The sequence below is a fragment of the Lagopus muta genome, chromosome 11 (assembly GCF_023343835.1).
Source record: "Lagopus muta isolate bLagMut1 chromosome 11, bLagMut1 primary, whole genome shotgun sequence".
Taxonomy (NCBI): Eukaryota; Metazoa; Chordata; class Aves; order Galliformes; family Phasianidae; genus Lagopus; species Lagopus muta.
This window is the reverse complement of record NC_064443.1, coordinates 18,789,837-19,078,194: the sequence shown is the minus strand read 5'-3', so window position 1 is coordinate 19,078,194 and position 288,358 is coordinate 18,789,837. Positions and strand designations below refer to the sequence as shown.

The following is a 288,358-nucleotide window of genomic DNA, read 5'->3' as shown; positions in this document are numbered from 1 at the left end:
GCTGAACAGCACATGTGGGTGCGTGCATGTGGATGGATGTTTAGCTCAAGCAGCAGGCCTGAATGCAGCAGTTCAAGAGATGTGTTAGGCTGCATGTTCGGATACACGGGCATTTCTTTTACTTTTTGTCAGTTTTCCTATGTTCTCACCTTCTTTCAGGTGCTTCTATTGTGCTTTAATTTTATTGATACAAACCTAATTAATGGTCTGTGTGGAAGAGAAGAATCACCTCCATCCCTTTCCCTTTGATTCACTGTTAGGATGCTTTAGTGACAGACCATCAACCCACTGGTGCAGATGCTGCACCGCAAATACAGCAGCAGTCCTGAGGATACTGATCTGCTAATGAGAAGCAACAAATGGCTGTGGTGAGAAAGGACTGGGGACGGGGCAGGCCAGCATAACAAACCAATCAGCAGTAATACATCATTGAGATTTTTAACAAACATGTACTTTACCAATGCAAATATTTGACATTGGCATCTGCTCCTGTTTGTTGTTTGCACTCGAGGGGAGCTTTGCACAAAGTTGCTGATGTGCACAGTAGGCACGGTGAGCAGAGTGGGGAAAGGGAGAGCTGTCATGGCACCTGAACGTGAGGGTGGGAAGCAGACATGGAAATGAAGGCTGTATCTGTTTTCTTAAGGTTTGTACTGACATTTCCAGTCCTTCCACACCGTGTGACAAACTGAGACCTCCATCATGGAGTGGATATGGCACTTGTTTCACAGGGTGCCCCCCTGCATCCCTTCAGGCTATGTGCCTTTGGGTACCTTTGCCTCATCAGAATTGTCAACAAGAAGTGCAGGCTGGTGTGAGCAATGTTAAAATGCTTGTGTTGCCTGAACTGACACGCATCCTGTTGCTTTATTTAAGTAACGTTCAAAAGAATAGCAGATCTTTCAATAACATGTAGAAATGGTGATGCTGAAGGGTCCAGACTGTGCAGCTTGCTGCTACCTTGAGGCTGATACTGATAAATGATACCAAACAAAAAAGAAGAGAGGGATAAACACAGCATTTTCCATTGTTATGATCTGCAAGCACTTGTTCTGGCAGAGATTTTTCCAAGCAGTTTTTGAGAACCATATGTTCCTCAGCATTTCTGCTCCTGATGTTACCTGAGGCTGGTGCTGCTTTTCCAGGCTCCCTGGCAAGCTGCATGAAGTCACCACATCAACACGCAGGGATGTTGGATGTTATTTCAGAGCTGTCTCTGAGCACTCTGTAAAATACTTGTAATCGCGTATTGCTGCTTGATGGAGTGTCACAGGGGATGTGCAAGGAGTCCTGGCCAGCAGAATTGCTAATGCAGTTACCACACACCTTGTAGTCCAGGCAAGCCAGGCCAAGAGTCACCAGCTTGGTGGAGGGAGCAGTGTCATGGCAATTAGCATTTTATCCAGCCTATTGATCCCACCAAAACCCTGGCATCAGCATTTGGACAGGAGCAGCCCTTTAATTTGCAAACAGATGCCTCCACCAGCTGCTTTCTGTGTGCAGATGTCACTGCTTTGCAGTGCTGATGGAGAGGTCGCAGCAGGGCTGGGGATGTCAGGCTGCTCACGTGGGTTGTTGGGTGCACTGCACCTGCAGTGTGTTTTTGTGTGCTCTGCCACTACCAGGGCTTGCTGCAGCTCCATGTTAGCAAACTTGTTTTTCTAGAGACTATCTAGATGTGTTTCAGAGAATAAACAGTGCTTGTTTGTAGGGAAGACCTTGGTATGGAGTGTGTGATGACAGCTCCTGTCACAAAGCAGAGCACCTCTGGAGGGCTGTTCCAGCTCAATGAAGCCATGGCTCTGTGCAGGGCTGGCAGGTTCCAGCCAAGGAATTGGGCAGGGCCGTGGCTTTGGGTGGCAGAGAGCAGTGTCTCTTTGGGCTGATAGCACTGACTTCCATTCCTAGCATTAAATTCCAATATCCAGTTTTTCTGACTGGGCAATAGGATGTGTTTTTAGGTTGTGGGGCATCCACAACCTCCTTGGGCAACCTGTTCCAGTGCATCATCATCCTCTGTGTGGAAAAACTTCCTCCTAATATCTAACCTAAACCTTCCCTGTCTCAGTTTAAAACCATTCCCCCTTGTCCATCTCTGTCACTTCCTGCAGAGCAGTTAGCAGCGTTCCTATTTGTAGACTAAAGTGGCACTGCTGATATGAATCCCTCTGCCTGTAGAACTGAGTTTTGCTCAGCATCATTTTCAATTTTTCTGACCACAAATACAAAGCACTTTTTCCTTCTGACCTGTCCGCATTGGTGTCACCCAGCAATGATGCTATTTGGCATGTTGGGAGATTATTTCCATTTTCACCCATCTTGCAGAAGGCTTTCTTTTGCAGATGCTGTGAATTATGTCTGAAGCCCACACTTGAAATAAAAGCAGTCACTGTGCTTTACTGCCAGCAGAAACAGGAATGTGATTTGCATGTCTAAACAAACAAATCTGTTACGCATAATAACTCCTGTCAAACAATGCATTGCCTATGCTGATTTTTCAGCTAGCAATTTCAATTTATTGATAAACTAAGAGCTCACTCTTCAAAGGGCATTAGGATTTGGAGTCTTCGCTGTGCCTTGCTGGAAGGCTGAGGATCTGGCAGCTATATTCAGCCCTGTGAGACTGGGGGCAACAGCCCTGCTGCCCTGGGGGATGGGCAGCAGCTGGGGAGCAGACATCCCAGGCCTCTGTATGGTGGTGTGCCCTGAGGCTGAAGGCAGCCTGGGGTGGGCAGGGGGCTGCTGTGTGCTGTGGCCTGGCACCAGAATGCTGAGCAGGCTGCTCCAAGCTGGCTGCACGGGTGCTGGGTGCCATGGCTGCGTGTGCTCCTCCCTGCCTGGCCAACCATAGAAATGTGTGGCACCATTGGGTTCTGGAAGCCCTGGGGACAGCATGGGGCAGGGGTTGGTGTGACAGAACATTTGAGCAGTGAGGGCATTCATCTGACTGTGGCTCCCCACAGCCGTGCCACCGCAGCAATTCCCTTCCTGCACGAAGAGGAGGAGATTCTGTTGTATGTTAAAGTGCTGTTTATGTGGTGAATATGACAAATAGTACAAAACTTGCCAATGTGTCTCCTTGAAAGTTTGTGTGGATTTAGAAATAGGGGATAACGGCAAAGCTCATCTTTTCACATCCGTTGGTTGGTTCTCTTCTTTTTCCCCTCTGTAACACTTCTTTATTGAAATAACGCAATAGAAACCAAAAGCTCCTGCCAAGCCATGGGCTCATTGGTTCTGCCAGCAGGACGTCCAATGGGTGGGCCTGGTGTGGCACACGATGTGCCTTGCTGGGGCCACCCAGCAGGAGCCCATTTTACACGCTTCCTCCGTTCTGTCTTAGAGATGCTCTGGGATATTCACACAGTTGTTGTTTACCAACCAAGAATCTGTGTTTTCATTTGAAACAAACTAGGAAGCCTCTGCTGCAGTGTTTTCATGCCCAAGTGGCACTTTTCCAGATTTCATTGCCATTAAGTGTGTAGTAATGCTAAGGAAAAAAGGAAGGATGAAGAAATTACCTAGCAAAACAGAAGGACCCCCTTTAGCCCCATCAGTTTTGACTGAAGGTGAGGGGCAGCAGAAGCAAGGCAGTAAAAGCTGATTCACAATATTGTTGAGGGTAACCCCCAGCCTTATTTTCCTGCTGAGGTAATATGCCTCCTCCCAATGAATTAATATTTCTACAATCTTCACCCAGTTTGTGTGGACAGCAAACTAATTGGAGTTTGGAAGTCTTTCTGAACTGGACAGTGTAGAGAGGACCCAAAGGGGAGAAGAGCATTCCTTTGCAAATGACCTGCAGTTGGTTTTGACTGATTGGACAAAGAAGGCAAAAATTCCCATTTGTTCTTCAGATGTTGACTTTGGGAAATCACCCCCCTGTGCCAGTCTTGGTGGGGGGCAGTGGTTCAGCACATGCCTGCTGTCATATTTCAGCAGATCTCATGGGGAGAGCTCCCGTTTCCAGGGAGGTGAAGAAGGAAATCTGGTTTTCTTCCATAGAGACATTTAGGAGCTAACAAAGACAAGATGTTTCTTTCATTTTTTTCTCTATTGATTTATGGAATTAGACTGCAGCTTCCTACCTAAGTGAAACAAATGATTTCTAGACAGTAGAGTAACAGACAAATGGCATCCCTTTTTGCCTACTGTGTCCTTCCTTCTCTCTTCTCTTGACCAAATGACAGTCTTGTGGTGTTGTCTTATGCAACATATACCTTGTTTATATTGTTATATTTATATAACATATATTTATCTTCTAAGTTAATACTACCAAAAGGGTGACTGGCAGTTCCTTTTAAGTGCCTGGTTATTTGCAGTTAAATGCAATCAGACAAGATATACTTTACGCTGAAAAACAGCATTGGAGAAGTTTCCTCAGAACATGCAGTGAGGAAGGGGATCGTTGCTGAAGCCACCAAGGCTGCTCTGTGGCATCAGGTGGGGTGCAATGGGTGCTGCACAGCTGAGCTTTGTGTTGGGGTGGGGGCTGCGCTGCTGTTAATCCCTGCTCTGCAGCAGAGATCACGTCCTGCTGATGTGCTCTGTGCTGGGCTGGCACCACGGCCCTGCCACAACTGTTCTGTCAATGATGTGGAAGAAGGGTGGGAGAAAGGGAAGTATTATTGCTTCCATTTCATAGATGGGATGCAGGAAATTGGATCGAGAGTGTTGGGTGCAGGATAATAGAGCACTTACGCCTCTGCTTGATATTAGTCAATACGATACCACTGCGCCGTGCTGTAAGCAGATAATTAAAACCATTCACTGCTTTTATACACTCTCATAGGCTGTAGTAAAGAGGTGAGGTGAAAACCCAGCCCATCCACACATCCCTGTGCAGCCAGGGGCTGTGCGTGTCCCTCTGCACTGCTAAGGCTGCGTGCTCCAGAGGGCAGGCAGGCAGGAGCTGCAGGACAGCTGGTGGCTGTGGGTCTGGGCACTGTGCTGTGCTTCCTATGGCTGTAGGGCTGCAGCCAGGCACAGCTAGTGGGGGTCACCCCGAGGAGCTGAAACTCGTTAGCAGATGAAAGGTGCAGCACAGGGAGAGGGAATGACCTCCTGAGAGTGTACTGCCACTGGCTGGAGCAATCCATCACTCTGGGCACGGCGTTATTAATAAGGAGTATAAACAACGTGCTAGCTCATCGTGATTGATAAGACAATAAAAATCTTATAACAGCTTCTGAGGTCTTGCTGCTGTTGTTAATTATAGTCAAGCAATTCACTGCAAACTGGTCTCTGTGGGTGATGGGAGCTTGCCCTCTATTGAAAGGTGAAGCTGGTGCACGTGTGTTCATTTCTTTACTGCTTAGGAGGCACTAAACAAGAGAAGGGCTGAACCATTTTCATTCAGGGAGGAGGAAAGTACACGAGGGTCCTTGGGATTGGGATAATATTCTGTGCAGCTATCAGCTAAAACCAGCAGTGCTTTGGGGGCCTATGGGCCAGCTCCTCTGGCAGCTGTGCTCAGTGGGGATGGGGCATCGCAGCCCCTAAAAAGCCAGCAGTCTGTCACTGCTTTTCTCCATCTTGGCTTAAATAATGTAAAGGCTGGCAATAATAGTAATAAGTTAAATTTTAGTCATAATAACGATACTTAGCGTGTGCATTGCTATTTCTGTTGCATCTACTTGAAACCTTTATTTTTTGTGAAACCCGTGGCTTTTTTGTTTGTTTTTAAATAGAAGGGTTTGTTAAACACATGCTCTGTGAGCCTGCTTTGCGTGGAAACACTTCATGTGCTCTGTCAGCTATTCCTGGGGACTGTTTTTCTGAAATAGTTTTCTGTAGGTGCTTTCAGACCTCCAAGAGCGTGGAACTGAGAACAGGTCATTAAGCAGATCTGCTGGATGTCCCAGTTGCAGTCACGTGGGAGGAGGTTGAAATAGGTGGCAGATTTTGGTCTGTAACACTTTGCTGGACTCTGAGCCAAAGCGTGGGGATGGAGCAGGGCTGCCCAGACACATTTGTTTACGCAAACAGTAAGAGGTGTATTTAGGAAGCAGAAGAACCAGGTGCATTTTACGTCCCCAGCACTGGCTGTTGTTTCACCGGCTGCGTTCTCTCTCCAGAGGCTCTGATCTCTGGGCCCTTCTTAGTAGAGAGCACAGAATCTGGCAGAGAATGTTTGCTTTCTCCCACCAAAGACCTCAGCTATTCCCTTAGCAATGCTTGAGCCCTCTGAATCCCTAGCAATGTGTTATTCTAGCTAAGCATATGGTTGCTATAACTACCAGCCAAAGTGCCTCCGACATCCTCTGTGCCATGGCATATGTGCCTCATCTAGCAGTCAGCTTTTCTCCTGAATTCCTGCCTCTGCTGCTGGATTTTATCTTTCTATGTGCTGCTCAGAATTAAAGTGCCTCATTGCTTACCTGCCACATGGGATTTCTATATCTTTTAATTTGGGGTTGGGTGGTATAGGACTGTCAGGGCATAAAGTATGGAATAAATCAGGCATTATGAGCTTGAAGTAAAAAAAAAAAAAATATATATGTATAATAAATTAGAGAATAAATTGGACATGAAGACGTCAGCAGCGCTCTGTCATCTTTGTATGGAAAAACATGGAATGAATGCTGCTGAATTCTTTTGTTTGAGCAGTAGTTCCAAAGAGCTGCATTTGCACACACATTTGCAAACACCAAATGCTGGTGTGCTTTGCACATCATTTAGGGACCCAAAAATGGAACAGTAATTTGATTTTTAGGAAAGAGAAGGGAACTTGCTAAGAATTGTGAGTGCAGTTGGAGTTGCACGCTGTGCTCGAGGGCTGCTTTCCTTGGGCTTGTTGTTCAGACACATTGCATTCTTACCTGCCAGCAGAAACACTGGGAGCATTCTGAAAGCAAATTAAAACCGAACGGCAGTTACTCATCTAATTAATCACCAAGGGCACCGCGATAGCAAGATTTACATGGCTGCTCAGCGTATGACTGATTTTGAGGGACTCCCAGTTTGTCGTGGAGTTAATTCAGTCATCTGCTCTCTTTGTTCCAGAGCTCTGTTTATCACTGGCTCAGGTTTCTGGATTAGATTCACACCCGTTACTGGGAATCTGTACAAATATTGACAAATCAGAGACATCTTTCAAATGTGACAGTTTGTACGGCCAGATCCTGATATTTTAGTATTTGCTGTTGTCCTCTTCAAAGGCTTTTTTGTTTATGTGGATTTGGACGTGGGCATGGATGTGAGCATGGGCCTTTCTGTAGGTTGTGACTAAACAGCGTGATTTTTCTGAACAGATTCATTATTGTTTCTCCATCACTTGGTATTTATAGTAGTCTTGGATGCTTTTTCTAGGAAGAACGCGGGGATTCAGACCTCTGTCTTCAAACTTGACTTGAGTGCTAGCATTGCTGTGTGTGTTACTCTTCTCAAGATGCTCCATTTGTACTGAGTCTGTTCTCATATGCCAACTCTCATTTCTCCAAAACGCTGTTCAGCAAAGTGAATCTGCACATGAAGTTCTTGCCTTAGGCTGATTTTGTGCCTTTTTTTTTTTTTCTTCTCCTGTATCTTTAATGATCAGCTTTGGAACTCACCTTCAAAGGGTGAAGTCTGTAAGTACTGGTTTGGGATCTCTAAAAATGTGAGAATTGTGGCCATGGCCTGGGCTAGGAGAGCTGCCACCCGCAGGTCCTGCTGCAGGGCTGCTGTGCAGGCAGCGCTGCCTTGGCCTGCCCTGGGAGCTCAGCAGTCCCCAGGTTGCTGCAGCAGCATCAGCCCGAGGGCCACAGGGCAGCTTTGAAAAGCCACAGTTCTGGCGGGCTGGGAAAGGAGCAGTGGTGGAGCAGCAGTGCTGCAGGCATTGTGGGATGGCACGCAGAGGATCAGAGTTTGTAACCTGCAGATAGACATGGTATAAATGAGTGGCTTGTCAATAAGAGAAATTCCCAGGAATGAAGATGTCTGTGTGGAACAACACCTACTAGAGATGCTTATTGTGATAACAGTCTTTCGACAGCACTCCACACTGCTCAGCACACCTCGCCTTACAGATTTGCTTGTTTGTTCATACACACATTCAGAGTTGAGCTGTCAAAATTGTCAAGCTGTGGGAGCCAGGCAGTGGTAAACCTTTTTAATGCTTGACGAAGCATGCAATCAGAATTATACAATGTGAACACGGTCTTTCTTGGGCTATGTAAATAAACGCATAAAGAATGCCTTTATGTGTAATTCAGTTGTTCCTAATTTTTGTTTGTGTGGAGGATAATAAAGCATAATCATTGTTAAATTCATGAATGAAGTTAATCCCTGGCGTCTGTCACAAGTTTGAAAGCATCTGAATCCAAGGCTTGATGGTGTGCCCTGCCTGGAGCTGCAGCCCCCGGAGCTGCTACAAGCAGGGCTGCAGGCTCAGTGCTGGGCAGGGGCCCGTGCTGCTGTGCTAAACAGGGCTGGGGCTTCCCTGGCAGGACAGTGGGAAAGGTTTTCCTCTCAACAGAGTGCTCCTAGGACAGGGACTTCAACCTCCACTCCAGCTGTGGTGTGGAGGTTCAAGAGGTGGAGCGTTCTGGGAGCTCGTGTGCAGACCCCAGCCCTTCTGTGATGGCCAGCTGAGAAACGAGGGCCACTGTGGCTTGTGAGAAATCCCTGAAGCAAGGCAAACCGCTCATCCTGCTGTGAAGGTTGTGTGCTTTCCTCAAATTACTGTCTTTGATGAGGAGTGGTGCGGCCTGGAGAGAGAAGGGTTGGTGCTTTGGGGGGAACTTTGAGAAGAAAAATGTGATTTGGAGCAAATACGAGTGCCTTGGAAGAATCTGCATCCCGTTCTCCCCTTAGGTTGGGCAGTGCCCCCCCCAGCTCACTCCCTGCATTCCTCTGCATCCAGATTGTCTGCTTGGGGATGGAAATGGCTTATTAGTGCTTCCCATCAGTTGCCCTCATTCAGAAAAATGCAACGACTGCCAAAATTAAACTTTAAAAATTAGCATGCAAACAGTAATCTTCTCACAGAGGCTTCAGATTTGCTTCTTACCAGTGGGGTTTCTGTTCTTAAGCATTTTCAAACTGTGGACTTCCTTTTGAAAAAGCTGACACTGGGACTCCGCCATCAACCAGAAATCCTGGCTCTAGCAGAGACACATCCTTACAGCACTGCTTGATTTGCACTGAAGATTTGTTATCTGCTTTTTCTTAACCTTTGCGAAGAAGTACTTCAGTAAGCTGAACAATAACATTTTCAACTGTTTCATTTACCGTTCCTAATTTCTAACCCACAAATATCCAGATGGCCATGATATTGAAGCGAACCAACTGGAGCAATTAGAAACCCCAGATACCTTGCAGACTCCTGTTCAGAATAAATACCAACCCTCTGAGGTTCAAAGCAGGTGGCTCATTTCTGTTTCATCATTTTTCATTTTTGTTTACCTCTGTACTCTCAGACACCAGCCAGGAGTGAGCTAGAAATGCCATCAGGAAATGGTCTGGGAAAAAGAAGATCGCTGTGAGTTGCCGTCTACTTGCATAAATCTCACTGGTAATTTGCATGTGCAAATAATAATGAACACGGTAACATTTATAAAGCTTACTCTAATGAGCAAGTTACCTATGGAAATGCTGTGCAAATGCAAGCTCGTACTTGCTCAGAGGAAATAAATTCCATGGAGTCTGGGTCATGCTCCCCCAAATGGTCCTGGCTCCAGTGAAACTTGTGTGCGCTTCCCCCTGTGTGTGGATGTGGTGCTGATGGCAGGAGAGTCTCACACTGATGCCGTCTGTGCAGTTTGGATCATTCTGTGTCTGATTCTGAGCCCGCTCCAGTCTCAAACAACGGGCAGCCAGGGAAGTTGCTGAGGCTCAGTGGCTGAGCTGCCCTCACTTAATCTGTCCCCCTCATCCATGTCATAAGTCTGTGCATCTTAACGTTGCTTCTTGCAGTTCTTACCTGGACAAACAGCACTCTGAGCAAATGCTTCATCATTCGGTGAAGTGCATAAAGACAAAATTCTGCTGGTAGTTTACTGAAACCATTTACCTATCAGTTGTTTTCTTTTATGGTTATGTTTACGAATACTGTATTTAAAACTGTGGTTAAAACAGATGCTGCTGAAGAAATTAAATGAGCTGGAATTTTGCATGCTAGCCAGAGGAGAAATCTTAGGTTGTGCAAAATAAGCATAGGAATGGTGATTTTCTTCACATTAATTAAGTTCTCGTCAGTAAATGCAGATGATTGAATGAACTTGCACAACTTTTCCTTGCTCTCCCAGGTACTGAGGGAGAACGTTTCCACACGACATTTAAGCCAAATCTTGCTGTGGTGAACATGGGGGCAGTTAAATCCTGGGCTGCTCTGCGTGTGTGTTTCTGTATACATATATTTGTATGTACAAGTCTGTTCCAGAGGTCTATGCTTTGATAATCTCATGTGAGTATGTACCCAATGTACCCAGTGTGACTATGAGCCTGTAATCATACAGGTTACTAAATGGAAGCAGCACTAATGCGCAGTTAAGTGAAAGTACAAATCTTTCCTTGTCCTTTAATTATTTCTGATCCTTCTGGCTCATTCAAGAACAGAGTTAGAAAATTGTCATTTGCCACCATGCAGTTTCCTGCTGGGAACGTTGTGTGTTGGTCATTTGATCAACAGGTCAAGGCTGGGACTGAGCAGAGGCAAAAGCATTACTGGGTTTGCCTGCAGCCCCATTTCATGGGGGTCTCAGTCTCGTCACCAGAGCTGGCTTGCTACCGTGGTCCACAGAAGCTGGCAGCTGAGGGCCTGAGATGCGTGCAGAGCCACATGTGGGAGCTCTGGGATGGTATTTCCCCTGGAAAGAGAAGATCTCATTCCTTACGTGTTTGGTGGGTCCTTCTGTGGCTGTGCGGTATAAAATGCTAGAATGGCCGTAAAGCAATGTTGTTTTCATTCTTTTTTTTTCTGTCCCAGAGACTGTCTAATTAATCATGGCAGCATTAGTCTGTAGCAACAACTGGTACGCAGTGTGATCAGCCTGTTTTGTCTCACTGTGCAGGCAGCAAACCAGCTTCATGATGAAAAAAGCAGATTTTGCATTGTCTTGTTGGAAAAGACATATTTATCTTCCTCCTGGGTAAGCTTCTTTTCTTGTGACAGATCAGACTCATAACAGGCTATGGGCCGATTCTATGGTTATGGTAATGAATGCAAAATTTCGTGGTCAAGAAAGTTTGGTTTAACTGCAAGGTGCTGCTGACTGACTGATCCATAGGAAAGTAATGGGGAAATAGTGGAAAATCAGAGAAGTGTCAATTTAACCCAGTTCAGTACCTACACGTCTGAAATTATATACTGCAGCAATAACAAGAACTATAATAAAACTGTGTATCTATTTACATGAGCTCACTGTAGAATCTCAGTGCCTTTTGTAAACAGCAAAGAAGGTTTTTGCTGCTGGGCCACCACTATTATCATTCCTGTTATTATCACCATCATCACTCTTCCACTGGAAGCACTGGCTGCTGTCCTGACTTTCAGGGCTGCCCTCCTCCCTTGCAGCAGCTTTGTGCTGAGCAATGACGAGTGCTGGCTTTTCGGCACACAGCAATTTTGTTTTGGATGTTGACCTCAAGATCTCACAGCCCTTCAGACACATACATCTCTCTGAAACTGTATGATCCATTGAAGATGAAGTAGCATGCCTAAATACTGCTATGGTGCTTTAGCAATTACTGCTCTTGCAAAACCACACCGTGCGAGTCCACAGGGTGACACAAAATTGTCCTGCAGAGTAAGACAATGAGAAATAATGGATGCAACAGAAGTAGACAGGCTATTAGTGCCCATGTTAATATTCCTGTTCCCACTTAATTCCCTAAGTAATCTTATTTGCTTGGTGATGCTTTTCAGGCGATATGTTAGTACTAGTAACCTCACCCTTCAGTAGATGGTAGTTTAAAACTAATTGGACCCTGAGATTAACAGCTCTGCTCAAGAGAAACAGCATGAGGAGCGAGGAGCTCGAGGTGGCGCTGCCTTTCCTGACCACAAACAAAGGAATTTTATTCTTATTAATGGAAATATATTATTGTGGGTAACTTTTCTTGAGAATATACCTAATGTGGGCCTCCAGTAAAGAGAGTAAATGCAGTCAGCTTCCCATAGACGTTGTGGCGTCATCTTCTCTGGAGACGTTCAAAACCTGCCTGGATGCCTTCCTGTGTAAGCTGCTGCAGGAGCTGCTTTGCAGGGGGTTGCACTGAGGGATCTCGTGGCTCTGTGATGCTGTGGACGCGGTGTGGGGTGGCAGCCTGGCACTGAGCCTGCACAGCCCACCCTGCTCCCTGTGGTTTGGTTGCCCCCATAAGACCTGTAAGAAGCGTTATCTTCTACTTTGCATTGCAGCCTCTGAATAAATGGTCAGGGATGCATCCTGTTTGGGCTCAGGGCGCAGTCAGCGTGCAGCAGGTGCTGGATGGGTTCTGGCCGGGCACCAAGTTACCCAAACACCTCCTGCCATCCCCTGCAGGTGGTGTTGTGCTGTTTGTGGGTGCTGGAGGCCCCGGTAGCTCTGGGGTGCTGCTGCAGTGACAAAAGGCAGCCCCTCCAGGCTGCGTGTCTTACAGGAAGCTGCCTTTTGCTGCAAGTATTTCTTTAAATATGGACATTGTGGTCTTGTGAGGCTGAAGCAGCAAAGCAGGTTCTGTACAATTTATTTCGTCTTAGGTGATGAATAACACCTCGGAAAGTGATAGAAAATAAGGTCATTTTTTAGGCATTAAATGAAGGCTTGCCTGCCTAAACATCACTCATAAGTGTTATTTAACCTTTGGAAAAGCATTTTACGGGCCCCGGCTAAGATGAAGCACAAAGAGGTTTTACCTTGTTTCTCTGTCTGCTGTCGCTCTGTGATTTGGGCTATAAAAGGAACAAACCCTGGTCTAAGCAAAACTAATATGGACTTTTCAGAGATAGCACATTAATCTCGTGACATTTATATAGACATCTCAGGAGCTCTGGAAAATTGAAGTCTGTGTAGGAAAAGAAGCCGTATTCAATTAATCTGAATTTGAGTTTTAGTGCTGGCTGAGCTGAGATGCTGTCGCAGCCTCCCCTCCATCCTGCTGAGGAACAGCCCTGCTGCTGAGGAGCACAGCTGCCTTGGTGGAGGTGCCAGCTTTGTGGGACAGCCTGCAGCCAGTCCTTTGCTGTGTGTGTCTAACTCAAGGGCATCTGCTTTCTGAATCAGCCAGTAGGGTATTTTCATCCGCACTGCCACCTCTGGGTGATAGGAACAGGCTGTGTTTGTTCCAGGTGCATCTTGCCCTGCTGCTCACACTGCTGCATGGGCAGCACCCAGCAGGAAGGCATCCCTGCCTGCAGCAGAGCATCCCGCTGTGCCCAGAGGGAGCTGCCGTCTCTGTGGCTGTGCAGAGGGCCCAAGCTCTTGCTGTCCTGTGGCTGGAGACTCAGTACAGGGTAGAGGCTGTGCAGTCCTTCCCTGGGGGAGGAGAGGGGAGATACCGGCTTTGTGCTGCAGTCTGAGTGCTTCAGGGCTCCCTGCAGAGTTACAGTGGGGATTGCCTCGCCTTGTTTGTAGCAAGGCTTGTATTGTCTGTTTGCAGCGATCCCTTAGTGATTCTTCAACGAGCTCAGTTTTATTGAATTTGTAGTTCCGATCCATCCAAAAGCAGTTGCTAAGATGAGTTGTGTATCCTTGGTTTCCAGAAACTGAGAACAGGAGAGGGTGGGGATCTGAAAATGGGCTCTGTGTGTTCCCCTCCCCTGTAATCTTTGTGCGTCCAGGGAAAAGTCAAGTAAAAGCACTGGCTGTGTTCCACACCCTTCACAAGATACTTTTTTACTCTTTCTGACCTAAATGAAACCATTAGGGCCTGTCAAGCTGATGGGAAGTGAAGCACTGGGGACCCTGCTGGAAGCGTTCCTGAAACTCAGCTACGGATGTTTCTACCTGCAAAAGCTCTAGCATCTCTTCAGAGTCCAGCTTGTTTCATATAACACTGCATTTCTCCGTGTTCAGCTGTGGCCTAATGCAAAATGACATAACACAATATGATGCTTCCTAAGTGATTAAATGCAGCACAAGGTCATAAATTCAAAGTGACGCTTCAGAATTACAAATTGTTCTATTCTTTTAAGACACAGAGCTGCTCACAAACAATGCTGGAGCCAGCAGACTGCTATGCTTGCTATTATCTATATGTTCCCAGGGATCTGCTTATCCCCGAGACTCTTGTAAAGCTTGCCCATTTGGCAGGATAAAGCATCCAATTAAAACACACCTAACACAGAGATGCAAGGGTGCTTTGTGTGGCTGAAACAGCATCCTCCTCTTGGAGGCTTCAGCCCAGTGCAGTGCCCTGACCTTGTAAATACATTGCCATCTATGCACTCCCTTCCGAAGGCATACTTAGTAACTTTGGCTGCGTGTGACACAGGATGTTAGTATAATAATAATAATTAAAGCAAAGTGATTTTCTGTCCTGGATGCAAGAAAAGAAGATGAGAGGCTGGAAACTGTCTTTCTCAGAAAGGGTTGTGTCCTCCCTCTGTGTTACTGCCAGCCAACTCTCACCCACAATGGAAATGTGTTCTTTTCCTGCTGACTTGTGCCACAACTTCCTTGCATGGGGGGCTGCTGCTGCTGCTCCTGCACAGGACAAGGGCAGTGCTGCCCAGGGCCTGGCTCTGAGCCCCATGGCTGCTGCAGTGCGCAGGGCAGGCAGTGAGCCGGGAGGATGGCTTTGATTGGGCTCTTGTGTCCCTGTTGAAGGACACGGCAGGACAGTAGGCAGCAGTGCGGGACGAGGTCTGCAACTGGGCAGTGTGTAATATCCCATCGCTTCAGTCAGATGAATGGTTGCTGGAAGAACTGCGTGGAAGGAGCTATCAGTTCTGATAATGCTCAGCGTGGTGAATGGAAACGCAGCCTGTCTCTCACTGAAAGAATAGCAAAATGAAATTAGAATTCTCGTTTTAGATTAGCCTACACAGGAAACACAGGAGCAGCTGAACCTTTTATTTCAGGTGACCTGTCTCCCAAGTAGAAGCCACGCCACTTATTTGATCCCTACGAGTTTAGATTTGAAATAGTGTCTGCTGTTTGGATATACACTGTAAGAACGTGCCTTTGCTATTTTCCTTGGAAGGAAACTTTTGTATTTAGTTGTTACTTTTCTCAATGCACCCTCTGTGGAATAAATGTCTGCCTTTCTTCTCTGGTAGCTCTTTTGCTCCTCACCTGGCTGAGCCTGCAGAAAAGCTGCATTGCCCGTGGAAAATCCCTGCCAGGCTGGCCCTTGGGAAAGCAGGGTGGTAGAGGTTAGCAGGGGTAAAAGAAGCAAGGGAAACTCAAAATTCAGCCTCCTGTTTTGCTATTTGTCTCACTTCTCAGCCATAAATGCTGTGGGGAATCTTGGAGCAGTGGCTGATCTGTAGGTGATGTTCTCTCTGACTGCAGATGGGTGGAAGTGGCTCACGGATTGCCAGTCTGTTAACGATTAAACTTCTCTGCCTCTTAAGGCCAGTGTAAGAAGAGCCATCATTTAAATTCAAATGGCATTGAATCTGTTAAAACTGGATGGGATATGACTAGACGGGGGTTCAGACATCTTGTAAACCTTCCAGGCTGTTAATCAGTGTGATTTTGCCCTGTGCTATGTCAGCTTCACTCCCAGAGGGCAGGGGCAGGCCAATTCCTCACCCTGGTCTCCAGCCAGGGTCTGTGGTTGGCAGCAGGATCTGAGCAGCTCTGTTTACACAGCGGATTCCAGCTGAGACCGCTGGGTGTCATTTAGTCCTGATGCCACAGCTCCTCTGCAAAGCAGGCCAAGGACTCTGTCCCTGTGGCTCAGCATGGGACGTGCCTCAGGGTCTTCTCCTGCAGCCCAGGGAAGGCAGCAGCACATCCAACCCCGCAGCAGGTTTGTGCAGTTCAGTCCAAGAGGACTGGACACATCCCAGCACCTCGGTGTGTTGGGCAGGAAGGAGGGCAGGGGGGACAGCCCTGTTCCAGCAGGGGTTGGTGAATGCATAGAGCAAAGTGCTGGGTCTTTGTGATGAAGATGTTTGTTGTGTTGAAAAAAGGGTAAGAAAGGTGCCATTTCCTTCCCCTCATTGATGTCTGCGTTGTGCAAACTTGTTACTAAGATGTATAAAGAAATAATGATAATTGTTAAAAATTAGCCCACTGTGAGAGCTCTCCTACAGTGGTACATTGGAAGTAATTGAAAGAAATGGAAGAGTAGGAGTTTGCTGCAGCTCTAGAAGGCTGGAGTTCTGAGCGCGTTGTGCAGGGACAGGATCTAATTAGTGAGCTGTATGGTGAAATAAATTGGAGGAGATGTGTTGTATAAGAGTTGCATAAGTGCCCCAGCTGCTGAGCCGCCCTGTGCCTGGCTGGGGAGGGGAGGATCTGGGGCTCCTTCCATGCTGTGCAAGCACAAAGTGCTGGAACTGGGAATCAGACTGGAAGCCCGGGGAAATGCTGTGAGTCCTGGGTGCTGGCTTGCATGGGAAAGCAAAAATAGAAGTAGGAAAGAAGAAAGGAAAGAGGAATAACCACTCTGTGGGGTATCCGTGTGCAGTTAGCACATCTCCCCTCAGCCCTTCAGGGGTCAGTCTTCCTCCACGCTGCTCCTGCACATGGCCCATCCTTGTGTCACACAGGATGCCACCCCACAGGGCAGCACTCAGTGCAGGCTGCAGCCCCAGCACAAAGAAACAGCAGGAATTTCCAATGGTCTCCGAATGGGAGGTGCTCACCTGTCCCTTTGCTGAGCTCACAACTGTTTGCAACAGATTCTCCTCCTCCTCTCAAGTGCATCAATTTTGCTTTTCAAACGCATTTTAGTTGATTACAGGACCAAGACACCCATCTCATTGTTTTTGTGATCCTGCTGGGCCTTCTCATCACCAAAATCCCAGAGCTGCTCCTTTTTCAAATGGGGAGCAGGGTGTGCATGGCCACGCCGTGTTCCTCACACAAAGTGCTGGCAGAATCACTTTGCTTAAAAATAATTCAATGCGTTTGCCTTTAGTAAAACAAACAAGTGCTGTGAAATCTTTGTTTAGTGAGATAAGAATTATTTGCTTATTTTTTCCCCTGTTTGTGCAGCTGCTGCTGATACGTATTCATAGCTGCGGCTCAGATCAGCTTGTGTCATTCAAACACGCGGTGCTGCTAAATTCAATTAAAGGAGTTGTACAGTTTTTGCTCTGGTCTGACATAGTAGTTCCACCCAAGCTGTGAGCCATGAGCTGCTGCTGTGGGAACTGGAGGTGCTGCTTGCTGTGTGCCAAATGGGGCTGTGCGGGAAGCACGTCCATCCACATGGTGCTCATCTACGTTGGGCTTTCTTTGAGCTGTTTGCTGATGCCGTGCAATAAATAAATAAATAGGCTGTGGAAGTGAGACACATAGTAGAGAAGTATGATTTCTAATCTCAGTTCATAATAAATAATGCCAATAATGTATGTAAAATGCAGCCATCTTTGGTATATCGGGTGTATTTCATTCCTGAGCGTTGTAATGGTAGTCCACAATCTGTTGGATTTATGCAGGTGTCCACGTAAGCCTGCATTTGGGATGATCAGTGGGAAAAAAGGCGAGGATGAGGAATCCTGCCCCCTGTAGCCATGGCTCAGGATGGGACTTCTGTCATTTGACCATGTGTTGTGTGCTGGACTGGTCCTGACCAGCACCAAGGAGGAACCTGATGGCTGTGGGGGTATCTCCAGCTTAATGTGTGCCTTGGGCACAGCCGGTTGTTTCAAAGTTGGAGAGGGTGGTCAAGCAGGTGTGATGGTAACCCAAAGCAAAGCTGAAATAAATTCACAGGCAAAAATGGAGCACCCCTCAAAAGCTTAAACTCCAACCACAAAATGCTTTCTGGCTTTTTATTAGCAAAATTGAGAACAGGTAGCGATCCAGTGACAGCGTGAGCGTGGTAATACGCATTTAAAACAAAGGAGAGTGGATGAGAGAAAAGGAAGAAAAACTATGAGTTAACAGACTTTACGGTCATTGCCTGTTATTTTTGTTGCTGGGGTTGTTTCCCTCCTGGTATCATTAAATTATGTTTATACTGGGTTACCGTATAGAAAACAGTATCACAAAGCACTGTGATGAGGATGTGTGTGCCGGGAGCTGCCACCCCTCCTGGAAACAGTGCTATCCATGTGCACCTTGTGCCCTGAGCCCAGCAACATGGGACAGCTGTAAGTTACCATAAAGACTGATCCATCTGTGGGATCTACTGATCACTGGCCCACGAGGTGCAGGAATTATCACAGCGAGGCCCCACGGTGTTCCTGCGAGCTCTTGTACATCCAGTGTGAAAAATAGTGGGCAATTCTCCATCAGGAACCCGTGGCCAATTAGAGCTCTCTGTGCAGGGTTTTGCTTACCGGTCAGCTCAGGCTTCCCTGTGAGGGATCAGAGCTTCCTGCAAGGTCGCAGTGGGGTAATGGAGAATTACAGCTCAACTCAGATGCGCAGCGCTCTGCGCTGCGGAGGTGGAGGTTGGTCTTTAAGCCGTGCATCATCATGATCCGTCATACAGTAAAATGAGCGACAGACAGCTTCCTCATGCCCTTGAGATTATCAGCAGTGGAAGATTGATTTGGCTGCCCTTGTTCTAATGGGTCTTCTCTCCAGTCTTGCAGCAGGGGGTAGAGATGTGCCCTCTGACAAAGCTCTGGTGGGGGACGCGAGATGCTGACTAAGGAACCGCTTCGTGGCAGTGCTCAGAAGAGCTGAAAGACTTTAGGAGCAGTGGGGGTTTGGTTTTTTCTTGAATTTGAACACATGTATTTCTTCTGTGAGCAAACTGGAAGTTTGGGAGAGTTCTGCCAGCTCATTGTGCTGTTGGTGATGTCCTTTGTCACCGCTTGCTGCCACCCCTCCTTCAGCAGCACTGGCACAGTGGGGCTGATAGGTCAGGTCACCTGCTGGGCCTTGGCCCGGTCTGTATCACTGTGCAGCCGTGCTGAAATCAGAGCATCATTACTGGTGCATGGGGAAAGGATGGGGCCTTTGTGCTGGAAAGGCTGCAGAGCAGGCTGGGTCTGCTCAGGTGGGGGTGTAAGGGATCAGAATTGGAGGAGAATTTTCTGGTAATGGGGCTTTGGGTTCAGTGTGCCCAGGTAGGAGGCAGACAGTGGAGGTGAGGAGCAGCATCCTTCAGATTGCTCCTGTTGTTTCCAGGTCTCCCCTGGAAGGACTATTTCCACACACCCAAAGCTTATGCTGAGTCCTTTACAGTGATGAGCTCCCCCAGACACCACACCAGCAGCTTTCAGGAGTGATGCCTGTAATTAAAATTTAAAAAATCCCCTTTGCAACTGTAGACTATGAACTTAATTTACCAGTACAAACAAGGGAAGCCTGCCAAGCTGCCAACACAGGTATCTCATTTGTTGATGCAGAGATCTCAGGCAGTGTTTGTTTGGTTCTGTACAGCGGTGTGCCATCTGACCAGGTCTCTAACCCTTCCACTTCTGCCCTTCCCCTTTCCCCCAGTGCAGAGTGCAGCTGGGATATTTGGGGCTGTATTTCCAATGGTTCCAACGCCTGCATTTGCTGACCATAAGGATGTGTTGCGAGGGGCAATGATTGCAGGAGCGTCTGGTGGGGACGAGGCTGGGGATGGGAATGTGGTCATTCTGTCTCAGCAAGAATCTCATTTGGCATTAAAGCATTGTGATCTTGGATTTTGTTTCCTGACCCACAAGCAGTCTGTGTGTCACGGCAATAGTTTGTCATTTCCTTTCTGATTCTCTTTCACACACATCCCTATGGTGACCTCTTTCAAGTCATTGCTCACCTACACCATACAAAATTTGCTCCCTTTCATCTTCCTTCATGAGGCATTATCCCAGTCAGTTCACCATTTGTTCCTTGTCTATGAGTTCTCTTCAATTTGTCAGAATGAATGGCTTCTAGCAATTGGTGATGATGAGAGGGTAGAGGTGTATTTAATGTGACAGTTATTTATTCTGCAGAGAAAACATCTTTGTTTTCCTTTTCGGAGGAGTAGGGCTTTACATTTTCATTGCATTAGGATTGCAGCTATCTCAGGCTTACAGTACATTATGCAGAAGTGCTCTCTTGCAGTATTTACTCCGCCTGATGCCTGTTGCATCTGCTCTGTGCTGGGCTGCAGGCAGCACGTGTGTTTGGAGGGCCCATTTTCCCACAGCGAGAGGCTGAGATCCCCATTTTCTGCTTTGCAGCTTTTACTGGAGGTTGGACTCTCCCAGGTGAGCAGTGTGCTGGCACATGGCTGCATAAACCACGCGCTCTGCTGCTGTGAGCATGGACTGCAAGCATGGCTCAGCAGCAGCACGCAGCCGTGCTTGGCACCTGCATCTGTGCTTATCAACACAGTTGTCGTTAGGTGGGAAGAACTTTGAAAATCGTTATTAACTCCGTTAATAAGACAAGAGGATTTTGAAGCAGTTAATTCACTGGGGGCCAGGTTCAATTAAAGCAACACAAGACTTTCCAAAGATTTCTGGTGTTTTGGATCTATTCTTAAAGACATTCCGCTTTATTGATCTCAATTTGTTAATTAATCTATTGGGGCATAATGAATAATCCAACTGCCTTGAAGAGATTTCTCCCTTTGTATTAGTAAATTTGTGTAACTTTAGCTCTTTAAAATGCAATATGGTATTATTTATAACTCTAAGATTTTGTAAACAAAGCTTTCATTGTAATGACAGTTGTTAGTCACTTCAAAAGCAACAGAATTTTTTTAAAGCTCACCTCCCACCAGATGTGGGAACAGGGCAATGGGAAATGGTTTGAAGTTGAGGGAGGGCAGATTGAGGCTGGATGTCAGGGGGAAATTCTTCGCTATGAGAGCGGTGAGGTGCTGGAACAGCTGCCCAGAGAGGCTGTGATGCCCCATCCATCCCTGGAGGTGTTCAAGGCCAGGTTGGATGGGGCCCTGGGCAGCCTGGTCTAGCATTAAATGTGGAGGTTGGTGGCCCTGTGTGTGGCTGGGGGTTGGAGATTCATGATCCTTGAGGTCCCTTCCAACCGTGGCCGTTCTGTGATTCTGTGATTTGCACCCACACCATGGGGCTGGGCAGTGCTGGGTTGGGATTGCTGTTGGCTGCTTTGGTGCAGCAGCCATGGCTGTCCCTGATGCTGCAGCACACGGTGCTCCTGTGTGACCCCAGGCCTTCCCCCAGCAGTGGAGCAGTGAGGAGCTGTGCCCCACATCCCCTGTGCTTTGGGCACCTCTTCCTCCTTCCAATTTGGCAGCACCTGCTGCTGCCTGTCATGCCTGGAGCTGTTAGTCTGCTTCCATTGCTCATATGAAAGATGGGGTCAGTATCTCAGGGCTGTACAAAACAATTAGATTTTAACTCTATTTTTTCATTAAACACTTGGTAAATGTAATCTTATTTCGACATAGTACTTTGAGTTTCAAAGGCAGCATTTGTTTGGGCTTCTTAAAGCACAGAATTGATTTTCGTGGCTCATTTCCTAGTACTGAAATAGTATTATTGTTACTACTACTGACAATGGTATCACTTAATTGTTGGAGTGCCTTTCATCTTCAGGAAGATCCAACTGTTTGATAAACTCCTCCACTCTGGGAAGCTTCCACCCACGAAATACAAGAGCAGATCTCAGAGCCCCACATTGCATCTGCACTACATTCTGGGGCAGAAAAAGAGAGCTTTCCCAAGAAAGTGGCACAGGGAGTTCTACGTAGGGGAGGTGCAGGTACAACAGTGCCTTCTAGATTGTGGCTCATGAGACACAGCTGTAGAGGTTTGCTGGCCCTTGCTGCATGTGACAGTTGTGGCACTGGAGCTTTCTGCTGGTTGCCCTAAGGCTTTCCTTCCCACCCTCCCCTTGCCATCTCCCCATCGTGTGCTGCTTGCTGCCTGCTTGCTGCTGCAGGAGATGCTGAGCCCTGCATGCAGTCTGGGTGCTGCCCCTGGGGTGGCTCTGCTGTGAATGCATCGCACTTCTCTCAGTTGTCTGGCTGAAGGTTTCATCCTGGCTCGAGTCCTTCTGGGCTTTCTTTTCATAGCTCAGTGAAGCAAAACCCATTTGTTTCACTGATGTTGAGGGTGGACCTTGGTGATTTTCCAGACCCTCCTTAAGATTGATCTGATACCTTTTCTTTTCAAGAAAGGCTCCATTTCGTTCTGCCTGCTCCTTTTCTGTAACAGAACGATGATGTCAAACCAGAGTATTTAGGATGTTCAAGTCCTCTGCCACAAAATAGGAGTGAACTAATCAGAGGGACGGGCAGGCTAATTACAGCAGAGAGCGCTTCTATTTATTCCCGAGTATGTTGTTAATCAGCAATAATGGAAAAGGAAATAGCAAGAAATTACATGGCAGTTAAGTGACTTTTCGGTAAAATATATATTTTTAAATTAATCTAAGTGCCTTTGAATGATGAGACTGTAATTTGATTTAATCCATTAACAATATGAAACTTGAAGCCTACTTCTCATCATATTTTTGGAAGTGCAAGTGATGAAATGTTTAGTGGTGGGTAGGTAGCGTTATTATTAGAGATTAATCGCTCCAAGGTGGAGTAATATTCACCCAAATGTTTCATTATTCGGTATTACAGTCTCTGTTTAATGCAGCAGACCTGCCTCAGATGTGGCAGGGCTGCATGGCTGCAGTGAGTCTGAGGGGACAGAAATGGCAGTGGGGGGTCTCTGGTACAAATGAACATACAGAGCTGCTGCCACTTCATTCCTGTTCTGCTTGGTTGAACCAGGAGAATATTTACACAGACATCAAGATAACAAAAAAGGGCGGTGATGTTTTAGCCACTATCTGACCATTTTACAGGAAAGCATCCAACAGCAGCATGCATGTGCACCAGATGGGTGGCCCAGGGGCCTCCCTGGTTCAGCAGTGCCTATGGGAGAAGGAGGGGAGAGGAGCAGCTTCTGCTGCAGGCAGTGTGAGCAGGGAGCTGATGCTAGCAGCAGCGCAGTGGTTCGGCCCACGCTGTCCAAATGGCCCACAGGGACCAATCCTATTGCCTCTGCCAGTTCATGGCTCGGGCCAGCTCTGTGCATTCCCTGGATAGCAGCACTGTTATTGCTGTTATTTTATGAAGCAGCATATTTTGCATTGCTGTTCCTCTGAATCAGCCCCATCCCCTGTCATTCATTATCGCGGGCCAGGAAGCAAAGCAGAGCTTGTAATTCAACGCCCTCCTTTTAGGAGTGGAATTTTTAGCACCCAGTTCTGCAGTGCGGGCGCATTCTCTTTGGGATCAAGTCTGAGGTCTTCAGAGAGAGGCAGAAGGCAATAAGATTTGATCTTCGTTTTGAGTCTGTTTAAGGTTTATGTTTATGAATGTGTATAGTTTTCCAATTGGGAGAAAAAAGTACTGCTACAAATCAAACTTTGATCCCCTGGAGTTACACAGAGGCGAGCACTAACAAGCATCTTGTGAACTGAGAATTGAATCTCATCGCACTCCAGCCAAGCAAGCTTGAACAATTGAGATTAAGGGTGGAAAAATGAGACATTGGAATTAAGGCTGTATGTGCTTCCTGCATTAGCCATGAAGTCCAAATGAAGATTTGTTTCACACTGCAGAGGAAGAATCACGATGGCAGCTCTGCTTTCCAAGAGCCCTGTGAGGGCCATCTCTGCCAGCTCTGTGGGCTGCAGCACGGCCATGCAGCTGGTGATGGGAGTGGAGCAGAGCAGAGGGTTGGGCAGCACACAGCGTGCAGGGAGCAGCCACTGACTGCAGTGTGCATGCAGAGTGGCTGTTTGGTAGCTCATGGCATGTGAGTGTTTTCCTGCAGTTTGCTCCATTTTTTATTTTTTTGGATGATATTCTTCAGTTCCTTTGATGTGTGAAATGTGTTTTTCTTAGCTGCGTTTTATAGAAATGCTGCAGACTTCACTTGACCTGCTGTGACTTAACCAGAGCAGCACGGCATGCTGATGGTCTGCTTAAGCACGGCCTGCTATGGCTGTGGAGCTCCTCCCCAGGCATCGCACGCCCTTGCAGGCAGTGCCCATTGGGCTCCTGGGCTGGTTGTGACCCCACGTGGCGCTGGGCTCCTTTTGCAACCTGCTGTCCCCACCATGCAGACGTTTTGGGTCATAGCTCTTCCAATATTCATGATTTCATCATTTTTTCCTTAATTTCTGGTAGTGCGATGCAATCTAGAATAAAATCCTTTTGGAGGATGACTTAAAGGTCTGTAGAGGAAGAAGCAGCAGCTCCTGGAGATCCTGGAAGAAAACCTCAGGCAGGTTCTGACTTACTTGTATCAAGATGGGCTTCATAGAAACATATACGTTTTCTAAACACATCCCTGAGTATCCTGATGTTGCAAACCTGTTTATTTATTTACCCAGGACACAGACCAAGGTGTAACAATCTGCCACTTAAACACCTGCAGCTGGAGCCCTTGGGAGTAGGCAGCGAATCAAAACCCAACACAGGCAGTCCATCAGGGAGTGGGGCTCAGAGAGGGTGAGAGTGATGCACCCAGCTGACCAACAGCAGATTATGAATTGGGCCAGCGTTCTTTGTTCTGCGACTGGAGTTGCTCGTACACAAAGAAGGGTGCAGAGAGTGGGCTGAGAACTGGGCTCTGACTGCAGAGGATCCTGCACCAGAGCAGGGCTGGTGCTGGCTGTGCTGCAGCATCTCGTCGTGCTGCTGGATCCAGGCTGCTGTGTTTCCTTTCAGTTAGAAAGGGCTTCTTCCTAAGATAAAGCAAAACTTACGATGCTTGATGTCCACATCAAATATAAAGTTTTCCTTTTGACACATTTAATGCCGACACGGGAAGTATTGGATGATCCATTTCTAGCTGAATACTAATGAAGTAAATTATCTCCAGAAATTTCCTACTGTGTGCAGAACTGCAGGAACTAACGCACCTCATTAGATGCCTGTTGATTAGAAATGTTAAAGTGGCTTTTCTTTCTTTGAATGGCAATTAAAATTAATTTGATAGATGTACCACCCACCCCCATAAGCTGGAATAAGAGCATTGCCTCGCTGTGCACAAAGGCTCCCGGGGTTCAGGCTGTGGGCAGCTCCCATGGGCAGTTCCTCGGATCATCCCTTCCTCCACATCCCCCTGAATGCTCACTCATCTTTTCCCTTTGCAAACGTGTCCAGAGTTGTGCTTCCCTTGTAACCCTTCTCCAAGTCAGGAGCGTTGCTGTGGTTAATTTGGGAAGGAGGGATGAGAAATGTGCTGAATGCAATCCTGCATTTGCAGCCCAGCAGCAGCAGTGAGAGCTCGCTGCAGGAGCAGTGTTGCTCATTGCTATCACCAGATGTGCAGCACAGGGTGATTACAGAGCTCTGAATCACAGGCACGCTGGGGACAGAGGGGTAGCAAAAGTACTTAATCAGTGGCTCCTGTAGGATTAATAGGCAAGGCAGGGGATAACATTTGTAATAGATTATATCTTCTTGAGAGTGGACTCTAGGCAGATTAAGCACTGTTCCTTACAGTTATTTTTGTTCTCTGTATGTATATTTGGGTCAGAAAGATTTCTAACGCAGTGAGGGACTTGCATTCTATGATAGGGAAAGATTTTGTTTTCACTGGTGAAGGAAGAGTGCAGGAGGTTGAAGTCCTTCACTACTCCAAACCAGCCAAAGCAGGTGGGCAACTGGAACAGAGGAATGCAGGTCTGGAATTTTGCATTGAGGTGTTTCATGGTTTTGGCCTCTGTTCTGTCTCCATTCCTTATGATGGCACCCTTTGCTTTTCAGCTGCAGTCTCATGCAGGCAGGAGCCTGTTTTCCTGCAGGGGAGCAGCAGCTCTGTGCAGGAGCAGCTTGTCAGCTGTTGGGTGGGGATGAAATGCTGCATCAGAGCTGTGCCCCTTCCCCTGAGCAGCCCCAGCTCTGCATGTCCCACAGCAGGCTCTGCCCGGCAGGGCAGTGGGGCAAGCAGTTGGATGCTGGGAGGTGCGGAGCAGCAGAAGGAAGGGGCACAGCTGTGAGTGAGCCTAAGGGGCAAATCCTGTTTCCCTCCAGGGCCTCTGCAGGGACTGCTTGCAGTGGTTGTGAATGCAGCACGTGCTGTGCACCCACGCCTGTCAGCACAGCATGGCATACATGCTGCGAAGCACCTTGCTCTCCTTTGGCTCTGGTACTTGCAGGGCTGGCTGTCCAGCAGCCACACTTGGAACATGAGCTACCTGGGTGCCAGCAGCTTTGGTTTCCTCAAGCCTAGTTAAATACAGCAACTTTTTATTTACCAGTGGATAACTATTGGCATGCACCTGGCTGGGATGTAGGTGTATAACAGCAATAACTTAAAGGGAAGTCACGTGGCATGCACTAAATGGACATGCCAAACTTGTATTTCTGCAAGCCAGATTACTTGTGCAATTTGTTCAGCCTTGGCCGGTGGCCACAGCCAGCAGCTTGTAGCTGAGCCCTGTGTGCTCCTGGAGGAATGCTGCACAGAGATGAAAGGACAGGTTTTCTTTAGGCAAAAGGGGGCAGTAGGAGTCACCTCTCCTAAACAAGCTGTTTGTAAAGGGCTCATGCGGATAACTTATGGTCAGAAATTTTTTTCACTTTCCCCTCCATTTTTTTCTGTTCTTTTGTGTACTCCTAGCATCTATTGACTGTTGAAATCAAGTTCTCCTGGCTCAGACATAAGGAGGTTCTCAGCTGTGATGCTGAGAGCTGCTGGTTGGGTCGAGATGGCCACCAGGGAGAGGCACCAGGAGAAGTTTTTGTGCTTTTTTTATGCTTTCACAGTGGGGAGTGATAGAAGGGAGGCGGGAGTGTTATGGCTGGAAGCTATTTAGATTAGAGCATGTGTTAGGAATGGTGATATACAGCAGAACTGGGAGATAAGGGTAAAGCTGAGTGAAGTAATTAGCAGGAGATGAGAGAGGTATCAGAGTGCTCAGAGCTGAACTGTACCTGGAGGAGATGAGAGGCTGCAGGTGAGCAGCAGGCTTAGGGAATTTCTGGTTGCTGACACTTCAGCTTGCTGTCACTCATGGATAAGACCTGTGGCACAGGTGAGGCCAGTACAGCTTCAGTACAAATAACAAGCAGTATTTGTGGCACATGGTGTAGGATAGAGTATGTTCCTTCAGGTCCTCATGAACTGCACCCAGAGCTGCTGGGCCCTCTGAGCCCACGGCCCGCCTTGCTCCTTACTGCTGTCTGCCATCCAGACCCCCTTCTGGTCCTGCTGCCACACTGTGGTGTTCTCAGCAAGTGCTACTGATTGCTCGTAGAGCTACAGTTCTGCTTTCAAAAGAAATGAACATTTCTAAAGGTACTGATGCCTTGGTCCTCCAGTGTGGTTGGGTTACTGCTGGAATATTGTTTTGGTGCAAATTCCTCACTTGCTCTCATAGAATCATAGGATGGCTGGGGTTGGAGTGACCTTAAAGACCGCACGGTTCCAGCCTCCCCTTGCCATGGACAGGGTTGCCTCCCAGCAGCTCAGGATGCCCACAGAGCATCCATCTGGCCTCAAGTGCCTCTGGACATAGGGCATCCACAGCCTTCTGGGCAGCCCTTTCCAGTGTCTCACCACCCTCTGAGTGTAAAATATCTTCCCATCATCTAACCTAAATATGCTTCCTTTTATTTTAAAGCCATCCTCCCTTGTTCTGCCACTGCTGAACCCTTTCTGCCCTGTGCTGCACAACCAGCTGGCTGTGGTCATGGAGGTGATCAAGCACTCGTGTTTGCTTTGAAATCTGGGGTAAAATGTTTAAAAGCTTTGGGTCTGAGTGCATGTCTGCACGGGGAATGGCACAACCCTTTCGTGGCCGTGGTAGCAGTGTGTGCTGGTGCTGCTGAGCTGGGAGGAGCTCGGCAGGGCTGCAGCACCCACAGGATTCTGCTGTTTGTCCCCAGTGATGGCATCCCCTGACACGGCTCCAGCACATGCAGGGTGTGCAGGGCCACGTGGGTCCCCAGATGGCAACTTTTCACTTGAGTGAGTAAACCCATCATGCAGGGCAAGTCACGGAGATCACTAACAGTGACCCAAATTTGTTTAAATACTGAGGGGCTTCAAGTCTTGTAAGTCCATTCAGTCTTACAGGGCGCTGTGCTGCTGGGTATTTCTTTAATAAGCAGAAGCAGAAAAATGATAACGATTCAGCAACTCAGCTGTGGCCCAGGGACAGCTGCTATGGGATGGCAGCGCTGCTGAGAGCCGAGGCATGCGGCTGGGAGTGCCGGGAGCTGTGGCAGTACCTGCTTTGGTATTGATTGTCTCTGTATGAGCTAGAGAGGCCTGAGAGGTGCTCAGAGGAACATCTGACAGCTTCACCCAGCCCCGAGCAGAGTGGGCAGGCTGAAGGCAGGAGAATCTGCGAGGAATTGAGCTGACGTGCATCGCCTGGGGAGGAGAGGTTAATGCCTTTCCCAGATCAGAACTGGCCTTATTCATTATTCCTAAGCCAAAGGAGCTCAGCTGGGCTCCGATTGTATCAGCCAGGCGTTGGTGAGGGAGCTGTTCTCACTATCATCCCTGGTGTGAATACCACTATAACATGTATTGATTCTTTTGAAATTGCAGCTGTCACCTTACACGTCCATAGCATTTATTACTCTTCCACGGAAAGATTTTCTGCCAGTTCTCCCCATTATCAACTTCATGTCATTAATATCTCCCCATAATGTCAAGCTGTAGAAAAATTCTGCAGAGGTTGCTTGAAAACCTTTCTGTCATGGAGAAATGGACCCAAGCCCACATTGTTCCTCAGGTGCACAGTTTGCTGCTCTGTTTTGTCACCTATGTTACCAACGCAGCTGATCATCATTCACACAAACGTGTCCAGTTGTTGGTCTGTGTGCAAACCCATTGGGAGAACCTAGTATTGCTGTGTGACCTTTTCAATACTGCTGAAGAAAATGGGGTGAATCCTGCAGGAAGACCCTATGTGGTGCTTTGGGGGTGCTGGGAGCCATCAGCTCATGTCTGTGGCTCAGCCCAGGCCCCAGCTCTCCCTCCGCTGCCCGCTGCCTCACTGCTGTTAACCCACCCACTCTGCAGAGGCTGTCAGTGTAAGAGCAATTCCCGAAACAGAAAGGGCATTTCTTTCTCCAACGTTATAATCCGGGAGTTGTGGCTGCATCTTATTTCAGCCAAATGGGTTCACCCAGCTTGTCTATTCCTTTCTGCACCGTATTTGCAATCTAAAATCCATAAATAATTAATCAAACGCACATAAAAATCCATAGGACCACGAGGAGCTCCACAAAATGCTTCCCTCGGTGCTGGTGGGGTGCGATCAGAGTCAGGCTGTTGTAGTGCCTCTCATTGGGCATTGCAGAGCGCAGTGGCCGACAGAAGGGTATTTTTACAGCAAGTTATATGGGTTTAATAACACGGACCTGCTCTGCCTGTGCCTCTGCCCTGGGGGAGGAACTGTCCTGGCCATCCTGCAGGTCTGCTCCTCCCAGTTCTTGGTGCACGGCTGTTGCTCACCGCTTGGTTTCCAGCAGTGCCATTGCTCTGGAGGGCATCAGCCATTAAGTGCCATTAGCACGGAACTGCTCCTGCAGCATGTGTAGATGCTCCAGGGATGGAGATTAGTCGCTGTCAGCTGGGTCCCAGAGAGTACTTCATTAAATTGCCTCTGAGACTCAAAAGTGGGGTTAATTATTTAGGTATCTTAATTTTCAATGCATCTCTGTCTTTTGCCTGCAGTATCAGAAAACTAAAACTCCCATCCCAGGGACAGCATTGTGCAATACTGAAGTGCAATCAGCGCCGTGAGAAGGAGGGGTGATTTACAACAATTTGTGATGCCTGGAGTATAAACGAATATTTATGCAACATGGTAGGTTCTCCTGGATGCACAAAGCCCTGCACTCAATCCAGCTGCTTTTCACTCCATTAGCTGAATGTCAGCTCATGGCGCCGCCGATGCCATCCGTTCTGTTGTGTGCCACCACACTGCACAGCCGTGTGCTCTGCATCCAACACACACACAGCCAGGTGAGCTCCCACGCACAGCACGTGCTGGGGATGCTGTGGCTGATGTTTCACCAGTATTCTGTAGGAACACTTCTGCTGTGTGTTGCATAGAGCAGGCAGTGGGAGCACAAAGTGGGAAGGTGACCTTGGTACAGAAAATGCCTCAGGTGTGTGCCAGGGTTCAGCTCTGCTTCCTTCTGCAGCACAGTGGTGGCTGCCAGCATGGCTGTTGCAAGTTGAACACGGTGCTGTGCCCTGCAGCACTGCACACAGCTGCTGTGCTCACCCACTTCTCCGGTGGGCAGCCATAGTCTGGGGTTGTACATTTGAGAAGCCTCCTTCCAGTAAACATGTACGCTCTAGTGAAATGACAGGAGTGATTTTCTATTGTAGTTTTGTTTAATAAATAATCTGAGCAATGGAAGACTTTGCTTGACTCGGTCTACTGGCATGAATTAGAACATTCAATTACATCTGTGGGGGGAAGTTTAAATATTTACTTATTCTTTAGGGGAATATAAATTAACACTAAGGACCTCCATAAACCTTATTCAAGACATGGATGGAAACTTGACTGCAGACCTTAATTAATGTTGGGGAAAAGGAGCACAAGGCCCAGGAGACGCCAGGGCAGAGCAGAGCTGCAGGAGCTGTGCTCGCCTCCAGCCATGCGCACACACAACCTGCTGTAAATAAGTCAGGCGTTGGGAAAGCATCTCTGGGGGCAGCTGTAGCCCCCTGCAGCTGGTGGGTGCTGTGAGGACCCCTGGGTTGTGGGCCCTGGCTGTGGCTGTGTGGGCCAGACCCTGTATGTGTGCAACTTCTACCAATGCAGGTGATTCTGCAGCTGCCCTGCGGTGCTGCTGGGTGTAACGCTGCATGGTGTGGTGCACAGCATAGAGCTGCACGGCGCCGTGCTGCCCTGGGCACGGTGGAGCCTGCGGCTGGAATGGGCGCTTGGGATGGGGTGAGCACCCCATGTAGGTGCTTGTACTCTTCCCAGGAGGGCAATAGGGATGGAACTGTGCTTGTCCCATGTACTCGTTACCCTTCTGTAAATTGCTAAATTAACCAGGCAAAGATTTGCTAAGAAAACAAGACAAGCAGGAAGGCTCGATTCCCACTGAGAAGAAAACATAATGATGGTTTGCAGTGCAAACACACCGCGGAAAGTCATCTGTTAAGGTCTGGAGGAGCACCCCACTGCCTGCTGTGCTTCTCACCCCAGTTGTGCTCCCCAGGCAGAGCAGGGAGCTCTGCAGGCAGCAGCTGGGAGGGATCTGGGGGGAAATGCACTGTGCTGCAATAGAAAATGTTGCCCTTCTGAGCCCTGATTTTGCTTTGAACTGATGCTGAAGTCTCTCTCTGATGCAGATTTATTTTCTTGAATCATATTAATACATGGAAATCACCTTTTCTCTAAAGATTATCTTGTGTTGCAGACACCCTGAGCTCCAAAATGGGGGCACCACACCTGCAGGGCAGGTAAACCTCCCATGGAAAGGGCTGGAAATTGGGGCTTTCCCCCAGGGAAAGGAGCCCTAAGGATAAAAGCAGGCATATGTACTTCATTGACCTACTTTTTCCATCCCCTACTGGTTGTGCAACAGCTTGAGTGCACAAGAAAACCTGTGCTTTGTCACATGTACACGAAAGGCCTATTTAGCCTGACTAAAACCATAAGTAAAACAAAATAAGTGGCAAAACTTATAGTGGAGCTTTGGATGAGGAGGGTACACAGCTCCCATGGATCTCTGCAGGCTCACTGAGAGCTATAGGAGGTGCTAATCATTCACAGCTAAACTCACTTTGATGAGCAATGAAAAGCTGTTACTGATAATGCCAAGTTTCTTCCTTTTAATGCGGATGGACAGCTTTAGTTGGGCTTTTGGAAGGTGGTGGTGATGGAGGAGTTGTGGTGGTGTTTTCAAACGTTCTAGAGAGAGAAACAAAGCCCTGTGTCAGCTTGGTGATGGGAAGCTGAGCTCTGCTGGTCTGTGCTCTGCTGCTGGCTCTGTGGTCAAGGTGAGTGTGGACTTGGGCGATGAGCCTGGTGTGCTTCATTGGTCAAGGCTCTGTTTTGCCTGATGGAAACCCTCTTTCATGAGAGGCATCAAGTGAGTGCCTCAGCTGTGAAGAATTCTTCTTCCTCAAAGGCTGTGATTTGGGAGTTGCCTAACGGGAAGCTTTTGGCTAGGTTTGTTCCTGAGACCTCCACAGCCAGTGGGGCCCAGAAGGAGCTCCTGATGGATGGGAGCCACTGTGGGTGGCTTTTAGGTGGGGTCCCCAGACCCTCTGGCCCATGGGGGACTTCTGGGTGTGGGGAGGTGCACACCAGCTCGGCTTGTGCTCTCTGTGTAAGTGCTTTTGAAGCTGGGTGTCTGAAACAAGCTGCCCAGAACAATGAGAACTTGTTTCTGAGATAATGGAATGAAATGTTATAATTAAACATGGAGTGTTGGCATGACAAAAACTTTTACACCGTTTACTGTTTTAATTAAATTGTGTTCTGTGCACCAGGCAACATCTCTGGGACAGAAGTGGTTGCTAACAGAATGTTTTCAGTTCTCTGGAGAACAGAGCTATTTTATAACTGAAACATTAGGAAACCTCTGCAAATTTATTGCATAGCAGGTGCTTGGTAGTAGCTGTCATGTCTGCTACGGCCACCATCCTCATGCAGCAGTGCGTCCCCGTTGGGGTGCTTTACCCCAGTACCATCCCTACCCTGAAGTGGGGTTGAGACAAACCTCATGGGAGAGCTGGGGAAGGCAGGGAAGGGAACAGGCACTTCCTCTTGCTGATGTTCTGTTGGTCAAAAGGAAGTTTTAACATGCCACGTCAAAGAAAACCAACAGTCAATAGGAGAACTGCAGCCTATGAGTGTTAATGTTCCTGTAGTGTTCAGCAGGAAAGAAGAATGTTACACGTGGAACTAAGATTGCAAATGAGGGCAGCTGAGCTTGTGCCTGGTGATCATCCACATGCAGTGTAATCTGCATTCACCAGGGGCTGGCAAGATCAGCCTGGAGGAAAGAAGGCTGTGGGGTGACCTCACTGCAGCCTTCAGTACCTAAAGGGAGTCTGCAAACAGGAGGGGAATCTCTTTGAAAGGATGGAGAACGGCAGGACAAGGGGAAATGGTTTGAAGTTGAGGGAGGGAAGATTTAGGTAGGATGTCGGGGAAACTCTTTACAGAGGGAGTTGTGAGGTGCTGGAACAGCTGCCCAGAGAGGCTGTGGATACCCCGTCCATCCCTGGAGGTGTTCAAGGCCAGGTTGGATGGGCAGTCTGGTATAGTATTAAATGTGGAGGTTGGTGGCCCTGTGTGTAGTGGGGGGGTTGGAGCTTTATCACCCTTGAGGTCCCTTCCATTCTGGGCCATTCTGTGATTCTGTGAAGTTTTGACAGGTTAGCATGCCAAAAAATCCCTGATTTCTTGAACTTGAGGTAGGTGTTTTCTCTCACCTGTATTTTTTTGGATGGATGCTGTTGCAGTGTACTCTGGCAGTATAGGCAGTGTGTTCATTTTCTGAATCCTGAAGTGTATGAATGAAGTGTAACAAGAAGCTGCAAGGTTCACATGCAGTGAAATAGTCTCCGGGTAAAGAACAAGTCAAGGGTGGCATCTACAAAGTCTGCTCCGAGTTTTATCTTCTGCAGCTCTGGACCATAACCTTCAGTTGCCTATACAAATTCCTGGTGGCTTTTGGTCAATACAGTATTTGTGCTGATATTTGTGCTTTTTAAAGATTTTACTCAATGCTGGGGTTGATAAAGCCATCCCAGCTCCCTGCCTGCCGGGGAATCTGTGCACCATTGGGCTTCTTTTGCTTGGGAGCTTGTCACAGAGCCCCAGCCTGGGTTCACTGAGTCCCTTTTTCCTGCCTCTTCTCCATTTGCTGTGCAGAAGGACAGAGATGGCAAAAATATGACTTGGCTCATCATTTGCAATAATAGAATGATGCTGTATTGATCTAAGCATTCGGAGCAGTCTAAACAACCAGTATGTTCATTGCATTTCTTCCAGACCACTTCCAAACCACACTTGCTATTAAATATGAAGTGCACATCTCCAGCACTTGTTCCGCTATTAAATTGTGCTTATGGATATTAATAACAAAGGGCCTAAGGCTTGTATTTATGCAGGCAGGGAAAGAGCACCAGTTAAGTGGCAAATGGGATGAAGAATATATTTTTATGGCACACTAAAGGTGTATTCAATTTTAATACTAGTAGACTGTTTAAAATGGAATTTCTGTGAATTCCTGCTTTCTGTCTCATAGGGATTCTTTTTTTCTCTTTACCCTGCGGATCTCAGGTGTTGGTTCTGTCCCAGTTTGCAGCGGGGCAATGGCCCAAACTCCCACTGCAGGTCTTGGGGCTGGGGACCAACCCAGCAGCCAGGTAGTCCCAGCACAGCTGCAGCTCCTGCTGACAGATGCAGGATGAGAGCCTGCAGCTCCTGTGCTCCAGACAAGCAGCACAAGCAGCCTGGCTTAAATTATTCAAAACAGAGCAGGAGCATCAGCTCCTGCAGGCTGTGTCTGAATGGCTGCGGCAAGGAAAGAGCTGTTGTGCAAAATGCCGAGTGCAGGAGGTTCTCTCAGGTTCACAGGAATTGTGTGGGCTGGGCTGAGGATGCTGCTTTGGTATCCTCTACTGATGTTGTATGCAGGTGATGTGCTCGCAAAGATTCAGTTTTATTTGGTGCAAAGTAAGCAGGTTTGTTACACTGCCTGTGCAAGGACAGCCAAATTTCATGCGAAGTTGCAAAAGAAACCTGTTAGAATTTTGGATTAAAAATAGCACGAGGGGAAATACTGTTAAGTGTTCTATCTTCAGAGCAGTTTATTTTCATGTTTAGAATTACAATTTTCCTGCATGAATGCCCGTCCCTAGTAAGACTTGCTTGTCCTTCCTCTAGCTGTGGAGCGTATTGAATGGCGGCTGGTTTCAATCGGGCAAAATCAAGTGCAAGAAGGTGTCTGTGCAAAAGTTGGCTGCTCGACTGGGTAGCATGAAGCAGTTTAAAATCACAGGGTTAATCCTGCAAATGCCTGGGTGAAATAAAGCTGATGCTGAAACTCTTTGTATTGGTGCAGATGGACCACAAGTGTCCCGATCCCCTTTAGGCACTGTGTCACAGTCAAGTCTGGGGTTTCATAGCAGCTGACCATGTCTAGAGCGATATGGAGCATCCATAAAACCTCAGTATCCATCCAGTCCTAAACCAAGTGGCCAAGAGAAGCCTCCCAGCCCCTGGCTGCTGTTGTCACAGCTCACGTGGGTCAGCTGCCTGTGTGGCAACTGTTGCTTGGCTGTGGGCAGCCATTCCAGCTGTGCCCAGTACACGGGCTGCAGGCAGCTCTATGGGCCTGGCTTACCTGGCAGAATCTGAGCACCAGGAGCCTCCCCAGGCTCAGGGTGAGCATCACTTCTGGTTCTCCCAGTCCGTAGGACTTGGATGTGATCTGCTCTTTCCAGAGGCATGGGGCTGCTGCTCCTGTTCCCCAGCTGCCTGCCTTTGTGCAGCAGTGGGGATCACAGCTGCAGCAGGAGGAGCGGTGCCTGCAGACCTGCTGTTCCTTTTTCTGCTCTTTCTGTGCTGAACACGGCACTTTGCTCAGTGCCTGGCTGAAGGTGGCTTCAGGATGAAGCTCTGGGATCTAGTGCTGGTGGGAGCAGTGAAAAAGGAAGCTTTTACAAACTGCGTGGAAAAAATCAGCCTGTGACATCTTCTGTGCCTATTTCACATCCCTCAGTGTTTGTTAAGGAGAGACGCAAACCCAGGACAGCTCTGGCAGAAGCAAAGCCCTGTGCTGATGCTCATCGATCGCCAGGGAGTGCAGCTTGTGGAGGCTGCGTGAGACACAGCCCTGCCTGGGAATGAGCAGAAAAGTGGCACTCAAAGGAGATCAATACTGAAGAAAGAAACTTTCTGAACTCTCTGGGAAAGCAGCTTGACAGCTGCAGTGTGGATCTGTGATCATCCCTCATTTTGGTAAATCAGCAGTCAGTGTGGCAGAAGTGCAAATGCCAAGTGAGGGCAGAGTCTGGGCATCCTGACTTCCAGGCTCTGGATAAGGATGAATTGCTCTCCATTTCACTTAGCTTTCATGTATGACTAATCTCTTTTTTTCTTTTAATGGTGCTTTAAAACATTGTGTTGAAAATGTACTCTTAGGAGTTACTGCACGGTTTCTGGTGTTTCTTATTTAGGACACAATAAGTACTGGAACAGATAAATAAACAGGAAGGGAGAGCTCTGGTATTTATAGTGTTATTTGCTACCTTCTCTCTGGATGAAAATTGCATTTCCATTTCCTCTGGTACAGAAGGAATATTCTTTCTTTTACCTCAACCCTTTCCTACCAAGGATCTGAGCTTTGAACACACAAAGCTTGTATTGGGTTGAGCTCCACACCCCGTATTTCCAGCCCGTTCCTGCTGAGCAGTGTCCACCTGATGCATTTGCTGTGGGGCTGCACTTATCAGGGTGTGAATGTCTGCACTGTTGTACCACCTGTGTGTGCCTGGACAGCCCTATTGCATCCCCAATGGGCACTGCTGTCACTTGGCTCCTCCTGGCTGTGTAACAGCATAGCACCTCTTAACATTTCTCTCTTTCTGCTTTTATGCTTTATCTTCTGCTAGAGTGACCGGCAGCTGTGTTTCACGCTGCCTTTGTGTGGGATACAGCAGAAACATGACTGGAGGAGCCCATCTGCAGCCTCACATCTATGTGAACCTTAAGGCTCTGCTTTCACTTTGCCATGTTGCACTGTGGTTTATGGCCTCATGGCATTCTGCTGCATCCTGGATGCAGCCCCTGCATCAGCCTGAGGAAGTTGAGGAGGCAGTGGAACGTTGATGCAATCTGGGGGATGTCAATAGCTGTCTGTGAGGAGGGCTCTGACTGCTATGGAGCTGTCTTTAGGCATTAGTTATCCATTGCCAAGCTTTCCAGTGTCCTTCCTCATTCCAACCTCCATTAAATATTAAAAGATTAAAACCAGGTTCATGCTTTATGAAGGGCAGGGCAGGCATTGGTGTGCTGCTTGTCGTGGCTCCTCCCTGTGTGGCTGTCTTCTTGGAGGGTGTTTGTGTATCTCTGTCCCTGACTTCAGACTGCAGAACAGTCCAGGTCCAGCATGCCCAAGACTCTCCCTAAGGTGCAAAGATGAATGCTGCAAATGTCAGGTTCTTTTATTCCTTTGTTGTTTTTTCCCATTACAGTTTGCCTTCGATCTAATTTTTGGAAGGGTGTGTTGTCTTTCTACAGTAATACTTTGTGACTGCTTGGGCAGGGAAGCCAAGAAAAGAAAGAATCAAGAATGAAAGGAGGAACGTTTTAGTTATCCTGATTTCTAATTGAGCGATCAGGTTTGGTACAGAGATGGGTGAACACAGACCTGATCTGTAGGGGAAAATGGGAATTAGCGGCTAGGAGAGAGACAGTAGAAATACTCAAAGTGAAAACAGTGAATAGAGTAGGACAAGAAAATAAGGCAGGATTGTTTGTAGCCTCATAAGAAACCTTGCAAAGTGAAGTAATAGGTAGGGAAGTACAATGAAGTACAGTAAGTGGGAGAGATGCAGGCTCAGTAAACATCCACAACTTCTCGCTGGCTCGGCAGCTGCTTCCATTAGTTTGTGTTATTAGTCCCAACCCTTCTGTATTTGCTCTCTCTTCCTCTCCCTGGTGTAATATGAACAAAAGCAATTGTTATTGCCTCTTTATGAGGGAGTCAAACTGCAAAGAGTAAACAATTTTTCCATCAGGGGTGTTTGCTGTTCCACATACAATACCAGTAAGCAGCTATTCTGGCAATCTGGTGTGCTGTTTCCTGGAGTTGGTGCTTCCATATACTGCTGGTTCCCAATATTGTGCTCAGGAGTAATGCTGCGTCCTCCTGCAGGCATCACTGCCCGCTGCAACCCGTTCTGCTTGTTACAGTGATGCTTAACTCAGTCTGGTGTGTGTGCTCCTCAGGCTGTATGGTGGCAGAGCAGAGTGACCCCGATAGCCGTGTCCTGTGGCAGGGATAGACCCAAAGGCACGTGCTGATAGCAATTGTGTTCCCATTTGTACGGCTTGCTGCTGTGGTTGGCACTCTGCAGACAAGCTGCTAAACAAGGCTGCTGACCTCTAACAGCACTTCTCTGGCTTTTCCTGACATTGTGAATATCGCTGAGTATAAAATATGCACACAGGAATTCAGCACAATGGGAAGGTGCCTGTGTACCTCAGTGGTAACGTCAGGGAAATGTCAGCACCTCCATGCCTCCCCTTCCCAAACTGCTTGCTTGCTGCCACCTCCCCGGAGTCCTGAGAGTGCCACCAGGCACACTGCATGGTGGGCCAAAAATGGAGTATTTCCTTTGTGTTACGAGTGGTCAGGTGCCCTCCTCTATTCATTTTGACCATCATACTTTAGACTCGTGGCTGCTTTGCTTGGTATCAGAGAAACAGCCACGTTCAGACTGCTGGGGATAACAATGGGTGGTGCTACAATTCAGTGACACCCACTGCATTCCCCCACCCAGAGCTTAGCAGGAGCTGCTGTCTCTGGGGCCATGCAAATCAAGGCCTCTTCTGCAGCTATGAGTATTTGTGGGACATTGGCACCATGTAGAGCTGCCCTGGCTGGGGCTGCTGGGGCTTCCCCGTGCTGGCTCTGCTTCTGCTTAGGGCTCAGGGCTGGAATGTGTTGCTTCCTACACTGCAGCTTCCCCAAGGAAAACGGCATTGGATCATCCTCTGCTTGCAGCCTTGGTCTGATGTGAGCTTTAGCTGCATGAGTTGCTGAGATCAAGAGAATCAGTGATGCGCAAAGCATTGCTCTGAAACGGCTGAATCTTCAGATACAGCACTGAGTGTGCATCATGTTCAGCATCACGTGCACACAGATCTGTGGGTGCCTCCTGGGTCAGCATCTTAAATGAGCAAATAACACACGCTAGCTCTGCCATGCAGAGGACTTTGGAGAGACTTTTAATCGCTGCTTCTTGCTTTCTGTGCATATAGACTTTGCCCAGGTGAGCTTTCTGATCACATCTCTAAAGCCTTGAGGTGCAGAAAAACTTGTTTTCATCAGAGACGTTGAAGTTAAATAGACAGCACACCTCTACCTGGAAGAACACCGAGGAAACACCAGCTATTGCTGATTGCCATCACCTTCCTGCACAGCCTGGTGTGCTACAGCTCTTAGTGACAGACTGCAGTTGGAGACATGCACTGAGAGGCACCAGGATCTGGGGAACCCAGTGCTCAATTCTGCCTGCATTTCACTTAGCACAACTGGATTGAAATGCACTTTGCTTCATTGAGGGAGCTGTAATTTGATGTAGCAATGACTCAAATTCAGTAAAAAGAAATACTTAGATAGGCTTCTTAGGAGTTGCAAACAAAGCAGGGGTGGTGCCCTCCTCTACAGCCTGTCACTGGCTTTGATGGCAATACTGATATTCATATATTCCACTCCTATTCCTTTTCTCTTGTAGTGAAGTGCAGCATCACAGCATTTTGTGACAAAAGCAAATGTTTCTGCTCCTCAAGGCTTGAGAGGGAAGCTCAGGACGCTCACCTGGGTGCACATGGAGCACAGCTGTCCCTCTGGCTGGCATCGCCTCCACGCTGTGCCACAGCACCCACTGCGCCCCATCCCCAGAGTGCTGCTCCACGAGCTGGCAATGACAAACGCATGCAATTATATAAACAGGACAAATTATTTTCTTTTATGCTAATTTTGGCCTGGCACTTGCGCTAACTAGCATTGCGTTTAATTGCAGGAAGATGGATTGCAGCGGGTCGCACCAAGCACACCCATTTCACTTCTGCGCTCCTCTCTCATTGTAACAGCTCACTTCAGTTTCCTTGGGGCGAGTGCCGTGTGTTAATTGGTGTGCAGTGAAAGGCCTAAAGAAAGTTACATTAGATTTAGTTCATTTTTTAATTGGGTTCTAAAGAAACATAGAATCATTGGGGGAAGTGCAATACAACTGCCATTTTTTTTATACTAATACTTTTCTTCAGTATCACTTTACACCTGCTAGCATTACATTCAATGGAAGGTTAATTACCTCTAACATCTATGTAACAAAAGCCTCTGAAACCCGGTACAAATTTTCTAGGGCTGATTATTGCATTTTAAATCACTGTTTTGATACTGCAGTGTTTCCACCCATGCAAATATCTTCTGCTTTTCCTCCCAGCTCTCGGGCAGATTGGAAGCAGCAGTGCAGTGTTTCCCTGAGCCGTGTGTGTGCAGCCTGGTGCTGCTGGAGGTGGTGGCAATGGGGCAGTGCTGGACCCCCCTCACCATGCAGGGTGCTGGGCAGGTGCTTGCTGGCTCACTGCTCCCATTGCTTCAGGTTTACAATTATCACACGTGGAAAAAGACCACACTTAATGTATGGTCTGTATTTAGGTTTTTATTCCCCAGATGATTCCATGACGTGTTTTAAAATTACTCTGTTGCTTTGAAGATCAGTTTTATTGTAATAGATTTTAATTAATTCTACCTTCTTCTAGGCGTATCCTCAGGAGCTAATCTTTCTTTGTGTGGTGCATAATAAAATGAGGAGTTTACAATAATAAGCAGAGTGAGCAGTAAGTGAGGGCTGTGCCGTGGCTGTGTCTTCCTGCCCTGAGTGCAACTGCTGCGTTCCCATGGGTTTGTGTCAGTGCTATTTCCATCAGGAAGAGCAAATGTGAGAGCAGCCCTCTAACAACCTCCCGCATGCTGGGACGTGGTTTGGGATGGTGAGAAAGCTCCATTGGCAGGGAGGCATGGGGATCTGGTTCTGCAGTTCTGTTCCCATAGAAGTGATGAGGCTCTGTGTCTGAATGCAGTTCTCCTGTCTGATGGGCTTTAAGCCTGTGTGCCACGGACTGCATCTGCAGCAACTGGGGCACAGTCTGGAGCCCATGAGTTGCCTTTGTTTGTCAGCGCTGTGCTTGGTTTGTGCTGTACTGGAATAACTTCGGGAATCATAATAACAAAATCTGTATCTCATCGCTGTGTAACCTCACAAGCTACTGCTCCTTCCACACAGTCCTACAGGCAGGATAAACCTTCCTACCCTTGAACTTTGCATGTGCTGCACATTTCAGAATGTAACTGTGGCAGAGAGATGCATGCACAGACTTATCCCAGCTTTTCTGCAAGCACTGGGGGTGCTTGGCTCAGCACGAGGGAAGGAGACCTTCCAGGCTGACACCTGTGAGCAAAGCACAAATGTTAAAAAAAAATAACTGAGGCATAAATGTCTGCAATATTTTATAATGCTGTGTTGGTTTCTGGTTTCCACAAAACAAAGTGCAGGCGCCTACATCTGAGGCAGAGAGGACCTGGCTGCAGGGAAGGGAAGGGATGGGGCAGCAGGGATGGAGCTGGTGCAGGGAGGCAGTGTGTGCACGTGGAGACGAGCAGCTGGCCATGGGGAGCTCTGAGGAGCACAGGGAAAAGAAAGGAACTTGTTTGGGCACTGCTGAACTTAGAGATGCTTATGGACCTCATTTATGTTTAGCTTTTGTACGACTGTTTGCTGCTGAATTTTTGAAGGGCTCTGACCAAGTTGCCATAGCAACTTCTGTACTGCAAACAACGCATTTGGTGCCTCCGTGATGCAAACTCCTTCCTGACGAAACACGGGATGCCAGCTCTGTGCTCCCCACCTCGCTGCTCCATGTGCCCCCCATGCCCTCGCTCACCTGGGGGCACAGGAGCTGCTGAGATGGCTCTGGGGGCTGCGAGGGTGTGGGGTGAGGGCTCTGCTCCCCACCTCCCCACTTCTGGCTGTTGTTTCAGTCTTCTGAAGGAAGTCTGCTTCGGCTGTTAATTCTAACGCGGTGAAAATGGATGAATGTTCCTTTTCAATTTATTTTTCTCAACTTTGGAAGGGAAGTGTTCATTTAATTTTAAAATGTGCCATTTGTGGAGGTTTCCCAGAATTTTTTGCGTGATCTTTAGAAATATTTTCCCCCTTATTTTCTTCAAATCACCACGTACACACACGGTATCGGTGTGCCAAAAGCACCTGCCCAAAGCATTAGTTAACATTAGTCTAATGCCCAAAGCATTAGTTTGGATGAGTTGATCTGGAGCTTAATAAGAACACTTACAACAAATGGCTGAATGCAGTCGGTGGACCATTTGCTCTACTTTTATTCCCTATCGATAAACCCACCAAAGTATCTCGGGGATTGGGAGCACGGCGTACTCAACTATAAAAGCCCATCTGCTCTTACAGCACGGCTCTGATCCAAACAGGGAGCTCCAGTGCAGCTGCAGCCATCAGTGGCCCTTCCTCACATGTTAACAAGCACTGCATTGCTTCTTCATCACCACTGGGTGCGTGGAAGTGATGGTGTGCATTGCTGCTTAGCAGTCGCAATCTTGAGCTCCTGGCTGTGTCTGCTTACGTTGCCTGTTGGCAGAACTGACCCCAGGGCTGCAATCCACTGTTGTGGCTGATGGTCTGTTTGAATCCTCAGCTCTCCTCCATGCTGACTCTCTGCAGCAGCACAGGGACGTGGCTCTGCCCCACTTCTCAGGCAATTGAACTTACAGCTCATTGGTATTCCTGGTGAAGGCGCTGGGAAATCTTCCATTCATCATGAGTTGTGCTGTTAATGAAATATCCATTTCCCAAATCAACTGCTCAAATTTTCCTTCACTTGAATGACTCAATGTAGCTTTGGCAGTATTGCTGCCGAGTGCTAACAGCCACTGAGCGCTAATGCACAGAGGAAGCTCTCTGAGCCCTAAAGATGAGTTTTCTTGCTAAAGCAAAACATGTGCTGGCCAGGAGAGCTCTCCTCCTGCAGCTCCGTTGCTGCTGATGGGCACTCTGCATTTCCTCTCCTTCAGTACACGGTGCTCCATTCCAGACTCAGAGGGACACGGTCAGTGGGCACGGTGGGGGTGGGCTGATTGGGTTGATTTGATCTTGGTTATGTTAGAGTCTTTTCCAGCTGAAATGATTATATGATTGTATGAAAAGCAGTGTCCAAGGAGAAGGGAGCGAGGGGGGCTGTGTTGTGCTGGTGGGGCCGCCCCCAGGGCAGAGCTATTTGTCCCAGCCCTTCCTGAGGAGGCAGGAGCCTGGAGGAAGCCGAGCTTCAGTTTGTGCTGTAGCTGGAAGGGCTCCTTTCCACCTCATTGCCTGAATTCTTCCAGCCCAGGGCTGTATATCCCTGCCCGTTCCCTTGTGCTGTCATTAATCTTCCTCTCTCCGCTTGTTTGTATTCTCTGCGTTCCTTTCTGCCTGCTATCTTCTGTCTTACCAAAGCCAAAGCCTCTTAGCTAGCAGTAAGCAGCATTTAACCACTCAAACAGTGTGAGTTCACTTCATTGACCCCACAAAGCCATTCTACTGGCATCATGCTCACAGAACTCGAGGAAATAATATGTTATCATTTTGAGTTAGTGCTAAAATGCTATACTCTCAGGATTTTGTCTAAAACGTGTGGTTTTAAGCCAGCCTTCATCCTTTACAGAGGCCGCGTCCTTGTTTGCTGGGTGGTCAGTTCAGCAGTGCTGCTCCTGCTCACTGCACACCAGGATGCAGAGCCATGGTGGGAGTGGTGCTGGGCTGGGAACCCCGCAGCAGCCAGGGCTGGGGATGGGTCTGTATGGACCATGCTGGTGTGCCATGGGGCTGAGAAGGGAGCACAAAGCCTGGCAAAGAACTCCAGGAGAGATGCTGAGAGCAAAACTGGCTGAGTTGTTCACCGTGGGGGTGAATGGGAAGGATGCCTGCAGGGAGGGCTGCTGAGCGCAAGGGGCAGAAAGGACAGAGTGCTGTGTGTGAGGGGACGTGAGGCAGAAGAAGGGAGGAACTGCTGTGAAGTATGGTTCTGTCACGGTTCTGAGCAGCGTAAATATTTCTAAGGATATTAAAAAAAAGACATTGTGGTGTTGAGAAGGGAAAAAAGGTATTTTCTTCCAGGAGGTCATATTCTAGAAATTAATAATTTACTGCCTGTGATTTATGCTGATAATTTCAATTTCTGTCTTCTTGATTATGAGGCCATGCAGGCTGCCGTGCATGTGGTGCTGAGGGCGCTGTTATGTCTCTTCCAGAAGACAAAGTCCCGGCCCATACATCTCGTGATTCCAGTTTCAAATCCCATTATTCACCTCTGCCTCTGTTCTGCTGCGCCGTATTCGAGATACGTGCGAGCCATGCATCCTGTGTGCCAAGAAGATGTTTCAGTTTGTTATCTTTATGAATGGCCGCATTATTTGTTTGGAATGCACCAAATGCCAACAAGCACCCCTGCAAGCAGAAAGCAAAACCTCAAGCAAACAGTGTGACACTAATCTGTTGTTTGTGCTAAAATACAGAAAGGAAATGACTGCTTGGCTGTCAGCAGCTCATAAAGGAAAGAAAGAAAAATGCCACCAAAGAGGAATAAGCTCCAGAAGAAAGTTCCATTATCAGTTTGTTTCATGCCTTGTAGCTCCAGCTGCAAACAATCCCTTCCATAAAGGCACCCTGAAGATAAATGGCAGCGAGGTGCTGGTGGTGTCGGGGAGATAAAGCTGTGGGTCCCCTGTTCTGGGGGAGGGGAGAGCTCTGCTTTATTTTCTTCCATCTCATCACCATCTTGGGGGAGAGAATGAATATGTATCGTCTGTTATCTTGTCATTTTTGAGCCAAACATCTTAAAATACATTTTCTCTGAAATAACCTCAGGGATTTCAAGACCGGAATAAATTATTAGAGCAATTTGAGACTGGAGGCCCTCAATCTGCTTTAAACATGGGAAACACTGTTCCCAGTGTATGAGACCGGGATGTTTGCTTACCAACCGAGGCTAAAATAGCTGAAGAAACAAAAAGCAGCGTGACATGCAGTGCTCCTGTCTGAGCAGGTACGTGCTGAGACCTAAAGGGCGTATGGCAATGGGAGCATTTAGTGCTTCCTGGGGTCTTGAGCTGCAGATAATTACAGAGCCCTGTGTTGAAGCCGCCTGCTCTGAGTGCTGCCCTGCTCCTTGCTGGTTGCTGGTGGGAGGCACTGGGCTTCAGCCTGCTTTGGTTTTGGCTGTGTTGGCTCCGTCCCACACCGCCATCACAGGAGGAATTGGTTCCTCAAATTGGGCGCTGTTTTAAAAACATCAGAACCCAAATCATGTCATCTTCTCAGTGAAACATTCACAGAGTGAATGTGGAGTCCTGGAGAGAAAAACGTTATTCCTTATTTTCACATAATGGAGCTGCAGCGTAGAAATGCTCTGTGCTGAGTAACTGGGGAAGTAGAACCCAAAATATAATGCAGGGTTTATTCACAGCGAATGCGAATGTCAGTCTCCCACACCCACAACAAGAATAAAAGCTTAATTTCTGTCATCATGAGGTTTGCACTGTGGATGTTTCTTGGCGCAGGGAATGCGCCCCAACAAGGACCCATCATGGCATCGGCTGGTAAAAGCTGAAAAAGCACTTTTCTTTGCTCCCCACGTTAAGAGTTGGCTTTGATTGCTAGGAAGTCAGTGAGCACTTTGTTGCCGTGTGCAGGAGCTGGGCTGTCAGCTCTGGAGGGCTGCGTTTGTTTGGGCCCTTGGAGGAACGGCGGTGGTGGGGCAGAGCTGCAACCTGCTGTGCTGGAGCTGCGGGCTGCTCAGTGCTGCTCCCGCTGCTCCCCAGCCAGCACAGAGCACTGCCCTGCACCCCTGCTGCTCACAGCCCTCTGAGCAGTGCAGGGCATTGGAAATCTTTGCTCCATCCCTCCAGACGGGTGTGGAAATTTGTCTCCGAGTTGAAGGCTATCTGAAATCAATATCATCATCAACTTCACTCGCGTTTACAAAGATAATATTTCCATAATGTTGTCTGACTTCAAACGGAAGAAGAAAAGCTTTGCAACAGAAAAAGTCATAAAAGGTATTGCAGCGAAGCAGCATTAAATTTCAGAAAACTTTTCTGAGACCATTAATTGAACTTTGTTACAAGATTTAAATGAGATATTGAAAATCAAACGCTGCGACCCAGTTTTAATTGCCTCCTCTCAGACACAGCATAATCTTAGAGCTGTAGTCCCTGTTTTGTATCTGTAAAGAAGGATTCGGCAACCCCTGGGGAACTGGTGTCATCTGTTTGCTGCTTTGGAGATTGATGTAACATTGATGTAACATTTACAGTCACCCTGTGCGTGGCTTTGTTCCTCACCTGATCCTGTTTGTGGCACTGCACTCAGGAGCAGCCAAACAGGTGAGGATAGAACTGTCTGTACCTGGACAAAGCACAAGTTATATCCAGGAGTTTTTCCCATCCTCTTTACTTGTGTTCCGTTTCTAGTAGCTGCTACCCAGCACTGCTGTAAACTCAAGAGTATTTCCACCACGACGACAGAGCTGCTCTAGGTTGACACCCATCGCCCTGAGCTGCCCTGGTGGGATGCCCGGACATGAAGCCAGGCTCTGCTCCCTGACTCGATGGCAGTGAGCTGTCTTTCAGAGGGGAGATGCATGGTTTGCCATTCCTCACTGCCTTCAGAGCGATGTCCCAGGCAGGAGAACAGGCATTTCCCAGCGCTGAGCTGTGGATGCTCCCAGCACACGGTGCTGGTGCTGCAGCCTGGTGAGGGCACGCAGTGCTGGGCGTGGGGCTCCCTGTGGTACTGCAGCAGGGAAAGCACAAAATGTATTCCCTCCATTGTTTTCCCAGTTTAAATTTTCATAGGCTGCTGAATATTTGATGAAAACAAACCAGACCTGACTGTGTTTCCTGTGCATATCAGTGTAGGGCTCGCTTTGGGGTCTGGAGGTTTCCTTTTGGTTGTACTTTTATTGTTTATTTGTAAATAAATGCACCTGCAGGATGCACTTAGTCCTCTTTTCTAAGTGTTATAGAAGAAACTCCAGGAGTGAGAGCGTGTGCTTGGCGGCACAGAAGGCTTAATGCAGCCCGGTAGAAGTGAATTTCTGATGCAGCAACAATCCAGTAATAGCCATAATGTCTGGCTTAATGGACAAGTAAACAACTCTGCAGAAATTAAAATAATTCACTGTATTAATACTGCAGGTTGAGCAGTAAATAGGACACATATTCATGAAAAAGAGACCAATTTAAATCCAAAGGGTATTAACTCCATCCTTTCAAGAATCCGTACAGCTACTTATCTTTTGTAGCTGACAGCACCGGTTCAGTGAAAGGGATTTCTGCTCCACCGCGGCAGCAACAGGCGCAATTACCATCTGCTTTGTATTCCCAGCAGAAGAAGCCACGGCTTATTTTCTTCCCCCAGTCAGCTACGTGCCACCGCAGCCTCCATGGCGGCACTGAGCGGCGTCACCCAGCGCTGGCCTTGGGGATGCATGGCCTTGGGGACGCATGGCCCAGCCACCATGCAGGAGGCGCCTCGGCTCTCTGCTTGTGGGCCGCATCCACCGTGTTTCGCACTGACTTTCTTGATCTTTTGTCTCTGCCTGAATCACATCCGTATGCAATGGGGACTTCTGACCCAAAGTTGAGTGGATGCTTAAAGGCTGCAGCCAGATGAGAGCAAAAAACCGGACAGCTAAAGGCTGTGTGCATCGGAGATGGCAGATGCACTGATGGCAGCAGAGGCAAAAAATGGATAAATCTGACAGTTTGGAGAACTGTGATATTTACACCTGGAGAATGTGTAAAGAGAGTGCCTGCGATAGTGCCTCCATGTCCCTAACTAATGGTTCCTCCCTTCCCTTCCTCCTTCCCTTTTCTTCCCTTCCTCCTTCCCTCCTTTTGGCTTTTATTTTTTGGGTGAGAATTCATTTACAGAAAACTGGCAAGCCTGAATCACAAGGTGCAGCTCTCCTTACTGTTGGATGAAAACAAGCTACACTGTATCGCACTCCTAAAAGAGAAGCTAGAATGTATTTATTGACACAGCATCGATGTAATGCAGTAATTTAACAGCAACGTAGCAAGATTCGGGATGGCTGGATACTCTGTTGCTTACAGGGTGGGACAGTGACACAACAGAGTGACTCCACAGAGCTGAGCGGTGTGTACGGCAGCGCAGTGCCGCAGGTACAAGTGCTGGCTTTGCCTGGATCCGTAGTTTTAAGCCATAAACCTTCATTTCAGGTGAGCACATTGCCGAGTCCCTGCTGTGGGGGTCCGATGTGCATTCCCAGTCTTCAGTCCTGTTCTCTCGATGCTTGATTTTGAATGTTTGGAGCAAGCTGAAGACGTTAATGCCTCCCACTCTGAGGTTTCCATTCATTTGAGCCGATTGCCTGCAGCAGAATTTCCTCTTGCTCTCCTGTTTTCATTGCTGCTCCGTTTTTTCAGTTGAAGTTTTCAACAAATGCAAGATTATTGCAGCACTAATCTCAGAAGCAGGTATTGATCCAGCTCCTTGCTGCTATCCCTGTTATTTTACTGTGGTTTTGTACTGTTTACTGGAAACTTAAGTTTCCAAATATGAGAGAGAAAAGCAACTGAAATACATACAAAACCAACCTTTCCCTATTGCTGCCACTGAGCAGCAGGAATTATTAAATGAAAACACAATTTCAGAGGTGCAGTGCCTGTAACAAAATTCGTATTGTTTTGATAGAGGCGAGAGATGAGACTCCGTAGGTAAAACCAAGTTGAATTTCACACTATGGACACATTTGTTTTTCTTCTGAGTTTAATCTTGATGCAATTTGCTCTATTTACGAAGAACAGCCCTGGGATGGAGAGTAGGACATGTCTCTGCGTTGTGCTTCACTCCAGATGGAGCACACTTAACTCACTGCCTTAGCTTTGCCGTGCTGTAGTACTGCTTGTCTTCGTATTCACGTATTTATTGATTTGCTTTATGTGAATCAGCCTAAACCTTTGCTACTCCTTCTAAATCTTGGAGTGACCAAACTAATCTGCCCTAACATCTTGTACTGTGAAATTGCACTCGATGCATGAAGGACGGTGGGCTTATCAGTGACTGTACGCTACCTGTTTCACCCTGCACCAAAACCAGAGGAAATACAGTTGTTTTACAGATGTTTAATGGCCTCTAGGTTTTTACTACACTGAATGCAATGAAAAAAATCAATGGGAACTGTAGCAGAAATGCTGAGTCACAACCTGAAGCAGTGATGGAGCAACTGGTGGAAGGCAGGGCCAGCCTAAGGAGCTCAGGTGCATGCAATGTATCTGAGTGACTGGAAGGGTGGAGCCAGGATCCACCCCTTCCCAGACCTCATTTAAGGGCTGGCAGTGGAGGTGAGGGTCTTGCAGGAGATCTCTGTGTACCTGAGGACTTCTAAAGGTGGGCTGTTTTTCTCTTTTGTTTCTGTGTCCACAGCTGCTGCATTTGGCCATTCTCATTTGTTGCAGCTTGGGACTTTTCAGCTTCGCTACCATTGCTGCTTTTTCTGTGTTACAGACTTATAGGAGCTTTCATGGATGCTGGCAGAACTGCTTGGTGTTCATAGTCCAACACGTATATGCACAGACACAAAGCCAACACCGTGTACAGAACTGGAGCTTCACTGTCAGTTTTACCACTTATTTGCCTTATTTTTCTGGTCGAGTAGTTGTTGGTTTACTAATCTCTCTTCATTAATTATCAATGTTGCCATGGTTTTGGCTCCTGGGTATTAAAGAGTGAAATGCCCAAAGAGCAGCCACAACAGTTGAAGATAGCAGTGGGTTACTTTGTAGGCATAATGTGATCAAAAACACTTGTCTTTGCCCATGATTAATAATAGATCATGGCTATTATGATTCCTGCTCTAGGTTTTAGTTTAAAACAATCTGTTGAAAGGCCAACTGCACAAAAAGAAAATTATAACAGCTTTTGCCGAATTGGAAACAATTTCTGTGCTTTCTTAGAAATTAAAAAAATGCAGCTGTGTAAAAGCTCAGCCTCGTGTAATAACACATATTGGCTTCGTTGGATATGGAGAACTTAGGGGTGAAATTACACCATCAGTCTTACAGTTGCACAGGATAAGAGCATCCTGTGCACCACAAGAGGTGGCCCAGCTGGCGGTGCAGAGTTGCACGCAGTGTTTCCCAGTGGTGCTCCTGAGGGCAGGGGTGGGGGAAGCAGTTCTGAGTGCTCCTTGGAAGAGCAGGGCCCACATATCTCACCTCCAGCTCCACAACTTATTTTGCTTTAGTGTTGTTAATTCTGTGGCATCTGGGTTTTCTCCATTATGGAATGTGAGTAGAATGCCGACGTCAGACCTTTTTTGAATAGAAATAGAGAGCCCAAAACAAATGCATTAATGTGTAGCTCCAACCTGGGGGCATTCATAACTTTTTCTCTCTGTAGCTCAATGTTGCTCAGCACATTATTCATAATGAAAATGGGTGTAATAGCAGAAATAACTTGTACTAATGGCACTTGGGAGGAAAATTGGGAGGGTTGCCTTCTGCTGAGCGGGTAAGCGAGCGGAAAATCAGCTTGACCAAACCAGGGCAGGGGCTGCAGGTTTTTGCTGGAATGGAACTTTATTTTATTTTGTGTGTAAATCTTCTCAGGCCGTTGGTCAAGGTGTTTCCATGGCAACTGGAGTAACTGTGCTTTGGTGGTGGGGAGCGGGGGGCTCACGGCAGGCAGTGGGTGGGGGTGGGTGCTCTGGGGGTAAGCAGAGAGGGATGGGGTTCCTCATCTGTGGCCCTGTGTAGGTTTTAAATCAGAAAGCAGCTCATCCATGGGTGTCACATCAGTGCCAATGAGGTGTGAGGTGCTCTGTTGGTGTGAGGCATCGCTGTAGCTGTGGTAGACAGAAGAAAGCTGATTTCCTTTCTTTCTTGAGGAGATCAATATTCCACAGCAGGGAAGGATTTCTGTTCCCAGCTATAGTTTTATAAACAACATCCCATTACACCTATTATCATAACAACCCTTTTTATCTCCTCTGTCAATATTTGTCTCTATCACGCAACGCATCTCTTTAAAAAGAGAAATCCATCATTGTGGCAAAAGGGGAAAAAAAACCACACACACCAGCAGCCCACCTGGTAACTTGTACTTCAATCTTGAGGCCATGAAGAGTTTTTAAGCACTCTTGTCTACAACCAGTAGGTTGTGTTCGAATTATGGATTGGAAATGGCCAAGGAGTTTGGTTCTTCCCACGGCTCTTGGCTGCGGCCCAGAGTGCTGTGGTGATGGGTGGCACGGCATGGGGATCCTCTGGGCTCTAGCAGCCCCACTCGGTGATAAAGCAGCGCGCGCATGGTGGGCTCTTGATGTGTTAGATCTGTTGAAATTATGCTAGAATCTGTGATGGGAAAGGTGCTTCTGCAGCAAGGGAACAAGAGCAGGCTTTGCACAGGCTGGCATCTCTCGTGCTCCGCTCTTGGAAGTGGTGCAGGAGGGGTGGTGTCACTGGAAGCTTTACTCCAGTGTCTTCGTGGCACTGCTAAGGCTGAGCAGCACTTGGTTCTGGCACACTGCTGGTTTGAGTTCTGTCAAATACGTGACGGCGTAAAAACATCGGGTGTCAGCTTAAGGGAGAATGTGTTACTGTTCATCAATATAGCAATTATTTTAACCATTTCTGCTGAGAAAAATACATGAGGCATTTCAGATGTATATAATTTCCATTCTAATTCATCTTGAGCTCTATGGCAAAAGTATGCGGTGTATTTTTATTCCACTTTGACATTGCACACACACTTCTGTGCTGCAGACTGCGTTGATAACCAAGCCTACCAAATTGCATATAATGTGTGTAACACCCAGTAATTATAGATCTTAAATTGTATGACAGGCATCAGGAATAGAAATGTTACTTCTTCCTCGCTTAAATGTGCAGAGGACAGCATGCCCAGAACAGGGTGAGTACCTTTAGTTGGCTCTGTGCTCATTTTGTTTGACAGAAAACAGTCTCAGGATTGGAATTGTTACTAAGAACTGCTTAGATGTAAACCAGGAAGTCCATTATTCAATAGACTGATAAAGAAAATACAGAGTAAGTTACCTGTGTTATTTTTGTTTGCTTGTGGGTGAGGGAAGTATTTTGGTGGACTTAGAACATGAAACCTGCAGCCATCCAGGCCCATTGGTCTGGTGAGCGTCATGAGCATAAAGGGGGAAGGTCTGGGATGGGATAGAGTGGAGTAGCATAGGATGGAGCAGAATAGCACTGAGTGCTGCTGCACTGTGCCATGCAGCCTGGCAGCACGTGTCCAGGCACTGCAGGAGGGAAGAGGAAAATGAAATGCAGATGGGGAAAATGTCTTCAAAGCAGCTCCCATCCGTTGGTGCACAGCCCGTCAGATGCAGCATAGAGGCAAATCACGTCGTTTTCAAAAGGTTAACACCTTGGCAGAGCTAATTGCTGTTCTTCCTCTAAATTTGCAGTGTAATTTCTAATTTTTGACTTCGCTTCTTATCCTTCAGTTAAATAGATATTAATAAAACAAATATTTATGCCAGGAGAGCATAATAGCATAAACACTTAAGGAAAGTGAAGCAAACAAAACATAATAGCTTCAATATTTAAGGACTGTGGAGTAAACAGAAGGAAAAAAAAACCAGGCAGATGAAGGAAACTTCCTCAAAAACCTGGTCAGGAAAGCACCATATCAAAAACCCTTGACCATTAATCAGGGAGTTCAGTGATATTTGTGTATCAAACTTTTCCTTCCCACGTTGGGGTTCTTTGAGCCCACTTCTGCCTTTCCCTCAGTCTTTGTTTTCTTCCTTTCTATGTACAGAACGGATTCTGAAACTTCTGCATTGTCCCTAGAAACAGTTCCATATTTGTGTATCTTTTCAAAGTATTCTGCATCCAGCATTGCTGATCTGCATCCATTGTACAGCTGATATGTAAGCAGGTATTCGTTACAACAGCGGTTATATTGTCATCCTCCATCCGGTGCAAAAATGTGCTTCTGTTACCAAATTCCCCTGGCTGGAAATATCCATTGACACGGCTGGCACACAAGGAGGATGTTAGCAGGGCGGATCAGAAGGATGCTGTGTGGGCAGCAGCTGAAGCATGGGAGCACAGAACAAGTTTAATTGAGCTGGTGCTCCCATGGGATGGAGCGCAGCTCCAGGAGCTGTGCAGTGAATGACAGAGCCGTGTGTATAGTTCTGTAGCAGGGAGATAGGCATGATTTTATGACAGTATCACAGGTTCTGTCCTTAAAGGTGTGATGGCATTATTTCCGAGTTGCCCTCAGGGCAGACCAGCCTGTATGAAGAGGACACGTGTCTGTGTGTGTCTGTAGCAATCAGAATTTCAGCTGCTGGGTGGAATTCAGTGTGTGTTGCAGAGCAGCTTTCCTTCTCCTCTCAGCACTTACTGCTTTGTAATGCTCCCGGTGGGTCACTGCTTGGGCCAGGCAAAGGTGTGGGTTTGTGCAGTCCTATGATGAGGCTGGACTGATTGGCTTAAGAATCTTCTTAATGTTACAGGGGAAAAAAATGTTTTTTGCATTTCTTTTCTTTGCAGTCTCTCGGGGCCATGAAGGTTCTTTATCAGACGTAGGAGGTTTACTTGTTTTATTTCATGAACTGTTTTGGGCTAGAATGCAGCGCTCTGTCCTTTCCTGTACTGGCATTTGAACTCTGCGCTGTGTGAGGAAACATGGGAGAGGCACAGCATCTGAAGTCTGTGCCCATCCACATGCATACGTGTGTGCTTACACTCACACAGACACGTACACTGTACGTACCTTGTAAGAGAAGCAGGCTTGGCTGGGGCCGCACGGATCTGTGCAGGCTCAGAGCAGAGCCTGGTGCGCCATGCTGCTTTCTTCTCCCACCGCCTGGTGCCTCGGTACATCGCACACATCCTTGCCCTCTAGTGTCTACAAGTTGTACGTCACCCTTGATTATTCTGAGCGAAGATTTATTATTTTTTTTAAGTGAAAAGCATCAGCAATTCTGGATTATTTCATTATTCGCTGTTTCTTGAAGGTTTCAGATGAGAGATGCACTACACTGAGCAACTTCTGAGAAGTTCTATTTGTTCTTCCATTACCCTGAGTTCTGCTTTCTCAACCTCTCAGGGTTCACCTGTTGGGTTCTGTGACTCCCGGCAAACAATGCTAATGAGTGACTGCACAAGGGATGCCAGGTCTCTAGAGGCAGGTGATGCTGATGATGACATCTAAACCCTGAAAAAATGTGAAGACTTTGAGCTGAAGTCCTCAGTCCTTTTCTTACAAACTGTGCTGTGAGTGTGATGGGCTGTAGGTAGAGGTGGGAGGTTCTGTTAGCTGATCAGCTCCTTACATTTCCCAGTCCTCTCACCTTTAACAAGGCAGTGTAATGCATCAGGTGTCTGCAAGTTGTGCAGAGCTGCGTGAGCCCAGTGCCCCATACACACATTCCTTGTCATTCATGTGTTCCTCCTTTTCCTTGTCAATCCTATAAAGATACATACATATTTGCTGTAGTTTTGAATCACGTTTTCTTGAAGGCACATCACCATTTGCTTACTGAGTCAGCAGACACTGTCTTCCAGCATCCACACAAGAGATGAAACTGAGAAGTATTTTTAGGACAGGGAAAGCTTCTGCAGTAGCAATTAGCATGTTGGGACAAACGTCACTAAATAAGCAGGGAAGCAGACGTAGGTAAGACCAGTTCACTTGTAGGAAATGCATTTTGTGCTTTGCACAGCCACTGCTCAGCTGCAGTCACTACAAGAAGTGAAGCATGCAGTGACTGACTGGCAGCAGCCAGTGGCTCAGTGGGGTCCCCTCTAATCAGGGTGGTGTTGGCCTGTATGGCACTCAGGTAACTTCCTATGTTCCCTACAGCCGCTCCTGTTCTTTTCCTTCCTTGTAGCTCCTTTTAGTCTTCCCACATCAATAATGCATTAAGCTTGTTTATGGCTGAGGTGCACTGCTCCAGCTATTGGTGATAGTGGCTGCTTGTTCTCACAGTGATGGGCACCTGAAGCAGCCTGGAAGCACCGAGCAAAAGGCATGAAGAGGCCAGAAGTACCCCTGCTCTTTCACAAAGCCCTGCTGCCTGGCTTTTAACATCCAGTAATCTCTAACTGTTCTCCAGCCTTTTTTTTCTGGTGGCAGGGAAAGGCATATGCTGTATAATTTATCTGTTCCGAGGCCGCATGTGAGAGAGCAGATACAGGATTATAGCAGCAGAAAAGTTAGTGCAAGCCTCTCTTAGGATTTCATGTAGTAGGAGGTGGTCATTTTTATAAGTTAAAAAGCAATAGGTTGAGATATACATCCAGCACAGATTAACTAAATTTCTTCCTTGGAGGCGCTCATTGAAATGTATGCAATGTTCACTCACTCTTGCGTGAGATGCTGCACAGAACTTTCAACAGTACAATAAAAGCCTGTGGCGTGGAGAAAGAGCTGCAGTCCTTTGCTGCATCTAATACAAATCTTTGGCTGGGACAAAAGCCTGTGACAAGACCAGATGGAGCCAGTGCTTGCGAGTTATTTCACAGAGACATTTGGTTACTGCTGTCAGGGCGATCCACGTTACTGTGCATACCAAAACCTTCCTGGTATCTCATCTGGGACAACTGTGGGAAATGAAAAGGCCACACAAAATTGAGTAATTCTTGCAGAGCCCCTGGCAAAGCGGGGCAGGGTCTGTGTGCAGCTCAGGCGAGGGCCATTATTTTGCCAGGAATGCTTCATCCCAGGGACAATAGTTTATGTGTCATAGAAAACTGTCCCAAGCCAATCACATGCCAGAAAACACAATTATTGCCTAACAGACCTTAAACAAAAGGCTGATTCATGTGCCATGGCCTAATCACCGTGCTTTAGCACTAATTGCAAGATGTGGATTACCAAGTGTCAGGTGATCCTCATTTACACCCCCTCATTTACACCTATGCCAGAGTACTGCTGGCATGCAGGGCTCTGGGAGACACTGATTTGATGGCCCTTCCCATGCACTGCACATCATCTGTTACCAGCACTGTTGGGCTTCACAGAAGTCAGATCAATGTTGAGATTTATCCCTTCCAAGACCTCAGAGCTGGGGAGGAACACGTGGAAGGCCCCGGTCCCTGTCCTTGCCCAGGGAACAGAGCATGTCAGCCTGGGGCTGGGTCAGGGCTGCAGGTAACAGGCAGGGCCTGCTGAGATGAAGCAGATGACACTTAGTGATGGATGGAGTAAGAAGATTAGGTTAACTAAAGATTTTCATAGCAGCTAATGGGTTCAGAAAAATAGCTAAAGCTTCTCAAATACATTTTGCACAGACCATTAGGCTGCCAAGAAAACCCATTTGCTCGCTGAATAGCATCAATAGTCCACATGTTATTCACATTGTGTAAGTTCTATGAGATGAATTACATATAAAATTAATTGCACTTCTGAAGAAGTAACTGGCACAAGAAGTCACGTTTTGGTTATTTCAATAAGGTACTTCTCCTGTGTTTGTAAATGAAAGACAACAGACAAATACATTTTGTACTAAGTGAAATAGCCTTTATAAAGAGCTCACCTCTACTAAAAGTAGCCTGCCTCTTCTCTGCAACACACTTACGAAGCACTGTCCTCAGAGCAGCTTTCTGCTTTGCATCCCAGTGGCAGGATGGAAAGCTCCTGCTGGAGCTTGGGGACTGTGACCAGGGAAGGCTCTTCTGTTTGCTTTCCATCCTTTCTCCTGTTTGGTTTTACTCTATTAATAGGAGTTAGTTGGTAAGCTTCCTCGAGATCCTGCTATCTTAAAACTTCATGAACAAACAAAAACGTTAACACTGAGTCACTTATCTATGGGCAAAACGTGCGTTTGTGCTTTTCCATATGGCGCTACAGTGCATAAATTCATCCCTCACTAAGCACTGCCCACATGTACCCTAAAGGGTTTATTTTTTCCTCTTTGACTAACACACGTTCGACAGCTTGAGTCAACCTGTAAAAAACATATAAAGGAAGTCAGCCTCAATAAAACATGCTTTGATGAAGACTGCTGGTTTAAATTACTGCTGGTTAATTTGAGGCAGACATGGCACCTCGGTTTACTGCTAGCCAGAGGAGCTTTAGGACAACGCTGCCTGGAGCTGCTCATGGCCTGCCCAGTGCTTAGGCTGGGCATGCTGCAGGACGCTCCTGGTTGTAGGATGCTGCTGACTGTAGGAGCACATTGATGTCAGGTTGTTCCTCCGGTGATCCTTTGGACTCAAAGCGACTCACAGGGGGTAGTACAGATGATTCAGAGGCACCAGAAGGGGTAGGTCTGCCCTCCACAGGAAGATACAGGCCATGTTTCTGGCCTGGGTCAACACTTCAGCTTGCACTGGGGCATGTCTTAGCCATTTCCCATACCCTCTGGCCTGATATCTGAGGCTGCGTAATTATATTAGGTACTAAGAGGGGGTGAGGGAGATGGAAAATCCATAGGGACATGATTAAGGTCCCCTTAGCAACGAAAACCAGTGTTGTACATGGCCTGCAGACATCATGATCCTATCACTGGGGGGGACTACTGATCCCCCAGCCTCCCAAGGTGCAAGTAGGCTGCATCGCTTTGGTCCTACTTACACCTTCCAAGGTACTGGATTCTAGGTTTTCAGGGGCAGGGAGCAGAAGATTATTTTCATTGCTAATTTGTGGTCTTACCCAATTACTGGTGCCTGTAATGTGGTCTGCAGCATCTTCAGGGCACTGGGTCTGCCATCTCTGGGCCTTCCATTCAGGTCCTGCAGGGTCTCATGAAGTCTCTTTGTCCACCCCTACAGGGACTGAAAGTCTGTCTTCAGGGCAGCCTTAAGAGCAACATTATAGCATCCAATGAACAGCCTTCTGTAGCTCTTCTTTCAATGGTGGTGAGGACAGAGTACTCCTCTGGCTGAGGGGGGCAACCCATTGTGCCACTGTTTGTGCTTGGGCCACCCTGTCTTAGGAAAGTGGGTCAGATCTTGCACCCACCCCTGGAATGGCAAGGTGGTCTTAACTATGACTTCAGATGTTTGAGTTATTGGCTCCACCACCTGAAGTGTGGAGTAGGCAGCCAATAACCGTTTTTCATTGATTGCTTTTGGAACACCTGTATGGGTCCTGACAGAGAGGTCTGTGGTGCAACACCTGGATATTATGCTCTGCCTCCTCCAGATCAGCCCCCAATTACGCAGCTTGTTGGATGATGGCCTCTGAGGCCACTAAAGAGTTCAGTAAGGACACCAGTGTGCCATACTGGTGGGGAGGGTCTTGTTGTAGTACGAGATCCCTCATTTCTGCCAAGAGCTTTAGCAGGTCAGAACTCTCTAATGCATCATCATAAATAGCTTTATTCATTCCTAGTTCTCTCACATAGTTTTGGAGTTCTTCCACTGAGGTCCAGAAGACAGTATTTATCAGTATGTCACTGTTGTTCAGCCAGGTAATTCTACATGCCACTGTTATCCACTGAATTAGAGAATGGTTCTCATCACTGTGTATTACCACTGCCTCTGAGGGCTGGATGTGTGGTAACAGATGCAAGTTTGGAAATCTCAAGCCCTTTAACAACCACACTTTCAACCCCTACCTCCCATAATCTCAAACATCATGCTGGCACGCTCTCCTGGGGTTGTTCAAGTTCTTGCAACAAATCCATAAGTTCAGCAGCTGCGTATGGGATGCTGTTTCATGCAGTGCAGTGTGGGCACTGTGCCACTCTTTGGGTGCCAACCCTGCTGGTCTACCCTGGATTTTCTTGGTCTTTTGAGTTATTATTGGTCTTAATTCTAGAGGATCTGAGGTTCCCAGATCTTCTAGTTGGATTTTAGTCTGTCTGGCCTTTTTGTTCCTGAACGCAACTAGGATCCTGATGATCCAAGTACTTTTTCCCTTCTAATGGTATGGGTTTTAATTTCAAAGGAGAATTTCCATTTGAAGGAGAGGCAGTTCACCCTGTCAAAGATGTAATTTGATTTTTCAGTTGTCTAAATGGGCTTTTAAAAGCTCATCTTCATCTTTTAATTCTTCCTCAGAGGAACGAGATGAGTTAATAGTAGCAGCAGCCGTGCCATAGCAGATGCTGCTATTACTCTTCCCTTACTTGTCAAAAGATTTTGTCTTAATTTATTAAAAAAATTCAGCCATTTATGAAGGGGATTTAATAATGGGACCATTGTCCCTGACAGGTCCCCATTCTTCAATAATTCATGCAGAACTTAGCCATATGGAACCTAAGAACCCCACAGTTTCTCCCAGGAGTTCCTCTTCAGGTGTATTAATGGTCCCAGTGACCATCCAACACACCAGCTTTTTTAAGATAATCCATCCTAAATAAAGCTGGCTGGCTCATCAAATATAATGCAATAATGTGATGGAAAGTACAGTGGGGTGGCAAAGTGTTTGGCTAGAGCAAGGGAAGACAAACCCAAATGCAGCAACTGCAAAAATGAAGGAAAAGAGCTGCTTACCTTTGAAAGGCTCCAGATAAGCAGGAATCTTCCTCAAAATACCCTTGCTTCCACTGCCAGCCCTTAAATGAGGTCTGGCAAGGGGTGGATCCTGGCCCCACCTCCTCATCACTCAGTACATTGCATGCACCTGAGCTCCCCTGGGCTGCCCCTGCCCTCCACCAGGTGCTCCATCAGCAGAACAAGCCCTGCCTCAGCATTTCTGCTACAGATGCTCCTGGTTGTAGGATGCAGAGTGTCTGATGTCCAAAGAGCAGCTCAGTTCTTTTTATCTTGATCCTTACAAATCTGAAGCTCTTAAGAAACACATGGGCCAATGCCATTATTTTAATGTCGAAAAGTCATACAAATATAGTTTTCTATTTTGCTTAGTCCCTGAGATTAAGGAAGATTTTTACCCTTTGGAGTGGTAAAAGCACCGGCAAGGATTAAAAGCAGCCTGCTTAGCAGCAGCCTTGTTCTGTTTCCACCAGCAGGGACTGAGCCCGGCTCTTTGGAGCTGAAGCCCTGAGCACCTGCCCAAATTAAAACCTAGAGCCTGACAGTGTGGTTGCAGAAACCCAACTGGTCCCCACCACCCGTGGCAGTGGGGGCTCCCACCACAGGCCTCTCCATCACATCAGCACCGTGCCCTCCCCACATTCCCACATGACAGAGCTCCAATGCTGGCCCAAGATAAATGATCTGCACAAGCAAAAATCCTGCTGGCTCTAAGTAAACATTTACCATTTCAGCTTTAAATAATGCCGGGTTGAGATCACAGCCATTAATATTCACTCTGAGATTTTTCTGTCTGCAAGCTGGCTGTGCTCCTGCCGTCACCAAGCCCTGGGTCTGCCTGGTCACCCCAGCATGGGGCTGCCTGGCCAGCAGCAGCCGAAGGGCATGAGATGCTCTCCTTTCACTTCTTTCTTTTGTTGTTGTAACAACCCTTACCTACACAGCCAGGGCTCAGATACGCCTTGTAATTCATGCACTTTTATCTCTTCCCCTATTTTTGTGCAGTTTGCCTGGGGCAGAGCCCTCGGCTGCAGTGCCATGGATTCCAGGGTCAGGCACAGCACTGCCAAGCTGTCCTGTGATGCAGAGCTACCGGCCAGGGCGAGGTCTGTGGGCACAGCTGGGGTTCTGTGGGTTGAGCAGAACAGCTTGCTGCCACCCACTGCCCTGGGATCCAGCCGTGTTTGTTAGGGCAGCATTCCACCACATGAAAACCTTGGTTTAAAAACAATTCTTCTCCTCTCATTGAATAAAGCTAAGATCTGTTCAAGATTCAGCCAAAAAATGCAAGACATCGGGCATGAGCATCCTGGACTCAGCCCGCTGGGTGCCTGCCTCGGTGTGCACATCTTCATTGGCCCAGTCTGGAAATGAGAATGGTTCACAAATACCCACCAGAGCAGTGACTTTGTGAAGAATGTCAAGTGCTTTCTTCATATCCCTGTGAAAAAATGGCTATTTCTCTATTTCATTCTATTGCTTTACAGTACTCAGGGCCTACGAGACGTGACGTGTGCAGGCAGCAGTGTCCACAGGTTACCACCCTTTTCTGCCACCATCTGCTCACTGACATCCAACTGTGCTCACTGCACTGCTTGCAATTCTTCAGACCAAAAGCCACGAGTGTTTTTTCACACGCATCACACCCACGTCAAGGGTTTAAAATTGCTTGCAGGAACTTACACTTGCAGGTGTGAAACACAGAGCAGAGGAATGGCCTGGGATGCTGCTGCCCAGTCCCTTCCTAACGGCCCGCACACCTCCATGAGAGCACTCCAAACCCAAACCTGCCTCTTGGGAGCATCGCTGTGCTGGCAGCACTGCTGTGGGATCCCAGCATGCAGAGCAGCAGGGAGGCAGCGCCGCTCCCCCCACCCTCACGCGGCATTAATAGTATTAATTGCACATCTAGCACAAAGAGCAATTATCAAAACATTCTGCTAAGCATCTTATCCAATAGACTGTTTACTGGAAAACACTCAACTGTATCAAAGCCTTTACAGAGAGCTCTTAGAAATTAATAAAAACGTTTGATTAGCACTTTCATGGATGCACAGATTCTGTATATGGCTGTATTATGGTGCATTTAATTATATATAAAGGCAATTAATGTCACAAATGAAAACTAAGCTCTGACTCAGCCTAAATAATTGTCATTATCCATCACATAGCATGTCCAGAAAGCTTAACTGCGCAATAATATTTATGAACAATAAACATGGCATTAACTCACTCATAGAATTTGGACAAGATTCAGCCTCTGTAATAAATGGCATAAAAAAAACCCCCAAAAAACAACACTCTGTTCCCTCAGGACTTTGTTAGTGGGTCTTTTTTGTGGTGTGTACCACAACATTAGTGAGGAACACTACTCTCATGTGCTCAGGTGGGTACCACCACGTTGCAGCTCACATGCATGTGCACATGGTCCCTTCTTACTCTGCATGCATGCTCCTCCAGCGTCTGTCTGTCTGTACCTGTGCTGCACTATCCTGCTGTACATCTCACCATGCCCACTGCCACAAGGTCATGGCTTCTGTGAAGGAAACTCCACCAGCTCTTCTTGTCTAAACAAAGTCCTTCCTCCTCATGAAACTGCATGTTGCTGTCATGTGCGTGACACCACCTTTGCCAGCAGCAGATGGGGACAGCAAGGCACACCACTGCACCCATGTGTAGGACTGCTAGAGATGCTCTGAAAACAAAGGTAACACTGCAGTGCTGCAAAGCACAGCCATTTGTAAAATACAGGTTTCAAATGGAGGTAAGGACTCAGTTTTGGTTTGAAAATGTGCAGTATGGAAAAGCAGACACTGCAGCTTCGCACCTTCACTGTGGCAGAGCCCCAGAGCTCTGCTCTCACCTCTGTGACTCCCTCCAGAGGTTGGATACAGACAGGGAGAGGTGGCCCAGAAGCCAGCTAACGCACTCACATTTTAGAACACCAACATTCATGCATAAATGCTTGTTTTTCTATTTGCGTGTGCGACACAAACAGTTACCTCTAGATGCAGATTCACGCATACATAGGTGGCTATTCGTGTCCTTCACCAATACATGTGGTACAGTAGAGGTGCACAAGGACAGGTCTGCATGTGGAGGTTGTGCTGCAGGGAGCAGAGTCCACAGGGCCTGACTGCACCACAGGGCTGCAACAGAAGGTGCTGAATAGCAGGGAGCAAAGCCAGCACAGCAGGACTCTGACACGGGGAAACATGGCAGGCTGGTATTGCCTCCTTGGTTTACTGGAAAGCTATTTGTGCCAGATATTTGAGACTGACTCTGTGTTAACACAGGTTTGGGGTTCTGCTGGATCTAATGCAACACGAAGTGGGAGAACGAAAAACAGAACCACCTTCAATGCACAGCACCCCAGTCCCACGTCATCCATTCCTCTACCTCCTCCTCATCCCCTCCTTTCAAAAAAAGGAAGAAACCAACAGACCAATTTTTGTCCACTCGGAAAAAAAAATTAAGGGTCTTACTAGGAGTCTTAGAGTTTGGTGGCTGCACACTTACTGCAGCCTGATGCTGGCTCTGCCCTTGTGTTTATGCTCTGTGCAGAGAAAACAGATAACACTGCAGAACCACTCTGTTTTCGTTATTTGTTGGGCTGATTATTCATTTCTTGCTAACAAAGCCTTTACTTGGATGTCATCTTTTGTCTGCTGCAATTAATGGCTGTATCTGTGAATATTAGCACAGCCATGGAAGGCTGAGCAGCACCCCCAGGCCCCAGGGCTGCCCTGCAGTCAGTCCAGCTCTGCCACTGAGGTCTTCATCGCCATGCACTGGGGCTGTCCCACAGCTGTCAGAGTCTCTTTTGATGCTGATTAACTTCATCAGTATAATTGATCAAGTTGTCTAGAGAAAATGGGAGGCTAAATGCTCTGCAAAGCAATCGTCAGATGTCACCCAAAGCAGCTTCTGCAGGTGCTGTGCTGCAGTCTGAAAGAGCTTCCTCTCACCTCTTGTCGCAGAGCTTTTCCTTTCCCCCCAGCTCTCTCAACAATTGCCCACTAGATTGACTTTGATTACTTGTTGATTTAACTGCATTTCAGTGTCTGTTGGAAAGAATATCCTTGAACGTCACCAAGAAGACTCAAAAGCTGAAGGGAGCACTTGAGCTGCGAAACATAGAGAGGTGAGGTGGGCTCTCTGTGCGGCTGAGCGTCAGCTCCAGCCCTCAGTCTAGGTTCCAGCACTTTGCACTGCGATTCGCCTTTTCCTTCTTTCCCTCCCCAGCCTCCTCCCACTCTTCTCCCACACCCATGGCTGATGCGATGGGGTTGTGCTGGTGGCCCCTCAGAGCCCCAAGGGGTTGGGATCTCCAGCAACGTCACGAAATAAAGTGTAGTCACAAGGGGGGAAGGGGGAGGGAGCAACTGAAAAAATATATTTATTGGAGTAAATAAAAAAAAGTTAACCAAAACCCTTTATTGATACATTCTTGGATAATATCACAAGATCGAGAGAATGGAAAGGAAGGGAGGAGGTCGCGGCAAAGATTGGTTCCACTAAATTGGCACATAAGCAGCAAGATTAACGAAATTACTTATTACAAACAGTATAAAACATACATGCTTTGTAAGTCCTTACCACACTGGTCAGTCATGGTGGGGCATCAACAAAGAAAAACCTCAAGACATGTAAAAGCCATAATCTTCCTTCCAAATACCATAAGAATTATTGAAATTATTGCAAAATAGTCAGATACCTTAAATAAAATAACAAAATAGAACACAAATACGAATATCAAACATAAATTATTAACATGTACCATAAAATACATTACTGGCATGCATTCCAAATATCAAGACCTGTACTAAAACTCAGCAAAACTCCCATCTGCATCCTCCGCAGCCATCGACGTGGGGGGCTCACCTGGCCAGCACAGTTTTTGGTCTTTAAATTCTTTTTTGTTTCGTTAAAAAAAATACATGGATCGCGGCGATACAATAGCAACCATACAGGTCATGTACACAGGTCTTTCGGATCCTTAGGTTTTGTTCGTTTTGACGCGCTAGGTCTCAGAGAATTGGGCCTCAATGAAACTGTGCATTCAAAAAAAAACCAAAACAAAACCAAAACAAAAACAGTGACCCAGAAACAACATGGATGGCGGTATGCAAAAATCCTCACAAACTGTACAGAAAGTTCAAAAACTCGCAGTCTGGAAGTACATAGAAAGACAGAACAGCCCCCGTGAGTCCTCGCAGTGCCGGGGAGCGCTCCTCCGTGCCGTGGGCTCGGCAGCTCCGCGGCGGAGCAGGGCCGGGCTGCAGCCCCACGCCGCAGCTCACCGCGCAGCGCACGCCGGGCTCACGGAGCGGCCGTGGGCAGCAGCTGGCGGCGGGGCCGGCTGGAGGCCCGTGCCGCAGCGCATGGAAGTCCTCTCCGTCCTCGCGCCCGCGGCCGGGCTTAGATAACCAGGTTGTTATAACTGACGTACTTCTTTTTTGCAGCGGGGCCTGAAAGACAAGTGGGAAACGGTCACCGGAGCGGCCGGCGAAGGCCTCCGTGGGGAGGCTTGTTGCTGTTCCCCCCGTCAGGAACGCGGAGCAGACCAGAGCCCCCAGAACCCAGCGCTGCCCAGTGCTCAGCACGGAGCCCTTCCCTCGGCTGTGACCTGCTGGGCACCCTGTGATCCCACGTGGGATTTCAGGACTTTTTCCAGCAGTGATGACATGATGACATTCACTCCAACTTCTTGCATCTCCTGGGCTAGGAGTTGGCTTTCTTGGGGGGGAGGGAAAAAGTGATTCTTGTTCCAGATTTATGACTTCTGGGATTTCTGGGGGTCAAGGCACCAGCTTTCCTAATTGTGGCCTTCAAATTAAATCTGTTCGCACACGTTAATTAGTAAAAGCAGCCAGTACCTATATTGTGAACAATGCTACCCACTTCTGTCAGTAAGTTGCAAATATTTGCAGCTAAATACTGAGCAAAATACAGTGTAGTACCCTGGTAGCACTGACAGCTTAGGGTCCTGGATGGCACACTCTTCATCAGGCATGTTAACAAAAACATCACTGCTTATATGCAGATTCTGTAACGAGGATGTGACTACATGCCCTGAGCTGATGGGGTTTTGAGTTGAACTGCATTCAGCGACTGAAGAAAAGGTCTTCCTCTGCTAAAGAGCTTTATTGCATTACTCTGAAACTCCACTTATCTGTTCTGCCATGCTCTACACAACAGTCGGTGCTGTTTGCTCAGTCAAGGCCTGATCCTGCAAAATGCTGATCTTCAATTCCCATTAACTGCTCTGGGGTGTGAAGGTGTTCAACACACGGGAGGATGAAACTCATTATCCTGCAAGACTAGACCGCAAATATCCAATAAACTATGGTATACCATTAAATGCTGAAGAGAGGTAAAATGCAATTGGAAAAAAAATGTGTAATCAGGAAACGGGTTGCAAAGTAATTACACGTATTATTTTGTGATCTACTTCAGCTTTATCCATTACATGCTCCAATTTCAAATAGCAGCAGAGTTCCTATAATAGAGAACTACACTGTGATACTCCCATGGCTGGTTCGTGTAACGTCACCCCTCCATCGCTTACAGGGCTTTCACTTTACCATCCAGCAACCCTGAAATTTTGCTTAATGAGTTTTCTCCTAAATTCTACCACAGCATCTCATCTCTCATTTTCAGTGTGACAGGAACCACCAGTGCCAAGTGAAGTCACCTTAGAAATATTTTGATAGTGTGTATAGTTTGATAGATCCTGTCAGCTCTCTGTGAAAAGATGAGCCCCATGCATCTCAGTCCTAGACAATAAAATTATTTCTGGAACTGCTCTGTTTCAACAGAAAAATGTACATGATAGAAGTATCACCCGTAATTCTGATGGAGTGATTAATGAAAGCTTCATGGTAATTCTAGGAGAGCAAAGATGATCTTCCCTGTTCTTAAGACTGTTCTTAAGACTGAAGAGACCACATCTCTCGTTACGCAGCTGCTGCATTTCACAGCTGCTCCTGCACTGACGCCAGGAACTCGGAGCCCAGCTGAAGCCTTCCAGAGAAGCTCCGATATGAAGACATCAGGAGAGCGACCGTCTGCCTCGATAATGAGTGTCAGCTCTTCATTACCATTGGGCAATTAGCAGCAGGTACAGATTTGATTTTTCTCAAAGAAATTAATTTACATGAAGATGAGGAATGCTAATGAAACATCAGCATTACCAGCACTCACCATGCTTTAATCCGTGATACACGAGCATGCCCTGTTCTGTAACTGGGAAACAGATACAGATCTCATTCACCAAGCTGCTGTTCGAGTCAGTAGACAACGGCTTTCCAACAATGAAAACAGATTGTCTTCTCACAAGTTACATATACATAGTAATTAATATGCACATAATTATGTCAACCTCAGCTGGCCACTGACTTGGCTGTACTGGAGGTGAGCCAGAAGCTGTGCTATGCAGAATGCACAGCGCAGGATGGTAGCTCCAGTGCAGAGACACACACACCAACTGCAGCCCATTTCCTGAGCTCAGAGCTCAGAAATAAGCAAACAAGCCGTGTGAGCAAGGTGGGCTGCCAGCTATTCTTAAATGCCCTGAGGAAAGGAAACATTCTGGACACAGATGGACTGCTTATTTGCACATGTACTTCCTCTTGAAGAATTTGTAACTTGTAATTTGTTTTCAGAGAAGGTGACCTCCTGCTACAAGAAGCTACGTGTTGCTGTTGGTGACAAGGGTCTTCTTTCTCTAATTGTGGTAAATGGCAACAAGTTAGCAGGAGAAGAATGCAACGCCATCTATACAGACAGGAGAGCTAAACTGCAAACAGCCTCCAGGCTGGGGCCTGACGTAGGTAAGCACCTCACGTAAGCGTTCACATGCTTGTCAAGCACAGCACAGCACAGGGCTCTTCAGCTCCCACTACGTTATGCCTTAACTTTGCTCCACTTAAATGGAAATTGCTTGGTCCACGTTACACTGGAAACCACTGGAGGCTGTCACACTTCCAAAAGGATGTGAAGATTTGCTCCAGGGATGCACAGAATGCTGGACATGCCATGACACATTACTGTGACAGAAGGATGGGGCAGTTCTGTGAACATTACGCTTACTCTCAATATGAAAGTAATCAGAAACTTTCAATGAGCAAGAAGTCAAGAGCAACACTTTCCAGTAAGGTCAGAAATGGAACTGACACACGATTTGCTAGCAGCTGGACTGCTGGGAGCACAGAGAGGCACCTCAGTCACCACAAAGCCCCAGCATTTCATGGCACGGCACTGACTTTAAGGATGAGACTGCATTCAGGATACCAACAAGTGATGCCTGCAGACATTAAATGACAATTGTTAAGTACTGGTTGTTGGTAGCTTGTACGCAACAGCCTTTCCCAGGAAGCAGATCCCCACCCTCCTCACATGCAGGCACTTCAAGCTGCCCTCACACTGCCTGCAGCTGAGCAACCCAGTGGGAAGAACATGCCCACAGCTCACTGCAGCTTATGGAAATGAAGACGACCTGTCTATCTGCACAGGGAAAATAAACACTACTTATTCGAAACACAAGAATTTATCAGAACTCTTCCTTTTTCAGCTACTATCCAGCCTGCCCAACGGGTTGGGGGGCAGTGGTAGTCTAGACCCATCCTCTGCCATAAGTGGGTGACAGAAATCAGAGTGACTGCATCGCCTGTGCCAACAACATATGAAAAACAAATACATAGAAGGAAAAATCCTCTTTGGATGTATGTTTCATCACTTGACTGGTTTTCATTATCTTGAGCACAGGCCACAAAGAAAGAAGCTCCCAGAGCATCCAAAAGCAAGGCAGATCTGTCAATACTTGCTCAGAGTGAGATTTAATCACTTTCACTTCAATTTTATGCACATTTGTTAACTCTTCCAAGCTTAAAGAGGAGAGATTTACAGTGCAAAAGATGAATTTTATTGCAGCCTACGGGCATCTCAGGCTATTAAAGATATGAAACATTGTCTTAGTACTTCCAGCACTGAACAAGAGCTGACACTGTGATGGCTACAAGCTTGGATCTGCTCTGATTTCCTTTGCAGTCATCGTGGCAGATCATGCTTACTTCTCTTTACACTTTCTTAATTCTCACCTGGAAACCAGTACCATCCATGCCAGGTAAAGCAGCAGCTGGGGATTAAGCTCCACTTCTGGCTCATCCGACAGAGAAGTGGACACGTGTGGTCCCTCCCATGGCTCTGTGCTGAAAAGCAGAGCTGTGCACACGCTGCCTTTAGCCGGGCAATACATGAGCAGGAACTGAGAGCAACAGCCCTGAATACTTTCACACGCTCACCACAAACCTGACAGAACCTAAATTTAATAGCTAAATGAACATAAATCGTTACACCACGTTTTCACATCGCTCCCGTTCTGTTCATTGGCAACGTATCCATAACAGATACCACCATTCCACAGTAAATTCCTGTGCTCAGTGCCTGTGTTGTTGGGCTGCTGTTTGTCTCTGAACTGCAGCCCGAACTGCCTGACTTTTACACAGATTATTCAGAACCTCATGTTTTAATAATGGGATACGAATATATTAAATTACAAATATAACATGAGTTAAAAGAGTGTTGCTCCATAATTGCTTTACAGCCTTCTCTTCCCATACATTGCATCGTGTTCAGCTGTCACACGTCCTTGTCACTCTCAGCAAAGCAGCAACAATTAGCAGTTCAGCACTGAGCACAGCCATAAATATCAGTGCTGTTGGAGTCGCCGAGAGGTTTGTCAGCAGATCAAGAAATACAACAGAGAGTGAGAAGCTGCTAAAGAGATTGCTTCTTTTTCCCCAGTCGCTAACTTACCTGGTACCTAAAGGCCTGATGGCAGCCTGCTGACAAGTGCAAAGGTGAGAAGGGCTGACTGTGCTGCCCAGCAAGGAGATAACCCCATGCCACATGGCACTGCCACTCCCCAGCCCTCCAGCTCCTGACAGGAGACCCCCACCCAGCCCTGACATACCTGGCAGGCCAGTGAGAAGACAGAGTCCTGCTTGGATAACAAATACCATGGGAATGGGTTCTTTCTGTCTGTGTGACTTTATCAGCCACCTGTCCTCCAGGAAAGCTCCTGAAGCACGGTGGAGAAGTGCTTCTGTTAAATATAGGCAAAACATCATAGTCTGCAAAGCACTCAGCAGAGCATTTGAATAACTTTTAGTTCTACTTAAAAGCCTTGCTGAATTGCAGTACACTTGACAGCAGCACACTAAGAAGAATGCAAGGTTTTATTTATTTTCTAATATATGCAGGATATATATCTATTCTGATGAGCATGGCCCTCCAGATTCTGCACATTATGCAGAACTCCCAGCAAGGGCTGCTTGCAGAGTAAATGCACTTTGGAAATTAATAGAAGAACAATTATGTAATAGAACTGTATAGATTTATACAGTCATCATGTATTTCTTTAGCTGCTCTTGTGACACACTGTGCATTACAGCATGTATTACTAATATACAGCTTGTAATCTCCATGAGATGCTGTAAAATCAAAACCAGAATGAAAGTGGGTGGTGTCAATTATATTTTAAGTTTGCCTTTACTTTTTTTTGGTGGTTTTCTTTTTTAAATTCCTTAGTAAGATTTTATCCCTCTGCTTTGCTTTTGGGAGCTGGTTTTCTTCCTTCTTTTGGCCAGAAATGGGAGGGATGCCACCATGAAGTTCTGCAAGCGACCAGGGCAGGATCTGCCCCTGCAAGATCCAGAATCCCCAGAAACTCCACTTCATCCCCATCTCTTTGGGATAAATGCAAACTTCCAGTACAAGATCACTTCAGTTCTGTTGGACGTCATTCATTGGGAACGCTGCTGATTTCATACAGCGCTCATGCCGCTGCCTCACCCTCTTGTAATTTAAGCTAAGGAACTCTTAGGAAACATGAGGTCAGACATCAACGAAGGATGTGCTGCTTATGACAGGAGCAGTAAAAATACATGGAGTGGCAGCCAGAGAGAGAGGCCTGGGGCTGGCTGATCTTCCAGAAGAGCAGGCGTCTCTGAACAGCGTAATTAGTTCATTAAATGCCATCAGAGAGGACGGAGGGACGGATGATGGCCGCAGGATGCTGAGATGAGGGCCTGCAGGTGCTGCCCGGCTTCCCGTTTCACTTCCACCAGCTCCAAACCCAAGTGTGTTTTTTAAGTGTGACAATCGGTACATTCTGTGTGAATCATTATCAGAGGCACAAGACCCTACGCTGTCACTGCAAATAGGATCAAATTAAGCAGCCGCAGACACGGAGCACAAAGCTGAGAAGGAGCTGAAATGGCAGAAATGGAAATGGAGCCAAGTTGCTTAGCAACCGTCCCCTCTTCCCCTGGATTGTGTGGGCCCTGAGACACCGCACTGCCAGCAGCTGTTGCTTGTAAGGTGAAGGAGCGCCCATGTTGCCGTGTGCCAGGCAGCGCCGCGCCGACCAGCAACGTGTGCCATGCATGGCAGGGCCTGCTCAGCACAGCCAGGCGGCTGCAACGCCATGGCCGTTTGCTTTCCTAAAAGTGGGGCAGCTCACCTGGCCAGGATGGTCTTCTCCAGAGAAAAGTTACTGGGAATGTGGAGCAAGGAAGGCTCTTCATCTGCACCAATTCCTTCTCCAGCACCAAACCGAAACCCTCACTCGCACTGTAGTGATGCTCCAGAAACCTCAGCCTGGGCATGCAGGGCCATTTCTGAAGGAACACACCAAAGTTTGCATCTCTCTGTTCCCATCTATGGGCGAAAGGGTTCCATTTAGGAGGTCGTCAGATTGTTGGAGAGGCTGCATTTTCTTCATTTACTTTGCTAATGAATAGCTTCCTGGATGGATGCGGTTTTGGAGGCATTCATCTCAGACTCTTCTGTAGAGATAACGCTAAAATCCACTTGTGTGCTGAAGTGATGCTTGCCTTGCAGCCCGAGTGGCCAGCATGGAGTGCAGCACTGGGGACGTGCTCAGCTGGAGGGCAGCCCTGAGAGGACGCTTCTGCCTGGGCTCTGGTCCTCTCTTAAGAATTCAGAGTTTTGTTCAATGCTAATCTCTTCTCAAGTTTTATTCATTTGATTGGAAGCGCTGCAGGGTGCCAGGAGATAATGGCAATAAATAGTAAATAACAAATTTCACTAGGTGTTAGGAAAAGCTTTAAAGTCTGCCACAGGTAATTTAAATATTTCCATCAGGTGTTCTTTGAAAGATGAGTTTTGCTAATAAACACTTTCCGGTGCCATTATGGTATTCGATTTGGCTTTGCTGAGGTTCATTAGGTTGGAAGATGCATGCAAAACAAGGCTGGAGAAATTGCCCTCCTCAGCCCTGCCTGCACACTGCAGAGGAGGCAGGGCTGCCTGCAGCAGGTTGGCATGCAGAGGAGGTGTTCCTGCTGCTTCACATACAAAGTGTTATCTGTGAGACTCCTGCTAGCAGGGAGAGAGAAAACACATTTATGTAGCTGGGAAGATGAGAGTCTTGCCTTTTTCTCATATATCCATATAAAGCAAACAGCTTGTGAAAGAAAACCAACCCAAACCCACATGCACAGAAACTGTGTAAAAACATGCAATAAAGTTTCTGAAACAAACTTCTTTAAATTAATTATGAGTAGCTGATAGGTGACAATAACAAAACTACTGCTCCCGAAGCCACTCACTGCGTCCTTCAGGACGTTGAAGATCACCACGTGGGTACCTGCAGACACATTTGCTCCAGGCACTCCACCAACGTGCCAGGGTTGGTCTGAGTGCTTTGAGCAGAACCCAGCTGGGTGAGGAATATAAGAGTGAGATCACCGTCTCTTGGGAAGCAAAAGTAAGTAGCCTTTTAAGTAGCCCACGGTTGAAATTCATTCACCTGTTGCTGCTAGGAACACATGCGAGCATGGAATTCAGTGCTGAGAGTTCACCTAATGGCATGGGAAGTGGTGAAGAAAATCTTAACACTGCCTGAAAGTCAAGTTTGCCTACATGTTTGCCTACAAGTCAGATTGGACAACGTCAATGAATTTTACCTTGTGTAGCCATGTACTAACGAGGGGTCACAAAAACACCAAATGCTTCAAAAGCAACCAACAGCAAAGCCACCAAACAAGCCTCCCCCACAGTAATTCAGAAGGACAAGGCCAGCTTCTCTTCTGGCTCAGCTCTGCAGCTCCAGCAGGATGCTGCAAGCCAGACGTCCAGCCAGCCCACCCAGCTGCATCACCACTGCCACCCCAGTCTCACTTCCAATCTGCAGAATGGTGGTAATGTTTATAAGCTCCTACGTCCAAAGGAAATCACAAGGTCAATGCTAATGCCCAGGAATGATGAATAAGTGATTAATGTCAGCAGAGCACAATCAGAGGAATAGCCTTAGCAATCTTGCACTTCTGAGCTGTTTTACATACATTTGATAAAGTGGATTCACCTGGTTCACCTCCGCTGCTTTCAGAATGCAATTAATAACGAAACAATTACTTCCAATTATTAGAATAATTACACTTATGCATATGCATACAAACGTAACACACACAGCAGGGTTGGCTCAATGCTGCGTGCATATTTCTATATGAAGAACGTTCACACATTCCTGTTTACACAAATTTATTCCACACCTAAACGTGTCGCATTCTAACCAGGGCTACATGCTTCCTTCAAGGCTTTTTTCTTATTAGCCCTTTCAGCAATGGATATTTACCCTGTGTATTATACAGCCCCCAGGCAAACTCAGGCTGCACGGCTGGCGGAGTGGATTATATAGCTGCACTTCAAGTGAGCCTTGTGCCCAGGGGACTGGCAAAATATCGTAGCGCGTAGTGCCAGGGCCATAAGTAACAATTACAAATATCCACTATAATGGATTCTTTTAACTAGGATTGCTTTGAAGTTCCCAGAAGGATTTAATAGGAAGAAAAGTACGACCTTGCCAGTTCCCCAGAGCACACTGGGATTTGAAGAGGGGTTTTCTTTAAGCAGAAGTCCATTTAGCCTATAAGGATTTCAAGTACTAACTGCTACCAGAGGTGTAGGGTTTCAGTTCATCTTTTTTTCTTTTTTTTGGTGAGAACAGAAAATGTATCTGATAGGAAGAATAATAACGACAGCTCTTGGGTGAGATAATGGCAAAGCAAGAGGAAATCAGCTCAGGCCAAAGTGGAAGCGACCTGGTATTTTTATAGCCTAAGATGGTTTGTAAGAGTTTGAGTAGATAAAATGTGTTTGCATTGTTGTTCTGCAGATGTATTAGATTGAGACCAATGGGCTCTGGAATTTTTTTCTTGATAGGGACATGAAAATTCTAAGCTCAGCCAACGTAGAGAAAGCAGCTGTATTAGATGGATGCTTGCCACACAGTACAGAGCTGGAAAATTCTGAATAATGCCCATTAATTTCGGTGAAGAAGGCTTTACTGAGCGAATCCCAGAAAGGATGAGGTGCTTTTCACACTGATCACTCCAAAACCCACAAAATGATGTAAAGATAGTTTGCTAAGTCAGTACGCACCATTGCTCTTGGCACTCTCCTCCAAAAGCAAAGATTGAATCACGTACCTGAAAGTCAGGCACATTTTCATATGGTGCATCGGGTAAACGATGAAACGTCTCTCGCACGCTGACTTTGAAGTCACAGCTCCCCAGCACAAGGGGGAAGTAATACAAGGGGATGCGCTTGGTAGTTTTGTCTAATGACAAAGGGCAGCCCTTACTCTTCCCTAACTTTGCCCTCTGGACAGCAAATGCAAACTGTGCAAAGACAAGCAAGGAAAAAACCCAACAGAACGTGGCACAGACCATACACGGCTCATTTTTATGACGGCTTAATGGTGAACTCCACTCTCAAGTTCCACCTCTACAGGCCAGAGCAGCGCTGCGCTCTGTGGCTGAAATCCTGCTCATGCAGAGTTATGGGGAAAGCACCTGCTGGTTCCAGCAAAGTCAGGGTTGCTCACAAGAGAAGTTTACAATACAGTATAAAGTTATTGCCTTCTGACAGGGTTTCTATAGCATCTTTCCACCTGGACAAAGGGAGAACTTCTGTGTTTCTCATGCTGTTCTGTATCAAACCCGCAGCCATCCTCCCTGCAGCCAAACCCCCAGCAGCACTGCAGGACAGCTGTCCTTCCTGCTCCAGATGCTGCTGAGGAGCACAGAGTGCAATGGCCTGACAGGAGATGTGCATACAGCACCAGTAATGCTGAGTGCTACAGGAAATTCACTGCTCTGAAGAATATTATAAAGACACGTACCTGTATTAATTCTGATCAGATCTAAAAATAGGCTATAAATGGAAGATGAGAGACAAATTCCCCCTTTGCAACGGTAAGAGAACATAATCATTTATGAATATTTACCAATGGAAGTGATAGTTCTATGGAAACACACAAAAGCATGTCATTTATTTCTCTGCTTCTGAACTGCTTATGCTGATAACTCTGTCAGAGTCAATAAACTCCTTTTGTTGAGCTGGAAAGATGATCTAAACTACCTGCAGTGACAGACACTGCTTTCAGCCTCCTCAGGACTGTGCTAAAAGATAATTTTTATCAGCCACACCTTCGACTACTTTGCAAGATATTATGAAGGCAGATGCCTTCAGAGACAGACTCAGAGGCTGCTGTCAATGTTAATTTTCCCATCTGAGCTGTTAGAGGAAAACATGACTTTGTGTCAAAGAACAGAGCCCGACAAATAACATTTACAGCTTGAGAAAGCATCATGTTTTTGCCAGAAAGATGCCTGTAAGACTGAGATTTTGAGTCAGGTAATAACATTGCAATAAAAGAGGATTAGTTTTATCCTCCTAAATAAAAGCACAAACCAACAAAATATTGTACCACCGAAGAGCATCAATCTTGAGCATGTTTGGCAGCACCTGTCTCCTATCTCCTACTTGTTCAGCTTTGCAGATAAAAACTTCTGGGTCAGGTGAGGTTTGAAAGCGTCTGCAATACTGGGCTCTGGGATCAAAGAATAAACAGCAGAAAGCCTTATCAACGTTTCCAGCAAATGAAAGATTGCAGAGAGGCTTTAAGAAGACCTTGCAGGAAGAGCAGTCACGACTCGCTGCAGCATCAATGCTCTTAAGATGGGAGATGCAGCAAAGGGATGGGGTCAGGGAGCAGCAGCCCCGACCTGTGTAGATAGGGCAGAGCTGCTCCCAGGCAGCGCTCACTGCCTGAACCTTCCTACCACCACGTTCCCAGCACTGCTCTGCTGGCAGCAATGCCCCAGCACAGAGCAAACAGGAGCTTAGGAAACGGACTTCCAAATCTTTATGAGACAGTGGCAGGGAAGCAACAAAACTGATTTGCATCACTCTTTAATTGGAGCTGACAGTACAGAAAACATACTAATTTCAGCTACAAGTGAAATGCTTCTGTTTGAATGCTGTTGACTAGGAAGATAATGAATAGTAGCAAATTATTTTCACCTGCTTAAAACAAAGCAATTAATAGTACTTTGGTTATCTCACCTGGAAAGCCAGGCTCTGCTGAGAGCTGTTAAAGCCGAACGTGAAAACAGTTTGCATGAAACATAATTAAAACTATGACCTGAGTGATCCTCTAAAATGTCTCAAAGGAGCCCTGAGTCGGTGCTGCAAGAAATGATTCCTCTCTGCCACCTTTCTTCCTGATGCTGTTCCAGCTGGTTCCTACACAGACCATCCTGTCCTGCCCAGAAGGAGCATTTCTGGCACTCTTGCCTAGGAAGCACCATTTTCCAGTCAGTCCCCATCCTGGAAACCTCAGCACTTCTCCATGCTAACCATTTTCTTTCTTACTGTCACAGTCAGTAAATACAGCTCTACACGTGCAGCAACTCGGATTCGTTCAACGATCAAACTGCTGAAAATACTTTCGTAATTAATCACTGTACTTAATAAAGATCAAGCAAATCAGAATGCTGCGCAGTTGCTAAACAAGAGGAGTGTAGGATTGAACAACATGCACTTATTTTTCCTAAAGAAACCTGTAGCCAATAATGGGTTTCACACTGAGTGAAAGTACAGCGGTGTTTACTCTTTACAAAGGACTCCATTACCTGTTCTAACCTTCCCAGCTCTCCTCCTGCCTTCCTGTGCCCTATCCCCCACGCAGCCTTCAGCACAGCAGACGTGTCCTTCTGCAGGCAGAGGGAAGCCTTGCAGGGCCCAGGGTTCAAACAAAGCAATCCATTTCCACCGTACAGCTCAGGTGCTCAGGGAGTCAAAACCCAATCCAAGATCTGGAAACGCAAACTGCTTTTTTGACAGAAAAATGAAAATAAGGTGACACCCGATGAGAAAAGTTTCGCTGAGTTTGGATTTTGGCTCAAGTCAATTTCCCCATCAATGAGCTGCCCATCATGCGCGTTCCTCAGCAAACACAGCCCTGCCTGATGGGCATGGCAAGGAAAGCAGGCAGTGGATCAAGACAGACCAACTGAGGCACCCCTACACATGGAGAAAAACACAACACAGCACTTTAAATAATATCCCCTTAATGCTTTAGGATTCGGCACGCCAGCTTAAAACACACAAATTTAACCCCGTTAAACCACAGGCCTCTTGGCATGGGAAATACGTACAGATACCTTGATGGTTTCACAAAGAATGCATGTGTGTGTGCTTGTTAGTCTGCCTGGACGTCTGCGTATCTGCACTGGAAAGCAAAAGAGGACACACACACACAGCACCCCTCCTCCTGTGTGGGAGCTCTGAATGACTGCAGTACAGTGCAAAAGCACTGCGTGCCCCTGCCTTCCTTTGCTTTGCTTTGCCCTGCTCCAGCCACCTGGCAGGGAGCTGCAAGTAGCAAACAGCTTAACAGAAAAACCAAGGATATTCATGAAGTGCAAAGAGGCTAAGTTCACTGGGATATTTATTCATGCTGTATAATTCCGTAATACCAAATGTCTGACAAAATTATGTTTTGAGCTGCAAGGCTCAACAGCATCATTTCGCTGCAATCAACGTTTTCTTTTTTTTTTCTTTCTCAGAAAGTCTTGATTTCAAATATCTCGAAAATGTTTAACAGCTGATATTAGCAGGAGCACAGATTTAATACAGGGCTCTTTATTCTGCCGACACGATAAGCATCGTGACAAGGGGTGTAACTATGGCAACTATTTCCCCCTGTTCTCCACAGAGCTGCAAGAGCAGACGTCTCCCTTGATGCAGTGCCAGATGTCCCCCAGGTAAGCCTCAGTGCTGTTACAGAGCAGTCACTGAGCAGAACCACAGAACCCAGGGCTGGAACACCTTTCTTTTCTGTTTTGTGTTTCAGTTGTGTTTCATGGGCAATTACATGTATTTAGATATGAGTCTAATTCTCCTCCTCTTTATGACCATGGCTGGAAAGCAAAAACATACCTCCTTTTCCTTTACTGTCAGAGTTCAGAACAGATGAACTCATCGCAAGCTCAAAACACTGATTTTCTTGAAGAAAAGGATGCTCTCCTCTTTAATGTATCAGCATATGTTGCTGGAAAGAGACACACACATTTCCTTCCCTGAAGCTAATAAAGAGAAAAAACACCACTGCTTGGCAAAGATGCTGGATGTGAAACCGGTGCATATTTGCAATATGAGAGATGCACTGAGAAAGACCGATTTCTCATACGCTATTTATTTGTTTTTCTTACAGGCCCCCAAAAACACAAACAAAACCAGGCCCCTTCTGCACAAATCTATTCTCTGTTTGCTATCTGTGTCAACATAAAATAATATCTATCTCATTTTACAGCACAGTTCAGTGCCAGTGACAAACACTCAGCTCTACCTTACGTTCTTTTTACTCACGTGCTCCTCCAGTTCATCAGCAGTGCCACTTCCAGGCGCCGTGCTGAAATTCTGCACGGCTTTGTTTTTCCCAAGGATGACAATATCCATCAAGGCTTGAGTAAAAACACCAAAGATACACAGCTGCACGCAGGAACCTGCTTGGGTAATGCTACCTGTGTGTCATGGAACCAAACCAGGAACTTTTGATGGCGGTTCCTCAACCAGAGGAATGGCAGCTATCACAAACACGGGTATTTGGTTTATTCCCCCTGATTCTCTGCCCCTCCCACGAGTGGCTGTGAGGCGCTGAGCAACCGCAGGATCAAACCACAGCAAACATGCAAAGGAAAATGAACGCTGAAAGCAATTCTTAAGGTTATCTTTCAGTTTATCTGGCAAGATCTGGGTCAGACTTGTGCTCACAAGCATTTGTAACTGATACGAGCATCACTGAATCTCAGAGCCTAAGTGCCTCCATCACGCATGGCTTACACTGTAAAGCAGTACAAAAATCTGACACGGAATTGAAGTGACTAATTGTTTGCAATATAAACAAGACGACAACCCATAAGGACTAAAAGCATGGTTGAGGTTAGTAAAAATACTTCTTACAAAGGATCCAGACAGACCTGCACATGAGAAGGACATCTGTCTCAAAGAAGAACGCTGCAGCACACACCCCATACAGTGCCTGATGGACTTGGTGCAAACCAAACAAGAAGGCACAGCTGTCCCACGGATGGGGCTTCCTCGCATTCCTGGTTGGAATCTCCTGTCCACAGCCAGGGCTTTGGTGTAAGAAACCAGTGAGCTTCTTGGCAGCACTTACAGTCCTGTCACAGATGGAACTCCTTGTTTTGGTGAGCATGGGCTGTAAGGAGCCTGAAGCTCTGCTTCCAGCTCGGCTGACATCTCCAGCAGCAAAGCCAGCAGGGCCCCGTGGGGACTCACAGGAGGCAAACCCAGAGCAGAGCCTTTCTCTCAGCTCCTGTAGGCAGCCCTGCACTGCCTGCATCCCGCCCTGCCAGCCCCACGCACCCATCTGCCCTCTGCTCTCTTTCTATGGGGAGGGTGATGGAGGAAGTGCCCTCACAGCAGCTCAGCTCATGAGGACTTTTGTTGACAGAACTCCACTGCCACATCCACTCGATCCTGTTCCTTCAGCAACAGCTATGAACAGACCTCCTTATACCAGAGGGGAAAACAATTTAAGTCACTCATTTAATGCAGGTTAATACACCTAACCTTATCATCCATATAGATTTCATCACAAATGGAAGTCGCTCACTTCTAAACCAGATGTTAGATGCCCTTAAAATAATTCACATCACCGTCCTCCCCTCCCACAGCATGTGACAGCTGCTGTGGTGCTGATGGCTGCAAACCATTTCGCAGGAACAGAAGCAGGGCTGCTTCACGGCTGTTTTAATTCAGCACAGAATTTGTTAAGGAGAAGAAAAAAGAGGAAAAACATCTTTCCTTGGCAAACGGGAGGATAAATGTGTGCCCCAGGGGTGTGCTACTGGCTGCCATTGGCCAGAGCTGGGCACAACGAAGTGTGTGAGTGAAGAAATCCCCCAGCGGGACCACGGAGCTGCAGGTAGCTGAGTTACAGCACAGAACGGCCACCGAGCTGCAAATTTAAGCACTGTTGCTGCACTTCACAGCCCATTAGAAACAACCCCAAGGCTCTGCATCTCCAGCATCCTGAAGGCCTGTCCTTACTGCCCTCTCTGCATCGCAGGCCCTGACCCCCCGGCTCTGTTATCCGGCCCTGTGTGAATAGCAATGATAAATGCAATCAGTGCACTGCAATAACGGCGGACAAACTGAAATGGCTGCAAAACAAATATATGGTCCTCAAAAATCACCAAATCTTGATCTTGATCTGCAAATCAGATCAAGAAAATATGCAAAGGTTCTAAATCGGAAAGTCTCAAATTCAGCTTCCTCGCTTTCTCTGAAGCCACAACAGAGCACAAAGCTCAGCAGATACCTCCTTCCATCTTCCACTTACTGGCTGTTATCTGCTCTCTCCTAAAATCTCTTTTCCTGCTACTTTGGGCCTTTGTATCCAGTCGTGTTTTGCACTGAGGTCACACACAGGCAGCTGTTGGCAACAGTTGCACTGCATTCACAGCAGAAGCAACACTTCCAGGAGCAGCCATCCCAAAAGCTCTACATGCTATTGTAACGCTTCCCATCGCTTGGGGGGGGGAGAAACGTATCAGGGCTCAAACATTCCCGGTCCCAGCCGAGGGCAATCGCAGTGCTTTCAGACAGATGGAGCTGAGAACGTCCAGCCTTATCTCATAATCCTGCTTCTCTTTCTTTTGACGCCTCATTAACATGGATGTGAGGATGGGAGTGCAGCAGCTACCATGTGAGAGCAGCAGCAAGGCAGGGCTGGCCTGCTGACATCCACCCTCCTCAGGAGGGGAGATTCATTATAACTGTATGGATGACAAGAGAGCCAAATATCCTTGTATTTCACCGATATTATGGCTTAGGAATTTAAAAAATTCTCCCAGAGAGGATGTGAGGATGAGCCAAAGGGATAACTCAGCACTGCTAAGGGTTTGTCAGGCAAGAAGTGAGAGTGGGACTGGGCCAGGAGCTATAGCAGTGCACATACAGAATCTGCAGCTGGCTCCTCTTCCAGATTTCTTGGGAGAAAAGATCACAGAAGAGGACAAAGAATGGAACAGAAGAGGAATGCTAATGCTAATAACAGAATAATGCTCATCTGTTTCTCAAAGATATCTATCGGCTATCTACGTTTGTCATAATCAAAGCATCTACAGTCAAGAATAACGTGTACAACGAGCACTGTTCAAACCTCACACTACAGGGTCATTATTTAAGTACTAAAAGGATTCCATCACTTTTCTGCAGAAACAGACCAACACCTCACCTGTTTGCAGCCTTGTATCATAAAAGGCATGAGACAGCCTGTAAAACATCCCTTTGGGAGCATGCAACAGAGCAGATACATGAAAGCACATCACCAGCACCAGGTATTCTGCAGCATCACAGGACGGGCCCGGTCCTTGTGCATGCAAACAGGAGGGCCTGCTATGGGCTGCAGGCTTTGTGCCCACCTGGGTGCTGTAGGATCCCAGCGTCCCATGGCTCCTTCCTGCTCTGCACTGCCATACACACAGCTTCTCCAGCAAGATTTCCTGCCCACATGATAGCAGTAAGCAAAATAAATCTTGTAAGTAACTCAAGTCCAACAGTGCTTGAAGCCAAAAAGACAAAACTTGGCTTCCCCAGACCTGCCTTCAAGCCTCGGTCAAGGTCTAGTTGCATCAGATTTATTTCTGAGAGGTTTTAAAGGAAAGCTTTAAATAACTCAGACTTCTCTCAGCCATACGAACTGTGGTGGTGGCATAAGAAATAGTTATTCACCGCAATGGATACCCTTCAAATCTTGAAACATCATGAGAGGAGTCCAACTTTGCACTGCTGAGGAGAATAATTGCAAAATCACTTGTACAGCTCATAAGGCGTTTAGAGAGAGAATAATTCCTGGCACGGCCTGGCTGCTGGGCAGCAAGAAGCTGCCACGGATGTATGAAACCTGAAGGAAAACATTGATTCAAATCGATATTGAGAGCTTGAGAGATGGGTAAAAACTGTAATGCAGACGGAATGCATAAATGTGAATTGTGGGGTGGTGAAGGATGGGGAAGAAGGTATGTTCTTAGACAGAAGTTCTGCTTCTTTTTCTTTATTAAAGAGGGAACCACATCGGACGTAGCTGGGCTCAGAAAATAGGTGCTATACATAAGTAATTTCTGAAATAAATACCTCCATTTCGGTTCCTAGCTGGAATTTGCAAAAGTATGGGAGCACGAGGGCTGGACAAAGAGCCCTGCTTGCATCTCTTGACCACAGGCATGTCTGCAACAGGTCCTGACCGCTCCAGAGGCTGCTCAGCAAAAACAGTATGTATTGATTGTGAGAAGAGAGAGAAAAATCATTTCTGAGCTGTAGGAAATGGAAAATAAAAAAAATCTCCTGTAGTCTGCAGTGTGGCACAAGAGCAGAAAACCCATCTTATTCAAAGATGCATAAAAATAAGAATTAACGTCGATAATATTTCTAAACTTCATTAAATGCAAACGACAATTCAATCTGTTACAAAAAGAAACATTCTTGTTGAGTCTTTCACAGATGCCACCATTGCTGCAACTTGCTCCCAAAGGGGAGCAGGCAAAGCCTGGCCATGGTTTGAAGGACCATCCGACAGAGAGCAGTGCCCAGCAGGAGTCACTCCGGCCCTGACCCTGCAGCGATGCAGCTGAGATGCAAGAGATGTTCCTCATGTCCCATTTATTGCCCAGCTCCTTGTGCCAAGTCCAAACCAAAAGAAAAGAGCAGCTCAAGGATCAGTTAAGAACAGCAGGAAAAACGCTCAGGCTTTACAATAAAAAGTAACTGAAACCAAACTGCAAAGCTGCTGCAGAGGAAGCAACTTATAACCCCCAACTCAAGTTTCAATAGTTCAGTCGTTCAGATCAATAGTTCAGAACGCTTATTTTCCTCAGCTACAAGAAATGGGGGAAGGCTGTGTTATTCAAGAACAGATCCATCTCAGCAGGGGGTGAAAAAACCAACTTTACCTGAAAAACTTGCTAAATAAGGAGGTTAATTTGCTCATGCATTTGGTGCCTGAGCCCCTCAGGCATGAAATCATATCATTTGGAATCCATCCTCCAGACAGAGTGCTGCAGCCAGTGCACAGAAGATGATTGTTTGGATGCAACTGTGCCTTGCTTATAAAGCGAGCATATCAAGGCTAGGAGAAATCTATGATAAATGTTTATTTCTCAGTATGTTATTCTAGAATATAAATAAATGCAGTGAAGACCTGTCAAAGTCTTTCACTTATCAATTTCCACTGCGTATTCTCATTTCTTAGCAGTCGCACTGAACAGAAAATCCTTCAAGTGAGGTTAAACACAGAGCACTATTTCTTGGGATGAAACTAGTGGGATTTAAAATGAAAATGGTGCTTCAATCTAGAAAATAATGGCTCTCTGCTGCACACTCTAAGGCAGGATGAGCTCTGCAGCAACCTGCAGTTTGGACACGAAGCTGCCAGGTCCCATGGACATTGCTTCCTGCACAGTCCAGGGGCTGCTTGACCTGTTTGCCTCTTGCAGCACCAGCAGGTTGGTCTGTAGTCACGTCATGGCTCACCTCATTACTGCACAGTCTAAGCAATGGCACATGCATCCCAGAAGCACAACCAAGAAATGTAATGCCTTCACGTAACACGGTGCTGCACACACCTCACCAACGATCCCAGCACTTTGCAATCACCACGGAAATTCCTCTACATACAAATTGAGCAAAAAAAACCCAGCTTGTCAAGCAGAGGAAAGCCTTGGGAAGAAGAGGGTGTGCACAAGTGCTGGGAGGTAAGTGCAGTTGAGCCTGCAGTGCCCTGCAGAACTTGCAGGCTGCTCCATGGGCCAGCCGGCCACAGGCAGCACCCAGCTCTCCCAGACTGGCACACAGGGTGAGGTGGGGGAACCCCAGCACGAACCAGAAGGGGTCCATCTGCTCCATGTAAGCATCTCGCAGCCCTCGCTGGCAGGAGCACCAGGCCGGGCTGCAGACAGGAGTGCAGCACTTGTGCACTCTGTGCTTCTCTGCCTCATTTGGTCAATGGCAATTTGTCCTCCTGACCCACAGACTGTGTGCAGTTTTTCAAGCCCTGTATTTTAATCAATCTCACCAGGAAAGAAGTCCTATTTGTCACTCAAAGAAAACGGTTTAAAAGCATTATAAACATCCTTCCATGCAGCACGTAGCAGAAATTGATACAGTCAAGCAGCATTTAAGCACCATGTCCATACTGACATACAAACATGTTACTACTAAAATAAAGTCAATTTACAACTAAGTTGATGTTTTCCCGATATCACTGCTTCGCTTTTAATGTAGCATCGTGTTCTTTGACTTTTTTGTTTTGTATTACTGGAAAAACAAGTCAAAACACAGCGAGCAGAGCTCCAGCAGCCAGCCCAGCTGGAAAGGAGCATTCGTGAGGGCAGCAGAGAACAGCACCCAACGCAGAACTGCTGCAGAGCGGGCAGATTTCATGGCTCTGCATAGAGCAGATCTCAACATCTGAACAAAGAACCTGAACAAAGAATCTGAATGGCCAACTGCCTTTTGTAGGGCGTGGATGACAAAACGACGTGTGCCTCTGCAGACACCGGTTCCTTGCATTATATGGCAATGTTACATTTATCTTTATAAAACCTGTTTTTGGAAACACATCGGCTCCTAACGCCTTACATTTTAAACACTTTTCAAAGGTTTTACACAAAAAGGTGATTTCTCCCAAGATTCAGTCTCTCATGGTCCTGCTCTCCTTCCTTTAGCAATGTCACCTCCACGTGGTCACCTTTTACTCTTTCACATTACATTTGCAATGGCACTCTGAGCGTTTCCTCCTCCCTTCCAACTACTCTCATATTTCCCTCAACACCCATCACCAACCACCAACCTTCCAGACTTCAGCCCTCAGCTAAGCCAGTCGTTCTGATGCTCACACAGAGCAGCACACCTTAAATAAGGCTTTCTGCCAGAGCTGGGCAAGTTAGAATAACAGGCATGATTCAAACACCATAAAAAGCAATTTGAACACTTCACAAGAACTCAAGCTGAATTGAAACTGGAGCTGTGGCAATTTACACCAGCTAAGGTTATTAGAGCCGGGTTTTATTTTTGCCCTGTGACTCAGTGACTCAATTCTAGCAACATTCCTACCTTTGCTGATACAAGTTCCCACCTATTAGGGATAAGCTCAACACGGTTTTGAAAGCTGTATATACAGCAATTTCTTCCAGCCCTGACTGCACAGCACCACAGCAACCAGGGCAGTGCCTTTCAGACCTGGCCAAAGCCTCAAAGGAGCAGGCAAAGCTGGATGAGCACACACAGCTGCAGATATGAGAAATAATTATTAATGGCTGTTAGCTTCTCGTTCCCCTGATTTCACTAGAAAAACAGCAGTTTCTGGTTCATGGAGTCACAAAGACGACATCAGTGCAAGAGATGACCACGCAGGCAGTCACAACACTTAGAAAAAGCCAGCCCTCAAAAATTGTTCACTTGTGGTTATTCAGAAGCAGTCACCCGCAGTGAAGGAAAAAAAGCAGTTTGCAAACTTATTTTGGGGCAGTTTACAATGTAAAAAAGAGTGCTTGCACATCCACATCTGTTATTTCCACACTGCCAGGCAACCCCAAAAGCATTCTGTTAGCTGCTCGATCTGATTGCCATAATCACATTTTGGTGGTTTAGAGGTACTTGAAACAATGTGAGAAAGGACCAAACGCCTGCAGAGGGTTTCCTGGGACCCACATCCCATGGGGGCTGCAGGGCCCACCAGGCTCCTGCCCTCCTGCAGCACTGGCTGAGCACTGCCCACTTCTGCTCTGCCCTTCCTGCAGCGCGCCCTTTGCGTGGGTGCTTTCGGCAGAGGATGTGTGAACAATTTTTAAGGCAGACTCTTGTTCTGACATAGCTGCACTAATGCACATTCCCCATTTATTCATGTGAGACAATAATTATTTGAGAATAAAGTAATAGTAAGCTAGATTTTTTCCTTACCTTTTTGGAAAGCAGGCAAAAGCTATACAGTAGGTGGAAGAGTGTACCAAGTAACAGACTTTTGAACACTCTTTCTTACTGGTGGTATGCAGTCTACAGGAAAAGTAAATACATTGGTATGTACAATGCATCTGTTCACAATAAACTCTTCAAATTTTTCCCTGTCATTGGAGCCATGATATTAATCTGACCAAAAAGCTCAGAGGAGAGCAGTACACTGATATATGAAATTAGCTCTGGGCTGGGAATAAAGGAACCAGTCCATAGAAGTTCGGGTACCTCTGAGCATGAGAGCAGCTGCTCACAGCACAGCAGATCTGGTTGAATTTTTTCCTCTCCCCTGAACAAACTCCAGAGCATTTTGGTTTCCATTTAACATTCCCCAGTCCTTCTGCATCTCTGAGCTCACTCTTGGTTTCCTCAGCATCATTGACAAGCGTTTTAGTTTCTTCCCGTCAGAGAATGGAATAGGCAATGTCACGTCAGTGATGTTAAGAATCAACACGGATGAATACACGAGCAGAGCAGAGCGCAGCACGGCAGCATTTGCATAGCAGTGTTTGTACATCTGCAGAGATGTTTGCAACCCACATTTACTATTCACACTTTACTGATGACAAAGTCAATGTCCATTCCCAACACATGGAGAAAAACGAGGGCTGACGTGCCCTGTTCTCATCATCGTGCTGGTCAGAGTTAGGAGGTGGCAGCAAGCAGGAAAGCAATATTCTAAAATGGAAATGTTTCTAGAAAAACAGGCAGAGATTTCACTTCACTCCTGGAAATTGAATCAACTGCCAAATAGTTTCTATTTAATGCTAAGGGAAGGAGAAAGGAAAAAAAATAAAACCATTTTGAAGATGCTTAAGTACGTATTGAGTCCTCAAAGCTCCTGCTAACTTGAATGCCCACAGGCTTACAGTGCTGCTGAAAATCGGATCCTTCTAACCGTTCAAATCTTAACCTTCATGGCTGGCACACAGGGACTCAAACCTTTGCTGCTTCTCACCAGATCTCAGCACAACTCCTCACATCTCCTCCTGCATGCTGCCATTCCTTCCCAGCTGCTCTTGGCCACATGGGTGTCCTCGGCTTTGCCACAGAGACGCTGCACACCTCCTGTTGCCTGCACTTACCAGTGGGGTGCAACACATCTCTTGGCCCCAGGGCTTTATCAGCATAGCACGAAAGAGCAGAAGATGAGGATGAACTTGTCCACAGCCACTCTCATAGATGGTGAGCAGGAAGATCTGCTGGTCCAGCCCATGAGAAGCACAACCTCCTTATTACCGAACAACTGATTTCCCCATTGCTGCGTTTGCAAAAGCCATGAATTAAGGCAAGTTGCTAAGGAGAAGGAATAATTACATGTAAATCTCAATACAAGTTAAGTATGGGTTGGAGGTTCAAATGTTTTCTCAGAGTCTGACACCAGTGTTGCAGCAGAAACAAACGCAGAGCCCAGCAGGAGCACCATGACCAGCTCAGCTTCAGGCATGACAAGAAGCATCTGCCCCAGCACAGAAATCCACCAAGGACACACAGCACAGAATGCACTCATTGCACAGACAGAGCTGCTCTGCCCCCGGTTTCTGCTCAACTTTGCTGCGCAACATTTCAGAGGCAAACATGCATGAGCAGAAAAAAGCTGTTGGATGAGTAAAAGCGTGCCCATGGCAAATGGAAAACTGGAATGATTAAGAGAGTGACAAAGTTCCAGACTGAAAAGCGGGGCCTTGATGTAACCCACTCAGCATGGAGCCCAGGTCAGGGCTCGGGGGCTCAGCCAGTGAAATTTCTCACTTCTGAGACATCCTGAAGCAAAAACTGCAACACAATGGGTCCTTGCTCCTCCAACAGGGCAGGACATGGGGTTGCTGCATTTCCAGTGGCTTTCCAGCCACATTAGTGTGGTTTCTTCTTCTATACTGGCTCTGCAATCCCAGCTTGAGCCCACCTCTCCTAAGCACTGGGACCCTGCCCACCCCTGGCCATGTCCCCCACTCCCCAGCCCAGCTCGCAGTGGGGCTCACAGCCAACTCTGAAAGAGCAAAAAAGAGACTCATTTCAGGTATTCAACAAACTGCTCCATAGATGTACACACAGAATGTTGTCTCATTAGGGGCCTGATTGACATCCCACTGAACACCATGCAAAGCTCCCATCAGATGTAGCAGTGCTCTGTGGGGGTGGAAAATGTACCCTGCTACTTCAAGTACAGCAGTAGTGCATTTCATTTGATCTTCTAGTAGTATATATTAACATACATGCAAGGGATGACGTAACAGTGGGAGGTGCACCATGTAATATGAACATAGGTTGATACATGTATCTGTGTAATTAATTAGAAGTTTTAAAAGATAACGTTCTCTGCAAATGTTACAGACTGAAAAGCCCAAGATCTGCAGAAAACCATTTAACAACTGCACACATTCTGACTGGCAAGCTCTTACAAGCAAATACTCTTTTTAGTATATAATAGTACTCTTCTGAGTCCTATATGTAAGCCAAGGAGACCACAGAAAGCCCTTTCCTGTCAGCTACCTCAATTTCAAAGCTGGGATGGCATCTCTCCCAGCAGACTGTGCACAGACTTCCCAGCAGTGCCAACAACTTGGGCTGTAAGGTGGGATTCTTAGGGCAGAAACTCTCATATCGTGCAGGGGAGGAATCCACCCCTCACTGCCTCTTAACAGCACATCTTGGCATACAGTCCCTGGGTGAAAAAATGATAATAGGAAATACGGGGGTTTAACTGAGTCCTGGTTAATAAAAATATTTCCTTCCAGGGAAAAATGTGACTGTTTTTGGGAAGGGGAGGAAAGAATCCTCCGAAGCCTGGAAACAGCAAATAAATGCAGCTCAGGAGAATGAGACCAGAAGGGGAAACCAAGAGTGTGAAACCCCCAAACTGCAGTCCCACAGGGCAACGCTTCTGTTACCACACTGAACATTTCCCCATTAGAACTTTTTTTTTTTTTGCTTTTTGCGTGTTTTATCTCTTTAAGTGCAAATTTTTACATTTTTTTTTCTTCTTTTTCTTTTCTGGAGGAGAAACTCACCCCAACTCATTGGACCTGCACAGCCATCAGTGCCACGCAGTTCAGCGAATCCAACTCTCTCCTATCAGCCCTCAGGGCCTGCTTCCCTCCTCACCTTTCCTCCTCCTTCCCCCCCCCCCCAGACAACACACAGAGGAGCTGCTCCTCATGCAGGAGGGCTGAACCCCAGCATCATAGCTGAAGAATTAGGGGTGGAAGGGCAAGGCTGCTTCCTGGCAGCCTTTGACAGCCATGCAGTGTAGCACAGTGTTCTGCAGCTCCCACTCTGGCTACAATACCAAATATAATACCAATACCCTAACACCGAAGTAGATTTATTTCCTTGAGCGGTGAAGGTTCTGCTCAGAGGAGGCATGATACGGTCCTTCATTTGTTAGAAACATTTCCTCGCTCCCTTTTGATTCTGCCAGAACTGTGAGACAGTTCTGAAGTTTCTGAAGGCAGATTCTTTTTTTCCAGTCAGAACATGGTTTCATAGAATCATAGAGCGGATTGGGTTGGAAGGGACCTTAAAGATCAGAGTTCCAACCCCTGCTGTGGGCCGGGTGCAGGGCAGGGGCAATCCATCCACCAAGTGAGCATACCTGCATGATAAGGCATCGCAGAAACAACACGCAGGGGCGAATACAGGGAGGAAAAGTGCCGTGACAATAATTTGCTGGCTGCTCCCACTTTGCTTTGACAGCAGAGTTTCTGCTTTGAGGCAGATATTCAGACAGCAGTTTAATAGACAAGAAGTGGCAGAAATTGCATCAGCAAATGGATAAACGGATCACGGGCAGGCAGAGGGCATTCCTCCACATTCAGATCTGGTTTTCATAAAAACTGCAGACGTGCCCAAACCTTTCCACTATGCTACAAAGTTGTGCAGCTGTCTCCTTCCTCAGCTCCCTCCAGATTCAAATGGAAATCAAATACATGATGGCCTCAGTATGTAATTTTGTGCTACAGTATACCATAGTACAGGCATTGAGGAAATCGGCAGCATCTTTTTGATCTGTTTTCCTTTTAAATCAATGACAAAATTTGCATTTTACAGGACCGGATCAAGCCCATACATGGGAGCCTTCAAGGATGGTGAGATTCTGGCAAAGAAACTTTGCAGGAGCCATAATTGTATCTCAGGTTAACGGGGCTCCCGGTGAGCTCAGTGCCTGTCCCTCATCCCAGCCTGCAGGGTTTGCAGTGGCACAGGCTGGAGGTGCTGCGGCACCTGAGGGCGCTGGCACAGAGGAGGGGAAGGAGGAGGTTCCCTCACGTGCTGCCAACCGGCATGACTCAAAAAGCGAGGAGGAAAGAGAGAAATTCGCACAAACCAAAGCTGAGCCATCAAAAGTCTTTAAATGCAAAGGGCAAACGGCACGGATTCCCCAGGACTCCGGCGCTGCTCAAGGTCTCTAACGCGCGCACGGCACGAAGCAGAGCTGAGTACTCACTGTTGGGGTCCACGTTCTCGCAGAGCTCCGTCTTGGCCTCGCCGTTGGGCCTGTCGCTGGGCTTGTGTGAGAGCCGGGACGACATGGTGGCGGCCGTCACCACGGCCTTGAAGCTGCGCTTCCGCTTCTGCACGTTGAGCTCGGGGTGGAAGATGATGATGTACACTTTCGGCATGTAAAGCATCCCCAGGGCCACTGAAGCACTTAGGTTCATGGATATTGTAAGTGTGGTAGTTTGTATGTAGAGCTAGGAGACAGAACACATGAGGCACTGTTACAGACCAGACTGGGCAGCGGGCGCAGCGCTTACAGCAGAACGTGGGCTACAGCCCTGGGCTCACGGCAGCACGGCCCAGCAGGGCTGCTCCGACCCATTGGGCTTCTCAGCATTCACATGGCTGCTCTGGGGCTGTAACACGGCACGCTGACCTTGTTAACCATACAAATTACTCTCCTTTTTAAATCGCTTTTTTAATGAGCTCGACCCAAATATGCGTGAGCCAAGAACTGTGCTGCAAACTGCTGTGACATGCAGCAGCCAGCAGCTACCGCAGAACTTCAGTGCCTGCACCAACACAACCCCTCTCACACACTCACAGCTTCCTTCCACTTACAGAACGAAGAACAGATGTGGATTTCAATAAAACTGGTATAAACTGAAACTTACGTCTACTCTAAGTTATAAAAGAAGAACATTAAATGCATAATAATATGGGTTAGTAAAAACTTGCCATAAAAAAAAAAGAAAGGAAGGTTTTTTAAATTATTTTTAGTATGCTTTAATTCTGTACATTGAAATAACTGTGCAGACAATACACAGTGATTTGTGTGTTCCCAATGCTCAGCTATGTTTAGTATGAAAAGCTTGTGTATGTGCAAGCTGGAGATCAGCTGCTCTCATGAGATGAGTATTCAAAGGAACACAAGGATTGCCAAGTGTACTCTGCAAACACAGAAAGCAGAAAAGCCTTTCTTTTTTTAATTACCTTTTAGAGGAAACACTTGATAAGTGAACTTTAACGATTATTGTGAGTTAAAAGGCACAGAGACAGCACAATATAGGTGCAAAGGAGCTGAAAGAAGAAGTAAACTCCCTGCAGATCCTGCTCAAAAGGTAAATATATGGTACATCCATTCACGTGCAAAAGGTAATACCCACTGTGGGCAATTCCTTCAGAACACTATTTTCTCTTCTCCTGCTATTCAGTGCTAATCAGTTTGCATTTCTGCTGGAAGAGCTCAATAAATAAATACAACGGCTCAGGAAAATGCTGACCCTGCTCAGATACTTCCAAAGTTCCACACTTGGAAAAATATGAATGTTTCTGGACTTGCTGTTATATCTCCATAACTGCTGCTCTCAGACTGATTAAGACAACCACTAGAAGCAATAAGGTGCCTACAGAAAACATAAGAAATGTGCTGTGCACGACGTCTCTCTATACCAAAGCACACAAGCAAAGGCTGCAGTGCCTTCTCAACATTTCTGTACCCATTATCAGAAGGGAATGGCGCTGATGTGATCAGGATTTTGTCAGTGCTGGAGCGTTAGGACAAATCCCATCCCATCCTGTGAAGCAGTGCTGGGCCAAGTCCCACCATGCAGCCACGTCGTGAAAAACACACAGTGATGTTCTGCAACCTCGCTTCCCTGGAGAACATAAGAACCCTTACAGAGAAAGCAGGAATTTGGACCACTGGAGGACAAAATAAAGCTGCTGGCTGAGCACTGCAGCATAACACACCGTGTTCTGCAGGCAAAAACACCACCTCTGTGTTGGACTGCCAACTTTATCCACTCAGCTCCTATTTCTCCTTCGGCCTCTCTGCCAACTGCTCCCCGTAGGAGCTTTGACAAACTGGCCAGCAATGCGAGCTGGTGTTGTGTCAGCACAGAGGGAGGAGCAGCAGCTGCCGTACCCACAGTGTGACAGCACTGGAGCCTTCAGAAAGGAGACACGCGGCTGAGCAGGAGCTACTTTGAAAAGCACTACACATCAAGAAGGTTTCAAACGGATCCTCAGCAAGAGAAGCATTTGTTACCTTTGCCAGGCACTGTCTGCATCCTGGAGCAGCTGTTTGCTTTGAGATGTGATGCCAACACCTCTTTTTGGGAACAGAACACCATGCTCTGAGAGAAGCACTCTGCCCAGCTCCTTGGGAAGTGCTGCTCAGCCATGGCTGCTGGGCTGTGTGCTCAGCTGTGGGTGCTGGAGCTCAGCAGTGTGGCTGCAGCATCCCTCAGCCATTCCCCATGGGCTGCTCCATGTCTGGGCTCCCAGTGCGACTTCCCCAGTGCTCCCACCCTGCAGGGCTGCTGCCATCGCCATGTGTGCCAGGAGCCTCTTAACCAGGTGCGTGCAGGCACTGAGCACCATTTCCCCATGCTGCTATGGGACAGAAGGTCAGCCTGCTGTGCAGTTATCCCAGCAGTGAGGTCCTCTGCAGCAGTGTGCCAGCAAAGGCTCCTGCCTGGGAATTGCCGATGGGAGATAAAAGGAGAGCGAGAAAAGAGCTTTTGTAGAACAAGGCAGGATGAGTGACACATAATGCTTCTCATGACAAATGGGAGCTTTATAAAGATAAGGGAAACTAAGAGATATGCTTATTATGCAGAACCTTAGTTTTATGTATTTTATCTCTGCTTTGTGGCTTTACCAGTCAAACATAAAAATGCAGTTTACATGAAACTATTTCATTTCTTATTTCGCTTCTTCTGATAAATTCTCTGAAAGCATTTTAGATGAATGCAAATTGGTGATTTAAAATACAAAGAATGAGATTTAACCAACAATGCAGGTCTGATAACTCATACGTACCTTTTATAGATGGCGAGTGAAACCCGGTTTCCAAACTGGAGGTGAAATTAAGAAATTAAGAAGCAGATTCAGCAAGGGAGGCTCTAACTTGAAGTGAATGAGAACTAGGGCTGAGCTGAGTGCTTCCAGCGGAAACCAAAGCTTCCTAAAGTGGCGCTTTTGGTCTGCAAGCCCAATTCCACCGAGGTTTGAAGCTACATTTGCTGCACCATGAGGACAAAGCCACCCGGGGGTCGCTCACTCCCATCCTTCCCAGGCAGGCTCTCATTTCTGATGGATTCTAACCTGGTGTTAAACACACTGCCGTTACAGCTACCAGTGCATCAGACTTTGAAGCGCTGCACTGGAGAAAAGGAAGCCCTAAGGATATCATTCACATGCAGAGACACCTAGCTCTTATCATCTATTTTACATAAAGGATTCCCATTTGAATTTTAGATTTTGGTATTTTGCAGATTCTTGCTCTATTCATGCAAATGATGAAAATTACCCTAAAAACCTTGAAAGAAAATCAGACTGGTCTCAAAAATACGCATCTAAGGACCAGCAATTTATATAGTGCAAAAAATATCAGTGGACAATTTTGTATGAGTGAGAATGGATCTCAGAAGCAAAGCACCACAGGACCAGGCCTGTCAGTCTGCACTAATGCAGTGCAGGTTTGCATTGCTGGGCCATGATCGCTGAACTGATAGCAGCATTCCTTAGAAAAGACTTTTTAGCAGTTGGCAGTACTTTTTGTAGGCTAATTCTTTGCATTCATAGTCTAATCAGGAGCAAGAGTTCCTTTTATCTAACTCAGCATTGTAATTAAGCAGTGAACGGTGTTATTTTGCAATATGGAAATAAATGGGTAACTTCAGATATTTCTGGGCTTGTGTTATCACAAACCAATTTATCTCACTTTTATATGGGAATTAAAACAAACGTTCTTACATAAGAAGTAGGCAGTTTATAAATCCCCCGGAAGACTTCCAGGTCTTGCGAAGATTTCAGCTCATCCCTTACATTACGTTACACAGACATAAGGACAAGAAACATTTCTTAATAAAAACCAGGATTAGCTCCCACTGCATGACGTGTCTGCAAAAATACGGGAAGCAAAAAGACTTGAATGCAAATGTTCTCAGACATTTTAGTGCCTAACGCCCCTTTCTGCACCAAAGGCAGCAGGGCGTTTTAAAGGCAAATTAAACGAAGCTGAGATGCTTTTTACTCACTGGAAGTTTTGTTCTTTGCATAGAAAGAACCAGTGTCCTCTCCCTCCTGATGAGCTGTGGCCGTTTGCACCTCACCCAGCAGTCAGGACCGAGGGCAGACGTCACTGCAGAGAAACAACGGTGGCAGAGAACCCCTAAAACCGTGTTGGTGCAGGAGAGCACCATTGGCAGCCCCAGCTCCCTGGTGGGACTGATGGATGAGCGCCTCAGGGAAAGGCAGCCCCTCCAGGCAGGCACACGGCAGCTCAGCTGCAGACACCGCACTGCGCTGCACGCTGGTGACTTGCAGGACTCTGCCTCCATTCCCATCCCTTTGAGCATCATAACCTGCTGAAGCTGTCGTTTAGCAGTGCCCTTTAGAGAACAGAGCAGCTTGAAAAAAGCCCCACCCAATCTCTTTTCCCAGATTAGAAGGCTTTAGCAGCGCTCAGGGCAAGTGGTTTGCCCTCCTTTCAGGCTAACATCATTTTGAGGGGAAAGAAAAAAAAGCCACAACAGCAACAAAGCCTTGTGGGCAGCAGGTTCTGGCATCCCCCGGTGACTTTCCAGGAGGATCGCTTTTTCAACAGAAGTGGCAAGTATCTGTCATGGATGCAGGGAGCAGAGATTGGCCATTGCAGGGGGGATCGGATAGATGAGATGGGGACCACACCGTGTGCCCTCCACTGCAGCCTCCTGCTCCTAATGCTATTAGCATAATCCACACCATGCCAGCAGCTCATCATACTTTGTTGCCTTTGATTATTTTGTCAGTGGGACACACGCACAGCCCAATGCTCTGTACGTGTGACAACGCCAGGCGCTGTGACACCAAGCCATGCAGTGCTGTTAGCTGCCTGGGCTCAATACCACTGGCTGAGCACCACACGGCCAGCAGCACAGCCACAGTACTGGGTGGGAGCTCACTGAATGTACTCTTGTCCCACCACTTTTCAACCTGTCATTTCCACTGCTCAGCAACCGCACCTTTTGATCCCTGTTGTGAAGATTCAACTCTTCCTTTGTTTTACAGAATTTCACAACTTCATGAACCCAACGCTGTTGACCATTAGAAAAAAACTAACTTACCCTTATTTGAGCAGGAAGGACACTAGGTGGTGTTGGAAAGAGAGGCCAAGAGCTGCAACCATTCGTGCACAGAGCACAGAGAAGCCCTTCTGCTCTATGAGCATCAGTGGAGCTTCAGCACCTCAGCAGCGTGGCACAGGAACGCTATGTAAATTGTGGTGCTCAACTTCTACAAACGACAACGGATGCTACCCAGGGGACGTTTGATAAACAAATCATAGTAGTTATGCTGATTGCAGTTATTACAGTACAAAATAGCAAGGCACGCAAATAGCCTTTGCGAAACGTCTATGCGAATGTCACAGAATCAGTCACACCATCTAATTATAAATTCTCTGCTTGGTAATTATGTGAAAGGTGACACTGGAGAAAATGATGGGATTTCAGTGTCAGAAGATTTCCCTTTACCCACTCTGTGTTCTGCAGGCTGGCAGCACTGGGGGCTCGGCTGGAACAGCCGTGTGCTGGCGGTGCTGGAGGTGTGCAGTGCAGCAGCTCTGCAGATGGAGCCCTCTGCGAGGAACCTCCACTCCTACTTACTGCAACTTCAAGAAAAGGAGACTTCCTGTGCTGTGTCTTGATTTAAGAAGCCCAGAAATGGGGCAGGACTGTGATCCTTGCTGTAGGCCATCTCCATTCCTGGCCTCACCGACTGCAAGATTGGAAGGTCTTTAATTTTTCAGAATCAACCTGAAATGCCCTTCTGCAGGCCACTCACTAGCAGGTGGGGCTCTGGCACTCTGTGCCCATCGACTTCTACATCCCCTACATTTATATACAGAAATATGCAACACGCTCGTGGCTACAACAATTCAACTGACATTAAATGGACTGAAGCAGAATTAAATGGCCATGAGGTAAGCATATATTCTTTCTTTTCAACTTGATTTCCAAGCTGAAAACCACGTTTGTTCTGCAGCTTGGAGAGGAGCTCTGTGCTCCTGATGGGAAGCATGCACTCCTGCTTACAGCAGACCCAGGGCTGGGTGACTTTCAGCAGTGAGCACAGCGGGGTTGTTAAGTTAGTGCTCTTCATAGGGTCATTTAGGCTGGAAAAGACCTCCAGCATCCCCAGACCTACATCCACCTCACCCCTCCACGCCCCCTGACCGCGTCCCTCAGTGCCACACACCCACAGCTCTGGAACACCTCCAGGGATGGTGACCCCAGCACTCCCTGGGCAGCCCATAGCAGTGCCTGTGTGAATGCCTGACTGCTTTCCCTGAACATCTCACAGAGTTACTTCTGGTAGATCAGATACAGCTGCTGGTTAACCTTGCAAGTGTATTTCAGTGTAACTGAAAAACAGAACTCCACAGTAACAGCAAAGGATTCACAGCATAGCATCACAATCCCTTAGGAGGTACGAAAGGGAGGATTGAAGTTTGGAAAGCAGCTCCTCAAATTACTTTTCCACATGCCAATAACAACCATATCTCACTCTAGAAAGAGCTGATCAGCCATCTGCCTGCCCTCAGCAAACAAGAGCTCACATGAGCACAGCAGCACCTGTCTGCTGCATCAGCCCCAGCCCCTGATGGGCTGAAAGCAGGATGGCACCCTCAAAAATCTGAAGATTCATTTTTGTCTGGGCAGTTCAAGGCAACTTTCTTCCAACAGTCTTTTAAGTCTTGTTCTTTTTTTAAAAATTATTGTTTGCAAATAAGGACATGAATAGAAATAACATTCTTCTGTTTGCTTTGTTTTAACTTAAAAAAATACTGAACATGATCTGTTTGTTTATCCTTCATTAAATAGAACTTTGGAGTTTTGTATGAACTATCACAGTAATGACAGATCACCATATAACAAACATCATGGGCCTGGTGAGCTTCAACCACGCACCCGGCTGGAGACAGCCCCTGCTCCTACCACACGAATGGGATGGGAGATGAGAACAGAGACCAGATTTGAGGAATCACCACCACTGAAGCAGAAAACAAAAGATGCCATTATCTGCCCCAGGAAACAAGCGGAGCCCTGTGTGCTGTGTGCAAAGCACCCTCAGCTCATCAGCTCCATCTCCACAGGGGAACCTGCTCTGCACAACACGTGCCACGTGGAATGACAACATTCTGTTGTCCCACGCAAGCAAACACGAGCAGAACTCCCTCCAAGAGTTACGTCTGTAAGTGCTGCCTTCCAGGACTGTAAATAAGAACAGGTTACTGCCCAGACCTGCTCTTCTTCTGGGCTAGATTAAAATTTGCCATGGTTCTGCGTGTCAAAGGGAAAACTGAGGTTATATTCTGATGGATTTCCTCCTGCAAAGGCCAAGTGCAAGGCAGACCACATAGCAAAGCATGTTCCAGAAGCACCAATTTCCAGTTCCCTCTGCTTGCACTATGAAACTGCTCCTTCTGATGTCACACTGCCAAAACCAACTTAAATTTTCATGTCCTAAATCAGAGCAACCGACACATCTAGCTTTTCAGCTTGCATTTCATGACCAAACAAGCAGAGCAAAGATGAAGTAAATACAAATATTTCCAATATGTTTCAGCTATTTGTGTCAATTATTTTATACAGCTTGTTCCCTTATAAAAGGAATTTCCTTATGCAAGAAATTTGCACGCATCAGAAAAAATATTTATGGATTATATCTGTAACTTGAATGATAATTCCAAATACTAAATGCTAAGGCACTTGCTCTGAGGGTACTATGCAGATGAAGGAGGAATTTTGTCTCTCCCTCCTTTGAGAGAAACTCTAGGAGCTTATCTAGAAGGAAATTAAATTATTCAGATAATTGGACTGAGCAATGAAGGCAAGGGATGTTGCTGCTTTCAAAGGACATCACATGGCTAAAAGAGAAATTGAAGCAGCATCAAAGACAATCCCACAAATCAGATAGTTCACACAGTACATACTGCAGGGATTGGACATCTGCTGGAGAAAGGAATCTGCTTTACCTCTGTGTCACTTACAGACACAACGAAGATGCCCACGAACTGCTCAGAACCTTCAGGAGTTGCTAAGCCAAGAAACAAGCAGCGATGGCCCCAAGTCAACAGAAGATTAAAGTGGTTTTGAATTTGGGACTCCCTGGAACCACGGCATCCTCTGATCTCATGACAGTTTTGAATGTTGTCATCTCTGAAGCAGGGATTTGGCACAGAAGGATGTGCCAGCAAAGCAAACTTTGTGCAAAATAGTGATGCTTGAAGCAGGGTCCTCCGTGTGCATCCAGCACTGAGATAGGATGTGTCCTCTTGCTCTGCTTCTGGAACCCAGCACAGGGACCAAGCTGCTCAGCTGCAGTCACTGCACAGCCTTCAGGCAATAACAGCCAACAGCCGCAGCCTGGTTGGGCAGCTCTCAAGCACAGGCAGGCACAAACAGCTCAGGAACCCATTATCAATCCTCAGAACTGTCTAGTGTCCCCTGCTTGACATTCATGATAATAGCAGTACAGTAAGTATCACAAAAGAGACAAACACAAAGCAATGTATGTCCCCCGTTTCTATTATTAAAACAATGGCTTTTCCCTCCCCCAGTGACTGAGCACTTAGCTTTTTGAGTTAGAGATAATTTGTCATGTCATTTTTTCTGAAGATTACATCATCGGAGAAAGGCTTCATTTCATTCCTCACTGCTGCACTCCTAAATTGACTGACACACAATCTTGGCATTTTAGGGTATTCAGCGCCAGGCTTCGGCTGCTGGTATAAATCACATTTCTTCACTCTTATTGCATTTTATTCATTTTATACATGACCAGAGATTAGAGTTCAAATGAAATAGATTCTGCTATCCTTCTTATACTCCAGATGCTACTAGTCTAGAAATCTTTAATTTTACTCACTTCAACTACTGAATTATTCAATGCAAGGGGAAAAAACAACACGTGATACTCTGAAACTCCAAGAAAAATAAGCAGAGGACACTGACTGCAGGAGGGGACCTCTGCCTAACACACCTGTGATGCACACCTGCAGGTACTGCCCAGCAGCACCAATATCTCGGGGCACACACAAACCCTTTGCACCTCCATGCATTTGAGGTGCCAACATCAGCCACGAACTGATGATTTCAAGCAGCCTAACACCTGCAGTTCCCCACATCACCAACTCCTGCTTTCAGCCTTCGAGAGAATGCTTGTGGAAGTGGCACAAAGAACTCAAAGAAAGGCTGGCAAGCCAGCAGGAAGCCAGAGCCCCAAAAAGGAGCGGGGTGCAACCTGAACCTCTCAGAAACACCTGAGGGAGCCAGCACTGCTCCTGACCGCAGGGAGCAGACTGCCTGGCCGCAGCTACAATCCTGCTTCACCTAATAGTTGCTAAATGAACACGAGGCAAAGCTATTTCACATTTCTTCTTAAATTATTAACGTATTCTAGGATAGAAAATAAACTTAGGTCAATTGCCTTCAAGTCGATTCCATTTCTGTTTTATGAAGGAATAAGCAAGAGTGAGTATCGAGTGAAAGGTATCGATTATAGAAATGAACAGTAAGCTAATGTGTGCATAAGTAAATACATAAATGGGCAAACGGACCAGGAAACTAAAAATATTATGACCCTCATAAATATCCCTGTGTAATAAAGCAGCCTTAAGGAACGCTGCCACCTGGACCAGCTGCCTTGCTCTCTGGAATTCACTCTGCAGTTATCCAGGACACAATTCATACGTTAAGAAAAGGAAAAAAAAATACGTTCTCCTTGAAAAACAATTTAAGATTCTTTAGATTCTGCTCTGACAGCATGGTAGGGCAAACATCTACCATCCCCAGTCTGAGAATTCAAATGTTCTCAGCACAGGTCTCTATCAGACCAGAGAGGTGCTGGCATTTGTTACTTGCCAGGAAAACCTGAGGTGTCAGGCTGTGCATCTCCCCACACTGCGGGGGTCTTTCCCTCTGGAGAAAAACAAATAAGGCATGGAGGAAACACAGAGAAAGCAGCAGAGCATGGCAAGAGGAAGCACCCAGCATGGCCATGGAGGAGCCTGCCCTGCAACGGCGCAGTGCCAGCAGCCTGAACTGGGGCTTGGGCACGTGGAGAAAACAGATGAAGGAAACTGTTACCACAAACTGGCACCTGGGTACTGGGCCATGTACTGAGTGTACTCTGAACAAACAAACACAGCTTTCCAAAGCCTCAGCTGCCCGAGGCCATGCGATGGAGCTGCAGCTTCCAGTCTGCTTGAAGTAGGGCTGGGTGCACGAGGGAATGCAAACTGACGGAACAGAGAAATGACCTCAAACAACCACTGAAACACACCAACAATGCAGATATATCTATAATTCTACAAATTTAAACTGCAGAACAAAAGAGATTTACTTGCTAATTGTTGTGCCTTCTTAAAGGTTACCTTTTCCTGGTGAAGCAAAAATGTTTGTCCAAGTGGCACTGGCTTGGGTTGAGGCTACACAGATAGTACATCATATAAAAAGCCAAACCAGACAGTTTTAGCATTGTGGTGCTGGTAGAGCCCCAGGAACAACACAGCAGCTATGTACGGGTAGAATGCAGAGGCAAGGTGCCACGGGTATCCTATTCACAGCAACCAGAGCACAGCCTGCTCTGTTCTCCCCTGCAGCAGCCAGGCTGCAAAAATTGTTTTTTCCTTAAAGCATTTTCCTGCACTGTTTCTTTCTCTATGCAAAAAGCACAAATAAATGTGAAAAAGTAACAAACTGACCTTTATTTACAGACAGATCTTCTCAATTGAGAGTGAGCTGTCTAGCAGCACAGAAGTATGCATTTATTCAGTAAAACTTCTACTGACCTTCCTCTCAGGCAGTCTGCACACACACTGACAGTGCCAGGAGCAATGAGGGGTGCTGCCCTGGGCTGGGCACAGCTCTGCCCTGCCCTGGGCACAGCTCTGCCTGCACACCCTGCTGCTGCCCGGCGGAGCACTGCATGGAGCTGCAGGGGAGATGCAGTCAGAATGGTCTGAATGGAACTGAAGGGCTGGCCTCTAAGGAAAGGGGATGGAAACGTGGAGATGCCAGGAGCCTCTGCCAAGGCTGTGAGCACCCAGGTTGGCTCTTTTTGCTCCATGTGCTCTTATTTGTGCGGGCAGTTGTGGCACAGTGCAGGCGGGCTCCTCTGCCACGCTGCTGACACGCACAGCAGCTCAAGTTTTTGCACCATGTTGTCATGGCAATGTAATGTCTGCAGGTGCAGCTGCGAGCATGCTGCTGCTCTGCCTTGGCAGTGCTGGGGAACGCTGCCAAAATTATTCACAGCTTGGAAATCAGGGAGGTGCAAATGCCCTGATGGCTTCCCCCTATTACATACTATTAACCATTTTGGGCTTTGCAGTTTTCTTTAATTTTAGTGGATGGTAAATGAGCCAAGCCTTACATTACAAAGGCAGACAGCCCTTTCATTTCATCCATTTAGCTCTTCCAAAAATAAAATTTATAATTCAAAATAAATGCGGGCATTTTTATAGGTTTATAATCACACATTAGTAAGTTAATATTGCAAAACAGAAGGAAACCACCAAGAGCCAAGCAGCAGCTCCCTCAGAAGGGCCAACCCTGGCAGCCCTGCAGAGAAGCTCTGCCCACCACACATTTCTCCCTCTTCTCGGTGCTGCATGGAGCTGCTGGGACAACATGCACACAGCACCTGAGCCAGTCCTGCTCTGTGAGCCTACATCTTCCCCAGCTGTCAGCTCAGGCTTAACAAGGAAAAAAATAAATGCTATTTCAGCCCATGCTATGCTCCTAATGAAAAGCAGGACTCCATGCAGAAGATTCATTTTACAGAGCAAGCTTCAAGTTTTTTTCTGGCCTTTCACCTTCAATTTTGTCTTCCCCACTCCAGCCGTATGAATGTTTTATTTATATCCCGTCACTTCCACCCTGTTGGAAGGCATCTTCTGAAATAAAATTGCTCTTTTTCTGAGACAGCCTAGTTACTAGATTCCCTTCGCATTCACTTTTCAGCAGCTGAACCTCCTTGATGCCCCGACGTACCCAAACCATCACACCGCCAAACAAAGTCCTCCAGCCTTCCCAGAAGAGCAAGGCCTCATTCTCCTCCACAGCTGGGAGCCACATCTGTACACCATGGTGAGCCATGACTGAGCACACAGCTTGGTGGTACTGCAGGAAGCTACATGCAGTCCGATGGCGTCCTGCCGCGCTATGCTGCCACTGGGCACTTCACCATACCAACTTCTTCACCTGGTAACATTTTCTGGCTAAATTGATTCCTCATAATCCTATTGACTTCTTCTTATCCAACTCCTTCTCCAGGCTATCTATTTCTGGGAGCATCTACTCAGTGCGAACGCTGGTTCCATCCCCACAGCTCTCTCAGAGCATTTTCCACCTGAGAGATAAGGAAGGTCCCCACTAATGGCTTCCATGTGGGATGTGAAAGCAATAAGGATTATTCTACATGAGAACAACCGGTGTGCAAAACCTCAAAGCCATCCCAGGAAAAACACCCTGCTCCTCTGACACACCAAAGAACCGAACTGTGCCAGCAGCACTGCTCTTTCTGTGCTAAATGTGGTCATCTTGGGTTCCCTCCATTGCTGTGGCCCTACTGTAAGCTCAAAAAAAGCCTATGGGAATCATTCAATGTCAGCGAAGTTCAACTATATTGAAAACAGATTCCATATATTTTGCATATAAAATGAGATCTAATTCTGCTTAGAGACCTTCAGGGGAATTCAAAGTGCAAAATGGTGTCAGCAGAGTGCAGGGGCAGAGAAGGGCTAATCTTACTCATCTGATGTTTCTTTTAAGACCTTCAGAGAGTAGAACAAACACTGATTATTAAAGCACACTGTTACACATATATATATACATATAAAAGCAAGCCAGCTTCTGGTTGACTTTTTAGATTATAATGTAATTATTATTTAAAACAGAGTATTTACATATTGCTTTTGCTACTTAGAACCAAACTTGCTGTTGCTGGGAGCGTCCTCTCCATTTAACATTATCACAGTGCTGCACACGGGGTTGCGCGACTGCGCAGCTGGGTGCTGGTTTGGGATCTAACGCTTGCAGTCAAGCACAAAAAGCACCCTGCAATTCTAGCCAGCCAGTTACTTCTACTTTGTCCAGATTTATTTATTACTATCAGAATTATTTCGCTTTCTGAAGCTCAAATGTAAACTGAATGTTTTAGAGCTGCATAAAGAATGGTTGGAGTCAGAGGAGGGCAGGCTATGAAGGCTTTGCTGCCATCGCAGACCAGCTGTCCTTAGGAATTTAAACCCTTGCAAATGAAGAAAGACAACTCCTCATTAAAAAGTTACACGTTTTCCTTTTCTGTTAGTTACTCAAGGATGCATTTCTATTTTGGTGTGGTCTGAGTGCTAAAAAGCACCCAAGGGCAAAAAGAAGCGGAGCAGGGTGAACGTGCTGCAGGACGGGAGGCTCTACAATGCAGACTTCAGCGTTTTCTGAAAGCAAGGCTGTGCTCTTTGTGACGGTAACACGTCTTCCTGACAGGACAGTAAGGCCTGTCAGCCATCCCCACCCCAACCCCCTATTCCAAATGCAGCACAGTGGCTGTTCTGCTCTCCAGCTCATAGCATAGAATCACAGAATGGCCTGGGTTGCAAAGGCCCACAGCGCTCATCCAATCCCAACCCCCTGCTGTGTGCAGGTCGCCAACCAGCAGCCCAGGCTGCCCAGAGCCACATCCAGCCTGGCCTTGAATGCCTGCAGGGATGGGGCATCCACAGCCTCCTTGGCAGCCTGTTCCAGTGCCTCACCACCCTCTGTGTGAAGAACTTCCTCCTAATATCTAACCTGAACCATCCCTGCTGCAGGCATACGGGCTGCAAACCACTCGTCAAGGACACAGAAATGCTTTGCAATTTTTTGAAGACAAATCGTTCACATTTTACAGGAGTGCACTGGTTGGTGTTAAATTTATCTATTATTTCATCGCCGTCCAAGTTTGCATCCAATTAACTTCAGCCATCCAAGCCTTGTTGCTACTAATGTATCTCAATTAGAACAAACTGTCGGCATGGCAACTGCTAAATCCATCATAACTCATGGATGGGGCAAGCTTGTCTGTGGCTTATGCAATCCTTGAGTTTCCACAGCTCACAGATGGGCATTTATTGTTAGGTTAAACTGGGAATGGGTAATCCTGGAATAGAAGATGATTTCGGTGCTTGTTTATTTGAGACTTCATTACAAGCAGCCAATCACTTTAGGAGCTGAGGAGTTTCATCCCACAACCCCCTGTGCTGGTGGGCAGTTAGGAGACATCCTTGCCTGTGAACCAAATCACAGCACCAAGAGCTTCCACTCCTAATTAGCAAATATGGCACTTATTTCATTACTACGATAAACTGAATCTCTGTCTCACTTAATGCTGCAACGACAGCTTACAGCAATAGCCAAACCATTTTCCAATAGAGTCTAATGAGGTGACACTGTGTGCTGTGCTGCTGCACAACAGCTCACAATTCCTCATTACCAGCTCTGAATTAACTCAGAAATGGACTCCAATGCTTCACACCTCTGAGAGAGCATTACAAATTGCCAGGAGTTATTTAGTGCTCCATACCTGCAGTTTCCTTTGGGGTACTTGCACAGAAAGCAATCAGGAATATTAAAGGATAACAACAACTCGAGTCTGAAGCCAATGCAGCTGATGTTTAACTAGTCATGGTCTGACAAAAGTTAATGACCCAAGGAGCCAGCTCTACATCTATACTTTATTAAATGTTTTACATTAAAATTAGTTCATAACATTACGCAGATTTATACAGATAATCTTTGGGATCCCTTCCAACTTAAGCCATCCTATGCCTCTATCTATTGCTGTATTCACAGCATACCTGTCTTTATTCTCAACTGGGATGTATTTACTGCCTCCTACCCCTTCCTAGGCATCAAGAAATAAACGCTGCGGATCTGGCGGTTGCCTTATCGCTCATGACGAAGCCACAAGGAAGCCAGTAAGAACAAGGCTGCATTTGTACAAAGCGAAGCCTCAGTCAGCAGCCCAAGGGACACGGAGCATTACGAGGAGGAATTTCTCTGTGCATGATTGCAATCAAATCAAGCCGCGCAGCCCCCAGGGAAGCTTGCCCTAACAGACTGCCTCCACGTCCCACCTCCGGCTCCCTGCACTCAGCAGGCACTGTGGCTGTGTCCAGCAGTGAGTCCTCCCCTCCCAGCCATGCTGTCACCTATTTCCTCCCCAGCATGTCTTGCTCAGCCCCGGTTGGAGGTGGCTGGCTGTCGGCATGGCCTTCCTTTCCATCTGGAGTCATTAACAGATCTCATCCTCCAGTCAATAAAATGAGCTAAAACTACATTGATTCTGAAGTTCTGGAGAATCAAAACACTCCATCTTCCCACTTGAACTTCCCTAGTGCTCCAATTAAGGTACCAGAACAAATCTTACCCGCTTGCTGACACCAGCTCCAACAATGCCCTCTCCAGCTGTAATCACGCTTTGAGCACTGACCACCTCGCCTACACTAATTGATTTTCCTGTTACCATCTCCTAATGCATTCTAGTTTTAAGCTTTTAAATGCATTTTACTCCTCAGTTTACTGCTGAAGTATTGTTGCTAGTTACGTTCTTAGCAGGAGCCGTTCCTCCACTAAAAAGAGCCCTGTTGCCTTCAAATCTTATTCAGCTGTCTCCATTAAGTACTCCAGGTTGCTCTGATGTTGAAAATGCAAATCACAGAATAAGAGGAAGACGACAGCATATTGTTCATCTCGTATTTTGTCCTCCTACTCCCTCCACATTCTTTAAAATAAGCGTCTCCGTCTCTAAGTATAAAGCAACGGAGATGGTGTGAACGTGAGATATTAAAAGTACAACACATACATTATTTTTTTAGTTGCTATAAACACAGAATGAACGTTACTTAATCAGCGGGACTGTATGACTCAGGGGCACAGGCAGGGTGAAACCTGGGGTTTCCCGCTCCAGCAGAAGGTGGTTAATGGCTGAGTGGATTGCATTTAATGGGCAATTAGCGGTACAAGACAGACAGTTAGGGCTGAGCGGAAAACATCTTTGTAAATATGAGTTTCACCTCATTTCCCCAGCCTGGGTTTTGTCACCACAGACATGTCAGCCATTTAAAGGCCAAAAGCCAACACAGAATGAATAATCTGGTGCTAAAGTGCCTGACATCATTAACTGCAAAGTGCTAAAGCTGAGAAACCCTTCATACAACCTTGGCAATTAAAGAGGTCAACAAGCTCTCCCTGCCACAGCAGATGACCCTATCAACATAGGTTTGGTTGGGGAATATCTGCCAGAAAAGGGACCTTGTCTCATGAATACTGTTCTATACCACTAGAGCTCGCAGGGTAAGTTCCAGCTGCAGGCAAACACTTGCCCAACTCCACTACTCAGTTTGGGAAGGAAAACATTTGGATCATCAGTCACTGCCACAACACAAAGATGGCACATTAGCAATAGGAAAGTTTAGGATGGAAACGACACCAAGCCAACTCAATGCAGAAGGGAACGCTGCAGCCAAACCACAGCCCCTCTTCCATCAAGCATAGCACCTTCCCAGCGTGATCCCTTCCTTAACAGGGAAAACAACAGCAGAGAAACAGTTTCCCTACAATCTATTCCCCAAGGTTTCCTTTTTTTCTCCCAATTCATCTCCCAGCTCACATATCACAAGCAGCTGCTCATCTGCACGCTTGCAGGCAGCTCTCCTTTGGCAGTGGCAGACTAAGCCCCTTCTCTAAGAGACACTCTGCATTTGTCATAGGGTATCAGCCCCCAGCGACAGCTCCCAGCCACTCTATGCTGCACCGACAGCACAACACACTTCTGGAGCTACCTACAAAGCCATTGGGGCTGGTGCCAGCTTGGGTCCTGCTCAGTACACCCAGCACCACACCAGGAGGGTGGGGGACAGGGACGAGGGGCAGCGTGGCTGCAGGTCAGAAGGGAGCTTCGCAGCCCGTGTCTGTGAGGGATGTGAGCACACATACAAAAAAGCCTTTGTTTCAAAATGTAGAAGTAGAAATGTGCTCCAAATCACTTCTGAAGGGCTACACATGGGACGCAAGGTCTCCTTGTTTCTTTTTAACCTTCTAAGTTTATGCCTCAAAGACAAAATGCAAGGCAATTGCTTTGACTGAGTGCCGTAATTCCTACTTTTATTATTATTACATGCCTGCTTAAGCCATTTAAAACAACAAATAAATCCTTCAGGTCAATACTTGTGCAAGCATTTCTTATGTACAGTGAAACCTACTTTTTGGCCTTGCATTAAAGCAGCCATGCAAGACTGAAAATGCGCCTTCAAGAAGAACTGTTTGCTTCCACTCTGCAAACCCAGCTATATTTAGTCGCTGGTGTGCGCAGAGGACCTGACATTTCTGTTAGAGGACTCTATTTAAAACAAACTGCAACAATCTTCTCCATCGGCAGAGGCTTTGCTTGGATATGCGGGGCACCTCCTCACCAGTCCCTGTGACCTGGGACTGAGCCGAGCTTTGGGCCTCCTGCTCCCATTCTGCTTCTGCTCATTTCCAAATAAACAGAAGAAAAGCAGCTCTGAACCGGTCACCCACACGAGGGCAGTAAGCGAGGCTGCTCCGTGCCCTGCTGACAAGGGTCCTTGATTGAGCACCCCTGCACATGCTGCTTTCATAACCCATTCACACACAGTGACAAAAGTACTTAAGGACCCATTCTTTCTGCTCAAGTGGTTTGACTCCTGCATACAAGTTCAGCAAGAAAATTGAGAAACATCTGCATGGCTTATGTTGTACTGAATAAGCCCGTCATGGTTTTCTTTTTGTCCCTGGATGAGCTTGGAATCAGCAGCCATTATTTCTGACTCAAAATAACATTATTATGTTTCTACAATACCCGTGGGGTTCAGAAGCTGGTTATGATCTGCTCTCACAAAGTGACACTTCAGTTCCCAGCGTTCAGCTCACAGCGTCAGCCACGATCGGTGGCATTTTTCTGGAGAGATGATTAACTCTTATTCAGAGGGAAGGGGCATTAATGGCAAACAAAGGTTTCTACAGAAGAAATCAAACTGCTCCATCACAGCACAGACATAGAGAGTGCCAAAAACCCCGGAGTTCAGCACGGGAAAGACCTCTGTGTAGAGTCCAAACTCATCCACTGAGACCATGAAACAAGGCTCCGCAAAAACACGCACGAGAATCAGCGTTGTAGGAATACAGCAACATCTCAGGGAAACCATGGCATCTTCCCCACCTCTGTGGGCAGCCTATGCCAGTGCCTGACCTCTCTTTCCAAGAAGAAATGTTTCCTGATGCCCAATGTGACCCAACGCTGGCACAACCCGAAGCAGGGCACTCCCAGGTGCTGCAAGCACCCTGCGTGATGCCAAGGAGCAGTTGCACGGTCAGAGCAACGGCTCTGCAGGAAGGATTATGTTGTCAGTGCAAGCGAGTTTGACATTGCGGAGATATCAAAGCACAAGCAAAGAGAAAAGTTTCGTCAACAAAGTAATTGCTCTGCTGGACTCAATGGAGCTGCAATTATTCCTCGCTGAGGTGTTGTCAGTTTGTACTGCAGATAGAAACTGTTGCATAACACAGATACGGGCATGTGCAGAGATTGCTTTTCATATGTAAAACTCTCTTGGCAGCTCTACGTTTTCTATTAAAATAAAGAAAGAACAAAAAAAAAAAGAACCAAAAAAGTACATGTCGACACTATGCATTAAACACCCACATGCTTTTCCCTTTCAAAATTATGTTGCTTTTTAGCCAGTTAAATTTGCACTAGAAATCACAGAATGAGAAGATACCCTCCTTCTACACTTTGCCCAGCACTTGCTGGAAACAAGCCCAGTGCTTGCCCACGCTCACAGGACGTGCAGCACCCAGCACCCACAGCACGGAGCCACCCAGCCCCAGCAGTGCCAGGACATGGGGGCACCACAGCCGCAGTGATCAGGAGAGCCCAGATTTTGCATTCCTGATGGCTAATGGAGCAAAACTGAATGCAGAATGGAGAGGAGGAGGAGCTGGGTTTGGCTCCCAGTTCAGTAACTCGGTGAGCGCTTCAGCTGCCCGTGGCTGTGCTAGCAGGGTGGAAGAAAGGTTCTCCCCCAGGTGCCAGTGAAATTCTTCGTTTGTGGTTTTGCCTCCAGAACCTCTGTGCAGCACTGTACATGCAGCAGCCACTCTGCTGTGAGCTGCTCCCCTGGAGCTCTCTGCAAGGAACTGGGGCTCTCTTCAAGGACAGGGTGCTTCCATCTCTATTGGGTTTTGGTCTCCTTCAGCAGTCCCAATGCAGCGCCAAGCAGCAGCCCTGCAGCACCGTGCTCCTGCTCACTGGGGCAGCACAGGACAGCGGTGGCTGCCCAGTGGGGGGTCAGGGCATTTCCCTCCCCTCCAAACTCATACTCCTTCCCGACTTCCATTTATTTTTTCATCTTCCCAATGAGATTTTTTTTCTCTGTTCTCATCACAGAAGGGAATGGAAAAGGCTAGAATTATCACAGTGAAGAGATCCCTCACTTTCTACATCAGACATCAAAGCAGCATGCTCGCAGGCTTCAAAGAGTCCCTTGGTGACTGCAGAACCACCGCAGGGCTGCAAACTTCAAGTAATTCCTGCTTAAATGAATACATCTCCACTACGAGACAGCCACATGCAAATTTAAAAGTAGTATTATTACTCCATTATGAAGATACCTGTTCCAATTTTGCGACAATTTCACAAAATGAATTGATTGTTAATTATCTTTTAGCACTCACCTATATGTTCCTGTAAGGCTATTACTGTACATGCATGAACACGAGGACTGCACTGCTTCTGCCTGGCTAACGGTTGGTGGCATCCCTTCATTGCAGATGTACACCCTCCTCCTCAGGTAATTATGTGGAACATGATTGTGGCCTTGGGCTCTGCCTGCTCAGTGTTTTCAATTAGATTTTACTACAAAAGTACATATTAACATTAAAGGAGCATTACAATGCAGCAAATGTGATAAAACAGATCAATGGTAGACATACCTTCTGCTCCTGTTGTTTCAAGAATCATAATTGCCATTAATTTACGGCCTTCTGAGAAAGATCTAATTGCTTTAATCATCCCTTATTTCACCCACAGTGTGCACGTCTTCTGCTACCCAGCTTTACCAGCAGCCTTACAAGCCCAGGCAGCAGACCAGCGCTCACTGCCCGCACGGCCTCCATGGCCTTGGCTGAGCAGCTGCAGACCTGGGCAGAAGCTCTGGGCTGGAGGAGGTGCTGCAGGGGCACAGAGGATCCTTCTGGAAGAGCCCTGATCGGCGCGTGCTGTGGACGTGGGTACATGAGTGCTTTTGGACACGTTTATAGCCAATATTTCTTCGTTCTTCCAGACACTGAAGATGCCTCTGAAGAGCACGGGTGTCAAATGCTGGCCAAATCCCGGGTGGGTGGTTGTTTTTGGACTGGTTGGACTCCTGCAAACTTTCCGATGGATGCTGCTCCATTGAGTGGGTGATACAACCACAGGGGGCACGGGGCACATCCCTGCAATGAACACAGAACGACACCCAACCGCCTGCCCTGAACTGCAGGGCTGAGTGCTGTGCAAACTGCTGCAGAATGGCTGATGCAACGCTTCTACCTCATGGGTCCTCAATCTGTCTGTTGGATGCTTCAGGCTTCTGTGCAAAGGGAACTGGTATTGCTGTTATCATTGTACTCACTTCCAAAACATTAACACCTTTGGTTGGCTGAATACTACACAAAATGGTTGCCGACAAAAATCCAGAACCACCAGATAGCTCCAGGAATAAGTGAGAATTCAAGCTCGTGAAGGACATGTGAACACACGGAGCTACGTTCCCCCCAGTCACTGTTTCCTGATCCACGCGGTTCCAAGAAGTTCCGCAGCAACACCAGGCTGCACCAGCGCAGCCCTGCAGCCCCACATCGCAGAGCAGCACAACGTCAGGGAACACGTTCCAAAGAACACGTCATTTGCCTTCTATGGGGCCAGGGTCCCATTTGGGCTGAGGCCAGCAGCCAGCAGCTCGGGCTCACTGCAGGACAACCCCGGCCCACGGCACCGCAGGGCTGCGAGGCTGCATGAAACCCCACGCATTCCTCAGACCTGATGCTGGATGAAGTTAAGAACTTCAGTGCCTGAACACGCAGATCCTCACAGCTCCCGAAAACATAATACAGCTGTAGGCGAACTCTACTGCAGAACAGCAAGAGAAACGAATATCTGCAGTTATAAAGTTCTAAGCAGCACCTGTTATTAGAACCAGTCTTCATTTCTGTTTTGGAAAGCAGGGGCATTATAAAGAATAAATGTTAGCATTATTTAAAGCTATTCATTTCAAAGGGTGATAAATTACATTTCTTTAGAAGAAAGCTACAGCTCACAACCCTTCGTGTGCCCCCACTATGCCAGATTCAAAGTTGTGCTCCAAATGAGCCTCAAAGCCTGATTTCCTCAACCACCCAACAGCATAAAACTCCAGCAAATGTTGCATTGAAATCCTCATAACTCCCAAATCCTCGTATGTATGGTTGCTATAGCAACTGTCATCTCAAGCCTTCCCAGCAGAGAAAATAAGTGTGTGTCCTACCTGGTTAATCGGTATTTGTATTATGGAGAATTGAAGGGTAACTTTGTTTCGCCAAAAAATAGAACAGGCACTGAAGTGCTACTGTGCTAATGTGATATTATTTAATCTGAACAAGAATCCACTTTGCATGTGCCTTGAAATTATAGTATTTATGTAACATTCAACACAATAAGTTAAAACGTTGCTGCCAAATACACTTGGCTTACCCCGCTTACTGATTTGAATAGAAGGAATGTGAAAAAAGACCCAGAAATCTGAAGGAAGGTGGAAGACTACATGGGATCAAGGGCTGCAAGTTTCACAGTGGCTGTATTACAGTTAAAACAAATAAAAAAGCCAAAGGTTAACGCAATCTGGATTCAAAAATAGGCTGATGGAAAGCCAAGAATATACGGTCGGTGTTTTCCCATTCCTCTTCATTTCAGGATGAAGAAAGCTCCCAGCATGGAAGACCACACTGGCTGAAAACCATCACTCACTCAGAGTCATGATTATAACTTTTTTTTACTTGACAAATGTCCTCAAAATACTCCAACAAGTCCCACTGGCTGCACCTATCCAGGAGCATGCTGACAGCCATCACTGCCTAGCAGACATACCCGGAAATTTATTATTTTAATCTCAGCAATTACTAAACAAAAGTGAAATCCAATGATGACATACCCCTCATATTAGTTCAATGGCACAATCTGAGAAAATAAGATCTTAGGGGAACATGCAACGCAGAGAACTACAGCTGCACGCCGTGACCGAGAACGGACTTCAGACCTGTGCACACAACGAGTTCTTTTAGTCTCACAGTTACACCTTGGCCTGATTGCAAATGACATTTCTTCTTCAAACCGTGATGGGCACAGGAAGCACAGACCTGTGCACGTTACTGAGCCCAGCGTGGCACTGCAGATCAGACACACTGCGCTGCTGAGTGGGTCATGGCACGTCTGCCACATGAAGCAGACTGATGCTCAGGTTGGCCATTAAAGGGATCTAGTTCTTCAGTACTACATCCTAGAGATTCAGAAATGTAATGTAAGCGACACTACGCATACATGGAGATACTGAATTCCCACAAGAGAAAATAGCTTGTGATCTCAGACTTTCATAACCAGGGTTGAACATGGTGAGAAGAAATGGAGAACGAGGTGGTGAGAAAAGAGCCCCAACCCCACGCCCAGCTATTTCTGACACAGCCTCCAACAATTCCTCCTGCCCTGTTAACTCCTCCTAGCATCAACAGCATTACATGGAAGAAGTAAAATGGTACTAAACAAGTGCTGAAAGGTATTGTTTTCTTAACAATAAACTGACTTTTATGTACAGAGACAGCAAGACGGTATTTTAAGAACTCTCTATCACATTGATTTAACTACAGATGGTTTTTCCCTTCACTGTATTTTTCTTTGTATTTTTGCCATGAAAGCTTAGCCTCTGGTAATCCTTGCTGTGCAAGTCTTAAAAATATTTACTTTAAGAGAGAGTCATAATAATAAAAAAGCAGCTACCAGCACCACCTGCGAATGGATGCTTCCAGATGCATCAGAGCGCATCGCATGCTGCCATACTGCTGTTTTACCACATTGCCTGTAAAAACCTGAAAACGGTCCAACACATAAAGGGAAATGAAAGATCCGTGAGACCCAGCGATCTCAGATGTGTGCCCTGCAGTCTGCCCTGTGGGGATGGAGCACGGCCATGCAGCCCCACACGGTGACCCCACCACCATGGGGCCCGGAAAGGCAGGAGAAGGCAATGGTAGGAGCAGGCACTGCTGACCTACCCAGAGCCTCAGGGCAGAGGGGAGCACAAGCCCGAGGGCTCCCTCCCACCATTCTCTCTCATCTGTGCTCCAAGATTTTGGCTCAGTTCGGAGCATTGATTGAGCTGTGCTCCACCTGACCTCACCGAGCAGCACGTGCTCTTTTCAAGTGCTGCTCTGTATTGACTCTGCTGCAGAGCTAGGGCTTCTGTAATTGGTTTAACAGCTTTTTGAGGCCACTTTGCTTCTGGTAAGATGCCCACACATCCACTGAGGATTGAACATAGTTTTATTGTCAAAAACAATTGTCCAGGAGCACAGCAGCAGCGTTTGGCAGCATGGGACCTCTCTGTAGGAGCAAGACATACAAGGATGGGTGGGCACCACGCTCAGCCCCAAGGCCCCCGAGCCTCCACTGGGAGCTGCTCAATACTGGGCAATGGGAGGGACCAACTGGCTCCATGCTCAGTGTTTGGTATCCAAGAAAGGCTCTGAGTGAAAACATGACACGGTTCCTCCATCCTCCAGCAAAGGCCACAGCAGCATTTTGGAATACATACCAATAGCGACAGGAAAGCACACTAAAAGAAGAACGCACCCTAAAACATGACCCAAAACCCAGAGAGCAACAGAGCAGCAGGCAGGCAGGAACATGGGGCACAACCACCATGCAAGGATTGGCAGCAGCCCACAGGGACCGTGGGCTGCACCCAGCAGCAGGCTGTGGCACCAAGGAAACCTGACTTCCTGACATCACAGCTGAGCAGGGCAGTTCTGAAGGCTAAGGGCAGACTGAGAGTCTGAGTAAATGCAAGCTGTGAATCTGCTTTTCCAATATACCACCTCCCATATATCCCGTAGGTTTTATATCCAGCCTGCAGCACTGGCCCTTCCTCAGCCCTGGTCGCTCCTTTCTCTCTGCTAATGGAATTATTTGCCTTTGATGAAATACTTGCAGCATGTTTTAGTCTTTTTTTTTTTTTTTTTTTTTAACTTGCACTGAACAAGAGAGGTATATTTAATATGCTTCCTACCAAACAATATTATAGTTGTATTTATTGATAAAATAAAATAAATCCATATAATGAAAAGCATGGTGTTATATATAACACCATTTCTCAGCTTAAAAGATTGGGCTGCATGAGATTTTCAACATGTACAATTTCCATTTCAGCAAAGACTTGCGTGGCTAAGATCATGCCCAATATTTTCCAGAGAAAATATCTGACAGAAAATCACTAGCAATCACAAAAAAAGTACAACACCTCCTGCCCTGCCAAAAATAAGAAGAAAAAAGAGAGTAAGAAAAAGAGACAGAAAAGAGAGCCAAGAAGCAAAGCCACTGTGCATCGCTCAGCGTAAGCACGAAGGCCTCTCTAGCTGGGGAGGAGAACTGGCACAGCTGGCTCATGGCTCAGATTTGCCACAGCCACACTCGGTGCCCACACGCCGGGGAGCATCTCTGGGGATGACACCCAAGTGCAGCCACGCGTGTTGTGAGCTGCACGTCACACAGGTGAAGTCACACTGAGGGCAGAACTGCAGTCACAGCCCCAGCGTGTTTGTACGCATTGTGGAAATGGACCTGTGCCCTCCTCACAGGCACCAGTTCTGCAGGGCTGCACTGACACAGGCTACAAGGCTGTTTGCTCTGCTGGCATCATCTGCACTCGGCGTGAAATCAGATTAATAACATCTTTTGCTGTCCTACCTGACTTCGTGCAAGAATCTTTCACTTTCAAAGCAGTACAGGGTAATTCAGCTCTATAGGTGAACTCATGGTAAACTTAAGATTTTGCTGCCAAATGCTTCCTAATTCCAGCAGCAGCCTTTGACATTCTTCCAGTCTTTCTATCACACACTTAAATCTTTGCAGACAGCTCAAAGCCACCATCTCGGTCACCTGCAGGTTTGACACGCTCCCAGGCAAGCAGTACAAGAGCTGCTCTGTGCTTGCTGCATCAGACCAAAGCTACACACAGACCCAGCTGGGTTGAAAGCTGCCCGTGTTGTTCCTTATCTCACCCTTGACAAGGAGAGCAGTAGGGCTTGAAATACCTGAGATGTGGCAGCACTTCTTTCCAGCAGAAATCACCGCCCTTCGAGATGCAGCTGGAGCTCAGGACAGACTCTTTACCCTGTGGTGTAAATAAGCCCTGAAGCTGCTGTTAACAGAGCTGAGCACGCATCAGACAACTATGCATTGAATTCAGCACTGACCTCTAGAAGCACAGACATCTCTTAATCATTTTTTAACATTATTTTCTTACATCTTGTATTTGAAATGACTTAGTTAAGAGATCTCCTTTTATGAATGATATGACAGCTAATTCCCACTTATTCTACTGGAAAGGGACAACTGAAATAGATGCAACAATAAAAAGAGTGGCTAATACAATTGTCATTGATCATTTGCCAGTTTATCAAATGAAGATCCCACCAGCTAACGGGAGAAGGAAAATAGTGCTGTGTGTTGCATGTCTCTGTAATAAGCTAACTGGAAAGCTCATTTGGAAATCTTTGTAAAGCTGGACATCAGCATACAATTTATAGCTGTAATGAAAGCTTTTCTAACAGACGCCCGTGAGCTCATTTTCACCTACCTTTTCAGCTGACTGGGCAGTGCCAAAAAATATTGGAATGAAGGCAAGCCATACTATACAGGTAGTGTACATAGTGAATCCAATGGGTTTAGCTTCATTAAAATTCTCTGGGACACCCCGAGTCTTGATGGCATACACAGTACATGTAACCATTAGAAGAATGCTATAACCCAAGGAACAAATGATTTGTAGATCCGTTATGTCACATTTGAGAACTCCTCTGGCTTGATCAGGGTTCATAGTTTTCTGCTCATCATAATCTATAATGATGTTGGGTGGGTCAACTGCAAACCAAATAAAGACACCTAGAAGCTGCACAGATATCAAACTCGACGTGATCGCCAGCTGCGACGTGGGGCTGATAAGCCTGGGTGCTGTCACTGACTTTTTGCCCTGCTCAAATATGCGGTAGATGCGGTTTGTTTTAGTCAGCAGGGCTGCGTAGCTGATGCACATCCCCAGCCCCAGGAAGATGCGCCGGAAGGAGCACACGGCGACGTTCGGCTTGGCGATCATCAGGAAGGTGATGATGTAGCAGAGGAAGATCCCCGTCAGCAGGACGTAGCTGAGCTCCCGCCCCGAGGCCCGGACGATGGGGGTATCGTTGTAGCGAATGAAGGTCGCCATGACAAAAATGGTGGCGATAATCCCAAGCATGGCCAAGAAGACGGGGATCACGGCCCAGGGCGAGTGCCACTCCAGCTTGACGATGGGGATGGAGCGGCAGCCGGTGCGGTTCTCGTTGGGCCGCTCGTTGTAGGAGCACAGCAGGCAGGTGACCTCGTCGGCCTGGTACTGGTACCCATCGCACAGCTCGCAGTGCCAGCAGCACGGCATCCCCTTCACCATCTTCTTCCTCTCTCCCGGCTTGCAAGGCAGGCTGCAGACCGAGGACGGGACTTCTCGCACTCCTCTACCCCACTGCATGTCGTCGATCTAGGAGACATGTGAAGCAGAAGGAGGCTGTTATGTGGGTGTTACCTCCGGACCACGGGGCAGCATGCTGCAACAAACAAATGGAAAACATCACATGTGGTCGACTGTGCTTTTCCAGACTGCACACCAGCGCCTTCACGCGGGACTGTAACCCAAGACTATTTACTACAGCCATTTTTCACGTTTCTTAGTAATAAATTTGTGTAGAATGACACAGCACCAGACAAAACAGCAGTGTGAAAACCCTTTTTGCTGCATGAAAATCAGTGAGAGCACTTGATTTGGCTTATGGGAAGGCAGCAGCCACACTGCGAGACTGCCTTTCGTGCACCCAGAGCCTGGGGCTCCTCACTGAGACCACAGCAAGTGTTCTCCCCTCCTGGAACTACTGCTACAGGGGAACACTTTGAGCAAGGTGGAAACGTACCTAGGGGCTGGAATTGGTGGGAATGTGGTGAGATCTGTAATGAGAGCTGCGTAAGAACTATGAGGTACAAAGAAAACAGTCATCAGTGAAAAACGCCGTAATTAGATAATATTTCATTTCAAAGTCACATCCGGCTTCTGAAATACCAGGCATGCTTCTGGGAATGCAAATTATCAACGACTGCATTAAGTAAATGGAACACCTCATTTGTTCTGTAGTCCAAAGGGTCCTAAATCTGAAGAATCCTAAACTCCAAGTGTAACTCAAAATACTGCACAAAATTTGAGTCACCAATCATTCCAAAATACTCCAGACTGACCAGCTGCTAAGAACCTGGGAGGTTCAGCACTGGAGCTCCCCTGCAATAACCCAGTCTGGGACCACAGGGATGTCCTGACACCCAGCACCAACTCACGGCACCAGATGCAGCTCAGCCACACAGCAGAACTTCAGAGACTCCTCAACCTGCAGCACACGTGCGTGTGCACAGCTTTTCCTGATGCACCACCTGATCTGCTGGGGCAAACGTAAGCCTAACTAAAACAACATTGCAGCTCATAATTTAGGTTCTTCAATGTTTACACGCTCCAATATTTCCTACAACTGAGGGATTTTAAGGTGAGCTGCTGGAATCAGCTGTCTGTGATTATTGATGTGCGCAGGAAGACTGGGGTTAGGATGTCTTAAACTGAAGGATTAAGGTGCGTCCTCCTAATTTAATTCAAAATAGACCCTGTACCAACTTTGTTTCATATGCTTGAAAAACATCAAAGCCACAGACTGCTCAAATATTATACTACTGAGAGTCTGCAGCCAACGCTACAGAAATAATCCCTCAATAACAGATGTTTGAGAGGTCTGCCCCTGCTCAAGAAACTTCATTAACCTTCAATGTTCACTGCTTATTCTGAAAGAAAACAAGACCCGGGAACTCTTCCCTACCATCGCACTGAGCTGAAGGCTTGCAGCTTACAGAAGCTGAAGAACGATTCCTCCTTATCACTGCCTTCTATCTCAATTTTCTAGAAAGATGGAAGCTGAGGCAGGGCAACTACCCCTTACCACTGCTGGTACAGCTACAGAGTGGCACGCCAGCCCAGGCTGGAGCTCCCATTTGCTATTACAGCTACTAAACACAGAACGTACTTGGTGCTGGTTTTACAGCACGCATTGATATGAAATGAGGAAAGCATCTGCACGGCGTGCAGTTTGACCCAGGCTGCAGTGATGAAAGGGTTCTCACCAATTTTCTACATACCTCAGAGAGCCACAGAGTTATTAATGCATCATCACATCCCCCTACGCCTTCAGACCCAGAGAATTTCCATATTCTCAGAAGTATCCCGTGCATTGCTAGATAGTGGGGACGGCCCGAAGGAATCTCATTCTGCACAGATACTGGTGTGAGGAGATAAACAGGAGATCGGGCAAAATTATGGAAAGTTCTTTTCTGGTCTGCTGGGACCACACCACGATAACTCTGTATCGCTGCCCTCAGAAAGGCTCACGGTGCTCTGTTGCTTCTGGCTAGAAAATTAATAATGAAAACTGCTGTCAGATAAGCCACCTGCCACCGAGGCAGGCGCTGGGAGCGGAGAATCTGATCCAAAGTGGAGATGCTCTCCCCCCCCACACACATAAAGAGTATTTTTGAAGCATTTCACGTCTTTGTAATAAATTAGTGCTCCATTACTGCTTTCAGAAGTGTAAACAAAAGCAACAAACTGTTCAGCTGTACATCGGGAGCCCTGGGAGCTGATGGCTGTACCCAACGTACATTATTCTGTTCTCCTCTTCCCACCCTTTACTGCAGTTTCTGTAAATAGGCTTTCGAGAACCTGAATCTAGAAAAAAATTCTACTGTGTTGAGGAACTGTTACATTCAGTTCCTTCTTTTATTTACTTAAACCTATAAGCATGCTTCTATTTAATGGCACTTTTCCCAATACTTTTTGCCTATCTGAGCTGGAAACGACTTACAGATTTTGCAAAGTTCAGAGTTTCAGGATCAGGACCATAAGAATAATTTTTGTCCACTATTACTGTAATAGGACTGTCAACAGAACAAAACAGCAGAGCATTTCCTTCAATACAATCTAACTAATACCAGCAAACCATGGGATTTGCTGCTGTTAGGCTGAGATAAAAGCAGTATTTTTAAGCAGTCCATATAAAAGCAAGCACTTCCACAAGTCTTTGCTTCCTCCCTCAGCCATCTCAGCACAGTGCCAGTCCTGCCTTCAGCCTTCCCTCCCAAGACTGGCACCTGATCTGCAACTGCTCAGAATCCGGATGGCAGATGAGAACTGGGAGGACAGGCACTTCGTCAGGGCCTTGCCAATTAGCGTTCCTAATGCTGGCAATGCACCGTGCCTTGTGCTCCTCCACGCTGCCCCGTGCTGCCGTGGCACCGGATGCTCCCTGAAGGCTGCACACCATGTGTTTCACCTCCTGGGTTCATTTCCAGATGCTGGATCCCACAGGTGAGGCTGCACGTGGCTCTGGGCAGTGAGCACCCAGCACCCAGCACCCAGCACCCAGCACCCAGCACCCAGGAGCAGAGCCCACAGCTCACTGCCCGCTCCATGAACACCTCGGTGCCATGGGATCCGGCCCCAGCGTTAATTCTCATCATGCTCACCACAGAACAAACATTAGCAAGAAATGCTTAGTCTGTCTCATAAGGCCTAGCATAATTGTTCATTTTAATGAATAAAGTAACTCGATATATGTCTGTAATTTAAACATCGCTGCTTCTTTTCTCAGCACCACAAACATTTCTGTAATGAGCTATTTGTTCTGAACCAAATTGTTTCATGCAATGTTTGATTAAAATAGAAGTCAGTACAAAAATAATTATGTTACTGATAATTAACCTTCTCAGGAAAGATAGCTACTTTCCCCAATAGGATGTTTATAACGGCGCTGCCATTAATTTCGTGGACATATTAGGAAACTATTGCAGAGGATTGTGCTCAGATTTATTGCTATCTCACAGACTGCTTTCAGGCTCCTGTCACTAAGTCAGAGTTCAAACAGTTTTTGCACATTCAACTTCCCAGATAGCAATATCTGCATGACTTAGCTCTTCGGGCTTAGCTATTAATGTCTTGTAATTAGTTTTTCAATCTAGGGCTTTAACGTGATAACAGTTTTAAGCTAAGAATGTCAACAACACACAGTCAACAAAGCTTCCTGCAAAATATCAACTAAAATCCCTTAAATAGATTACAGCAGCGATAAACCAAACAACCAGGGAAAGACACAGATCTACCACGACGGTTCACCCAGACCGCCAACACTGCATTTCACCCACTGCTGTAACTTTTCCCTTCAGCTCCATCCCCTGGGGGCAGTGGCACCCAGCCCTGCAGGAGGGGCTGCTCCCCACCACCCCGTCCGTCCCCGTGGCTGGGGCTCCTAACAGCCCTGGCGCTGCCCTGCCGCTGGGTTCCAAAATGAATCCAGCTTCAGAGGAGCAGCACCAGCACTTCAGTTTTCCCACCGTGCTGAGATACCCATCTGAAATCCATCCAAGTATTCTCCTCTTAAAACAGGAGTTAACAGTCGCTGTGTGTGTCCTGCTCTGGTCTCTCCTACCACTGCCTGCTTTGTGCCAGGGAAGGCTGTGGGCACAGCCACACCTATCATTTAGTCATCGTTTATGTGATGAGTAAATCAGTGTTCAAACCAAAGGCAGTGGAAACTCATCACTGCTCGCAGGCTTGCAGCCAAAACCTGGCAGTTGTGTGCAGTCAGCACAGCTCCTTCAGCTCACACACTGTGCCCTGCTGCCGAACCCGCACTGAGCTCCGAGCCCACTGGGCTGAGATCCCGGGCTCTATGCTGCAACTGTTTTTTGGTGATCTCACAACAACCAGATCTTAACCTGCACGGAAACATGATGCATCTTCCTCTTCTCATCTTACTGCTTGTTTACTTTAATATTTGCAGTAATTTTCCACCCATCTCACCTGCCCTGGTAGCACTGGACACCGCTGCAATGAGTAACAACGGTAATGAGATCCAAAGCCTATTTGTTCTACATTAAATCAAGGACAATTTCAGCACAGCACCGATTCAGAGAGAAACGCTTAATCTACAGTTTTTGCAAAAATGCTCATTATACATTCTTGTTGACACACAATAAAGCTGAAAATTAATTATTTTAATGCTTTTATATCTGACTACGGCTTCCTGTTGTCTTCTCGGTAATGGGATGGGATAGGATGGGCCATGCATCTTCAGAATTCATCCTGCAGCCCCTGCATAACTTTTCAAATTAAAATAGAACACATACTTCCAAATGTGCATTTATAATAAGCAGTAGTTATCTATTTAAGTTGGTAAGTTAGAGCAAATCTATCTTCTTGAAGTAATCTGAGGGAATTTGTCATCCTGAAGTGGCTCACAATTAGTTTCTGTAATCAGCACCAAGCCCATTGCTCGGACCAACACAGACTTTTGCTGTCCTTCGTGCTGTGCTCAGCATTGCGTCCCCAGCGTGCTCCATTGCCAGCCCTCTCAGAGCAGACTCGAGGCCAATAGTCTTCTTCCCTACTTCACAGAATAGAAATAAGCTCATGGTGCCTTTAATATTTTACATGCAGAAAATAACAGCTGCCATGGGGGGAGCAACAGTGCCACACTTAGACATCAGAGCCTAACACGGTCACTCAAAGATTAACAAAACCAGCCCCTGCTGTCCACTGTCCTCACGTTGTGGTCACTCAACCAATATCAGAAACTTTTAGGGGAAAATTTGGTTTCCAAAGCTTTTCTTCATTCCCTACTACAACTGACTGTAGAGCAAACCTTGCTGACAAATTATCTGATCTTTCTAAAGGGCTGTAAAGGCATCTAGGGAAAAAAAGGGAAGGGAAGAAAACCTACTGCAAGGCATTATGGGGATATTTATACACCAGATTTCACTTCATACAGGAAGACAATGGCTCACTGTGAGACCACTCCTAAGTGCCTTAATCAAGTGATGCTCCCACTGATACCAATTGGAGCTTTGCTTCAGTGAGGAAGTGATGGATTGGTGTTTAATTATACCATAAATCAACTTGAAATCACCAGCAGTTACCCCCAGGATGCCCAGAAGGAACAGCCATCAGGCATAGATTGCATTGTAAGAAGTGCTAACACTCTAAAAGCTTGCACTCTTGGAGTTTGGGGACGGGGGGAAGGAAAGAAGGAAGGGATTTAACCAACGTGGTGTGGGGATCATGACAAAATACACCATTTCAGTTCAGCTACTCATTGAAACTGCATGGACCACAGACAATCTGCAATTCTGAGTCTCCCTGTTACTGAAACTGGACCAACGTTTAACCCAACATCACGTATCTTGAGAGCATCAGTGGGACAGCCCATTTAAAGGCTGGTTCAGTGGACAGGACTGGGAGCAGGGCGGGCTGGCCACCAGCAGGGCTCAGTGAAGCATCCCTGGCACAACTCACAACCCACAGATGTCAGCCTGAAAAGAGCCCAGTTGTCCCACTGCTGGCAGCCCACACTTCTGCCAGCTCCTGATGTTTCTGTGGTCGCGTACAAGGAGATAAAACGCTGCTTAATTAAAGGAGCAATTTACAGCTTGTCTGGCACCTAACTGGGACAATGAAAGCAGGTTATGAGCATAGTAGCCTGGACTATTATAAGCATTTTATGCCTCTGGCATAAGCTAACTTGTCCTTTAGTGTCACAGCCCTCAAAGCGGAGCTGGAGCCGGAGCCGTGCGCGGCCGCCCCGCAGCACCTCCATGCAGTGCAGCACTCGTATGCACCATGGTGTGAAACAGAGATGAAAGGTTTCATCTCAAAGCGAGGTGGCCCAGTTACGGACTCATATAAGAGAAACTGCTCAGTATTTTACAGCCGGGCAGGAAATGGCCTTAGCAAAGTAGCCTTCAATCACAGAGTTCTGCTTTTGTCTGCTTTCTGGGATGGGCAGACACGATGGCATGTGTCTTCTTTCAAATATAACCACATTGACATTAGAATAAAAATATGAAACTTAGAAGTCATGAGGCATGCAATAAGTAATTAGATAAGGGAACCTCACACCTGGCTCCTGACAAAGAGGGCTGAAATGGTCCCACAACCCCCCTGCTGCTTCCACCCCAACATCTCTAAGCAGCAGTGAACGCAGCAGCACGTGCTAAATAGCATGGAGGAAGCTCTGCATCCAGTGTAATGAGGGCATAACAGAGCAAGATGAAAGCCAAGGCAGCAGCACATGCAGCTTTCTACATGCCCAAGGACTCAAACAGACCTTCCCTGGGTATTTGAAGCTCTGCACTTGCTCCATGGCTGTCCTGGAAATGAAGACTAAAGGGATTCAGTGTGCAGGATGACAAAAATCCCCCAATCCAAAGCACCAAACCATCTAAGAAACAGCTTGATACTGGGTCAAAGTAATTGCTCAGTATCTAAGTGAACAGTTGAAATCAAATGTTCTGTTCTAATACGTTCATAATGCTCAGAAATTTTCAAGTTCAAGTCCCAAATAACAATATGAGATGACAAGGGCACCTAGAAGCAAAGTCAGGAATCGTGATTTTTCTCCCCAGAACTCATTTTCAGAGCTATTTTTCATAGTACGGCCATGAGTTGACCTTACCCAGGTTTTGAGAAAAGGATTATCCCTCGATGCTTATTTATCTCTGCTTATGAGCTAATAACTTCTTTTTCTGTTATTTATGGTTGCGAAAAAGAAATACATCTGCCAAATCTGATATATTACTTTCAAAATGGAAAGGGTAATAACTAGAGATGTACCAAATGGCAGGTGTGTAATTTGGATAGCATTTATCTTGAAGTGCCTGCCAACTCAAAATGCTTCAGTTTATTTATCCTACTAATTTCCAAGCTGATTCAAAGACCAGTATGTGCTAGTCAAATTATTTGGTCCTGGTCTTCCCCTTTTAAAGGATCAGCATCAATTGTCGGTAATTTCCTCGTCATGGCTAGTGAGCATGGCATAATGACACACAGGCTGGGGAAGCGAGATGAAAGAACCACAAAATTCCAAGTGATACTCAGCACCTCACTCCTTTAGGCCCTATAATTAGGTTGCTGCAGTATTATTAATGCTACTAAATTTTCTTGCTTGGGCTACACTTGGTCAGCTGGTCCCAACCACTGTAGATGGTACACAGACAATTAGGGCTGGCTAATGGGACTAATTATCCTCCACATGGAGGCCACTCTTCCACCAAGGCTGCGATCATGCTGTGCTGAAACAGGGCTGGGGAAGGAAGAGCAAAGGAGGTGCTGGCACTGCACAGTGATGGCACAGGGCGTGCTGCTGCTCTGAAGGCTACACGGAATGCTGGTTTGCCTGGGCTGTGCAGGGTGGACAAACTGGCACGACGCATGCGAAAGGCTAAGATGGCACGCAAAACAGAAGCAGAGTTTGAAAAAGAAGATCACTTCAGAGATTCAATGCCTAAGAGTAGAAATACAATCCTCCAATTGCATCATTGGCGGCGCTGTCTTCCTGCACTTCCACTGAAATTCTGCAGCCCACTTCAGAGCTTTATTTCCTACACGAACCATGGCAAGTTAAGGAATTTTGTGCCTCAGTACACTTTCACAGACTTCATCAGAAATAACCAACACCTTGCATTTTTCTCCCCACTGTACCCTTTTCACCTCTCTGAAAAGTGAGCACAGCGATGGGGAGCAACTTCTCATGCCCTCCTGCTGAGCACCCTCAATATGCCACCGCTGGGCATCCTTTACAGCACACTCTTCCTTCCCTCTCCTCCCCAGGAATACAGAAATGCATTACGGCTACAGAAGCATCCCAACTAGCAGAGAACAGCCTGTGCTGCTTTTTCCAGTCATATTTCTGAGAGAAAAGTCATCCAAGCTTTGGCTTTTGCCAAGGGAAGTGGAAGTCCATACTGCTGATTTTGTTTCACCAGTCTGTCTGAAAGACAGACAGCGCAAGAGTGGAACAAAATGCCTCATTATAGGCAACATTTCTAGCTGCTATTGGGAGCTGGATGCTCAGAAGCCACATTTAATGGTCAAATACACACCCTCCATATCATTAAAAGATGCAATTAACAAGTAAGCAAGGTTGTTCCATGGGAATCATCTACTGCAGCATTTTCATATTAAAAGTACATTTTCAAATCAGTGGAAGCAGCAGCAAACAAACAGTGAAACAAAACAAATAAACTTTAGGGAAAGCCTCTTTTAAGTGCAAACAAAAGACATTTCTCAGCTCTATTTGGGGCTGTTATTGCCTGCCATACAAATGATTAGCCTGAGACATTGCAATGCACACTATATACCCAATATTGTACTCTTCCTGCAAACCACATCGATTTTCTATGTAAGTTGGTATCCAGGGACATTTCAAAATGATTATTTTTGACACACTCACTGCATGGACTCCTTTGAGAACCTTTATAATTTGCTTAATCATTGGAAATTCTAATGGCCATTCACACAGTCCTGGCGCGGGCAGAGCCTCTTGAAAACCCTGTACAGAATCTCTTCCTTCCCTCTAAAGAAAGCCATCATAATTCTGTTCTGCTATCCTCGGTACCCACATCTGCATGGTCTCAACATTTCGCTTTGCAAAACACAGCTGGATTGTGCTCAGGGCAACAAGAACAGCATGACACCAATCCTTCCCCTGTCTGTTAATGCAATACCCTAAAATACTTGGCAAAAAGACAAAACAGGAGCTGGAAGCTTCCCCGGATGACCCTGGATTTAATCCTTCCCAGGCCTCTGAGTGGATCCCATAGACCATCTCGAGTCCCATCACACAGCTCCTGTGAGCGAGCCGGCAGTCCAAAGTTGTGATGTGTAGGAGAACAAATACATCACCTATTTTAACAGTGCAACTTCATTATTTTTCATCTATTTCTTACCTTACTCGCTCTCAGAGCAGGTCTGGTTGCCTATTGGCTCCTGGACATTTAGGAGAACACAAGATGAGGCAAATTCTGAAGCCAGTCAGTTGCCTGATACACTTTCTGTCCTTTCTAGCTTGTATCAGCTCCTTACCTTTTTTTTGCACTACCTTTGAAAAGATATTTGAGGTACTCTCTCAGTCTGGTTTCTCTGAGCATTTATGTCCTTACAAACATTTTACCTTGTGACATTCTCAGACCTGGAAAAATTACACCAATGCTCACAGTTACCAAAAGCTGATATAGCTTAATTCATTTCACTTTGCCTAAGGTAGTGCAGCTCATGCAGCATACATTACCACCTAAGCAAAATGGGTCAATAATGAACAAGAAATGACATTTCATATCTTTAACCCCAAGTCTCAGTTTTCAAAGCGAGGTGCAAGATTTAACTATTGCCTTCCTACTTATAGGTAGTACAAATTCAAATGGAAAGTGCAAGCCACAGAATAAACTTCTACTTAAAAAAAAAAAAACATGCATATATATACATTTATATATACATATACATACATATGTATAGATATACACATATATATATATAGTTTGACATATATGTATAGTCTTTGTGACTTCCAAGTATGGCAAGTAAGCTCCAGGAATACCGCTGAACACTGAATGTCACTGAAGAGCTGCTGGGATCCAGCTGCTGTTCTGGGTATTTCCCTAAAAATAGGGACACATGGAGGTCTCCTGCCAGAAGATCAGACATCTCGCTATTCTTTCTATTCTGTCAGATCTCTGTTTATAACATTTATTTTCAAATTCTGTAACAGAGATGCTGGTGGCATTTAAATAGATTGGTCTGAGCAGAAGTAGCTGAACAGGCGTTGAACAGCTGATGATAAAATTACCTACTATGTCTGTGGGGAAAAAAAGAACCCCAGTGTGGAAGTGGCACTGTGACCCTATCACCTCCCTGAGGCCAGGGCCAGATCCCTGCTCCTGTACATCCAGAGACACCGAGGGGCACGGATGTTACTTGGTTGTTTTCTGCCCGTCTTTCCTCTCCTCTAAATCACTGCACTGAACCCACAGTGAAGAAAATAACACAGCACAGCTACTTCCCCAAGGATGAGGGAGTTTATTAATAAGCACAGAGTGGTTTCCTTTGCACCACAGAACACGAGACAGGATTTATGTGCAGTTAGATTCATGTAGTATACATGTTTATGGAACACTATTGATGATTATCAATACAATTCATCTCCTAAGCACTTGGTTAGAAAGACTGCAGTGATAAATCACTTATTGCTGGAGGAGATTATAAAAAGAGCAAGGAATTGCCCAGCTGCTGGCCTTCTGACTCTGTGCACAAAGGCTCTATTCAGGTGGCAGTCATGTTCCAACTTCTGCACTGCTTAACGCTGCTAAACTACCTATCATTCGAGGGCACAACATTAAAACAATACGGATTTGTTTGTTTATTTCTGCACACAGGGTGTTTAGGCATCTTTAATATGTATTTGTTCCTGCTTACAAAAAGAATTAATTAGAGATACTTTAATTTCACTTGGAACTAACAGTGAACTCAGTCTGATGCTCTGCAAGTGACACACGTTTCAAGCTGGGGCTCCCTGAGATCTCTGCAGTATAGCAGTGGGCAGGGCAACACGCTTTCCACCTCTGCTCTTTATCAGCTGGGGATGCACCCTCAGTCATCCTGAAAAATGCACTTCAGCCTCAGACCAGCACCCAGCTGCCAGTGGCACCTTTACATGTCACAGCACTGAGCGGGAGATGCTGATGCAATTAAAATAATATGATGCAACCTACACAGACACCAACAGATGGGAGGCACAGCTCTCAGTCCAGACCTGCAGCTCATCGTGCAGGACCTCAGTGCCAACAGCTCATTTGTTCCCTCTGCAAGGGCCCAGACCTCCTGCTCACAGTGCTGCTGCCATGGTGCTGGCACAGCTGCACCAAGTCCAAGCTCAGTGGGATTAAACCATGCAACAAACTGCCAACTGCAAACAGCCTTGGCTTTAATGACTCCCAAGAGCTTGTCAATGCAAAACAGGAAAGTGGGGTACAGATGGAAGAAAAAGGCTGTTCAAAGGCAGCCACAGTGCAGGATGCTGCTTGTGCAGCAAATGGTACAGGGGTGCGGGAGCGAGTTCAAGCACTGCAGGGAAACAGCGGAGACAAGTATGGGATGGAGTCCCAGGGAACATGATAAAGAATGCTGCTGTGCTAGGGTATGCAATAGACAAATCCTTGGAAAAACAAGATTCAGCAATTTTATGGGGATTTTTTTCCCTTTACTTTTGGATTTTGACAGCTCAAGGGCAGTTGCAGAGGTTTGGACATGAAAACATAATAAACCTGAGGCATGCTGAGTTAACTACATAGCGAAAGAGAAGCAGTATCACTACATCTCCCATGAGAACCTCCCATTCCTCTAGAGGCAATCCATTTCTGCCTCCTTCAGACGCATCAGCTCCTCCAGGAGAGGCGCATTTGTCCTCTTCAGGTACCTCAAAGCATTGGAAGTCGCATTCACAGAAGTCAGCCAGTTCCTGGCATTTCTAAGTGCCTTCCATGGGCCAAGCCCTAAGTGCTTTATGGAGGAACAGAGGCACACATGTCAGGAAGGCACCCATTATAGGATCTACGGGGTAGAACAGCACAGACAGTTCACTGCCTTTCTAAAGTTCAAGGTTCAAATCAAGCTTCCCTATTTCTTACTGCATGAATAGCACAAATAACAGTAATCAAGTTATTAAAACAAACAAACAAGAACACAACAAAACCAAAATCCTTCACACACTAAAAGTTACCCAGTGTAAAACAAACAAAACCCAGCTGCTATCTGACACCTTTTCCCCATGGTAAATTTCCTCCTTTCCATCAGTAGCACTGCTTGTTCTGAAACACATTCAAAATAGCTCTCCTTGTACTGATGCTTATATGTTATAAATGCATTATATCTATTTAATAATACAAAAGCATACTTCTCAGCACTGGCAAAGTACAAGAGAGTCCAGGTTTCCAACGCTCTTATGAAACCTAGAACATAGGCCAGCGATGCTCTCATCCAGTTGCACGGGCTGCATCTCTGCTGCTGAGCAGGCTCTGGGGTTCACGAGACTGCATGTCATTTGGGGACGCAGCTGGCCGAGTTTCCAACCCTAAAATCCAGGGAAAGCTTCTCAAACCATAATAGGGCACAAACTATAAATACTGTTCACTAAATCCGCGTGCCGGGGGCTGACAGAACTTGACATAACCCTCGTGACACGCTCTGCCATGACCTCCTGTGGGAGATGGTGGGGCATCGTGTAATCAACCTCACTGCAGGGAGAACACAGCACTGCAACGGTTTTTCATGGAACACTGGCCAAACCATTTAAAATTAGACATCTGCTCATTTTACCCTTGTGTAGATATCTGTGAAATACAGCCAACATCTTTACTAAATCATGCCTTGAGCGTTAGGCTAAGCTGTGTTAGATTGCTTGAGATCAAGCAAGTGAAAGAAAATTTGGTAACTATGTTGGCCTTATGTAAAAACTACGTTATGGCCCAACTCTGCTGCAGTGAGAGCGATAAAGTATTTTCTTGGTAATCAATAAAATTCTGACCTCAGATACAGAAATGTAAATGCAGGGTGAGTCAGCTGCACTCAGAGGAGACACCTCACATACCTACAGGCAGATCTGAGCCTGGCTCCTGTGTGTGGGGAGCAGACATCTGCCTTCTCCAAACACTGCTGCCAGACAAGAGAGCAAACGGGATACAAAGATGTGGAGAAGCAACTGGGATCGAGAGAAACACACAGACATCTTAAAAAACCAGGTTTGTAAACTGATGATAACAACGACAAAACAAACTGGCATGGCTTGTTGTAAGACTTGTAAATATATGTTGCTAAAGATCTCCTCAGCCTATCTATTGTCTTCTGCGACAGAAAAAGTCAAGCAGTTGTTGTGAAAAAAATACGGTGCAGCTAATGAAGATTAATCAGCATCGTAACTCCACACCTCTGCCTCTCACTACAGAAGGGTGAGAATGGGAAGACGACATACACCACTGTAGGACTGGACTGACCGTAGACTGAACAGCAACACCGCTTCCATGGGAAAAATAACAGCAAAATGCTCTCAGCTTCTTTGAATGAGGACAGTGGTAAAGAAAAAACCACATTACTCAGCTAGGACAGTCTTTGGCACTTATCTGCCTACTGCTTTTGAGACCTGGAGCACCCTTACCATTAATGGCAGCATAACTGGGCAGAACAACTTCTCTTTTGTGATGGAGAACAGTCAGACACACGGAACTAAACCAGACAGCCCCAAATGGCAACTCTTGTGGAAAACAGAGCATCGTTTCAGCATTTTCTAAATTAAAATCAGCACTCTCACCAACCGTCCTTTGTCTCCCCTCTTGTGTTGGTATTAAAGAAATGAGAATTGGGAAAATATCCTGAAGCGTTACCTCGATGCCCATTACTGAAAATAAATTGCAGACTTTGGCAGTTTTCCTGGGAGATACTTAATAGCAGCTTCTGTTTTGTTTGGTTATTTTAGGGCATCCCTGACTCCTCTAAACTCCAGAATGTTCCTTATTATCGTAAGAAAAAACACAGGGACTGTCATATCAAAGCTAATCCTGTGCGTGAGGAGAAGGGAAGTTACTGAGACAGGCTCAGCTATTGACACAACACTGTAGCCTTCAGGATATGAGGGTGAGGAATGCTTTTTATGGAGACATTTAGCACAACGGCAGGAATACAAATCAAGCTCCATTAATTTAGTTTTAAATATTAATGAGCCAGGATGCGTAGTTTATATAAAGATTTACTTAATAAAATATTAAATTTTTTGCTAAAAGAATTGTAAATTCCAAGTCTATAAAGGAGAGTCAAGCATCAGAAGTTGTAAAAGATGGAAATAGCAAATCAAAGAGCATCAGAATTCAAGGAGAGCACAACACTGTGGTTAGTCTCAAAGGCTGCACCCTTGGTAATCCACATTAATTATTATTTGGACCAGGAGAGGAAAGCCCTTCTGTAGCAACCGGCATTCCACTTCAGCAACACCTCGGCTCTGGGCCATTTCTGCTGCTGCAGAACATTCAGATCGAACCGGAGGTATCACCTCTCTGCTCTGTGACAACCTGTAGGGAGCCAAGGAGCTGTGTGGTTAAGCAGCACATCCCCTCCATGCCTATGGGGCACAAGCACATGCACAGCGCCAAGCAGGAAGTCTGAGCCCAGATCTCTGGAGGTCTGTAGGCCAGGGACCTGACATCACCCTCATGTGGGTAGAGCTGACAAGAGCTCCCAGCTTTCTCAGCCAACAGTCATCTTTGTTTGTTCATCTGGGCAACAGCAAAATGTCTGGGGAATCTTTGATCACCTATTCTTACATCCTTACTTTTCTTTCAGGCATCGTTACAGAAGAGATATCTCATTCATATGGATGTATTTCACTTAAAAGTAACAGCAAAAGTGACTCACTCAAGAAATACTTCATTTCAGCTTTTTTAAAAACAGAAAAACTGAAGAGCATCTACAAATGAAAGCCCATTGGTTTCAAACCACAGCGCATTACTGGTTTATTTTCCAACGTGGCAACCAGGGACTCCAGACATGCAAAGGTAATAAAATTTGCATGACTGCCTGATGTCCTTATCTGTCTGGGGAGCTTTGGTACTCACAGCACAGATAAAAGGTGTCAGGAGAGATGCAAGAAATAATGCACTGCACAGCTGCAGAGAAATAGTGATTACGTTAGTTCCTGCACGGTGGAGAAAAAGGAAAACAGAACCAATCGCTGTACCTGAGAGCAAAGAAATGAGTGAGGAGAAACTGGCATGGACTCACGTTGAGCTGGAGGTCGTCTGTCCACTGCCCGACGAGGCGGTAGCCCGGGGTGCTGGTGTTGGTGGTGTGGAACTGGAAGATGTCGTAGCGCCCTGGTGCATCACCATTTTTGTTAAACATCACTGGAGTGCCAGCACTGCCTGGGGGAAGGAAACAAGACCAAATCCAACCAAAAAAAAGAGAAAGAAAAAAAAAAAAAAGGAAAAGCCAAAGCTTTACAGCAGCTATTTTATTTAGTCACGCCTGGGAGCTTTCAGACTGGCAATGTATTTCAGGCATTGGTTATCTATCAGCAAGCCATCTAACGCAGATACTTCAGGACACGCTGGAATAATCCTAGTCCTCTTCCCTGATTAACTACTACTGCCCAAACCCACTGACTGAAAACAAAATGAAGCAAAACCAGATCAGTTTTCCTTCAGTCGAGCTTTGCAAACAGCAAGAAATATCAGAAGGCTTTTCTTCCTGCCCTCCAGCCTCCCTCCCCATCTCCTTTTCCTTAGGGAGTTCTTTACTGAAAATCACACTTGTGAATGGAGCCTTTAAATGATTCTTTTTTTCCCCCAGAAAATGTTCCATCTGCTTCTGAGAGATACTGCTGTCAGAAGTCAGCCCAGGTCTAGTGAATCTTGATTGGCATCCAGAAATAGCTTCCTCCTCCACAATATGTTCTTATTCCTGTAATCAGCATGCAGGTGGGGTGGAAAAGAACAGACTAAACTATAGGAAGATCATTCCTTGTGTGCTCCCTTATTGAGTCTCTGTGAAACTGACACAGGCTGAGAAGCACCTCGGGTTGGAGCCACTCAGATCAGGATGCTGCATCAACTTCACCTGCCAAATACCAGGGTAACCAACACAGGGCTTGGATGCAGGGCAGCAGGAAAGCAAGCATCCCTCCAGAGCCCCCCCATGCTGCTGCTGAGCAGAGCTGCCCAGCACTGACCCCCAGTGCTGCTACCAACCATTCCCTGTCCTTGCATGGATAACTGCTCCCCAGGGCACCTGCACCTGAATTGCCATGGTGTCAGAAGTGAACTCCTTTCTAAAGGAGAATGTAGAGCAATGCTGTGTTTTCTTTAAGGGTCACATTTATCACAACATACATTAAAATTGGCTTAGGTGTGGCAGAGTAATATTGTGTCAAGATTGAAGATTTCAGCTCTAGTATCTCTATATTCAAAGCTGCTTCCTTCTGCATCTCTTTTTTTTTCCCCCAAAGCAATGAAAAATCTCTCCTGCAGTAGCACTGAACTTTAAGATTATGGTTTTCTTCATGATTCCCATTCTTCATTGAATTCCAGAGAGCAAAAGAAAATTTGAAGAAGTAAATTAGCATAGTTTTCATTGCAGCTCTGGTAAATGGCTTCCTGTCTACCCTGCAAGCCTCAGAGATCAGATATGGATTCAGTTCAAAGGCTGGTACAGAAAATCTTCCACGGAGATCTCTCTGGTTCCTTATGAGCACAAAGCTGATACTTAATTGTCATTACAGATTCATGTACCCGGAACACATTTATAATGAAAATGCTTAGAATGAAGAGTTATGGCCATAACTCCTTAACTCCTTGGCTCCCCCTGAAAGTCAGCACAAATGGGAAACGGTGTTTTGCTAATCATGACTTCTAAAGGGCTGTATGTTATTAGTTAAGCTTGTTTCTGTTTTGTTTTGGTTTTGCTTTTTTTCTCCCAGAACTGACAAAAATAAAGGTGCAATCCAGAGCTGCTACTCCAAGCTGTGCTGTTTCTGTGTTTTGTGGGAGCAGTAAAACGTTTTGCCCGTTCCTGCTGATTGTTGCACATAGGCAGTTTTTAAGGATTACTTTGAATACCACAGTTGAAGAGCAGTGCTGTATGTGGCTGCTGCAGGACTGGCATGGGACAGCATCAGTGCTGGGTCACCTCCACAGCACAGCTCCTGGGACAAGGACTACTATGCACCGATGTGGGGACCTGATTGCAGTGCACACCTGTTGCTGTCTGCAGGTCACCATCATTTCTGCTTTAGAATCACATGGGAAAAAAAAGAAAAGCAACCTGTGAAACAGGTTGCAAACTGCAGGGAAGACATCCAGCTATAGAAACGCAGAGAACTGGGATGGTCCCAGAAGTTAAGTCAAAGCCTCCTGTTTCCCAGCTTTGAAGTTGGAGCAATTGCACTCCCAGCCAAGGACCTGCTTTGTAAGCACCGACCTTCTGCAGCCTTTGCTGGGCTCTGCTGTGTGCTGGTGCTCTGTCTGCAGGGACCCCATCGCTCCCATCCTGCTCTAAATCACTGCAGCGCTTCAGCCTCTACATGCAGTTCCAGCTCCTTTGTGCACTCATGAAAATAAGGGATGCATGAAAACCTCCTTGCAGAGACAAAAGGATTTCCAAAATTGGTTCTATTATTACTTCACTTCTTGATCTTATAATTATGACAATATTTGGTTGATGAGCTTTCACTTTTTTTGGAATATAATTTAGGATTTATTTTCCTTCTGCTCCGATTCATACTATTTTGCTACAGCTCCAGCAAGCACTTCAGAAACTGAGCAGTAGCCTGCAGGCTGCAGCTCCTTGCTCATTCAGAGGCTATGACAATTTAATTCATCTTCAGCTCCCAACAAATAAGCTGTCCTTTCACCACACAGATGGAGAGCACATGACACCCATTCACCTGCAGGATGCATCCGAGAGGAGATGCCATCTGACTGAATTTGTAGAATTTCAATCCCTTAATCACCACAAGATGAGAAACGAATTAATAGGAGGAGGACAGGATGGCAGGCAGGTGTGCCTAGCCAAGGTGTTTCTTTATTATTCCATCCACGCTGACTGCGGTTTGAGGACCTGAAGGGCTCGGATGAACAAAGCCTTCAGCTTTTTCACTGGGGAAAAATACAACCTTCTCTCTGCACCATAGGATTTTCAGAATCCTACTGCACGAGCGCTTGGAGTTTTAAGTTTTCGGTATTTGGAGGCTTTCTGTTCTAAAGATAATGTGACCAATATCAAAATTCACACTGAGCTCCTCGTACAAATCCAGTCTCTCTTCATTAAAACGTTGCTTGAGCTCCTTCTGCGTGAATGTCATTACCCTTGCAGGGAAGAAAGGGCTTTAGAAGCAGTTACAGGCGAGATGGCTTCAGCTTCATCGTGACAGAGTGAGCCATTAAATGCACAGAGATCTCCAGCTCATGGGCTCAGGATCGGCTCGGAAATGGGCTGCATTTTATCTCTCCAGATCACGGTTCAGGCAAAGAACCCCACTGCTCTGTTTCTACTACGAGTTTAGGTAGAGAGCTGGTAGAACAAGAGTTTAAGCACAGACCAAATGTTGTTTTCCAAGATGAAAAGAATTGCATGGCTGCACCAGCGACCCAGAGAGGAGCAGGGTAAGGGCTAGCATAACACTGCTGAAGCAAACCCAGCAGCCCCACCACAGCGTGATGCCAAGGCAGACGTGACGTGGGCACCAGCACTGCTGTCCCCAGGGCTCCCAGGCCTTACCACAACAGCACTACACAACCCAGACCTACAAGTGCTCTCTTGTTGCTTCTGTTCCCACATCCACCTGCGTTTGCAGGCTGGCCGCTCAGTGCATTATATGGCAGCTGTTGATCCCAGGTTGGCTGAATGAATTCATTGCAATTTTGGGAATTTACTTTCATACAGCACAGAAAAAAGCAAGCTCTGCAGAACCTTTCTCCACATCCACAGGAACCTCCCCCAGGAGGGCTGCAGCTGAATGCTGAGCACGGCTGTGCAAACCCATACACAGTTCTGCACTATGAGTGCAACGAGAAGCTGAATTCCTCCCTCAGATAATAACCCTTGCAGGAGCTGGTTCTTTTCCCATTGGAAATGTCCAAGGCTAAGTAGCCGCGAGCAGTTTAAAGGTTTTAAACCTCTCTTCACTTTGTCACCATCCTCCTTCCCCCAGTAATAAAGCAAACTGCTACTTCAAGTCCCTGTGCTGGATGCCACTTACGTGTATGCAAACAAAGAAAAACACCACATGGCCATGTAGATCAATCACAAATGGAGGAAGAAAAGTCATCTTTTAAAGGACTGACCAAGAAAACACAAAGAAGGAAACTAAAGTTATCATGCAACAACTCTGGGAGCTAGGCAGTAGGTCCCCAGTCTCTCAATGGCTCCTGGTTAAGTCTCAGATCTTTATCTTATTCAGAGATAGGGCAGAGCAGTCAGACCTCCTGGTACACACATTAGCAATGTTTATGAAGAGGAAATAACATTAGGTTGCTGTAATGCTACCCCTGCAAGCAATCAGCTCTGGTCCCCCCTCTAGTTGCAGGCGAGTGTTGGTTAATGAAACTGTAATAAGATTACAGTAAAATGCAGAGAGGCAGAGGAACATTCCTAATATCCAGGTCTAATTCATACAGTGCAATGCACATAAAGATATGTCAAAGCCCATCGTGTTGTATGAAACATTGGGTTGGTATTGCAGCTGTTACATCCACTGGTAAAAAGTTGGTAGATAAACAACAAGCACACAAAAGGATAAAGTCATCCCATCCCCATTCCTATGATGTTACAACTCCTCTAAATACCTACTGGAGTTGGGGTAATCACTCTGTCTACATTATAGATGTGATTCTGCAAATGGACCTGGCTCTTTAGCTGTTCTCTCTTCTCCTGAGTGCTGAGCTAAGTCAGGTAAAATACCAGAATTTCTTCCAGTTAGCTTGCTCCAAATACAAGAAAGAACACAAATAGGGACAGACATATTAAGATGAAGAAAAACTTGGGCATTTACTCAGCTATTTCTCCCACAGGAAATCACAGGCTTTGGGAAAGCATCCTAGAACAGCAGCAGCAATTTCTGTCTTTGCAGAGCAGTAGCCTATCCACCTCAGCTAAAGCAGGATGCTTACAGATGCTAAATAGACACGGTCTTCTGCCACAAACTCTAGTGAAATTCTAAAACAAAAGCATCACCTGAGCGGAACGAATAAATACATGAGTGAGACTGAATGGAACGACAAGCCATGCAGGCAGGGTGCTACAGGTGGAGCAGCTCCCACTCACCGTTGAAGTTAACGCTGCGGATGTACTTGAGCAGCTTCTTGCCTCCTGCGTGCTCCATCTCAGGGCAGACCCCGGCGTAGTCAGCACACAGATCCTTGCTCATGTGGTGCAGTGCGTGTGCCATGGCGTACACTGCATCGATCACAAACTGCACCTTCCCCTCCTGCTCGTAGTGGGAGTCCTTGCCGATGCGCTCCTGCCCTGCACAGCACGCACACAGAAGGACAGTAAGGTGCGGTGCTTTCTGATGTCTCTTGGAGTACGTGGAAAGCAATGTGTCTGTTAGGCAATACATTAAAAACGTTATGATTTTACTAATTAACACAAATTTTAAAGAAAGGTATCTTTCATTCTCGACAGCAGAATCATCAACGCTTGCAAGTTACTCTACAAATCCTACCATTATCACAAACTTGAAACTGTAACCCACAGGGACCACCTCAGATAGAGAACACCAGGCTCTGCGTGCTCCCAAAGCGTGGCTTTGAAAGAAGAAAGCGTTTAAAAATAAAGCACAGCTGGTATTTTAAAGTCTGATGGTTTGTTGTGCTCCAAATCCCAGTCTCTAATTGAAAGTCACAGCCAGACTGGGGGAAGAAAGCATCACTTCAGACGCAGCCAAAGGGGCACTCCAGAGAACTGAGCGAACGCGCCTGCTATTAGCACAGCCTCGGGAAGCTCCGGTTGTTTGCGCTGACTTACACCCCTTCCCTGTACCAACAGAGATCGAAACATCCTTTAGAATCCAGTGATTGCCTTTAAAATGCTATGACAGCTGAAAGCTTAAGGAATGCAAACATCCATGCCATACGAACTGCAGCAGCTTTGGCAGTCGTTTGTCACCGCAGCACCCAGCATGGCAGGACGCACAACCTCAGAGCTCCTCTCATCTGCTGGACATCAAATGCAAGAGACAAAAAAGAACTGTTTTGCAGATGGAAAATGGGAACTTAAAAATTAAGCCACAGAGACCCAAAATGCTCAGCAGCAGAGATAAGTGGAATGCAATATTTTGAGCCGTGGGCTTGCACCCTAAGCATTTACTGTCAGATGTGAGACACAAGTATAACCTGGTGACATCACCTGGTGAATGCAGGCTGTAAGGCAGCTTTCTTGCCACTGCCATAGAAGCAGACAACTGCTGCAAAGCAAACAGCACTGCCAAAGCATAAAGCAGGGCACTACAGAGATACGAGAGCCTTTGAGTTTTCTCTGAAATTGCCCACTAACACCTTGTCTTGCCTTGGCCAAGTAACACCTGCATAATTCAATCTGTCTGGCTGCCAAACACGCGATTATACTTACCCATATCACTGGGGATTTGTGAAACATAATTACTGCTTGTTCAGTGTCCTGAGCTGTGCGAGGAAAGCAGCAGAAGTGCAATCCATTATTTCCCATGGGCGGCAACAAGGCAGCCCAGTCGTTTCACCAGCCCTGCCTGCCCTCCTGCAGGGCTGGGCACAGACAGAAGCACGGACAGAAGCACAGGCACAGCTCTCAAAATCACCCTGCAAATGCCTTAGGGATTTTCAATCAAAGGAAATACTCATGTTGGGGACAGAAGAGGGAAGAGACGCCTTTTGTGCAGCACTGTGCCCAGCAGCCTGCCCTGGGCAGCAGCTCACTGTGCCAGCTGTGTGTCTTCCTGCACTGCGCTCACTGAGGGGCCGGGCACCAAAAAGGAGCTGGGCCACACTCCCAAGATCACAGCACGTTCACACAATCCCTTTTTCCTCCTTTGAGAAGGGTGGTGGTGGTGGACTGAATTACAAATGAGCACAGAGAGAGCACCATCTTCTTCCAGAAATCCTACAAGCACAAGAAATGCCTTACCCTGTCTGCAACACTGAGGACCTTGAAAATAGATGAAAACACAACCCCCCTCTATGAACATCTTAATTGCCTACACTTTTTCCCCTTCGTAGTTTCCCTCTCTAACTACCATCGTGCACCAACCTGTTTTGGCTGACATTCCCTCTACCAAAGCCTCAGTTTTGCATTTCAACTGTGTCAGAAACACTGAAATTCTGAAAATAATTCAGCAGAGTGAGAGCTTCCAGACTGTGAAGATTCACATACTGTCGTTTTCATTATTTCACTCCCCTCTCATTGATTACAGACCTTATTACATCTCCAGCCCTGACAAGGAAAAAGCTTTTAAGTGGTTTCAGCTCAGCTACACTACCAAATTAGCAATGCAACAGAAATGCATGCCAAGGGAAGAGGAGCTGGGATTGAAATTCTGCACACAAACAATACTGATTAGGCATATTAAGTTCCAGAGGCACAGTTGGCTGAACGCAAAGCGAAGGTATCTTCGCAAGAACGCAAGAAACCTGAGCAAAACCAACTTAAGAAAAGGAGCAATATTAACAATGCCCAAGTATGAAAGTCTCAGAGATGAATTGGATTTGAAAAACATAATTGAATTTCCAGTAACAGGGATGAAATCTGTTGCAATTCTGCTGAGTATTACACACAGTTTGTGTACAGTCTGGATATGGAGTCAAATGCAGCTCCCCACCCAGAAAGGCATGCATGATTTCATTTACACAGCAGAGATCTTGCACTAACAGGAGCATACAGCTGTTCACGGAAACACAGACTGAGCTGCCTTTTAACGACTGCAAGCACAACTTCAGCCTCAATTTGATTTGGCAAACGTCCTTCAAAACAACAGCCATGTTTTACATGGCAAACTGCCTTCGGACTTCAATACTTAGAAAACACCATGTGAGTGGGTTCTGAGTGGGTTCTCTCCTGCTCCCTCTAGCTGACACCAAACCAACATCCCAGTAGCACATCAGCAGGCTGACGCCTGAAGTCTGCTTTCAGACACGACAGGCACCACCTTACCTGCACCTTCAGCAGTTTTATTTTGGTGAGCATTTTGTTGTCTTGGGTTTTCCCGGAGAAGCCAAGCAGAAAGTTGCACACACTTCAGGAATAGCAATATAGGGGTGCATACAAATTAAATTATTAATTATTCCCGGAAGAGAAGAAAACCCACAGAAGACATTAGCTTCCTGCAGACAAAAGCAGCAGTACCAGGAGCTTCAGCATTGGCTGTGAGCACCTCTCAGCAGAGGGGCTGGCCTGCAGGCTGCCTGGCACTGGGGGCCTTGGAGGAGCCAGCAGATGAACTCAGGCATCAGGTGCAGCAAGAAACTGAGCAGTGCCTCGTGTGTGACTGGGAGACACCAAGCAGCACAGAAGGGAAACAAACCCCATCTGCACTGGGGCACCCAGACCTTCTGTGCCACGATCCCTAAAGAGGGCTTTAAAAAAAAACATACAAAAAGCCAAACAACCCAAACTTGGTGATCTTCGGGGAGCCACGCAGTAACTATTTTCTTCAAGAATGAGGAAGATGGCACCTGAGGCACACATACACAGAGTGACTGGGAGAGAATGCACTTCTGTGCCATGGATTTGAAATGGAGTCCCTGGGATGTCAGGAAAAGGGAGAAACACAAAAGCAATTTATTGACATGAGGATTTTTTGCTTCCAAAAGATCTGTTTGAAGGTGATGACAAATAATTTAACCTCACTTCCCACTACAGTCTCAAGTGCTCATCATGATGATTCCTAAGAGACTGAAAGATGGGTCTCTTGCTTCAGGCAAATCTTCGCAAGAGAAAAATATTGCAACAGAGCGAGAGAAAAAGAACCAACAACCACCACCCACCAGAGCAGCAAGAATACAGAGAGGAAGAAGTCCTCGTGTATGATCTCCTCCAGAAGTGAAGTGCAGCTTTAAGAACTCATGGCTGTACTTTTTGCATCAGCACCAGGGTGATGCTTAACACTCCTTTCTATGGGAAAGGAGCTGAGAAGCTTGTTTTTCATGTTTTCCTCTGCATTTCTCCTTCAGATGATTTCTCTGGACTCATCGCCAGTATTCACAGAACGCCAGCAGTATGATACAAAGTGTAAAGAATGCTGCAAGGACAATTTCTGTGGCGTGTAATTCATACAATGAACAGACTTCAAAATCCCAATTAATCAGCTCTTACAGTAGATGAATGCAGACACCGGCTCAGTTTCTCGAGGATTAAGCACATTTTCAAAGGAACTTAACACAATAATACTGTTGAGAACCTGCTGATAGCCATCATTAACAAGAGATGTAATTGAAAGATTGCAGAACGCTTGCAGGATGGAGCAGGCAGCCTCTCTTTGGACAAGAGCTCATCATCTGGCTGAGTGCTGGCAAAACCACACACAGTTCACACATCCAGAGCTCGGTTAGCAGCCTCACAAACCTGATGCCTGATAGCCATGAGATACCCACCATGCAGCACCTGCAGGCACCAGTCTGCAGCTGCCCATATGCCACCTCAACCACTCTGCAGCCGCCTCCTGCACCTCATCCTGTGCAGAGCTCAGCAGTGCAGCTGCTCCTGCTGTGCCCGTGCCCCTCACAAACAAGCTCAGCAGCACAGAACAGCTCTAGCAGACAAAGACGTAGACCCAGAGCTTGTCAGAACAAGGTCAGAGCTATTACTCCTCCCGTGTTCTCTCATGGAACAGGCGCTGCTGTGCACACAGGGGCTGCAGAATCCGAAGGTTTCTCCGAATAAGATCTTTATTTGAAAGTAGACAAATATCAGAGTCTGAGAAAAGCTAACAATGTGCGAGAGTAAATATTGTAATTTGAACATGAGGAGAACGACAATCAGGCCCCTTTGCAATATAATCCATGTATTGTCTTTTTACAAAGAAATCCAAGATCCAATAATACTGCTATGTAGTTACAGTCATCTATCCAGTCCATGCTAATTCAGATCTCATTACAGACAAAAGCCTTTATCTCAATACCATCAATCCAATCCCCATGGATTCTGTTAAGGGAAATAGATGAACTCTCAGATTTCCACTGCTCTTTGAACAAGAACATCTCCCCGTGCTCGGACCAGACCTGGCACATGGCACCATTTTGTGCAGGCTCAGGGGCAGAGGCACCGGCCAGGGCAGCCCAGCCAGCGCTGAGCACCTGCCTTGCTGCTGAGGCTCACACCTGGGCCTTGCTGCTCCTTGATCTGCTGCACCCTTCCATGTCAGCATGGCTCTAGAGCTCCTGCAGCTCCGTTTGAGATGGGAAACTTCACACCGCACACCAGATATGCCAATCAGGACAATTGGTCTACACTGGAAACAAGCAGGGATGACTTGTACAACTAGAATGTGTGTTATACACTCCTGATCCTCTCTCAGACACTGTCAACATACAGCTGTGCTTAGTGGTTCCAGTAATGCCACCAAAACCCAACCAACTCAGAAGCACACGTAGCCAGCTTCACCTACACCTCTCAGCTAATACTGATTCTTTCTCCATTACACTCATTCAACCCACTGTAGCAGTTTCTGTTCTCTGGTGTGTATATGCATCTAAGAGAAGAGATTTTAGATTAGAAAACTGACCCAACTTTCTTATTCAGTGCGTTTTCTGTGCGTTCAGCAGTCCTATTAAAACATCTGCAATAGCTGTCATTTGTACTCCAACACTGAAGCACCACAGCCATAAGAAGGCAGCACCAGCAATGCAAGTCACTGACACTTCACAGCTACAACTTCCCAACGTGCAAATAAAGCAAGCTTCTTGTAGCAGTAACTGCTGGTGAAGTCAATGACCACGGACACATCCAGAAGAAGCACTTAAATATTAGAAGGCTTAAATTAGAGCCATCTTAATATTTAAGCACCTGGCTAAAATCATAGTTTGCAAATAGAGGAACATATGTAAATAGCAAGGAGAGGGCCATAGAATCGCAGGGCTTTGTTGTCAAATCACCTTGACAATCTAGAAATAAAAGCACCATTAAGAAATATATTTCAGAAAGATAATAGAGTTTGGAGAACCATAAAACTGGTTTACCTTAAGAATAAACTGTTCAAGGTTGGTTTAATGTTGGTTGAATCAATCACTGCAGGGTTCTTTCAGGAAATTGGGCTCTGTATGTTTTGAAGTACTGTGATGCTACACGAGATTAACTGTTTGAGCTGAAGGTTTGCAGGTCATTAAGTTATAACACAGACTTGGAACGATCTAATGCTCTGTGGAAAAATATGTTGTTCAGAAAAACAAAGAGCCAGTCAGCTTGCACACTGGTGCTTAACGTGGTTCATTTGCTCCTCAACTTTTGCACAGCACATTTTCCTTCTGACAGATGTTAGCAACAAGCAGCTTTAGCAGGCTAAAGACTGTTGAAGTACCCACAAAATCGGATGCAAAGCGAAGGACTAAAATTCTGAGTTTCACACTGGAACAAACATTCACCAACCAACCAAACTCACATCATCTCTCAGCTACAGCAGCACTGGCCCAGAAAGTTCTTGGAGTCCCCCAGAGATGAGCTGCAGCTGGAAGATGCATCTCAGCAACAAACCAATGTGTGTTCCAGTAAAACTCCATCTTGGATCTTTTTTCCCTGCAAACACCGCACTTCGAGAGAACCTACAGCTGCTGTCATGCATAATGTGAAAGACGGTGTCAGAGGAGAAAGAGCCAGCCAGCAGAAGTTGTTGATGGCAGTGTGTTGCAAACATATAAATAAGGCACTCACTAGCAAGGAAATACTATGCACATGTCCAGAGAAAGGAGAAAGGCTTCCCAGCCGATGCTCCTTACACCATAATGTGAATGCAGCACCTTTGCCACCAGGTGCCACCCTCCCCTCCTTCTGACCCATCACAGCCCAGAGATGCACCCTCAGGGGCACAGGAGCTCACCCCCCATTCACTGCAATGTGGGGATCTGCACTCCCAATGCTGCACGAGGTGCTCAGAGTGCACAGCACAGAGACAGCCCCCGTACAAACACTGCAGGACCACGGGCTGCTCCCTGGAGGCAAGCTCTCTTGTTCCAGTTCAAATACTAAGCACAACACTCCCTTTTTCACTAAGGCCTTTGCTACATTTCTGTCACTTTGGCTCGCAGGCAGCCTTCTCCCAGCATTTTCTTTAGAGCAAGTCATTGCTTGAGCCAACATCAGGGCTGCGCCATCAGACTGATTACACTTCCAGATAATTAGAAAAGCTCTCTGAGCAGCCTCCATTCTGAGAGATGACATCCAAGGTGACACCACCCTGATATCTCTTCATTAAGTCTCCTTGAGTGTAAAGCCTTCTGAATTAAAAGCTATGTTTAAAAAGTGAAAACAGTCAAGTGTTGCAATTTCCCTTTCAGTTAGCACTACACTCCAGGATGGCATTTTGTTAAAAATGCAGGTCCTCCTCGTGTAGCTGATGCTGCTGGGCATTGCAAGTCTTTGCATTTCTTTTGTGGGCACCTTTCTGGCATACTTGGGCACTGGTGCTTCCTCTGGAGCAGGAAACAGTCCACAGCCACACAAATGGGAGCACTCATGGGACAGCCACACTGCTAGCACAGCAACCTGCAGGCACAGCCTCGCATGGGGCAGGGGCTCATGGTGCAATAATTCCAAATATTCTGCACTGCGCATTTGATTTCAGTAACCACTTTGAAACTTATGTACAACCTGGTTCATGGCAATATATATACACAAACATCTGTTTTAGTGTCTTAATTCTGGCTCCCTCCATCTCAGAGCGCTGAAGGCACCAGCACAACTCGGTTTTTCCTCACTGAAACGTTTAGCTGAGCTCATAACCAAAGCACACACCTCATCTCCTCGCCTCTATGCATGCGAGCAGAGCATTCTGCAAGGCTCTCCCCACACATATTTACTACAGTTTTGCTCTCTATAAAAGCAGCTGCCTTCTTCTGTTAGATCTTCCCTATTAAAAACAAGCATGTAAACACTTTTGCCACAATACATGGTACTAAAGACTCATTTTTGTCAAAGTACTTCTGCATTACCTTGACTTGGCCTGTTTTGGCTGAAGGGAGTCATTGGTATTCTGGAAAGTAAGCAGCAAGAAGTAAACCAACAAAGAACTGTCTGAAACCAATACTTTGTACTATTGTGCTGCTCCAGTGATTGCGTGAGATTCCCCATAGAGTTTGATGAAGTGTCCTCAAAAGCAAATCACAGCATTCCTCAAGGACAGAGGCAGCGGCTCCAGGGGCTGGCAAGCCCCAAAGGCAGCACCTGGCTGAAGCAGTGCTGTTTGGTGCATACAGAACGGATCCCTCTCTGCTTTGGGGACAGCTTGGCTGTCTGTTGTACACATCCACGCTGCTGTGACATGGCCTGCATCCCAGCAGAAATTGCTGCACAACAATACAGGTGTCCTTGGCAGTGGCACGACCTGCAGTGCTGGATCGTGTCCTGGATTATGCCAAAGTCAGTCACTCGCCAGAAACAGTGTTAATTACAGCAATACGTTACATTTAGCCTTGTCTAGAAATAAGGCATGGTGTGCTAAATGCACTCTAATTTTCTCACCCTACCTCTATCCATCCCAATCAGGATAAATTTTTCATGCATAAACGATGTTACAAGCTTCGTGTGGAAACCCCTCAGAAAGCTGCAGTGTTAAAAGGCCAGGTGCCCACAAGGCGGACTCTTGGAGGGGCCTTTCTTTGTCACCTACGTACACCTGTATGAGCCAAAGACTCCTGCAAAGTGCACGAGCTCAGCTGAGGAGCAGGAGCCCCAGTGCTCAGCAGCACGAGCGCCGTCAGAAACTGATGGCCTGTGGCCCAGTACCTCGCTGCATTACAAATTACCAATCAAGTTCTAAAATAATGATGATCATTCATGATATTATCACATGAAAGGGGCATTAAGATCCTCATACCAGCAATATAATTCAAAGCTAATGCTTTTTCTGATGCACGACTTACCTCGGTTTGTACAAGAGGGAAGGAAGATGTCAGGGCAGGGCATGTCACTGGTGCAATACCCAGCTGTAACGTGGTATTGCAGTGCAATAGGATAAGTTAGCCATCAAAAATAAACGTTTCTGCTGAACCTAAGGTGTGGGGAAGGGTGAAAACCATTCCTTATTGGCATCAGAAGGCACAATCCGTGGGCAACTCACCCTCTTTTCTAACAAAATAATTGCAGAAAAAATAAGGGCACTGAAAATTTTAGGGATTATCCTCAAGATCTTTCTTGAGTGACTTTTATTTCAATTCCAGCCTTCAAAGGGAGATTCCAAATGCTAAATTTAATGGCAACGTATTCCCAGCGGGAACCGCACTGCTTCTGTGCACAGCCCTCCTACTCCCATCCATGAATTGAAATCAGAAACAGATGATATGAAATATGGAAAGTTTTCATCAGTTTTCAATCAAAGTAAAACATATCCTCCTATGAACTAATTTTCTTTGATCAAAATTCAACACAATTATTCAACCAACACTTTAACTGCTGCTACGAAAAACTGAAAGGAGTGGGGGAAGGAAAGGCAAAGGCCCAATGTCACATTACTGGCTATAATTACCCTCTTATGGTATTGATGGTAATGTGACTGAAAAAATCTCATTCCTACTTTTCCAGTATCACTGAAGTAACACAATTTTCTTCTATAGAAAACGAAAATATTTCATCCTCTGCCATTATTTTCCTACAGGTGCATTTCCATAGGACAAGAAGAAATGACCTCAAGTTGTGCCAGGGGAGGTTGGATGTCAGGAAGAATTTCTTCTCAGAAAAGGTGGTCAGGCAGTGGCACAGGCTGCTCAGGGAGTGCTGGGTCACTGTTCCTAGGGGTGTTTAAGGGAAGAGTAGATGCAGTACTTTGGGACATGGTTTAGTGGCAAATATTGGCAGAAGATAAACAGTTGGACTGGATGATGCTAGAGGTCCTTTCCAGCCTAATTGTATGATTTCCCCCTCAAAAGTCAAAACTGCAGGCAGATGGGTTTTGCAGCACCACTCTGCTGGCTTACGAGCAGGAGGTGCTTTGACATGGCTGGTGGTCACTCTGTGATTTGTAGACACACAAAAGGCTCAAGCATGGAATATTCTCCATATAAAACCAACTTCCAGAAACCCAGCAAGCTACTCTGTGCTCAAATCAAAGTCCCTCTGGGTCCCGTGGAAAATACTGATTTTCCTTCTACATGGACAGCCAGAAAAAGGAAGAAAGAAGAATGAAATGTTGTCTCTCTTCACCTACTCTTGTCCCTCGAGGCTGATGCTGCTGTTCCATTTTCTCTACAACCAACAAACATTCAATTTATTTTTTCAGTCTGCCCACAGCCAAGCTTTCCTCCATCAGCCGTGCAGCCACCCAACACGGCCTCGTTCAGCAGCACGAGGAGGGAGCAGTGCCTGCACTCACCTGTGCATTTGCGGTCTGTATCCTCCTTCTTCGACCCGCTGATGGTTAGCTTGCAGTTGAAGTTCTCCTCCCAGTACTCAGCAAACCACACGTTCCTCCTGTTGTTCTCCAGGGTGCGGGAGGTGAAGTAGGCATCGAACCCTGCAGGAGGAGACAGACAAAGCTCGGTCTTAGCTCCTGCTTCATGGTGAGTGTTGCAGCCTGAGGAACAAAGCCACTGCTCGCATCTCCTTCAACAGCAGGCACGTGTTCATGTCTGTCCACCACATGAGAGGCCCATGGAGAGAATGGAAATCACTTGCACATTTTATCTCCTCAATTGCACCTTGCAAGATGTACTCAGCTACGGGCTGAGAGTTACAAAACCAGGTAAAATACATGTAGAAGAGATTAATATTAAAAAGAAAGTTATAAGCAAGAAGTGCGGATTAGATATATACAGATAAGGAATGAAGATAAATGATACTTGATGGAGCTCAATACAACTGTAATTTTTTAATTAACCTCTCCAGACCTCTAGAGAATGCAGCTCCATCTCACTCAGTTGGCCATTATCACTACAACTTCATACTTTTGCATCGTGTCTCTTCATCTCCCCTCCAGACGAATAAACGTGGCACAGAACTTTGCAGAGGTGACTGGAAAGCAAAGCTGGGTGCTTGGCTTAAATGACCTCCACAGCCTGCAGTGGGAGGCTTCCATGCCCAGGCCCATCAGACTCAGTCCATCACTGAGGCAGTGCAGGCACAAAGCCCCTGTGTTTTACTTTCTATTTACCAAAGCGCTTAGTGTTCTGTAGTATCTGAAACAAAATATTGCATAGCTGTGTAGCACTGAGTATTACATGATTTTTATCTGGCTCATATCCTACCTCTCTTTAGCACCTCAACTTGCCAAGAAAAAGAGAATTTGATATATTTTTTTTTTCCAGTTCATTAAATTCTGGTAACAAATTGGATCTGCCATAGCGCAGCAATAGTTTCAAATCAAGCCAAGTATTCCTTAACAATACAGACAATACCCTTCACAGATCATCCTCATTTTATTGGAGTTTTCCTTACAGTAGCATACAGAACTCCAGGAGAAATATTTATTTTCCCAATGAGCAGTGGTAGTTTTAGTCCAAATCACTAATTACCCAGGCCACTGCTGTTTGCCCCTGTATTTAAGCACTCTTCCATCAGCTGTCCTATTTCAAAGCTGAGATGACTCCTTACAGCCTGAAGGAACCCTTGTGCACACAGATACTTGCCTATCAATAGGCAGATCCCCCAGGTAGGTGTGATGCCAGCAGTCTGGCCTTTGCACTGCAATGAGCAGAGCTCCCAGGCCCTGCCCGCTCTCCCAGTGAAACCATGCTTTCCATCTCCACTTTTTTTCCTTTTACCATCCCAGCTTGCTCTGGGTTTTACTTGTCTGTTTAGTAAGGAAAGTATCTGCGTGGGACAAATACAGCACTGCATGAGCACATGCTCATACAAAAACCCTTTTTTCTTTCGGTAGCCAACATATATATGCACGTAGGTGTCGCGTATGCATACAGCAGGTAGTACAGACATCACAAATACATGCATATATGATCTGCAGTACTGATAACTCTACTGCAGCTTTGTCCTTTTTAAGGCAAAACCTTTTATTTCTTATTCCTGGCCAACACAACTCTAGCTACGCCAGCAAAGACATTTAAGGCACAATCAAGACAGATTTCCTTCCTGAAGTTTCACAGATGAGTTGAAAAGTCAGCAGCAGCACCTGGCCCTCCCAGCCAGCTCAGCACAGAGCTCTGCCTGGAGGGATTGCTGGGGAAAGCAGATATATTCATCTGTTAACTCTGAGAGTCATTATACTAATTTCCCAAACCTGACAGTCACTGTGCAGTAAGGGGGCTGCGCTCATTCTCTTCAGAGAGTTACATAATTCTTCCAGCAAGTGTATTTCAATAGCAGGATATTCATCACTGCTGCTGGCGGAGTGGAGCCTTCCTATGTCTTTCAAGTTATGTCTTTAGTCTGCAACGAGCAACGTGAGAGCTTTTGCTTAAGGAGACAGCCTAGATTCACTGTTTTGAATGTAACCTTCCAGAACTGTAATCAAATTTCAAATTCTGGTTACGAGGCAGTTTTGCCTCTTGTTACGAAGACAGTTGAAGTATTCAAGCTATCACACAGAATCACATAGAAAACTGTGATGATCTGAAGCATAAGGCAGATCACAAGTAAAGAAGGCTTGAAAAAGTCTGGTTGCACACAGAGAGGCTCAAGGTAAGTTACCTGACATGCTAAAAAGTGCAAATCCACCAAAGAGACAAATCTCAGCTTTTCTGTCTTGTTCCTTTGCATAGCTTTGCAGCTTATAAAGGTTCCAGGCAGCGGAAACAAGGAAACAGCAAGCTCTTACAAGTACTAAACTATCTCTGTCTCTTCTGATTTTGCAGTTAAGAGTTGCAGTAAATACATACCCTACTGAAAGAGAAAAAAAGTTCCCTGCACCGTGGCCAACAATTTGTCTCTCTGAAATAAGTGGGTAAATTGACTCAATCTGGCACCCCACACAATGAAATGGAGGCAGAAGAAAAACATATGGCCTCATTAAATTAGCTTAGCAACCCATGTACTATGGGATAAAAATAGACAGCATGTAAACAGATGTTTTCAAACAAGAAAGAAAATGAGGAGTGGGGTCAACCTGTCTCCTCACGTTAGCTCTGTGCCCTACTGACCCAACCAGAACACATTTTGCTAATTCTGAGCCTACTGTTTACGAGGCGCATCCAAAGCCTACTGCTCATAAAGCATAACGCATATCAACGCCAAAGAAATAAACACCAGGGTCTTCCAAAACCAGGCTGAAAGCAGTTTCAACGTTGTCTGCAGCCAAGCTTGAAAATATGCCCCTTTTGCTAAAAATACACCAGAATGCCTCCAAACCACCACAAGCTGTGAGCAGCGTGACCCCAAAGCTTCATGCTGCGACCTGCAAGCAAAACAACAGCATGGATAGAAGGCCTCGGTGCTGCACGTAAGCAATTCTGCAGACTCACCCTGGATATGTGTCATCTCCACGTACTCAAAACTGCTGTCCTGCCCTTAGTGTTGTTTTTGCAGCTTGAAATGAAAACTTTCCAGACTAAAACTGGACAAAGCTGCAGGAAAAGAGCAGAGCTGCGATGGCTGAGACCCCACACCTCTCCAGCTGTGTATTTATCCTCAGGGAGGCACCTAACAGGGATTCCCACCTTTTAAGGAAACCACGTAACAAAATCCCCCTGCCTCAGTTGTTCCACTGTTCCACTTTGGGGTTTGTTCCTACGCACTGCCTCTAGAAAGGAAAGCACAATTTCTGCTCGTCTGTGCTGAAGCATCCTATGGAAAACACTCGTTTGACAGAAGCCAAAATCTAAGAGTATTTCCTAGGTTTTCTTGTTGCATACCAGCTAAACCTGCTTTCCTATAAACCTACGTGCATTAATTTTATTACTGCTTAAACGAGCACTTCAAAGGGGATCTGTGGTCATAAAACCTGCGATGAATAGATCTTGGAAAGAGAAACAATATACTTGACCAATGTTCCAAAGTAAGCGACCTCTATGAAAAGTGCTTAATAAGACAAAATCAATACATCTTGATAAAACTGTAATAGAATTCCACAAGAATTACTCTAAACCTTTACAGATTTAATAACAAATAATGACGTTCTCATTGATTTTTTAATGATCCCTCCCCACTCTCAAGAAGGAAGACAGATCCCTATTAAAGAGTGAACAGTTTTAATCATTGTTTTCTATTGACCAAGCCGAGCAGCCAAGAGACTGATGGAGGGTCAGAGGTAAGCAGAGGCCAGATGTCCATTAAGCGTTGACTGTACAGAAACTCTCAGCCCTCACTTAATTCTGACACAGCCTATCATAACTGAACTCTGCCTGCTTACAGCAGATCAGATTTTCTGCAGCTTAGTTACAGGTTGGTTTAGAATGCTCAGTAAAATCCCACTGCTCCCAGAATGTGGAGGGGTTACTCTGTATTGGCTTTTTTTCCCTCTCTATATCCTATTATTCACAAGAATGCAGAAAAAAGGAGTTATCACCACTGTCTGAACTGAACATGCACCACACTCATTGCTCCGTGACTTCAGACAGCAATCATCATTTTGGTTTTTTCCACTGCTATTTTTGGACAGGTAATTGTATGAAATACAATTTAAAGCAATTTTTAAGAAGGAACCCAGAAGAAAAAATAAGTTTTTCAATTAAGAGGAAAAACGATCTATCTTTACTATTTATAAACATCCATTAGATGCGTGGCTAATAAGTAAACAAGACCCGAGTATTCTATAGTTTAGTCTTTCATTTCATCAATCATTTGCCAGGGTGGTAAAATTGCTGCCTTGCAACCAACCTTGCCATGGATCAGAATTAAATACCACGAATCCCATGATGAATTCTATGACCTCTCAACTGAAGAACAGTCTGTGTTGAGGTTATTGTATTTAGACCACTAATTGTAAGACTATGGTGGGGCTATGGAAAGACACATGCTATGTGATTTTGAGATAACCCACACAGATTTAGTTACTGTGAGTTTATTGAACAGCTCGGACTCCAGCAGCTTATCCTGATCCGCGATTACAATCAACAGCTTTCTCCATTTCAGAAGGCTGCCAACTTTTGTGTCAATACAGAACATCCATGTTACTTTCTTCAGTGCGCTGGGTGCGAACCATTTTGAGTGCCACATTATCACTGAGCAGTTCCTGCCATGTTTTACCACCCAAAACCCAGGATCCCACCCACCACAGCTCCCTAACGTGGCACCCAGCCTCACCCGACAGGACCACACACTCGGGGTGTCCATCCGACAGCTTTCCTCCTGTTAGCGCTCCAACATCTTGCACATCACATTACCAGCACATTTGCTAGGGCTAATTACATTCAAGTGATTGAATTTCTTCAGATGGGAATTATAAATGATACAATTACATACAAAATAGAGCTGCTGCAACACCTGTCTTAGAAAACCTGCAGATACTGCTAATTTCCTCTCTCACCCCTCCTCCCGGAGCCTGCAGATCACCCAGCGCACCCTCCACACTACAGCAGGTTCCCTCCAGTCAACTTCTCAACTCACGGAGGATTAGGTAACTTTCCACTATATTCAGCCTGACCTGTAGCTTCTTGATTCTTGGAAAAAGCCCAAACTGGAGTCTGCCTCCAAGATGCACAAACGCGTTGTCTCAAGTCCCTTAGTCAGCACTATTTCTACACTCCCACGTACCAAGCAGCTGCCCTGTTAACAAAACAGCTCCAGCCTGTGGCTTTGAATCAGAGGACATCTTAAACACACACCCAATTCTACACAATTTTTTTTTTTTTTAATTATTCTGATTCAGAAACCATTAAAATTTAATGTGTGCAAACGTGTTCTCTATAATGAGACTTTAAGCAGGTGTTTAAGCTTAATCTTTTTGAGCTGAAGCCAACAAGACAACTTAAATGCAGAACGCTGAGCACAGGAGTAGAGTTTGGGATTCAGGGGCTCGGGGAGTTGGATGACCCAACCAAAAATGCTGGATGCTTAAAGGTACATGTATGAATAATCACTTCCTACTTTTGTACACTGCCAAGTATTACTCCAGTGTGGCAAGATTTAGCGACTTCCCAGTGTTGCCCATATATCATACTTAAGAAAATTACTTTTTCAGCAAACACCTCTAAGATATAGATAGCTATTTTATGAGATTTTACAAATGAAAATAGGTCTTATTACTTTAAATCCTTCCGATTTCATTAAATCATTACTCTTACACAGAGAAAGATGATTTTACCTAATGGGTTTATTTTCTACCTTGGGGGATTAATGCATAAATTAATCATAAGGTGAAGACACAGAGTTTTTAAGAGGGGGGGTGCAGGGGAAGGGAGCAGATCCCCAGACAGCCTTCTGTTGGGATGTGCAGGTGAGGGCAGAGTCCTCACCAGGCTGCAATGATGCTGTGCTCTGAGTACATCCACACGTCTGCTACTTCAGGCACGGCACCTGCAGGGCCATTGCACGCTCATTCTCTATCGGGATAGGAATATCACCGGCCCCGCGATGGACTCAGAATTTAGCAGAGGCTGATAAGAAACTCCGCATATCAAGTTTTATCTGAGCGCTTCATTCTGTGCTGTTTGTGGTCAGCCAGCCAAAATGAAAACATCAGCACAGCATGCAGCCCTTCTGAGGAAATGCTCGCGGAGATCCAACCTCCTCATCACTTCTCAGAAAGGTCCTCCAGGCCCAGGCACTGCTAAGGAAGGAAGACACCCCGCGTCGAGGAGCCGGCGATGACAAGAACTGTGGCTCATTCTCGAGCGGAAAATGAGGCTTGCTAACTTGTGGTTGTTCTTTACACAAAGAATCCCCCAATGATTTATTTCTAACATTAATCTCGCATCTCTCCTTCCATCTGATGTTACACGCTGCCCATTTTCTGCCTGAAAGCATAATGCTCGCTTCCCTGGCGGTGATGGCCAAGGGAATTATACGTGCTTTGGAGGCTAAACCGGGCTCCAGGGCTAACGATGTGGTTTTCCATGGTCAACTGCATTACAGCAGGGAGGGGAGCAGTGGGGAAAAGAGAAGACAAGTTGACAGACGAGGCAGTTATCACGGGGAAAACAGCAGGCAGATACCAATAGGGAAAGAGTGGGCAGCAAGGAGAGATGCTCCCATTCCACTGCAGCTCTGCCCAAGACCCAACACTAAACTGGCTCCAGTGAAACCAGAAGCAGCCAAAAGAAGTTTCCAGTATCCCAGAAGAGGAACTCTGGGCAGGCTGATCTAGGAATCCTCAGTGGCAATGCACGATCGGCGTGGATGAAGAAGCTATTCCTAAATAAGCCTTCTATGCCACTTCTTGTTTACCACATCATTGCTACGCGCTGTGAAGCATTACTTTCATGCATCAGTAATGATTTCGAGGGCAGTCAGGTCATTGGTGGTTGTTATTTAATAAGGAAAATAATAAAACCAGAGCATTTGACCTAACACATCTCTCTTGTGCCTGGAGTGTTTTCATTCTCAGACCACGTGGTCTGTGAGCAAATACAACAGATTGACCTAATTTCACAAGCAGTTTTTATTAGTTTACATTAGTTTTATTCTCCTCTACTTTGTCCAAATCCTGCCCACACTAATAAAGGCCAGCTACACAAATTTCATTCACCCAGCCAGTAACTTATGGTTACTGATGCCAAGTGAGTTGAGAGCAGCTACTCAATTTTCTGATTTCCTTAGCCTTCAAGCCAAAATGGTTTAATTCACTAACATTAAATCTGGGATAAAAGCATTAGATATGGGATGATAAGATCGATTTTTAAGGCAGCCAGTCTTTTTTCAGATTTCATTGCATTGCTCCAGCTGTACACTATGTAGCATTGTGGAATTGGTAAGAGAGTTCACAGATTTTCTGGACCTCCTCAATAAGACCATAACACAGAAAGGTTTTGTTAACTTCCTTCATGACAAAACAAAACAAAAGGAAAGCATTTTTGTAACAGTTGCAGATTGAAACATTGACAAAGGGTACGGTGGCTGTCTGAAATGTTTTTGTTATATGCTACATACATCATGGACAAAGGAAATTCAGCTTACAGTGCCTAGGGCAGATCTGTGAGTTTAAGCTGTAAAGCTTCTATTATGGAAATAGATGTATGTTGGCTAAGTACCATCGTTATCACTTTTATGAAATTATACAGCTGCCATGACAATGAGATCGTGACCCAGGTGGTGTCTAGACAGCACTGTAGTAGGAAGGTTAAATACACAAGTATATTATTATTCATTATTCTACACTTCATGGCCTTCGGGCACTTCTCAGTGTCACCAAGCTCCCATTTATATCAATATAAGAGTTAGAGGAAAATCCAAAATTTATTTATTCTATTGCTGATTCTACTGCTGTATCAGCTGAGAATGAGCTTTTTCCTGTTGCAGCAGGCTCCAGAGACACATGCAACAAAGAGCTGATCCCTATCCCCTGCTGCCAGAATCCTAGGGATGGCATCACATATATCCCCTTACCGGAGCAGGAGATTGTGCTTTAACCCAAAAGGAATCCCTGTTTTCTCTATCAAAAGGAAAAGACCAAATCCATGTCTCAGAGAGCAAGGGAGCTGTTACAGGGCAGAAGATGAAGACAACTTGAGCTCTCTTCCCCCCAAACAACTACAGACTTCATAATGCGTGAGATTTTTGCATTTTAAGCCACAGAGGGACTTTCTAAGTTGACATCACTGTAAGTCACCGTGCTGCTTTATGTACACTGTGCTCTCCATTCAGCTGAATACTCTACTTCTTATTCAAACGACTCCTGCTGCTGGGATGAATAATTCTTTTATGAAGTGGAATGTGCAGTCGCATAAGCCCACTCTTGCTAGTGGGGATCTGTAACTGCTGTAAAGACTATCACCCGATTCAGGCAAAACCTAATAGCTTTAAGAATATATCCAGAAGTAGAATGTTTCTCAGTAATTTGCCTTATCCTGCTACACACTTATTAGAAATGGGATATTTGTGTTGCAAGGGCCTTATCCTGGAAGTATTCACTTTTCCTCCCACCTGAAGATGTGGTAAAATGTTTCACATTTTTTTATTAGCTATATTGCAAGGCAACAAGATATCAGCCTTCTTCCCCTCTCACTTTCATAGTCTGCCTTGAAATTATTAGCTGCTTTCTGCTGCTGGAAGCTAAATCAGCTTTTACATCGATCTCCTCCAGCAGCAGCAGCAAAACTGCAATGGAGTGAAACAGGAACTCAAGCCAGGGCAGGGAGCAAAGCAGAGCTATGTCAGGCCAAGGTGCAAAAGCAGATCACTCTCTCCTATCACTGGCAGTTACTCTCAAAGCATGAGCTATTGTTTCAATATTTATTTTGCAATTAAGTATCTAACTAATCTCATCAATGCCTTCCTCCCCGCGTTTCTCTGGGTTCATTCCTCCTTCTCACCCTTTCTCCCTGCTCCACAGATGGCCCGTTTCATTTTAATAATGTAGAGCAGTGAAATCAGAGAGATACAGAGAGTCTAAATGCAGAACATGCCGGAGTGGTTCCTTCCCTTTGATAGCAGCAGCAGACAAAATGAACATCCCACATCCTTAAAAGCATTTAAACTCCAGTCATTTGCCTGCATAATTTAAAACACGGATAAAAGTACAGACATCTGTCTACATGGAACAACCCCCAAACACGATGGGTGCATTAGTGACAGCAGGACACACAGTGCTGGGTGACAGCAAGACAGAGGGGCCACATCCCAGCACGACGGGGCACGCAACCCAAACCTCCTCCTCACAGAGCATCCGTGCTGATGGGGCCGAGGCCCTCATGGCCACCACACAGCAGGGCCATGCACTCACTGCTTGCCACACACCACCCACATGCTCTGTGTTCAGCTCCTTCAACACTGAGTCCATCCCCATCCGTGCATGTGTGCACAGCTGAGGTCACCTACCGACAGCAATAATCACCCCATGTAAATATATTTATGCATCCTCAAACACGGGTGCACAGTCCCATACTGACAAACCAGGAATGGAGAGATGCTGCTTTTTCTTTCTTTTTCTGTTAAACTGTTGACATGGTAACAACAGCAGGATAAAAGTATCAACGTTCCTTCAGATTGCTGTTTAACATGGTACCTTTTTTACTGCAGAAATGCATTTTACAGAGCCCACGTGGCAGCAGATGTTGGCAGCGCATCCCAGTGCAAGTGGTCAGCAGGGCTCACCAGTGTTTGGGCACAGGTAGCTGTGCACAGCAGCTGGGTCACTTCTTAAACTAGTGCATGTGCTAGCAATCTTACTGCCAAGTTCCACTTGAGAAAATATCCCTGAGAGAGAACTTGAGATCTCCACTGCACTCCTGCCTTTTTTTTTCGGGGGGGGGGGGGGGGAGGAGAAAAAAGATTTGCTTCCTCAATTTTGACAGCTGAGTTCTTAGTTGTAATCAGGTTTTAATAATTCCATCCAGCTAGAGCATGCAAGGATGGGAGCAGCATGGAATAACAGCTATTCCCTCCTTCTCTACAGCCTCCTCAGCTGATGCTGCTAACACAGTAGCAGCACTCACTCCAGCTGTGCACATTAGTCATGTCAAACTGCAAGGTGCTATCAAAAACAAGTGCTCAGACTGACATGTCAAAAGGCAAATACAAAAATAATTCAGATTTCTGCAGCCAGAGGATGCAGTCCCCCACAGGATCTCTTGCATCGCCCCCAGTCACCTGTACTTGAAACACCAAGAATATTTTAGGGAAAAGAAGAAAACTTTCCACTTGTATTTAAATAATCCAGGAGCAAAATATCCTCTAGGCACATAATCCTCATCCTTTAATCACCTCTACTGGCTTTTTCCTTGCCTCCTCTCTCTCAGGGCTATCCCACCCTGTCATGGTTTTGGCTGCGATAGTCAATTTTCTTTGTAAAGATTTGTACAGTTCTGAGTTATCAATTTTTCATAGAAATAATGGCTATAACACACTGAGGTCATGGCTTTGGTTTTCCCACTTTTCCAGTAAGAAGCCAGCAGACTGCACTCAGAAACCCCAGCCTTGTCTCTAAGGAGCCACACACAGACCTGAGAAGATCCACATCCTACAGCTGTAACTCCTTGAGCTGATACAGGGCTGCCAAACAGCCCTCACTGAGCCAACAGTGAGCACCAGTGAGAGCAGAGCTGTGGGACACGGGGCAGCAGGGCTGTGACCCTGCACAGCAGAGAGACTGCAGGGTATCTCCCAGCAGAAACGCCTCTGCAGAGCTGAATAAGGCAGTGTGAACATAAGGGAACTTTTAAATGCTCTCAAGTTGCAAGATAATTTGTATTCCCCTCTCTTCATACCAACACATTAACCAAATACATTATTTCCATAATGAGGAGATGAACATCTGTGTGGCTTCCCAAAATTTCAAGTGGCAATACTTGAGACAAGTATTCTCTCCTTAGGGATCGACACATCAGCATTTTAAATCATTGCCAAAGCTAAAAACATCATTTAAATTCCCAGGAGGCCCTAAAGAACGATTTCAGGTATGATTTAGATTTTTTTTAAAATCAAGTGCACCAATTCACTTCCACAAACTCGACTGCAGTAGTATTGTATCAGACTTGGTACTCAGCCCCGCACTTCAGTCTGCATTATTCGTCTTACTCAGGGTGCAAGACAGAAGTGCCTGAACTACAGCCGCTGTCAAACGGAGGCACACGGAGCTCAGAGCCCCTCTGAGCTGAGCTCATCCCATTCTGCAGCATGTCAGCCCCACCAGCCAGGTGCAGGGGGGCACTTCTAACCAACACGGCTCCATTGCTTCCTATCTGCAGCGGAGTGAATCCACTAAACCCAAACATTTACTCAAACCAAGGGAAATTTTCAGCTTCTGTAGCAGTTGTTGGCTGATTTTCTGTAAACAATTTCTTGACCAAGTGTGAGACCTGACCACTTAGCAAACTGTTGGCTGGAGAGCACCTCAAGACCACCAAAGACCACGTAAGAACCCTGTATTCATACAGCATGAGTAGTATTGGATTGCACTCCGTATAGGTGGGCACTTTGTAGGAACTGTGTGAACATTCACATACGTTGAACATGACAGTGGGTTACTTCCCACACGGTTTGCTCCTGTAACCAACCAAAGACAAATCTGTTTTTTCAGCATGACCTTCAATGGCACAGAGGGATGGCATTTCTCACCAACAGATAATTCTGCACTATCCTGCAATTATATTTCAATTACGAGACAAAAAGATTGTGTTTATCTGTCCTTACCAGGAAAAAAAATTCCTTGATCTTCTGACTCCAGTTTCATTATCCTTAGAGCTGGAACACGTGATCACACTGAGGATTCTTTCCTAAACAGTTTTCAGTTTCTGTCATTAGAGCATTATCACACAGTCGCCAAAATGAAAACCCATTCCCAAAGCAGATCTGCAAGCCCAGCGTGAGTGAAGCGGGCACTTCAGCATTCACTGTGTCATCCTTAGGGAAATTACGTGTATTATTTCCCAACTATTACTACTTCCAAAAGCCTATCATCCTTCAAGCATTACCAACACAAACCAAAAGGAGAAAGAACAACAAGCAAACAAAACCAAGCGCCTTTCACAGCCCTGCACAGCACAGAGCCTCCCTGTGCTCCACACCCCCACATCATCCATAGATGCTCACGCAGGAAAAGATAGATGGTTGTGCAGCCACTATCAAACACGTCATACCTACAGCAAATATACTTGTAACGTATAATGTAAGCAGATTCATTTGCTACTTGCAAACATAAATACCATATTTGCATTTTACTCTCATAAAAAGCTCAAACATTTTTATTCTTGCTTTCTTTGATTTATTGTGAAGTGGTATTTATTTTCAGGCTTGCTAATAAAGAGGATGAATAAATGAATCATAGAACATGTCAGAGAGTAATTTTAAGTGGCCTCGAGGGACAACTTCATTGGGTTATAGCTATGGTCAGAAGTGGCATAAGGAAAAAAACATGTTGAATTAAGAAACCTTTGCTTTCAGTATCAAAAACTGAATCCAAAGAGGAAATTCACACTCATTATGATTTGTAAAGAGTGATGAACAGATGATAACAAAAGATAAAGAAATGCTGAGATGTATGAATTTAGAATGCATGAAATGATGTGTTACTGTAAATACATCAGACTCAAAGCAATCCTGGGACAAGATGCACCACACAGGACTGAACCACACCTAAATTTTCACATTCTGGTAAGACAGGAGGGTTGCTAAAGGAGCAGAAGTGAGGAGCACTGCAGATATGCACTCGCCTTGTACCTGTCAGGCGGGGGTGAGGAAGGAGATGTGGCCCTGCAAAGACCAGAGCAAGCCCACGGGGTGCCTGAGGGTGCTGACAGTGTTGGCACTGTGTGTCCCAGCTCCTCCCTGCTGCCCCAAGGGACCTGCCTTGCCTCGTGCCTGCACAGCACAGGACCCAGGGCAGGGCTGGGAGGCTGCTGCCACTCCGTGCACAGAAGCTCCTCCAATGGGCTGCACTGGTATTTGCTTAGCAGATGGCAGGGGGGTTGTTTCTTTCGTTTTAATTCCTAATATATGAAGCTATTTTAATTCCTTGTTGCAAAAAATAACCCTTGTAGAAACGGCCGATGACGGAACCTTTTATTTCTTCCATCACCTTATGGCACAAGCAGATTGTATTTGTATTCTGCGTTTCACTGCCCCCAATTTCAGTGTCTGAAGCTTCCTAAATTAAAACGGTGTGATCATTGCAAAGGAAAATAAACAGTCAGGTCTGTGGACCTAATCCCGAAGTTCCCCCTTTAGAACTCTTTCCTGGGACCAAACTCATCACATGTGGGAATCAGCACTAGGAGAAACCACCAGTGCTTCTGATCAAACAGTGGCATCCCTGATGGCCTGTTTGGCAGTAGCTATGGGTAGGCCACCAGGCGCTGGACTGGAAATGCTACACACTGTGCTGAACTCCTTCCTGCTTTGCCAGAGCCAAACATCAGAGATGACAAATGCCATTAAGAGCAGCCTGTGGTTCCCAGCCCTCCTGCAGAGCGGTGCTTTCAAAACTAAATGCATGGCTGTTTTTACCTGAAACAGTTTATTTCAGAACGCTCTTGCAATTCCTTCTTTACTAGAAAAATACGTTAAATACAAATGGTGAAAGAAATATTCTGCTCATATTACTTTCCTTGGAGGTAAAAAAACAAACACGTTAACCTCTCCTGCCCCTTTGTTTCTGCAGTGAGGCTGCTCGTGCTCCTCGCACAGCTCTGGTGCATCATCCCAGCTCCCTGCACTGCCTGCGCTGAGTCGCGGAGGCAACCACAACGTGAGCACTGTGCCTGGCATGGTCCCAGTGCCAAACTGCTCTGAGCGAGTGGGAGAAGGTGACGAAATCTTTTCTGACTCCTGTTTCTATGCCTGAAGAAAATGACAAACTAAAACATTACTTTTTATACTTCTCGTGAGCCAGATCTGCTCAGCAGCTCAGGAGGAGCTCCTCTGTGTCAGTGCAGTGACATCCCCTGAGCCTCACCCCCACAGCACACCTCTCTGAGAGGTGCTTGAAAATTCAGATCAGCCACAGAATCACAGAACGGCCAGGGTTGGAAGGGACCTCAAGGATCATGAATCTCCAACCCCCTGCCACATGCAGGGCCACCAACCTCCACATTTAATGCTAGACCAGGCTGACCAAGGTCCCATCCAACTTGGCCTTGAACACCTCCAGAGATGGACGGGACATCACAGCCTCTCTGGGCAGCTGTTCCAGCACCTCACCACTCTCATAGCACAGAACTTCCCCCTGACATCCAACCTCAATCTCCCCTCCCTCAACTTCAAACCATTTCCCCTTGTCCTGCAGTTATCTACCCTGTCAAAGAGTTGATTCCCCTCCTGTCTGTAGGCTCCCTTTAGGTACTGAAGGCTGCAATGAGGTCACCCCACAGCCTTCTTTTCTTCAGGCTGAACAAGCCCAGCTCCCTCAGCCTGTCTTTGTAGGGGAGGTGCTCCAGTCCCCTGATCATCTTCGAGGCTCTCCTCTGGACCCTCTCAGCCAAATTTCTTCTGTATTTCTGAAGTGGTTGGAAATGGCTCAGCCAAGCCATACTGGGACTCTTCCTCCCTGCAAGTTAAGCATCAGTAGAAAAGATCTAATTGAGCACTGCTCATTGCCAGACCCAGAGAATGTCATTGGATACAAAAGGAAATGACTTCCTGCAGTGACTGACACGAAGCAACACCTTGCCGAATCCTTTCCTAGCTTTGAGATCATGAGATTTGTTTTTAGATCATGGGAAAAGCCTTTTGCACACCTTCAGGATTGCTTTTTACCTTTTGGTATTACCTAACAGCCCTCCCTGGGGACAACAAAAGAGGAACTTTGGCTGCTAAGTCTTTCTATATACGTTACAGATCCTGGAAATCCTGCCAGTTTTACTAGCAGATGGAAAATGAATTCAAACAAATGAGTCTTATAACTCTGCATGGAAGCAGGGACTAACAGCACTAGAAAACACCAGGATTTCCTAATGGTCCACTTGGAGGGGTTGAACAACAAGCAGGCATTTGCCTTGTGTGCTGGCCGTGCACTGTTCTCACAGGGATGGGGTGGCTGTGTGCCAGCCTCAGCTGCCCCCAGCTCTGAGTCCTTGCAGAAGTGCTGCCGGCAGCGCAGGGCTGTCAGCTGTGGAGCTGCAATGGCACGTCCCCATTAGTGCCCAGACATCCCTACCAAGGCGCAGGCAGATCGGGAGATGGCACATGGTAACAGCAGGCTTCTGGAAACAAGATGCTTTCCTTCTAGATGGAAATATCTGTCTGGATGTGCCCAACAGGCAGCTTCATTGCTGGATCACAGAGGGGAACTCTGGTCTTAGGAGGTGCAGTTCAGACTGATTCAAAGTAAAGACCGCTCACAGCGATCAGCAGCTCAACAGTTTTGTCCCACAAATTCTCTCTTCTTTCAGTGCCAGCCGCTCTGGTGTGTTCACACGTGAATCTCAGCACAACCACCCACACAACCTCCAGCATCCTGAAATAACAGCTAAACACGAACACCGAAAGGAAAACGCCAACGTGAGCCCAGGGAGGAACGCACCAAACAGAGTTAAGGGAGCAGCACATGCAGAGTGAGCCACAGCTGGCCCAGCTCAGGAGCTGCCCACCTCACAGCCCACGTCCAGCAGGGCTGGGTGAGCCCTTCCATTCCTCTCAATGAGCCATGGATAAGGTCCCTAAATCTGTGCTGTAAGGCACTTCCTTGTCCAATCAAACCTTCTCCATGAAGCAGCTACGCCTTAGGAAGGTACTGCTTCAAACTTGATTTGAGACTACAAACATAACATTAATTTGGAACTTTGTAGAAGCCGTGCTTCTTAACTCTCCTATATCTGCATATTAAAAAAAAATGCTGCCCTTAGGGCACTGTCTCTTTCAACCTACTAACCTCTCCTCCATAGGGCCTTCATGTCAGCCCTTTAAAGCCAAGCACTGCAGTGCTCCTGCACCTCCATGAGGACGGTTCCTGCCCCCAGCCGGGGAAGGCAATGCCAGCCATCCTGGCACACTGTGCCCCACTCTGTAACTCAGCACAGGGGCAGAGGCAGTGACAGCCAGCACTCAGCCAGAGGAACCACAGCCGATCCTCCTCCCAAAATGACTTTCCAACACCCTCAGATCGATATGCAATAAACTTTTCACAGCTGTGAGTGTCCTGGGCTCCCACGTAGCCACAGAACTAATTTAAATTCAATTAATGACTTCATCAGCATTAGGAAAGATGCATTCTCAACAAGTTTGAGCTCTGAGTGGCAGAAGAACAGAAAGGTAAATTCTTCCTTCGGCTGCACTTGGGCAGCCGAGCGGTTTGTCAGAAGGGACCCAGAGTGCCACTGAGAGCATCCATTTGATAAACTGCACTGGGTGAAATAAGAAACCCACCTAAACAGATGACACATCTCACCTCGCACATCTGAACACAGAGTACTCACAGCATTTTAATTCCAAAGCTGCTCAATACAGTTTACTCCCAGGAAGAATGCAGATAAACTTATCCAAAACAGAATGCTGCTCCCAAACCACTGCCACAAAGCAGCACAACTCCCATTGCTACTGCCTGTGCTGGGCTGTGGGAGCCAGAGGTGGGCTCTGCTGAGAGCTCAGTCCCAGGGATGTGGGGCAGCACCTCGAGAAGCACAGAGCGCTGTAATGAGCTCTAAGCCAGGCTGTAAGCAACAAGAATCCTAAACTGCTCACTTTACAAACATTGACAGGACGTGCACGATGCTTTTCTGTTCTGTTCAGGGAGGAGATGGGTAAACACTGCAGAAAACAAGCACATCTCTCCCAGAAAAACATCGCAGGGCAAAGGGGGGCTGTAGCTGAGTACAGGACAGCAGGACTGGGTTCGTTAATACTGGATAAAATTCAACACTGTCTGTAACACAGAGCAAAATGAACCTGCAGCTCTTTACCTCAGTAGGCTGGCGATGTGGAGGTAAAATATTTGAAACCACTAAACTGTGAGAGATGACTTCATTCTGTTCTTTTTTCCTTGACTCACTACTCTTTCAGTGCTTTTTTTCCTACCTATAATACTGCTCAAACAGAAAAAGAAGCAAAACAGCTCTTGTTGGGAATAAAAACCAAACCACTGAAATCACAGTTGGCCATCTTTTTGGAAGACAAGCAACAGACTATTCAAGGACAGTTTTATGTTGGTTTACAGCATTTGCAATGCTTCTGTTGGTTTGGGGTTTTGTTTTCTTTTCAAATAGCTGTGCACTTTCCTGTGCTGAATTTGAGCCACCCGTTAACCTCAGAGCTGAGTGCTTCACGAGACTGCAAACCTCAGCCGCATGCAGCGCTTGCTGGAATTGAATCATTTATCTCAAATCTGCTTGAATGTCACTGTTTTGTTGCGTCAAATTCTGACCTCAGACCATAAGCAACACTTCTTTCACTACAGGCAGACCATTTCAGCAGACTTTCAAAACAATTAACAATTATGTAGGTTAACTCCAAAAGGAATGCCTCCTATTTATTTCCACTGAAAAGACAGCAGTTACAAAGAGCACGACAGCACCGATAGAGAAAATTCTCAGCTGCACAACAGTATTTTTCGATGCACTCACCACCATTAGCCATGCATTTTCACCAGCACAAACAAAAGTGTGCACCACCAGAGGTGACCGCTGCCATTGTCACCACTGCTGAAACGCACCAGCCACCCCTCACTGTGTGCACATCCACTGTTTAGTCTCCATAAACGTTGATGAACACCATTGGGAGCTTTTTTTTTTTCCACATATAGGACCTCAATTCCATCCCTTTGCTTCATACTCACTTCCACATCACACACCATTCTGTCAGTCTGATCCTCTGCTGCCAAACGTCGCACGGCAACAAAATGGAGTGGCACAGTGATGTGGGAAGGTTCAACCACCAACGTCCACCTCTGATGTGGTGGGCCAACATCGCAATACAGGAGGCGCTGCTTTCAGAGCAGCCCTCATAAATAGCCACAGAAATACGCTCCAAATGCCGAACCAAGATCCTGAATGCTCCTGCTCTGCCTGTTCTCTGTGCTCTCTACTCCTCTGTCACGCTGCTCAAGGGCTCTAATGAGCCAGATTTAATCTTAATGGATACTAAAGACTGATACCAGCAAATTTAAAATCTGAAGTGGATATGGCTTAGACTTGAAGAAAAGATGGGAAAGAGGAGAGAAGATCATCATTCCGCATCCAGAGATCATCAGTATCACACAGTCCTCTGACTTAAATACCCACCTGTAGATGCATCTAACAGCCTTCCCAATTTAATTCGGCAAATACTGCACAAATCTAGTCCAGAAGGATGAGGCTTTTCCTTCCCTCATGGCACAGACACTTTCTTATCACTGGCAGAAAGAAGTACTTTTTCTCCAGGGACAGAATTTAGGAACTCCTGACTCGGAAGCTGCCTGCTAGGGAGAACTTCAATCGATGTCCAGGCCAGAAGTCTTATCATCTTCAATCAGAGGGCCATCCTGATATCTCTTATATACACGTATATGGTGTAATAAAGACAGCTACCCCGGGCAGATAACAAGAATAATTAGATTTGGGCATAGCAGTGATAATGAGAAAAGGAAATGCTCTAAAATATATTAAATCTACCGAAAAATGAAGAAGCAAAGTGGCAGCAGAATACTGAAAGGTCACTTTGTGATTAGCGTGGAAGAAGTTCATTTAAATCTACAAAGAAGTGGGGCTGTGGTTCATCACTTTGGAAGCTCCGTTGCTGGAAATGGGGTGAGCCACGGGGGGCAGGGAGCATTAGCACTGTTTGTTTGTGGCTGCTTTGACTGACTACAATGCTTCTGGGGCTCGGAATGAAAAATAGGACAAACGAACAAGGGTCTCTTAGACCATCCCTGCCTAGAGAAAGGAAAACCAACCCAGCAATTTGCTGGTCTGGAGGCAAACAGCTCAGCAGAACGGCAAGCACAAAACACTTCTGTTTTGAAATCTCAGCCTTTCTTCTCATTTTCCGCTGTGCTTCCACTTTCCCTGCAGTGATCGAACTTCTGGGAGCTCGTTACAGTCGCCTCAACATCTCCCATTTATCCATTATCCTGATGGCATCGTTGCTTCAGAACGGCCCAAACTCTTCCTCTGCAGCCCTCAGCTGCTCCTCAGAGCACCGCACCTCCCCAGGACCAGCAGCGTCCTCTGGGCTGACATGGGAACCTGCCCACACGCACAGCTCACACTGAGTGGAAGGATGAAGAAGAGGCTGAGGAGCACAGCAGCAGAAGGGAACACTGCACCAAATGCATTTTGGAGAAGAAAGATGTTCTGCAGATTGTTTCTGCTGCGCTTTTGCTTTTATGAACATCACGTGCACGCAGAGCCACAGATGTTCATCATTTCTATATTATTGTAAAATGAACATAATAATAATGATTATAAGAACGGATGCCCGTTCAAATTTTAATTACAAAAAAAACCCATCCTTTATCTTTCATTTAAACTGTTTTTTATTCCTCACACCCCAACACTGCTGTTTGTTGTGTGGTTACACTGTGCCTTTCCACAGCCACGGCGCAGGGCTACACTCGGAGCGAGACGCAACTGGAACTCACCAACACAAGCCCTGCTACGTGCAGTGCTGCACTGTGCTCACAGCTTCTGGACCGGGCTGATGTTTTAACAGCCCACGAGCAGGAGGACGCACCATTAAGGCCTTTTTTGTGGGAGCAGTTCAAAGTACATTAACTGGAATACGCTGCTCTGCTGCAATGGCTGTTCCAGAAGCACGCACGCCCTGCCTGTTTCCCTGAAGCTGCAGCTTCGTTGAAGTTGGCCGTGGAGCTTGTTGCAAACACACAGGTTTCTGTGCTGTGATTACTATTTAAGTTTGCACTTCCTCTGGCTCACTGTCTACTGCAATTATGCAAATAAGATGCAACTTTATCCCTTCAGCATAATTACATCAAACACAATCGGGCTATATTAAGACTGACTTAAGAGGAACAAATTCAGTTCATGTAATGATTTCCTAAATCACCCCATGGGGCTGTGGCAAAGAAAAAGCTGTCCCAAGGGTGACATCAAGCATCTAGACAAATAACCACACTTCTGGGGCCTGACACTACGTGCTTCACGTCTGTGTTCTGCATCCAAGAACCACGGCTAGAGGAGTGGCAGTAAAAAATGCCTTTTTCTGTAAACTGACCATTTCAGCTTATGACTTCTGTGACCAACAGCTCTTGAAATGTCAAAAATCTGATAATCCAAAGCTTCCACGTATGCTTTAACAGGATGGCACATTAATTTTCAATGCAATTTAACTTTTCCTGGCCTGTAAGACTTACTTTTTTTTCCTAAAGTGTGAGAAGAGGTTGGCAGCATCACTTATTTAATATCAACGTGATATTTTCTAGACGGGGGAAGCTGCACCGCTGTTTGCTTCCAATGAAGTTGGCTGGGAATCTTTTTCTAACATACCACAAGAGCAAATGCTCTTAAGCAAAACCAGGGCAGCCCCCTTACTCACTCCTACCAGAGAAGCACTCACTGAGCCCAACAGAAGGCAGCTGGTGCCTCGTGGTGCCTGCAGCCCGTGAGCTGCACCGTCGGCAGCAGCACTGCAGGGAAAGGAGCCTGCCAGGCTGGGCACTGCTCAAGATATCCTCCTTTAGGGCAAATTGAGTTCTGTTCTGCTAATTTAGTTTGTTTCCATCAATTTATAGGGAAAGTCAGGGCTTCTTATTTCATTTATTTTATGTATTCTCCCACAGAAGTACATTACTAAATTCTAGTAGCAGATGTTCATTGCTGGATGATAAAAGAACAATGTTAAAATGTCTGTTTCCAGTTCTCCTGGATTCAATGCCAAATGAAATTACTACAGAAAGAAAAACAAAACCACATACAGCAGTCTGAATGCAAGAAAGGAAGATAATCCATACGGGTAACAGCCTCACTAAGCAAAGAAATGCTATCACCTGAGGAATCCTTGCTTCCTGTAAGTAACTGATTTCAGTGGATGCTTCTCATGGGGAATGAAACAGAAATGGAATTGGTTTGAAAGGAGAAACGTTGAATTCTGGAAAACTGCTTCACACCAAGAGGAGCACTCAGCAGGGCAGGCATGAGGGTTGTGTTGGAGAAGGACAGTATGAGAATGACTGCGCAGGAGAAGGGAAATGCGCTCTGCGCTCATAACCATCCCTCTACTCTTCCCCCTAACAGGGCTAAGCAGATGGCAAATACAGATGGTAATTAGGGATGGATGAACGAAACCGAAAAAGGTAAGAACCAGCCTGAACCTTTCTAGTGGTCACAGAGCGTTCAGGAATCATTTGCTATTGACATTGGAACTGCAGCTCTAGGACATGGTGCTCTGCCTCTCTCTTCACACCCAGCGTGGCACCAACCTTCGGCTGATGGCTTTCCCCTTTCTGGAAAACAGCACTCAAAATATGTACCTGCCTGCACGGCAGAAACTGTGGAAGAACGCATGCAATTATATATATAGGCAAAATATAATTCAAGCCTCACAAACCTTACAAACAGTAATCGTGCAGTCTGTGTGAGTGCAAGTGCAGAATGCAACGAGGCAGTTTTTAGGCAAAAGCCCAGTATAGTTGGGGAATAAGCTGTGTGCAGACTCAATGCTCTCACATCCTCCGAGGCACTACATGTGCTGATATCTGTAACTGTTACTTAGCCAACTTTCCGTACCTGCATCCCTTCAGTCTGTCGTTGTAACTCATTATTGCCAAAAGAAAACTCCATTATGTCCAAACTGTTTAACTTGTAACGCAGAAGGAAAATGTTTTATAACAAACACATTTGGAAAGTTTTTCTTTCTGTGTGCTGTTGGCAGACTTTGAGATTTTCTGTCAGAAGCCCTCAGGGATGAATGCAAACAGTAGGGAAAGATTATTAAAATGCTGTGTTTTTCAGAAACAAACCACTTCATTCTCTACCAACTTTACGTATTTATGGAGAAATAACATGTAAAAATGCCTCTGAGGTTCAAAAATTTAATATGAGGGACCTGAGAAGAATAACTAATGAGGTGGTAGCGTATACACAGCTAAAATGAATGCACACGTTTGCTTTCCCTGTGAGGGAAGACACCAAAGCCCATTTTTGTGTGCACAACACATGCAGGGACTCACATGCCATGCACAACAGAGGAGTTCATTCTCTTTACTTTGTGTCTATGAAGAGTTTTCCTTTTCATGTCTAGGAGAACATGGACTCCAATCGCATGCTTGGTTTGCCCAGAGGAAGCTGTTCGGATAGTTAAGCATCTCCACAGAGGGGACAGCAAACTAAGGACAGATCTGAGACAGACTTCAGGGAGAAGAGAAATGCTGAGAAAGGAGGAAATCTGTAACAGAAGTGCCTCAATCTTTATACAGATGCACGCACGTCTACAAATACATATATTGGTAGAGTACACAAAAAATATAAATACATATAGCATATGATCTGAATAAAATACAAGTTAAAGGGAAACTGCTGACTTGAACCTGAATTTTCACTTCCTCAGTATGGAGTTTATCTGCTGTTTCTGAGGGGTATGTAACTGCAATGCATTTTCTCTTCCTGCATACATACACGACACATTAAGATCATTTTGTTTTACTGCCTTTGAGGTGACATAGATAACTGCTGGTAGCTTTTCAGATACAGCATATAGTTCTCAGATGAGGAACACAGACATTCAGGAAAATTCCAGGGGATAAAGACCAGCTCAGTGTATTTCATACCCTTCCAATACAACCACATCCAGGTACAGCCACCCAAAAAAACACACACAAAGAACAAATACAATCCATTTTGTGCCTCTTGTTTTCAGGAAACAAGAAGCAAGGCAAGAAGACATGAGAAAAGGTGGGCAGAGCTCTTACCCTCGATGGTCGCTCGCTTGGGCAGGATGGTGATGGCCCCCTCAGCCACGTCCTCCTGCTGTAGCAATGGGCTCACCTTGGAGCCCCACGTGTCTGAGCCCACCCATAGGAAGTGCCCCACTTGGTCAGCCCTCTTGGCAGCTGCCAGGATTTGCCTGCAGAAGAGGACAGTTTGTTCACGACTTAGTTTCATTTCAACATACGATTGCTTGGTAAAAAACGGTGCGTGGCAACTGCAGAACGAATGTATTTCTGTAACCAACAGAACCCAGAAATTTCACGGCACATCGTGCCACGATCTGAACAGCAAAGATCGAACCTTGCTTTTTAATTCACCCTCTATCCTAAGAATGAAATCCCACTGACTTCACTGAAACTTTATCCCAACTTCTTGTGTCTCACTTTGGAGAACTGAGCCTCTCAGTACCATCAAAATGTCTGGTTAATTTAAAATTCTTAAGTTAGAAATAAGCCATGCTTTTAAAATATTCTGCACATAATTTTAATGGCAGGTGGTATCTGAATGACACGAGCATCCAAGCCACTTTATCATCAGTAACCATCACCTGTCATAAAATACACTCTGAATCTAGGAATTACTCACTGTAGTATGAGCTTGGAGGGAGGAGCATTTTCTTAATGTCTCTGAGGTAAGGTCAGGTCTGCCATCAAACACATGAGTAATTCTACAATATTAAAAACCTTCAGACCTTCACCCAGGGCTGGATGGGGCCCTGGGCAGCCTGGTCTAGTATTAAACGTGGAGGTTGGCAGCCCTGCCTGTGGTGGGGGATTGGAGCTTCATGATCCTCAAGGTCCCTTCCAACCCAAGCCATTCTATGATTCACCCTATGATTCACCCCTTGCAGCCCATCGCTCCCTTCTCCCCACAGCACGATCCGAGGTGCCAAAAGGGCCAGGCAGCAGCAGGAGCCGAGTGCGACCCTGCAAATGGCAAACCCATAACCCCACACAGCTCCTACCAACAGGCATTCCCTCTTTGTTATCTGTGTTCTTACTTGCTTTCTTTTTTCTGCATGGCTACCAAGCACAAATGAATTAGTTCCCTCAGCCATCCTTACTTTATGTCCTCGTCGTTGGCAAAAATAACGATGGCCCTGGCATTGGGAGTTTCTAAGAGCTGCTTGATGATTTTATCAAAGTCAATGGTCTTGTCCTTGCGATCCTGTGGGATTTTCAGGGACTGAGCGATGCAGAGCCCACCTGTGGAAGAAAGAAGAGAAGGGCTCAGTCAGCAGGGAGCATGGGAAAGGGGCTGGGGGATACACATAGACTGAAGGGGCAGCCTGGATGGAAAACACCTCGATCCAAACGTCCTTGCAGACACTTATGCCTCCCTCCAGGCATCCTGAGGTGTAACTACAGTTTGTTGTTGTCAAGGTGGGACACAGCTTCATTCATAGACCCATACACACAATGCACGCCAGAGCACGGCCGTACATTGAGCAGGTGCAAACACCATCATGGAGTAACAAACAAATAAACCAGACAATTGGGTGTGAAAACAACAAAAACAGCACAAACCATGGAAAAGCTTAGACTGACTCAGAAAAACAAACACAACAGGCTGAAATGCAAATGATGTTGACAAGGAATTACAGTTTATCTTGGTGAAGAGCAGGGATCCGTTTTGATTTTGAGTTGAAAGACGTTGGGAGAAAAAGCTTCCACTGAAACAGCTTATTTGAAACAGGAACAACAAAAGAGTCGAAATGTTGGCAAAGGGAAGATTGGTCATGAAAATCTGTACTCATTGAAACGTCCATCACCAAACAGAAGGGAGCTGCCTTGAGGTACAGCACATCTGTGAGCTGGGCATCTCATAAACACACAGGTAGTGTTGAAAAAAACGAGTATCAATCAATAACAGCAATAAATACATCCATAGCAAAGGAACGCTCAGGTTTAATGCATTTCACACATCACAGTTATTATGCTCGGTTGGGGAAAAAAAAAACAATTAAAAAAAGAAAAATCACATCTCCCTTGACATTGTGCTTGTCGATCGAGGCAGATGAAGTCACACTTTTGCCTTTATTATTTTGTTTCTCAGCAATAAACTCTTTCATCTTCTCTGGCATCTTAGATAACAACTTTCTCAGTATACTGCACAGTGTGTTAATTAATAGTTTTAGAGGTGCACAGTAAGAACCTGAAGTAGGGATGAATTAATTAAAAGCCAGCAAGATAAAGGAGCTATTTACTGGTATGCTTTAAGTTGCAGATTTGAAAGAACAGTCAAATGAAGAAATAGAGAGGGCGTTCTATAGGACAGCGTGCAAGAGGAGGAGTGCCCACATAGGAAAACAAGCACAAAATCACAAGCTGCTACAAAGGGCCAAGATTTAACACACAAAAATGACTTCGCTCCCATGATGGTGTCCCTCCCAGGGGCTCCCACTTTGACACAGCAGAGCAGGAGAGGACGTCTTTGGCAGCACTGAGACCAAGGGTTTGGCATGCTGGGTGGGTTTGCTACTCGGACATTTCTGAAGGTGCTGTGCAGATCCCTGGCCATTCCTCACAGCTCCCCATTACTTTCATTCAGAGAAAGTGAGCTCCCAGCAGGATCAGACACAGCTCCCAACAAGAGGCACTTGCAGAGAGATGTGGAACAAGGTTCCCCTCATCTGCTGATCTCAAATATCCAAGTACCAGTCGGAACTTCTAAAGCCAGGGTGGAAGAATGCCTGCAGTTGCTTTTGTCCAGCTATGGCACTGCACACACGGGGCAGCAGTGAGCAGTGATACAGGAGCAGCAGCAGTGGGGCAGAGAGCTGAAACCACAGCAGAACCCAGCAGAGAGGAGCACTGTTCTATGCCTTCGTTATAGAATCTTTGCATTTGAGGGATAAAGTAAAAACCAAAACCTGTATCCAGGTGACACATTCTGATTATAAAACTATTATAAAAACATAGTATCTAATACTAAGTAATTGACACCTACATGATTTAGGTGCATGAAATAAAGGGTTGGAACAGTTGGCAAGGCTGCTGGCTCAGCAACCCCTCCTGACAATAATTACACTGCTTGTGTGGGTCATGCAATCTCTGCTGCCTGGATAGAGGAGCCAAAAATCTGATTATGGTCGATAATGATTACAGCTGAACTGAGCATCTCTGGACAGCTGTGGCCAGACTCTCAATAGCGAGGAAAATAAGCCTCCAACACAACACATAAAGTATGTAATTCTTGTGTGTGTGGAACTAGGGTGGAGAAAGTGTGGAAACTAGGAGGGGTGGTTTTGGGTCTTTTTTATGCCACAGAGTTTATGCTACCTGGGAAAAGTCAGCTCTTGGTTTCCCTGCTGCCTGCCACAGGTCAGCAGGAATGATGAATAAATGGTAAATGTTGCAGAATCATCATAGGATTATAGAATGGCTTGGGTTGGAAGGAACCCCAAGGATCATCAAGTTCCAACCCCACTGCCACAGGCAGGGCCAGCAACCTCCAGATCTGGCACTGGGGCCCAGGGCCCCATCCAACCTGCCCTTGAACACCTCCAGGGATGGATGGGGCATCCACAGCCTCTCTAGGCAGCTGTTCCAGCACCTCACCACTCTTCTCTGTAAAGAACTTTCCCCGGCATCCAATCTAAACCTTCCATCCTTGAGCTTAAGTCAGTGATCAAACCCAAAATACACTGTCTTACAGTATAGTAGCACTGCTAATTTTAACAAGCACAGCTGCCACGGGAACCCAAAGGGGAGAATTGCACAAGAACCAGGGGACAGCCTTAACCAGGCGCCTACAGAGCAACATCAGGAGCAAACAGGGCTAAAGCAACACGAGGCCTTTTATGGGCAAATATAAAAGGCAGAAAGTGAGAGGGAAGAGGAACAAGGCTCGGGTGATACAAGGCAAATATGTTGATAGATATCCTGATTTTAAATTGCCAGCATCTCTTCCAGGAAAGTGATGCTATTCCAGATTAACTAATACGTGCTCCAAGTTGGGTCAAGATGTATTATTGTCTTTATTTGCTTTGCTTTGCTCAAGCCTATGCTGGGCAGCTCTGACACCCAACTACAATCTTGTCTCTGTGGGACCTCATGGCAGGCAGGGGCACACGCCACTTCTCTCTCCTCAGCAGCAAAGGATGCTCAAGGAGTTTCCTATTGCAATAAGTAACACACGCGCATAGTTATTTCAGCTGTTAATTCACAGTGCTCCTGAAGTAAAACCTCTGAGGGAATTAAGCAGTAGTAGTGTGGAAGTTGCAAATTAAGGATTTCTACATTAAAATATGACTCCTGCAGGACTGGTGAGCAGGCACGTGGTGTCACCAGCTACAGAGTGCTGTGGCAACTGCTGGAAGCCACGAGGCTCCAGGTGCCCCAGCCTGCCCTGCGCTGCACCATGAGCTGTTGGCGTGCAGCACTGCAGGCACTGCCGTTCTGCATCCCAATGCAGGCTCCACCTCTAAGGTAAAGGGTGCTAGACAGGCATAAAGCAGATCTGAACTACAGCTTAGATGAAACAGTGCTCAGCAGACAACATGCTTGCTTGTCTTGCTCCCCCAGCACACAGCCCATGCAGCTGGTGCCTCCATTTATCCATTCACAATGGAAAAATGTAAAAGCAGCATAATTGAACCAGGGGAGAAAAATTCTCTTTTCTCCAGAAATTTCCAAGTTCCTGAAACTGATGGGTTTGAAGTTTTTATAACCAAATCCTTAAGATCTCTTCTGTACTGTTGCAGTTGGAGCACTTCTTTGGGGAAAATGAGAGCTCTAGAGGAAAAATGGAGCAATTAATTCCTTGAAAGATGGAATTTGAGGAATTCACAGGAAAGAGCACACAAAGAGCAGTCACAGCAGGGACTGTGGCAGCCAGCTCTCTACCACTCTGCTCTTGGAACAATGTCTTTTCTCCTCGGGGCTATGTATAGAAGTCCAACATTGGCATCTCTTCCACCCTTCCCTGCTGCCAGCAAATGTTTCCTAATAACATGAATCTGGGAACAGAGCACCAGGAGCAGACCCAGCAGGTTCAGCCCTTCCAGATGTGCCTTTGTCCAGCAAGTAAGCCACAAAAACATGCAGTAATCCACAGAAGGGAGGAGACAACAAGGAAACATTTCCTCCAATAACAACTTGAAAATTATTTTGTTTCCTAGCTTCTAGTTTTCCCAGGGGTTTGTGCCACATTGGCAAACTGACCCAATGGTTTCAAATCTATTCCAAGCATTAAAATTCCCCCTGCTGCGAGCCACTGGCAGCACTGAGAAAACAGAAATGCTAACATTTCAACCAAAATTAACAGTGCCTCCTGATTTCTTCTTTTTTTTTGGCAAACAAACCAAACACACAGCACAGCCAGGCTGCTGAGGACCCAACACTTCACTCTCACATCAACCACCAGTGCTCAGTTAACACAAAAGGAAGGAAGGGAACCACCCTCCCAGAACATCCCAAAACTCAGGGAGGTGCTGGATTGGACCCTGAAGTCTTCTTTCATTGTTGCAGACAATCGTTATCAACTAGGAACAAAGTCTTGAAGCAAAGTGAAGGAAAGAGCTGCGATGGTGATCACAGGTTTGGGTCTCTGGGGTAGAACAGGATGAGCAGGTTAACAGAAATAGGCTGGAGATGACCTGTTGTGCAGGAGCTGTGAAGCACACGGGCTGGGGAGAAGGAGCTATAAAAAAATGTCAGGGCTGCCTTGGTTCACCCACTGATGGGTGATGTGCTCTGCCTGTGAGAGGAAAACCTCACGAGAGTTCTCTGTGCAAGTTCACGCAGTCGTGCATCAAATTGTTGGGGGCATTAAACACCCAGCTCTGGTATTTAAGGGTAATGGATGTATCTGGTAATCGAAGTGTCGCTCCAGTATCCATGGATACCCGTGATTAAGTGGTATTTTGATTCTGGTACAACACTAAGTACATTATTCTGCTTCCCTGAAATTTTCCAAGAGCTATTTTTCTTATCACCCCTTAATTGGATTACCAGGTAGCACAGGAGACAATTTAACACTTTTTCAGATGATTTCTCTGCAGAGATTCTCTTTTTGGGGAGCACACTTTCAGCAGCATCGAAAACATTGCTTCAGAAAGTTAGAGTGGCCATTTCTAATTAATAAAAGGAATTCTCAGTTCAACTGATGAGTTACTTCAGTATGAGCAGCTGCCAGAATCAGCTCCCTGGATGTTTGTGGGAGGGGATGCTGTTGGGCTCATGCAATTTCCTTAGGAATGTCGGTGTCCATGGAAATGCTCGGCTGTCCTACAGCTTACAAACAGGTTTTCCACCCTGAACAACACAAAGGAGGGCTGACCCCCCCAGGGCCCACCACCAGCACCCCCACACCATGGGCAGCCCAAGGAGCAGCAAAGCCTGTGCTTCACTAGGGAAACAGCGGAGAGCTTGTGTGAGTTTGAGATGGCCCAGAGGAGAGGAATTAATTGTGGAAGAAGGAAAATACATATCAAAGACATATTGTGTTTTTTTCTCCTTTGTTGTTGCCACTGCTGGGTTTTGGGATATAATTATATATCCCACATATACAATTTATTAGCTCAAATGAATTTTACTTCTAAACCTCATCTATTTTATAGAAGGAAACCAAAGGCAATAATATCAAGGACCAAGTTTCGTCCCTGAGTAGTGCTTGAATGGCCCAAATCAGTATCATCCCCACAAACAGACTTTTGTCCTTCACAACTGAGGACAGTTCTTAAAAAAGCAGAATTAGGTCCTAGAGGAACAGGAATGATACAGGTTATTACCCACTGCTGTGTTATCAGCCTCCTGCAGGAAACAGGGAGAACTGCAGCAATCGAACCTAGGAGAATTCCCAGTGCCATTTCCAAACATGTAAACTCACAATAAACAAAGCCAGAAAAACAAACCCTGACTACATGGCTGAACTCTGAGCACTGACCAGTCTGTCCTTTAAGCCAAAAATCCCAACGTGTGAGGAAAGCCAGAAATGACAGTTGGGTCCCAATGTCCAAAATGGAAGTTCTAATGAGGTCTCTGCATTAGGCTTTCTTTCTTTAGTAGGAAAGACAAATAATGCGGGTGCCAAGAGTTCTGGTGTTCCCACATGTGCCAGTAAAACAAGCTTACAGCTGCATTGGTGTGCAGATAGGACAGGATTTAAATTCAGTCTCCACAGTATCATAATTCAAGTGTAAAGTGTGCCCCAGTAATAAAATTACATTAAAACACAGAAATTGTCCACCAGCATCCTTGTGGATATGCAACAGCCTTCTCTTGGAAGCTTCCTGTGTGGGAAGATTCTACGGAATCATTTTAAAGCTTCGATCTCAGCTGTTTGTCATCTCATTTTTTCCTGTTAGATCGCATCACGATCAAAAACCAAAAGGCAGACTGACACAGAAGACTAATACTTGAAGTACATTGTTCATTAATGCTCCATTCTGTCGCATCATAGCATAGCTCTGTATTTCATGGCATTCCTTGCGCGTTTTATCGCCTCAAAATTGTCCTTTACTATGGCAGACAAACCCCAGCAGTATGCAAAGATTAGGAACGCTGTATTAAATTATGAGTGGTAAAAAAAAATCGTCATTTTCAAGGATTCAGAAAAGCTCTGATTACCAGGCAGAAAATGCAGAAGGCTCTCTGGTTGGTACAGCAGCTGCCCATGCTCCCCAAGCGCACATCTCCTCACTTTGCAATGCTCCAAAGCACCTGAATCAGACTCAGCCGAGGGGTTTGCAGGGAAGGGACTCCAGATTTATTGGTATCCTAAACTCTGTATGACAAAAAGTACGTTTGAGCCGTTCTGAAGACCTTTCAGATGAAAACCCAGGGCTGGAGTCTGAAGAACCAGATTCCCAGCTAAATAACATTACTTATGCATAGACCTTTTACCACATACCGATGATCAAACAGAAAGTGGGGTCCCACATTCAGACGCCAGAATTATGTTGCAATGAATGTAATTAAAGGTCTGTAAAGAAGCTCCGGGTGCATCTGCTGATCAATAGGATGAATATTGCAATGCAGAACGTTTTGTGTAATCTTGTACAGGGAGAAACCAAAAGTAATGCGGCCCTCCCTCTGCCTTTAAGACTCTGCTTTAGTCAGACTTAAGACCAACTCCACTGTGTTGTGCATAAAAATAGAAAAAGCAAAGTTCTCAGAAATAGTGTCAGAACACTTCAGCAAACACAGTTTCTTTAGGAACAACTGTAGGCGGTGAAATCTCTGGCTGTGGATGGAGACAGAAACAAAGTGCCAAAAATACCATGTTTAAAAGCACCATGCACAGTCAAGCAATGATACAAATTAGAGCTACGCTCAACACAAAACACCCGCTAAGGATCTTAGCCTTGCAGCTGGTTCACAAACCCTCAAAACTGCCAAATTTGATGCCCTAAACTGAACTTTCCATTGAGAACAAAGCAAAACAGCCATCTCCAGCATCGCAGAACCACAGGGGTGGGAAGGGACCTCTGGAGACCATCTTAACCAACTCCTGAGAGGACTTCCATGCTGTGGAGGAGGCTTCAGGCTCCAGGGAGCTCCCCCCGGCTCCGAGCCTGCTGTGAACATGCTCAGCAGTGGGAGGCAGAACTCCAGCGGGGTGCAACCAGCAGGACACGGGCAGCAGCCTCAGGGCTCACGCTTACAAAGAGCTTGTTCCAATGCATCCACTAAGAAACGCACTGATGAAATATTTTGTTTCCCTATAAATCGGCGTTAAGATTGAGATGTATTCAGGCACAGTCAGAGGTAACACTGCCAAGACCCTGAGCCCCCACAGAACTGAGGCACGGACCCATCCTCTGCTTGGCACAGCGAGGCTGGACCAGCTCACCTCCCAGCCGGGTGCCTGGGCAGCCCAGCTCACCCACCGCTCATCCCCAGCACCTTGTTTGCCTCCCCTGGCGCCTGAATGCAACACTGCTCCCAAACAATGCCTGCCAAGGCTGGCTTGGCTCCCTTGCAAAAAGCAATTTCCTGCAACCTTCACATACACTAAAGAATCCTGTGCTCTATGACACGGTTTTATTTGTCTGAACTGCCTCTTGGAGCTCCACTCTGTAATTTAGGAGACTGCTTAGCGCTGTGCTGTTCTTGCAAGATATTTCCCCCCTAGTAATAATGATGCCACCTCTGGATAGTGAATCATTATAAATTGCAAGCACAAAATGATCTCTAATGATGAAGCTTTTCTAACTACAATTTGGAGTGTTCCCATGTTCCTAATTCATTTTTTTTCTTGGAGAGGTAGCATAGTATTTTAGCTTTCTCTCAGATAATGGCATTTTCTTGGTTGCTATATATCTGTAAGGGCAAGTAAAGACTTGTCAGTTCTTCAAAGAATGAGAAATCCAGAGTGCAGCAATGACAAAATGACAAATCTGGGTGGGAAGGGAGGGAGGATTAGAAATCTTTTAAGTATTCTTTTGGAACGAAGCCTGTTTTCTAGTTTTTCCACCAAAGAAAAGACCAGCATTCACAACATAAAGAAATATCTGTCGTGAACCAAGTGTCAGGCTTGCAAAAACTCCATGGGATACAAGGAACATGAGAACCAAATGATAGGAACTCATGGGCTTTGAGTTGGAGAGGACAAAAAGCAAGATGGGGGACCAGAGCACAGCCCTGGAAAGATCAATGACTGTTTTGGTATCAAAACAAAAGGCAGCAGGACATCAGGCCGGGAGACACAGAGGATTAGAGGAAAAGACAGCAGCTTCCATATCATTTTGTTTAACCTCCAGTTTCTCCTGTCTCATGCAAACCAAAGCAGAAAAGAGCTACTTATTACTCCTATACACTTCAAGCAGGATGAAGGTCTCTTCTTCGGATGCTTCGGCAGCCATACCAAATCCTCTTCCAGGGGACTGTTCCCTAATTAGCACATGCTATATAGCATGCTGCTTCCCAAGTTTAATTGAAACCATAAGCAACATTGCTTCCACAGCCCCGGTCCTCAGTTCTGCAGCACTGCAGACCCCCTCCCTACAGAGATCACAACAGAATCAAACTTCACGTGGTCTAATTTTACAGACAGACAATTTCATGATGCACCATTAGCAAACTGTCATTACCCCGTGCACGTCCATATTTCACAGCGTTTTGGTGAAAGCTGAATAAAGCTCTGACTCACACATTTCTTAAAAGCACATACAAGCACATCATTCTGAAAAGTCTCAAGTGCAAATCATCTCAGGAGACGGGATGGGCAGATGGCAGTTGGGATGACTGAAATACCAACAGACACTTCTCTGTTAGGGCCTACCCAGGTGTCTGAGCCCCTGGTCTTGCTGCAGTGAGACAAAGGCATTGCTGCAGACTGACCACTGATTTCTGGGACTTGAAAAATACATTCAGCAGCAAAATACACGCAGCAAAAGCTGCACAGAACAGCTTTCCAGCCTTTGGATGAGGGAAATAAAAAATAGAAACAAAACACTGAAGAGTCTTTGGTCTCTTCTTCACTTTCTCATAATCCTCATCTCCTGCACGTTGCAAGAACGTTCTTAATGCACAGTACTGTGCTTTAATAGCCCACTCTCAAATGACTACTAAAAATGCAATATAGTTCAATAAAAACACTATCTCAGCATTGCAAAAAACACCACCCTATATACTGCCCACAGATAATCAGCTCATTTTAATGAAGCTCTGCAACAAAATGCTGTAAAAGGCACAGAAGTAAGGAGCAAGCTCTCGGATGGCAGTCCGTGTTTTGGCCCAGCAGTGCCTTATCTCACGGTCAGCAGCTGGCAGCAGGTTGGAACCTGATGATCCTTGAGGTCTCTTCTAACCCAAGCCATTCTATGATTCTATGTTGGGTGAATGCTGCATATCATGGCCACAGCACAAGTGGGCCAGGTGTCCTGGGGACCCCATGGAGAGGACTCAGCATGGGGCAGGAGCCATGCACCAACCCTTCATCAGCAAAAGTGTGCTTGAGCCGAGCACCAGCCTCCAGCACACAGCCATTTGCATTCAGTTCCAACGGGAGTGAACTGAATATGGTCATACACGAGTTCTTACAGCACAAAGCTTTTCACTGACTGTTTTCTATAGAGGTTTTTTGATGAACAACCCATTAGAGATGCGATTCCCTTCACTGGACACTGAATTCAAGAGGTGTATGACATACTTGTCAATATTCAGACTACTTAATGTGTATAACTGAAAGAAAAAGTGGCTGCTGCTGAAATCATTCCTGCAGTAAAAGCCCATATTTCTCCCACTGCATCCAAAAATATTATGAATCTTTAAAGTCTTCATTTTCTTTTCAACAGTGGCCACAGTGGCTGTAGTATGCCTGTATCTCTGACAGACCACGTTTTTGGAAATCCTTCCTCTATGAAAGAAAGAACAAAGGAAAAACTGATTTGTTTTCTGCTTCTGCTGTGCACAATAAATAGTCCAAAGCTCAGCATTAGGACTTCTGGGAACCAAACTCCTATTTTCTGGACTGAGCTGAATGGAATAACCCAGCCAAGCGGCTCCAGGACAGAGGGGAAGGGAAGCACATGTTCCTAGCACTGCACTTGTTACACGCTGGCTTAAAAATGTGACTTATAAAACAAGCGAAACCGAGTGAAAACATACACAAAAATAGCAGCAAATATATAAACCATACTATTCAGGATTTTGGGGTAACAATTTCCAGAGAACATTTCTTAAGCACCATTGTCAAGCAATGGAAAAATGTGCTTTCCTTCATTGAATGCATAGCGCAGAATAACCACCACCAATATTATGTTGTGATTCTCTCCTCATCCTCTATGTTTTAAAAGCCCCAAGAAGCTTACACTGATGCTGAATGCCCCGACAAAAAGGAGCAGGAGCAGTGCAATGAGCATCCGAGAACAACAAGAACTCGAGAATCAAGAATCTTTGCTCTCTTACAAAGCCTGCACTGATGTGAATCCATAGACACTGACAGGTACTTTCACGGTGCGAGCAGGAGAAGGATGGAGTGTCAAGTCTGCCTAAGGTCTGTCTGCCACAGTCCTGGTTCAGTGGGCTGCCATCCAGTGCTCCTGTGGTGTGGGACATGCTGCACAACGTTACTGCGCTAATCAATAACAGAGTGATGGCAGGTAATCTTACGTTACAGCAATAACTTCAGAGAACCAAAATATTTTTATCTTCTACTCTTTGTTACTTCAGGAAGCAAGAAATGAGGTCACACTCCCAAATCAACGGGTAAATATTTAAACAACCCTTACGTAGCAAGAAAGCTTGATCCCTAGACTTTCTCTGGAAACTTCATATGAGAAGGGAATGCTAGAAAGGCTGGAATTCAAGAGACCAAAGAGACCAAAAAAAGAGTGGATAAGAAAAATTAATATGCTGAATATGTCCCTTTTCCTTACTGCTGGGGCACTCATCACATTAGTCTAAATTTAATTAAATTTTCTTACATTATTTGCAGATCAAATTTCACACTCTTCCAGCTATACCTCGCCATACACACCTACAGCCACACGGAGCCGAGCAGCCCTCAGTTTCAATTGCCATATATTATATCTCACAGGAATTTAAGAGATAAAAAAGCCCAGCTTGATAGCTTAAAATGTACATGTGCAACTAATTAGTATGAAGAAGAATTCTGCTTGCTTTATAAACCCCCATGCTTTGGGATGCGACTGCACCACTCAGGTCTCACACAGACCACAGCAGCACATCTGCCCACCATGAGCACGGGCTGTTCCCCCTCCCAGGCTCTAACAACCCACACAGGGGTTGAGGTTGGTTTCTTTGCACCTATGTTACTGGAACCACTGGTATCTGACACCTTCCACAGAGGCCAGCTGGCAGCTGCCAGGTTTCAACGTCTTTAACCCATAACAACCAAGAAGGGACGCTTGAGATTGTTAGACCTATTACTTGCGTTAATATAAATAGCCTGTTAAATAGCATTTTTTACTTCTTTAAGACCTGTCTGGGCACTGCCTGGGTGCTGCAAGCCTCCCCAGGTGGCAGAAGCTCCTCTGTCTGCACAAGACTGGTGCCAGAGCATTGCTTCTCTCTGCACATCTAATGGAGCAACACTCAACCAGTGAATTGAGTGGGGCTGAAGCACATCTGAGAGAAGCACGAGGTTTTGGCAACCATGGCACAGCATTGCACCTTTATCAGAGCCATGCAACGTTCCCTGCAAAGAAAAGAACAGATGCGTCTCCTTTAATCCGTTTGGTTCCAACAGAGTGGTTGTTTGGAAGAAATGAGTTTTGTTTATTTTTAATTGTTACCTACCTAGTTACTTGAGTAATATCTGACTCTCAGATGTTTTAACCATTCCACTCTACCTGAGTGTGTGTGCACCAATAGCTCCAGTTTATTGTGATAAAGCAATTTGTTGAGTCATGCTCTTTTTCCCTCCACATTCCATTTTGATTCCCCAGACAGAGTCAGTTCTCCATTTGTTAATCCATATTTAATTTTTAAATCACAAAACACCCTGCTTTTAAAGATAAGCTTTTAAAATGCCCTCCTACACAGCCTTTCTCGCTGTCTCTCGGGATATTGCTGATAACAAGCAAAATCACACGCTTCAAATATTAATGAAGAAACCACTGCTGCAAATGGAGAACTTTGAGGCCAGGTGATTACAGTGTGCATACGTGATTTTAAATACAACCTGGAGATAAACGAGGCTAAAACACATGAACAAGAGGTGTAAAGGAGCTCCCCTCCTATGTTTTCCAGTGTCACAGGCTAGAGGAAGGAGAACAAAATAGCAGTGATTCTCAGATGTACCTGCGACCCTCAGTGCCACTGCCCACGTCAGACTCACCCACCCAGCACAGCTCCTCTCCTCGGCGACCTCTGGGAAATCACCCAACAAAAGCTTCACTGACGCCTTGTGAAGCCTTGAGCCCGCTCACATCCCAGCCTCTCCCTCCCCACAGACTCCTATTTCTAAGGGCTGTTTCATTCCATTATCATTATTTCAACTTCATGCAGCAGTTTAGAAACATGATGTGCCATTTGGCTCTATACTGAATCACTGAGTTCAAAGACATTCGCGTCCTCTGCCTGGGCCTGGAGAATACTAAATTAACCTTGGCTTCAAGGCACTGTGCTTCTGTAGCAGAGGATGCTGAAGGAAAATAACTGCTTTCTTTTTTTTCTCCCACATTTCAACCATATTATGTATGTTCCCACAGGTTTTAAATAAGTATAGGGGCTTTCTTTTAAGACAACTCTTGTGAAATAGCTGGGGGCACGGTACAAAATATTTTTAAATATGCTTTCATTCTTGAAAAAGCACACAGATACCACTGAGAATAGCAGAAGGAAAACAAACATCAGAATTGCAGCTCGGCACCAGCACATCATTATCTCCCCAGCACACCGTAACTGCACGATGCTCTCATGGATTTGATGCAGTGTAATGGCAGTGCTGGGACAAGGGAAGGACGTGGGAGCCCAACCTCTGCTCTGTGTTCCCTTCTGCTTTGTCATCAGCCAGAAGTTCAAGTGAGTGAGCTCCAAATGTTTACTTCCTTGTAAGTAAATAAAATGGAATTCTCACAGTGACAGTTTGAGTGATTCACCCCCAGTCAGTAAAACGGGTATCGTGAAAACAATATGATGCTCCAGCACTCAGCCTCATATTTCTCAACATCTCCTGGTAAAAAACCATTTTAAAGCCCCATCAAATCTCATTTATCAGATGTCCTCAATAAACTCATTTTAGTTCATTAAAAATCCCAGTTCATGATGGTGTTTGAATCCAAAACACAAACTGCGTAAACTCCCTTACCTGACACTACTGGAAATGCACTTAGAGGAGACAAACAGCATTCCTGCTAATTCACTACTAATAAAGCGATTGCTTTTATAAACAGCACCTCCTCAACTCAGCTGCAGGCCTCCTCCTTCGGACACAAGGTTTCAGGGTTGCAGGAGGGTGCTTGTTTTTGCTTGTAATTAAAGCAGGTAAGTCAGAGCAGTGGACGGCCTTCTGCTTCCAGGGGAAGGCATGTCCTTTGGGTAACATGCAACTGCTGCATTCAATCACAATGGAAGGGATTCACAATGAATCAGTGGCAAATGCACTTCTGGACCAATACATAAAACGATGCTTTGTGCAAGTTTGAGCCCATCTGTCAGGCAATGCATCTAGAAAATATAATTTGTAAAATTAATATTCCCAAGAAACCTTGCATTCAAATATAAGCCACGTAAAGAGCTCATTTCCCCTCTGTCCTCCAGGAATGTTATTCATAGGATTATTGTTATCAGGGAAATTATCGCAGGCAACTGAACATTGTCATCTCTCGCTGTCTCATTAGGGAGATGCTGGGCCTCACGGACCCCTCCTCTCCATCCCCTGCTGCTGCCTCCCCACAATCAGCACAGCATCTTCCACCAGTAACCTCAGACCCCTCAAGGGAGAGCAGCCTTATCATGGCAGTGTATCCGGATGACACGATAAAGCCACCAGGCAAAGCTTTTATCCAAACAATCTGCTAAAAGGTCGGTACAAAATTGAGGGATGGATTAAAGGAAGAGTTGCAAGAAAACGTGTTCAATTGTGGAGCAAAATTGTTTGAACGCATTTTCTTTCTTTGCACGCCTGTTTTGCTTCTGCGTTCTTCTCCTCTGCTTGCTCACTAGAAAGAGAGCTCAAAGAGCTTGAAAAGAAATGACTTAAAAAGAATAATTGGAAACTAGAAGGGAGGGTGAGATGAACCTGAGAAGGTAACCATGAGAGATGGATGTAATTAAAACCAACCCACACCAGAAGGGCGCTGCTCAGCCAGGCTCGCTCAGCAGCAGCATGGACCTGCCCTGTGCCATCACTGTGGGGTCTTGTTTTTTCTGAAGAAGATGTAATGCCTTCTGCAGTAAAAAAAAATGATGATTTTCAATAGGCAGTAATAACTTCCCAGTAATAGAGTTACTCTCTTTGAATAAAACCAGCCCTCTTTCACAGGAAGCATTCATGCAGAGGAGAACGGGAGAGCCAATAACCCCTCCATCATGACCTCTCCAAGATAACTGCTTTCTAGAAGATGGCTTTTGGAGCAAGGCTGCATTTTCCTTTTTCTCTTATCTTCATGAATACACCACTCCACGTCTGACAGACGAGAGCTCTTCTCCTCCAGAATTACATTTTTATGCTAAGCAGGGACAAATGCCCAGGGCCAGGAACCTTGGTGCTGTGCAGGGCGAGGGGCTGCCTGCAGGCAGAGCTGCTGCTGCAGGATGGCTGTTGCTGCTGCTCCTGCCCCCGAGCACAGCCCTCCTCTTCAGAGTGTGCCAGCCTGACACTGGCAATATCAGAAAGCCCAGGGACCTCTGAACGAATTCATCGTGTGATCAGTTCATCTGACAAAAAAAAAAAAAAAGAGAAACTTTTCCCCCAAACAATTCCTTGTTCCTAATTGACAGGGAAGGGAAAATGACACCTAACAAAAGGTAACCAATGAAAGAAGTGATTGCAGAAATCTTCCTTTTCCTTTCCATCCACAGGATGTATGTAGCATCTTATTCTACACCCTGTGCTTAGAGAAACCTAGCTGCTGTGCTCTCAGCATCTCCTATCCAAGCCCCCGGCGGCTTCAGGAAGGAGCAGAACCTCATCCCCAGCACTGGCTGCAGTGTCAGACCCAAACTCTGGTGGACTGCAGGGAGGGGCTGAGGTCATCCCAAGCATCGGGCTGTACCCATGGCCCCACACCCTTTTCCTCCTTCCTCTCTCTGCATGCATTTGTGATCTCCTCCACATTGCTCCAGAGCAACCAGCTGACACAGAAATTTACAGACAAACACAGCGTACTGCAGTCTTACACGAGCTACATCATGGGAATATTCATATGAATGATGGGATTTATCTTTAACGTTGCAAGACACCAAGGGTTGAAAGAGAAATGGAAACACTTTTTAACCTATCAAAACACTGAGTTCAATGTTCTGTGTTTCCCTGCAACAGCTGAAGGCATCACTAACACCTAAAGCAGAGCAAAGAGCTGCATGTGAGTATCAACATCTAAGGATGCAGAAGTAACTGTGGTTCCCCTCACCTGACTAATGGACCGTATCCTAAAGCACGTATGCCATTTAAACCACTGGAAAACATACCTTTCTCCATGTCCACTAAATAATATTGTTTTCTAATAAATGTTTCTGAGGAGATGGGATGAGAAATGCTGATGGCCAGTCAGGGCAGTGCTGCTTGGTGCTGCACTGCATCTCCTGTGGGAGAGCTGGATTGGTTAAATGTAGTGCATTTAGTAGTGCTGGCACGGTCCAAAAGATGTAGGAAGAAGAACAAACATGGAGAAATGCAGAAGTGGAAGGAAGAAAACAAGAAAACATTTATTTTAGTGAAGATCAGCTGTAATTACTGGCAACTGCTGGTAACCAGTAAACAACACCCAACCCTGCAGAAATTAATGCTATTTGCAACTTCAGTAAGCAAACGGATCACAGCTTCTCTGCATGCTTAATTTTTCTTCATCAGTTCTACCTTGTGAGTGGGTTTGATATTTGGTGATATCCTCAGATTTCCAAAGAAGATGATATAATACCTGCTGAAAAACAGCAGATTGTTTTATGCCTTTTTTTTTTTTCTAAGCAGACACTCAGACTCTTTCAAAATTTCTATCCAAATTAGATAGGAGCACAAAATAAGAGAGAGCCAATGCTCAGGAGCAAAAGAAATTGCAAACAAGACTTGTTAGAGGCCGTAACATTGCCCTGAAGTTGGCTAGACAAAAACACGTACAAATCAATACTTACTGAGACAGGTTATATCTCATTAGTAACTCCTGGTTCATTTGCTGCCTTTTGCACTGTCCCTGTAAGCCTCCCAGCAGCTCGCAGCCCTCGGCACACGACAGCTACCTTTCAGAAGAGTAATGCCTTCATACTCAGCCAGAAGCCAGGAGCCATAATTCTCCTACTGCTTAAGCACGAAGCCAGATGCAACGCAGCGCTGCCTGCGACGTGCTGCTTCCTGCTGGCCTCATGGGCAGCTGAAGGGGCCGTGAGGAGGCCCACATGGGTGCTGCTTCCCCCTGCCTTTGTTTAATGCTGCCGAGTGTCAGCTGGGAAGCGGCGATGTGTGAAATCCAACGCTAAAGAAATTCAAAAATAATGATAAACAGAGCCATTCCTCTTTGTGGTTGATTTCCATTTAGCTGTACCTGCACATAAAAGAGCTATCAAAGAAAGCTATCTGTTACTTGCCAATTCAAAATGACTTCAGAAAGCAGTCCCCAAGCTTCCAGTGATAGATGTCCAACAAAACAACCTCCTAATCTCTGCAAATTGTTGCTAAGAGCTACATTAAACCAGCCTGCCATCAATCTTTGTTCTCTTCGCTGTAACTCAACTGGATGTACTACCTGAAAGTACTTAGAAAGAACAACTGCAGTAAGCTGCTGTGGCAAAAGTAAAGCCAGCAGCACAAAATGAGAGCTTTGCTTTCAGAATCCCAGCGCCTACGGCTGCTGCACCAATGGGAAACAGAAGGAAGGAACAACAATTAGTACTGACAGTGCCTTGGTTTTGCCTTTGTTTCTTTCCCCATTCTTACTTCTGACAAGAACAGCTTCCTTGGACAAGCTCATAAAATCCTTTTTTTTTAAAACAAAAAAGATAAATTAATTAAAAAAAAAGTCCAGACTGCAGTAGCTTTGTGGCTCCAAGGTAGCTTGGTGAATTATTAGTGTTGAGTCACATTTAATTTGGGTTCTTCAAAGATGCAAGGGTTAAAGGAATCAATGGCACCAACCATACCTCCCATGTCCTGCAGAACTGCCTTTGGGCTGCTGCCCATCAACCGGAATGAGAGCCAAAGTGAAACGACAGCCCTCCTGCTAACAGACAGAAATGAATTAAAAGTGTTTTGCTTTCCAGTCTGGTTAAAACTTACTCTTGTTAAATACTTTGGTACTCCTACCAGTTCTGGGAGCAGCATTATTCCTGTCTCTAAATCCACCCCAAATATCTGATTTATGCAGTCACCATGACCTGAGATTCCACAAATGCCCAAATCCATACAAAGGACAGGACAATGCAGCCCATTTTGTCCCGTTTCAGGAACAGATTATGCAGACCAAGCGCAGTGGCAGCGGAGCATTCAAGCACTCACCAGACTCACAAGAAGATATGCTGAAAAATTGAACAATTTTGAACAATTTCTTTAATGTTTCAATCATGTTCTTAGTTATTTTGTCTTTAAATCACCCATTTTGTCAGACGTTAGCATATCTTACACGGCAGAGCAGCTACCGCATCTTTCCCAGATGAAACCCAAGCCCTCCTCCCTTGCCCCCCCACCCCCTGTGATGCATATCCACCCCCATCAGAGAAGATGGGGTACCAGGACCTCTCAGAGCTCGGCCACATCCCCATTTCTCAATTGCTTTCAGAAAAGGCAGATCGTTTTCCAAACACCCAACTACTCAGGCAAAATGAGGGATAATCTAAGAAAAATCACAGCGAATTTCCTGCAAGTTACTGGCATTATAGCAGTTACCTATTTTTATGCTACTTTAAAGCATCTATTTGTTTCAGGTGAACAGCAGTTGGTATTTTTACTGTCGTTATTTAGTAGGTGAGGTAAGGAAAGTACAGTGCTGGTGCCGAGGGAATTGTTTCTGGATTAAACACAACGTCAGTACCTATGATATTCTTATTCAGGGCTCCTTTTATTTTCCATTGATTTTTCTCCAGCAATGTCACTTGTGATAACAGATCCAGATCCTAGTTGACCTACATAATAATGTGCCTGGTACAGAAAGCACCACAGCTTTTCACTATTTCTGTGGAACATCGAGGTAAATGTACATGGTTTGCTGGGTTATCAAGCTCCTCAGTAGCTAGAAACATCAAATTTGAACAGATGTTCCAAGTGTATCCAATTTGTAAACCAAGTTCACAGATCCAATTTTTTTTTCCAGAAGTATATAACAATTAGATAGGTTTATTATTTTGTACTGAGGCATAAATCTTCCTCTTCTACACTAATGTGACAATAGAGAGCTTCAATCTAGGGACGGCCATCTCTGACCTAAGGGAAGGAGCAGACAGAAGCTCTCCTTCATCCCCTGTCCAGGTTGATCAGTTTATAGCAAGAAGCAAACACAGTAAGATAGGAAGAGACAAGCATCAAAATGATTCCAAGCTTTTTTCTATTACTGAGTCTAACTGCCACAAATTAATCCTTCAAAATGACAGACCTGTTGTTCTCTCTTCTTGCTGCCTCACTCCTGCTTTGCCTAAAATTTAATGGCAGCCTCACCTGCTCACCATTTCCAAAGCAGCACAGAGCAATTGCCTTCACATCCACGCTTCCAATCAACTCCAGTAATAAAGAAACTCCGGTTAATTTAGTTGATATATATATATGATTAAAAAAACCATCCTGTACAAAAGGCACGTGAACAATCCAGCTGGTAACACTCAGGGCACGCTGTCTGCACAGCAGCCATTTTCAGAGCTGTACTTCGCACCACTCTTCCTGCAGATCCTCATCTCCACAGCACACACCACAGGGAGGTCAGCCCCTGATCCCTTTTGCTCCCCAGGCTTCAAAGGCAGAAGAAAGATTAGAACGGCTCTGTAAGTAGAGCCATGGGCTAGCAAACACGAGGTCTGAGTGACAAGCCTGGAGCTGAGCCCTGGCTTCCAGCACTCTATCCAGCTTACTGATACTCAGCTCGTGACTCAATGGACAGCATTTCCTAAGTTCAAACCCATATGTATTTATAGACATTAGGGAGGTTTTACTGAGAATAACCAAAAGAACCAAAACCACCCTAAAAACTGGCCGTGCAACTAAAAACTGGAGAAGATGGAACAGGAAAACGAGTCTTGAGAAATCAATTACCACAGAGCTTACAAAACCAAGGCTAGGCTTACATTCGGTTTTGTTACAGTCTGTGAAGACCCTCACTGGGTGCAGGCAGAGAGCCCCAGCCCACGGCAGAGCTGGAGCTGACCGCTGGCTCTCACTGCTGCTGGGGAATGGCAGAGCCAAGGGATGAACCCACTGGGAAACAATCCAAAAAGGTCACATTTGCCAAAGTAATGTTTGTACCTATTGCAATGCTTTAATGCATCTCTGTTCATCTCAGCCTGCTCACTTTGGCATGTTCTGTCCTTCCTTGTAAGGCTTGCAGGGTATTCGCTGTCAGTAATCTTGTTTACTTTAATAAAGTCAGTAATGAAAACAAAATCCCGTGAATCAAATGTTGACTCAAAACTGAAGAGAAATTCCCACAGGCAAATCTTTTCAGTACTCTGTCAGCATAACTAATTCAATTAACACCAGTCAGAGAAAGATTATACGAAGCTACAAAGCTGTATGTATATAAATGTATGTATACAATAAGAAAGTCTACAGGTGAAGGAACATTCTTTGTTCCAAGTTAGAGCTGCATTGCCCTTTGCACTGTAACTACTGGTACAAAATTCTGACTGCTACACCCCTAACACAGCAGATATTCACGGAGAGCAGAGCACTGATTGATTCATCCTCAGGTATAGGCATTGCTTTATGGAGAGCAACGTTAATGATAAGGCCCAGGAGGGCAGAAATGTTAACCTGGTTAGCAGGTCCACCAGAGTTAATAGCACTATTTGGTGCTTAAATACTTTATGAGTTTAGGTTAATGAGTTCAGTGTCTCTCAGGACCAATCCCTACATCTCCCCGCGCTGTTATTTTTATTGCCCATTTGACTCTAGGAAGCATTTACAAATTTTCAGACGTGCTCGATGCTGAAGTTTTAGAACCCTCTGTTTTCATGACTTTCTTTCCCCCTATTAAATCGTTATTGGAAGTCATCTGCATCAGTAAACATGCACATGCAAAACACACAGCATGAAATGCAAAGGTACCAGCTCTGATTTAATAGAGCACAATGAAGCCCCATCCTTCACTCCTTCCCCCAGCAGTAAATCAGACTCTTCATAAAAGTACATGAAAGAAAGCCACTAGAAAATCAAGGATGTGGGAAGAAGCTTGTCTTGGGGCTCATCCATGCAAGGAGAGAACCGAGGTCTGCTCTTGACAGCCTCCTCACAAAGCAGCCTATCTAGGCAGTCAGAAAGCTCTTTTTACAAGAAAATATCTTCTTGGGTTTTTTTTCTTGGACTTGAGAAATGGAACTATAAAAACCCACCTAACCAAGCAACCAGCGAGAACCTTTGTCACTTGTATATGAACTAGCACCTGAAAATGGGAATTGAAATGGAATGAATGTGAATTCCTGCGTTGGACAGTCCAGGCAATCTGGCTGCTTTTATTTCAGAACAAACACATGACAGCAATCTGTGCATTGGAGACTGCATGACTTCACCTCGCTAGATGGGTCGAAGAGTACAGAAAGTTTTCAGAACAAATCCTGTATTTTCTTTCCTGTTAAAAGCACTGAAATTTCCTGCCTTGGGTCTTCCCTTCAGGCTAATTTAACACTCAAGATCAGCCAGAGCAAATCAAAACTTCATCAGCATGCACCGAGGTATGACAAAGTTCCATATTTGTATCATTTTTGCTTGAAAAATGAGCTTAAAGTAAAAATTATATACTTCTTAAAAACGTCTGAATCAAGGCCAAGTAAAACTTAAAATAAAATGCAAGATAAACAGACATATGGGAAGCTCTGAGAGGAAGGCAGGAGGAGGATCAGTGCATATTAGAAAGCTGTGATTTTGCATGGGCCGCTGTAGGTGACTGCATCTGGTGCCTAGGTCCCAATAACCACAGCTTTACTGCTCTACCACAGCTTGCAGGAGGGCCTCAAGGCTGTTAACCGAGAATATTTGGAAGCCTAAATGCGAAGTAAACCTGCATCGCTCTGACTTTGCCCTTGGGGAAGCTGAAACAGCACGGTGAAAAATTTCATTGACTTCTTTTGACCTCAGCTGGCTTTGGAATATTCTACTGAAAAACTTGGCCAAAGCTCTGAATTTCATCTGCACCAGAGCTACAGATTTGACATCCAGCTTCCCCCAGCACTGCATACCGAACCAAATGCTATCGTTGCTGGATTGGAACAAGCCCAAGGATGCTCTGGACAACATGCAGCATGGAATGTTAAAAACAATGAAGTAGAGGCTGGGGAAGTTGCCTTTTTAAAATGGTTTTAATTATTATTTTAAGCATAAGGGCATCACGTACTCTAGGAAGCCTGCCCAGCAGCAGCCTGAACCAATCTGCACATGCACAAGGGCAGCGTAGTATGTTGTGTGCAACGTGGTCTCAGTGTTCCTGCACATCCTAACATTGCAGCTCTCTCCTAAAGCTCCACATGTCCTCCAGATTGGTGACAACTCTGTATCCCTGACAAAAGGGCCAAACCCTCCTCAGACCCATCTCCACATGCAAGGCACAAAGCCAGGGGTACTGCACTGTGAACAGGATAGATTTAAGAAACACGGATGAGGAGCAACCAAATGCACCATGTAAGTATAGGCAGAGTGGAAAAGAGAGATACACAGCAATGTATACACACAAATTTTGAGGGACAGGAAAGCAGAAGATGAGAAGTCACTGCATGTCACACACAGACTGTCTCTGTTATTTTTAACCACAGCTTGTGGAAGAATGCTGCTGCTGCTCTGAGCTTCTTGTTTATGTCTGTCTTCAGTGAGAGCAAAGGTGAATTTCTAGAGGTTTTTATATTCACATCCTTGAAAGAAAAATGAATACATAAATCTGCAGAGGGGAACAGCAATCTGTACAGACAAAACCTAAGTGTTAGAGTGCCTTATGGAGCAGCCAGCCATAAAAGATTTCCGATTCCTTGAGATAAATATCGCATCCTCCACCACTGCACAACTTACAGGATATTCAAGGCAAGCACAAGGGTAACTGCCCAGACTCTAGGCAAGGATGCTGTCTGTGGGAGTGGAAGCCAGGTCTGGGGTTTTTTGTTTTGTTTGTTTTTTGTTTTAATCACTGCTTCCTCCCACCAAGATGCAATCTTACGGTCACTCTGCCCTTCGTCTTTCCAATGTCTATTTGATTTGCTTCAGAGTAAATCATTTATGGTAGATTTAATTTCTTGGAACTGATAATGAGTGTAGCTAGATATGGATCCTTTCATTTAGAAGGCTTCCTTGCCATTTAATCAGGCCTCTCAGCTGCAGCACTAGCTTGAAAGCAAAGTGGGATGGCTGCATTAGGGAATAAAGAATGCAGAAAATGGACAGAAGTTAGATTAATTATTTTATCAGAAACACTGAGCTGCTCTCTATAATCAGTCTAACCGCATTGCTCCCTCTCTCCAATCTTGTGCTGCTCCACAGAGGACTGCTCTGCTGCAAGCAGCCTGGGGGCTGCCTGGTGGGTGAACATTGCCTCCATCCTTCCCAACACGCTGTTAGGAAGGACAGGGCTCCTATCTGTGTGCACAACACCAGGACAGAATTACCACTGTTCACGCCGATTTCCCCCTCCTATGCTTAAGAAACCTTTCCTGAACACCACATCATGACACTCATGATACTGCAGTGGCCACCAGCGAAGGCAGCAGGAGCTGCAGGACGGATGGCTGCTGCTTGAGCCCCCCCCTCCTGTTACAAGCAGCGTTCAGCTTCCCCTGCCTCAGCCTTGGGACTGACACCATGCCCACACGCCAAGTTAAAACCCATTATTTACCAAGAGCAGTCAACATCTACCTTCTTACCACCAGCACGTTATTCCCAGTGCTGTTAACCTTCTTGCAGTAACAGGGCTTTGTCACAGACGCAGAAGATTTGGGTCAATGGAGATGGAAGACTCAGTTATAAGAAAAGAGTGACTACCTATAGGAACTCTAGAGAAATTCCACATTTAAAAGCAAAATCACAGGTCAGATTTCATTCTTGTTCCCCTCCCTGTTAATACGCTTCCACATTTGACCATTTTGCTGCCCATCTATTTTCTTGTTTTATCTTTGTAGAATATGTGGCTCCTTGAATGGTTACATAAAAAACGATTTAACTGGTAAAAAGAATGCATCTACATAAAGAAGAGAAGTATAATTGTGTCTTATTTAAATAATATAGAAGTGAGAAATGTACATATCTTATCCGATGACTGAACTATTTCCCCTTAAAGGTATTTGATTTAGGACAGGAAGCTTAGAAACAAACTGACAGAATCAAATGGCTTATCTCACTGAAAGTATGTCATTTTTACAGAAGAGTTAATATTTCAAGAAAAACATCAGCTGCCAAAGCAATGAGACATTTAAACTTGATAAGGATGTGTAAAGACTTGCAGGGAAAACTTTCGCCGTTCTCTGTAATAGGATTAGAAACCTCCCAAATGGCTCCAAGAGCTGGAGCTTCGCCCTGACCAAGAGAGAAATGCCCCCAGAGCAACTAGAAGAGAACGCTGGCTGAATTCCTGCATTTTGCCATTTCCTACAGGAAAATGTCAGCAGTAAGATATTCCTTAAATTAAACACACAAGCTCTGAGTTTTCCCAAGTCATGCTCAGTTTAGAAAAATATATATATATTCGTGCTCTTTATCTGCCAGTTCCCCTAGTGACATCTTGAGAAACCCATGCAGTGCCTCTGTTCTTCCTCCTCTAGCACAGTGATACCAGCACTGCTCACATCACAGAGATGCACTAGGCCACGAATGAGGTCATTTATACGTTCACCAAGCCACAGAACCTTTAAGGTTGACCTCCAGAATCCCCATGCTCAGCCCCAACCCTCCCACCATGCCCACTGCCCACATCCCGCAGTGCCACATCTTGGTGGTTCTGAACACCTCCAGGGATGGTGACCCCACCTCCCCTGTGCTGTATGAAGGCATGTCGTGAATACAGCTGCAACCACAGCACAGAAAATCTGCACTTTGCTCTTCCTTTCACATGTCCTACGCTTCCTGCAGAAGCACTGGGGTTCCAGCTGCAAGCAGGCAGCATGGCACCCAGCCTCCTTGCATGGAAGATGCTCCGTTTGGCAACCCAGTTAGTTTTCCTCTTAAAGAAAAAGACTAAAAATTTACATGTATGTAAGAGAGATAAAACCTGAGATATGAAACTGAGACACTGTATAACAAGATATTACCTTTCTTGAGTTGGTGTCAGCTGCTGCAACTTGAAAACGGAAAGGTATTATTTCACAGACCTGCACTATCCTCTATAAAGTTATCTTTATTACACTTTGAAGGTTACTCATAGAACTAAAAGTGGCTTTTCACAAGTATGATACATGTTTTGGTAACTGCAGAATTCCTTATGTGCTAGAATGCCAGTGACCACATCTATGAACCCTTATGACCAAACACTTTGTGATGTTCCTCTAATTAATGTATCCTGACAACCTTTCCATCTCCAGCCACAGTGCCCAGCACTTTACAGTAAGTCACACTGTTATAACGACAGCACGGATCTTGGATTGAAAAGCATTTCCCCAGTCCATACATTGCATCAGGAAAATCAGAAGTTGAGGAGATAGTTTTCCCACTTAGGCCAATTTCTCTCCCCAGATGACGTTCTCCCAGGCTGTTCTAAGTATGGCTCTTAGTTAAAATAACGCGACTCCCTGTCTGATCATGTCACTGTCATACAATATGGCATGGAATATTTAGGATTTTGCACGTTCCTGATCTTGTCTCCAGATCTGGTTTCCCCTATCACTGTTATTTGCATATTTTGTGCTGTCAGTGAGTCTTTTGCTAGATGAATTCCCTAGTAATGCACTTCTCTGTAATTCAGCAGCCGATGAATTCTGTACCACGGCAAACAAGACTAGAGTCAGTTTTGCACCAGTTAAACTTGAAAAAGAAATTGGACACCATTTTTCTTTCTAAATAGACATAGGCACAAGTCTATAGGCTCCATCACTGTGATTTTACAGACAAGACTGAGACACATCCCTCCTGCCCCACACCACCAGCATGCTCATGGGTGCTTATGCAGGTGCTACTATGCTGCAGAGATGCTCTTAGAGATAAGGGACACCATAATTAATTGAAGTCTGCTTCTGGAGCAAGGAGGAAGGAAAGCTGTAAATCTAGGTAACTGTAGGCTTGTTCCTTAAAACTGAAAGTCAAAATTGGAGGCAAATCCCTCAGAGAAGCTCTGTGCAGGAGCCCAGAGCAGCCCCACAGCCCTCATGCTGCACACTGCTGCCAGCACTGCCAGCCTTGGGCTGGGGAGCAGTTTGGGATGGATTTGCCATCCCAAGCAACATTCCACAGAGACTGGCTGGTTGAAAAAGAGAGGAGAGAGCTCCTGCTCCTCTTGGATGGAGACCAATCCTTGACACAGTTACTCAGATGAGCAAAGGACATAGCTGGAAAATAAGCTTTCAATACCAAGCATTTTAAACCACTTTTGCAATAGGACAGGGCAAGAAAAATCCTACATTCAAACCCAGCTGCTAATACACCTGTGTGCATTCATCTATGAAAGAGAAAAGCAGCTTAAATACTAATGACACCCAAATTACATCTTCCCCATCTTTAATGTTTACGATTCCTAGCTCCTTTTAAGAAAAATATGTCACTAAAGCTTAATCAGTAGTATTCTGCTTTAAGAAAGGCTTTCTGAAACTGACAAGAACCACACAGGTTTTGCTTTGAAACCTACTAGAATTGGAGCAACGATGAAAAGAACATGTTTTCTTTTTTTGTGCTAGGGAGGTCATTGAAATCTCACAGGAAAATCAAACAGCAAAACCGAGCATGATCTCATCTTGCCTTGTTTGCCTGCAGTGCGGGTCTGAGCCTTCAGAGCTGCCTGTGCCCAATGTGGGTGCATCCCCCCACAGCTGTGGGGTGCAATGATGAGGGGGAGCTCTCTGAGAAGCCCAAACCCAGTGATGGCCACCAAGAACAGAACATATCCCACCCAAAACCAGCAAGATGGTTACACTGGAAAGCAGTCATTCCTTGTCTCACTCATCAGTGTCCATGCCCTTCAGCACCAATCTCTGAACCAGAACACTGCCATAGAGGGTCTGGGCACAGTCCCAGGCTGCAGCAATTGGGCAGCATCTCCCACTGCAAGCAACAGTATTGTTGGCCCCTTTTATTCTTGTTTTTAGCTCTGGAGATTTGTTCCCTATTTTCCAGCAAGTGAAGAAATGGCAATGATGGAACAGAAGTATTGGTTCTCAAGCTCAAAGAATGGCCTTCTTGGACACTGAAGTTCCTGCAGCCCTTAATCTAGAGTCACATAGGAAACACAGATGTGATGAGCAGAAGAAAAGAGAGATGGAGAAGAATCACAGAATCACCCGGGTTGGAAGGGACCTCAAGGATCATGTAGTTCCAACCCCCCTGCCTGGCAGGGCCACCAAACATACACATTTAGATCAGGTTGCCCAGGACCCCGTCCAACCTGGCCTTGAACACGTCCAAGGACGGGGCATCCACAACCTCCCGGGGCAGCCCGTTCCAGGGCCTAACCACTCTCCTAGTAAAGAACTTCCCCCTAACATCCAACCTAAATCTTCCCTCCTTCAGAAGAAGTATGGAATGTCTTTGCAAAGAAGTGAGTTTAATGAGTTTTGAAGTTCTTGGGAAGTAGGATTACAAGTTGCTGGGTTGACTGTACTACAGCCTCATCTCCTGTATTCGTTTTTGGAAAAGCCTGAAAAAAAAAATGCATCAAAGACATCTCGAGTAAAACAGCAATTTTTTTGCCAGAGCCCAAGAGGCAGAAGACTAATAAAATTTTGCAGAGCACTCCAAAGTGCTAATTGCTTTTTTACTGCATCTTACAGAGCGCTGGCATTACAGGGCATCTGAGTGTGAAGAACCTCAACGGGGGCCGTGCAGTCCGGAGCTTCTGTAGAGATTTTTTCAAAGATGTTTATTTCAAGGAACAGCTTTGTGTGTTACGTTCTTTGGCTGAGACTTTGCGATGCTGTTTCTCTGTCTTCCCTCCTGATGTTAATAAATAAAAGCTACTCAGTTACAGCAATCGGAGGTTTGAGATGAGTGCTGGCTGCTATGAACATTCACAGGAACACAAGAAATGGCAGTCAGGCATTCAGGCAATCGCTGAGGGGGAATGGGAACTCAGTACAAAGTGGGAACATCCACGATGAAATTCATCCTGGCTCCAGGGGAACAAGGCACCGTTATCACCCAGTTTGAGCTGGTTAAGTAAGACCAATTTTAATAAACCAACATCCAAAGAAAGCACACCTCACCCCAAGCTCCAAATAAACACTCCCCAGCAATAAACCAGCAGGCTCAGCAGAGGGATGAGTTATTTATCAAAGTGAATGGTGTTACTCTCCGGGAGCATGACTCCTTCTGGGATTTAGTCTCTGATAAGACATGTCACCAGGCTGCTGCATTACAGCTCCAGAGCTCAGCTCTCAGGGCTGTCAATCTCCCACCACACACGAATGCTGAGGCCGCAGCGTGGAGACAACCGCTGAAGGCCAGATTGATTTCTGTGTGCACGGAGCAATTGCATCTCCAATCAATTTTAATGGAAGCCACGAATGCTCAGTGTTTTGGAGAAAATCAAGGCTCTCCAGTCCCTTCGTATAGATTCAGATGTCCAAACATAAGAATTCAACTGGGACTTGTTTTTGATGTTGAAACATGGAAAGAGCAATCGCAGGGAATAATAAAAGCGTGCTCGGCAAAAGGCGCAGGCCACAAAGCAAAAGCCCGTCTTACCCAGAGTCCACACATTACCCAGCAATGATACACCCGCCATATAACCTTAATTAGCTAATAAAAGTTTTTAGACAATCTGTCTAGACTTTCTTTCGCCTGGATATAAAAATGGCTCTAAAAGAAATATATAAACAGCAATGAAAAGTCAGCAAAAAGCTTTCAAATAAGCCTCCTGCTGTTCCACATCCTCATCCTGCACTCAACGCACAGTCGTATCAGCAAAAGCCTTCATTTTCAAAGCAGAAGAGCTGCTCTCTTTGGGATTCCCACACTACAAACACCCTGCCTGTCAGGGCAGCCGTTCACCTGCAGGACTGCCCAACGAAGCCCCAACCAGCACATCTCAACACAGCTCCCCCCCGGGGAGGGAACCCAAGCATTAGAAATAACTATAACTCCAGCTAATGCCAAGTCTAAAGATCACGTCATCTTTAAATTGGCCTTTTTACCAGTGTAGCTGTGCCACTGGTGCACTGATCTAGGTAGAGGAGACACTGTTTTACAGTGAAGCTAGAATTTAAGCCACTGCAGAATAGCACTGTGCTGCCCAGAGCTGCAGCACAGAGAAGCAGAGAAGCTTCTCTGCAGAGAAGAGAAGCACCGAGACAGAGGTGCAGAGAAGCACCGAGACACTGCAGAGGGAGAAGGGAGATCTGAGGAGAAACATCAGGCTACAGGAGGACAAAGTACAGACAAAAGATAAATTGGGAATCAATTAGAGGGCTGATTAGACACATGGATTAGTGAAATTATGGGGAGACACTAAATGCATTCAGAGAATTAAATTATAACTTCTCTTCGACTAAAGCAGGCTGATAGCCACATGCAGACTTGTCCATCCAGATAAAACCTTCCATTGCTGGGAGGCCACCTGAAAGCACAGGGCTGCTGGCAGGAGAACACACCTGATAGACTGCATAGAGCAGCTCTGAGATGGTCCATCCCCACAGCCTGAGAACAGAATCCCAGGGGGTAACGGCCACAGGTGGCTCCGAGGAGCGGCATGGCAGCTGAGCTGCTCCACCAGCTCATCCAAACCCCACATCAGCCTAACCTTGCTCTCTCTGGAGCCCCCCAGGAGCTGCAACAGCTTGTCCTGCAAGGGATTCCTGCTGAGCAGGCTGCAGAGACAGCACAGAACGCCTTATTTTCCAGCCAAATCCTGGATACAGAGTTCATCTGTGTCATACCTGTGCTCCTCCAGACAAACAGCAACATAGCAGAGCATTCCCATCTTCCGTTAGTATGGAGATCGCTCACTTATGTGGAATAATACACAGAGTTAGCATAAAATCTGATTCAAACTTCAAGCAGCATCCACACATTTGAGCTGCCTCTGCATTACTCTAAGTTTACTCTGTTTCATCACCAACGACATACATACAAAATCTTTGTAAGGCTGCTAATGATGCGAGCAGCAAGTAGCCCAAAGTGCTTGAAACACTGTCTTACTAATCAACTTTCCTGCAAACATGTAAAGAAAAAAGGATGAACTCAAGTGATCACAATTGACGATACACCTGCCACAATTTAGCTAAGTGGGCTTTTTTTTCCTCTGCTTGATCTTTTTTTTTCTGCACCAGGGGATGGCAGAAGGAAGGTCTGCATGGCTCTAGGGCTGGGCCAGGCAAGCAATGGAGATCACAGCGATGCACAGAGCCATCCCCCAGAGGGCAGAGGGTGCCTGTCAGCATCTGCAGTCCAAGGGGAAGGAAAGGGGAGGGCGCGTGATGGAAGATGCAGCTCAGCATTATTTATGTGCTGCTGCTCCCCCATGGCTATGAAAGCTGTTCCTTGCATTAGCAAGAAGTGAAAGGGACTGGCAAGTGTGAGAGGTGCAAGATGAGGCGATATTTTGTATTTCCTCTTGAGATGCCAAATTTCCATGACAGAAACAGCAGTAACTTGCTGTGTTTGATTCTATCTTATCCCTCAGATGCAGAACTGCACCTTGAGATGGTCCAAAATGATGTTCCAACACATTTATCCCACTCTATAAAATGGACACATCCCATGGGATGAGCTCAGCGTAATCATAACATTTCTATTTTCTGTAGGGAAAGTCGAAATGAGAGCAGGGGACGCCTCAGCAGGAGGTGTTTGTGAAATGCACGTCGTTCCTCCAGGAAAGCAGACAAGACACTTCACACTGAAGCTGGGTTGGGGTCACCCTGGTGTGCTGGGAGGTGGGCAGGAGGTGTGGGGAGGAGCAAAGTGCTTGGAGGCTTCAGCAGCAGCCTGGCAGCACTGTCCTCAGGCAGAAAACGTGAGCTTTGGACAGAAATTCTACCTCAGAATCAAACTCAGCTCTGCTTCTGAAATCATTAATTTCTCAGTGAAATAAATACCTTTTTCTAGCCCATGCTCTATGGCAAGGCTTTCTTATTCATGGATTTTTTCCCCGCTGTGATTCAATCTTTCCAACCCCAGCTACTTCTACCAATTTTCATTTCACAGCTCTTCATCTCTCCTTCCATAACAGTCACACCTGCCTTGTTGTCCACAGACTTCTCCCTTCCTCTTATCGCTCAATAAATCCTAACTCCTCTTTGCCCCTACTACCAGTCTTACCCAAAACATCAGCTTTTGAACTTCAGCAGGACTTTCCCCCCAAGCTTCTGGATATGCATTAACTGATTTATTCTCCCTTCCCCTAATGTTTCCATCACTGCTTCCTCTCCCCCCCCCCCCCAAACTTCTCTTCTTCCCAGCAGATGGCTGCAGAACGAACACGAAGGCTCTCACTCCTCTGTTCCTGCTCTGTACTGCTACCTTTACCAAGAGGAACACTTTACCCATGAGATGTAGGAAACCTTTCAACAGGCAAATGAAAAAAAGCAGCTGGATGAGGGGTGAACAGCTTAAAAAATCCACATCAAACCAAATCCTTCACTTGGGTAATGTGGGACACGCACACTGCAAAGCACAGGAGCATCCCCTGGGGCTAACTTGACTGGTAAAAATAAAGGCTCAACAGCACATCGCTCTGCTTTGGAATAACAAAGACTTAACCAATCATTTATTTTCAACTGATCCACAAGATACATTCCACATAACCATGAAAGCAATGTTGCTTTTAAATTTGGGGTAACATTTTTAAGGGATCCTGGCAGTTATTTCTTTAGTAACAAGACTTTGCTATTTCAATTTTACTCCGCTCCTTGAAAAGCAATCTCAGAACATTCAATAAATGCCATAAAAAGGCAGATATTATCATTAAAGTGACTTATGCCACAACTGTGACAACAGACTGTTACAGCTTTCCAATAACACTTGAATTCTTTTCAGCCTGGAAAGCAGCTGTGTGAGATCACTCAGGAGGACAGCAGAAAAGTTTCTGCGTGTATCAGCACGGAATGGGTCTCAAATTTCACATAAGCAGACCCTGAGGTAGTCATAGTGTCACATCTTTATCTCCTTGCTGCTCCCCGAACTCCACTGTATTGATTTCATGCGAGTCTATTTGAGCAGGAAGAATTACTCAGACCCCCCACTCGTTTCAGCACAGAATTATGCCACTATTTGGGCTGCAGGATTTCTGGGCACCTAAACCATGTGCTCCTAATTCCCACCCTGAGCAAGATCCTAAGGACTCCATACACTTATGCCATGCATTTACCTTCAAACAGTGACAAAATACAGGAGAATACACCTATGGCATTTATACCAACACATGGATTCCTTGTAAAATCTCATGCTTCTCTTTTGTAATCTCATGCTTTTATTTGGTACCTGCATTCCCCCATGGAGACACAGATGCTCCAAAAGGAGAACTCAGACCTTGTCGCCCTATCCCAGCTCCGCCACATCCAGAGGGATTCTCCCCATGAATCCAGACACCTGCTTGGGCTCTAACCAACACCAGTGGGAAGCCAGCAGCCAAGCAGTGCCTGAAGGACGTGGCTGCCTGCTGCTCTCACTGAGGTTGCCTCTCGCAGCCGAGCACGGCCATGGTGGCAGCTTGGCGCTGTGCTTTGGATGACGCTCCTTCCTTCCCACTGTCAGGACAATATTTAATCAACTGCAATCCAAGGCTCCAGTGAATCTTCTACTGGATCTTTACAGTTTAAGAAGAACCCTTCTGTGAATTATATCTGCATTTCTGTTGGTGTGAAGGTATGGAGCAAGTCTCCATTCATGGTTACACTGGCAGCCAAGGCGCGTTCACCAGCTTCTAAACCAAATGGAAATTTCTGTGTTTTGCACAAACCTGACAAGATTTCATTCAGGAGTGCTGAATATTCTAGAAATAATACTATTATTGCTTTTGCATCTCTAAAAACAGCATCAGGAAGACCTTGGTAAAGGCACTGCTGCTGTCCCAGCATCAGAACAGAACATAAGCAACGCTTGTAGTACAGAACCTACAACAGACTGCAGCACACAACACGAGTTGGTACAACTTCAGAGATTTCCCAACTGTCTGAACATGACAAAACAATTGTTACTTCAGAAACACGGGAAGGAAAGCAACAGTTTTCAAATTGCATAGAACCACAGAGTATTTGAGCCTGGAAGGGGTCTGAAGGACCACCTGGTTCCAATCCTTGCAGTGTGTGAGACACCCCCAGTAGAGCAACTTGCCCAAAGCCCACGTTTCACATCAGTGTTTGTGGCAATGCACTTCTACTTACAGTACGTATCCTAAAAGGAGGCAGCAGTGCTTCAGCGGATACAAAAAGGAGAGATGTTTTATTAGTATCTAAATGCATGATAAAAGAAATCCTGAGTTTCTACGTGGCAGTAGGAATCAGTGCTCTCCTGGAGGTGCTGGCAGAACAGTCTCCCTTCCCTCAGAATACTGTCAGTGTGCACAGCTCCCTCCCAGCAATGATTTAACTCTCTCATGTCCTCCAGTGATAATCTGCGCTAACGGCATTCCCAAAGACAGCACAGTTCTACTAAAAAAATATGGATTCAGGGCCATAATAGACAGCTGCACAGACCTACAGGAGCCCAGAGAAATGCTGTGTGAGACACTGAGGATGGAATGTCAACTTCTATACATTTAATGCACAGATTTTAATGGCACTCCAAAAAATGATTCATCTGATGGAGCAACACTTTGCATCTGTCAGGCGTGAGGGCAACGCATCTCATTCAGCCACATACACGTGTGCATATGCATGTTTTCTGCTAGCAAATATAAATCTGGAAAAACAAGATAAAAAGAAAGGCAAGGATAGGAAAGAAATGCCGGCCAACGTCACTGCTGGAAAAAACCCCATTATGGGGAAGAGGGTTCAGACCAGCAGGGTCCCCTCTCTGCCCAGGCAATGGATGGCTGTGGATGGTTCTTCCCCTTCTGAGCCAGCCCGGCTGCCCAGCTGTGCAGGCTGTCTCAGCCTTATGTAAGGGCTGCTGCATGGCATCGAGGATTGGGGAAAGAGAGGAATTAATGAATATTACAAAAAATTCTTCAGCAAAAAATAAAGAATAAAAAGGAAAAGAAGATGAAGAGACTGTTGCAAATGCTGCGCTTCCTATGCGAGAGCAGATTAAAGTTTATTCCACCTTTTTTTTCTGTCAAGGTGGTGACGGCCTTTTAAGAGATGTGGCACCACAACTGAAAGTTGTTGGGAAAAGCTTCAGTATACATAATAATCACATCAGCCCTCCGATACGAGGGCTTTAATCTCTTTTTTCGCATATTTGGAACACAAAGCAAAATGATGTGCTGCTCCAGAATCTGCCTTTTCCATCCCTTCCAAGTGGCTGAGAACGACACCTGGATGAACTCTGGCTTGCAGACTGCCCATGGCTGCTGGCAGCCCTCTCTATGGGATACAACAGCTCTGCTCTGTGCACAGCCCCAGCCAAGTCCATGAGCTGCCCCAGCTATGGGCAATGGGCACAGAGCTGAGGGAAGCAGAAGGGAGGAGCTGGATCTGGGTGCCTGGTTAAAACACACTGCTGCACAGCAAAGCTGCCAGGGCACTGATCTGCAAACAGGCAACTACAGAGAATCACAGAATGGCCCAGGGTTAGAAGGGACCTCAAGGATCATCAGTCTCCAATCCTCTTACCACAGGCAGGGCTAGCAACCTCCACAAGGAGGTTGGGGAGAGGAATTCAGGGAGAGGAAAAGATGGATAAATGCATGCTGGATCTTTCATTTATCTGTTAGGAGGCAGTCAAGTGGTTTTTTGCTAACGACTTCAATATATATATATCTTACAGATAGCAATTAACCTTCTGGTACAGATTAATCTTTTAAAAAATCAAAGATGAATTAATCTTTGAAATTTGAGTATTCAGTAGTTTCATTAATAATCTGAAATTGTCCTTTAGATTTTCTGTAATTAGAGCATTCTCTAATTTATTAATCCCACAGACTGCAGAGCATGTTTCAAATCCTCATCCCCTGCCACAATGACATATTCAAACTCGCTTGAAGCACTCATAATAAAAGTCACTTTGTGAAGAATTATTAACTCAAAGGATCAAGCAAAGTCGTTATATACCAGAGCACATTTAAACACTGAGCATGGATAATGCTTTCTACTCATCCTTGCCATTCCTAAGATCTTGGCTGAATCTGAAACCAGTCTGGACGGAAAGCTGAATTTAGGATAATTAGCTTGCTCTGGATTCCAAAGACAGGAAGCGTGCTGGTACCTATGGACTAAACCCTTCTGTGCCAAACCATGCTGATTATGAGATACGAGGCAGCTGGCTACAGGTGACAACAGCCCGCACATCTCAGGCTTTGGCACGAGCTGCACAGCCCCTGGGCATTGCCCACAGACACCAGCAGCAGAGCTCAATGGCAGCAGGGGGGGCTTTATGGTCCTTTCCAACCAACCACGCCGTGGTTCTGTGATTCCACATTCCACGGAGGCAGGACCTCCTGGTACTTTTCTGGGCTTTAGAAGAGCAGGAGCGTGCTGACAGGGACTCTCAGAACCTCACCCAATCTTTATCTGCACGACACAGAGCTGTGGCAGGCACAGCCTACATCACCCTGCACACAAAGCTGCTTTATGCAGGGCGTTCTTGTGGGTTTATGCTTTATTCTTTAAGAACGTTGACTTACAAGTTGACTGCATTAGCAGCTCCAGTCATTAAGTTAATTCTGCCGAAGTCTATGAAGTGATAGAGTATTATTCAGCTAGAGTTTGTCCTTGACGTGGAGAACGCATTTCTTGTAAGATTTTGCAACAGTGGATATTTGCAAATAAAGTAAATTTTAAATTATAATGAACGCTGGTATTTATCACTTCCTACGGTATTAAATCCCAAACCATTTTCTTTAATACTGCATAAATACGCATTCAAATGAACAGACAAATTCATGCAAATACAGCCGCACTACATGATACCAACAGAACACAACAGCTCTGACACCCCTCCAAAGCCCCTTCCCCCACCCCCTGCAGCCCTGGCACTGGCTGCAGGACCCAGCACATTCAATGGGTGCTGCAGGGCATCAACTGTCCTGTCCAGGCCCCCTTGCCCCATACCAACAGCCCCTTCCCCACCTGCCCAGGGAATCCTGTCATTCAAGACTGAATTCTGGCTCAGTATTATCAGCTTTTTGCATTGGGACGGCAGGGCAGCTGCAGGATGGGACACCTGCCACTTCCTGCAGGCAGTGCAACAGGGCTTGTTCTTATAGAGTGAGGACACATTTCTGATCCTCCCTGTCACACCAGGATACATCAGTGCCCATTCCTGGAGCTGGCTCTTATACAGCTCACCGCTGATGACATCTTCTGCCTATTTCTCCTTCCTAGCACGGAGATCTGCATCAAATGTTTCAGTTTACAAACGTTAATGATCCAGCATTGCATATCAGCTTGCTGCGGACGTACAGCTTGATCCCCAGCGATACCATCCCAAGCCCTCCTATGCTTTGTCATCTCTGGGGAAATTCAAAGCTATTTCACCTGAAGAGTAAGTTACCAAGACAAGGGTGTGAGCACACAGACACAGCAGCCACCCCTCCAGGGCAGGTCTGCCCTGCGTTCTGAACCACAACCAGAAAGCCAACTGCAAAATTAGGTTTCCCGTCAACAAAATTGTGATGGCTATACCACAAGCCTGAGCAGGCATAGCATAAGGCACAGCATCTCCTTGTCCTCTTGGAATATCTCCCACTCACAAGAGATGTTCTCCAGCACACTGAAAAAAGCTTTATCCTTTAAGAAAGAAAAAAAAAAAAGAGAAAAGAAGCACTCAGGCAACCAGAAAAGCATTTTGCATCCCACTAGAGGCATGGTGTGCCTCACACCATGCTGCAGGGCTTTATGCCTCCTTACCCCAGGACAGCAATCCTGAGCCTTTCAGGTAAGATGTATGAGTTTTCTCAAAAGAATTGGTCAAGAGGAATGCTACAGAAAAGCAATACACTGGCAGCAATCTGAGACGTGCACAGCAGCAGCATGACACGAGTCAATGTGTAGCAACAAGCAGCCTTCAAACAATTTCTAGCTGTGGAGAGATAAAAGCTCAGCATTTTCAAATCTGTCTTCTACCCATGTCAACATAATATAATGCTGTCCAGCAGAATACCAGAGGCTTGATAAGACTCAGGGCTTTCTATTTTCTCCAGAAACGATTGAAAAACACTAACATTTCAAATTCTCTGAAACTCTATAAGCAATTTAGGAAAGAGAGCACCCAGGAGCCGTTACAGAGGCATTGCAAAGAATTGGAGCAACTTTAGAATCAAATATATGTTCCAGAACAACATAACAATTGGTACAAAATAACATCCATCACTTCTACAGCATTTTCAGGAGGGAGGACGGGTGTTGCCTACCTGCCTCTCTGGAAATTTGCATGAAGGACTCGACTCCTTTTTCTCCATAATTCCCTTCAGATGCCAAAGTGGATACATAATTCCATCCCAAAGCTTTCACAATGTCCACCATTGCTTGTGCTTGGAAGGAATCTGGAGGAACCACACGTGAGAAGAAATCATAGCGCCTGTCATCACTCAACTCTGGTGCAGTTGAGGCATAACTGATTTGTGGGATCTGTAGAGAAAAATAATTTCTGATAAATATACACGTTCACATATGCATTGCACTTGTCACAGCAGTTAGCTAAAGCATCTAGCTTCTGCTGAGCCTAAGTTCATCTTCCTTGCACCCATCTACTTTTCTCTGCCACATTCCATTGCAGTGCACAAATCAAAACACCAATCTTTCCATTGAAATCGAGCAGAAAATTGTAAAACTAGACAAAATCAGTCAAATTAGAACAAAGGCATACATGTTCACAATTACATTTCCTCCTTTCGCACAACCCAATGCAACGCACACCAACCACTCCTCACTGTTGCCTTTCCATTGGCGTTCTGCTGAGCACCATTGGGTCACTTTGGATGCTGAATTCAGCAGAACTGAAATCCAGACCTGTTGTGGCTGGAAGCCAGAAGGAGCCTTCCTCTGTTTGTGGGAAGACGGTGGGTTACTTTGTGTAACAGACTGGGATATTGTCTAAGGTTATTTTCTCCCTGATAACTAAGACTGTGGAGCAGTTACCAAGCTGACAGTACGTTAATCCCCAAACACATTATGCAACTGTTTGAGTAACAGTCTGGGACTTCTCCTTAATTTAAGGAGCCTTCCATAATTCTCACTCGAGATGCCAAAGAAGGGGAAAAAAAAGACTTGAGATATAAACAAACATGATCATATATAACGATTTTAGATCATTAGGCTGTGGCAAGGTCAGTATTTCATGCCTCAGCCCAAGTATCTCCTGCATACTCCCTCCACTCAGCATTTCTGTGGGTATTCATTAGTCCTCCTGCCCTCTCAGCAGAGGCAGTGTTACAGCATGGGCTCAATGCCTTCCCTGCCCACAGAGGTCAGGGCAGGCAGCGCCAGCACAGCAGTCCGAAGGGACGCAGGCTGCATGCCACAGCCAAAGCAGGGCTACAAAGCAGAGCTGCTGCTGCAGACGTAGCAGGCAAAGAGAAGTCATGCAAACAACCCGCAATTATGAACGACGCAGGCACTTGTTGACACACGTTCCAGACACAGAACGTTAAAGAAGTTAAAATTGAGGCTGGCAGCAAAGAAGCGTGATTTCTTTGCTCACTGCTTTGCCTATGGGCCAGCAAAGCTCGGGGACCACTCTCAACACACAAATAAATCAATGGTGTTTGATTTACTGTGGTTCTTGATTTCTCATCTAGCTCAGGGTTGCACAGAGAACACTGAGCACCTCCGCAATAATTCACGTTCCTAATTTGCTGGTGTCTGCATTCACCACGATAGCCATATTTTGGGATTGCTCTCTTCTTTATACAATGCAGCCCATGGAGCCTGCTCAGCTGCTGATCAGATTAATTCATCACCCCATTGGATGGCGTTATATTAAGTGCAACAGTTACCATGCTGACTTCACGGGTGCTGCTAATTGCATGAGCACCCAGAGCTGTGCTGCGATAGCCCAGTGCAGCACCATTAATTATAAATAAAAGGACAGAAGAAATATGATCTTTTAATCTGTGGCAAGTGTTTGTATTCCAACTTGTAAACAGCTACTTTTTCAACTTGAAATCAACAGGATCACATTCTGCACTACTGCAGAAAGAGAAACTCCGACAGAATTTGCTCCAGTGCTTATGTTACTTAGGAGACCTTTTGGGCCTTTTTTTTTTTTGAAGTCTTTTTCCTCTGCCCATAAAATATTAAGCACTTTTGGCTGTTTAAATCACTTCAGTATTCAGAGCATAGATTGGTTTCTCTACCAGCACCTCTTACAGGACATCTGAAAGCAACATGAAGTCATACAGTCAGAGCAGAATTTTGGTGATGTTTTGTGTGGGTTCAACAAGAAATCATTAAATAGAGCATTTCTGCACACTTATTTTAATTAACCAGACATATATTTGGTCGCATCTAAAGGATTTAATTTTCCCTTCCTCCACTGCAGCAGCTGGGACCAGCAGCCAGCAGGGCAGGAACATGCCCAGAGCTCCACGATGGAAGCAGAGGTGCCAGCAGAGGGGAGCAGGTCCTGTGCAGACAGGATTGTAAGAAGGCAACCTTCATGTTGTCAGCAGGATTGTGACAAACATCACAGCCCAGAGCTTCTCATACGGCTTCCCTGGCCGATGTTCTGATTACAATAATACTGAATGATTAATGCTGGGACCATTGCATTAGTCAGTGATTAATTAATTTTAATTTATTTTTAACATTGAGCATTATTCTTCATTTATCTCATTTTCTTCTGCTAATGAAGAAGTTCTCCCCGAATCCCTGCACCACTCTTGATTGGGCTGCTGGAAAAGCAGGGTCCGCATGAAACATTTTCATTAGGCCTATAACTGTGTGTTTCTGAGTAAAACATGACTGAGAAAATATAAACTTGTAGAGTTTTGAAGGGTTTGCACTGTGGTGAAACCTGAGTTATCCACCTTCCTCCCCATATACTCCCACTCTGGACACATCAGAACAGATCTGCCCATGCAGTAGCTCCCTTCTCCTCAGTATCTCACTGAAGGATGAATGAAATGGCCCACCTGAGCCTCCTCAGCAAAGGACAGCCACTAGAAAACTTTAGAAAGGCAATTTTCCTAAGGATCATGTGCAAATTAAGATAATGCATGAGTATACCTGTTGAGATATTAATGAGCTCCCACCAGGGTAACATCAAGTTCACAGTTGGCTGCAACCTTACTTTCAACTTCCCATCAGGTTCCACTGATATGAGCTCCTGACCATGGAAATAATACATATATATATATATCCCACTTTGATAAAGCCTCTTGACTGTCTCTTATTTGGCAGAGCAGCATCAGTCTGCACAAAGTGCAAAATCCTGCCAGCAACTTCACTTTGCACAAGTAAGATGCCTGAAGACTTTGCCCTCCTCTGCTGAGCACTTTGGTGTGAGCTGATGGATGACCAACAGTCTTGAATCTGTTTAGGTCTTGGATTTTATATATGTAGAAATCTCTCATGTCAGGATTTAATCATCAGTACTTCTCTTTGTTCACCAATTTACATCGTACAACAAACAGCTTCAGCATCCTGTGAACTGCACATAATTGTTTTTATTGCCTTGAAATAAAACTACTTTAAGTTTCTGACTGGCCATTTTCTCTGGGCAAAACTCATCTACAATTTTCACATTTCACTTTGTTCCCAACAGGAAGAACATTTTACTACAGGTATAAAATGAGACTCAATGACATCCCAGTGCTTGCATGGACAGCTGGAGGGAGATTTCCCATTGAATGCCTCCAGGATGGGGTGGGACCTGAAGCCTGTTTGCCCACAGCCAACACCAGCAGGGCACCCCCAGCCCTGCAGCATGGCTGGACAGTAACACACGTACAACAAAAACCATTCCACAATCCAAGCTCAGCACAGGTTGTCCTGAGCTGCCAATCTAGCACCATGTGTCCTGTTCTGGGGTGTCTTGCTGAAATGTGTGTAAGTGGACAAATATCCTGCAATTCTTCCTGTAGGGCTGGTAAAAGACTGGGTAGTAATATTCCCAACAGCCTTAGATAATGATGAGAGCAAATCCTACTAAAGCCCTTTGATAATCCCTCTCTATTATGCTTTATTATGAAATTTCACAAGTAGTGCATATCAAGCTGATTTTTACATTCAAGAATCAAATGTTGACGATTAGACAACGAGGCAAAACAATTTGCAAAAAAGCTTTCATGTAAATCAGTTGTCAGAACAATAAGGAACATTTCTTGGCAGCTCTGCCATGGTGTAAATGGTGCAAACAATTGGCAAACCTGCTGCTGCATGCAGAAGTTACACCAAGGAGCAAAGTCCTTCGTGCCATAACAGAAGCAGCACATCTAAAGCAGGGCATTTGTATATCAGAAAACATTCAGAAACATGCATCTGTTCACAGCTCACCTCAGTTTCTCTCATTCTGCTCACCAATTACTAAAGCCATTGGAGTTCAAACAGGGTCCTGTTTGCTCACATCCCACCTCCCTTACTTTATCCACAGTGAATTCCCAATGATGTATTAGAGATCAACACAATCAGCTACACGGGAATTGGACGAATGTTTCATAAGGTACAGGAATACAAACATAAACAACATCAGACACAAATGAGAAGCTGAGCCTGGAGGAGAAGTGCATCGAATAAAACAGAAATATCTTTAAGAGCACAAAAAGAAACACCAAGAAAAGCAACACAATAAATGATTCATGCACACGAATTCAGCCTGTATCCAAGTTGGCCCCTTCTGCCAAAGCCCAGCACTCTGTGTGAGCTCCACCTCCCCCAAAGCGAGTGGGTCTTCTCTGAACCTATTTCACAGACTAACAGGACAATTAACACAGCAATCTAATCCCATTTTTCAAAGTGTTTTAAAGAGAGATTTTCAAAAGTGCTCAGCTCCTGCAATAGAGGAGCTCTGTCAGACCTTCCAACCCTCGCTCAAGCTCTTTTTCCTTTGGGGAGTTTCCAAAATTCCTTATTTATAGAGAACTATTGGTGTTCTTGACACATCATCAGTGAAAAACCAGACAAGGTCACTGTGGTGTGGACCTCTCAGCATCAGATAATTCATGAGTGACACAGCAGCAGGAGAATGAAGCAGTGCCAGGAAGGGTAATGGACCAACAGGACGCAGGGAAGGACCGGGAGGAGATATCCATAACTTCATTCCAAGGAACTGACTCACTGTACAGCACATATTTCAATTCCACTACGCAGCGAATAAACTTCAGAAGCGTGGTGCAGATTGTGGGGTGGAAGAGGGAAGAGCAGCCTTTGGGAAGGACTGATGCTGAGCAGGGCAGTGCCAGAGCTCAGCAGGGCCGTAATGGCCAGTGAGGCACTTCCACCTGCAGCTCCTTCATTGCCAGCACTGCACTGGGGGAAACCCATTACCAAAGGAAGCATCTCCAACACCACTTGGGATTTCTTAAATATACAACATAAGGACCGCTCATTTTCTCATTGAATATATATATTTTTTTTATTTACTTGCTTGGTTGGTTGGGATTATTTTGTTTTAAATTTAATCCAGACCTGAAAAGAGCATATGAAAAAGACCCTTTGCAGGCACATAAATCAACCTTCATCCCTAGTACAACTTTCATGGCAATCAAGTAGAAAGACAACCTAAATGACTTTGGCAAGTCAGGAGTATTTTCCATGTATCTACAGGGCATTTTCTGTTTCCTTTTCTAGAGCAGGTAAGTAATCCTATGAATTATTCCAGCAAAAATAATTGTAGCAATTAAGGAAACAATAATTATGGCAATTAGTACTGTCCACGTAGCTCATGGGAGCATTTTATCAACTCAGAAAGCAGAAACAAAAAAACATAAGCGCACAATAACACGAGAGGTTCCACAAAATGGAAATACCCTCCATTGGTTCTGCCTATGTCTATCTGGGGCAACCAGGAGCTTGTGGCACAGCTTGGGCTTTTGTAGCTGCAAAAGGAGGTGATCTCTTAGCTTTTAAATGCTAAAAGAACATTGAGTAGATGACTTGAAGCCAAGATCTACTGAAGTAAGAACCTCATCTCTTCCTGGGGCTGTACATCCTACTGTCCTTCTCAAAAAGGAGAACAGATACCTGTCTCAACAAGCTTACCTATTCTGCTCTAAGAATTTTCCATTTATACTTCCACTGTTGATACTTCTAGTTGTCTAATCTGTGCATTATGGTGCAGAGGCACACAGACAGCTTACTGTCCTACTGAATGTATTCCAGGTGGCTAAGATCTGCAAATTCTTGTACTGTGAATCAATTTATAGTGAACCTACAGGCTCATTACTTTTCCTACATAGTTATAAATGAAATTAAAAAAAAAAAAAACCCAGCTCTTCCATGACATTGCACTCCTTGCTGAACAAGACTTTCCCATTTAATGCGACTGCAGTCACTTTAACCTGTTCCTATCCAGGCAGCTTCAGCACTGTCAGAAAACCGTAAAAACATTAAAAAAAGAACTGCTATTCATTTTAGAGAAAAAAAGTAAAGAAAGCATATTAGATTTTTTTTTTTTTTTTTAATGCAGTATACAGCAGGAGGAGGTGCAAGAACAAAGTGGAAAGTAATACCTATGAGGCTGCAATTCCAGGCTTTTGTCCCTAATCCAAGCCCGCCTGCATTACCCCTATCTGCAGTAAGGACCCACCAAAGACCTGCTCAAGAACCTCCTGCAAACAGAACTACCGAATGAATGAAGCAGCAATGTGGGAATAACCTGCTCTGCTGAATGCTTGGAGATTTACAGTTCCAGTGAGCAACTTTTCTTGCATTTCAAAATCTAATAACATTTCTTTCAAGGGCAAAGACCATTCTTTATAGCCAAGCCCCACTGAGCAGGGTCTGTGACCCATTTCAGAAAGTTTCTGGTGCCTACAGACCATTAATTCAAGCCTTCAGACCAGGCTGGCCAAAGCTCCCCCTGCTTTCAGCTGCTGCAGAAGCTGAATGCCTCTGAGGAAGGCAGAATAGGGTTTCAACAGCACTGCCAATATTGCACATTATTTCAGAAACAGGTGAGGCCCAACTGGAATTAAACTGTTCTTTCACTATCTTCCCCTGTGGAAAACTCTACATTAAAAATCTCAGTCCATCGTGCAGCTTGGACACAAAAGCTTCATACATATTTAAGGCTGCTCTTTTAGGAGGCAAAAATATACTCCCACGTTTATCAAAAGACATGTCATATCCCTTACCATTCCAGTGGGATCAGCTGTTCTGTGACAGCACAGCAGCAACAGCATGAAAAAGGCATTCCCTTGGTTGGCAGATATTATCTGTGTTCGCAACGCCAACCGCAATGGCATGAGCAGTTAATTCCTCCTGCATATTGCCATACTCCAAAACTTTTTTCCCCAGTGCATCTTTGGAACATTCATTTTCAAAAGAAAAAAAAAAAAAAAAACAACCAGAAATCAGAATCAGTTTTTCAATTTACAGTGAAATGGAGGAAGATAACTCAATGCACAGCTGCCTGATCTGCACGTAGAAAGTTTTCTCTCTAGGCATAAAGTTGTGTTTATGTAGTTGGGAAGAATATGGCTTCTCAGTGATCACTTCTTAGAAGCAAGAACAATTTTTACTTATATTCCCTACCTTTCAGTGCCTGTTGTTCCATCAACATCTTAACCTTTAAAAAAATTAAAGTTACTTTAAATGTGATCATCTCTGTGCCTATTTCCCCAGGATTCTCCTTGCAGGTGGGACTCCCTGCTGGGCAGTGGGTCCCCTCCCTCAGTGCCACAGCTCACCCAGCCCCCATGCAAACACATCCCACAGCAGGGAGCCTCCTACAGCCCCCACGAGGGAACAACATTACTCATCTCCCACATCAGACATGCTATGGATAATAACGACAAAAGGACACGTAACGTTACAAAACTTCAGCACTTTGTGTTTTTAAGTGAACATTTAAGTTGTTAAGAATTGTAGCTGGCTTGCTCATAAACTCGCAAAGCAACAACACTATAATGATTTGCAGATCTGGAGGATGAGATACGACCAGCACAGCACATTTATATCTACTAGTGCATATTCATTGACTTTACAATATTAACTAGAATATTCCTCCTAGGATACATCAGTTAGAGTATCAGCAGTGATTGCCCATCCATTGCAATGCAAGAATGCACAGCTCTTCATATTTTAACTCTGGTGCTGATAGAATGTAAGCTTGAGAGCAGTATTAAAATAATAGATGGCACTCTGCTAGAGGTAATTCGAAATCTTAACAAAGCATCAAAGCTTCTTGTCTATTATGAACTAATACTTCAAGTCAAATTTTAGCTGAACTCACAGAAGGTGATGGGAGCACAGGGACCCTCTAACCCCTCTAATAGCCACATTTTGTAATCATATGGTACCACACAGCAGCTTCTGCACTGACAGACTTATCAACCTCATGTTGTGATTCAGAAGCAGGCTACAAAATAAATCTATGGATATTCTGTCACACTTTCTTCCCGTGACACTCTGTGTCACCTGAGATGTAATTACAAAGATCCTATAGAAAGAGAACAAAAAACCTTAAGAGGTGCATTCTGCACTGAGCCTGTGCCAAGACTGAATGCACTTCTTGGCTGTTTGCTTCTATCACAGCTTAAGGTCTCTGGCTGATAAAACGGGCAGTGACGTATCACAGGGACCAAACTGAGGTCTGCCCATTAAATACTGCACATCACAAGCCAGCTCATGTCAGAAATAAATCCAGACTGCTAAGATTAATGTTTGTCTTAACACAGGGTGTCTCAGGGGGGCACAGGTGGGGTCCAGCACTGAGTGTGCTCACACTGAGGCTTCCCACGTCCCTCAGTCCCACAGAGGAAGAGGGAAGGCACATTCTGAGCACACATTTCAATACATCCTTGACTCAGAAGTAATCCCTCAAGTTTTGAAGCCCACTTACTACAGCCTGAAGGTCTGCACCCAACAAAGCACCCTGAGGACAGCTTCCACCACTCAGAGAAGTGCTGAGCAGAGCACCGGGGGCTGAACGCCATCTACATGGCAGCACCAGGTGGATTGCTTTTTCCCTTTTATACCCTACACCATTCCCTTACCTCACATTCAGGAAATGAGACAAGTCAGACGCTGAACAGATCGAGATGCTAATGCATATGAGAATGTTTATGTATACAAATACCTACAAAAGTATGGATATGCTCGCAGTGATCAGAACTCACACATCCCAATATAGATTCAGAAATGCTAATTATTGTTTTGAAAATAAAGCAGAACCAGAAGACAAACACGGCAAACATGCTGTTATGTTTTATTTATGTGTACACACTGCTCCAGTCTCCTAAACACATAATTGAACCTTACATTGTCTATGCATATTTCAGAAGTTTTTTTTTTTAATCAGCAAGTATTAATCTCATTGGTTTTGAAAGTATCCCCACAAAGACAAAGACAATCAAGACCCATCTCAGCAGATAGGCTGATATGCAGAAAAGCCTGATAAGATGACAACTTCCTGCAAGTAATACACAGATGCACCCAAAGCCACCACAGAGGAAACAAATTGCAGTGGGGCACAACATCCTTCAGAGCTCAGTTACTGGGCTTAGTAAAAGCTGTCAAGTTCAGCTCTGAGCACCTCTCCAAATGCATTTCTAGCAGAGCTTCCATACCTGTTATGCAAAATAAGGCTGTTTGTTTGCAATTCTGAAGTAAAGATGAACTTCCAGCAAGCAGCTGAATATCCTAATGAGCAAAGCTGAACTCCTGTGAATGGCTTTCACTGATCAGATGTTACAAACCTAAGAATGGAACCACACAGAGACATCTCTGAGTGCGACCCACCGCTGGGATGGTGCAGCTCCACAGCCCAGCTGCAATCCCCACCATTCCCAGTGTGGATGAGCAGCACTGCAGGACAGCAGGAGGAGCCACTGCAGCTGAGCTCCTCTGTGTGTCTGAAACTCACTGATACGTCCCCAGCATCTCTACCCAGCGCAGCATTAAGCATGATGTTGGACTTGGGAAGCTGCTGATAAGGGATGAAGCACTGATAACATCAGTGATCTTTGGCTAATGGCTGCAGATGGAATACACAGAGCAGATTATCCTGTGCTTGCATATAGAGCATCCGTTCTCCCTCCTGCCATAAACTGATGCTCACAACTAGAGACAAGCTACGGTCTAAATGGATAATAAGATAAAATCTAACCTGTTGGTTCCTTCTTTTTTCTCCCCTTTTTTATTTTCCCCGTGACAACTGCTTTATTTTCCATGACAAAACACAGAAGAGAATTTCTCTGAACAAGTGTGCTGAGTTCCAGTGGTCTCCAGTACAGCACAGAGCTGTTTCCTACAGCAAAATACTTCTGTGCATGGGGAAGAACACAATGAAGTACTGCACAGCCTTCCTGAATCTCGTTAATAGGAAATTCCTACAAACACACCATTTAAGCAGATGTATGATATGAGTGCATTCTCAATTTCAAATAGCTGGAGTGAAGTCTCCATTTCAGAAGAGCACTTAGAAGCCTTTTATTCACTTGTGTTCATTACTGCTGTAGCAGTAGCCTAGTATATTTGAGTTTGTGTAATAAAATCCTTACAAGTTATTTGTACCTCTCTATTGGAAGTTACCTTCTGCTGCAGCAGTGACAACCCTACAGGAGAACTCCTGCTGTTAAACTTCCATAAGAGAAATTTAACATAAGGGCTTTACTATGTAAGTTTGAGCTACATGAACTGTCGCCAAGGCTAACCTAGAACTATGAAATACACACAGTATGGTAGGAACATGGGGTGCTTTCTGTATGATGCAGATGGAAGAGGAATATGAGCAGGATTTTATTTCTAACGGAGAGAGAACTTACAAATACAAGCTTAAAAACTCAGTTAATGAGAAATCTCTCAGAGAAACCAGGCACATGCTTAAAATTAAGCGCATCTATATCATCATCTGAACACAGTCAAGTGTCACTCCAAGAGCCAGCAAGCCAGCAAGCCAGCCCTTGGGGTGCAGGGACAGATCTCAGCAGTGAGGCTGTGAGTTGGTACTTGGTCTCCCCTGATTTCATGCTGTTTTTTTTACACAAAATCAACACTAGGATGAGTGAGAAGGCCTTTTGTCTCCTAAGAGCGCAAGAAGCCCAACAAGGTCCTTCAGGACAAAGGCATAAGGCATAACGGAGAGCAAGGAAATGCAGCAAGAAGGGATGTGAGAGTAGATTATAATTACATGAGAAATCTGCATGTAACATTCCTTCTAAAATACAGATGAGAATTATAGGACATAATGAAGTTTCAGTGGTTACCTATACCTTTTATTTCCTTGCATTTTATCTCTGGCCTCTTAGAAATTGTGTCATCAAGATGCAATTCTACACGTATATAAATATTTATGCCCTACCCCAGGAAAAACAGAAGGCAATCACACTTTTACCTTCACTGGCTTTCTTCACCTCAACATTATGCTTGCCAGCTAAATAATTACATTTCTTCTTATCTAACTTGTGGGAAAACAAATTTAATAACAGAAATACAGCTAGAAAGAAAAATACTTAGGGGAGAATAATTTTCAGACTTAAACTTCACAAGCTCGATAGATTATTCTGGACACTGGATAATTACTAGGCATGTCTTTATCACGAAAGTGCCCGGACATTCTAATTAATCCAAATTGCTTTCTAAGGGCCATGTTATTAGACACATGCAGAAGCAACCAGACACAGAACAGTTTTACTTTTTCTATTTTTTAAAGGCTTCAAGCAGCTCTGCCCTTTGGTGCCCTGATGAAATCCACCCCACCAAGGCCACCAGCTCCCTTCCCATTCCACCCTCCAGCCCAAGCTGCTCTACGATTCCCTAGAAGGGAAGCAATCTGCAGCCAACTCTACACAACAAGGACCAACCAGACAGAGCTGTGCAGGCTGTACCCTGTAGTCTTTGTAATAAATGATAAATAATGCTACCCAAGCAGAGGCGAGAGGGAGCAGCGCTTCCCAGCCACCGTGCAGGACGCAGACCTCTTATTTATCCATTTACCTCTCTATTTCCTTATTTTGCACTCCTCCTCATGGGAAATTATACATTTCCACCTCGTGACACTTCCAAGGGAGAATCGTTCTGAAATATCCTCATCTGCAGCACAACTCCTCATGGGGCTCCTTCCTCAACCTGAGCTCGTGCTTCAGCCTGCATCTCAGCTCTGCCCTGCAGCGATGAACCACTGGGAGCTGCAGTGGTGCAGTTCTCTTCCCCAGCTCTCATGGCCAACATGAACTAATCCCCTGAGGCAACAGTGCTGGTAAACCAAGATGCTTCTAGGATTACAGAACCACAGAAATCTCCTGTGTTTTGTACGATGTATATTATCATCCATTCTCTTTGATATCCTCCTTGAGTACGATTTTGTGTCCCATATGAACTTATAATTTAAGTGCCTGTTTAAATGAAGGTCAGGTATACAACTTTGGGCAGCAATTTGTCCAACATTCTCCCTCAGCCAACATTCCTAGCATTCCTACAAAGTCAGATAGACGGCAAGCGACTGAAGTCACATGGAACCAACAAAATGGTACAGAAATGTTTTGCCACTCAAGGAAACGCTTATCTATGTCTATGATCCAACTAACACTAAGTAAAATCCATCAGTAGCCATTTTAAATCAATAAAGATCCCTTTCCCAGTCCTCATTTGTATCTCTTCAGCAAAGCTGTAAGACATGTTCATCCATCATTAACTGGATTTTTAGCCATTAAAAAAGAATCACAGTTTTCAACCACGTGTCCTTGTGAAGTACGTCTGCAAATTGCTGCCAGTATTCAATATGTGGGGATATTGCACACAGCTGTTCAAAGAAAATGTCTGTGCAAAGCATGGCCCAACCTGCAGCAGGGCTGGTGGTCTCTCTTCTGACACAAGAACTGCTCTGCTGGATTTGCCCTGTGATGTACGGCCATAGTTGTGTATGGTTGGGTTTGTTTATGTACTGTACAATGAAAGCAGAAGAAAATCAAGTGCAAATAAAGCCACTCTTGCCCAGATACTAAGAGAGCTGGTAGTTTTTCTCTCTCCCAATTCTCTTCCTTTAGCATGAAAAATATGCATCTGTTGGAAATCAGACTGGCAACTGCAGGACCTACATGTCAACATTTGGGATGTGCTTCCCTTCAGCAAAGCGATGTCTTGGGCTCTCCTTGGCACTGCCCTGCCTTCTGGACAGGCTTTCTGGCCGGCTCACTGCTGTGCCGCTGAGTTGGCTTCAAGCTCTGAGATCAAACTGCTAATGGGTTCCTGGGCAGCCTTGCATCTTTGCAACCTTTCTTTCCACGTTTGGCTCGTTCTCAGTTGTGGGGATTTTGCTGGCAGCTATGTCTTCAAGTTTTGCATAATTTTCAGCTGATCCATGTTCAGGGCGAGCAACCTTCGTTAAGATGAAAGAGCTCGTTCTGACCCTGAAACCTCAACAAATAAAAGATACAGAGCTTGGATCTGGAAAGCACTAAATATTTCAAGATCCCTGCTCTGTGTAACAGCGTGTTAATCATGGAGCTCCTTGTGCTCATCATTACTTTGGGTTTGATCCTGGAAGCCGTTATGCACAACCTGACAGAGCGTAGAAACCTATTTACTTCCAGGCACCACCTGAAGGGAGTGAACTGTTCTATGCCTGGAAAATCAAGCCCATGTTTGAGAGCCTGCCTGGCCCCAAGTCCCAGAGCCAGGAAAAGCTCTGCACTCCCCCCACCGTGTTCTGAGGCACAGACAGCAAAGCTCCCACCGCACCAAACAGGCACTGCTGCACGCAGCAACCAGAGCCCATCAGCAGCCATCTGCGTCCCGACGGAAAAACAAAGTGCTTCTGCACTTAGTCCCAATAATGCACTGCTTACATTTCTGCTTTATTGTTTTCAGAGTTGTGTACACAGAGGAATGCCATCACACAAACCAACAGCTGCCAGTTAGGTAATGCTACTGAGCCGCCCCTCCCTGCCCTCCAGCTGCCACCAACCTGTGTCCAAAGCCAAAGGGACCCAGAGGACCAGGGCAGCACAGAGGGCCCTGCAGCCCCAGCCAGCCCTCGCCCCATCCAACAGTGCTGCTGCTGCCCTCCATTAATGGAAGAAACCACAATTACAGACTTCATCATCCCTATGGAAGCAGAGCAGAGGAAAAGCTGCAGGCAAGAAAGAATGATGCGATACCATATATTTTCCCTTTTATGAAATAAAAATTGCACATGGAGCATCACATCCTCAGCTGGAGAAAATTGCCACTGGCCTCAATGGAGCTCCACCACTTTGCACAGCTTGAAGATCTGATCCACAAAATTAACACCACCATGAATGGCACTCTGCAAATAATTGCGCATCTGTATTTATCATATTAAAATGAGCTTCATGACTTTGGAGATCACCTCATGTTTATGCATGCGCAGCTTATACCCTAAATCACTATTATTATTATTTTTTTTTTCACTTCACCATGAACAGATATTTGTAAAAGAAAGTTTATGCAAAATGGAGGGCACAGATTATTCTGAACAACAGAACATAACAGGTCCCCATCAGTCAGCTCTCACTAAACAAATTAAGCAGTGCCGGCAGGTTTGCGGGCAGCAGCTCGTTGTGCTGATGCTCCCCATTAGGGCCAGCCAGCAGGGCGATGCTCTGCACATCATCCCCACTGCCTGGAATCAGGCAGGCACAGTGACCTGTGCACACAGAAGCCTGAAGCATCACATCGTGCAACTCCTGACCAGTCCTTGCAGCCCCAGCTCTGCACAGTGGAGAAGAGGGGGGGAGGAGAAGGGAACTTTGATCTCTGTTGGCTGAGAATTTGGAATGCCAGAAGTATCCGCATGAATGCAAAGTGTCAGCGTTCACAACATGACATGCAAGCTGTGCCTGTGACCACCTTCGTTGTGTGTAACAAACCATAATAAAACATGAACGACAAGAGGACATTTTTGCAGCCCTCAGCCAAAAACTGCTGCTCCGCTGCTGCACCCCCTGCACCATAGCACAGCACTTCCATCAGGCTGCCAGGAGCTTTTGAATGCAGCCTCTTTTCACTTAAATCTTGCAAATGTCTATCAGATTCCTACGTGTCAGCTCTTGAAATAAGCATGGGGTTTTTATTTCCTTCTTCATTACTTCCCCCCTCCCCTCAATTCCCTTCCCTTCAGTTATTTATTCCTCTGGAGGGTAAAAGAACAGCACGGAGGAACAAGCCCCTTGTGCATACTCCATCAAGATCCATAGACTCGCTACTAATTACTGCAGTCACACCTATCAACCTTACAAGCAGTTCAAAAGGAGGAAGCAGAGCTGCAATGTGCTCAGCAGGTCCCGCTCAGCCCACAGCCCTGCAGCTCACAGCCCAGCAGCACGGCAGGTTTGGAAATGCTGCCTTCTGCTCTCACGAGCAACCAACGGGAAAATTAGCATTGTAAAATGGCAACCTCATTTAGATAAGCACTATGTGAATTCATCTAATTTGTATACAGAGTCATTATACGGTCACAACTGAGTGACTCAAGCATTTTTTTCTTTTCTTTTTTCCACCCCCACCCCTATATAATGGTGCTCGGGGAGTATCCTGACTTAGCTGTGCATTGCTGTTGGTTGGCAGCTTGCTGGCAGGCATTAAATGGCAGCAGCATTGTTGCTGATAAGCACGGACAGCCAGCTGTCAGCACCACGCTGGGCACACAGCAGCCCCTGCCCCACACCAGGACCCCCAAACACCCCTGCACTGCTCAGCACGCTGCTATCAGAGGTGTTCCAGAGCTGCACAAAACGGTTTGCAGCCTCTCTCCTCCAATACCACATTTACTACTGAGATGCTCTTGCTGTTCTGCACTTGGGCAGGGCTGATGCCCAAAGCCCCCCCAGCTCCAGGCCCCCAGCACACAGAGCTGCCCACTGCCACACCTGCAGGAGCCATTCTGAGGACTGTTCCACTGCTCTCCAGGCCTGGAATGCCAGCTTCCAACAGCACACTGACAGCCAGGAAACCACACTTAACAACAGAAAACCCAAGGGGAAGCAGACAAATACTTTCCACCTGCATACTGTCCCGGTCCATTTAAATTATTGCAGACATCTCAGAGATCTGCAACAAGGTGCTTACACCACTTCCATCACCATAGCATCCAAGCAGCCCTCAAGTCTTTAAAAATAGAACTAATAGCATTTCTTCCTTATTTCTTCTGCCTGTCAAGCTTTCAAGAGAAATGCTTGATTCATTTATGGCTTTATTTTATTTATTCATTTGTTTGTGAAAGAGCTTGAGTGAAGCACATAGCTTCATATAAAAAAAATAATCACAGCAGAATTGTATCTGCTGTCATGTACATCCCGAGCCCAGGTGCCTGCAGGTGCTGATGTCTCTGGGGACTTGTTTTCCTCAGCTTGATCTCCAAACCCAGTGCCCTGGCTGCAGCACCTTCCCTGGGCAGGGTGACAGAGTGGGGATGCCAACAGCAACACCCAGTTAAGAGCAATTTTATACAGAGCTTTAATTAACAAGTGTAGAGATGCTGAATCACGGGAAGCAGCCCCTGGCATGGCATTTTTTCAGTCCTCTGCTGACTCAGGGCAGTGCCACCACCTGCTCCAGCATCACCTTCTATGTTTCCTGCTCAGAGAAACAGGTAAGGGCATTGTCCGTGTTTGCTCTTTGATCCTTCTTAACAACTTCTTAACAATCCTTCTTCCACATTCATAGTGAGATGCTATGAGCTTCACAGGCTTCTGGATGAGTTTCAGCTCAGCCCTGAAGGCACCCAGCTCCTGAGCCCCGCTGCAGAACAGGCTGCCAGAGCCACAGACCTGTGTAGTGCCCTGGGAAATGCAGTGCTGTGGCTTTGGGGCATCCTGCTCAGCACCATGAGGTGACACACTACTGCCACAGGCTCCTCAGGAGAGGGACATGTGAACATTCCTTAGATTTGTGCACAACATGCCACTCTTTAGCAACGTGAGGAAGTGTTTTCTCAATAGCTTTCAATAAGAGAAAGAGCAAGACTCACAAAAACAGGCAGGAAATTCTCCCATCTTTCATTGCTGTCTTCTAGGACTACAGAAACCAGAAGTGGAAAACTCCTTCTGAGCACCCAGCCCGGGTGGAATTTGAGGGAATTACAGCATTTCTGGGCCAGCACAGAGGAGTATTCCCTGCAGGTCCTATGCTGCTTACTGCAGAATAATTACACAGAGCAGCGTGGCTTTGTGTTTCCCCAGAAGCAAACCTCCACCTCCTCCTTACATCTGTGAACCTGTGGGTGTCCCAGCAGCCCCAGCCATGGTGCTCCTGCAGGCAGGACGTGGCTCTGCACACCAGGCTCACGGCCAGCACAAATCTCAGCCCCACGTGTGCACTGCCCCACATTGCCACCGTCACAAGAGAAGGAAGAGATGCTAATTAGCTCAGCGCTCTGCAGGAATACATGAATATTAATGCAACCATCCGGACTAATTTTGCCAATTACAACTGTTACAGCAGCTCTATTACAATTGATAAATGAGGATTGATACAAAGCTCTCTCCCATTGAGAGGGGAGAAGTCCTGTCCGCAGGGCTCCATCACACTGCCGTTACACCGAGAAGTTTGGAAACATTTTAAGACTATAAGAAATAACAAACATCTGCACATATTTTAAGAATGCAAAGCCTGGATTCAGTAGGGAACAGCTCCCACCCAGCATACAGAGATGCTTTTAGGGCCATTAATCAGGCTGGGAGGATCTGTGAGTGCCACTTTCCTCCAATCAGACCAGCAAGGTTGTCGCCTTTCTGCTGGGGTCGGTCAGCTATGCTCTACCTGAAGCATTTATGCAGATTGTCTTCTCTTCCAAAACCCAGAGTGCTCCCCTCAGCACACAGCACAGTGAGGGTGGTCATCTCCTGCTCCTCAGAGCTCACACACTGAGATATGGCTCAGAGAGACCACGACCATTAAACCAACAAACTGAGTCTGCATTAGGGATCTTTGTTCTCTTCTGCTCTGACATTCCTCTTTGAAGTGTGATCTCAGAAAGACATCAGTAATATGAAATGGCCAATTAATTATGTGATACAGCGAAGCTTGAATGTACTTTTACTATGGGTATAGCACAACATTTACGTATTTATTTCCTTCCATAATATTTCTTTACTTTCCTGCAAATATTGCCAATACGTGGAGGCTGTAAACCTAAAATCTACAGAAAATAAAGAGAAACAAAATCATTCCATGGAAGAAAAAAAAAAAAGTGATACAAATTTTGATTGTGTTATCAAGTTAAATTGATTCAAAGCAACAGTAAATTGTTACTTTTATTTCTGAGCTGAAGATGACCACAGCTTGACAGCTGCCCGCTGTGATTTCAATACCTGCGCCTGTGTGCAGTCAGAAGGCATTGGAGCTTCGGGAGAGCACCAGGCGCTGCGATACACATCAGGGCTCCAAAAAGCTGAGCCTGGGCAGACAGACGGACGAGGCAGTGGCACTTCCCAGTAGACCAATGCCAACGCAATAAAAATCAGCAGTAAGATTGATATCACAGGGGCTCCAATGGTGCAGTCTGGTCCTGATGCTGCCAGCACTGTTACCAGCACAGACAGCGCTGCATGCTGAACCACGTACCTGACGCTGCGCTGGATGCTTAACAAAGGTCCTTTCGATTTCAGGCAAGCAGTAACCCAATTTAACAAATAGCAAACGGAAGGGTCTGAGTACAAATCTGCCCTCCTGTTGCTTATGGTGCATAAAAGCATGAAAAAGAATATGAAACAAAATAGAAAAAAACCAACACCAGTAATGAACCACAGAGCAAGCTGTTTTAAAAATCACCTGGCTCAGGCTGTTGTGGACCAGATGCAGGGCTCAGCAAAAATTACATGGTATTTTCTATCCCCTAATGGCTTGCAATTTGGGAGGAAAACAGCATCTCTGAACAGCATGGGAACACACAAGAGCCTTCAAGAGTTTTTTTTCTCTGCTTCCACCTGCTGGCCAGAGGAACACAGCGGGTTTGGTGGCCAGCATGGGCAGAGCTGGGGAGCAGAGCCCACCCGTGAGCAGCAGCAGGTGGGCACAATGCTGCATCCCCACTGCCCAACACTGCTGGCTGCCCCCAGCTCCTGTAACCACACGCACAGGGTCACATTCTGCCACTGCTGTCCACATCACCACCATTTACTCCCTTGCTATTGAGAAATCCACGTGCAGATTCTGGGCACAGCGTTACTCAATATAAAAAGAAAGTAAAATGAAAGCAAAGAGTCTCTATCAGCTCTGTGATTTCTATGGCAACACCTAAAAAGAGGAATTTCAAATCCAGAACATGGGATTTGGCAAGCAGTAATCATCTGGGTGAAAACCAAGTTACCCACTGCAGGACTCGGTTCTCTGCAGGAAGGATGCTTGCTGAAAACTGGAATAGCCTCATAAAAACTGTTCCTAGAGATAATTACCCCTAATGACTTTCATCCAGAATGAATACTGAATCAGTGCCACATTCTGTTGTGATATTTCCCCACATACGTAATCCAGGATTTTAATTCAAATTGCTGTATTTGCTACAAGTCAGACTTTCCTACGACAACCACCATCTTCAATGTTTCTATGCTGCATTCTCCCACCTTCAGATAACACCACGCCTGGGTGCTGCCCCAAACACACCTGTGGAAGAGATGCTGATAAGGGAAGACCGTCTTGTTCATCTCCAATAGCCATGGAACCACAGAATGCTGCAGGTTGGAGGGAACCTGAAAGCCCCCCCAGTCCCCACCCCTGCCATGGGCTGGTTGCCCCCACTGCATCAGGTGCAAACACTGAGCTTGTCTGCAGAGGCTCCCTAACTGTAAGTGGTGCATTTGTGGCTATCCACACAGACCTTCATCATCCTCCACATTAATAATTCAAGGAAATTATGGCACACTGCACACAAACAGGAAGAAAAAAGAGAGGAAAAAACAAACCCAAGAGTTACAAGGGATTACTTCTAAGTTTAAAAAAGTGGCAATGTGAAAGGACAACTTCAGAACAAGCCAGGCTGTACCCTTCAAGCAACTTTTACTCACTTCCTGATGTTTGTTTCTCATTCCTTAAATCAAGTGCCTTACACCAGCATTGCTTCTATCAGACTAGTGCTGCTGCACAGAAGCAGTGCAGGAGGAGGAGGCAGAGGCACCCAGGTAAAGGATAGCTGGAGCTGAGCCTCTTTTGGTGAGCCCAAACAGGAGACAGCACTGTTTGTGCACACATAAGTGCCAGCTGCTGAGTGCCCATCTCAGGTGGGGACAAACAAAAATCATTTGCATCTTCCCCAGTGGAAAAAAAGTGAAACACCAGAAGCTAAGCTGGCAGCCCAACAGCTAAAGCTGGAGGTGAAGAGCTGGGTGCCCGACCCGCAGCCATGGGCAGTGCAGGCAGAGCTGGAACACCACTGCTGGGTATTCACACCTCTCCCTTCTTATCAGAGCCACAGCACTGCTAATGGGGTAAAAGAGAAGCAAAGTCTGCAAGTGAAATAGCCATATTTAGACAGAAAAAAAAAGGTATTGAAAATGATCCAGCTTGCTCTGCAACCAGCTCTCATTGCTGTACCTTTTGTCATGGCTGCTTTTATGCAGCTCCTTCCATTGAGGGCTGGGGCTTTGGATTCTTCCCCTCAAGGCCTGAGAAGCTTTTATTTTTCTGGGTTTATCTTTAAAGGCATTGCCTATATTTCCAAGCCTTTCATGTTTCTCTGTTCCATACCCCTGCTCCATCTGGCATTTGCAACACCTTCCAATTTAGATTCATCTGGAACAAATCCAGCAACAGCTTCAGCAATACTGAAGCAGATGCTTCAAACAATGCCTCTTCACCTTGCACAGGGGGGGAAGCCAGGAGCTATCAAACCCTCCTGCTCTGCACAGCAGTGCCTCAAACCCCATCCTCAGCCCTAACCCAAGGCCCAGAGGAGATGGCAGAGGCTTCAGGTGCAGCACTCATCCAAGGGGCTCTGGGCACGGGATGCTCCCAGTGCACCCCTCCCAACAAAACCCATCCTCCTTCTCTGGTTGTCTGCTGCCTCTCCTCTGTGCCTGCAGCTGCTTTCACCCATCGCCTCCATCACCAAAAGGCTGAAGCACAGGGGATGTCCCATTCCCAAGCCCAACCATTCGGGGACAGGACAGCAGCAGCAACAGGTGTCTACAGGGACTGCAGGAGTGCCTGAGCTGCCAGCAGTGAGACCAAGTGGCTGCCTTTTCATCTTGGGGATTATCGCCTATCAGTCAGTAGGACATTGCATCTATAATTCAAAGCAGAGCTCTAGTTTACAATGAGGATGAAGTGTAGCATTGATCCAGCTTCTTTTAATGCTGTAATAAATATAAATCAGACCAGCAACCCTTCCCATTTTCAAATGCAAACTTATCACCCAGCAGCCAACCTTATTTTAACACTTTCCAAGTGTGGCTAATTTTTCAAGCAGGTACACAAACAGATTTCCTCATCCTCTCAGGACTTACACACAGGCTGAACCCAACCTGGGCCAGCTCAACTGCAACCTCTGAGAAGTTCTCCCCAAATATGCCACTCTGAGAGGACTTCTACAGCAGCCAGCCCTCACCACATGGGCAGGTGAGCTAACTGAGAATACAGGGGTCCATGTTGCCTTTAGATACTGCAGTGATTTAGCTTGCCTAAACCATTAAAGAAAGCCGGGGTTCAGCAAGTGCTCAGGAGAGGAAGGCAGCAGAGCACAGGTGAGCGCATGCTGTCCTCCCCCTCCAGGTCAGCCCTGCACACAGCAGAGCATTGCACTGTGTGCAAATCAGATGTCCTTAAATATGGAATTAAGCTTTTAAGAACAGAAAATTGTCTTCACTTACAGTACAATACTAAGCTAATGTAAAAAAAAAAAACAAAAACAAACACCCTGCCTTCACAGTTCTGTCCGAAAAATGCTGTGCACATAATTAAATCATAGAATGGCTTGGGTTGGAAGGAGCCCCAAGGATCATCAAATTCCAACCCCCCCACTCCACAGGCAAGGCTGCCAACCTCCACATTCAATACCAGCCCAAGGGCCCAGGGCCCCATCCTTGAACACCTCCAGGGATGGACGGAGCATCCACAGCCCCTCTGGGCAGCTGTTCTGTTCCAGCACCTCAACACTCTCTCTGTAAAGAACTTCCCCCACACATCCTACCTAAATCTTCCCTCCCTCAACTTCAAACCACTTCCCCTTGTCTTGCTATTATCTATCATTTCAGTGAGTTGAAATGATATAGTTAATAAAAATAAAAAGAAAACTAAGGGTTTGATAGCAAGGATATTTTCAGATGTTTTCAAAATGATGCTGAGCAAATGAGAAAGCAGATTTAACAATTGCACTCTACTGTATCATTAAGGGAAAATGAGAACAATCTACTTATCAGTAACCTGCATTTTTTAAACAAAAAATAAAGCTACTTAAAACAAAATACCTGTCTGATAGAAAGCCCATACAGCTGGGTTAATTACAACAAATAGACCGGGAAAGGTCTCAGCCAAGGTGCCAGCTTGTCATGGTGTGTTCAGACACCAGACTGCTGCATGCCTGAGCAAAGGGACATGGCCTGGGCTGGGGAATGGAAAGGGAAGTGAGGCAATGCCCACTGCACCATGTCAGGATAAAGCCACAGAGCTGACCGTGTGCTGCCACCACACCATGACCTGCAATGGGTTCTACCTTCATGTAATGCAGTGCCTCAGGAAAAAGAAACACGTGGCAGCAGTGACAGGACTGTTTTCTCCTTGGGATTTGGATGCATGTGGATTCACAACAGCCTGTCCTTAAGCCCTCACCGCAGGACAAACAAAATACCACAAACATTTGCAAACCCATGCTTGGCTCCTCGTATAAATAAAGGGATGAAAAAAAGTTTGCAGGGTGAATTGTCAAAGCCTGGATCTGATAGCAGTTTTCCCTGCTCCATAAATTTAATAATCCCATCATATCCTTCTATTACAGCCTCACACCACCTGATTCCCAACTGAGCGGGATGTGAGGGTCAGACCTGCCCCACTGCACCTTCCTTGGGATGAGGAGCAGCCAGGCTTGGGGGTAACTGGGGGCAGAGCCTGGTGCTGCAGCCAGGATCCAGGGTATACAGAGCTGGGCCCCACTCACTGAGGCTGAACAGGCAGGAGATGCTCTCTGCTGCAGAGCATTTATAATGCAGCACATGCAGAGCCAACCACCAAACTGGTTTACAAAACCGGTGGCTTAACTTCGCCAGCGACGCCAGGGAGAACAGGAACACCTGAATACACCAACTCTAAGGGATGTCAGAACCAGAAGAGGCTTTTGATATATATTTAATTGCCAAACTCAAAGAAAATCCAAAAGCAACCTGAAGTGAATAACCGAGATGAGAGATTCAGTTGGAGAGCTCAGAGAAATGCAAGGAATTGCACATTTTCCCCCAGCTGAATACTTTAGACAACACTTCAAACAGGGAACAAAGATTCAGAAGTGAAAGGCACTGCTCAGCATCCCGAGGGCCGGGCAGGGTGCTGAGACTGGGGAACTCAAGGCACCAGCAGCTGGGAACACACTGCTGTGCCTTAGCACCAGCCACTGGCAGACATGACCTCACCACCCAAATGTGTTCTGGAGTCGTGGGGCAAACAAACAGGAAATGCAACCTTTGTTTAACAGACGAGATGCTTTATCTCGCCCTCAGAGAATATGTATTAAAAATTTAATTGTCATAAATATCCTTTACAGCTTAGAGAGTTAATTAGATTGAATCCATTTAGTTTTCGAACCATTAAATAAAGTTTACCATTGATTTACAGATTATAGGTTGATACATCACAGCAGAGCTCCTTCCTGTTTCATTATCCCCATCAAATCCCTTCTGAAAATATTATTCTGTCTGAAATCAATAGCTACACTGGCAAAGGAAAATCAGCTATGGAAAGGCTCCCAAGTGCAAGCTTTCCACCCCTGGGCTCGTCCTGCCCCCAAAAGCCAAAGAAACATTTCGATTTTGTCCCAGCAGAAGACAGCAATGTGCTGGTTCTTCTTTAACCTGTGCTCCTGCCTATTTTCATTTCCCACAGCAGCATTTCTCATATTGAAAAAAAGACACATAGCCACGAGCCTTTTACAGAACAAGCAAACACCTAAGGTTCTCCACTGTTGGCCTTCCATCCATTTTAATGATGCTTTTATATGGTTTTCAAATAATCACATGGATTGGTTTGGTAGAGCATGACATTTTCCACAAGAAGTGGGAAATACATCAAATATGACAATTATGTTGCAAAAATTGTATTTCTGAAGTCATCCTTCAGCAAGCAGGACTTTTCCCCCCCAAAACCTTCAACCAGTTCAGCAGCTGACGAGTCACCAGGCTGCCTGAAGGTGTTCAGGATCTCCAACAAGATCTGGGTAGGGGTGAAGCCAGAAAACACAGCGTGCTCACTACAGGACAGGTCCTCGTGCAGCACCTCCTCCAACAGCCCTGCCTGTGCTGCAGCATACAGAGGTTGGTAAGCAGATGGCTGAGAAGTGACAGCACTTTGCACTGGTGCTTTTACAGATGAATGCCCAGACATCCATCATCTGCAGGTGGGCAGCACCAGCAGCGCAGAACAAGGCGCAGCGAGGAACGGCACCAAGCACATCCCACCATCCCTGTGTGATGCTGGGAGGGCAGGGAAGCAGGGAGGAGGAGGAGAGACCACGATGGTGTCACTGGTACCACTCTGCCAGTAGAGAGCCACGCACTCCTCCAGCTTCAAGGGAAAAGGAGCAGGTGCATTATCAGCATCCAGGTTCCAGCCACTTCGACTGCCTTCAGACAGTGATGCTGCTACTGGGAACGTGCCAGGCAGAGGAATAAATACACAGCTAATTCCTTCCCCACTTAGCTACCATACCTGGCAGTGCCTGCCCAGCGAGTCTGGGAAGACTGAAATACATGAGCCTGTGGCAGAGCTTTTGTAACCTTCCCAGCTCTAAGCTCAGATCGACTCCTTCTGTGAGGACAGATTCATCACGAGCAACAAAATGCAATTTACATATTTTCATGGCAGAAAACTTAAACGTTATAAAGCTTCACTATTTCTCACCTACCCTTTCTAAATAACGTTAATATAGCTGTGAAGAAAGGATAAGTGTATTGCTATTTTAAATGGAAAGCAATGAGACACTCCCTGATGCCACAAGGGAACTGTGCCAGAGGACATCATCTGTGCTGCAGCCCCATGGGCACCATGCAGCCCTGCAGCCCCATGTGTCCCATGCACCCCATTGCCCCCACTGCTTTTACGCTGGTGTTAACGATAGTTGCCTCCAAGTTTTGCTACAGTACCATAAGACTGACTGGAATCATAGAACTGTGAGAGTTGGAAAAGACCCCCAGGATCCCAAACCCAGCCCTCCATGCCCACTGGCCATATCTCTCAGTGCCACGTGCCCACAGTTCTGGAACACCCCCAGGGATGGTGAGCCCACCTCTCCCTGGGCAGCCCATAGCAGTGCCTGTGTCAGTGCCTGACTGCTCTTCCGAGGATTTTTCCTAATATTTCACATGAATTTCCCCCAGCATATAATCCTGCTCATTTATTGCTCCAAGTTCACTTTTTTCCTATGTCCTACACAAATATTTTCAGTTTTTATGCACAACCTTTATCACATCCTTTTATTTAAAAAGCTCTAGAGCTCAGTTTCCTGCTTTTTTTTAAGTTTGCTTTAGTGCCTTTGCCTTGCTGGTTTCATCCAACTTCAGAGCCCTTCATCGCTCCCTTTCGCACGGTGCCTAACACATTTGATCTCCCATTTTACTCTCATTGTCTTCTATCACATACACTTTGATTGGAAGTTTCTTCTGGCTGATTCTGTTTCAGCAAATGGATGCACTCCAGAGAAAGCATCTCCAGAAGCCCTAGTTTCTCCTCATTCACCTTCCAAAATACTCCTGCCCTCTGCAGCCCCCATCCAGCTGAATGCCCTGTGCCTCCACAGGTGAATTTCTCACTCCGAGCATGAAAGTCCCACCACAACCACTACAGGGATAGAAGATCCTCAGGTACAAAAAAGCCCATTTTATGTTTCTTGCCCAGGGCTCCCCTGGGTAGCACTAGGGGAAGCAGCTGCAGCTGAGCAGCATTTATCAGCAACTTTCAGCATAAAAATCCAGTGCAGGGAGGCAGGGCTCCATGCACACCAGCACAGAGGCAGGTTTGAGCCGCCCCAGAAAGCAGCTCTTTGGAAATCACTGACACTCCATCGCACTTCTGTAGCTTGCACATGAAGCACAATTTTAAACAGGAAAACACCTTATTTTTCCTACACAGAGAGAATCACTGCCAGGCAGCATTATTATTACTGTACTCTTCTGCTCCATACAACTCAGAGAGGAAAAGCTATTACTGACTTGCATGATAATGAAGGTTTTTCTTTACCTGATCTACTTCTGAAAGAATACAGTCAGAAATGGCACTTTCAATCTAAGCAGTTTTGACAGAAAACGTATACCTTAAAAAGACACATTAAACAGGCCAAAAAATAAATCTATTTGCTTTCCACTGCACTGCTTGCCCATTTGATTTGCTTAAGCAGAAGAGGACATCCTTGCACGGGGTGCTGTGGGGCACACCGGCTCCCTTGGTCGCTCCCTGCGGCATTTTTTGGTCCTTGCAAAGCAACATGGGCTGTTCTGATTCACTTCCACCTGCTATGGCAGAATATTTCCTCCCACAGAAGGAAGCATATCCACAGGGCAGGGGAAGAAGGGAAGCTGGTTCCTGCTGATTGCAGTGAGGCCATCCTGCCTCTGCAGCTATTGCTCGTCTCACCACAAACCAAGTGGAAGAAACAAACCCTGGTTCCTCATCAGCATGCACTGCTAGTGGGGGTGATGGCCAAGATGAAAGGCAGCAGAGAAGTGTGTGCTTTTACAAATCAGAGGTGGCAACGTTACATATGAATATGCAATATGTAAACATCAGGAGATGGAGCCAAGGTGCATTGTATCTGCTGCATGGAACAGTGGTGTGGATACACAGATCTGAGTGCAGCCACAAGAATAAGGGATGCTGAAACACGCAGCTCCCTCTCAGCATCCTCAGGGGGAAGTTTATAACTTTACCATCTAATACAGTCTTTTGAAACTTTCCACTGAATAGTTTCCCTCTGAAGTTTCTGCAGTTACTCTTAGCTGTGGTGAATATTTCAAAGCAGATGCCATGCTTTTATTTCAATTATTTTTTTCCCCCCTCTCTCTTGTTTTTCAGGGAATGTCACTTTCCTGCTCAGAACAGCATACTTCACATTTTCAGATCTGCATTTAAAGAGATACCACAGGAAAGCCAGTCTGTAAATGCCTGCCATGCTCCCCCCAGTGCATGATGCTGTCCTGCTCTGCAGGACCACTGTGCAGACTGCAGTAAGCAGGCACACGCAAAACCATGCCCTGTAACACCTGGGGGTCTTTTGGTTAAACCCATGGTGGGACAACACCAAACAACTCAGTCTGAACATTACCCACATCAGCTGGGGAAGAAACTTGGAATTATCTCACCGACTCCTATCACACCCTTCTTCACACTGGTCAGACAAATGATGAGCCGACTGATTTACAAACAACTAAGTGTTCTACCTTGGTGAATCTGAAGTTTCATGATGAAATTAATGTCATTTGTTGTTTGAAATGAGAGAAAGACACGTGTGAAATATCTGCCTGGGGATCCAGAAAAACAACTGACTTTAAAGTCGTAAGTATTTCCTTGACGCCAATAAGCTCAATAGCAGCCTAGAATTTAACATGAGCCTATGTCTTTAAAAGAATTGGTGGTGATGTAGGTATACATATATTTAAGACTGCATGCCTGAAAATCCTCATTCAGGTTTCCCTTGCCCTGCAGACACAATTGCAGAGTTCACCAAACTGCTTAAGCCAGAGAGGAATCTGGAATTCATTACATAAGTTTATAAGCATAATTAGCCCATCTTCATCAATGTAAGCTCTACTATCTGCTACCACCAGTGTTACACACAGGCAAATCAAGGACTGAACCTCAACTCCTCAGAAACCAGGACCAGTTCTTCTCTCTTCAAACAGAACAGCCTAAATGATGTCAACCAACCTCACCTTCCGAGGAACTGAAAACCATCTCAGTTGACAATCGGACGCAACGATCTTCACAGTCTTTTTCAACCTCAATGATTCCATCAACCAACACTTGGCTGATGAAGTACACCTACATTTGGCATTTAGAAGTCTCCCTCTCAAGTGAAAAAGACTTTGTTCTATGGTCATTCTACAGGTCAAGACCACAGACAGCTTTTAAGAGAGAAGAGATTGTCTGTCAGCTTAATGGGGGAAATAAAGAAAAAAGTAAAACCAGAGATGGGTAGCCATAAAATTCTGCAGATCAAATGTCAAGGAGTAATTAAAAAGAAAGGGGATTTCCATGGAACTGAACGCATAATTAGGTGGAAAGCACACACTGCTTGATAGCCTCATTGTAAAAACTGACAAAAGTTGCATTATAAGTATGAATTACTTAGAATTGGGAGTTTGAAATGAAATAGAAGAGAGGTGCTTGTACTGTTAAACACTGGATTGTACAAGTCTCTGAGCAAAAAAAGCTTCCTGATTAAAATACTTGCAATACAGTGCCATTTCTTATCAGTTGAAACGCGTGCTGTACCGCTGTTCTCCTTAGGAAATGCAACAGCTCACTGGATTGGGAAATTAAGAGCCAGATTCAGTGAAGTGTTGATCTCTGTCCTCATAAGAAAGCAAAGTCCCCACACACTGGACTTTCCATATCACTCAGAAGAGAGGCTTTTAATCATGACACTCCTTCCCTGTCCTTGCCATTCAACCTGGGAAGAATAAACCTCGCAGAAACTGGAGGATTTGGGCATTTTTAATACTAGACCTAACAGCACCTTGCAGAACAGGAATCAAGCAGCAGACCTCAGCACGCAGTGTAGCACAAAGGCATTTTCACATAATAAGTGCACAGTCCAACCCTACTGCAAGACAAAGGCACCCTTCAGCAAATGTACATCACTACAGAGTGACACAGGCTGCGCTGCTTCATCCCCTCCCTGGCCTGTGGTGTGTGCTGATGTGGCCGTGCTGCTATAGAAACCAAGGGGCTTTAAACACTTAAAGCTGCTGCGAGATGCAGAATACAGGCAGGAAAAGTGATGAGCCTTGTCTTGACCTGTGCCTGATATGCCCAATGTCACAGGATGAACAAGGCTCCCTCGCTGCCAGTCCAACAGCCAAGGCAGGTGTGGGGCACGACTCCTTCAGACAGGAGGTGCAATGAGCGATGCCTGCACCTGCAGAGCCTGGGGAAACCCACCCACAGCAGATGGACATGATGGCTTTGACCTGAGCCAAGAGAAGCAAGAGGAAGCAGGTCTGTGCTTTTCTTGATGCTCGGCACCAGGAAGGTGACACACATGGCCTGGGGCCACCGACCACCTTCATCACAAATCCACTTCTGTGTCAGTTCTCATGCTCTGCACTCACATTCTGCTGACATTCAGCACTAAGCACTTCTGACCAAGGTTTTCCAATCCGGGTCCTAATTACATGTCACGTACTGATACATCCTGTTGTGGTTAATGCTGTAGGGCAGAAGGTGACCCCATGAAGAACTGAGGCAGCCCAGAGCCAGCAGCTTCAGCAGGGAGCCTGGCCAAGCAGCCCCAGCTCACCTCCGATGTCCTCTGCAATGTCCAGCACACGTGGAATCCAGAGCTGAGCTTCACCTCACTATCACGAGCTTATTCCCTTGCCCTAAATTACAGATACTATCTCGGAATTGTCTAGGAGTGTTAATTATTAATAGAAATTATCTGCATTGATTTTCAATTACAGAATATTTTCTATTACCTTGCAATAAGACTGGAGGAATTCCATTAAATTCAAAATGAGGATCATCAATTATCTTTAAGATGTGTGTAAACTAAATACATTACATCTCTGTTGAAGCCAATGATTTCCACCACCTATTTCCATTAATTTCCGTTCAGTTGAAGCGACTCCATTTCAAATGGGTTTTAAACAACTTGATGGCTTATCAGCATTCCGGGCTCTCCAATGTGATGGGGACATAACCCAGCTGCCATCATCTCTTCCTGCACGTTCACATGCTGAAAGCCTCTGCAGGACACTGCTGCAGCAGGCAGCCAACGGGCTCAGCTGTCCAAAGCCTGCTGTGGCTCCTGATGCAGCAGGGAATCTATCTGCCTTTGGAAACACGGTGTTTTAGGAGTGACAACTTGGGCTTTTCTCCTGATTAAAAAGAAAGTCCCCATGACCTTTTTCTGGACCTGATTTGTGTTTTGACCATTTCTGTGGTCGAGCTGAGCCTGCTGATGCCAGCCACTATTGCACTGCTCACAACTACTGAAAGCAGAGATAGGATTTTCCCTGAAATTTGCATATCAATGTATATATGTGATACTGCTAAAAGCAAGGTACAGCACAGGAGTGGTTTGCTGAGCCAGTGCCAGCCACACAACTCTTTACCTTCCAGATAACACAATGTGGAAAGCTAAGAACTGCCTGCTTTTAAATAGGAGATGCTACCTCCTACACACACAATTATGGAGAAGAAGTTATTTTTCTATGAGCCTCCCTTCTCTTGTACCCGTGAACAGCACAGTTACAAATGTAATGTTGTAACATCATTTTCATTTCCAAGAATTTCTCCCAGGTTTACCCCAGTAAACACAAGACATCTCTCTTCTCAATGAAGGATGCCTGTGGTAAGGTTTTGGATAAATCACATTTACCCAAATTGGTGCCTCACTGCTACTACAGAAGAATCACAGGCTGCAGACCCCACCCTCATTGGTGCTGGGTGGCATCATAGATGATCAACATCCTTGCCAGTTTAAATAATAACACTTTTTTCTAAAAGACAAGAAATGTTATCAAACTCAACTTATTTTATTTCACTTCTCTGAGCTGGCTTGGGGCCATCCCTGCATTAGAGCACAAGTACATCAAAACCTGACACAGGTGCTTCGGATTTCCTCCTGCTCCCAGCTTCTGAAGCTGGGACTGATTTCAGACCACTTTATTTCCACCCTGTGCTCCCAGAACCCCAAGAGGAGCACGAGCCCTGACAGCCCACAGCCCAGCAAGCACAAATCTGCCTTCTATTTCTTTTCTTTTTTAAATGAAAAATCTGACCTATGCAGCAGAACTCCATATGCTTTCCACATCACAGGCACCCGAGCACTTCTGAATACAACTCACCTGTTTCCCACATGGATTACATCCATCTTTGAGATTACAAGATACAGAGCATTGTATGCACCAATACTAACACAGTGATTTATCTCTGAGCTCTGTGCAGTAAAACAAACAGTGCATTTAAACAAAAAGTTTCTTAGCACCATCTTGAAGCATGCAATGAGAGAAGCAGGCTATTTCTGTGATGAACAGCCATACAAACCCTATGCAGGTGGCACAGCACAAGCATCCAGATGGCCACTGTTTTTTGGTAACATTTTATTGTGGTGTTTTTTTTTCCTGCTGCTTCTGATATTCATTGTTTAAATATTTCAATTGCTAAAGGTATTCTTTCAGCATAAAATGGATAGAGCACTGACATCATAAACACAAAGTTGTCTTCAATCCAGCTGGGATGGAGTTGTTTTCCTCCAGTGCCCGCATGGCGCTGCGCTGTGCGTTTAGGAGCAGTGGTGGTGACACAGCGATGGTCCCAGCTGCCGCTGAGCAGCGCTGCACGCAGCCAAGGACACTCACTATTTCCCACTGCCCTACAATGGGGGCACAAGGGGCCGGGAGGGGATGCAATGAGGGCAGCTGACCCAGCCCAGCCAAAGGGACGTTTCCCATTTCACTGTGCGACATCGTGGGGAGGGAGAGTTTAGAAAGGGGGGATTCTGCTCTCTTCCTCCTGCTGCTTGGGGGGAGCAAGCTGGGCATCAGTCAGAGGTGGTGAGCAATTGTGTGCACCACTCATTACATACATGCATGTATTGTCATCACTGTTAAGCTTTTCTTTATCTTAATTAATAGTTTCATCCCAGCCCACAAGTTCTACTTGGTCTTTCCCCCCCAGTTCTCTGCCCTCCTGCTGGGAAGAGGAAGCAAGCGGCTGTGTGGTGCTGAGCCACCCACCGGGTTAAACCACAACAAAAAGTCAACAGATTAAAGCCCCAAATACTGTAAAAATTCTCCCACAAGAGTCATAAGTGATACCCGGTTTGGCTACAGAAGGCAACTTGCCAATCAACAAGGAACATTGCTATTGCTTACTAAACCATGACGGTACCTACAGCGCAACGAGTCCCTGCTATGTTGGGTGCTCTGATAATATGTCACGATTCATTCATCACGGGAGTCGGTGCCTAAAATAAAACAATCCCAAGCTAATGAAGTAGAAGGATCACTAGGATTAGTTATATTGCATCAGAGTAAAAAATAACCCTGCAGAAGGGCTCACTCCTTTTCCCACACCCCTCACAGGCCCTTTATCATTTATTCCTCCTCCTTTTCGTGTAGGCAGAAGAGTTCTGTAATGACTGGGAGCAGATGGGTAGGATCCATGCACCCTATTCTGAACTGCATTCCCTGGTGCAGCACCAGCTGGGAGCAACCAGTGGGCAGCAGGGAGCCGTGCTGCCTTCCATGTGACTCCCATAATCACTAATCATTTCGAATTGAGATTTACTGGACTCATACCTTGCTTGCATTGCCTCAGAGCTGAGGTCTCTTGGCACCTTCAGGGCCGGCATGAGAGGAGAAAGCTGCAGGGGACAGACAGAGAGCAGGGGGAGGAGGAAAGGTAGGAAGGCACCAGCAATAGGGACAACAGGAAACAGAGGTACCTCGAATCCTGCAGATTATTCAAGATGGGATGGACTGATAATAACGCTATCTATTTAAGTTTATGTAATATTCTAACATATTATTCTAAGAATCTACAAATCTAGAATTCCTTACAGACAGCAGGTATTACACACGTTAGAAGGTGCATTTCCAGATTTGCAACTACATCCCATTTTACAGAAACCGATTCTGTTTCCCTACATAGCATTAAACATTAAGTTTTAAAACCCCTAAGAAGAAGAGCATTTTCTGCTACAAAAGTTTAAGCCAAGTCAGCCATTAATGATTTCCTATCCTTGAGAAATCGCATGGTTGGTTCAGATAGGCTGTGATAACTTCTGGACAACATCCCTGATCCACTCAGAAACGCCTGGGAATTAAACAGGAATCAGTAAGCAGAGTCCAATTGATTTCAGAGAAAGCCAGGACAAGAGAGAAGTAAATGAGCCACATATTACCCTCTTCATCTGTTTAGCATACTAACTTCCTCCGGTATCTATATCATCGTTTATAAGCAGTTGATGGCAGCTTTACAAAAGAAAACCAACCCAGCTCAAATTGCCATCTCAAATGCCTCACCTACCATACAGAATGTGATGGGAACAGAACAAGGGAGGGGTCAGGAGGGGCAGACCGGGACCAGGGCAGGCAGGGGGATGGGGCTGGGGCAGTTCCCTGGGAAGCACCTGAGATGCTGACACTGAGGGAATGTACAGCTGGTAAGGCTTCATTCAGCGCTTCTACCCTGCTATCTGAAAGAGCTGCCAGCAGAACATGAAAGAAATGCTGGATGCCCAATGTCTGCTTCACTCACAGAGTCAGCACTGCCCAAAGTACTACAGTTTGCCTTTCTTTGCTTTGGCACAGTTGTTTTCTGAGAAGTTTCATTCCTTGACAGAAGGAAAAAAAATTGCACAATTCTCATTTGCTTGCTTTGGTGTGAACGTAGCACTGCAATGAAGACAATTGTTTATCAAATTTCCACTGATCATAAAATGCTTTCCAATAAATGATTAGCATAAGGAGCCTTCACACTCCAGCCCATACAGTCAAATGCCTTTAGGCATGCAGCATTTACATCATCTACGTTGACCTGAGGATGTTCTGCAGGAGGAATGCACGATTCTGAATGGGAACCAACTTGCAAGACAACTGATGAAGTGCACAGCGCCCATGCATGCTCTGTGCCCCTTTGCAAAGCCTCCAGCTCTCACATCCATCCTTCACACCCTGCCCTGACCATCACCGCTCTGCTATGCACCGTTCACACAGGCGAAGCTCCTCTGCACAGCCTGGAGTCGGTCCTGCTGACTCCCGCTGCCAGAGCGTCGCTGCCACAACACAGACGGCCCTTAAACACTAACAACGACCTACTAATGGTTCTACGGGGTTAATTAACTGTTTCTTTTTTGGAGATAATAGAATTTCCAACGAGGAACGTCAGCATTGTCTTTAGTGCCACCTCTTCAAAAGGGAGAATACAGGGTAATTGGTACTGCTATGCATTGCCTATTATGCATAAAATTAAGGGAGGGAATTTACACATAGTGATTACTATTGGTACTTTTTACTTTAAATTCTTATCATAGACTGCACACAGTGGATGTGCAAGAAACCCCCTTTCCTAACACTAAACCCCCGGTTAGTATTAAATCCATATATTCTGTTAGAACATCCCTGTCTATTATTTCAGTACTTTATTTTTTCCGTCCTCCCAGACCTTGGGAAAAATTATTCTGCATCGCATCACATTTATTAGAATACCACAGAATGGCCTGAGTTGCAAAGGAGCACAGTGCTCATCCAGTTCCAACCCCCTGCTGTGTGCAGGTCACCAACCAGCAGCCCAGGCTGCCCAGAGCCACATCCAGCCTGGCCTTGAATGCCTGCAGGGATGGGGCATCCACAGCCTCCTTGGGCAACCTGTGCCTCACCACCCTCTGGGTGAAAAACTGCCTCCTCATATCCAACCTAAACCTCCCCTGTCTCAGTTCAAAGCCATTCCCCTTGTCCTACCCTTTGAATTGCTGCTCTATCAATTCTGGAATCTGAACACTACAGTAAAGATAAAGCAGGTGTGAGAGCCTGGAATGATCCCATCCTCAGCAAGCGGCATCGCCATGGGAAAGGCACAGCTGAGAGGAAAAAAGGAGAGAAGTCATTTTCTCATTCAGCGCTCTGGGAACTGAGTGCATTACCAGCCATCCTTTACTGGTAGGATCTTGGCACTGGGACTGCAGTTACTGGCATTGCCCTGTACCCACTATCTCTCCTGAGTTTTCTTATGAAAAGCACAAGCTTAGCTCAGTTTCTGCTACGCACACAAGGAAAACCCAAACTTTTTAGTATAAACTCTTCAGTAGAAACAAACCCCAAAAATAGTGGCAAAAAAAGAAAAAGTCTCCAACTTCACAACGGGCAGAGCAGCAGCAGAGGAGGAACAGCAGCCACAAAGCACAGCTCTGCCCCTACAGCACCCCACACCCAGGTGCCTGAAGATGCTGCTTTGTCCCGGAACGCATCCAGGTTTATGGACTCCTTTTTCCATAAAATGCAATAACACGAAACCTGAATGTGATTTATTTTTTTTCCTTCAGAAAGCTGATTTTTCACGCTTGGCCTCACACAACAGAGCTTACATCAATATCCATTACTGCAGCAACGGCCTTGCCATGGGTATGGCAACCCGCAGCCGTAACTCACCCAGCAGTGACAGATACGGCACAGTTAGTGCTGCCTCTGACTTGGCACTGCCAACGTCCCTGTGACCCTGGAGCATCCAAAATCCAAATATTGCCCTGTTCCAATCATTTGTCTTTTTTCTGGGACCTAGAAAGGCTATTTTGACAAGAAGGGAAATAAATGGGGTGGGCATTCTTTCCAAACCAGATTTTCTGCAGTTTTTCAGACAAAACAGAGCATGCAGGTATCTCCTCTCCCCCTCCCTCCCTCCAATTAAAGGTGAATACACTCAACAGCTGATGGCAGACTTTTTACCTCGTTGTTCCCCAGACACCTGCAGTGCCAAGCACCCCATGCTTGCAAAGTGCCCTTCACACAGCACCTGCCTCCTCCCCCCCATGCTTATTGGCAGAGCAGAGGCACTTGCTGCACCTGCACACAGGCTAACAGATAAACAGATGTGAAGTTTCTTTGGAGCAAATTCCATTCCCAATTGCAACATTTGGGAGAAGTATTACAGCCACTTCCCAAGCAAAAGCAAGTCAATATTTGCAAATCATTTTACTGCTCCCTTCACTTAAAGCTTTATGTATTCTTCTCATCTTTGTCCCCTAACAACAAAGACAGCAACGAAGCTACAAAATCATATTGAGTGCCTTGTAACTAAACCTAAACGGTCCCAAAATTAAACATCAGTGGTGCACAATTTTTTTTCCTATGACTCATAAAATGTCTTACCCTGCGCTTCTGCAGCATAGGAGATCAGTGAGTTCTAATGGAGATCAGCGAGTTCTAATTGCTCCACAGCCCCCTTTTTCTTTTATGAACAGACACTCCATCCCAGGTGGTCTAGAAGCAGCTAATTAAATCTCCCCCACCCCCTCACAAAGCTCACTGCAGGTTGAGGCCAGCCCCTCTCTGTGCACTCAGGACATCACTGCTCCTCCTCCCCACCATGCACTGAACAATGATGGCGATGGCACCAAGGAGGTTGCTTGCTTCTGCTCTTCACTTTCTCATCGTTGTTTATTCCTCTCCTTTGGTATCTGCTCATTTGCTCCACTCTTTGATGTTTTTAATCATATATCAAAGTCTCTTTTGCTAATCTCCTATTGAAAGACGGGCTCCTTTTTGCCATTATGCATAATTAACTTGCTGGTGCCAGCTGCCTAATGGACAAGTTTCTCTATTCTCCTTTGAGTTACCCTAGAAGATAGCTACTGTTACTGCTGGCCCTAATTAACAGTGTGCCTTATTAAGTAGGTGGTGTTGTACCATCCCTACGTTTGAATTTCACAATATTAGCATGACTGCATCCTTCACATGATTATAACACAGGAACTGTCAGCTAACTCTGTATCACAATAAACAGCAGCCTAGGGAAACACGCACAAACCTAAGTGTGTCACTGAAAATCCTTCCAGAAGTTTCCTCCATCAGATCCTCATCTGTGCAGCCACTTGCAGTAGATTCATTTGGGGTTTGTGCCAACGCTCTGGAGAGCCCTGTAATCCCTTGTCATGAATATGAAGGATTTCACCCAGCCTATTAATAAGCAGAATTACAGATAGTCAGGGAGTAAATCATCCACCGCTTTCAGTCACATCAACAATAGATTGAGAAAAATTAGTCATTCATTTTTATAATCCTTTAATTCTTGCAGATGTTCCTTTGAAAATTGATTTAAATTGATGAATCACGGGGCAAGATTGGTGTGAATTTTTCAAGCTGAAGACAATTGCCTTCGATAGAGTAATCACAGCACACATCCCTGTACCTCCTATAACTCATCGGTTCTCAATGTTTAATGCCACTGCAACTCTGGAGCCAGCTCCTGAGGCAACAAGAGCAAACGGTTTGTAATTAGATGAAACCCAGCCTGCTCTGATAGATTTTTTCCCTCCCTTTCCTCAGATAGAGGAGGAAGGCAAGATAAAAAACAGAAATTCACCCTGCTTTCAGCAAGTACTCAAAGAAGGTTGGAGGAATCGGGAAGGGAAGCAGTGGCAGCCTTGCCCTGCCCAACTCGGGACACTGCAGCAATACCCACATCTTTGTGCCATAACTTCAGCAGAAAGACTGAAAGAGCTCCACATTCATGCCAGCACCACCTGCGTGGCAGAGCTTGGCATCCGCCAGAGGGAAAGCAATGCACTTTCCAGTTCCAGATGTGGTTTGGTTCTGTAAAGAAAATCAGGAAGGAGCTCACCTACTTCAGGACATTGCTGGTCAGCTGCTCCAGAAGCAGCATCTGCATGGAGTAACTAACAAGAAGATAAACTAAACACCTGACTTGATATAATCTCTTATTTTGTGGCTAGAAAGGATCAACATTTCAGAAAGGATGATGCGGAGCTACCAGCCAGGAAAATCTCTCGAGCTGTAATAGAACACAAAACTTTGCTGTCTGTGCCCCATGGAGTTACCACCTTCTGCTGATGAGAGTGCACTGAGTTCGTGCAACAGCGAAAGGCAGCAGGAAAAAAATATTTACAGATACATATAAGAACTTAGAAGTGCGTCAAATCTCATTTGATCAAGTTTCAGTAATTATCTTGTTTTGATAGGGGCAGTGTCACAAGGGCATGATTGCTGTGCAACAGCAAGGCATTCCATACCTAAAGGCAATCTGACCAGGAGCACGAGCAGATAAACAGAGAAGCAGAGTTTGGTACATGTTATACTGCTATTGGATCCAGGACATCTCCAAATGCTACACTTGCTTTTGAACACTGCACTGAAGAATGAGCAAAGCTTCCACCTGAGGCAGACTGACCTTGGAGTAGCTCTAAGGCCAATTAGCTAATGCCTATGCAGTGTTAAAGGAAATCAGCAGCAGCTCTGCCCTTTTGGGGATGCCACTGCTCACATCTCTGCAGGAGACCACCCCCACATCACTGCCAGCAGCACAGTGCCACACCATGAGCTGTTAATTGGGTAGGAATGGATTCCTTTGGAGCAACAATAACTTGGTGGAACAAGGTGAGAGCCGCTTCTCATCCCCGGGGGAGCAGAGGGGCAACTGTCTGCATGGGCACAGCAGCTTCTGCTCCCTCAGCCATGCCTGGATCATAGCATCATCACAGAACACTCCGGGTTGAAAAGGACCACAATGATCAACCAGTTTCAACCCCCCTGCTGTGTGCAGGTCGCCAACCATCTGATGAGGCTGCCCAGAGCCACATCCAGCCTGACCTTGAATGCCTCCAGGAATGGGGCATCCACAGCCTCCTTGGGCAGCCTGTTCCAGTGCATGGAACGCAGAGTGGTGACACAGGACATCAGAACACCCCTCTGCTAAAGCACAAACCTGGGTTGCACCTGCAGTGACAGCAGGTCCTGGGTAGCAGTGCACCTGCACACAGCCCCTGTGCCCACAGACAGACAGACAGACATGGGCAGTCCCACCACTGTCATGCAGCTCCCACATCACTTCTGAAGGCACAACCTTACTGCTGAATTCCAGCTGCTGCTTGGTTTGCCAAGGAATGCCTTCAGGGCTGCTTAGCGTGGATAATGTGTGTGCTGCAGTAATTGTTTCTTTTTCTGGGGGTTAAAAAAGCTCCATTATTCTTGCAGATGACAATGCCTTCAGTGTAAGGACGCGATGCAGCTCCCAAACGAGGAGAGCTCTGTCAAAGCAGTGAGTGATGACTGTTTTCAGTGGTTCTCTTTCCCTGCAATTGTTTTTAATAAGTAAAAAGTTCCTAGGGGGCCACAATTTTTTTTTTCTTCTCCCAGCAGAGCGTGGGCAATTGTGCTGGATATCGGTAATAAAGAAGCTTCTCATCCATCTGAGAATAACATGACACCGAGGGCTCATTCAACAATGCAATTTTAACAAACAAATGGAGGGAGATTGAATCTGGACCAGCACCAAACTCATGTGAAAGATGGTCATTCTTGAGGGAGGAGAGAGGACAGCAATTTGAATTAAGAGAAGCTGAGCCAAAGACCGATTACTTTCCTGGAGCTCCTCACTTTCCCCTTCACATCTGTGCATAGGGCAGCAAGAACAAGCAGCATATTCATCTTCCCAAAGAGCAGACAAATGGCACAAGTGACACGATTTATGAGCTGCTGGGCAGTCCCTGCAGCGTTACCTCCCTCAAACCCACTGCTACGAGCACTGCTGAGACAGCCAAAGGGGGCCTGGGCAGACACCACGAGGAAAACCAGTCCCTCCAAGCACACCAAGGCACCGGTCTGTAACCCCAAAAGGCAGGCAGTAAAAGGGCTTTTCTGGGAAAGCCAGCTCGTTTCAGACAAACAAAGCAATATCTTCACATTGGCATGCAAGGGAATTTATAATTCATGTTAGCATCACCACCATTTTTATTTAAGATACTGCTTTAGGATTCAAAACCACTGCCATTAAGTTCTTTGTAAACAACAGCTGAATATACCCAGGGCTCACATTATTAATTTGCAGGTGCCTTCAGCCTGGCTTCCTGCTGTGCATCTGCCAGAGCATGCATGGGGCAGTGCTGGGGAATAGCTGAGCTCCAGTGACCTAGGTGGGGAACCCACAGCTGCTGAGGCACACCAGGCACTTCAGATAAGGAAGCAGTTTTGTGCACAGCACTGCTGATGCTTGAATTTTAGCTAGGCTTATTATTGCTTTTAAGTGTTTAATGAGCCCAGCAGAGCTGCCCTCCACTCTCCACCACCCACTGGCTGAATGTGAGTTGGCCATTACTGCTAAAGGCCAGGATGTCCCACGCAGTGCCCATAGGGGATGGTGACACGCACTGCCAGCACTGACTGTGCTGGTTTTACAGTGCTGCAAAGCCCCAAGAGCCCCCGAGGTCCAGAAATTAGCTCTGTATTCTTTCCCTGAGTGTGTAAAACACCAAGCTATGCAGTCTGAAACAGCTTAAACTCCTCTTAGCTGAATACACAGCTAATAATTACCAACAGCAATAACTAGGTTCTGCAAGAGAATCTTGTTTATTGTTACCTTTTCCTTACGCTCAAGGCCAATTTATTACCAGATAGACAAAACCAGAGGAATTCCAATTAAATATACAGTAAGTTTCATTTTGTTCTTTCAGCATCACTTGAGTAAAGGGAGCTGCCACACATCCTGACAGCCAGGAAAGGCAGTGCTTCAAGGTGGAAGGGCCCTACCTGTCCTGGGAAATGACATTGCTAAATCAAATGCATGTGAAAGCCTGGTCTATTCCCATTGAAGTCAACAAACAGAAGTCCCACTGTCTTCTAAAGTGCATGCTAAAGTCCTGAAGGCTAAGAATGAGCTAGACAAGTCCTCCTCCATCCGTCTGTTCCTGTTTCTTTTGTTCACACAGCAAGCCCTACAGTAAGATTTTTTTTTTTCCCCCATCCCAACCTCAGACACATTGAAGGATGAGCCCTCAGTGTGGGGCTGTGCATCCCCACCTCCTGATGGGAGCTGCACGCTCTGCCTTGGGCTGTGGGCTTCTCAGTGCAAGGCTGAGAGTAGAACAGTGGGGAAAAAGAAACCGAGTGGCATGTAAATGGCTCACAGATGCAATATGCACCTGAACAAACACATTCAGCATTATCATCCTGGTCTTTCACACACTGCCACAGCCTGAAGTCTCCCAGGAACACAAAGCTCTCCAGGAGAGGAAGGTGGCATGAAGAGGCCAGTGTTCCAGGAGGCCAGGGTTGGTTTTGCTCCACTCTGTGCCCCCAAGGGCAAGCTCCTGGTGGGCTGCAGGCACACAGCTCGTGGAGATGAGGAATTTGCTGTGGGACAAGTCCACAAAAAGCAGGGCACCAGCTGGAGGGCCAGGGCAACCGATGGGCAGGAGTCAGGCAACAGTGATGATGCACCCATCCTCAGGACACTGCTGTGACTGAGCCATGAGCAGGCAGGGAGCTGCCTAGGGGTCAGCACCTGCACAAATCAGGGCTGATCCACAGAACCAGTCTCCCCAGCTCCCTCACTCGCACCCCCAAGGCTCCCTCTGATGTTTCATCATAGAACCATGGAATCAACAAGGCTGGAAAAAGCCACCAAGCCCAACCCCAGCCCACCCCCACCATGCCCACATCCTCAGGGCCACATCTCCATGTTCCTGGAATACCTCTGGGGACAGTGACTCCATCACTGCCCAGGCAGCCCGTGCCAGCACCCGATTGCTCATTTGGAGAAGTAGTCCTTAATATCTGACCTGTTTGTCTCTTTTCAAAGAAACAAACATATTTCAAGCCCCACACGCAGCACAGAGCTGACATAGCAAATGCTTTCATTAAGGAGTTCAAAGGAGTGGTGAGGGAGAAGCACTCCATGAAATCTAGAGCACCGTGTGCATATTAATTCTGCACGGAGACAACAAGCGCTGAACGTAAGTGGAAGCGACACGGGGACTTGTGACACGCCAGGGATCAGGACATGTTACACAACAGCTCCTGTCAGCCTTCCTGGAGAATCAGCCCATACCCTGCAACCTGCCTCTCCCACGCTCTGGCTGCGGAGGACGTGAAGCTCCCTGACAGCAAGGGCAGGAACCAGGGCCTCGACAGGCAGGAAACCAGCCAGGGCTCCCAAACACTTTAATAATTAACAGTGACCGCATTAGTGATGTGTGCAAATGCTTTAACAGCTTCTAACCAATTTGTAGGCAAGAAGAAAAAGCCAGCCAGCCCTGTGCTCCACTTTCAGTTCCTAATCTTTGATCTCATGTAAAAATGAAAGACACTCCAGCGTGTACAATGAAGAGGACAATTAGAGGACACCATCTCCAATAACGTAAATAAGCCATTCAAGAAAGAAGTATTTCTTGTAACATTCTTCTAAATCAACAAGGTTATTTCTCAAGGTTATTTTTTCAAAACAGGATGTTGTAAATTCCATCTAATCTGAAATCCTATGAACTCAACCTAAAAAGAGAATTTTGCTTGTTTGATGCTATGACTGTTAGACATTTACACAAGCATTGGGGAAATCATTAGAAAGCTCCTGACCAAAATAAGAATTACTTGCTTAAAAGGCATCTCACAAAGACCATGAGGCAGCACTACTGCTGGCAGTACATTGGCATTGCTCTGTGTGGTAAAGGAACTTCCAGCACCTAAGCATATCTGACCACATGGCAGCAGAGCTGAGAATAGGACCAGTTTTATTACTGGAAGGAAAATATTTCGTTAGCTCTTGACACTTGAAGGATCAAGTAGACAGGAGACAAAAACAGAGGAACAAAAGCAACTGAGGCGGGATCAAGTTCTCCAGCTGGAACACTGCTACTCCTACAACCCCTCCCAGCCCACAGTACCAACACAGCAAGCCCCAGCCCTTGGGGAAAAGAGCTCCCATGGCCAGGCAGCACCAGGCTCTGAGCAAGGTGACAGAGCTATAGACATCCCTGCTCACTGCAAGGACTTGGACTAGACCAGAACCCCTACTAGACCTGTAGAGGTTCCTTCCAACTCACACAAATCTATAATTCTATGAGCAGAGCTTGCCAAGAGCAGACGGACACATTATGAGCACCCGTGCTTGGATCAGTTTGATTCATAGCATTAACAACAACAAAACCTTTCTTAAGCTAAGAGAGCTGTTCATAAATCCAGACAGTGAGGAGCTACAGTTAATCTGAGCCACCAGGAGATTGCTTTTACAGGCAATGCAGATCTATTTAATACTCAGCCTGCAGTAACGATAACGCAAGCAGATATTTGGCCTACTGACATGATTGCTAGAATTGACTTAGTAGCAAGACTCGCAACAGTTTTCAATAAATCTAATATTTCCAAATATTCTTTCTGCCAAAATAGCACTTTATATTTCTGTGATTTATAAAAGCAAGCAGTAGTACATTTTAGGTCTAATAGTCTTCACTGAGGGACCTCAAAGTGCTTTGCCAACATTAAATAACTACAGTGCATGTTCTCATTTCCCCACAATTCAAAGAAAAAAAAGTAGCTACTTCATATTGAAATTCAAACAATAGCAACAGCACCCACCTTGCACCTAGGTGTAGGAAAATACATGATTCAGAGGGAAAGTTCCACAGAAGAGAACTCGCTCCTCAGAGCTGAGATTTAGAAGGAGACACCCCAGTAAACACATCTGTTCTTCAGCAGCCGCAGCTCCTTGAACGACTACTGTGATCGTACGAAGGATAACAGCAAAAGCTTGGAGTGTAAAATAATTTCATGCTATAATGGTTTGCTGCTGATTGAAATGTGAAGTCACTAAACCTACAACTGCTGGCATTTAGATACTCCACCCAGAGCTGGAGCAGCTTGGCTTCCCAGACATGACCAAAATAACAAAAGCTGCATCAATTCAGGGCCGCCTTCTTCCACGGAGTATGAAAATGTTATTGGATTTGAACTACCTAAAACATGCATCATTAGCTGTTTGCAGAGACAGGCATAAACCTTCAGCATATTGAAATGCACAATTACTTGGGCTTCCCTTTGTTAATTTCAAGCAGACAGAGCCATTTTCCTTAAATGGAGCAGGAGGTTACAGCAAAGAGCTTCCCAGCAGCCAGCTGGGCTGACCTGTGCACCAGGCTGCAGAACAGAGGGCATGCACAGCAGGTATCCCACAGCTGGAGTGAGAACCTGACCCACTCAGCACCACTCAGCCCCTGAGCACAGAGCTGGCTATGAGCCTGCACAGCTTCCCAGGCTCTGCATTGCCAAGGGTGATGTATCACATGAATCTACAGCCTCTGCCTCAAGTGCCTGACAACTGGGAAGAAGTTACGCGAGTGTTTGTCATCAATATGGATGCCTACAGTGTAAGAAACCCAGGAAGGCCAAAAATAATCTCCTATTCATCAGTGAGCATTTCAAGAAGCAGAGCAGCCAGGAGGAAAACCATGATTTCTGATTCTATTGACTTTCCCACAGCTTCTTGGCTAGAAGAACAGATTCTTATTCTTTTTCATTTCTGGATCAGAAACATCTTTACATTTGTACGCACGCAGTGGATATGGCTCAGAAGCACATTGTCTGCTAAGTGCTGGACCTTACTTGCAGTGCACAGAGGTCTGGTTAAGTCAGGAGGACAGGCAGGCTTCATTTGCTTGCAAACCTTGACCAACAACAACGTGCTTCAGAAGAGAACTTCAGTGCCCTCAAACATAGTCAATAGGCTGTAGAAACCTACACGAGTAAGTCCTAGCAGTTACAATTTGACATTCCTGCTTCTGTTTCACACCTTGCCTTTATGAGTTTGTTGGTTGGTTGAAGACTGCAAAGTCTGAATCCTTTCAGAATTAGTGCAGCCTTGAAAGTGAGGTGACTGAAGCTAAGCTCCCTGAGCACCATGTCTAGAGCCAAGTAAGCATCTTACACAGGGAGCATGCCTGCTGTGCCCCATGCACTGGCCACAGCATGACGTAGAGGATATAATTACGTATTTTTCTGCACTCTTTCAAGTGCTCCTGCGTGTCCCTTGCTTTCTATTGCCCTCAGTCATAAGAAGAAACTGAAATTGGAAAATTTACTTTAGTTAAGAAGAGAAATCTTCAAAGAAAGGAACCCAATAAAATGGGCTTTGATTTATCTCCCCTCTTTTTCCTATTGAGCTCACATAAATAACTTACATTAAACTCCAGTTTTCTTGATGCAGACATATGTTTCTCCACAGTGCCTTTTGTGCTAATCGCCACAGAACAACGACATCTTTTTGCAAAGTTACAATCTAGATCATCCCATGCATGACAGACCGTTTTAGCACCGTTCCGGGCTTTGTGACTTAAGCTAGCAGGTTCCAGATCTGCAGCATATGCAGCCATGCAAAGTTCTACAGAACTGGGGCTGACAAATGCCAGCAAGCAGATAACTTGTCTTCCACCTCACCACCAGGCTCCTCTGCCTTTCTTCAGTGCCACAGAACCGCCGAGCTGCAGAGAGCCATGGCAGCACAAAGCCCTGCTCAGCTGCTGCTCCGCTCCCATGGCCACAGTGATGCCAAGATGTAACCCAGAAAGAGCAGCACACAGCCACCAAAGGATTTGGCTGCGTGGCAGCATTCAAGCCAGACTAAAATTTAATTAAAATGTAATGACTTACATGAATCAGTGAAGTTTTCTTCATGAAAGATATTAGAGGTTTTATAGATGCAAAAATAAACACATTTGCTCACATCACTAGAGTTTGGATAATACATTTATTACTTTGTTCTCTACAGTTAACCTCAAAAACATCCTTCTCCAGCTGGCTGAAACTGCTTTTTCTATCACAAGTTATCAATCTAACCGATACAAGGACCATGCTTTAAAACAATTATTTTCCTGCACTCTCAGGGTACTTAGATTCCCAGCTGCCTAAGGGAAGGCTCAGCAGCAGTTTCCACCAGCACTGGGCAGAGGCAGACAGATGTGGAGCTCAGCATCATGGAGCACGAGGAGCAGGGGAGCCCCAGGCTGCTCACAGTTCTGAAGCATGAGGGTAAGGAGTGGAAGCACCCAACAGGGACCAAAGGCAGCTCATACAGCCTCAAACCACCAGCTTGCCAAGGAAGAACAAAGTGAGACCCAACAAAGCCAGAAGAGCCTTGGAAAGCATGCATTGCACATAGGGTCTGCAGAGAGATAGGTGGCCTTTGAAATTAATCAAAGACTGCCTACAGGAAAGAAGATGAGAAATGCCATATCCAGGAATTACTGCCCAGCTAGAAAGGCTGACAGAAAGCAGGGTCCCTTTCTCTCTTCTCAGTAACTGAATTGGCTTCTGAAGGGTTCTGGTGAACTATGGAGCCCTGCAACAGAAGTTTGTAGAAAACCCCCTAGAAATGCAAGATAAAGGATGGATTTTCATGCCTCACACAAAAGTTACCATCTGGGTTGGGCACAAGGTTCCAATTCACTTTTTTTTTTTTCAGGTTACATTCCCTACAAACTGCAAAAACCAGGTGCTCACCACCAGTTACACCAACACACCCTCAAGAAACATGAACTGGTTTGCAAGTCCACAGGAACAGCTGGGCTGCTTGCATTGCCATATGCCATCTGAGCGCTACCCCCAGGGGCACAGACACCCCCAGACTGCTGGCAGTGCTGCACGTCAGGAGGAGACACTGCAGCTCAAAAAACCCACAATCTTCACAAAATTTCAAGTTCACTTGCTGGGTGAGGGCAGCAATTAGAACTCCTATCTGCAAGAACTGGGATGTGTGTTTTAATTCCAAAGAAATTCGGTATACCTGGGAAACTCTGCGACTGGCCTAAGGGGAGGTTGGCAAATACAGCCCTGAAAGAACAGGAGCAGCTTTGATCACTGGTTCCTGTTATCATCTTTGCATCTAGTATTAAAGGCTAAGCTACTTACTGGGAGCTTTCCTCCACCGTCCTGCATCTTAGAGGAGTTGCTTCGGGTTTTAAAGGTTTAATCTTTAGCCCTGTAAGAAAGGCAGTGCCATTCTCCCTCCTTCCTGCTTCACAGGTTGGGTTCCTCAAGAATAAGGCACTGCTCTGAGCCGCACCGCTGCTGCCCTGGGCTCAGGCACTGTTTACCTCCACTGCTACCAGCAGAGCTCCCCGTTATTAATTCAAACCAACTGGGTAATTAGTTGCTGAAAGCTGCAAGTTTCCCCCTCAAAAATTAAATGCTTACATAAAAGCACATTCCAATCTTCAAATCTGACGGCACGGTTGACAAAGCACAGTTACTGCTAAGAAATGCAGAGGCTTATGCTCCGTAACCCAAATAGATGGAAGGGTGAGTCACGCAGACAAACTTCAAGAGAGTCTCTGGTATATTTATATTAAATAAGTTTACTGCTGAGATAAGCACTGATTTGGGGCTCATTTGAAAGCAGTGCATTTGAGGCAGTTGAAGTTTGCAGTGAGTTACATTAATTAGGTAATCCATTACAGTGGGGTTAATATTTCAATGCTGACACTATCTGCAGCTATCAGCAGCCACATTTTCCTCACCACTCCGAAGGGCAACTCAATGCCAGGGAAACCTGAGCTGGGAGCAAGGCACAGAGCACAAAGAGGTGCATTAGGAGAAGAGCATTTCTTGGAATTCCCTCCCTCCTCATCTTGCTAATGACATTAGAGGGGACAGACAGACACAGGGGGTTATAAAATATTTAGCAACCAACCAGGAGCACCAAGGATTTCCTTAGCCTTGTGCCCAATGCCCCATCTTCACAAGGAAAACTGAGTCTTCAGGGTCTCACATACATGACTCATTCATATCAACAATGGCATAATGAAAATAAATCCAGCCACAAACAGCCCTCACGTGGTAAAGAAACCCTTAAAGGGACCTGAGAAAAACCTCAACTACCAGACTACTTGAAAGATACGTTTACATTTACCATTTAGAATCATAGAATCACCAAGGTTGGAAAAGACCTAGAAGATCATCCAGTCCAACCGTTCATATGCTACCAACAGCTCCCACTAAACCATGTCCCTCAACACAACATCCAGTCTTTCCTTGAACACCCCCAGGGTCGGTGACTCCACCACCTCCCTGGGCATCCATTCCAGTGCCTGACCACCCTTTCTGAAGGGTATATGCAGTCGTGATATTTTTCTTCACCACCAGCATCCCTTGCCGGTGCTTCTCTACAGGTCAGACAAGCACCTCAGTGTGGGGCAAGGGACCGAGAGAACTACAGCAGGTCCCCAGCCCTACAACACAGCCCTTGCCCTGTACCAGGACATCTCCACAAACAAGTGTTTCAGGGCAGCACCATTCCATGGTGGCGTAGCCATGCTCCAGGGCAATATGCTTTAGAACAGGAACTGGGAGAGAGGGCAAACCGAGTGCCCCCCCAGTAATTTCATTACTGAGAGGGAGCTTAGCATATTGAGAAGGCCCAGAAATAGCTGCTGGTTTCATTAAGTTGGTGTCATGTGCAGAAATGCTGAGTGCCGGGTCAGACTTCTCTCATTACCATAACGGGGATACCACTCACAGGGACAGAGATGATGCCTGTCTACCTGTCACAGTGGCTCTAACAAACTGTGCTGGGAATAGAGATGAGGGGGAGGAGATATGGATACGGACTCAGACTGCGTAAAATCAAAGTTGTTACAGCAAGATGATGATAAAAAATAATCAAATCTCCCTGCACATCAAGTTGCTGCCGGTGGCAGTGTGACTTGGGCCAAGCCTCAACTTGCCCCTTGGCAAGCAATAGGACCCCTGGCAGCCCTGCAGAGCTGTGGGGCACGGGCTGCTCCACCAGCAGAGCATGGTGTGACTTTCTGCAGGGCATCCGAATGACTAAGTACACAAAAGCAGCTGAAATCAAATGATTATCCACTCGGATTTATGCCAACCTCCAGATTACGTTGCCAAATTACTTTCCATTAACTTTCATTTTTCCCACAGCCATTCAGTTCTCCACTACGCTTCAGCCTTTTGCCAGTAAGCGGCTTAATTGCCAGCATCGCTTTCCTTCAGCTGTCTCAGGGTGGTCTGGTGGCCTGCAACCCCATTTTTCCTCTGCACATTGGCAGACTGCAATACACAAGCACTGTGTAACGCCTATAGGCTGAGTGCAAAGCCCACCCAAGCCTAAAAATAACTGCATCCATTTTCACAGTCTTGAAAGGAAAAACCATAGGATTACGCTATAGAAACACTACATGTGCGTGTGCATAGATGCCTACAATTACAGCTGCTCCTGTGCACAGCTCTTTCATTGCTTTTCCAAAACCATATCACATTTAGAATTAACACTGATGCTTGCTATCTCATGTGATGTCCAGTTTGGTAAACTTTCAATATCCTGAGGTGACATTTAGTAACAGTCTAATTGAAAGCAAGATGAAGATGACAGAGGGGGGGAATGATGAGCAATGCTGGAGGCTTCCAGCCTGGCCACTAAGGAAATTTAGGTGGACTGATGTCAAACCGTCACTGTTTCCATAAGCAAGGAGCTGTCAGCTGACAGATGAGGATGCACACACATCTCTATTTTGCAGGCAGAAGCGGGACTGAGAGTAGAAATATTACTACCTCTGATGTGACAGCCTCACTCAAAGTCACCAGGCTTCACAATGTTTTACTCTAGGTTTGTCCAGCAGAAACCACCTCAGTTGCTCAGTTTGCAATCTGCCTCCCAGCCATCTGGCTGGGTCTAATTGCACTGCTTTGAGGGAAGCACCTGTGGAACAACGCTGTAACACCTGTAGGTAGAGACATTGCCATGCAGGCTGTGGCCAGGATTGTCTGTACAAGAGTGGAGGAGGCAGAACACCACAGAAATAAGGGCAACTGCTGCTGGGCACTGTGGAAACACAGCAAGCAAAGCAAGTCTGGCCATGTAATTTTGGCCCCATTCAAGTCAGTTTTTTTTGTTTTAACCTGAGGGACATTTCAATCACAGCATTAGTAGCACATTTCTAAAGTATGAATGTCAGCTTGGTGAGAAATCACCCCTCTGTTAACAAATCTTAATTTCCCTGCAAATTCTCTGTGTAGTTCTCTGCCCTGCACTCACCCCTGCAGTGGTAGAAGCTCACGGAGCTGGGAGCAGCCAGCCAACACGTTCATTCACATAACACTTGTGAGTCTATAAATATGACTTGGAAATATCCTCTTTGATAACATCAGGCCAGATTTCATAACTTATTTACTACAAACAGCAGCTAACTCCACAAATAATCCCACTGACTGCAGGAGGATTACTTCCACCAATGCGTACAATGGGTGGCAGAACACAGCACTGCTTTGTGCTCCATACTATTTATGCTTTTCAAGGCATTTTGGGTCAATCTCCTACCCAGAGTTTGGCTGGTTCAGGACCTTGCCAGGGCCTTCGGGACACAGACAGGATCTTGCTGTCACCCTGCACTGCCCATTTTGCCATTCTGATGCTTGCCCAAAGCAACCCACAGCATCTGCAGGGAGGAATGCCAGGTGTCCTACCATCAGCTCAAACAGCACACACACACAGTGCCCAACAAAAGGAGGCTGGGACAGCAGCCTCCCAGTCCCAGCAGAGCCAGGCACAGCCAAGAGCCATTCCCAGCTCATGCATTCCTGTTTGGCTGCCCACTGGTCCAGTCTTTGTCTCAGGCTCACAGCCCTGAAGGATCCCCTGGTGCTGCAGCAGAGAAAGCCAAAAGTTTCCAATGCAGTACAAAGCCAACACTGGTAAATGCATTAACCCAGATCTCGGTACTCAGGAGCTCTGTGCTTTGCTACGCTCACTTTGATTTCTTTTGCAGCACACCCTGCTCCTGCCCAAAATAACAGCTCATTTCTGTCTGCTGGCCATAGAGGACAGCGCCTGGCAAGGACTTCAGGTCAGGCACGGTGGGGCCTTCCTGTAATGAATGGATTAATCCTCACTGCACACACCAGGACTTCTCTTCCTAAACTTATCTCACAGACTCAGCAGTTTAAGATGCCCAAACGGTGCAGGGGAGAGCAGAGCTGTGCACACACAGGCACCCAGCAGGACCCCGATGCCAACACAAACCCACAGCTCCAGCCCCAGACCACATCACTCTTCCCGCACTGCCTGTAATTGTGTTGACAATTCCTCCTCTTCTTTGATGTTGCTTTTCTTGTAGAAAGAGGAGAGGGTGGAGTTTCATTTTTGTTTTCTGTGCTTCAGAAAGGCTCATTAAGATGCGCTTTGGGATGCACTTCCTTTTCCTCAAGTATTTTTCATTGTTCTTCAGATTAATTTCCTTGAAGCATCATCAGGGGAGCAAGCCACATGTACATTTTAAGCTATATCATTTGTTTTTCAACCATAAGCAAGATTTTAAACAAAACAGAGTAATTTATATTGTGCTGAGACACATTAATAAATGCAGCAGGCACAAGCTGGATCCCAAGTCAACGACAGATCTTCCTCCAGCCAAAACCCGCACCAATCACTCTGTCAGACACAGGCATGATTAAATTCTTTCATCAGGAAAGCAGCCTGGGACCCGGCTCCTGTCTGAGAGTGAGCTGCAGAGAGCAGAGCACCATCCTGGCTGCAGATGCAGGGAGCATGGCTGGGGCTGCATCCACATGCACTGCAGATAAGAAAGCCACAGGTAGTGCTTGTGGCCATGGCAGGATGGGGCTGCAGGAACTGATGTGCTGGAGCAGCAGCTGTCTGGAGGAGCTGCTCCATCAGCCTGAGCTCACTGCTGCTGGCTGAAGAGGCCAGCCAGGGTGTTATGTGCAGAGGAGCACTGCAGTGAAGCAGATCAGGCCCACACAGCAGGCAGCACCGGAGCTGAGCAGCTCTTCATCTACTCCTTCTGGTGCCACTCCAATGCTGATCTGCACAGCCAACACAGAACTCCTTTCATCTAAGCTGCCTGTAAGGATGACACCATCAATCCTGTGCTGTACTCACAACATCTATTATTTGTTTCCATCTGAGAGAGATCACTGCTGGATTACACTGTTGCTGACAGGGATTTATATTTATATTTGCAGTAAATAAAACACACATCCTAATTTTTTTTTTAAAGTCATCTACACAAATGGGAAAGAGGGAAGAAAAATAAAGTCAACATGTACACATTCATGAATACTGGCAGATCATGGTCTGCAGCTTCTTTCCTTCAGACAACATGCAAATCAGTCAGCATCCATACAACAGCAGCACAGGCTGGATAACGTGAAAGAATTAAAGGATATTACTGAGACAGCTCTTAATCTTATGTGGCTGTGAAACCAAACACTCCAACATTAGTATGAGAGATGGAAAATGCATCCAGTTGTGCTCCTGTGACATCATATCCGACAGCACAAATCCTCACCTTCGCCATATTAAACAAGCGTATTAACTCCCAGAAATGGATTCACCATATAGAAGTGTCAGAGACCATGAAAAACAGGACTGTAAAGATTAAGGGCAGAAGAGACAGAGTTTCAGGAGATATTACATTTATCTAGTCCGACCTGTTGAGCAGCATAAAGCTTGTAAAGCAGCAGATTCCACCAATAAGTCTTTTGACATAAATCTCATGGGATGTACAGAACGGGGATGCATCACAAAACTGGCTGAACTCCACCTTCCTGTGTAGCTCAGGAAAGAAACAGCTTAGCTGTGATTCTGTGCATCGCCCACAGAAGCAGCTCACAGGAGTCGCAGCTTCTCTGAAAAGCAAAGCTGCCTGGATGGGAGCTGAACCAAAGAGGAGCCAGGTGCTAAGTCCTCCTGAAGGGAAACTCAAAGTGCCCTCCAGGACAAGGGCAGGAGGAACTGCAACCAACACCAGCCTCCTGTTCAAGGTCTTAGGTGCCTGCTGCACCTTCATTCACGTGCCCTCCCTCATTCAGACGGTTCATTTGCAATATTCCCCACCATATTCTGCCCCCAGTTACCTGGATGACACTGCCATTCACTTCAGACCGAGGGGTCTGACCCAAATCATTGCTTTCAGTCAAATGTATGCACCAGCCTAGAGTTCATTCCTCAGCCATTTTCCCCATCCCATTCAGGCAACTGCAGGGCACACAGAAGCAGTGCTATGCAGCAAAGAGCATACCACCACTTTCCTACAAGTCTGATTCACCTGGAGCAGCTTCAGTGCAGAATAACTGTAAGTACTGGTGCAAAGTAAAGACTGTAATGGGCTGGAACAGCCAGACCCAAGCCAAGGAGCCCAAACCCCTTCTTTTCACAGCTCAGGCCCACCCTCCATCTCCCCCAGTGCCCAGCAGCACTGCCATCAATCACTGAAGTCTGCAGAACACTGAAGCCATGCCTTCCAAATCGTATTGCATTATCAATGCTCTATAACAAAAGAACCCGAGGGTTTGATGTTTTGGTGTTTGTTTGGTTGTTTTTTTTTGTTTTTTTTTTTTTTTAAGATCTGTTTGTTCCTTTTTAATCACAGAAAAACATTTGTCTTAGAAATTACTTTTCCTTGAATGGACACATAATCAAGGAATTGCAACAATTTATGTAGCAAGGTGTGAAGCAGCAGCATATTTCTTAGCTCTGTGCCCTGTCCTGCTACAAGCAGACTTGTTTACACAGACTGCACAAGGGCTTCCAGTCGAATCAGACTGGTACAAAGTTATTCAAAGATGAGTCAGAGAGAAAAATAGTGCCCAATAGATTAAATCAGCCATTGTGAAGGCCAATCTGTTCAAAACTCATTGACACAACTGTCTGAGGAGGCTGCCAAAGCAGCAGATGTTGCTGAAGCTCACACAACACAGCAGCTGGATGGCACTGGCTGTTCAGCCGCAGAGCAGTGGGAGGAAGAGGGCAGGCAGTGAGCAGCGCAGGGTGCTCTCTGCAGGGCCCTGCAGTGCTGGGGGGGCAGCGGGCATTGCTGCAAGTCGGCTGCTAAGCCTGGATAGCCAGAAGTGCCAGCATCACCTCCATTACTGAGGCACATCCCATTCTAAATGCTTCCTATTGAAAAACAGTTGCACTTTTACCAAAGTGAACCAAACTGCTGCCTTGGAGCTGCCTCTGAGCACAGCACCTGCTCTAGAGGTGGACATGATTTAAAAAAAAAGAAAACAATTGGAGAAAAGCAGTCCCCATTCCAAAGCACAGCTTTTCATTACTTCATTTCATTGCTTCAAGTGTGCAGAGCAGGTGGAGCATCCACTCACCATTCTTCCCATTTCACAGTAAAGAAAACAAGCTTCAGAAGTAACGGAGGAGTTGTGTGATGTATCTTACTTCTGTCACACTGGTAGAAAGGAGTGTGACAAGAAGGTTTGGGATGAGCAGGAGCAGCCCAGCAGGCAGCACTGCTGCAGGGCTGTGGCACAGTGTGGGCACAGAATGTGGGGGAGCTGGGAGCAGTGCCCAGACTGGCTTCGGGAAAACCATAATTTGTGATTTGTGTATCTGTGAAAACAGATTAAATTGTGCCTAGTCATCTTCAAAAGCAATTGGAGAAATGACCCTGAAATTGGTTGGAAAATATTGTGTATTTATCACTGCTTCCACTAGACATGGGAAAGCAGCTCCATGAAAAGATGAGAACCTCCCACTTTTCTCCTTCACCTCTTTCTTTCGTATTCCAAGACATTCGTGCTGTTTTGTAAAGTTAAAAAAAGAAAAAAAAAGCACATTTCAGCAATTCTTCTGCTGTAATCCAAGAGGCAAGAAGGAGATCTGAGACTGGCTTACATGGCAAAAAAGGTAATTCAGACACTTAATCTGGGAATTCAGAAATGAACACCTGAACTCAGCCTTCTGCATGAACACTTACTCATAATAAGTCCAAATCAGGGTTATTTCACTGCCAAGCAAACTAAACCAAACCAAAGAAGGAAGGAGCCTTCTGCATAAAGGCCAAACACAGGTCTCAAAAAACAAACAGGAAAGATAGGATATCCAACCCATTTTATTTTAATAGATCCTCACATGGTTATATTGCCAGACAGAAAGACCCAGCAGGAACTCAACTAATCAGAACAGCATCTTGTGATGATTTATGATCATTGATACCTAATGGTATAATTTTACACTGGTGCTGTTAGCTTTGAAACCTGGGAGATTTGCAGGATCCTGCAGTGGGTTATCGGTGCACAGAGGAAACTGCCAGGGGTCTCTGGGAGACATTCACCCACCCTCCTCAAAGTGGATAAACAGATGCCCCTCAGAGACCACTTTTCAGTAATCCTTCCTTATTGAAATGGACTGCTGGGGAGGAGGAGAAAACAGCAGAGGTCTGGCTATGGGATGCACAACTGAATGCTGACAGCAGGGCTGAAGAGCCCAAGAGGAGAAGAGCAGGGAGGAATGGGGAACACCAGGTGGGCAGACATCCCACAGGGTCTGGCAGTGTTGGCATCTCCTAGGGAGCAGGGCATGAACAAAGCTGCAATTGTGAAATTAGGTTTCCAGCTTCCTTCCTTTGGAAGAAGTGGAATGGGTATACCAGACACTACAGACATCGGGAAATAACAAATCATGCTACCACCTTCTCTATCACCCACTGCTTTAGAACAGGGCTAAGAAGGCACAGGAGCCCCAGTGCTGGCAGCTGCTCCCTACAAGCCAGCTGGAGGCACACACCTGTGGCAGAGCACAAGCCAGCAGGATGCCCTGTCCTATGGGCACAACCATGGTCTGCAAGCTCCTGCTCCTCAGTATACTGTCCTGCATGCAGAAATCACCTCAAATCTTCTCACTGCACAACAAGGGGCCTCTTCTTGCTCCACCAGCTGAGGACATGGATGGTTATTTAAAATGCTTTTAAGTATATCCCTTTGATTTCTATGTTCGCATTCACGAGGCAGAAAAATAGGCCAAAAATAGGATTTGCTTTAATGCGGTCTCATCTTCTTGTTTATTTCTTATTGTTTCCCGCCTGTATAACTATGTAGGTCAAACAGATCACGTTAATTTTGGTGCATCTGTCTGAACACCACTAACATGTAGGTTAAACGCCAGCAATGCAGGGCTCTCTTAGCAGGGATACGGCAGCGTTAGCTCCCTCAGCTTGAATAAGTTTGACCCATTTATCAAACTCCAGCTTCACAGCCAACGTTCCATAATCTGCTTAAAGCTGCAGATACTTGGTCTCATCAGAAGGGCTCCATGCCCCCACTGCAGCCCCCGGAGGAAAGCAGTCACCAGGAGCAGAGGAAGAGCTGAGGGGACCTGGAGGTGCCTCCCGGTACCAGCACCTCCGTGGCTATCACAGGCAACCTGGAAACCAGCCCTTCCAACAGGGAGCAGATTTGCAACAAGATTTGGATAATTCATTCCTAAAGGCAATGCACTGCTAAGTGCTTTCTTAAGGCAGCCAGCAATTGCTAGCAGAACAGCTCAAAAACTCTGGCATGTCACATTCACCTGCAGTCATTGAGCACTGCCAGTCCAACACACACCACTCAGCTGGCTGACACCAGCATCTCAAAGCCTCTTCCCTAAACAGCTTGCTCAAAAAAAAAAAAAAAAAAAAAAAATCACAATACTATTTCTTAAGCAAACATTATTGGCTTTCAGCAGAATTTGAGCCAGACTCTTTCTGAAGACCAAAATCCCTGGAAGCCACAAAGCTGCAAGTCCCTGTGCTCTCCAGTGTTCCAGCCCAGCCCTCCCCTCCAGGCATAGTTGCACGAGTCAGACAACTCAACCTTGTCCTTCTCAATGAGCACAGATTTATCTGAATTACAGCATCATTTGTAGAAAACAAAGGTATTATTATGAAAAGAATTTTTGGAAGAGAAAGGCTTTTTGTGGTTGAGTAAGAAATCCATAACCTGATAGGACTCCTAACTCCATGGCCTCCTTGTAGGCAAAGCCTCAGCACATCATTTTTGACCAATTGTAATTTCAAGTCATTCTACCTTATTTATGGGCGACTGCAAAGACGTTTGATCAAGTAAAGTAATTCATATTTGCCCACACAAAAACCAAATTTAAAATACAGCCTTCTTCGAAACAGATCTGCATTATGAGGAGTGCATTCAAAGTCATTCTTTCTGGAAAGTTCACAGCACAAGCTCTAAAGCACAGCTGTTCTCCCTCTCAAGTCTAAACTTCCCCAAGGTACACAAGGACCACTTCACACCCCATTAAAAAAGCCCCAGCACATGCACTTTTGTGGAGAGCTGGGAGATTTATCCTGCAAAGAAGATTCACCGATGCTAAAGCTCCCATTTGTAGCAAGCCTCTAGCAAAATTACATTTCAGCTTTCAAAAAGGTGAACAAACACCAAATGGAATCCACAGTCTTCTCCCTGTGCAGGGAGAGTAGCACACACACACCATGATGAGGCAGGAATCCCACCTGGGAACTTCCAAGCTCTTGCTCTAACAGCACAGAAATCTCACTGGATAGAAAAGCTAAAAGACTGTACTCACCAAGATGCCTTCTGGAGTTCCCAAAGAAAAACACCTCCCAAAAAGCAAGGCATCTCAGTACTTCTGAAACAGGTGCGTTGTGCCAGAAGCAGTTTCCTCACTATTTGGATGATCCACGCTCCTCCAAAACCACATCCTCTCTCCACAAAGCTCCCTGTTGTCCTCCTGGAGACCCCCACCACTCCTCAGCCACCTCTCCCCCACTTCTCACTTTCCCCTATTAGTCCCACCTGCGCACATCTCCCCAGCCAGCACACACAGCACTGCTGCCCCAGGCCAGGGCTCCTCTCTTCTTTCTTAAAAGAACCATCCGGTAGCTTTCAGCTCTGTAACACCATGGAAAGCACAGCAGCAAGAGAAGAGCACCAAATCCCAGGCTACAGCAAGCAAAGATCCACTCAAACACAACAGCTATAAGCACAGAAATAAAGCAAAGAAGCTGCTTACCTTTGGAAGGTCTCAGCTACACAGGGATCTCCAACAAGATCCCCTTCCCCCCACTGCCAGCCCTTAAATGAGGTCCGGCAAGGGGTGGATCCTGGCCCCACCTCCTCATCACTCAGTACATTGCATGCACCTGAGTTCCCCTGGGCTGCCCCTGCCCTCCACCAGGTGTTCAATCAGTGGAACAAGCCCTGATTTGCCTTTCCACTATAAGCTCCTTCAACATTTCCACCCCTGTATTTTGCATCCAAATTTAACAGTGGAAACAGGTGTTTATGAGCTAGCCTCTAACGGAGCATCAATATTTATTACCTGGTCAATGTGTTCTTCTGCCTGGCGAAAGGAAACCTTGTCACTTTGGGGAAGTAAAGATGAGGTGCAACCTTTCATTGCTTCATCGGGAGCTTTTGCCTGAGCTGCCAGCAGTGCAGATGGGAGCTGTGGAAGCTGTGCAGGACTGCAGGGATGTGAGAAAGCAGAGGATCTCCCACCCCACGGTGGGAGAGATGCCACTGTCTGCATGGGAAGGACAGTTCTGCAGCGTGCACTGACCAAGTTCACTGCACAGCTCTCACAGGCTGCCTTACACCATCAGAGCCAATTTACTTCATCTGTTATGCCTCTCAGTTCTCCATCTGCAGCAGGGAGATAATACATCTTGCCTCCGAAGCCTTTGTTTTTTTCTGCTTAGATAGTAAAATCTTCAGAGCAGGGAACGTCTCTCTGTACATTTCAACAAAGCCTTGAAGAATGGCTTGGGTTGGGGCCTTCTGAGTCCTCAGAAACCCCACCCACAGAAAGCCAAACAGGCTGGCACCAAACCAGAATTCTGCCTCTCCTCATCAGGAGTAAACAGCATCCCGATGCTCTTGCTTACCTTCCCCATGGTCTGAGAAATTGCTGGAGGATTTATTTTTGTGTTTCCTTTCAACATTCAGTGATAAACAAAGGATGCCAACTTTGAAAGGTTTTTTATGTACACGCACACATGCACACAAATGCTACAGCATCTTTTACATTCAGCGTGTTCTGAATTTAATTTTGCCCCAAAATGCTCTTGGGGATTTTATATAGTTGTTTTAATAGTCCTGATTTTAAAACCATTTAAACGTATTTATGCACCTTTAGACCAAACTCGTTCAGGCATTTACACCACGGTAATGAATTATATGACAGCAATGTATACACAGAAAGAAATCCTTTCCTTTTGTAGATCATGTATTAGCAGAGATTTATGAATTCAATGGTTAAGTTCATTGGCATGCATAGAGTCGAGGGACCTTTGTCAAAGTAGGACTTTTGATGATGACTGTTTGAGAAGACACGCATTGAGAAAGTCTTTCCTATTTTCATGTCAGGAAATTAGAAATATTATAATGAATTCCAGTTTTTCACATCTTTCATCAAAGCCTTTGAAAAAGGTCAGTATTTAAACGCACCATTTTAAATGCCTGCTGCCATTTGCCTTACCGTGGTAATTATAAGGGAAGACCCCACAGTGTAACAGCAAAACAATCCTGGGGGACTCGGGAGAGTCCTGATTGTCGATGAATTTCAGCATCCCAAGGAAAAAAAAGGATGCACGTCATAGGCATGATGAGTATGATGGTCACAGTAGACATTATATAAAGTATTTACATTGCATGCTGTCTCTGAACTGGGAGCTCCCTAAAGCCTGGGGTAGCCAAATATGCTGAAACACAGATTTACATTCGCACTTTCAAATCGGTTCTTTACGTATTTTCTTAGTCAAAACTATTTCAAGGCGACCTGCTGATCTGACCCCATTTTGAAGAGGTTACCTGCCCTGCCCCCAGCAGCTTTTGGCTGCAGGTACTCCCAGCTGCACGAACCAGCTCAGATCCACACACAGGCCTTTCATCTCTGTATTACTTACTCACGTTTTGTCCTGGCTCCAAGAAATCGGGAGCTGCTCCCATCCCAGAGACGTCTGAATAACACGAACCCCATGCAGAACGGCAGCTAGCACCCATCTCCAGCACAGCCACTTTCTGAGCACAGGACAGGGCAGGCTGTCCTCATCACAGCCCCCAGACACAGGGCCAGGCTTCACCTCCTCTACTGAACAAAGGAAGCGTTCCGTACCTCCTACAAAGGAAAAGCCACCTCCAGCCCTTTTTGAAGCTTCTCTCCCCATGCCTCTATTGAAAGACATCACCCCTGCCAGCAGCCTCGCAGAGCTTAAGAGAGGACGGCGGCTGGTTAACAAGAGACAGCAGTGCTGCTCGACGCCTACCAGGTACTCCAGCACTGACTGCAGTTGGGTTCGATCCTCCCTTATTACCGTTGCAAAAAGCCTTGATATCTGATTGATACAAACTAATGCTTTTGTGCTCTTCCAGTGATGGAAACTAAATGCAGTTAACCTCAGAAAGCCACTTTCACAAACGGAGTAGATTTATCTCCATTTAAATTTTAGTTCTTGTTCAAAGACTTAAGAACAGGTTCCTCCCCATTATTCAATTTAACAATAATAATAAAAACCTCCATGACAACTGTAACAAAAAGACTCTGATAAAGCCCGAAACCTTTTTGATAATGAAACATACAATTTCCCTGTTTGAAGAATCATTCCCTAGAGAACATTAAAAAAAAAAAAAGACACCGAAGAACTGACGTTTAAAAACTGTTAATGTAAAGAACTGTGAACGTGAATGGTCCATGGACAAAACAGACTTTGAGAAAAGCTACAGAAAAAATAGTGGGTGGGATGGGAGAGGCGAGACAACTTAAATTCAGTGTCTCATTAGGACAATTACAGGAGTCAATAAAAACTGGCAACATTGAAAAAGATTCACTAGGCTGCTCAGTTCAATTTCCATTTAATGCAGAGACAGATAGGTCAGCTGCAGCCAGCAGTCATCTCATTTGGATCCTGTGGTGCTGAGGACACAGCAATATTGGTAAGTGCCTTTTTTCTCATACCTTTGTGGGATCATGACAGCTATTCACCATCTCGCTGCTTTTTTAAGTAGGTCTATAATCACACATCTATACTGTAGTTCCAACAACGTTAATTAAGAGCAGATAAACTGTCACAGAAGAAACAGTAACACGCTTTAATTAAGGTTGGTTCCACTCTGCCTCGATTCAATTCTAAATCTTCCAACTTTTTTCATCAATACCTTTTCATTACAATGCCAGAGGGGATTTAATGCACCGAGAGGATGTCAGCTATTCAAAGAGGCTCAAGCACGTGGGATGCCAACAGAACCACCAGAAGGGCCAGATGAATCCACTGGGGACAAATGAGACAGTGAAGAAGTGCACAAGCACCCTGGCAGCAGGTGACACGGCTGTGCCACGGGGCACTGACACGAGATGTGTGAATGACGAGTTCCAGTCAATGCACCCCGTGATTCTCACTTCTTACCATGCGTGATTCAAATCACATTTCAACACTGTTTGGTAGTAGTGAGCACTTCTACATTGGAGAGCACAAGACCTCTGTATTTTAACATGCCTACCTTCGCTTGGCAGAGCTCCACTATCACCCGAATCAATATTGAACAGCTGCTTACAAACACCTGTTTGTTTCAAGCTTAGGCTCTTTTAGGTTCTTTGCTCTACTGGAAAAAGCCTTGAGAAATGTCCTGCACATCTCACAGCGCTGAAATCCTCCTGCAGCCGCCATCACATCTGCATTGCTTTATACTCATGGTAGCCATGAGCTCCTGCCACAACCTCGGCTTTCATTAAAACTACTGGCCAAAGCTCCACGCAGTTTTTGAGCCTCTCGGGAAGGCTGATGCCTGCAAGTTTTGTTTCAAACAATCTGGAGTCTTTGCTGACTGAGCAGGGAGCTTACATCTTTTTCTTCTCCTTCTACCTGCAACCACATCATTTCTCCTTCTACCTAGCCAGCCTGCTGCATCCGGTGCACTGCTCCTATCCCTCAGGACCTCTCAGGTGCCCCTGGTCAGACACTTTGCCAGCAAAGCTGGGATCACAACTCCCCAGCAGCATGTTCTTGTCAACAAAGTGTGAGTTTAAAAACTCATTTGGAGATACAAAAGCAACTAATTAATCTGAGAGTTTCATTTTAACAGAGAGGTAAGGCTGAAAAAAAATGCTAGCCTATATTTTCTTCCCCTTAGGGTCCGCCCCATCAGTACCCAAAAGCTATTGCCAGAAGGCAGCACTGCCCTTAATGCTGGATTCCCAGCACGCATAGATCTGTTCCCATTATTCTCCAGATCACCTGGGATTCCCAAGCAAGGAGATGCTTATAAATTAGCCATCCTGGCAGCGAGAGACACATCTGTGTTCAAAGTGAGCAGGACTTCCTTCAGTGAGAAGATGCTTCATTTTGTCAGATCATCAGCAGGCTCCTTCCTCTCCAAAGCTGGGGAGGAAAATGCTGAGTTGGTTTTTATGAACAGATTTCGTGTTCGCCTCTGGAAGGACATGAGCAGAATCCTGAGGTAATGGCAAGCTCTGCTGACAGCTTCCCTCCAGATGAAGAGACGGTGCTGTTTACATGCTTTCATTATGATAATGTCTATACTTGCAGTATGATGCTGGCTGTCAGGAGCCCCAGGAGAGGTCAAAACCTCGTGGGACAGCTTCCTCAGCATGCGGACTTCAGACTCACGCTGAAGGGTTTTATGCACAGCTCACAACCTGTAGTGAGCTGCCCCCTGACTTCTATGGTGATGTCTGTTCTACAGGTCAAAAATAAACAAATAACGTCTTCCAAATATTTTTCTTAGATCACTGCTGCCTCACACGAATATGAGCAGCGTTCCTTTACAAAGAAGGTGAAGAATTTCACAGGCCTTGCATCTGCCAAGGGGTCCAGCACCTATTCTGCTTTGCTGGCTGCTAAAGCAATGACAGCGACTGCAAACATTGCACTTCATTTGTGTGAGCGCTGGGAAGGAGGGCAGAACGAGCAAACTTTATTTTTTTAAAGCCTTCAGTTTCCTTGCTGTTCTGACAATAACCTCAGCAAGAGCTTCCCTGTGCTGAGTGGGAGGACACACGGGGCTGGGGGCTGCGGGTCTCTCGGAGGGGCAGCAGGTCTGTAGGCACGGCGGCACGCGGGAGGAGATCAAATCACATCTCCATCTTTCCTGGGCTGACACCAAGCAAGCTCATCTGCCAGATGCAGAAGCCAGGTCGTGTACTACCTCCTGAAATCAGATGTTATCTCGGCCCAGCAGACTTCACATGATGTGATTTCCCAGCAAATAACAAAGCCCTGCAGAGCAGCCAAGCCCCGCACTCCTTTCCCCATTGCCTCCTGGAGCAGCAGCAAGTCCTAAACTGAACAAGGAAAAGCTGAAGCTGGGGCAGTTCTCTGCCTAAATTAAAATAAAAATAAATTGGACACAGGGAGTCATGTCTGAGCAGCAGCTCTTCTCCCTCCTTCAGGTTTCTGCCCTGGCCCTACTCGCAACCTCCATCTGAGCACAGCTCAGGGCCATTAGGACCAATTCCATCTGAGTGCTATGTACCTTCAAGTCCATTTTCTCCCTGGCTTCTATTTTTAAAATTGCTTTATCTTAGATGAGTATTTTGCCCTGTGCAGTGTCAGGCTGCCGTTTGGTCTGAACGCGTCCCTTCCCTGCGATAAGCATCCCGCTGAGCACAGACACCTCCTTGAGGGCTGCACTCAGCCGTCTGTGGGCTCTGAGCAGAGGTCCTGTGTCACCTCCTGTCCCCGTGTCCCAGGGGAACATCATGGGCTGGGAGAAAACACCCCTGGGACAGGAGGGCACAGCATCCCAAAACAAAGTGAGGAACTGACCCTGCAAACACAGACTGTAGAAAGTGTCAGACTGCCCCTACACGTAGTGCAGTCCCTCCATCCCAGCCCCCATAGCACCTCACATGCCTCACAGCACCACAAGCCACCCTGGAGGGCTCGGCACACCTCCCCAGTAATTGATTTCGTTAAATATCTGATGGTCTTGATTCATCTTCAGGGGACACATTCAAAAAACTACGTCAAGAAAATATGGCAAAAAAGGTTCACAGAGAGTACAAACACAATTCAATTGAGAAAGATATTTTCTCCTAGCTGTGTGTTTAAACTAAACCTCATTATTTTTTGTTATTTTTAATGTGTGCCGTATTTATTATAATCTAAGCGACAAGACTTAACACTCTCCACGAAAACAGTGGGAAAGACAAAGAGCACACTTTGCTCATTTTGCTGGCTCAACCATACCTTTATAATGGCATAAGAAAAAACTTCCTTTTCTAAACCCAACACCATCTTATCTCAAATTCACTCTGGAGATTAAGATCAGCTGTCAGAGCAATTTCCCAGACTGCTTAGGAGCTGAGAAAAGAACAGTGGAGGGAGGGAAGAGGTAGAAACACATATTTATCACTAAATAAAAAGACATTAAAAAATAGTAGTAAAAAAAAACTGGCAAAAGGAAAAAACAAAGCAGTATGCATAACTAAAACATCACATGAAGATGTATGTAATAATGCACTGCATCAAGGTACCACAAAAGAGCTGGTTTGCCCCCACAGAACAGCTGATACGTTTGAGAAACTCGCAGGACTTGCTTGCATAGCTCACAGAACACGGCTGGCTGGCTGCTGCAGCATTTCCCTGCTGCCCGATGTGTGTGCTGCCACCAGGAGAGCTTCCCAGCTGATGCCAGCTGTGTTGGGGCTCTCCCTCTGCCTGGCTGTGGGTCAGCAGTTGAGGGCAACCATCAAGGCAGGCGCTGCACACAACCAAGCACGGCGTTACAGCACCGCGCAGCTCAGAGACAACTGCAGGCTTCATTTCAGTACATGCTCTTATCATAAGCACTGCAATGGAATGCACGTTTTAGTAGGTGATTATCATCTCCCTAACAGATGGATTTCTTAAAGAGCAGTGGGTGCTTTGCTCGTCTCAAGCAGGACGTTACAGAAGGGTTATCGGCCCCACTCCTTGGCGCTTTTGTGTGTGGAGGTATTTATTTTCTTCTGAAATATAAGAAGATTCTTTCTGAGAAAATAAGCATAAGACTTGGAGGCCTTTTTTTTAATAACAACTTGATTCTCCAACAAAATGCATTTACCGACAGCGAGAAAAACTGTAAAGATTCCTTTCACTGCTTCATGGACTTCAGGCCCTCCAGCTTACCATCTCACCAAAAGCATCCCTGAGGATGGAAGGGACCTTGCAGCAGCCTCCAGCCCCCTGCAGCCCCACAGCCCCCTCTCAGCCAGGGCAGCCCTGGGTGCAGAAGGAGTGGAGCACTTGGGGCCGCCTCTCCATCCCCACCTACTTCCCTTTGGGAGTAAAGTGAGAACCAGGCATGACTCCTCCAGGACTGAGATGCCATCACAGTTGTGGAGGCAGACTGAAAATTAATTTTTTGTGTCAGCCTGAAGAACGGCGTGTTCAGTCCACAAATCTCTATAGCTGTGACACCAACACTGTACTAAAGGAAGTGTTTGCAAGTACTGGAACAGGTGCAGAGCTCCCAGTTTGCTGGAGCTGCTGGGGAATCGAAGCACAGGAGCGTACCTTCCTGATCTGGAAAGCATTCCCTATGCCAAAGACACAGGCACGGTACAAAGACAATTCCCTGCATGTTGCTAATGCTCTGACATTCTCTGTACTGTTTTCAGACAGAAAAACTGCGAGAAGTCATTTAATTAATTTTTATTGTCAATATCACTTCTGTGCACTCAAATACTCCAGCAAAATTACCTTGTTTAGAAATTACAAAAACATCTCTATCAGTTCTGGATTTTATTTATATGAAGATTATGACTTCCAGCCAAATCTGAGTTGACAGCTTCCCTTTAGTTTTTGACTTATTCCTACCACATGTTACTGAACGGGATTTGGATCCCTTCCTCGTGGGACTCCATCTCAGTGGGGTCAGCATGGGAAATGATTGGGCACTCTGTCTTTTCTCCATAGCTGCAGAGCACCAGCACCGCTAGTGACGATGGTCATGTCACGCCATCCACGTTCTTACACCCTGCCGTTACATTCAAGGCACCAAGAGAGCTGATGAGCATTCAGCCACCCATCGAGCCAGTCCCTGTGTTAACCCATCTTGCTCACCCCTCCACTATGGATTTCCCAAGAGAAACAACTGTGTAAGGAAATCTGATGTCCCAATGATCACAGGCCTGGGGAACGTACCCATTCCCAAAGGGAATAAATATCAAGCAAAGCAGGCAGGCTGAGCAGCCCCGCCAGCACACAGCCCCTGCAGCTGGCCCTTTTCTGCCACAGCCCCGACCACCCTGCACCAACTGTGCCTCTGTATCTCAATTTGCATTTTATCTGTGATCTTCTTTTAACGAGGTCATTTGCTGTTGTTGCTGGAAATAGAAACCCGCTGCAGCTCTTAAGACAAACTCTATTTTCATGGAAGAGAACCTGCTGCTGTCCTGTTGGTTCTGGTATACTGAACGAGCCAAGGGCTATGGATGAAAATTCTGCAAAGATATGAACTCTGCCAGTCACCAGGCACTGCAATACATCTACAAAGGAATTGCACTCCGATTGTGCTGCGTGTAAAAATACCATGCATATAATTACGAGGCTGAATTTAATAACATTGAAACAAATCTCCGTTCTGATGAATGCATAATTACTGTTATTAAAATATTTATGAAATAATAAATTTATTAGAAAGTCTTCTGCATAAGAGCTTGCAGAATACTGCTCTACATGACTGCTAAAATGGCAGCAGAGAAAACAAGCTGGCAAGGCATGAACCCAAGCACTTCCCTCTCAGATAATACAGGCACAAAGGTTTCCTGAGATTCATCTCCAGAACTTGGAGAGCCAGAATAATAAATTCTCAATTTCCTATTTTCTTCCTCTGCAAATTTGTCAGTTCTTTCCACAAAAGCTGCTGAGGAAGCAAATGCCTTGCAGAGTTTTTGTTTGGTTGTTGTTTGTTGTTCTCGTTTAGAAACTGGAAAAGCACCACTGGAATGACACAGAAGTGAGAACAGCCTCCAGCACTCATCTGGACCATCAGTGGTTTAGGCTTTAGATGAGCCTGAATCAGACAGAGGCATTTCCCAGGTCCCAGCTGACTGTTAAGCTCAAGGAGAAATCTCTCACCAAAGCACTCACAAAGTCTAGTTTCTGGTACCTAACTTCCAACAAAGAAGAAAAGCAGAAATCTTGCTTCAGAAGGATACCGACTGCATCTTATGTTGCACTTAAGCCTCATCGCCTGCTGCGAGAGTGCAGTCAAAACAAAACCAAGGAAATTTCCAGCACAGAAGATAAAAGCCACCTATTTAGGACAAAAACACCTGTTTCTTAGTCACTGGCTTTGATATTATAGGTTGGTCTCTGATTATTCTTGTTTTAGGAGGCCTCCTGGAACCAGGGCAAAGAGAAGCTTGAAGATGCCCCAAGGAATTAGATGGGCTTTCATCCAGCTGCCATCCCACTGACATCTGCCAGTGCTGGATGGACTCTCCAGAGAAAATGCTGGAAAACTGTGCTAAGAGAAGCATGTGCTAAGAGAAGCAATCTTCAGATTTATAGTCCCATTTATTTATTGGCACTCTTCTAAGAAAGGTTAGGATTAGGTCTGTTGTGTATGATAGTAATAAACGGCCGCTATAAATATCGCATATGGGGATGTATATAGTCACTTTTACACCGTATCTTCCCCATCTGAAATTTAGTTTATGAACAGCAAGATGACTTTTCCATCTAGCCCCGGAAAGTCTCTGTGATACCACAGTCACATTCCTCGTGCCTACAGCAATACAGGTGTGCAATCTGACAAAGGAAGCAGAGGTAGGGGTTGTATCGAGCCACGCAAGGAGAACCTGGATCACAGTCATTTTTCAGTGCAGATCTGCAGCTTAAGGCTTTGGCTTTGTCAGCAGTTGTTATACCCACAAGCGAAAAGGCAAAAACAGTTGTAAAACAGTGAAAGCAAGATCTAAGGGCATATCAGCAGCATGGAGTGGAGCAAAGGGACCACACCAAAGCCAAGTCCAGGCTATCTTGCTTTTGAACTGAAAACAGTTAGGCAGCTTCAGCAAGGCTGGGCCAGACCTCAGGCTTCAGACTGCCCCCAGCCAGCAGCCTCCCCGCAGGGCATCTCCTCCTGCCCCAGCTTCTTGCTGACCTTGGAACTTCCCATGCCCATCATGGGTTACGCTCATCTCCTGTCACCTCCAGGCTGGGCGGAAAACTGAGTGCAAACTGCTGCCTGTGCTGCTCAATGCCTTTGAGGTGGTTCTGTGTTACCAGAGCACACCCTTCCTCTACAAACCCCACACCCATGATTCTTCTAAGCCCTGGCACTGTAACAGTGTGAGATGGGCACAGCCAAGAGCTGAGCAGCTCAGCAATGCACCTGCAGCAGCAGGAATGGAAGCACAGGCACGCTCCATCCAACCTGCCCCAACACAGCCTGGCACTGGGACTCACTGTTCCACCCAGCTCCATCCCCAAGCAGTGCTCTGACAAATGGCTCACTGGTACCTACAAAATGTCTAAAAAGCAATAAATAGATAATATTTATATATATATACAATATGTGTGTATATATACAATATGTGTGTATATATGTATACAATATGTGTGTTTACAAGATGACATATACACATAGGTATGTGGTCTAGTACCAGATCTGGAGGTTGGTGGCCCTGCCTGTGGCAGGGGCTTGGAACTTTTTCATCCTTGGTGTCCCTTCCAACCCAAGCCATTCTATGATTCTATATTTATATAACACCTACATAAACAAACAGGTTCATACAGGTTAACCATTAAAATGAACAGAAACCTTATAACTCCCAACACTGCTGTAGCCTTCCTCCCCCAGTGGGTCAGATTCTCCTTTTACCAAATCCAGAGCTGTCTGACGTGCCCTACATGTGAGGTTGTATCCATGCCGTGCAGCTCAAGGCCCCCAAATGAAGGTCTCCCAGGCCTGCTTTTCTATCCAGACTGAGGCCAGGCACTCTGAGTGCCTGCCATGCTCTCAGGCAGAGAATGGTGATCTCTAATGAGAGGCACCTCACAGGCCTTTGGCACGCTCCCCGAGTTCATTTAAAAACACTGAAGTGCGGTCCTGGCTTGCATTTCCATGTCAGCAAAGAATACAAGGATATCAGCTTCTCAACGCACACATCCGTACAGCATGCTAATGCCTCCCCGAACATCTCAAATGACACAGCAAAAGCATCACTTATCTCAATAGGAACTAAACGGCATTACAGGGACACCGGGCAGTGCTGCTGGAGCTGTAACAGCAGCAGGCAGGTGGTGTGAGTGGACGTGTCCAACCCTCAGAAAGGGACAGACCCAGGTGAAGGTGACCATCACCCTCACCCCACTGCAGCGCCCTGCACCCAGCCTGGGTGCACACTTTGTCTGAGCCCTGGCCATGCCATAAGAGAGGCATTCACGTGACAGCCCTGAGACATGGGGGCACAGCAAGAGAAAAGTATTCAGACTGTGCCCGATGTCCATTGGTGTCATCTGCTCTTCTCAGAGCAGTACAGCCATCTGGTAGAAGCTCGAGCTGTGCAGGTAGGAGAGCTCCTCCAGCAAGCTTCAGTCCATGAAAGAGCCTGCGTGGTGTCTGTGCATGAATGACCACTGCCAGGGGCCGGGGCTGCCATGTTTTAATGTGGTCATGCTTGACTGCCCCTCCTACTGGCAATTAATCATAATAGTTCTATTGCCCTTAGCTGAAGGGTTTTCAGGACTTCGTGAATCATCAGTAGCATGGAAGGCTTTGAGAAATACTTGTTTTTCTTCAGAATTCTCTCTGCCTGGATGCCCATTCCACCACGCTAATGACCCAACTATATTGGATACCACGCTCTCAAACAGCTTTAATTACATGCTTCATATCTTCCAATATTATGATAAAATTCACCATAGTCCTATGTCTGGGACAGTCATCATTGTCACTCATTGAGATTAATTTGCGTATCACTATAAATAGAAGTAACAACATCTGACATTATGATGCAGAATATTGCATGAGGTGGCTTTAACGCCTCCAAGCAAAACTCATTTAATAAAATAAAATGTAGAATAGAGTACACATAGTTTTACAGTATTAGGATTATGAGACTCGAAACCAGATCAATATTTCTTTCATAAAAAAAGAATGCCTTGAAATGATCCCTCCATTTCTCATTCCAAAGAGGTCACCTTCCTTCATTTCAAAGAGCGAACAGGGAATCACACAAAGGCACTTGCTGCATGCATTGCAACCTTACCGACCCTCACCGACCAGGCTGCCCCTGCACCAGCCCAGCTGCCTGCTGACCCTGTGCTCACATGAGCAAACTCATCCTTACACCTCTTGGCATGGAGAAGCGTCCATCCCCTGGCAGCACCACTCTGCTTCCAGCTGCCTCCTCGCATTCCCTTCTACCAGAATCCTATGGAGCAGCACCTGAAGCGGGATTAAGAGCTGAGATTATTGCTAATGCTGAACTTTGCCTTGTCAGGAATATGATTTTTACCTACAGAATACAGCGTAATACATTCATAATGCCTCCAACATACCACTAGAAACTCCACATGGAAGAAAAGTTGCTCTTGACACATAGATTTTCCAGCACTTTTGAATTACACAGAGCAAATAAGACTTCACATCTGTTAAATGTAGCCAATTATTTAGGTAACAATAAAACTGCATGGACCAGCTTGCTGGCAGGTATTAGGTGCATCAGTAGCAACAAGCACCAATACTTGAGATTGAAGGAAATTAGAGCTTGCCAAGAAACACAGAAGCCTTTTAATTTTTTTTGAAAGTTTACCCTCTCCTATTTTCAGCTTTCCTTGAAATTCACTCAGAGTAACCACAAAAAATAGTTCTCCTCAATCTTTTAAAAATTGCATCATCACTCCATTCACTAAAACCAGCAGCATCTTACTGAAAGTTAGGAGAAACAGCAATGAATTGGCAATGAGTTCAAGGCCTATCATTAGCACTAGAGAAAAACAACGCCATGGCATGCTGAGTTCCTCCCAGTGAGAACTCAGGAGCCCCATGGGGTACCGTGCAGGAAATTAACCCTGCCCCAGGAATGAGCTCCTTTAGCCCAGCAGGAGGGGCTCTGCTGGGGCCTTTGGGGTTGTACCCAGGTCCTACGCAGACACCAACATCTGAGCACACGTGATGCGAGTGGGAAGCTTGAACCAAGCGATGGGGAGAGCAAGAAAACTCTTCTTGTGGAGTGAAGGAGACTGTAGAAGCTGATCAGATTAAAATCATCTGGAAATGACACAAAGACACACTCCGAAGCAGTTCTCACATGGCTCTCACAATCCTCCCTTGGCAATGCTGGCCCACCAGAGCAGGACCTGGTGGCCACTGAAATGCCCCACGCGAGTCCCTGAGGCCAGCTGTGATCCAGTTGCAGCCCAGCCACACAGGCAGCCCCAGTGCCCCAGCAGGATCCACCTTTGGGTTTCACTGGGAAAGGCACAACCCCCTTCTAGGGAAAGAGGTGCCCAGCTCAGAGCCGTGCTTGTAAGCTGTATTCCTTTCTAAATAATCTCATTTCTCCTGTGTCTGCAGCAGAAAGCAGGCACTGCAACTTTCATCCTTCTCACTTAGTACTGAGGCACCCGCAGAAGGAAATACAGTAAAAGCACCCAGGGGATATAAAGGAGTTTCAATTTACACTCCCAATCTAGTCGTACACCTTCATCCCACTCTGTTTTCTAAACTGTTTCCTGAAGGGGCACAGTAATGTGTCTTATGGGCCACAGGAACCATCACTGATGTAAAGCAAAAGGCATTCAGATGAAGAACAGCTGCTGATTGACTATTTAAAACTACATCCGCCGAGGACAGAAACCTGGAGCAGTAATTAGTTCATTATTAAAGCCCATAATGAGAAGTCTGCAGTTCTAAGGGCATCCAAAGATGAGTTTTCCAGTATAAAAAAGAAAAGAAATCGGTGTGCTGATTCTCTCCACACTTCATGGTTTAACTCATAGAAGATATGATACATCTGGCATTGTTTCAGCATAGTTACTGAATTTCATGGAGTTGAATTCACTGGGAAACCTGTGACACTGTAAAGTAACAATTTATTCTTTTACAATGCGAAACCAGCAGCCTAAGAAACGCATTGCCTTGAAATCTCCGGTGCGTTTAGAAAGAGCTTCCCAAACTGTTTGTCTTATTTTTAGAGCAGATATTTAATTTACAATCTGCACACTGCTTATCTCATGCTCTCACAGAATTGTAATGTGAAGAAGTCACCCTACTTGACACACTTCAGTATTTATGCCTTTATCTCCATGCTCTGCTGCACGCATCGCTCCTCCTGTTGCATCCATGCTGCACCCTGGCAGAGATGACGCAGCCCTCTTCCCCAAATTTGCAGCTTAACAAACATTCCCAGACGACATTCTGCAGCGTCCTAGAAAAATCTATGACGAGGCATCACCTTCCACGCAGCAAAGGAAATGCAACTTCTTGCACAGAAGCCCACAGCCTTCAGCAAGGCAGAGTGAGGACCGTGATGGTTCCAGCCCACGGCTGAGGCGCCCAGCAACGCTGCCCGGGGCTGGATGGGAACGTGGTCTCCCCACCCCACTTCTGAGAGGAGGAAATGAAATAACAACGAGGTGCTAAAAGCAAAGCATTCAGCTGGAGGCACCCCCATCTCCATCCCTTTCACAGCGAGTCACTGTCAGGCCCAGGCTGCTGCCTTCAGAGCAGCACGGGATGCTCCCAGCAGGATCAGGGCTGCTGGTGAGATGCTCCCAAACATCTAAACTAAAGCATCTTACTTGAGGTCCACACAAAACCGACGGCAAAACCAGACCTCGAATTCCAGCTGAAAGACATCTTCCTTTAAATCCTGTGCACGGCTGCATCTCTCATCAGCTGTAATTGTGGAAGAGAAATCCTCATGCGCTTGGCCTTTGGAGGCACACTGCCCTCCCTGGCAGCACCTGCACCTGTCACGGAACGACCTGCACATCCCCTGTGCCCCACAGAGCAGCGACCTGCTCCATCACACAGCCACAGCCGGGGAGCAGCATCCCTCATGGGGCTCAGCCCTTCCCCAGGCTCCAGGCAGAGCCCTGCCCCAGCCCATCCCAGCTGCTTCCGCTGCGAGTGCCACTCAGCTCCAAGAGATGCAAGCAGGACTTGTCCTTTGATCACACAGAATAAACCGACATGTCTTTGCATGTTTGGTTTTTTTTTCTTCTTTTTTACCAAACAAAAGCTTCCACAAAGCTTCAAACAGTAACGGCACAGATGAATTCAAGTCAGAGGACCTCACTATAGCTTTCCCTGCTGCTGCACCTGTTGGCATTGGCTGGAGATGCTCCCAAGAGCTCTGTGCTGTATCAGGGACAGAGGGGTGAGCTGCACGCATGGCTGCTGCAATTCCATATGCAGAGAGCAAGAGGAATGGCCCAAGCCCTACCCCTCCTGCAGAGAAAGCCCATAAGCATCAGTAGCTGCCTGAGGAAACCCCGCTGTGCTCTGCGTGGGTTATATCCATTTCTTTCCCCACACATTGAGGTACAGCGTGAGTACTTCGGTTCTCTTCCAAAACACTGTCAGAGAAATGCAACCACCAGTAATGTCTCTTTGCAGAAGCCTCCACAGATGGAAGGAGACACTGGGGAAAAGGCAGCCTATGCACAAAACCAAATGTCTGGGAGCCCCCACCCCCTCACCACAGGGTCAGCAAATGCTGCAGGGACCTACGAGAGCCACACGGGAAGCAGAAGCAAATGCATTTTAGCAAGTGTGCAGGTTAATAAGTTTGTTGCTGTGTATCTTTCCAGTACCTCGTTGCTTCTCACTCCCCACACAGCTGCACTCTGTCGCTTAACAGGTCCTCTCCTGCTCCTACCTCAAAATTCTTATTATTTCTCCCTGGCTGGGACGTGCTCTGAACTGTGCTTTGAAGAATGACAAAGATGAGAGTTCTAGCAGTTCTAGCACACAGAAAATGTGCTTAAAGCAGGCAGAACCAATCTGCAGATACATAGTCAGAGTGATCTCTCAGCGTGCACCAGTTCCTGCATTCTGGATGATTTGAATAAAGAGCAATTTGGAACAGATGCTTAGTCACAATATGTTAAAATGTTTAGAGATATATAAATATCGCTACGTGCAGAAACTGCTCAAATGCCTCATTTTCTGCAAACTCCCTTATGTAACATCAACAGATCTCGCAGGTACCGTGGTGTTACAGGAGGGCTCGGAGCGCCCGGGCTTCCCTTCCCAGCGGGATCTCAGCGCCCAGGATTCGCCGTGGCTGCGGCTCGGTACCGACAGCTGCCGGCCCACTGAGCCATCCTCCAGCACAACTTCGGCCCCGGTTCGGGGGAAGCGGGACCGCAGCCCACGGAGGGCTGTCGGCAATGCGAGAAGTGCGGAGCAAAAGGAGCGCCGCGCAAACAGCAGCCTCCGGAGACAGCATCCCAGCGCCGGTACGGCCGCGCAAATTGCCGGGGATTCAGCGCACCGCAGTCTGCCGGGCGGGGGAGGAGAGCGAGGAAAACAGAACCGCGTCCTTCGTGCTCTCTGGGAAGAACGGACAGTACCGAGACCAGAGCGACCGGGCAGGTTCCGCACCGCGCCGGGCGGCTGCCCTGGCCCCGGGGATGGGGACGCGAAGCGGCGGTGGCTGCTGACACCAGATGGGCTCTGTCGGGAAAACCTCCACAAGTTTCCAATCTGGAAAAGCGGGGGATATCTCCGCCCGCTGCAAAAAGAAAAAAAAAAAAAAACCCCATACAAAATAATAAAAATAACCCCACCAGCACCTTCCGCGTGCGAAGGCGGAGGATAGGAAGCGAGAAACTCCGCCGCTCGCGATGCATCTGGTGGCGGTGCTGCCGCTGTCCCCGCGCTGCGCAGCGCCCAGAAACGGCGGATCCCCTGGGGGTGGGGGACGAAGCCTCCCCCCGGTCCCCGGCCCGGCCGTACCCCGCCGCCGAGCCATATTTCTCCCTAACGCAAACCCATCTCAATCACCGCTTTTATTTTTTCCTCTCCTCCTTTCCCTTCACGGATTGCTTCTTGCAAATGGGGCGATAAATCCAGAAAGTGCCATGCTCCGTAAAGAAGGGAGACGGGGGAGGATGCTGGCATAGCGGGGGCGGCTTGGAGGGAAACGAGAGGCTCCGGAGGGGAAGCGAACGAAGCACCTGAGGGGCGCCGGCAGAGTTCGCCTCCGCCGCGCGGCTCTGCACGGCTCGGTTCGGCACGGCTCGTTCGGCCCTCCGCTACCCGGCGCCGCGCAGCCCTACCTGGAAGAGCCGGAGGATGTTGGCCACCATAATAGACACGGAACTTCCCGACGCCCCGATCACTCCAACTACTTTCTCCGGCTTGACGAAGACGGGCGGCTCCCCGTTGGTGCACCTCACGTCGGAGGTGTCCTTCTGGATGAGCGCCTGCACGAAGGTGAGCGACTGCTCCAGCGCGTAGGTGTCTCGGGAGCAGGTGTCCAGGATGCGAGCGCCCAGCGTGACATTGGGCAGCAGCTCCGGATCGCTGTTGATCTGGTCCAGGGCGTAGAGCATCGCTTCCAGCCTGTGGATGCCGTTCTCTTTCTTAATGTCCCCGCAGGGCACGCCCGGGGGACCTTTGGCGTGGACAGGGAAGAGCCCCCCCAGCGTGATGTCCCCCTCCAGCCGGATGGAGTGCGGCGCGTACATCTCCTGCCCCAGGGCCGCCTCGGAGAGCAGGAACTCCAGCAGGCAGCAGGGCAACTTCACCAGTGTCAGGAGCCGCAGCAGCCTGCCCAGGCGGAGCATGGTGCTGCCGGTCGTCCCCGGGCGCTGCCCCGCGCCCCCCTGCGCCTTCATCCGCCCGCCGGGGCGCCACGCGGGGCTCGGGGCGGGATGCGGGGCTCGGGCCGCTCCCGCCCGCCGCTGCCTCCGCCGCGCTCCGCGGCAGCTCGGCACAAGGGAGCCGCGCCGCGCCGCTGCCGCTTTAAATGGTGGCCGGGGCCTCTCCGCCCCCCGCCCCCTCCGCCGCCCCGCCCCGGGGCCGCCGCTGCGCAGGATGCGGCCGAGCCGGGGCCGGGCGTGGGGGCGGTGCGTCCGCGGCAGCTCCGGCGGTTCGGCCTGGCGGGGCTACAGGTGGAGGAGCGCGGTCCGGCGATGGACGGGCAGCGCCGGGGACGTGCGGAGCTGGGGATGGATGGGCAGAAACGGGGGCGAATGGGCAGAGCCGAGGGCGCGCGGAGCCGGAGCAGCCTCTCTCCCCGGGTCCGGGAGCCGGGGCAGGGCGGGCGGGAGGCGAGCGGAGCCCCCGGTCTTCGAGGAGCCGCGGCCAGTTCGGCCGCGGCAACCGGAGCGATGTTCCGGCCAGCCCTCGGCGTCAAAGCGGAGAGCCCGGCTCTGCCATGGGAGCACATCCTCCTTGCCGCTAATACCAGTGGAGCCAGTGAGGAGAAGGAGGAGTTTGGATGTAACCCCATATTCCCGAAACAGAAGTAATGCAGCTGATCTCATGCTTTTGTTTTTTAAGAGCTCCAGACCCATTTTGTCCCGTGCACCAAGATTTCAAGGATGCTAGAACATCTGGTTTTGTCCCATTCAGCCCCGAACTGTAATAGCCAAGGAGATGAGACCTGTTGCTGTTCTGTGCTGAGCAGCAAATCCACGTCCTGTCCCTTCCCAACTCGAGAGTAATGCAAAATACAGTTCTGATGTCTGGTTCCTGCCAGGCCAAGCACGTATTTTTGAAAACTGTCTTTCATTCCTTCTGCACAAACACTGGGTCAAGCAGAGCTGCTGTTCACCATCCTGCCTGCTCCAGCTGCAGCCCTGATGTGTTCCCCCCACAGCCGTGGGCCTGCCTCCATTCCCATTTTCAGCCTTTTTCCTCTTCCCTGTGTCCACTTGGCAGAAGTTACTGAAACCAGGTTTTCCAAAGAGTTGCTCCTCAGTTCCACCTCACACACATATTCCTCAGTGAGGGAGGGTGCGTGAGGAACAGCAGCAGAACTGGCAGACGTAGCAGGTCCAGGGGTTTTGCAGCAGGGCCAGGGTGTAACAAAGATAGCCACCAATAAAAGCAGCTGGAGTTCTCAGCCAGAAACTGTTCTGGGGCCTTTGCACCAAAATATAGTTTTTCCATGGACTGAAAAATCTCATTAGAGACAATTTCTTAGTAATTTCACTATTGTGATCTACTCGTGCCATCGCTCGGCCTGTATTTATCAGTTTTATTCCTCATACAGGGAAAGCACAGCCAAGCTGCCTCAACAGATCGGCACTTGCCCTGCAGAGCTCACAAAGGACGGGGTCCTCAGAGTCAGACACCCCTCATCCTCCAGCCCCACCAGCCAGAGCTGCCCAGCCAATGCCAGCAATGCCCACACACATCTCAGCTCTGTGCACGGGCTCAGCTGCTGCTCAGTGTGTCAGCAGTTCCTCCCAAACCATTCCTTGATAACATCAGCCTCAGCCCCTTTCACATCTCAATGTGTGATTGAATGTAAGTAAGCTCTTCAGTGCCTATTTACCTCTTGGCCACTTGAAGCTCCTCATCCAGAGTCTTTGCTGTATTTATTATCATTAAAAAATCCAACTCTAGTGGCTGTACAGGAGAGGTTGCAAGCACGACTCAAGCTCACCTTAAGTGCTCAAGCTTCAGAAAGAATTTAAATATCAACCATCTTTTCCAACAGATCACATTGTTCTGTGGGATGCTACTATATGAATTCAGAAGTTTTTTTAAGTTTTTTTTTTTTTCTTTTCTATTTTCTTTTTGGCAAACCCGTGCCTCGTTTCGCAGGAAGCTGCCTCATCAATTTGAGAGCTTTCTTGCTTTTTAACCTTTTATATTTTTTTTTCCTTGGGCAAATCCACAATTACATTCAACATGTTTATCCTCTCAGAATTGCAGAAAACCCATCTGCCGTCTACTCCATGGTTCTTTTCATCACACCCTGCTTACCTAAAAAATTAGTCTATGTATTCCACAGCAGATTCCCTGTGGGAACAAAGAAAATGACACACTTGATCAAGGTAGACCTGGGATCTGTCCTAGCCCAGTATCTTGCCTTGGAAGCAGCAGATGCTGCAGAAGAAAAGACAGGAGCTCTGCAGCACGCAGATGCCTTTAATCTGCTCCTACCATAAATCTCACCCTGAATCTCATATATAGGAATTGGTTTAAACCATGAAGCATGAAAAATTATTTTAATTGCATTCCAAATTTTATCTAGTCAGTCATTACTCTGGATATTCTAGATATCCATAAACACACCCAGTCCCTTTTCCACTTGGTTTCAATGGCACCTGGTGGTAACGAATACCACCGTTTGATTGGACACTGCCTGAAAAAAATCCTGCTTTTGCCAGTTTTCTGTTTCCTGCTTTGTTAAGCCTTAAAGTAGTCAGTAATCTCCCCTTTATTGTGCATGTTCTCCTTCCACTGCATGCAGTTTTCTACCTACATTCGTTCTGGTGCTTGCAGACAAGAAACTAAAGCCAATAACCCAATCACCTGCATATCTGTGACTGCCATGATTTACTTTGAAGGAACTTGTCATTTGGTTTGGATTATTGGAAACCTGGAGGTGAGACAACGCCAGCTAAATACCATCTTCAACACATCACTCACATGTCATGACATATCCCAACATATCTGTGCTTCAGAACCTGCACTGCATGGCAGCCCCTGCCCTGCTGGATCTAAAAAGCATTTCTCCTCACCACCAGAACGGTTCTCCTGCGCAAGGATTCAGCCCCTGGTTCCTCAGCATACATTACGTTCTGTCCACTCCAGACTGAACTTTCCCACTCTTAAAGCTGTCAGCGAGGATTTAGAGTTACAACATACTAAATCACGTTAAACTTGTATCCTAATCTGAAATGGCTCTCAGAAAGCAATGTTGTTACGGTAAAGCCGCAGAGTGACAACGTATATATTTAATGGGAATATTGATAGAAGCGTATTTTTATTTCTCCACTGGTGGGAAAGTCGTTTCAATGTTATGCTTAGTATTTCACCTCATAATTAGTCGTTCTTGCGCTACATCAAACTCCCAGCAAAAGTCACTCCCTAAGTTCCCAGAGAGCGACGAATGCTTTCTTTAGATGCCCTAATTCAGTGCTGGAGCACTGTGCTCACATAGGAGCAGGTTGTAGGCCCGGTGTGATAGGAATGAAGCTATTCCATTTCTGTCCCTGAAAGCAGCAGGGGAGGGAAGGGCTGCAGGGCGCTGCAGAGCACAGGAGCAGTGCTGTCCCTGCCCCACCTCGGGGGATGCCCTCTGCCTCCCACCAGGAAGGTTTGCTTCACAAAGAAACCAAAAGGAGACATAAAACAGGACTTCACAGACATCCTAACCCGATCCTTTCAGCAATGGAATTTGTTTAGTGGTTAAACTAGTGGTTAAACACACGCAAAAGCAGAGTCACAAACATTTCTTAACTTGTCTGTCAAATAAGATCATGGATTCAGCCAAGTTGGTACCGGATAAGAAAAGACATTGCCAGAATGATATCAGCGTCCTTTGGGGAGCAGCACCATTTCCATCACAAGAGGACCTGACCCGCATCTACTTTCAAAGAAGCTGTATAATTAAATATTGCTTTTATGTGGGCAGCTGGCAGGGTGAGCACAAAATCGCGTTACGACAGATCCATGGAAGCAAAACAAAGAGCTGTGGAAAAGCAGGAGAGAGAAATAAGACAATATTTCACATCTTGGTAATGTAGCATGCTGCTGCCGTGCATGGTTGGAGGTCATTTTGAACAACTGTAATGGACATGGTACAAGCAATTAATTTGTTGGGTGAAGTCAGTGTTGGGACGGCAGCCAGAGTGCCTGCTTATCTGGTGTTTGGAAAATAATGAATTTTTGGAGCAGAGGCTCCCGAAAAATCCTGATCCTTAACTCAGTGTTTGGCTGTAGCTGTTTACAAAGAGAAAGTGTCAGTGCAGTGCTGGCTGCCAGGGAGGTGGGGAGAGCAAATCCTCTTCAAGGATGCAGCGGCCTGGATCTTTTGGTAGACCTGGCCTCACGTAAAGTCAGATCTAGCAAAATGGGTGCATGTATTTATGTTGTTATTATAAGCTGTTAGATTGAAATGTTGAATTTGTATATATTAAATATGAATTATTGATTGCATATTTATTATATGTGCATAAAGACTGTAAATACAGAATAAGTGTTAGGGGTTGTTCTTCATTCTGTGCAGAAATACAGAGCACCTGGTCGAGCACTCTGCAGTAATGCGTGACTGTGGTCCCATACAAAACCAAATGGATGGAGCAGTGCGGCTGATCTCAGCTCCCTCCTGGAGAAGAACATTTACTTGATGTGCTT

The 288,358-nt window shown here is 46.1% G+C and overlaps 1 protein-coding gene and 1 long non-coding RNA gene across 8 annotated transcripts; both read right to left on the bottom strand.

The window, feature by feature from the left end:
• Positions 1-55,260: 55,260 nt before the first annotated feature.
• Positions 55,261-59,235, bottom strand: LOC125698875 (uncharacterized). 2 transcript variants are annotated; one of them, XR_007379355.1, is made up of 5 exons: positions 59,215-59,235; positions 57,428-57,549; positions 56,310-56,486; positions 55,774-55,941; positions 55,261-55,374 (listed from the first exon to the last, which is right to left on the bottom strand). It is a non-coding gene; the product is annotated as an uncharacterized LOC125698875 (long non-coding RNA). The 2 variants fall into 2 exon arrangements; XR_007379356.1 differs by having other exon boundaries at positions 55,774-55,938.
• A 1,400-nt stretch (positions 59,236-60,635) lies between these two features.
• On the bottom strand, positions 60,636-283,914 carry GRM7 (glutamate metabotropic receptor 7). Of its 6 annotated transcripts, none has more exons than XM_048957325.1 (11): positions 266,088-266,134; positions 208,727-208,943; positions 171,464-171,605; positions 170,382-170,536; positions 147,438-147,578; positions 137,216-137,416; positions 132,179-132,318; positions 116,048-116,983; positions 90,074-90,320; positions 85,576-85,668; positions 60,636-64,685 (listed from the first exon to the last, which is right to left on the bottom strand). In XM_048957325.1, exons 2-10 carry the CDS (start codon positions 208,836-208,838, stop codon positions 85,598-85,600), a joined length of 2,145 nt encoding a protein of 714 aa, XP_048813282.1. In that variant the 5' UTR covers positions 208,839-208,943; positions 266,088-266,134; the 3' UTR covers positions 60,636-64,685; positions 85,576-85,597. The 6 variants fall into 6 exon arrangements, with proteins under 6 accessions (XP_048813282.1, XP_048813278.1, XP_048813279.1 ...); XM_048957321.1 differs by lacking the exon at positions 266,088-266,134 and adding an exon at positions 283,318-283,913 and having other exon boundaries at positions 60,637-64,685; XM_048957322.1 differs by lacking the exons at positions 85,576-85,668; positions 266,088-266,134 and adding an exon at positions 283,318-283,913 and having other exon boundaries at positions 60,638-64,685.
• Positions 283,915-288,358: the final 4,444 nt, after the last annotated feature.

Coding starts and splice junctions, on each gene's coding strand:
- GRM7 (XM_048957321.1), bottom strand. CDS start 283,878: ATGAAGGCGCAGGGGGGCGCGGGGCAGCGCCCGGGGACGACCGGCAGC. Junction 170,537..171,463: donor GCCAACGACGAGGACATAAA/GTAAGGATGGCT, acceptor CCTCTTCTGCAG/GCAAATCCTGGCAGCTGCCA. Junction 137,417..147,437: donor TACAGACCGCAAATGCACAG/GTGAGTGCAGGC, acceptor CGTGCTGTGCAG/GGCAGGAGCGCATCGGCAAG.